The sequence below is a fragment of the Onychostruthus taczanowskii genome, unplaced genomic scaffold, assembly GCF_017590055.1.
Source record: "Onychostruthus taczanowskii isolate IOZ18803 unplaced genomic scaffold, ASM1759005v1 scaffold9, whole genome shotgun sequence".
Lineage (NCBI taxonomy): Eukaryota > Metazoa > Chordata > Aves > Passeriformes > Passeridae > Onychostruthus > Onychostruthus taczanowskii.
This window is the reverse complement of record NW_024506993.1, coordinates 13,700,856-13,989,213: the sequence shown is the minus strand read 5'-3', so window position 1 is coordinate 13,989,213 and position 288,358 is coordinate 13,700,856. Positions and strand designations below refer to the sequence as shown.

Sequence of the window (288,358 nt, the reverse complement as noted above, 5' to 3'; positions counted from 1 at the left end):
CATGGGGCTGTCAGAGCCAGCATGGGGAGCTGCCCTCGCTGCTGTGACATGCATTTGCTGGGTCTCCCTACACGCCTGTGTTCGAGGAGAATGAAAAGTCTGAGTTTTGCTACTTCTGTGTCGCATTTCAGCTACATTTGACAACAGGAAGGCAAGCAGAAGGGTAGCAGAATTATTACCACAGCCCAAGGAGACTGGAGCAGGAAGGGTTTCAGACAGAACTGCTGTGGATCAGTTTTTGTTGTCTCACAGGAAGAAACTCAGCTTTCACCACGGCCACGGCCCTCCAGGACGTCCTCCTGTGGAACCAACTGCTAGGACCAACCTAAGACTTGCAGGTGTGCTTTAAGAAGTTGGTTTGCTTTGATTTGAGAGAAGGGCATTGAGGGACTTTAAAATAAAATTTAGCAGGTTTAGGTGTCAGCATATAACTTAAAATGAAAGGTAAAAGTAGTTTCAAAGGGAAAATGTTTGGGATTGTCTGATTTTTGACTTGAAGGTAAAACAATCTTATTTGCATTTTTCTTGTTATCCCATTGAGCAATTTCCCTCAAATATATTTCATCAGCTAAGCAAAACCTTATGTATGGAAGTTGTTAACCTCACTTTCTAAATGTGACTCTGCACACAAATTTTAGTCTAACATGTTAAAAAGACCTCAGTGCAATTAAATTGTGATTTACTGTGAGGAAAGCAAGGTGAAGTCTGTTGTTCATGTCACTCCCCAGTGAGCTCATGGCCAGGCTGAAATGCCTGTATATCATCATCCTTCTCTCATTATGAGGTATAATCAACTAAGTCACTTTTAAAACATACAATAATTAGGTACCTATAGTTATCCTTTGTTTAGATCTGATTTTCTTTCCAGACGAGCCACAGGGTAATTAATGTGCATAGTCTAAGAGAAATTAGGTACCCAACTTCCCTGGTTAATATAAATCTTGGTGACTGACTGGGCTGAGCTGTGCTGGAGGCACAGAAAGGGAGATGGGAGCAGATGCTGGCTGCTCCTGGATCATCTTGTGGCATCCAGGTCTTACCACAGCAGGATGCAAAAGGCATTAGGCAACTCTGTTTCTTCTGCTGGAACAGCTGAGCAGCCTGCTGGCTCATTTGGGCCAGCAAATGAGCGGTTTTGAAGTAAATCAGTCTGATAGCAGATAAGATGACGTTGGCAGCGTCTGCCCTGCCTTCAGTGTTGAATCTGCTCTTCCTGTGTGCGTGGCAGGACAGGTCATGTAGTGCCAACCTGCTCACTTTGTCTTTGGGATGATGCAAATCTGGGATAAGGCAGCTGCTGTGACAGGTTCCTGTCAGGGGAACAGCAACCTGCCTTAAAATGCCACCGAAAGTGGCCTTCACTAGGTACTAGGAACCCCAAAGACAAACCTCCTGAGTTTCACTTGACAGTAAAACATCATGATACTTTTTAAATTATTTTCTGAAATTGAATTAATCAGCTGGAAAAAAATGTTTATATTTAAAGTACTTTTGTTCCTTTAGCTCTGGTGTTTTGACCATGCAGTCCAGAGAGAGGCCTAAAGGATTTAGGTTAAACAAGCAACTGTTGCAAGGTCTAAGTTGAGCAAATAGGAAGGCAAGAAAGAGACTGAAAAAAGGCAGAAAACCATAGCTGCAGATATATATGTGCCTATGAACTGGCATTCTTGGTTGAGTGGCCAAGAACAAGTCTGTCCAGGGTGTGGTGTGCTGGGCTCCTACATTTCCACATCAGCTGATGCTTACCCACAGAGGGGACAGATGCATTTCCTGCATTCCCTATCGGGTGCTCACAGGCTCACAGCTCCCACAGGGCTGCTGCCACAGCTACAGCAGCAAAGGCTGGATGTAAGTCAAGGAAAGGGGAAGATCTGTAGATCTTTTGCATAGATTCATCACTGGGAATAATTTCAAAATGTTGTTAAAATATTGTTTTCTCACAATACACTTTGGAGGCAGGTAAGCCAAGTTTTCTGAGCTGAGCCTTTGAAAGCGGTTATGTAATTTTCCCAGAAGTCTTTTGAAGTTTGTCTGTGTCTAATTTCCTCTGTCTGAGAACTGACACCCTAAAAAGTTGTTCTGTTTGTTTGTGTGTTACAATATCCTTTTCAAGATATTAACTGACCTGTTTTGGGCTTTGTATTAGAATATTTTTTGGACTGATATGATGGTCTTTAGACAACTGAAAGCGACAGTGGGAAAAGAAACAGGTTTTCCTCTGGAAAATTTGAAGGATGTACTTAGTTCTGAAAGTGCTTGATTGGAAGTGTTTTGTTGAATGCATCCAAAACTCATATTATAAGAAAATGTATGGACATATGAACTGTTTTCTTGTTGCATCCTGCATAGTGGAAACTGTGCTTTAGGCTCCCCAAAACCCTTCTTTTGCATCTCTCAATACAACAGTTGATTAGTTGCAATGTTGCATGAGGGGAGATGCAGCAGTGCAGAATGCCTGCACCATGCTAGGCAGAGGCAGCAGTTCAGAACCACAGCCACCACAAAACGTGCACCATCAGAATATTCCAGCCTCGGCACAAAACTTCTGTGGCAAGTTTATAAAAGCCAAAGGAAATACTGAATTTTGGAGATGTCAGAACATTTGTTTCTGTAACAAATACCAGTAATTAATCTGGGATCAGCACTTAATAGTTTGTAATTCATAAAGCTAAAGTTTTGGAAATTTCGTTTTCATGACAACTTGGGAAGAACAGATGTTGAAGTATCAAAGTCTTCTGTGAGGCAAGAATTCAAAGTCTTGTGGGACTTTGCTAGGAACTATTTCTGCTATTTTTCCTGGCTGATACATTTTAAATATTAGGATGTTAAAGGTACAGGATAATTGTTCTGTTTCATGAATGGAACCCAGCCTATTAGGTTACTCACATCTGTGGTAAATGTTTAATTAGACACCTTGGTAGCTTTACAAAACAACAATGTGAATGATCAAGTCTAACTTCTTTTTGTTTTACTCATGATGATCAGACTTTTGTTCTTTCCTAATAACCAAAGGCCAGTGAGGCTCACTTGGAGGAGACAAAAACTGGGTCCCAGAAGGGTAAATGAATCATGATGTGAAACAGAGAAGTGGTTTCAAAACTGAAAGGCCCAGAGAGAGATACTGTGTTTGCAGAAAATCAAGGACAGAAAACCAGGAAGGTCAGTGACCCGATTCTAAATGTGCTTTTTCTCCCCTTTCAAACAGGCACAGCAATGGAGAATTTGGATGTCCCGATCCCAGATCTTACTGAAGAACAGCAAGGTGAGGGAGGCACACAAAGATCAGAGCTTTGGCTCATGCACAGTGCACAGCAGTGTTTGCCAGGGTGGGCACGAGTCATTGAAATCTGTTTCCTCTGAAAACACACCCTATCTGTCTCCTTGCTTGTAAAAGAGAGACCAGCAGTCAATTCCCAGCTCTTCCACAGCCTCCTGTTAGGCTTTGTGCACATGCAAGTGGGAATTCAGATACCTGAAGGAGACTGTACTGTGCATTAAATGCCTGATGAGCAATCTCAGAACCTTGTTATCCAGTCCTTGGGGTCTTTGTGCCTGTCTGTAAAACAGCATGGTCAGAATAAATACCTGTTAAATAGCTAGCAATACTTAGGGAACACTTGCCATGCTTCTCTAACTGAGACAACAGCATCACAGAGACATCAGTCATTTGTATGGACTATTTGACATTTGTCTACTGTTTTGTTGCAGACTGAGATGCTTTATACAGTACAGCACCACTCTCTTTCCTGTGTGCTGTTATTGGGCAGTGTGTTACAGCCTGGTGTCTGTCTCCACACCTGCACTGAGCACCACAGGAACACTGCCATGAGACCCCCCTCTACTCCTGCACAGTGACAGGTTTGTTTCCCTTGCAGACATTCTTCAGAGAGTTTTTGCTGCTGATGCCAAGTACTTGGAGAATCATGAGAAAATGAACCAGTCCTTCTGGGAATCACTTGTGAAATGCTTGGCCTCTACTGACCCACCTATCCTGAATACTGAAGAAAAGAACAATGTAAGTAACCAAAGAAGCACCTATCCTTGTTATTCTACTTTTGTACTATACTCTGGGGAGAGAGAACAGAGTCCCACTAGCTGAAATACTGAAATATAATAAAAGGTGTAACAGGGCACTTAGATAAATGAGGTTCAGGCCACTGCTTTTAATTTCACTGCTCTCCATGTGCAAAAATAACGGCTCTGTATAAATTCCTCAGGATCAGCTCAGCTCACTATGTTCTAGGCAGGACCATTGTTAGGCACATTTTGCTGTAAGATACTGCAGCAATTTCATGGCCTTTTTCAGACCCTATAGCTGTATTTCTCCAGCTCTCTGAATATTAACTACTGCCCACTATGCTGTTTTTCCCAGTTGAAGGCTCTGCTCCGAGTTGCTGAATGGAGTTTACATTCTCTTCCCATCTTTGACATTACTCTTTGGCCCCAGTTTTCCCTTTGTATAGTAGGAGCAGGGGGTTACATTTCCCACAGGGTGGGGTACACTCATTTGCCCATCAGGGTGTGCTTCTACAGGCTGTGCTTTATTGGAAAGACCATTTGCTAGTTACTTACCTCCTTTTCAGCTCCTCAACAGCTGTGATGTCCTCCCCGGAGGCTGTGCTGCCTGCCTGAAAGCCATAGAGAAGAAAGGAGTCAGGGCAATGGCTCTTCTTTACCTTTTGCTGAAGACTTCCAACCCATCTGGGTACAGGCAGCTGCCCAGCTCCAAGGGAAAGGGTGAGTCCTACCTGTCCTCCTGTCAGCTGTCAGTGGGACTTGACAGCAGCTTGAACACTCTGTTATGTGCTTGGAAGTGATTATTAGTGAACAACTGAACTCCCTGGAAGTGCTGCTCAGGAAAAGCAGTTAGGTATGGTGGTAATGGGAGCAAAAGTTAGTATTTTACTGCAGTTAGGCTTGCCTTCTTCTGGGGAAAGAACTACCTGTGTTTAGGGAGAGAGCATGTCCTGGGATGATGCTGCCAAAGAAGTTTCTTTGACCTGAGAAAGTTTTCCCTGACGTTTTTGCAGACTGTTATCCAGCCAGCCAGGACCCCTCTGAGCACTCTCAGTGGTAGGAAATCAGAGCTGAGCCAGGGAAAATATTTGTTATTATATTAAAATATAATTCCATGGCAGCACATGCAAAAATAAAAGGAATGGACAGGGGATGGCACACAGGGTGCTGAACCTGGCAACAAGATAAAAGAGACTTATTTGCGTGGTTGTGCAGTAAGGAACTAAGGGCAGTTGCACAGGGTCCATAGTCATTAATTGTCTTCAACAGATGACAGAGGAGCACTCACTTAAGATGACCCTAAATTTAGCTGGGGACTCTCAAGGGCATCCTGTTCCTGCTTCTGCCTTGATTAAACTTGTTCCTGAAGGGGAGAGACCTCCCAGCCTGGTGCCCAGCCCAGCTTTGGTCATCTCTCAGAGCAGGAATGTTGGTAACAAGAGCCTTGGGCTGCGAGCAGCCTCGAGGAGCTGGAGGAGAAGGAATCCCATCTACCTGCCTGTGCCCAAATCCTGCCCCTCCTGATGAAGAGATGCTCAGAGCCCCGGCCCTGAGCACAGAGCTGGGTGTGAACTGCTCAGAGGCAGCCCTGGCCACAGGAGCCAGAGGAGCTGGGATCCTGGTGTGGCCTGGCTGTGAGGGCTGTGCTCCTGTGCCACGAGAGGGAGCTGGAGCCGCGGCAGAAGGAGCCCAGGGCAGGGGAAGCCACCCTCCTGCTGAAGCACCGTTCAGCTGCTGCCTCTTCAGGAAGTGGGAATTTGCACAGGGGTAACATTATGAGTAATTAAACGCCAGAATATGAAAGTTTAGGTGTCTACCACAACCATTTAAGAAGGTCTAAACTGTAGTGTGTATGATGTTTTCATTTGATGCTTTGTATTACCCTTTGTGTGCAAAAAACACAACTGAAATTAGACAAAGGGTCTGATTTCCTGTAAATCTGCTGTTGTGGGAGGAGTTCTGCTGCCTGGGTCTGCACAGCTGCCACTGAAATGCAGCAAGAGGATTCTGAAATGATCTGTCACAGCCACTGTGCAGAATCTGCTGTTGTGGGAGGAGTTCTGCTGCCTGGGTCTGTACAGCTGCTGCTGCTGAAATGCAGCAAGAGGATTCTGAAAACATCTCTCACAGCCACTACTTAGAGGGCCTGCAGTCAGCCCACAGCACTGACTGGGATCATCATCACCTTGTTCCTGAGGCTTTTCCTTTCCTTTCCTACCAAAGGGAAAATGGAAAATAAGCTCTCACAGCCACTACTTAGAGGGCCTGCAGTCAGCCCACAGCACTGACTGGAGATCATCAGCAAGGGCCACCTTGTTCCTGAGGGTTCTCCTTTCCTACCAAAGGAAAAATGGAAAATAAGTACAATGCAGATGAAGAAAATGTGCTGTGTCAACACACAGAAATACCTATAGACCTATGGATGTAAGAATGTAAAGCATTAGTGTTTTAATTAATGTCTTAAACTGAGCTCAGCCCAAATGTAAGAGCAGCTCATTTAAAATTGACATTAGGAGATCTAATCTGTCTCACAGGAGTCTGATTCTACCTGAATCATTCTACCCCTCCAGATACTTGGAGAGATGGAATAGCAGGGGGGAAGAATTCAGTCATTTCCCACTTTTTGACTGCGTAACCCCCAGCAGAGTCACCCTCTGTAAGGAGTTAGAGTCAATCTCTTCCTTGTCTCTGTAGCACACCCACACTGATTTCAGGGAGCTGATGGGCTGGCACTGGCACCAGATACCCTCACTGCAGGTATTAACCTACCTCATCTCTGTGTCATGTTTTAGGAATACCAGCAGAGATGGTTCCCTACAGAGATTCAGGTAAGTGCTCCCAGGTCACCTCATCCTGCTGGAATGACTATAACTGCAGTGTCTTCTGTCTGACCTGCTGAGACATTAAGTAATAACTCTCAGGCTGTAAATCCCTTGATTTCCAGTTAGCCTGGTGTTGGGCCTGGGCATGGTGCAGACATTCTGTTGCAAGGCTGTGGTAGTGACTGGCTGACAGCAGGTGATTTGTACAAGGTGTTCTGGCAGATTAACCCAATTTTGTAGGTCTGCCAGGCTCTCACAAGATCAGCTCATAGCAGGCATTCTTTAGGGGAAAACCCAGCAGTTCTGTTGGGCAACTGTTCAGTCTTAGCCAAAAAAGCTAGAGGCAGTTTTTAACATTCCCTGAAGCCCTCTGTCTCCTGCTGAGCAGGGGTGCAAGGCTGGGAGGGACCTGGAACCTGGTTTCTGCAAGAAGTGATGTTTGGCTCTGAATGCACAGCATTCCCAGCAGGAGGTGCCAGGTGAAAGCCAGATGTCAGGCAACAGAGCAACAGTGCCAGGCAAGAGGCTTGCACAGACAGGCAGTGTGAAGGCAGACTTCCTCCCACCAGACTGCTGCACAGCCCCAGAATGTTTGTAAAAAACCCACAGCAGGAAATTGCCAACAGCTTAATTGCATTGCTGACCTCATCCCTCCTGTGCCCAGGCCAAGGCCACAGGATGAGAGACAAACAGCTCAGTGGAGCAGCCTTTGGAGAGGACATCTGCTGCACTTCTCTTCTGTGCAGTGGAGAAGTTACAAAATCTCTTGGAGAGGTTTTTGAGTTACCTATCCCCAAGGAGCTACAGGAACACCAGGGCAGAGGGATCCATTGCAGGGCCATATTCTCCCCACACTGCCAGGTGCAGAAAGGGTCGTGGGACTTTCCCCTTTGGTGTTTGGCCTCTCTACCAGTCCCCCCAGTTTTCTTGCAGATGGGTGATTACTCACTCTGCTTCTTGGTGTTGAGTATGGTAGGAAGCTCCATATTTGTATTTTTTTCCATCAGAAGCAACAAAATTATATTTCTTTCCAGAGATTGCCAGAAGAGAAGATTCAGATGTAGATGGTGAGTACAAACATGCAAATAAAGAAGTTTATTTTGTAGATGTTCTTTCAGGAGTTTTGCTTAGTGTGATGAGGGCAATACCAGCTCCTTAATACCTAGAGATTGTCTAATCAAAAAGTAGAAGGTTGAAAACAGGTAATAACATGGAATGCTTTCACAGAAGAAATACTGTGCAAGTCATTCCATGATGCCAACTTACAGTGGGACTGTTGCATTTAGGAAGTAGAGTAATACAGGACAGACACTAGCCAAGTGTGAATTGATGTTCTGCTAAATTCTTTATCTATAGATGTTCATACAACTGCAAAGAGTTGTATCTGTGAGTCAGAATAATGCAATACTATGGTATTAATAAGAAAATAATTGAGTTTGCCCCCAAACCAGAATGTGATCAGTCCAGAGTGCTCAAAGAGGCAAAAAATCTGATGCCTGTATCAGGTGACCCAGAGCAGAGCTTCTGTTCAAGGTTTAGTTGCTCTGTGGTTCAAAATCTACAGTTCATGTAAAGGACACAAAAAATCTGATGCCTGTATCAGGTGACCCAGAGCAGAGCTTCTGTTCAAGGTTTAGTTGCTCTGTGGTTCAAAAGCAACACAGCAAAATCTACAGTTCATGTAAAGGACCCTTCCAGTACTCACCTGTTACATCTTTAGAGAAAATTCACTGCCAGGCAGAGGTTGCCAGTGTAGGAGAAATCAGCATCTGGAACTTGTTCTGAATCAACTCCCAAAAGCTTGGGTGCAGCAGGTGCCTCAGGGGCTGCTCAAACCACCAACTAAGAAAAAAGGAAAAAACTGCTGCTTAGGACCTGTTGTTGGAGAGATGGTAAAATACTCAGGTCTTTCTGGCAATACAGATGGGGAAAAAAGAGAATTTGGCAACTTTGCTCATGACAAAGAGCAAACTGCTCTGTGTTTAAACCTCTAAAATACCTCATTTGTTCTTAAGTTGTTTTTTCTCTGTGCCAGTGTAGCTGCAGGAGACTCGTTTCAGCAGCAGGTCTCATTTTGGGAGGTGCAGAAGTACTTGGTGTCAGGTGTTAGTAGAGGGATGATTCTCACACCCTCAGTAATGAAGGGGAGCTTTTTACTGTAGCTGTGGTTGTGCAAAGCACCCAGGGATCAAACTGAAGCTCCCTTGTACTGTGGCCTTTACTCCCCCACTGTCATTCTGAGACTATGGCTCGTCCCAGAAGAGACAGAAAGTACCCACAGTACTTTAAAACAATTCAGTATTGTTAATGCAGCCATCTGGTTATACTTTTTAAAATTCATTTTTAAAACCATGTTCTTTGGAGTGATTTTAAAATTTCTAATTTGATCTTTCTGAAAGGTTTGCAGACCAACAAAAAGTTTTACATATATTCTGCTCTGACAATCTATTTCAGATACAAAAAGGGAAATAAACTTTAAACTTCTTAATTTCACAGTTCCACAGTAATAAAAGACTTCTCTTTTTTGTAGCATATGAGAAGGAGAGCACTCACCCCCCTCAGTGTACATGGATGGGCATACGGAAGGATGGTAATTGATTTATTAAATCTAACGGACGTCAAACCTGTTGACAGAATAAGAATAAGATCTCTGGTTCAAAAAAACCTTTTTTCCACTCATTTTTCCAACATGAGTGCTTAGTTGAAGTGCATCAAGGCTTTGTGATGAAAATCATCGAGGCCTCTCACAATGTTGACCCTAGTGCCTGAGAAATCTCAGGGAAAGAGATTTCATTCCATGGGTGATAGTCTGTACCTCAAGGTGAATTTGGAAGGGCCATGGCTGCAGTTATGACCTAATCTTCCCTCTCAATTTCAGATGAATTCTTTCATTTTGTCATTCTTTGCTTTGCAATTGGAGCTTTACTAGTTTGCTACTACTACTACAAAGGTAAGGCAAGATTCAATTGAAGGATTTATTGTTGCACTATAGAAAAATGAACAAAGCTAACATTTATTTTGTTGCCTTAGATTGGACTATTTCTCTTGGGATTGGTTTAATCACCTTTGCTTCCCTGGAAACCACTGGGATATACTTTGGTCTAGGTAAGTGTCCCTCCAGCAGCAGCTGTGTCCCTGCACTAAGGACAAGGTCACACAGTTGCCACAGCCCATAAAACTGCTGGGGCTGAGATTCTGTAACTCACCACGAAACTCCCCCAACATCTCCCAATTACAGAGGGGATGCAGACAAGCAGCCTTAATGCTACTGAAGGGAGAGGTTGACTCATTTTTCCTTCTCAGTGATCACAAGACCCTGAGTCACCTCTTTCTGCAGCAATGGCAGAATGCTGTGTTGCCATGACAACGTGTAATTTTAGCAGCAAGGCCTGTCTTCCCAGATCCACTGGATAAGATGCTGTGCATCCTGGCTGCCATGCATTCCCCTGGGACTGAGGATGAGCTTGGGGCAGCAGCTACTGGAAATATTAAAACCTGTGCATTTTGACAATCCCTAAGGATGGTATAGGAGTGCTGACACCAGCAGCAAGTTATGGCTCCCCAACCAAGAACTTGTCTCCTCTGTAATCTCATGTTAACATGGTGGGAGGTTCTGGATGGTTCTCTCATGACTCAGCCTGATCTTTCTTATTAATGATATTGCAGATGTGCTTGTTTAAACAAAGGTCAGTATTTGGGTTTTGCCATTTTTCTACTTTTTTATGTTTTATGTTGCTTACCTTATATGTTTGTTTTCACACCCAGTGTACCGAATTCGGAGTGTCCTTGACAGCTTTGTTCCTCTGATTGACAGATTCAGGCCAAGAGGTAACAGTGCTCTTTTTCCTGACACATGTCTTCCCTGGACCTTAGTTTGGTGAGGAATTAAGACCAACTCATTTAATGACAATTTCCCATCTTGCTGCCTTAAAAAAAAAGTCTTTTACTACAGTTCATTACAGCTGTTTGGGTTTGAAAATTATTTAGTCTTGACTCTTTCCCTGTGGCAGAACATTTTCACATTTTTAATACTCCACCCTGTATGGGGTATTATTTCCTGGCAATGTCTGCATAAGAATTCTGTAGCTTAAATAAAAACTCAGGGGCTGGAGGGAGTCTTCACTTGTTGGGTCTTCAGACAGACTCCTGGTTCATGTTTATCCATGTTTATGGACACGAAACACGAAGAGTACTGAAAAGCTGCATGGGTACAGTCACACACAGCAGTCCTTACAGCTGTCTTTTTCTTCATCCCACAGGCATGAGGAAAGCTGCCTAGGAGAGGAGTATTTCAGGAGAGTTCCCCAAACCTGGCTGTCCAAATTTCCAGTACTAAAGGAACTGCTTTATGAGGTGAACCTAACAACCAAATAGCCAATGTGAAATACTGAAATGTGAAACCTCTGAAAAACATCACTCCTTTCCCTCCAAAATAAACCTGAAACTGGGATACAGGGCGCCCGTCTGGATTCTGAAGTGATTTGGGGCTCAGCAGAGCTTGGAAGATAACGGAGATGTAGCTTTGTGTTCAATTCCTTTGAAATACAAACACAATCACCTTCCCTGCCCCAGGCAGCCACGTGGTGGGGCATCTCTCATTTAACAAACCTCGCCAGTCTGCCTGTGGTGTACCAGCAGCAACAGACCAATGGCCTGTGCTGGTTCTGGCTTAGGCTCCGGCTGTTTCTGGAGGGATTCTGGCCTCCTCCTCCTCCTCCCCCCAGTGCAGAACAGGCAGAGGCGGGCCCTGCTCTCCAGCTGAGCCCCGGCGGTGCCGGCGCTGGGGCTGATGAATCGATTGTGGCAGAACTCGGAGCAGTGGGCGGGCAGTGGTTTCACTGAGAGCTGGGGAGATGTTACAGGCACTGACAGAGTGCTGCAGTAATGAGATTATTAACAACAGCACATTTCATCTTTTCTCAGGGGAAAAACACAGTGCTTGATTTGACTCATTCCCCAACCTTTTTCTTTCTTTGAGTAAAATAAACACAAAACTTTGACATTCATTAGAGTGTAGGACTACTGCAATCATAGGAAGATTGCAACAAAACTACATTTTAAGTAAAAATGTAAGGTCTTCATACCCACAGAATGAAGGCAACCAGTTCAACAGAAAAAGCCATAAACACGGACTTTTAAGGAAATGTAAATCTGAAAGCTGTAAAGCCAAACAGCTCGGAATTTTACAGGAACAATTTCAAGCCTTGCTCAGAAAATTAGAAAGGTTACTTTTTGTTGTACATGGTTTGAAGCACCAGTGTCAGTCACTCTTGCCTGCAGTTCCAGCTGCACTGCCAGAAACACCAAGAGTTGCACTCAGGCCTGCACCAACACAGCACAGCTGCCACCCAATGCCTCAAGGGCTAAATTGTGCAAGAAGGATGAACACAAGTTATTTCATTTCATAGTATTTATATGCTCCTTTACAGGTCTTTGTAGAAATATTTCACCATCCCAAACTACTGTATATTTTGTGTTAGTCTGCCAATAAAGTCTTGCTCAGACCACTGTAGCCATGCTAGTGGGAAATGGCTTTTGGGTGAACTGAAAACTAGAGTCACCCTGCTCTGACAAAAAGGGCTTTTTTAGTTTCCTCTGCTGTCTAATGTCTTTCTGAAAGGCAATTTGTGGAATAGTCGAGATGAGAAACATGTTTCAATACGTAATGTTTTAAATTTGGTACTCTGCAGTAAACATAAATTTTTAATTTTAACAGAAACTGCTTAAGGGTAAAATAAGCAAAACATTTAAAAACAGCAAAACATTTTTTAAAAAGTCATCAAATGCATCCCACCATGTGACATGAACAGTAGGTCCAATGAGAAAAGTCAGCTCTCAACAAAAAAGCAACTTACACATTGACCTGCATCCTCTTGAGTACCTGGCAATTTCCTGCTCTTCTTCCAGATCCTTTAGTCCTCAGCATCACTCTTGCTGTAGCATCAGCCAAGCACTCAAAACTACAAGCTCCTATGAGGAGTTTTTTTCCTTCACCTGTGCTGTCTGCACTACCATTCAGCCCAGGGCTCTGCTGGGCCTCACCTCCCTGTTGGCTCCCCAGGACCTGGAACATCTCATTCCACTTTGGCATCGCCCAGCACACTGGGTACTTCCTCCTTGCCTTTGGTTTTAAATGGCTGGGGGCAATGCAGACAGGAGGGGCTCTAAATATGCAGGTATTGCCCCCCCAACACCAAACCCCACAGACAAAAGAAGAGATGAAACCCCAGAAGGTTTTTTAAGCTGGTATTTTTATTAGAACTCTCTACATAAAGCACCTTTGCTTGCCTTAACCTCTCCGAACGCAGCTCTTCCGTTACACAGCACGAGATGCTCCGATCTACTCCGCGTTCCTGGACTTGGACACGGCCGCCCTCACCGCCTGCATGATGGCATCCTTGTCAATGCCAAACATCCTCAGCAGCTCAGCCGGCTTCCCGCTGCGGGGCACGTGGGACACAGCCAGGCGAGTGACGGTGACACCGGGCTCGCCCACGACAGCGGCACACACGGCTTCGCCGATGCCACCTGTGGAGAGAGCGCAGACACGGCACTGACGGAGCGTCCCAGCAGGAACGCCCACACTGTGTGTGTGGGGCCTGCAACCTACAGCCGCCATTCCCAGCCTCAGGAAAACACCAATCACACATGTCTGAGCGGGCCAGCTGCGAACTGAAAACCCTGTCCCGTGTAAAAGGCGTTCTGAGGACAAGCAGGCTGCCATTTCTGAAGTACTCAGCCATAAGCAGCAGGACACACCTGCCTCTCAAGGGCACAGGACTGTCAGCAAGCTCTCACCACCTCGGCATCAGCCACCAGGAACCAGGTTTAAAAATACACTTTGACTGAAGAGCATTTACAAGTGTACTTTACGTGCTGAAATTCCAACCAATCTCAGCAGCACTTCAGAGCTCCATCTTTTCACAGTGCCTGTACGTGCTGCTAGGCACCTCTCTGGTTATGTAATGTATTCACAACCTTTGCTCAGAGCTCAGCTCTGACTCACTATCAGTCACAGCGACAAAGGCTGCAACTGGAACTGCATGGAGGCAGGAGAGACACTGGAAGCAGAAGTACTAGGGAAGAAGAAAACAGGACTTGTGTCAAAAGCATGTGCTGCGAGACCTGGTAGAAGAGACACCTTAGTGCTACCCTTCAGAGAGTGTATGCAGGATCACAGGGCTGCCCACAGCTCCAGGTGTGGTGGGATTTAACCAAACTGAGCCTGCAGCCAGATGTAACTCTGTGGATGCAGCTGGTGAGCTCAGTGTGATGGGCCTGCAAGCACAGACTCCTGCCCTGCCTGCACCACGGAGCACCGTGCCAGCACAAAGCCCCTGTTCAGCACCTCACAGTTAACACTCTGCTGTCTTGCAAACCTGCAGTAAAATACTTGTCCAGAGCTGAACACTGAGCTAGAAGATGATGAGGTTCAGGGATCTATCACCATCCACAGTCTGGGACAAAACATGGTGTATCCAGCACTTGGGGTAGAACCAGCTCACTTCAGGTACCTGGCAAGTGATGCTCACCTTAATTTAAGATAATATTCTCATAACTACATCTACTAATTTCTGTTAGTAGATATATAGGGTGGTGGAGAAGAAAAAGGGAGGAATTTATCCCAGAGTAACTGGGAAAAATAGAAAAAAAAAATCTCTGGGAAAAATCCCAGAGTAACTGTGGAAAAACTGTGGAAACTGCCCAAACCATCTGATTTCAAGCAACCTGGAGCCAAGCTTTTGGACACATGGAATAATGTGTCCTGCACAGCAATGGTCTCTCTTGCAATTCCACACCTCCAGAGAAGCTCCTGTACAGCCGTTCAGAGAACACTCTGAACAGAGCCCCTGCAGCACAGCAGGAATTTACAATTTCACTGGGCACAAATGAATCCAGACTTCACTTGGACCAAGCACACAAAGGGCACACAGGGCCAAGTTAATTAGAAAGGCAGCCCTGATTACCCCTTAAATCTTTGGAACCTTTCAACCCTCAGTGTCACTTTGTAATCCTAACAGCACCCAAAAAGCCTGAAATCTTGCTTTTGCTTTCATGGGATGACAGCATCAGGTCTCATACTCTTCTGTCAGGTCAGAAGCTGGGAGCTTCCAGCCTCTGAAAGCTGTGACCTCCCAGACCCTCCTCACCTTCATGGTAATGGTCCTCAACAGTGATGATTCTGCCCTTGGTTGCTCTTGCACTTTCAAGTATTGTCTTCTTATCCAGGGGCTTTATAGTGAAGGGATCAATCACACGGATGTAGATCTTCTCTGCATAAATAAATGAAAATGATTTGTAACAATGAATTGCAACATGCAAGACAATGCCAGTGGTACAGGCAATGGCTGTGATCTCCTAGACCATTACGAGAAGTGCCCACATGAACTCTCAGGTACCTGTACCCATGGCTCATCTACCACAGAACCCAGCCAGCCCTAATTTCTACATGCATTCTTTCTCCATGCATCTCGTGGAATAGTGATATCCATTTATTCACAGACATGATGGAGGAGACTTGGATGAGGGACTCAAGGTTACCAGGAGCATTCATCACTAAAAAAGTAATCTAACTGGCTTTCCCCAGGTAAGAGAGAATCCAGACACCAGAGAAATCCTCCTAACTCAGGCTGTCAATTGTCATTTTTTCCCCAGACCTTTATTTTACCTTTATTGTCAAGCCAAGTGCAATTTCCACCTGATTCTTTGGTGTGTAGGCATTCTGAATTCTTTCTCCACTGCAGGCTGCCACCTCTCAGGTGTGCCTATCTGAGCTGCCCAGCCCTACCAGGGCACCCTTAAGGATGGTTGGCACCAAACCCAGATCCGCCCTGCCCTCATAAGGCTCATTAAAGCTGAACACAAATGGCAATTGTTTATAAAGAATAGCAATTATGTGAGGGTGTCTCTGATCCTGGCTGGCTGAACACTGGGCTGACTCCTACACATGAAGAGGCCCTATTGTCAGTTTTGTGACTGAAGGCTCTTCAGTGGCCAATACATTTTAGGCATTAGACCCTGACTCTGTACTATGGGATTATCTTTTCAGAGGTGATTACACAGACTTCAAGACCAGCAGAGCATTGTAAAGCACGTTAAGTGTAGAAAAATAACAATGGTTCTGAAAATACCACCTTCAAAATGTCCTAAGCCTGGTGACTTGAGGTCATGACAAAGTATCAGTGCACCCAGAGGCTGCACACAAAGCTGCCCAAAAGCCAAGGCAGCATTACTGTATTATCTCCTGCTATTTGTAATCTCTTCCTGGGGAGAGGCTCCTGACTCACAGATGGGTTTTTGATGGTTTCTTTCTCTTGTTTCATTGAAGGGTTACCCTTGCTGTGAGATGTCAGTGACTTGAGCACTGCCATAGATTTGTGTCCCTCCCACACTGGTTCAGAGTTGCTGCATCCAAAGGAACCCAGGTCAGCAGAGCCCAACCCAGGGCCAGGTGCCATGGGCACACACAGGTGACAGGCTGTGGTTTGGGACCTGGCCCCAGCCTGTTTGCAGCCCATTGTGCTGTACCTGACCAGGTGCCACTCCTGCTTCTCACACAGTGTCCCCAAGCCTCTGCCCACAGGGCACTACCACAGATCAGCAATTCTAAGGAGACCCTGTGTGATCTGTTGTCAATTTTCATGGCTACTAATGCTGCTAAGCCAACTAAAACCCCCTCCGTTAGGCAAGACTGGCAGCTGCGTGCTGTGTGGTACTGTTTCAGCTAACAGGTGCCTGACTACCTGTCTGAACAATGTCATTAATGTTTACCAGTACAAAGGGTGAGCAGTTAGGCTGACTGGTATTGATTTTTTTTCTGTGTTACATGACAAAAAGGAAAAAAGCCCCACCTTTTCTCAGCTGCTCTGCTGCAGCCAGTGCTTCATGCAGAGTGACTCCTGCTCCAATCACAGTCACTTGGTCATCCTTACTCTTCAAAACCACCTGCAAGAAAACATGTCCATGTGTTTTTAACACTTAATCTTACTGGTTTTTTTAACATTTCTAAAGATTTTAATGAAAAGATCAAATCTTTGCAACACTTTAGAGGGAAAAGGGCTTTTACAAAAGGAACACTGCATATTTTTCTGATTCTGTTTATCTGTGCAGTATTTACCTTTGCCTGTCCAATATGGAAGTCCTCATTGTTGTTGTAAATGACAGGGTTTTCAGGACGACTAGTTCTGATGAAACAAATGCCCTGTTTCCGAGGCAAACATGTTAGAAGTTAGGAAAACAGAAAAGTGTTGACATTCTAGTTGATAAATCCTATGAAAAAAAAATACAGCAAGATGACTTCTTCTATTTGTCTGATATTCACCCTCCTATGTTGCCTCTGGTTCCTACAAGTAAACTCTGCCCCACCAATTCCCATTAGTCCTTCGTGACAGCTGGTTGCTTCAAACAGTGCAAAACACTTCACCTCCTCTTAAGGCACACTGATAACTTACAATTTCCTCTCTGTTTCCAAGATACTTATCTCTCTTTTGTTCTCTTGTGGAAATGGAGAATCCTACTTGAGTTAATTAGACTCTTAGAACCTTACCATACATGTGCAACTTTTACTCTGTCAATTTTAAGTTAGAGAAGAATGCTGGGTTGAAAGCAAGGAATAAGGCTTTCCATCAGTTAAAGTTCAGATGCCTTTCCAGAAGAAGTAGCAAACTTGTACTTTAATCTCTTCTTCCCACTCCTTTCCCCATCTCTCATCTTTTTTTTCCACAAACCACTCATCATATTAGTTGCGCACCAAATTTCCACATTCCTTCACTGAAAACCTGAAGTAGCAAGATTGAATTTTTTCAGGTCATTTGCTCCTTTCTCAAGAAAAGCTGGTATGACATCCGAGGAAAATACAGATCAAGGAGATGATCAAAATCCTCAATACAGAGATTTATCTTTCTGTATCCAGCTTCAAGTTTGACCCCAGAGATAAGGAGCTAGGAGAGAGCTTTTAGGTTTGCTAAAGACCTACACTTACTCTAATTCAATACAGATTCAAACTGCACTTTTGTGTAAGCATTTCCATCTCCCCAAATCTGGCCCACAGCATTCAAGATTTGTTCATTCTGCACTAGCCTGGACAGAATGTCTGCAACCTTTCCTTGGAAAGAAAACATCCCACTGCCGCACTGGAGCCTCGGGAAGAATTTACGTGGGTAGAGACATGCAAGAAACATGCCAGAAGCAACAAGAGTAGTACAAAAGACAGAATTATTCTCTGGCTCAGAAATATTATGATGCAAACCTTGGTGTTGGCAGCTATTTCCACTGCTTTTTCAGTGGCTACAGCATCACTGGGGTAAAACACAGTGGAGTTGGGAATAGCCCGGAACATGCACAGATCCTCCAGCCCCATCTGAGATGGCCCATCCTCACCTGAAAGAATCAAAGCAGGGTTACAAAAGAGCAAGGGCACATTTTTGACAACCACTCAATACAGAAGTAAGGTTCAACATAAACCAGGCAAAAAAGGAGAAAAGGATAAAATCAGGCATACACACGACATGCAAGTCTACCTGCTTGAGAAAAGAATCATCTTCTCCTTAAACTTGGAACCATCTAAACAGTAAATAAGGATAGAAAGAGACTAAAAAGAAAGAGAACTGGGATTAAAAAGAAAAAATAGGAAATAAAGTATAACAATAAAACAACACAAAAGGAATACAACCAAATAGGAAGGGCACAGATACAGAAAGAGGGTCACAAGATATCTGAACATTTTTGGATTTACATGTGCTGAGACAAAATTTATACTTGTCAATAAATATTCCTCCAGATTTAAACTGCTGGAAATGTGAAAAGAGAATTGCATGTGTCCCATCAGAAATGGAGAGTGCAATTGGTACAACTACTCTCAAATTCTTAGGCTGATTTCAAGATTAAATGAAGGGTATGTATGTATTTTTTAATGCTGGAAAACAGTCTTTGAAGGAGCAATAGGGCATCTGTGTTGTTAACTGAACAACTCAAGCGCCTCATGGCACAAACCGCAGATCTGTGAAAAGGAATCGTTAGCCAGGACACGTGCTGGGTGCCAGGATTTTCCACGGTTAAAGAAACAACCACCACAACACCCCCCGCCCCCAGTGACCTTATGTAACGGAGCTTTGGGAATGGCACTGCTCCAAAGCAGCCATGCACACAGCTCTGGATCCACTCGTGTCACAGCCTGCAGCAGCAGGGCCAAGAGCCTTCCCACATGCAACCACTACCTGTTATTCAAGAAGGACGAGTTCGCGAGGAAGGAGGAGAATATTTTCCTAAGAGCAGCACAAAATTCTGAAGAACTTTAAACATGTTAAAGAGATCAATCATTGAACTCTGCCACTGCACATTACTAATAAAGTAAGCACAGATCAGGAAAAGGAAGTGTCTCAGCTTTCAATCATCACATGAAGAAACCCTCTCAACATCACAGTTTCTAAATGTGTGTACTCTGAATGAGAGGGATTCAGTGGGCATTTTCCTTTCCTAAAATGCACTCACACAATGAAGGCATAGAAAGAAAATGAAATGATGAAGAATAAAATTATCAGGTGATAATTTTAATATCCTGAATCTGGATCTTATCCAAGGTAGAGAGTTACTCATGTTAGTCCTGCTTTTGCTATGGTGGTGCCAATACCACCAACATTCAAAGCTCCTCAATTCAATTCAAAGTAACTTACAGACCAGCACCAAGTTGAGTCTGGCCCCAAGTCTTTATGAAAATCTCAATTTATACGGTTTTGGAATACCACAGATCAAATGAGAGCATAATTCTCAATTACATCTGCAAAACCTACATTTATAGCTTAATAAAAGAAGTAAATATTTAATATGTCCAGGATATAAAACAGTCTAAATATTTGATATTTCTATTCCTGACACATGTACACTATGATTTCTTTTCCTATATGTTCAGTTTGAAAAATACAGATTTTTCCATTATTCTCTTATGACCTTAAACTTATTTAATGTTTTGGTCCATCAGCAACTATTGGTCTGGGAGTGAACAAGTCCAGAAGGTCATTGTGATAGCTATTTCTCATAAATTTAATGGTTCAAATTTCAGTGCAGCAGAAGTCCAGGTCTGCCTAGAACTGCATACATAAAACTTCAATTTTCATCACAGATCCAGATTGGATTGAATTCCATGCAGATTTGGAATCCCATGCAGGCCCAAAGTTCTAACAGGAAGTATGCTTCATTCATACCCTTTCATTTAAAATTGAATTTTTTAACTGCTAAAGGATTTATCTGAATAACTTTCTTTATAACTCTTCATATAAGTTGCAAAACTTTGGGTTGAAATTCTTTTTGGAAAATCAAGTTGAGGCTTGAATGAGATTTGTACCTCAAACAACTTTATAAATCCAAGTCTGCACTTCACAGTCACAGCTCCCAGCAGAACATTTCATGTGCTGAAAATTGAAACTTGGAAGTGTAGTTCTAGGAGACAATTCGGGTAACCCAAAAGAGTTTTATCTTCCTAAATCAGCTTTTACATCAACACCGTGCTTGCTAAAAGTCTGAAGGTGGAAGGACTGATTTTAATAAGAGGCTTGTGATAGAATTTCTCCCTTAATTACACACAAAGGCCACAATCTGATACACACTACATAGTCTTTGCTCCAGAGAACTATACTGCTACAAGGTAAGTATGAGGTTTGGGATGAGATTACATGTGTTTAGGAAGCATCTTTAAATATTTACCAATATTACAGATCAAATTAAATATTTTGTTTTAAATGAAAAAAAAATTCCAAAACTATTAAATCAACTGAAAAACTGATGTATGCAGTGAACCTTAATTTACTACCCCTGTCAGCTCTCTCTCTCTCTTTCACTTTCCCTAGAAATACCTACTAGTTTTTCAAGCATGAATGTCTACTTGCATTTTTCTTCTTGGTATGCAAGTCTGTTCCTGTTTTCATGGGTCATGTAAAAAATTAAATTCCCTTCCTCCTTCAAACCAAAGCCAACCCACTATGATCTGCCATGTTCCAAACAGTTACAGGGGGAAGGCAAGACCACAGAAGGCTCTGCTGGTGAGGACCCTCAGCCAGCTGGACTGAGATGTGCTGGCTCTGCTGCCTTGGTCTCCACTGGCAAACCCTTTCCCACACCTCTCAGGTGGATGGACTGCAGGACAGGAACTGGACAAGCAAAGTTCCTTCTGCTGTAAGACATCCTGGGTTTGGCTGGGATAGTTCATTTTTTCTTAGCTGATACAGTGGAGAGTTTTTGATTTAGGATGAGAATGCTGTTGATAACACACCAATGTTTTGATTGTTGCTGTGTGGAGTTATCCTAAATCAAGGACTTCTCAGTGTCCTCATCCTCTGCCAGTGAGGAGATGGACAAAAAGCTGGGAGGGAACATGGCCCAGACAGCTGGCCCAAGCTGGACACAAGGACATTCCAAACCACAGAATGCCATGCTCAGCATACAAACCTGGGGGGAGGTTGGCTGGAAGGGGCTGACCACAGCTTAGGGACAGGCTGGGCATTGGTCAGTGAGTGTTGAGAAATTGTATTGTGCTTGTTTTTCAGAGTTTATTTTTATAATTACAATTATTATTAGTAGTAGGAGCAGTTAACTTACAAGTTTTTTTCTGATTCTCCTCCCAGTCCCATTGCAGGGACAGGGAGTGTGTGAGTGGCTGAGTGGTACTTGGTGTCCAGCTGGGATTAAAGCACAACAGATCAGGCTCGTGACCTCCTGAGGAACTTCAACATACAAGAATCCACAGGAGCTGACCAGATGCATCTCAGAGTCCTGGGGAATTGGCTGAGGTAGCTGCCAAGACACTCCCCATGAAAAGTCACAGCAGCACCAGGTGGAGTCCCCAGTGACTGGAAAAAGGGAAACACTGCACCCAGTTTTAAAAAGGGGGAAAGAGAGAATGCTGGGAACTACCAACTATCACTCTGTGCCTGGAAAGATCCCAGAACAGATCCTGCTAGAAGCTGTACTAAGGCACATGGGGAGAAGAAGGTGATTCAAGACAGCCAAGGGTAAGTCCTGCCTCACTTTGAGCAACATGGTCTAGTGGGAGGTGTTGGAAGGAGATGACCTTTAAGATCTTTCCAACCAAAACTTTCTATTATTCAATTTTCTGAATTATGTTACAGCTTCACAGTTCCTGTTTCATTGGTAAGAGATTCTGGATTTTTTTAATGACCATATTAACAATTTCAGTAGTGAAAAATACTGGGATAAATTGAAGTAATTATTTCAAATGTGTGTTCTCTAAACTGTTTTTGAGATTGATGGACAAGAGCATCTGTGCAAGAACAGTATCATTATTTTCTCATTTAAGAGAATGGGAAACAACGGCACAGTAAGCACATGATTATTCTCTCCAGAGAGAGAATCTCTTTTTTTCATCAACTGCAAAGATGAAATGGAACCTGAACCTCTCAGTTTCAGTCCAATCCCTTTATATCAGTCTTTACTTGTACAGTAGGAAAGCTTGTAGGGAAAAGTCCTATTTTCATCAGACCAAAGAGGAAAAACAAGCCGAAGACAGCTTGAAATTTTTCTCATTCTTTCTAAACACAACAGAAATGGACTTGCAAATATGACTTCGTCCTATCACTGCTGCCACTGTTACACCATCCCAGCTACAGTACAGCTTGCCTCCACGGAGCAGGCTCCATCTGTGAGTGGATGGGGAGTGCTGCTGGGACGCCGTGGGCGCCCTTACCGATGGAAACGCCGCAGTGGGAGCCGCAGAGGTTGATGTTGCTGTCGGAGATGGCAGCCATGCGGATCTGGTCGAACGCCCGCGAGAAGAAGGTGGCAAAGGTGCTGGCAAAAGCAACGGTCCTGTCACGAGTGGCACAACCAACTGCAATGCTCACCTGAAAGAGGGACATTGGATAAGAACAGTGAATTCCTCATTTATCAGTGGTTTCCAGGACATCATCTGTGGGATTTCTTGCCCTAAAAATTTAGCAAGAAGCTCTCAGCGCAGATTAAAAATCTCTGTTTAGGCCTGCTTCTAATTGCTGGCATTTCCAGAAAGGAAAGGAGGCAACTCACCCTCCCAGTATCTATTCTCCTGCATCTCCTCTGCTCCATGCTTCAACTGCTAGCTGTCATTGTTGACTCTTACTGGCAGCTTCTTTTCTTTATCTGCTTAAAGCAGCCATTCAAAGATTTTTAAGACTTATCCCTCTCTTTCTTCTCCTGGATCAAAGGCTTATGTTCTCAGTCCAATGGACATGGTCTTGCTATCTCCAGAAGACAAAAATCATCATTAGTAAGAGGGAATGGATTTACCTGTGTTATTTGGACTTGTTATTTGTAAAAAGGGGCCCTTCTTTACCAAAATGGAAATTAGAACAAGGTTCCCAAGTTGGTTTTTGCTACAATTACCACACATTTATTTGAAAAACAAGTATTAGATGCCCACTGTAAGGGGACTCACACTGAATGGTCATACTAATCTTTCAGTAAACCCAAGGAGCAGTTACCATGTTCTGCTCAGCAATGTAGCACTCAATGTAGCGACTGGGATGTTCCTTCTTGAAGAGCTCTGAGAAGGTGGAGTTCTTTGTGTCGCCATCCAGAGCAATCACTCGATCGTTGGCGTGGCCCAGTTTTGCAAGCGCAACCCCGTAAGCCTTGCGGGTGGCCCACTGCAAAAGGAAAACACACCAGGGCTGCTGTAACTTGCTGCTTTCTAGAGGCTTTTTCTTGTTCCTGTTTTATTGTTTTCAAATGATAGCAGTATCAAAAGTACATATGAGAATGGTGACACACAGAAGAGTAAACAAACCCACAACGAAGCATTAGAAAATACATCGGTGTTGAAATTGGCAATTCCCCCCCAATCTGGCTAGGAAATGTTTAAAACCTTGATTTCCAAATTGGAAATTCACTGAACCTCAAGGAGTTTCTTCAATTTCAAAGGCACATAAAGTAGTTTAGAAAATTGATAATGATAATGAAATGAAGAAAGGTGATTTAAATCTCCATATTTTAATATATTTATATACCCTTTCAATACCCAGCAAGTTGACTGTCACACCACAGAAATAGGTGTCTGCCTACTGAGAAGAGGTGGGTAGTTGCACCTGGGGCAAGGGATAACACAAAAACTCCTGCCATCCTGTTAAACAGTCTCACACTGAAATACCTGACCATCAGTGAAAAAGAAGGGGATACCTTTTCTCCCACTTTGTAAGTTGGTGGAGATGGCATCTTAATGTTTCTAATATTTACTATAGGTGCATCTTCTTCTGGAAGGGCTGGAGAAAGCTTTTTCTTGTTCTGGATTCTGTCATCTATTTCCTGAATGACCTGCTCAGCCATATTTTTTGGAAGGGGCTTTCCATGCCAGCTTTCCTTATCTTCAACACCTGTGTATTTAAAGTCACATTACAAGTAAGAAAAGTATAAAAACAATTTAGGTTTTTATCTTCAGATTTTACCCAGATGAAAGTGCACTGGAGTATGACAGTCCAGTATTTTCTTCCAAGGAAGAAATTCCTTGAACAATTACAGGAGTATTCAACTGCATTAAGACAGACATATTTAAAGAAATAGCATGAATTTTACATAATCAAATTACATATAATCCAAACTTGTGACAAAATCCCAGCACCTTCTACTGAAATTATTTGTAAATTTGCCCCTAACAGACCTAAGTGTGGCAGGAAGCAACCAGTAAATCAGTGTGAACATTTCCCATGAAATTTCAACCGTTCTATTTAAACAAACTCAGATAAGTTTGAAACAACAGTTAACCAAGGTGTCCAATTCAAACAAGATCTGATATTTTACAGCTTGATTTTAATAGCTTCTGATGACTCTTATCTGTGCACCCGGCACTAACAGCCAAATCACCTCTCTGGCTGATTTACTGCTTTTCCTTCAGTCCCTGCAAATAATGACCTTTGCTTGCTTACTCAATGAAAAGGAATGAAGATATTCACTGCTGTTATTAATATTTGTCTGGTCAGAAAGGCAAGCTCAGAGTGCTGCTAAAAGCTGTGGCTAAAGGGAATCATGGCAACCCTTGACACACTGAGTGTGCATTTGCTCCATCCCATGGACAGAACACTGCATAGCTGGCACACGTCTCACTTGATAGGGCCAAACCAAATTCTCAGCAATAATGATGCTGAGGTACAGAGGGTCAAAGACCTTCTGCATGCTGTTGCTCAGATGTGCAAGTACCTGCACTGCAGCATTAGGTGTACATCCTATCTATGTGTGTATGCAAAGCAAGAATTGTTTTATTACCTGATATGCCTTTGCCTTTAAAAGTCTTTGCAATGATGGCTGTTGGCTGATGTTTGGCCTGGCCAAAGGCTTTGCAAAGCTCCTCCACACTGTGTCCATCCACGATGATGGCATGCCAGCTAAGAACACAAACAGATCAACTGTTTCTAAAGGGTTTTAGCATGTGACACACTCTGGTAGTCAGCAATAACAATAACAAATACTAACTTCATTCCAGTGCAGTGTCTTTTTAAGAGACCCAAAGTATGCCAGAAACACGAACTAGCATTTATTTGAGACTATAAAAAATAGCACAGCTGCTTTTTTATAATGCAAAATGAGTCACAGGGGGATCAACAACTATGAATAAAATTCACAGCTCACAGATAACTAAGTTATCCTACATTTCTTCAAACATAATGGCCATTTTTAACCACAAGAGCAAATCAAACATCTAGAAATAAGATGAAAACTGACAATAGACGTTGATTAAAAAAACCCAAAACACTCAGTCATAATTTGGTTTCTATTGTATCTGACATTTTTTTAGCATGGACTTTGCATCTGCATAGAAATGTGAAACTAAATGAAAGGCAATACACAAAGAATTCTCTTACTTTCCGTGCTGTTTTTTTTCTGATCTACTTGCTATAATAGGACATGTGGTCACAGTTATAAAATCTGAATTTGATGTGTTCAAAACAGTTTTAAGACCCCTAACAGATTTATCTGTGCAAGCAGCCCTTATTTTTCCTCAAAACCAACCAATTTTGCCACTTTCAATATTCCTGCTGCAGCCATAAAGTTGATGAATATCAGGCATTATGAAAGACCATCTTCCTTGCTGATGGAATCCTTTAGAGCTGAAATCTCACTTGAACAATTCTGAGAAGCAAATAGAACATACATTTTCAAAGGAGAGATTATCCTGAGCTTCTCCCACTCACATACCCAAAGGCCTCGCAGCGTTTCTGGTAGATTTCAACGTGATGCTGCAGAGGAGCAGGGTCACTTTGTCCAAGACGATTAATATCAAATATAGCAACAAGATTATCAAGCTTGTAAAAGCCAGCAAAGGCCATTGCCTCCCAAACAGAGCCTTCAGATAACTCTCCATCTCCAAGCAGACAGTACACTCGATAGCTAGAAGAAATTAAAAATGAAAATAAATTAGGTTTGATGTGTAAGCACTCTTAAATTAAAACTCCTCCAATAATTCATAGTAAGAATTCAATTCATTTTTCTATCCCAAACTCAATTCCCATTGTTCAATGCATTCACCTCAGCTAAAGTTACGTAACCTTAGACAAATCAAATTAAAATAGTTATGAGCCGTTGCAAAAATAAGATGAGAAATACTGCACTCCTTTCCAAACCTTTGTCTCAAAAAAATCAAGTCTTAAGCCTCCCACTGCAAGGCTTGACTGAACAAGCCCATTGAACACTGTCACTGTGACTCAGCAAGATCCTGAACAATGCAGGGACAGTTACCTCTGCTTCCTCTTTCCTCCCATAGACCCTCTGGAAGGACAACAACAGGAATTAATTTCAGGAAACTCTAAATTTGGATGAACTCAGCTATGGATTAAAGCATACTGCATAACAAATTCAGAGTTCAGTAAAAAGATAACCAACATTATATGACTTTGTAGACTATTTCTCCAGCCACTGAAGCCCTTTATTTAGGTAAAACTCAGTTAGCAGGAGTACTGCCTCATCTCTACCAAATTCAGCCACAGCATTTGTCTTTTACTACCACTCTTCTTCTGGACAAAAAAACTTTGTAAATGTTTATTACCCACTAAAATTTAAAAAAAAAAAGTAAATTATTCTTCATCAAATATATAATTTTAAAACAAAATAATTGAGATGGCTGTCAGTGATTTTTTTTAGTCAACACGAAGCTATAAGAGACTTTTGAATCTGATTCCTACCTGCCTTCAGCTAAATGTGAACTCCTTGCACTTAAGCTGCTCCCCAGTGCTGCACGCAAGACCACCTTTTCCTTTTGTCATGTAAGCACTAGTTAGATTTTTTCCACACGTAGCATCTGCTAAACTCAATTAAAATCAGCAAGTCATCTTTCACAGAAATGATTTCAAGCTAGTGAAGTGTAGGACACATTAACTGGGCAGCCTATGCTCAGATGTACTAGAACTGTCAAATAAAATATATCAACCACATCAGGCTATTTTCCTCCTCATACAGATTTGCCTTTAGACATCTTTTCTTGTGCACAGAACCAATGGCAGGAGCAGTCATTTTTGTCTCTGTGGAGTTGAGTGCCTTTCTGATAACATTTTGGAGCCCTACTTTATGATTCAATTATGCTATTATTGACCATAATGGTTCCTTATCCAACGTTCTCCATTATTTGTCATCTGACTTTGAACAGACCTCTCCAGCTTGCACTTTCCTTCTAAAGGGACACATCCAGTCTCAAAATGGATATCAGTTACTCTCTGGAAGTTAGAGGCTCCTCCAACAACTCCCTGTCTTCTCTGTTCAGGAACATCAGCTTGCAATGCTGTCAGGTTACAAAAGAAACACACATATGCACTAATTGTTGCTAATCTTTAAACCCTTGGTAGTTTCACTGGCAACAGCTTTGTAATTATCTATCATTTAAAACCTAAATTTGAAATCAGATTTGGGATTGAATAAAGAGAATCAATCTATCTGTCTCTCTATCTATCCATCCATCTAATTTAACAAAATTTTCCCATTGAATGCCTGTAACCATGAAGTATTAAAATGGAATTACCTGGCTCTGTCAAAGAATTTGCCAGTGTATGCCATTCCACAAGCAGCACCAAGACCCTGCCCAAGGGATCCAGTAGCCACATCAGTGAAGGCTTGTCTCTGAGAATAAAAAGGCCACAATTATTTTATAGTTATGAAATAGAGGACCTAATTTCCAGTGCTAGAAGATGGTTCAACATACACCAAAATGCAGCTTCTCAGCCATAACAATGGGGAAGTCCCTCTAAATCTTGAACCCCTGATCTCCCTGCAATGCAGATTTCCTTCATGATGACTGTCACAAGCTAACTGGGCACTCTGAGAGGGAAGGGAATTTCTCAGCTATGCTTTGGATGGCAACAGTTAAGAACTGATGATCTTGTGTAGAAAAGAATCAATTGAAACAACTGTCTGGGAATGGAAAGACCAATGAAGTGGCCAAAGTGGGTGTAAACTCTTGAAATACCTCAAAGCTGCTTAAAGGACAAGTGAAGCTTGGATGGAACTTTACCTAAGCATTTATGAAATGGAAAATACTGCCATGCAGGGCTGTAGGGGAACTTTACTACAACAAAAAAGGTCATTTCTACATTCTCATACATTCAAATACAGTTCAAATTCAGTTGTGAAGCCATAAATGCCATCATCCTTAGAAGTCTTTATCTTTCCTGTACTGAATAGCTAGCAACCAAAATTGCTGTGAAATACATATGCTTTTTCACAGAAACATATTTCGTATCAAAGATTATGAGCACTCACTGGCACTGGGTGTCCTTCTAGGACAGAATCAATTTTCCTCAAGTTCAGTAATTCTGCTTCTTGTAGAAAGCCAGCCTCTGCCCAAACAGAATATAAAATTGGTGCTGCATGACCCTGGAGAGAAACAGAAATTGTAAACAAAACACAAGTTTCACATTCCCAACTACCAGGACAAACTCTACAAAGCTGACAAACACTGAAATCAGGTTCTTGTGCCCATCAGGAAGACATGGAGTTATTAAACAGTTTTACAATGCACACATCCACACTGATGCTTGTTTCCAAGTTCCCCACCATCCTGCTTACAGCACCCCAGCAGGATGAGCAGTGTTATCTCACTAGAGCTTCCTTCAACATCAGTGTACTCAGGGTTGAATGCAGTGAGTGACAACAGGCAAAGTTTTAAGCTTTGTACGCTCAGACCTTTGTGGAGCAGTGATCTTCCACTCCTGGAGTCATCAGGGGTCAAAAGAGCATGCAGAGGTTTGAAGCCATTTAGCTACTCTGGACAGACACACTGATTAATTAGAGAGCTAAAGTAAACATGAGGAAGTGACTCTCAGTGCTTCACCACCTCAGCATCAACTGCTTGCTTCTCACTCAATTCCTCCTTTCAGAGTGGCCACCAGAAATGCCAACAGTTACATCCAGCACAAGGACATTCACCATGGGCTCTGCGAGCCACCACTTGAGGAATTCTGACTCAAAGATGGAATGTGCATCACTGCAGCACTTCATCTGCCATGTTTTACCTCACTGGCCATGTTTTACATTTTCTGAAGGCCCCTCACCTGCCTTTATGTCATATGAACAATATATCCCCATGATTTGCAAGGACAAATGTAAAAGGGGACAGAAGCACTAACAGCCAGCACAGACTGGGGTTTAAGTGTTTTCTGACCCACAGTGGCTGCAGTAACAGTGACTTTAGTACCATACTGGCACAGTAGGAATGCAAACTACAAACTGCTCACTAACCTGCCCTGTTTCATGCAATGCTCCCTGAGAAGCTGGCAGGAATTAGTGCCCACTGTGACATGGCTGCAGGCAGAACAGCAGGGCTGCATTTAACAAGAGAGCACAAAAGCCAACTGCAACTGCCTCGTTAGAAAAATAAAACAGAACTTATTGCATCCTGATAGATTGTATAGACAATATAATACTTATTATTTAACATTACAACAACTTAATATAGTGGAGTTAAGACTTATCAGGACACATTACAAACACCCTTTTAAAACTGTTTTTAAGTTATGCTGCAACTTAATTTAGCCAGCTTCTTTCTTTCCGAAGCAGACAAATTCCAGGCTCTCAAGTATTTCCAACGGACTTCTCTGCAGATGTAAGTGTATGTAAACACAAGTCAAAGAAGAGAAGTCAATTAAATCTACAGACAGACAGCTCTTTGCTAGCAGACTGTAACAGGACAGCAAATCACTAATTATTTATTTACCTTTGAAAGAACAAACCGGTCGTTGCTGGCGTTTCTGGGGTCTTGCACTTTGTACCTCATGGTATGGAAAAACAGCACAGACATAATCTCTGCTGCACTGCAACATGATGTAGGGTGGCTACAAGTCAAGAAGAGCCAAAATTACCACTTGTGTTATTGTTTGCTCAGGACTGCATCTTTAAAATACCACTTCATCAGACCCAAACTCCTCAGCATTAAAATACACAAATCCGAAGTGTCTGATCTCCCACTCCTGTGCTGTTCCCTCAGTGCCAACCAAATACTTTGAGACAAAGGGAGCCTCTGATCTGGTTGAAATGGATGTTCAATCAAGAGCCTGCTGACAGCTCAAGGACTTGTTTTTTAGAGGTCTCCCTTCTTCTCCATGCCAAGGACCACCACCTGAAGGGGTGGCTGAAGCACAGGACAGTCAGACACAGGCTGTGTCAGCCTGGGCCTGAAATCAGAGTCCACTGGTTTATCTGGTGGCAGAAATTCACACCAATGCACAGGAAACAAGGACAGCTTTCCACAGAACTGGAGCCACTCGCTGAGTGGAGAAATTAAAAGCATGGCATCAGGACTTGTTCAGGCTCTGATGCACATGCAGGGATGGCTAATGCAAGATTAACTTCTGCAGAGAGTTCTGGAACATTTATAATAGTATAACTTAGGAACCATTTCATTGTACCACATTAGAGCTGACAGAGTAAGAACTCTGATTTCTAAAGAGGACATTAAACAATGCAATTCTTGTTTTCATCTTCTACTGAAACTGGATATGGAAATTTACTGTCTCCAGTAAACACCCAGATACATGTTGTAAAATACTAAATTGCTTAATCTTTGGCTAAGAGGGGAACTATCATTTTCTACATTTACATCTTTGCAAGTTTGAAATATTGTGTGAGTTGGTTTATCAAACATTTTCAAGTATCTGGTATAGTCTCTCCCATTGAATTGTCTGGGATAACAGGAGCATGAATTCATACTCAACTGTAACTTGCCTCAGGAATACACAGGCCCATTTCACAGGCAACTGTGCCATAAAGTACCAAGTGAATATAAAGTTAGGTGAAGAGGTTATGCAAGTAGCAAATTGGAGTTATTCCACTACAAGGTAAATATTTCATTCAAAGTGCAATAGAAGGGCACAGAATTACTTTTATTTATCTAGATTACTGCAATTTACATAATAATTACTGTAATTCTTATGCACCTGGAATGGGTGGCACCACTTGACCACATGGGAGTACCAGCCTTGGCTTTTCACTTGCCATAAAGTTTGAAAGGGTAAGGAGACTCTTTAAACATCTTTATTGAATATGGAAAATAGCATTTTTCAGATTTTACTGATGTAAACATAATTCTTGACATCAGCCATTGCTACTGAAGTACAGGAAAGCGGATGATGAGTAGTGAGGAGGTTGAAAAAGCAGTTTCTTCTCACTTCCTCTTCTGCCAACATTTACTTTTCATCTTTAGCAGGCTATTCTTCAAATATTTGATCCTACTTGTAAAACAGGACAAACTGACTACGAAAGTGTCACTTTTGTTTCCTACATGTACATTTACCATGCATGTTAGGATTAGACAACACTTTCACTAGAACTTTAATCAGAATATTTTCTTTTGATAGTAATAAACCTTCCCACCCAACATCCCCAACATAACTGTAATAAGAGAATAAAAACATGCAAAACACTAGCAGAATACAACTTATGGTTAGTGTCCATCCCTTAGTAAGTACTCACACACAGGGAACCAAGAGAATTAGCTTTAAACCATGGTTCAAACATATTAGTAAATATTTATGTATTTGAGTTAATCAATAAGCCTTACATGCTTGTTTAAAGCTTTCATTCCTTTAATTTTATTAACTTTATACTTAACCATACTTCTATGAACTCCTGGTCTTGATTAAAAAAGTTTTAAACCACCTAAAATGGTAGCATGTGGAAATAAAAAAAAAGTAGAAACATTTAATGAATTACCTGAAAATTGGAAAAACATCTTGTTAAAGCTACAGGTTAATTAAATGAATTTCTACTATCAGAATTAACAAAAAAACCCCTAACTTTGAAATACAGTCCTTCAGTAGGAGACCAACCCAAACTACACTAGAACACCAAAATCCTGGATCCACACAAAACAAGGGTAAAATGATTGCTGCAAGTTAGTTTTGTAGGGTTTTTTATTACTGTGCATCAATTGATATTTGTTCCATCTGCATGCCTCCACACATTTCAAAGGATAGCAGTGGAAAGCTAAAATGGAACACTGAGTCAAAACCAAAAAACTGAAGAAAAAATCATCTGCAACAAGTGATCACATCACATCTTATGAAACAAACTGCCTCTTAAGAAACTCTTGCAACTTCCACTTTTAAGAATGTATCCATCCTGCCCTAGGAAGCCAAGACACTGTTTCAAAACTAGAAAAAGTTATTATCAGCTATAGCAGAGACTCTACTCATTTCAATGGCAATGTGTGCACTACTTATCTAAAAGAAAAAACTCTTCCACACCCCAAAGCAAGTATGTTCAATCTTTATAACTAACCTAATCAAATTTTTTGCCCACGTAAGTAATTTTGAGCACAAAATTTTTTTTCCAGTTCACTGAATTTTTCCACTCCAGCTGATGAAATACTCAAAGTGATGTGTTTGAGCAACTTCAGGATCAGACTGAGTTAGGTCTTGTCCAGGCAAAGACAGTACTTACTTTAACAGCAGGTAAAAGAAGACTGCAAGAACTGGTGTGATATATCTACCACACCACCATTTGTGTTGCAATACATGCCACAGTTCACAGAAATGACTTCCTTGAAAGTAGTAGGCAGGTCCTATTTCTTCTGAAGTGCTTCTATTGCAAGAATTTCCTCCAGTTTTTACAAGCTACACCTTTAACAAACATGTATTTCCTTAACAAAGTCAAAGCCATCATGACAATTCACATTTTTAACTAACTGTAAGCTTCTATTTAAACTTAACTTGCATTCAAACATCTTTTCCCATCCTCAGTGAACAGCAGCAATTTAAGCAAAGCACACTGTCTCAGTTTTTAGAAAACATTCATAATGCACAGCTGCTTTGGAAATGTACATGCTTTGCCTAACTCCACAACAGACTGAATGTCTTTTGGGCATATTACTACACCATCATCTTGGCAACCAAATCTTATTAAGAAAATATATTACTTATCAACAGAATCTTCTCTTAAGAGCCCATCTTCCATAATCTGCTTGTTATCAGGTTGTGTAATAATTTCAGACTACACAACTCCAGTGGCAGAATAAACCAGAGGGATTACTGAAATGCCTTTGTGCTAGAAGGACTCAGTATTGTAGCACAGATGAACCAGGGAATAAAAAGCTTGAGTAAAACTACTTTTACTATTTCTTCATCAGTATGGTGAGAATGGTTTTACTGGTGAATTTCATGGACCGAGGAAGAGAAACAGAGGCTGTAGTATGATCCTTATTCTTTAACAGCACATTAGACAAAACAGAGAAATAATTGTATCTGTTGATGAGACAACTGATACCATGCATCCCTGTGGCTTGCTTAAAATACTTACTGAATGCAGAAGCCCAAGCCTTACAAAGCACCGTTTTCAATTCACACACTCACACAGACTTGTGCAATACAGTACACTGCAGCTTGAAACAAATCAAGAACTAAAAGGGCAGTTGTTGGGTACGCCATACTTGTCTCTCCAGACTGGACCCAACAAGACAGATTTGTACAACGGCACTGCTCTGACTCGCTGAGAGGTTTCCCGCGTCCACCACCCCATTCCACGGGAAGAACAACAGCAGCGCTTTCATTTGCTGTCTGCAAACGGAACGAGTAAAGTTCAGCTTCGAGAGCCATGTGAGGGAGCTCATGCCAGGCACAGGGTGGGGACTGGAAGGCAATTCAAAGAAGCTTTATAATATTTTGCACATCACCCTTCTTCACACAAACCTCAGCATCCAAGGGATTCATTCAGATTTTTTTTCCTAAACACTGCAGCTAGCTTCAAAGGGGGTCAAAGGAGGAAATTGCAACAAGACGTGATATGTGTAAAAAAAAGCCCAGCACTTTATATGGAAGCATTGATATATTTTTCAAGCAGAAAAAAAGGCTTTAATTTTACATTACTAAAAGCAGATTGTTTGCAGATTTTTTTTTTTTTTCCATAGGTAAAGCACGATCAAAGAAAGGATAACCCTGGAATCTGCACACATCAGAGCCCACACTAAATCCTGTCCAGAGGCCTGAATAAACTGCCCATTGGAGACCGCGGGCATTGCACAGATAATCCCACTTGGGCTCACTTGAAATTCTGTGCAGAATTAGTTCCAACTGACGGGCACGCAATGAAAAAGAAGCCGCTTGCGCCTCGGGCACAAATTCTTTGGTTTCCAGTCGTGCCCCAACTTAGCATTCCCGGCCTCTCTCCCAGTCACAACACCCGCCGGCACCGGCGACCGACGTGGCCGGGCCCTGGCGGGCTCAGCCCGCGGAGCCCCCGGCCGCCATTTCCACACGTGCCGCTCCGCATCCCTCAGCGCCGGGGGTGCCGGGGCTCCGCCGGGGCCGGCCCTGCCCGCTGCCCATCCCCGCGCACGCCGCCCCAGCGCTCCCGCGGCGGCACGGCCGGGCCCGCGGCACCCCCGCACCGCGGGCGGGAAGCGGACCGGCACCGGGGGCTCTGCCCCGGGGCACCGGAGCGTCTCCGGGCAGCGGGAGCCCGCACGGCCCCTCCCAGCAGCATCCCCAGGCCGGATGCAGCCCCGGGATGCGGGAGCGCGGCTCTGGTGTGCGGCCGGGGCTGGGTCGCTGCACGCCCGCCTCCCTCACTCACCCGGAGCCGGCCGCGGTCGTGGCCTTAATGGAGCCGATGCGGAGCCGGTTGGCCGTGTCCTTCAGCGCCTGCAGCGTCTGCTGGTCGGGTTTGTGGTAATCCTCCATGTGGGCGACGCGGGAGGGCTGCGGCGGCTCTCGGGCGGCGGCGGCTGGAGCCGGTCTGAGGACGGGCTTTGCGAAGCGGCGGCACGGCTCACCAGGGCCGAGCGCTGGGGCGGAGAGAGGAGCGCGGGGGAGGGGAGAGGAGCGAGGGGGCGGAGAGAGGAGAGGCCGGCTCCCTCCATCCTCCCTCCCTCCCTGCCGCCCGCGGGCTGGGCCTGGCCGGGCCCGTTCCCGCTCCCGCTCTGCGCGGCCCCGCGGCGGCCCCGGCTCCTCCCGCGGGCGCCATTTCCGCGGCGCGCGGGGAGGCGGCGCTGAGGGCGAGGCGGCTGTGCTCCGTGCTCGCCATCGCTCGGGAAATCACAGCCGTGGGCAGGCTGGAAGGGAGCTGTGGAGATCACCCCCCCTGCCAAGGCTGGGTCACCCAAGGCAGGTGCACACGAACGGGTCCGGGTGGGTTTGGAGTGTCCGCAAAGAGGGGGACTCCACGCCTTCCCTGGGCAGCTGTTCCAGTGCTCTACCCCCCTCAGCGTAAAGAAGTTCTCTCATGTTGAAGTGGAATTTTTTGTGGTTTAGTTTTGGCCATTGCTGCTGTCCTGTTGGTGGGCACCACTGGAAGGAGTCTGGCACCATCCTCTTGGCAGCTGTCTTTGAGATGTTTATATGAATTCATGAGGTCCCCTCAGTCTTCCCCAGAATAAACAGGCCCAGCTCCCACAGTCTCTCCTCACAAGAGATGCTCCAGATCCCTCATCTTTGTGGCCTCCGCTGTTCCTCTCCAGCGGTGCCTTGTCTGTCTTGTACTGAGGAGCCAGAACTGGACAGAGATCTCCAGGTGTCCTCACTAGGGCCCAGGATCACCCCTCTCTTGACATGCCTGATCCAGCCCCTGCTCCATAAAGCTGTTGGTCTCCACCCCAGTCTGTTCCTGTGTCTAAAAGAATGTTACAGTATCCCACAGCTTAACAGTAACCTGGTTCTTCCACACAGGAGAAGCAGTAGCAGACATGCCCCATGTGGCTTCCTGTCAGGATATAATTCATATCTCCATAACATATCTTAAAAATTTGGATGAACACAGAGACTTTTGCATAAAATATTGACTTTACCAGCCATCAATCAGCCAGTACATTTTCTCTAGCAATTCTGAACACTATGACATTAATGCTAGATTTCAGTAGGCAAGTAAAATATTTCATATTTGTTCTAGAAAGCTCAAACAGCACTAGAAGTCACAATCTAGAAACAACAACAAAAAAGGCTAATCAGACAACAATGACAAATAAGCAGCAGTGCTAGGTTGAATGTTGGAATTGACAATCTTAAAGGTGTCTTTGAACCTTGATGATTGTATCATTCTAAGATACCACACATCTTGTTCATTCAACCTGGTATTCCTGCACTGCACTCCTGTATTTCAGTGTTCTCTCCACGGGTAGTTTGTTCTAGAAACTGTATTGTATTGATTTGAAAATATCCTAGTTACATGTAGTGAACTAATGCTATAATCATCTACTTCCAGAAGACACTGAACCACTCCCATTGAAAACCCTATACCTTCACCTTCAAGGCTCTGCAGACTTTGAGTTTCAGAAACAAAGGAAACCACCTCCATGTACAGAGCACTCAGCCATGCTCACTTGGTAAACTGCCAGTAGGAAGTAGCTTGTGAAACTCTTAGCAAGGTATGATAAAACTTTTTTTCCATAAACTAACCAATTTATTAGAAGAAATAAAAGCAGACACCACTCCCTTACCTTAACTGTTTTCTTAAACTGTTTCATCAGTTGTCTTCTTGAAAATCCTTTAAATAAAAATATTCAGAAAAAAACTAGACTGGAAATAGGCCAGGAGGGATAAAATGGAGCCAAAACCCAGACTTGACAGTAGCAAAGTGCAGAGGTTGTTCTGGAGAGCACTATACAAAGGTTAACTGCTGCAACTGCCATTTGCTCTGCTCCAGTACATACTCAACCTTCAAATAATTGGGAAGGGTAGGCCTACTACCTGTGGTGGGGTTTTTTTGTTTGTTTGGTTTTTTGTTTGTTTTAGGTTGTTTTTTTTTTTTCTTTCTGCAAAAGCAGTTACCAAAATATTTTAATTTCAGTAATACACTTTGAAATTATATGGACAATAAAATCGGGATAGGGTAGAGCCTGATGAGAATCACACAAGCCTTGGTTTCAATTTAGGAACTCTGAAGACATGGGCTGTAATGCCAAGAGCTTTCAGTGGCAGAGCAAAGGGCAAACAATGAGGGTGTTAATGCACTTTCGTTGTGCAGGTTTCCTCTCAGGGTACAGAGACACCTTGTTCACCTTGTAACCCACTATGTTTAAACAGCAGCTTGGAAATGAAGTAACACATAGCTTTGATAGCCAGAAAGCAGCTACTTGTGCAGGAAATCATACCACAGAGATCCTAGCTGAGGAAACAGAAACAGGACTGCCAGACACGGTGGAGACAATCAACAGCCATTCTTAACAGCAGTTTTCCCACAATATTCCTGTTAAAATCCACTTTGGTACAAGATAAGGACTTCTTTTGTCCTCCTGGAGCTCTGATGCCCTGAGGAATATTGTCAGTAGGGGAATATGAAAGATCTGAAGAGTTACAAGTAGCATCTATGAGAAATTCTGATTTTTTCCTCTTGTTTTCCAGATTTTAAACTATAAAATCTATCTTAACTGTTGGTGAGGTTACAGAAAATTCAAACCTAAGTTCCCAGTACAAGATCCTTAACTGAGCCTTGCACATGCTACACACCAGCAAATATCCTGCTCAGAATCTGGTTATGCCATTGCCACAAATAGGCCTAAAATCAAATGAATGTTGTAGAGCGAGGGTGACCAACTTCTCCGAGCATGTTGCACAGCTTTTCCTCTTCTCCTCTGTCCATTCTTGCATCCTTTCCACAACCTGTCAGCCTTCTCAAGGCAACAGCACGCTTGATCCTGTCTGCAGCCATGTGGTCAAAAAGTAAGACTAAGACAGCCACCACTGAGTGACCATTTCAGATCAAGTTTCCTGATTGTCCCTTGCTCACTCTGCTCTGGCTTTCTCTGCCAAGCAGTCCCACAGCTCATGAACTGGATTCCTTTCAAATAAAGACGAAACAGAAGATTCAGTCTGAGAAAGCAGCTAATGCATCCCAGCTGTTAATGAGCATTCAGTTCAACAGGACAGACCAGAGCCAGTCTGCAGCAGAATTCAGACTCCCTTATAGTGCAGATGGGGAGTCCTCAGCACTTTGTCATGTGCTCCATAGACCTGCTCTACTGGAATCTCCTCCCTGCTGATGTAGTCAAAGGCACAGAACCATTTAGCAGCACAGCAGCATTTATTAGCTTGAGCTCTGTACCATGCTCACTGGTTGGAGAGCAGCTGTTAAAATACTGGCTGTGCTGAGGAAGGGAATGACACTTTTTCTATCACTCCTGCTGTTTAAACATTGTTCTTTAGACAGATGTTGACATTTGGCTTGACCATCATCTCACTGACACACAGTTAGCCATGTCAGCTGAGTGAGGTTAGGCAGGATAATTTGGTCTTCTCTAATCTGTGGTTTAGAAGAGGTGCATAAAGTAAATTCTTCAAATGAGGCCAAGCATAAGTGAAATCACATTTATGATGCCAAACTCCACAGTATTTTGTATTGACCAAAGATACATTAAGAAAACATGGCTGTGCACCCAATTTCAGCTGCAGAAAACAAATTTCAAAAAACAGACAAATACATTTGCACCAGGAAATTAAAAGCTTTTTTTAGAGATATGGCTACTTCATCTTTCTGGATGGCTGGTAGTATTTACAAACACAGGAGAAAAAGATCAAAATGGAAGCAGGTATCATGAAAACAATGAAGTAATTTCTATGCTAAGTTTTTGCTTCCAACAAATTAATTTACTCCCTATTTTCTGTCTATACAGTGTGATTAAGAGGTGAGTATTGCCAGGCTGTTACTGGTCTACTCAAATCATGGATAGTGGCAAAGAGAAATGATAGCCTACTAAAATGGAGTTCAGTGACTCCCCACTCCTTTGTCAATGCCCTTTGTTTTCTCTCACAATTTTAAAAAATATAAACTGGCCAGATCTTAGCCTTGCTTTTGCCTTTGTTGGCCCAGGCTGATTCTGTTCTTTGGCTGTGGTCAAGTGTATGGCCTGTGGTCAAGTCTCTGTGATCACAGTGATGATGTGCTCTTGAATTGCAGTGTAAGGATGGCTCCCTCTCAAACTGTCCCAAGTGTACTGGCAACAGCAATCTTAGCAAGTGCCTTCTCTGGCTGCACATACGGTGCTGTTCCCCTTCTGTAAGAAAATAAGAGGGATAATCTGGATCAGTCCAGTGTTACTATAGCTCACAACTTCTTCTGTTTCCTCCATTGTTATCTGAATGGTAAAAAGACTTTAAGATGGACTTAGCTTAGACAATGTCATTGGGAGATCACTGCCCACAACTCCCCCTCAGTTCCCTGAATCCTTGTGCTGCATCACCGAGTGCTTATTGTGGTATTGTGTTGTTAAAACAGCAGCTCAAGCATTCACAGGATGAAATTCCACCTTGTGTCAGTGTCTCCTCTTTGATCTACTGAAGAGGCGTGTTATTTCTGCAACTCTGACCAAGTGTGATGGACTGTAAAGAAATAGCTGCAGTCATGGTATACATTGCATTCAACAGTCCACATTTCTTCCACATTCCTCAGACTTGCCTCTGGAACCATGTACAATGTGATTAAACCAAGGATGTAAATGTATGGACAAACAGCCTTGCTTCAGAACATACAATCACATCTCGTTAGCTTCAGAATTAACTACTAGACTAGACAGCTCATTAAATACATACACAGGGTAACTGGGTTTTTCCATCCCTTCGTCCACGTATCGGCCTCAGGGCATTATGTGCAGCAGAAGCATGAAAGCTCAGCTATGACTGACATTTGCTGAGATACTGCAAAAATGCATTGCTGACATAAGTACATGCAACCCTGTTTACCAGAGCAGGAGCTGCATGCACTCAGCACTGCTAGAATTCAGGACAGTTAGTTCCCATGGGGCTGTGGGCCCAATGTTGCCGTAAAAACCGCTCTCAAAAGATTGCCAAATCCAAGTCTAGTAAGAGCTCATCACTACAGAATATAAACAGTAGTGAGTGAAGAAAATGCTTGGAGGTGTGGGAGGAGACCAACAGGCTGTGCAATTGCACTTTGAGCACTGTATGGATTCCAAACCGAACTGGAATTGCCAGTCCTGGACTGTAACCTTGCTAGTCCTGAACCTCCATGTAGTTCACAGGGTTTAATTTCATTTGCAGAGTACATTAAAAAAGAGAAGTAGAATTCCACTCACTGTGGAATTGTGGTGGAATTCCAATCATTGTAGCCTGATGGATGGGAATGCAGTACATTGTCAGATCAAATCTGGTGCTGCAAATTTTCCAGAGCCTCAGTCCTTACTGTCACATCTCACTCAAAAGAAATTCTGTTCCTTCATCAGTGGTAGAAAGTGGTTTTAGATAAGCACAAGAGCACATTCAAGTAAACACCCTGTGAAAAGAATATTCAGCAGGCTGTGAAATAATGATCAGCTCTGCAGTTCCCATTGGAGCATGAAAAACACTCTCAACATCCTTTAGTTGCCATAGAACAGCAGTTTGTGCTACACAGACTACAAACAGCTATAACCAGCAACCTGGAAAATGCAGGGTTCTTGTGCAGCACCTCATACAGAAACATCCAGAAGGGAAATCTATCCACCTTTGAAGTCTGTAACAGCAAGATACAAGGATAAGATACGTACAAACAGAATAGATTCATAGTTCAACTCAACTAAAACCTTCTCCTCAGCTGACAAAATTGTCTGCAAAAGGAAAAATGGGTATGGAAAGCTTCATAAAAGAACAGACCATTTTTGAGTTACATGTCAGCAAATGTTGACTAAAACCAGTTTTAAACCATAGTTATTTTTATATTTCCTCTAAATAAAAATGTCATTTATTAAAAAAAAAAAAAAAACAACCCAAACCCAATCCCAAAATTGCAAAGTTTCCAAAATACTGTGACAGTTTTATGATACATGAAAAATGTTTAGATTAAACCAGATAACTTGAGACAAGTCTTACACAGTGAGACTTTTTTATGTCTAACATTTAGCCTGCCAGATAAAAACCACATTTTTTGTCGCACACAGTTAAAAGGAACTCAGAGTGATTAGGTTTGGGCTGTTTGATTATATTTAAGGAAGTATTTCTGCAAGCAGTGCAAGAAAATTACAGTCTTTAAATCAAAGTTTGCAATGCTAATGTTGCAGTATTTTGGGGTATTTGGATTGGTTTAGTATGACCAGTTAAATATATTATTTACAAAACTATTTAAATTTATAATCTGAGTTTTCACTTGCTGCAATTTCCTCAAATGATGTTAATATGAAATACTTATGTAGTAGGAGTTTGAGGCCTTTGCCTGCATCTGTGCTTGAAGGGCTCACTGAATTCATAGATGTTCCTCAGTTACTTCACATGCTTGCTTTCTCTATTTGATTCTTGACTCAAGTTCTATGACACTCTTCAAATAAGCTCAGAAATTATTAGTCTCTTTGGTCTTTGTTTAAATGAATATCTGTAGTGAATTAACTGGGTGTGACAAAATTGAAAGGATAAAGATATTGAGGGTAACTCGTGCAAAGTGAAATCTCCCAAAGAGCAGCGCTTTCACAGGGTGTGCACATTTAGAAAGAAGGTGTAAGACAGCTGTAATGACCAAATAAAGCAGGATTTATTTGTGCTGTAATGCATGGGAGTGAAAGTGAAAAACATCCTCTTCAGCCTGACCTCTGCAACACAACAGGGTTTGACTTCCTTTGAAAGAACAGCTGCCTTAGAAGCCCTTCAAGAAGGAAATCATTCAAGAACAGATGAAATGGATTGATGCTAGAGCATTCTCTCATTATGTACCAGCAGCACATCCCTCCACATGCAAAAACAGTGACTTCAGTTAGACATGGAACAGATTGTTCAGCTCATCTTCAGTAATAACATTATTTAGCTGCTAATGAATTTAAGGAAAAAGAAAAAAGAAAAAACTTCTGATGTCTGTGCAGCACATCACCAGTAATTGTAAGAAATTATATGTACTGCATGAAAACAGCTATAGGAGCAGTAATAAGATCAGGCTTTTTTACCTAAAATGATGTTACAGATAAAGCTACATCACAGGCCTAGGCTCAGGCACTACAGACTGTCAGTCTACATGACTTTCACATATGTCTGTTATGTTAGCAGTTTCCCTCAGACAGCTGTCTTCATATCTGAAGAATATTAATTTATTTCCAAGCCCTTATTAAAAGTACTGCATGTATTTCTAACCAAACCTTTGGATCTTCTGTAAAAGCTTCTGCTGTGGCAGGATTTTCCCACTAAACCATTGAAAAGTAGAGCTCTCTCTTTATTTTGGGCATCCTGTGCCTTCCATCCTGAAGATCACATCAGGAGCAGGGCTTGCTATGAACCACAACAGACTCTGTACACATCCAGACCCTGCAGGCTTCAACTGCACTCCTGTACCTCAATTCTTGTGGGGGGTTTAAGACAACAGAAGCTGCCTTTGCAGCAGTTTTGTTACATGGGAGAGCTGTGTCCCCAGAGGGCAGAAGTGAATTTGTTTGATGCTTAGAACATAAACCAGAGAAGGCACTCAGCATCAGCCATAAATCCCAAACCTTCACGAGAACGCTGGATAACCTGCTAAATCTCTCTGATCCCTCTTCCAAACCACAAGAAGTACGAGCAGGATGTGCAAGTCATATGCTGTCTATATTAAGACCAACATAGAGTTTTGTTTACAGGAGCCAGGCTGGGTGATCTTTGCTCTGTAGATGCTCTTAAAAGCTTCATAACTTATTTATGAGGAGAAAAGAAGTAAAACTTGTGCATTTACATCACATCCCTGCGTGTTTCCAAGAAAGGCCTAAGGGCAAGTACTTTCATTTCAGCCAGCATATAAAGCTTATTCTTTTGTGGTTTTATTTCCCAAGGTTGATTTTGTAAAATGAACCTGCTTGAATTTTAAAGAATGGATTCTGGTAGAAATATTTTTAAAGAACTGTTTAAAATGAGAGACATAAGGCAACAAGGTATGAGCAGCCTTGTCCTATGTAGCAGACTTTAAACTGTAATGGGAGGTCACCAAGCAAAGACAAAAATTTGGTACTACTGTGATCAATCAACTCCACTGTGCTGCCTCATTACCAGAGGTTAAAAACCCCACAGCAGACCTGAAGAACGAGAGCAAGGAAATCATGCCTACCAAGTCGTTTTCTGATCACACCCTGAAATGCTCTGAATTCTTACAGGCAATCTGCATTTGAGCTTTGAGAATACCTGAAGACATGCAGCAGTATGGAAACAAAACTGTAACTAAAATTCCTCTGTGCTTCAGGAAATACCTTCACAGGCCACACTTTTCTCTCTACAGTGTCCCCTTTCATATTTATATGAGTGCTTTTGCTATTCCTTCCCTTGTTTTCTTCTCAGGAATCTCTTATTCAATTGTCCTTTCCCCCTTGTTTTATTGCCAGTGCTCTTTCAAAAATGCAGCAACTGATAAACTCTCTTCACTGCCCTCTTTTCTCAATGCATTTTGAGCCTGATTAGGAGTGTCTTATGAAAAAATTGTTGCATAACTGACAAGGATGAGTTTTACAGCTCATGGCTGTATTTTAAGTTACAGGTCTACCACAGAAGTTTAATTCTAAATTAGTAGGTGAGGCCAAAAAATATATCCCCCAATCAAAATCTAGATGGAAAAAAGCTGATTCACACCTGAAGCTGTGTGAAGTGAAAAAATTCCAGTACTGGGCACTGGAAATATCTTTTGATAACATACATTATAATTTCTAATATTTTGATTAGAAAAATAAACTGAGATTTACCTCAGTCATAACAAAGACTATTTAGTAACTTGAAGGCATCCTATTAACAAATGCAAAAAAACCTGTATGAATGACAAGTTTCTTACTCTCTATATTACCTTCTGCAGTCAGAAGGAAGTGTAAAAACCTGTATGAATGACAAGTTTCTTACTCTCTATATTACCTTCTGTAGTCAGAAGGAAGCATAGCTGATCCCTTACCAAACATGAGTCCACTGACTTAAATTAATTTGGCCCATGAACATGAGCTACAACTTCTTATTTCATTCTGCAAGCCTGTAAGTGAAATTTGGATTTTAGACAATGAACTTTAGGAAGCCTATTTCCTGATTCTATGTAGTAAATCTCCATTGTAGTAGGGATTGGCTTCATTCTGTCATACACTTTCAAAAAACGTGACTGTAGAGCACACAGGATCCAGAGTACAGTGCCTGGTTTAGCTGGATCTACACAGAGAAATTCAGAAGTGTTCCCTTATTCCCAAAGTAAAGGACAGCACTTCATGTGAGCAACAGTGAAGAGGAATACCTGGACCAGAGAAGACAAACAGATTAATGGCACTGAGAATGAAAAAAAATATTCTTGATATTGACCAGAGAGGCAATACACCTAATAGAGAATTTAGATCTAGATTCCAGAATTTAAAGTTTGATTCTAAGCAGTTTTCGACTTTTTTTCTTTTTTTTTCCCCAATTTATATTGCAGTTAATCCATGACATCTGTACCTGTTTTGTATGGCAGTCTTCTATTAGAAGAATCTGCTCCTGGACATTGTACAGGAATCAGTCCAAAATGAACCATCAGGGCAACCAATGCCATTCTCCAGTGGCCTCCCCTGACATTTGACCTGCCCTGCAATCACCAGCTCCTATGGGCAGTTAGAATGGGAATTAGCATCTAGCTAAGATTTAGGTCTAAGGTTTTGTTTAATTTCAATATGGACTTCTATGTTTTTCTTGCCTATTTCACTTTGTGAAAATTGGATCAACCAGCTGAATGGTATTGATCAGATACGGTAGGAGGACAACTGCAATTTCCAATGTCTTGGACCAAAGACCAACACTGGACTGAGAACCAAATGCCATGTCTAGATGGATGAAAGGGGATACCATAAAAAAGTGATACAGGAAGGCAGCAAACACAGAGCTGTACTTACAAACCAGTGAAAGTGCAGCTGCATTCTTCATGTGAGAGGCAACTTAGCAGTTTACCAAATTCAAAACACAAGGCTGCTGAGAGCAGCAGAGGGCCTTGTAGAAGCTGCTCCCCACTGCCCTTCAAGCAGCCAGGTTGCATTTTCCATGTGGACAAATGCAAACTCCCAGAATAAAGTAAGGAATCTGAGTTTCTTCTCTGGAAAATATTAACCCTAAATAAAAACTGAACCTTCCAGTAGGCTAATACAACTCTATAAATAAAAGGAAACTTCACAAGATTTTAGGAGGTGCTGAAACATTTGTTTTGAAGTTTTATTACAAAAATATATTTGCAAACATACAAAATTTTGGATGAAAAAAAAAGCTCATTCTTAAACATTTATGCAATAACTTAATAACTGCAAACATACATAGGTGCTATAAAACCCACACCATACCAAAAACGTTAATGATGCAGTATCTACATTTTTTGACTTACAATTATTCAGGTTTCCAGAAATCTTTCCTTGAAGCCCCCCCTTCCCCATGGTCTTCATATTGAAAGAACATGCAAATGGCTACAACTGGTGCATATGCAGAAGTGATAAAACTCAGAAATTACTAAAAGCACATAATGCACATAAAAGAACCTAACTAACCATATGCCCATACACTGAATAGATAAAAATAAATACACCACCAAATCAGAGATACTGCAATTTTCCCAACTGGAAGTGAAAGGAAGATATTGCATCTTAACATTTTCATAACATTGCCAGACAAACATGAGGTGATACATATTGCACACATTCCTCTTGTTAAGATATGCTGTACAAAGCAACCCAAATACCTGGCAAAAAAGGTGGCTGATTTGCTTAGAATATTTTTAAAAACCAAGAAGTCCCAAATTAAAGTTAGCTTTCCAAAACATTGCAGAAATTCTATCAGTGACTACACATGGCATAAATGGATTTCAGAAATAAATCAAAATGAAGCAATTAGAAATGCAAGCAAAAATGATACATCCAGCAGCGAGTGTTTAAATATTGAGCACTTATACACAGAATTACACATTTTATATTAAATCAGGATGAATCACTTGACTTTTTTTATCACTCATTCTGCAAATCTCGTTTAATTTGGAAAGATATTCTCCTTCTAAAGTTAATAACTGTTAGGCACCTTTCATATAAACTTTGCATTGTTAAATAACAGATAAAGTCTAACTACAAAACTGAGAATTTTGATTTTCCTGAACATTTCAGCAGCTGTAGGTTTTAAAACTGTCTTTGCTTAGCGAAAAAATAAAAACCCAAACTCAAACCTAAAGTAACTTAATGTGAGCCACAAAAAACATGCTTAGATAATAATTAGAGGAGTGTAGTCTGAACTAATAATCTTTTGATTCCCAGAAAGAATAGATAAAATCCCCATTAAGCCAGCATTTAAAAAAATCAAAAAAACCAACAACTTTAAAATGGTCACAATCATTTTCTGTGATGCCCCAAGGTAACTTGCTACACACTGGTTATGCCTACATGCAGATAACACAAATCAAGCACTTCAACAAGCTGGTCATTTCAAACTTATACAAAAATTAAAAAAAAAATAGGGAAAAAGGTTTTTAAATACAGAGTCCACATTAAAAAAAAATTTAAAAAAAATCAGCTTTTACACTGTAATTGAGCTTGTGTTTTACAATGAGCTTTTTTACTAAAGGAGTTGATCTGTTAGAGCCACTCCCTGGCACTTGTCACACCTCTGCACTGGGGGGTTCCTGTGTCTGCTGGCCCCAGGCAGAGGCTGGAACAAACACATGCTGTGAAGTTCAAGGTATAGAGTCTGCTGTGGACTCTGCAATTCTAACTCTGGTTCTCTGCCAGTTCATTTGGAAAGTGTGGGCAGGGAAGTAAACCATCAACCTGTTGCTACAAGGACACTGCAAAACCAAAGAGAAGTAAGGATCTGCCAACTGCTTGTTTCCAGCTGCACAGGAACCCTCATAAGTTAAGGATATTGAAAGTATTATTACTTTTGTATATGGCTGAAGAACTCAAAATACAACTCCTTCCTATAATTTCTACAGATCTTTGGATATGACTGTGTTTAGCAAACAGTACCAACATGCATTACCAGCTTCCAACATCTCTGTTCATCCAAACCTTTATCAAATCTTTCACTGAAGAAAGCAGAAGCTGTCCGTGAGAAGTGAGAAGTTACAGACACCATCTTTGCTAAATCTAGGTAAGAGCCACCCTCTATTTGGCTTAGACTGTCCATTTTTGTCCCTTTCAGTGAAACTTTTCCTAAAAAGCCCAACATAAAATCAGTCTAGACCTTGAATCTAACTTGAGTCTCACTGTTTATGTGCATACACAGGATTGTAACTCCAGAATTTATGGAAGAAGTTCCTATCTTCCTTAAGAAGTCTGAGTTTGTATTGCTGAGTTTAGATGCTACCATTAAATCAAATACATTTCTTGATGAATGCACATCAGCATCTTTCCCTGAATCTTGAACATTTTTCTAACAATACACTATATATTTTAATTGGAAACGCTGAACTCAAAGGCTGAGAAGAGCTTTTCAGAAGGTGGGTAGTGCTAAACAAAATAGATTTTCCACTAAAAAGCTAAGAAAAAAAACCTACAATAGTTCAAATACATAAAAATATTTGAATGTATGTAAATATCTTTTGTATCTAAAACATCCTGATTTGTGAACAAGTCACAATTAAAGCTCAATTACTAGTTTCCAATGAAATGGCCATGCACCTTGACTATGTCAACATTAACTAATCCTTAGGAGATCTACACTTACATATATGTTGTAACGAGCCAAACAACATTTTTCTTCATATTTCAATAGTGCTTGAGGGAAAAGAATGAAGCAGTGCATCACAACTCACTACAGATTATCTTTTTACTCAGTAACCCAACACTTTTCTACTGAAAAAGCATCTTTTAAAACTACTATTGCTGGAAAATGTTGGGACCTGAACCCAGATTAATTACCTTTGCATGCCTTTAAGAAATAAATACAACCCATGGGTAAACCAACACAGCAGCATAAGAAAGTATAATTAAAACTTTTCTGATTTCAAATGGGAAAGGACCCAGTTAAATTCTTAGTGAATAGTGACTTACTAAATCACATATACAAAGCAGTAACATTTTAATTAGATTAGCTTCAGACTATGAAGTGTACACTAATTATTTGGGGAGAGGGCAACAGAAGAAAAGCATGCATTTGTTTCCCATCTGCATAGTTTTAAACACTGCAGTTCCAACATGACCGAGGAGTGAAAGCCAACTATGGTGTGGTCCATCCTTAAGCTAAAAGGAAACAAAAATGTTTAAATTTTATCAAACACTGCTGAACAGGAAGAGAGTCTTCCAGTGGTGGTCTCCTAACTATAAATTTAAAATGAGAACTTCAACATGCAACTCCTTTGCTGCTTAAAAAAAAGTACAAATCACTGAGGATTTTGCGTATTTCAAATTTTGCCTCTTTAGAGAAAATGGTCTTACCCACCTGGGTGTTTTATGTCAGTAACATAAAACAGAAACAAAGAAGATTAATGAAATATTGCAAGGATGAATTTACATGCATTAGCTAGAGACTGCCAATGAACTGAGCCAATCACATTTCTAGACTTTTTGTTAAAGGTTTAGCTCCAATGGCCTGGCTTCCAGGCCCTTTCCCTCCCCACACCTACCAGCTTAATCACAAGGCATTTTGCTCTCATTTTCCTTAGTCCTTCAAAATGGAACTAGGTTCCCACCACTGAATTTGGCTCTGGTGTGCTGTAGTGTATTATAGTGTGCATTTGCTGGTTGAAATAGTTTTGAGTCTGTAATCCTTGAACAATGAATACAGCCAGGAATGAGAGCCAGAGCAAACATTTGCACATTCACTTAATGCTAATGAGAGCTCAAATGCAACTTAAGTCCCCTCCCCAATAAAAAAAGGTTTGCTGGTGATGATCACAGTGAAAACCTAGATCATTCTGAGAACATTACTTTCATAAGTATTTAAGGAATAATCTTTCCTAACAGGTTCAAATTCAAGACATTGAAAACTAAATGTTCTTTTACAAAAATATTAGTTTTATAGATGAGGCATAATTGTTTCTAAAATGAACATATTTTAAGTAGATTCAGCTTCAATTATAGCTTAATGTTGTCTGTACTCTTGGTGAGGACTTGCAAGTAGACTTCATGGATAGTGCTGAGAAAACGAGAATCATTCTGCAGGATAAACAGAAACAAATGAGAAACATTAGTGAAAAGATGCCAAAAGCAGTTTAATTTAATGTCACTTTAGTTGTGATAAGGCTTGCTTGCAGCTGGCAAGGGAAGGAGCTGTGTGCCTGCACAGAAAGTGCTTTTGGAACACAGGCTGTGAACCATGAAGCTGGGCAGCAGCTGAAGGCATCACCAGGCACTCTGGACGCTCAGACACACAGACAGGGTCACTGTGTCAGCCTGGCCACATTTTGCTTCCCTCCAGAGCCCAAACCATAGTCTTAGGCACAAAGAATCCCATTTTGTGTACAGCTCCCAAATCAAGTCTGCCTGACTGTCAGATGTGATGCTGTTTGCCAGGCAGAGCAGCCTGAATGGGAATGCAAAGAATTCCCAAGTCAAAGCATGACTGGGAAGTGAATTGGTTTCATCTATGGACAATATTTACAGATATTTCTAGTCTAATTCCTTCAAATGACAAGTTACAAAACTGGTATATCATCAGCTTGAGAGTGTAATACTCTCTTGACAAGTCCTGAACAGCAACTGGTATCATGCTTAGAGTGCTGTGTGAGTACTCCCATGCTGCAGGATGTGTCTATTTTGGGTCTTCATTCAGCTCTCTCTCTGTAAAGACTGGAGACAAATATCCCTGTCAGATCTCTAAAATCACCACTCAGAATATCAGCAGGTGAGCTCAGTTCCAAGAATAGTTTAAGTCTTTAATTAGAAAACCCATACACACCAGTAGAAGAAAAGGTTATGTAAAATGGAACAGATAAATCAGGCAACCTAATGATGGGATCTGGTAATGACCTTTTTGGTCCTAACAACTTGGTCACTGGGAAGATGCAGTTTGTTATTTTTAGACTTGTATTTTGGGTATAAGCTCTACTAGCACCAGTATGGAGTGAGCAAGAGAATCCTGAGCTAAGAAATAACTGTCATTCATGGCAACTTCACCATGACATTAGAGGTCAAAATCATCTCAATGCACAGCTGCTCCCAACATCACAGATTTAATTAAACAGAACTTTTTAGTCCCTAAAAATAGCAGAGCTAAAACTTGGCAATTTCCATTTCAAAGAAACACACTAAAAGTAAAGATGAGGAAAGGTTCTAGGGAACTGAAAACAGGAAATCCTTCCTTGAGGAAGTGGAACACTTAAAAACACAGCAAAATCAACTCCCACCCCATACCAGCTTCTACTACTGCAAGTTATTCCTCACTTGTCTACAAATTCATATGGATGTGAAAGGACACACCAACCAAAAGGAGCAAGCTGTGCCATACTCTGTGTACAGTGTGGAGTAATCTGCCCCTTCCAACAGAAAAGAACATCTTTTGTAATCTTTCAGGGCAAAAGGACTTACAGGGGTACAGAATTTGTCACTGCTGCCTTCTGTGCTTGGAACCCCATCCCTCAGAAACTCTGAGCTCTGTATAGACACTACCTTGATTAGATGTATCAGTGCTTCTTGAAGCTGAGACCTACTGAGAACAGTAGGAGGTGTAGTCTGAATTTCTGTTGTTCCAAGTGTTAAAGGCGAAGAAGAACTGGCTTTATTCTCCACTTCAGTAACTTTTGTAGCTGATTGCTGAAACACACTTGGAGACAAGAGCACTGAAGGTGTTACTGTCGTGGTGGCTGTAACAAACTGTGGAGGTGCAACCTGTAAAAACAGAAAATTAATAAGCACTGTGTTCAGTAAGAGGGAATGATGCTGTAAAGGCTGGAGAGAGAAGCATAAAGCAAATGAAATAAATTGCAGCCACAATTATTCAGTCAGATATTGCAGAATAGCTGCTCTTAATCAAGAAATATCTACCTATGAAGATCAGTATTAGTACCAATAGTACTTCTCATTTTCAGAGCTGAAGAAGGTAGCAGCCTTAAATATTCTTGTATGCAGACTCCTTCCTACTCATGTGGTTGCTACCTTCCAGAATTTTTAGAGGAGAACACATACAAGGAAAGTTGAGCTTTTCACCTAAGAAACCAAAGGAGCCTGTAGCTGTGAGCAAATTATTTTTCGTCAGAGTTTTCAGAAAGATCAGTCCTGCTTCCCGCACCCCCCCAATTCTATGGTCTCCCACAAATACTTTACTTCAAATTTCAAGTGCATCTCAAACACATTTAAAGAAACTGCTGAATTATAACTAAAGCATTGGAATACACTGAAATATTCTTGTCCTGTTTTCCCTTGGGGAGATGTAGGATGGAAATATTTTGAGGACCATCTTCCCAGCTCATCATTCCACAGGTCTGTCTCCATTTCACTACAAAAATGCACAAACTGCCTTTACTACTTTTTCTTTTAAACATAAATTGCACATTTATAGGACTATTACATTTGCATCAACTGGACAAAAATAAACATCCTCTTTGAGTAACTCTGCCATCTCCTGATAAGTGCAATTGCTACTCAGGCTGATAATCTGTGTCTTGCTCAGGCTTCCAGGATGACCAATGTGATGAAAAAAAAAAGAAAATAAATAAGCCCATCTCATTCCAAAGAACAGCAACACTAAATGTGATTTGTAAAGACATTTGATATGTCAGCAGAAAGAGCTGCCCTTGGATAACCAACAAACTTCAGAGGAAAAAGCCCTCCAAAGCCACCTGAAGTTAATGTGTATAAAATAACATCAACAACAGCAGAACTAGAAAATTGATCTTCTTGTAGTCAAAACTGTGAAGACTCACAGCGTGGGATTTCAGCTGAAGACAATGTGTTTAAACTGACAGTTTACTATACAACATGCACATGCTTCTTAAAATTCCCAAATCCATATAAAAATGCTTTTAATTAGGTAATTATTTACTAACTGGGTCATGAACAGACTGTAGAGTCTGCTTATTTTATAGCAGCCCAGTAGCTAAAACAGCATCTTAGTTCAAGTAGGGCCATTTTTTTTGCCTTCACAATCAGACCTGGGCATGCTACTAAAGCTGCTTTCATGGAGAGCAAGTTTGACAAGAATGAGGCAAGAGATCTGAAAAAGGAGTGGGTGCATACGGGAAAAGCAGAAATAAAATACAGATGGTGTCCTAAAATGAATACATAACAAAAAGGTAATTAAAACCAGTTCTTGAACACTTGACTATTATCAAGTTGTTTTGTAACTATAACCCAAAACTTAATATTGACATTATTTTAAACTGTTATCCAAGGCAGTTCTAAGAAGTTTAAACCTGCTTTTAGCTCGCTAAAATGCGCTATCACAAATTTTGCAGTAGCAATTACTGGTTATTCTTTTTCTCCATCTTTTTTTTCTGCTTTGTATCAGTTCATAAGATACAAGGTTTCTCAAGAAAACTGAGACACAGCAAGGCAAGGATTGCATTTTAAGCCTCTGGGGTACTTAAGGTTGGGCCAAAGCTAATGTACCCTACTACAATATTATGGCATTAGTACTCCTGCTTGCAACATAAAAAATCCCCGTTCAAATGGTGCAAATTCAGTGCAGGGCTGCAAATCCAAAATGTGTTTTCATTTCTGCATTAGAACCAACAGTAAGAGTGACTGTACAAGAGCAGTGCACTGACAGCAACTCCCCCTTCCTCCAGTACTGTTTCATAACAGCTCCTTCAATATGGGCAGTGGGCAGTGACTCTTTGAGATATCAACTGGGTGCTGCAGCTGGGTTCTTTCCCCCTAAGAAAACCCCTGAGACTGATTAGCAGAGGTACTTATCCACTTACTTGACTTGCTTTAGACAAAGTTTTCGGCTGTGGAAATACTTCTGCTTCCTTGTTTTGTTGTAAAGTCTGAGTTAAGGAAAAAAAAAAAAAAGCAAAATTCACAGGTTACCATCCACAACTCAGTTTCCAGAGGTGGTTCTCTGTTTTTAAGAAAGCCACAAAAATGCAAATTTCAAGATTTTAGATACAATTCAATCAATTTTGTAAAACTGATATAATCAATGGGAAGCTGGAAAAAGAGAAAAATCCAAACTGATGTTTTATGTTTTCAATATTAAGGCAAACCTATAAAGCCATATCTCCATGTAGCCCCCAGGTACCCATAGAAGAAGTGGGTCAAAACAGAAGGAGTACAAAACACTCAAAGCAAAATACTCAGAAAAAGGCAATTGTTAATTGTATTGCAGACTTCCACACATCATCTCTCATCACAGTGCTTCAGCCTGCAACCTTCCACCCATTCTCAGATCCCCAGCTCTGAGCAGTACTTTTCTGACACGAGATGCAATCTTTAGGACTTATTCACCCACTAACAGCAGCAGTTTGAAACACCTCTCCTTAGAGACAGGTCTGTCACTGACAGCAGATGCTAATGATACAAAACTAATGGAACTGGATTTCTAATTTCAATCAATACCACACAGTGCAAGTCCTCCATTATTTTCAAACAGCTAATATATAACAGCACAATTTTCAAGGGAAAACACACAAGTAGTCTAAAGCTTCATGGATATCAAAGCCCACAGAATACCTGAAGGGGAGAGATTATCTTGCTGTTCAAGGCTGATGGCTTACTGTGAGATTCTTTGAAGCTTTCCGGTGTTGCAAGTTGGCCAACCGAGGCAGAGATGTTTGGTGTTAAGGGACTCTTAGTGAGAGACTGCTGCTGTGTTTGGTCATGCTGCGGGGTCAACCTGAGTTTCTGGAGAAGATCAACACTTGTATGAGATGCATTTGAGACAGTCCCTGTGTTCGCTGCAGTCAAGGGTGCTATGAGCTGGCTTTGGCCAGCCATTAGATTCTGTGGAGCGTGGTTCACTTCAGACGGCGGCTGATTCACCAGTGGGGATATGGGCTTGGCGGCTTGCTGCATCACTTGCATTATACTGTTGCTTTGTTTGAGGCCAGGAAGCATCTGAGCAGGGGCAGCTTCCATTGTCGAGGCTGAATTAAGAACAGGGCTTAAACGAACTGAATAGCTTGAAGCGTTTTTCAGATCAGGCTGGGAAACCGAAGCTGGAGGTATTATCAAAGGTGTCAAACAGTCCTGCTGGCCGGCACTGGGCTTAACGCTCGGACTTTCGCATTTCCCCAGGGATTGTTGCATTACTGGTGACTGGTCAAAGGAAAAAGGCAAAAGCAAACTGTGCTGCTCTCTGGCAGATGCCTCTGTCTGCAGCTTCTCCATTCTCTCTGGATTGGGATATGGAGCTGCAGGCTGTTCCTTTTGGACAGAGGTTCCAAACAGTTCCTCCAAAGTCAGATGTTTCTGCCTTGACTGAAATGGCTAAAAAGAAAGGAGAAGAAAATTTCAGTTTAGAACTAGACACAGCACTGTGCAGCTCACACAGTCTATTATATTTTCAAGGAAGTTAGGAGAGACAACTATGCATGTCAAATGCATGTAGAATACAGTTTGGATACCAAGGGTGCCCTATTCATAGGAATTTTAAAATGAATTTAATTTGTGAGGAACATCCTGGCTCTGTATGGCTTTTCCTTATGGCCCTGTCAGGACAGTCTCTGCAGTAGCAGTCAGGAAGGGGGATGGCTATGGATTCTGTCAGGAACATGGCACCTGCCATCATCCATCAGCCCTAACTACACAGGGCACTTTAGGGAAGTGGAGGGAAAAACATACATGTTGGCAAAATCCTCACAGAATTTACAAAATTGGAAATAGTTAAAAATGCTCTTAAAGATGGGAAAGGAACATAAAATGCAGAAGCTGCACAACTGAACTAGCAATACATGCCTAGACAGTTTTCCTAGCCCTAGTGCAGGAGATGTTACAGGTAAGAGAATTTCTATAAACCTAAATATGTATCTCCTTGAGAAGTGTGTTATATGTACACAGATACATCTACCAGCCCTTTAGTCTCTCCCAAAAAATTACACCTAGCCTACACCACTGATATTGCTAGAAAAATGTGGTTTTGAGAAAAAATATTTTCAGAAAAATATTATAAAAATGTGTTTCAGTAAAGAGAAAAGAAACAGCTATTAACACCAGTGATCTCAAAATTTTCTTTTTTTTTTTTTAGGTTGCACAGAACCAGAAGTTATGTAAAACAGCTGGACTGAAATACAACATTCTGTTCAGAAGACTGAATGGCCTGAAGCACAATTCCAGTGTATTCTGATGGTATGTCTAAACAAAGATGCTACTTCACAATGACAACCACTGCACCATGACATTGCTCTGCTGGCTCTGATTTCCCCAGCACAGAGAACAGGACAGCACAGCAGCCAAGGCACAGCAGCACAGGTGCCACAAATAGCCCAACAAGAACCCCTTGAGCTTGAAGTCACACCGTCTTTTACCCAGGTTCCTCATCTCTACTGTCACTGTTATTCAATTTTAGCTAGTTAAAGACAGGTACCCTTTCATTTTGGGGCTGGGACATGCTATAGTTTATATCTTGTTAGTTATGTTAGCAATATTTTCCTAGAAAGTTGTTCTTACTTTTTTTCCACTGATTCTACTGTTCTGGAGACCCATCCTTCAACCATAAAGATTCCATTAAGAGAAAAATCACTGTTCCAGATCATTTCAAACTCAGCTGTTCACTTCAGTATGGTTAATTGACCAGCCTTCCTTTATTAATACATTACAATAGTCAAGTAATAAACTGAAATCTCTACCATGCCCTGATCCAAGTCAGACTGGACAGTGTCAAACATCAAGTTACTTTCCAGCACGGAGTATAAAACACTTTGCTTGTCTGGCTGAGGTGTACCTTGAGCATTTCATCAACCCAGTGTGTTTATGAAGACCTTTATCATAAGAGGCTGCATAAAGGCCACAAGATCACTTTATTTCACAGAAACAGAATGCTGCTGCTCAGAGGGTTTCTCCAGAAATGATTTCAGATAAATTAAGCTTTGTAGTCCCAGCTCTGCTTATTCATGGTTCAGTACCAGTGGTCTGGTTCAGTTTTGCAGACTGCTGGCACAGAGGCATTTCATGATACAACTGATTTTAATTTTGAATTGCCAAGATACAACACTTAACTACACAATATCATACAGGAGACATTTATTTTTATTCCCAAATGTGTGGTATCTTTACCATGAGATGAAGTTAATCAACATGCAAGTGTGACATTTTGGAGGGAATTTAGCAATCTCACTGTACTTATCATATGCACACTATTTTTTTATTTCACTGGCCATCTGTTTTAATTAGATGAAAAATGTATATTTTTATAGCTGAAACAGAATGTTTTTCCAGTAGTCTCTCAGTTGTCCATGTTACTAAAAATGTGACTCAGAACCAACACATTTGAGATATATTTGAACCCAGTTAACTGGCTTTATAGAACTATCACTTATGTTACCCAATTAATCTTTTCCAATATCTCTGCAGTGTTATTTTAAATAGCACAACAGAAGTAAAAATATGACATTTTACATGTTCTACTTTAATTACTTCAGAGCAATTTGTTAGGATCTTATCTTTCCAGTTTTTCCTTTACTAGTTAATTGGTTCCTGTTCTGCAATTCCATGCACTGTCAGGTGGAGCATTTCAGCTGATTTTGGACAGTCTACATGGAATGACCCAAAGAAAACATGTGCTTTGAAAGCAAAGCCTCAGGCAGCCCTGGTGCCAGGTCTCCAGACATGGCATGCAGCAAACAGAGCTTGCTGCCAGGGGTCACTCCATCATTGACCCAAAAACAGAGGACCTGCTCAGGGGCTGGAAGGGCTGGGATAGAAATAATCCCAGCAAACTTTCGCCCCCTCATTTTAGTTCATTAACTGTTACTACCCTACCCCTAAATCAGTTTCCTGCCCTCCAGCCCCAGCTCTAACCTGAACTAGGAACTACGATTACTCCTCCAAACTGTGTATTTTATTTACAAGTACTAAGTGCAAATTTGCCCACATTTTCCTAGGGAATTCCACTTCTCGGGCACGGTGATTTATCGCATCAGAAGCACCCCAGTGAAGTACGGCAGGGAGGAGTTTTCCATGGGCACACCAGCAGTGTCTGTCCCGTGCCCACTGGGTGGCACTGCAAGCAGGCCCAGGGACCTCCCTGCTGCAGGCAATTCAGGTACTGCACTGTTCACTTACTTTTGCTCTAAATTTATCTCTACAAAGTCTTGTGTGAAGCCCCGACTTCCTTGTGCAGGACCACAGCTGTGGCTCTGAAGCACAGACAACCCTTCAGTAAATGTCTGAGACAGAAGACCAGGGCTTGAGTTCCTGGGTGAAAGACCTGACCACCAGGCATGGTCAGCTGTTCTTGCTTCCTGTCTGTCCAAGTCAGCCCACACATTATCACAGACTGACTTCTTCTAGAAGCCAAGATGGCCCATTTAAACATGGATATTCACATTAGTGTGGACATAGCCTCTTATTTTTAAAATGCTAAATTGAAAGACAGAATTTAGGATTCTAAAAGTCTTCAAACTCATTTGTTTAGAGATAATACATTGGGCAAACACTGAAAGCACCTTAAGAAAAAAATCAATTTTACCAAAACAAAGTACTAAATGAAAAAAACCCCCCTCATTTAGGCTTGGATGAAACGTACCTGCTCTTGCACTTGTAATGAAGGCTTCGTTTCTGAAGGCTCTGTGCTTTCTGGCTTTGGAGGATTTGAATTCTGTTGCATTCCAGAACTTGATACAATACTTAGGTCACTAATCTGATTCTGAGGAGGGGAAAAAAAATGAAAAAAAAAATGAATATCAATACATGAGTCTACATTTACCCACTATACAGTCCTGTTTACATGACACTTGGGACTGAAATACGGATGATGTACAAAGTACTGATTTTTGTAAGACACAGTGGAATTCACAAATCTTAGGAAATAAAAATCATACCAAGACATCCAGAATCTGGTATGCAGTCATAAAACTTTTACTCTTTATTATTATAAGAAAAGCAACAAGAATATACAACTGATTTTATACTTTTCCACCAAGAACAAAAATGATACATTAAAGAACAGGTAGGCTTTTCACATCCTGTATCTGCATTGGCTGCTAACAGAGAAGTCTGCTACACTTCATTCAATCAGGAACCCAAACTACAACTGCTTAGAAAAAAAAATCCTGTCAAAAAGCACTCTAAGTGGATGGAAAGACAGCTTGTCACTGATTTACTTCCACCAGATTTAACCAACCATGTACATTTATTTTCAGGCGTTAATTTGGTTTTCTGTGAACAAGACAAAACCAGGCAAGAGAGTTGCATTATAACACAGTATGTTTCAGATGGATTTGATTTTCATCTTTAATAAACATAAAAAAACCAAATACAGATATTCTATTACTGTTAAAATCACCAGAAAAACCCAGACTGCAGAATAACCCAGCTTTCAATGGGTAAACTATACCTGATGCATATGATAGAGCTCAACCATTGGTACAACACAGGGTGATTGCTCTGGTATCTTATTCAAAGCAGTAAAATATGGGTTAAACTTTTTAGCAATGGATTAAAAAGCAACCTGAGTTTTATTCTTTTGTTTTCAAATTCTAATTGAAAGCAATAAATACAAAATCAAGATTATATATTGCCATTTAAGGACACAGGAGAGAAGCAGACTCTCGCATCTTTCTGACTTTTAGCCACTAACTTAAAGGTCAGAACTCCTTGTGCCTGAAAGGCTGGAGGCCTTTTAGTTATAAAATCAGGAAAGGCAGTCTTCTTTTCACTAGAGGATAAGCTGCAGTATGTTTCCCTGCTCCAAGTGAAATACACTAGAGGATAAGCTGCAGTATGTTTCCCTGCTCAAACTGAAATACAAACACAAAACGACACTATAAAAGCATCCATTCACTTCATTTAAAACAAAAATCTGAGTTCATTCATTTTCACATATGGGCTTGATGTAGTGTGTACTTGAAGGATTAAGCTGATTTGGAATCCTAGATTAAAGCACTCAGACCTTCATAAATCTCTTTTTCACTCCCTCTGCCCCCTTCTCATGCTGACACTCTGCCAATCTCATGTGGGCTGCACACAAGGATTACTGTATGATCCATCTGGAATGTACCAGCAGATAAGTACTTTCTGCTCCTAAATACAAATTCATGCATAAATATCAAGTGCCATAAAATTATTTAAAAAAAAATAAGTCAGGAAAGGTCTCTCAAGAAGGCATCTTCCAAACAAGTTGGTTATTTCATCATATTAACATTTGCACACATTGGCTACACGAGCTGCAAAATGTGCCAGGGGTTTGTTGCTAAAGCTGAGTTGGTCAACAGAACATTGTCCAAAGAAGTTTGCTTGAAACGTGACCAACATTGTTCAGATCTGCTTTTCTGACAACTGCACAGCACTACAATCACCACAGGCTCTTGGATCACCACGGACAGGATCATTTATGGCTCATGTACACACAAAAAGGAAATGAAGTAATTATTCCAGTTTCCCTGGTGTTCTAAAAATATCAAGAAACAAACACACACATACACAACAATAAGAAGAAATAAAGATACAAACCCCCCCATTTTAAAGTAGCTCTGCTGTAGCCCATGCCCTGCCTATTTCACTGCTGTACAACTGGCACCACAGATGGCGTCTGTCCATTAAAATATCTTTATCTGTTCCTGTTCATCAGAATTTCACTTGTCTACAGAGCTTCATCCATGATGTTTAGGAACTTTGTTTCTACCAAAAGCTTTTCAGCACTCTCATATGTAGAAGATCTGAGAATTAGAAGAGAATCTGACAACAAATCTGGAATATCCCAAGTCATCCAAAGGCCATCTGTTGGAAATATGCATTATCCAATACTGCAAGGACAAAGAGGGAGAAAGGCTTCATCACACCCAGGAGGGTACTAGCAAAGAAGTGCATTCCTGTGGTATGGGTTTTTTCCCTTCTTTGCAAAAGGACTTCCATTTCTTCAAATCTGTTTTGATTGATACAACACTGAAAGATGAATCATACTGTGATGCTTCCTTCTGTGATCTCACCAAAGCTGCTACCTGCACAATGCTGGCCTTCCTACAGAGACACCTTCTCCCCAAACAGCACTGACACATATTTGGAATTAATTTTGTTTTCATCTGTATTTTAAAGCATTAAAAGAACATAGGAGTGACATCCAGAAATGAGTATCTAGCCTGGGTCAAAGACAATGTATTGTTTATCACATTGCCCTGACCTCAGTACATCAAACAGTGACAGGTTAAGTTGGGTCATACAAGGTTTAATCCACATGCTTACTCTCTCTCCTCATCCCACACTGTATTGTAACCATCCAGAATCTCACAAAGACTCAGTTTCAAGTACTCAAAGGAACTCTGCAGCACAAGCAACTCCTGGAAGGAATCAAGCACTGTACTAACGAGCTCCCTCTTCTCCCAGCAGCACAGGCACAGAAGCCACACCATGGTTCTGCAATGCAATACTCACACATTGCTTTACTATGGCACATTCCTGTATTATTACTTGGGGGAAGAGGCATGTTCAGAATCTCTGCTTCCATTTTTGGATCTCCCACACATTACCTTTATATTCACCCTGCATGTATGAATTTGGTCCTCATGACTATATAAAGTAATTCTTTCCTAAGAGAACTAACATTCCTCATTATGTAATCTTGTGGATTTAGCATTGGCAAAGGATAACAGGCTTTTCCTTCAGAGATAAATTATTTTATTAAAGGGAGAAACAGTAGACAGGACACAAGTAATAAACTGGAGAACAGAAAGACAAAGGAACAGTATTGTTACACTTAGTCTACAGCTAGTAACAAATATACTTCATAAAGTCTACAAATGAACTGAATGCCTCAGTCTCTAATACCACAGTTCATCTTTTGAGACTAAGAAGAGACAGATGCTGTTTGGTATCATTTTTATTTGCTATTCCCAGAGACAAGATTTTCTTACAGCAGGAGAAAGCATTATAAAATGGGCCCACCCTGCTACACTTCAAGTTGGATCTAACGATCAGGATTCAATCCATCTTGCCTGAAATCACAGAATGCTTCCTAGTACAGTGTTCCTGAGGGAGGGAACAACAAATCACTCTGAAAACAAGGCTGCTGGAACTACTGCAGACACTGCCCACCCTTTAAACAAAGCACAGCTGATGTGCTAAAAACTCGTTTCCAGAAAAGAGACATTTACTTACTCGTTCATATTCATCCTTGGCTTTACTAAGCATCTCTAGGATGTCAATGGGCCTGTTTTCATTGCAGCCATTGGTCCTGCTGGGACTTTTTCTGTCCTGGGAAACTTGCTGCGACCTCTGAGCTTCTTGTTCAACCACTCTGTAAATGGAAAGGAGAAACAGGATTTAAAAATTTAACTAGAGTTAACATCTTGCAAAAAGCAGTAAAGAAAAAAATACTCCCAGCACATTAACCCATTTTTCTGCCTGAATAAAAGCCTAACACATAGCTGACCAAAGTTACACAAGTTTTCGTTTGGTACAAGGTTCATACAAGACAAACTGTCAAATGTCTGCACAATTTATATCCTATTCACAGAGCACTGGTCTGTCTCTCTCAAAGTTTGCCTACAATAAACACTACTCCTATAAAACTCTCATGTTTAGACTTTTTTACAGTGAGAGATGTGGACATCCAAGCATGTGATACACAAAAAGCACATGTTTTACACCATAGACTAAGACACAATTTTTACTCTTTACTTCCTAACATGCATTTTTCCATATTTAGGCAAGTCAAGCCATGTCATTCAACAAAATCTATTACCAAACAGTTCTAGTTCAGGATGAGGCCTACCATTATGCAAGAGAGGCAGTAGGAAAGAAGAGAGCTGGCTCACACCAGATGTCTCTGGAATCAGTCTGCAAGAGGACTTAGAGCAAGTCACCCCCCACACCCCCACCTAAGGCTCCGGAAAGAACAGCAAACCATTTCCTCTTCAAGCTGCCCTGCAGTCATTCCAATTACCTGCATTGCCTCTGGCCTCTGATTCATTCACCATTTCTACTCCACCCCTTCCTGCCTCAAGTACCCAAAACCTTCAATCTGAAGGACAGGTAAGAGATGCAAGAAGCTGATGTGTACCTGGTGATTTCACCAATAAAAGTAAAAGCAGCATATACTCCTAATCCATATGCAGTTCACAAGATATACATGGCTGTGCAATGCGCTGAAGCTTATCCTCTTGAAATAAACACACACCAGCCTGTAATCCCTTCTTTTTTAAGCCTCCATTAATCAAATATGTTAAGAAAAAACAAGCACTGTAAACAGGGCAGAACTCTGGAGCTAGCATGTCACTTGAGAACTCTCATGCTGTGGAACTGATGGCTGAGGGGGGAGCCAAGAGGCGCCATCACAACAATCACAGAAAGTGCCAATCATTCCAGCCTCCAGTTTCTTTGGGTCAGTTAGGATTCAGGACAAACTCTAGATTTTACAGACTACAATTATTTATATGTACCTCTACGTTTACATTTCTGAGGAAGAAATAGTTCAAGTTTTGGAAGTTTCTTCCCAGCTTTCTAGCTACCAAGCTTCTTTACTTCACTAGAGTGTAGCTGAAAAAGGGTTAGATTTGGCTTTTAGTAATTCAGTGTTGCTTTCACAGTTTTTCATCATACAAGCTGGTTATTTAACCAGCTCCTGATTACTTCCAGCCTTCTCTGTAAGCAGCAGTCACCTGGCAAGGTAACTCACAATAGGGAGGCCAATGTAACCCTGATAATTTCTGAGAACTGCAGCATGTGCTCGTTTGGATGAAGCAGCTCAATACTCCACGAGTGTTTCTATGGTGACACCCTGAGAGAACATTTTGTTCTAGCATCTCACGTGGTCACCAGTCCTGGCTTAGGACCTCTCTAAACTCAACTCCAAAACTAATGATGAGAAAGCAAAGCATTCTGATTCTCTTATCTTGCTCTAAGTGCCAGCATAATTGTATAAGAAAAAAGAAACAATTCAGTTAAAGTGAAAATTCTGGGCAAAGTGAAATCACCCATGGTGCCTGGCAGGCAAAGCAAAGGCTTCACTCTTAAGACTTTCATTTTGCCTTAATTAGTTGGCCCAAAAGGTTTCAAGAAAACATCCTCTCCTGAAAACAGTACTTATTGAACTCACAGCAAAACACCTTCAAGGAATGCTGGCAATTCACAGAAATTTTTCTTAAAAATTTCTGAAAAACAGTTCATAATATTTTTCTCTTGTTCATTATGAAGTGTTTGTTACATTTTTAAAGTTTAAAGTTTACTTTCTTTTTGAAGTATAACAAATTCCCTTCCCATCCAGTTAATTGTCTAATAGCTCAAACTCCATCTTCTGTCTTGTGCATGTTGCATTTCAACATTTCATGGTGGTGATGGAAGATAATGTGAAACTGTATCCCCAGAACTCTGAGATTCTTTCCCAATTCTAGTCTGCTTCCTGTATCTCAGAAGCCACTTTGGGTCTGACTATTGCAACAGGGTAAACAAGCTTACAATCTAAACTGAAAATAACTCCCCATACAAACTGACAGGTCAGAATGCAATAGTTTTCTCAAATATTTGAAGCCCTCCAGTTTCTGCTCTACTTTTCCTAGAAAGGCCATCCCTCAAGCAATCAACTTGACACAGATTAATTGTTTCTGAAATCAAGAGTTTGATGACTCCCATGAAATGTTTTAATTTCAGAAAATTCTAGAATTATTAAAAAAACCCAAAAAACCTGTAAATCAAATACCTAAATACCCTTCCTGGGGGGGGAAAAAAGTCAACTGCTGCAAATCTGTATTCTGAACATGCTCCATGTGCAATCCAGAATTAAATCTTTTTTAAGCAAGGCCTGCTGTTTCTTTCCATTATATCAGATAGTGGAAGAGGCACACATTCCTTCAGGGACACAGTAGCTGCTCTGACAGTTTGTTGAAGAATATCTGGAGTTACAGCATTGAAAATACACCTGGCACAACCTCACAGAAGGGCAGGGGGAGGGAGAGAATGTGAGAAGTGAAGTCTGTGATTACAAAGCCTAATTTACTTTTCTTTTCAAAGATAAGCCACCAAAATACAAATGGATGGCCTCCAATCTTGTTAACTCAGTCTGGCACAATAAGGTCAAGTTAAATGCAGGGAAGAGAATGTAAATCTCCTTGAAACCTTTTATGGCTATGTTTTTAAAGTGCTGAAGTATTATAAAAGCAGCACTCTTTCTGATCAGTGACTAAGAAAAACTCCACCTTAACAAAAGAGTGCAAATCCAAATTTCCACCTCTAAGACAAAAAAACTACAGAACAAAATTAATATTCTTGGAAGAAAATGTAAATATTGCAATCCAGCCAAAGGGGTAAATGTGCTTTATGGACTGCTGTGCCATTGCTAGACTGGTCTGTTACCTGACCACACTTTTGAAGACCCCTGAAGTATCTGTAGCCCAACATTTGTGCTACAGTGACCAGACCACTTCAAATGGACTCAAGGTTTGCTGTCTGAAGTTAGATCTGCACTGCAGCTGTGTGTGACAGAATAAGGGTAAGGTAGAGTTGGACAGGTTCAGCTCTCTCTCACACTTCAAACATTAACTAATGGTTTTAGACTAGAAGAGAAAGCCATGTCCTTCTGATGCTCTGTTTATAAAGAGGAGAGACAGTAGCTGTTCTGTTATTTGTTTTGGTAACAACATCCAAGAGTCAGTTTCACACAACTGTTTTCCATTAATCCTTATAGTTAATCCTTAGATACAGACAAACCAAATAACAGTAAGAAATCCAACATAACTAGGAAGAAAAAAATAAAAGTGGGAAATGGGGTTAGCAGGATGAGAAAAAAAGAAAAATAATTTAGAAAGAAATCTTGAAACCAGTCTGTAATTTGTTTTCTCTTACTGCCTCTCTGTGAAAATAATAATTTTAAAAAACCCCACCAAAATAATCCACACCAAACCCCCTACACTAAGAAATCAGAATTCAGCTTAAAATATCTACACTGTGACTAGTTTTTATATAATTAAACATTATATATTTCCACGTAATTAAATTGTGCAAGTATTCAGGATGGCCTGACTGGCAAGCCCTGACATGCTGCTGAAGGCATGCAAGAGATAAGAGGCTTCAGGAAAGCAGTGTGATAGCAAAGAGGAGCAAAGCAGAGAATGAGGGATGAGAAGATAGCCTGGGTAGTACACCTACACTCTGCATTTCAGCAAGAGGAACAATCCAAAAATCCAGAAATTAGCAACACCAAGCTCTCATTATTTCACATTTTTGCTTACACTTCTAAACCCACTATAACTCTAGAAAATTCTACCTAGTTCTCCTACTAGTCTTTAATCACTTCTGTCAGGAATAACACCTAAGGCTTATAAAACCCAAACAAACCACAAACTCCAAGAAAAAAAACAGCTCACCACAAAACAAGCAAAAAACCCCCACCATCGTTTATTTCATTACACTCTCTGCATTAGAAAATCTTTTGCCAGCACCCCTATACAAAACAGAATATAAAATAACACACAGTGCACACAGTTGCTTTCTTTGGAGAATGCCAACTAATACTTCAACTATTTTTTTTTAATTATTCAACTGAAAAATTTAATGCTGCAGGTTTTTTTTAAAAAGAAACCTGTAATCTTCATTTGTTAAAAAAAAACTTGTATGAGCAAGAATGTTGTATTCCTCCATTTTCAGGAGAGGAAAAAACCAAACACACTTCATCTCTAAAAGGCTTACAGAATAATAAGGGCCCAGTACTTACTTAGCCATGAGCTTTGCTATTCGATGGCAGTCATTCTTGTCATAAAACCAAATACTGTAAATTGACACTAGAAAACAAGAAAAAAAGCAAGTTTAAGACAAAAAAAAAAAGTAATTAAATCAACAGCAAAAAACCAGGAGTCCATTAGATCTGCAACATACAAATTTCTATCAGTTTTCATTGAAATACTGCGTGTCACCACCTACTATTTATGAAGTAATCAGAAACAGCACATGTGCAAACACAAATACAACTTCAGTCAGATTAAATGGAAGAACTATAGAATCTTTATACTGTCTGTAAATAAAAGTGGCAGGAAAATGTTTTAACCTTAAGGTGCCTTCTCACTACAGTTGCAACCTCCCCTTTTGAATTGACTTTATCATTTAAGCTAGGCCAAGGAATACCCATTTTAAAAAAACCACTGATTTTTATATTTGTCAAATTCAAAGACCAACATCAACATTTGAATTATAGCATGACAGTTCAGTCAGAGCCTCTCTGGAAGGTTCCCTCTCCAGAAGGAAGCAGTACCAAAGCTCCCACCACACAGTCACACTCATGGAACAGCTTAAAACTACACTCACAGTGACCCCTGCTCTTTGAAGGTACCAAGGACACAGCAATGAGAGCAAAAGGGTTCCAGCTCAGCAAGACAGCCTCATTCTAGTTTCAGAATAAGTAAAATTCCATTGAAAGTTTGTAGAGTTGGAGCTTGACCAATGAGGCTCCATCAGAGGGAGAAACTTTGTCAGGAGTGCCATGAGCTGCTCCTTCCCCAGCAATCCTCCCAAGGGCCTTTTCCCCACACAGCAGCTCCTCTCCCCACTGCCTCCAGCTCCACCAACATCACAAAGCTCCACAACTCTTCAGAATTATTCTGAATCCAGCCCACGATGCAGATTACTTTAAATCTTAGTTCACCTATGAAGTTTGTCAATGCATAAAGTGCTAGAACATCAAAGGCAATTGGACACTTTACATATGTTGCCATTAAAGTATTTTAATTTCTGGAAAAATGCTTTCAGCCTTTTAAAACTCATCTTTATAACTGCAGTTCATGTGAATGATTTTATGTAGTTGAAATCACTGATTATAAATACACTTACAGTGAAGGAAAGGACTGTTTGAAAAAAATTCACATAATCATTTCCCATTACAGGCAGATTTTTATTTCACAGTGAAATCCTTTTTCTTTCTTTACTCACTTTTTTTCCTCCACAAGATACTCAAAAACCTTAAGCAAAGCCCACACAAAATAATGTCAAGCCATGGCAAAGAGGGCAATTATTTATCAAACTATTTCTGGCCCTTCAGCTTATCCCAGGTGTACTCTGTTAGGCCAAAATACTCAAGAAGTCAGGTACACATCCAATTTCTAGAAGTATTATGAATTATTTGTCATATCCCATGACAAACTGAAATTCTTGACTTACTTTCTTTTATTAAACAACAGCTGTATTAATTTGAGTGTTTGTATCTTTAGAGGTTCCAGTTTAAGTAATAGACAACAAAGCTTTTCAAGTCATTAACAAAGAAATCAATGCACAAAAGACATAAGCCAATAAAAAAGCACTTCACACGTGTAGCCAATGCTTATGAAATGCTTCTGTTAAACTTTGCAGTTTAATACAACTGGATTTTCTGCTGCATAGAAACCTACAAAGTTTCCAGACTGCTACATGACTGAAGAAGTAGCTCATACTTTAGCACTGAAGAAAAGACTTGATTATGAGGCAAACTGCTGAGAGGAGAAAGCTTCTTCAAAAGCATACTTGCTGAAGAAATGAAGATATGGCACTCATAATAACATTTAAATGGGACAAATGATAAAAGTCACAGTCAATTCTGCCAGAAACAGGCCTAGACAAGACCACAAGTAGATCCAAATCTCAGTTTGGTGTAGAGAATGAGGCTTTTTTCCACTTTGTACTACTGGCAAGCAATCACAGGGAGTCACTGCAAAACAATTTTACACACTATCACGAAGATACAAAGCAGATTACAAAAAAAAACCTTGGACATTAATGTAGGTACAGTCCACAGGCTGGAATGTTCACCTTCCTCTTCCCAAGAGCCCTCCTGTGCTGCCAGTTCAGCTCCCTTTCCCAGAAGTGTGTGTCCCAACAGTATTACTATTACTATTTAATACATATTTTCCTATACACTTCCTTTCATGCATGCTTCAATTAAGACCATCCTTATAGCAAAGACAGAGTTGGTTCTTACCAGCTCTTTTAAAATATCTGATTTTTTGCTACACCTGGCATAAATATTAGCTGAATATTCCTATGTCTGACGACACCTTTCTCCTGCAGTTTTGCAAGAGTTTCACCCAACAGAAGCCACTGAATTTTTCCACCCAGCTTTTCTACACTGAATGCTGGGCAGCATTCAGTACTTTGTCATCATCAGCAGCAATTCTTTCAGTAGGATTCACACTGCATTTCGACACCCCTGGAATAATGAGTAACCCATACCACAGACAAATCAGGTTTCATAAAATTAAAAGAAGTCATTCCTTTTCGTAACCTATGTTCTTCTCTGACATATGTAATTTTTGTTAGAAACATTGACCCATATTTATCTAAACACAACATTCAACTTCTCTCCAAACTTGTCTGAATCAATCCTTAAAACCTGATTAAAACTGAAATGGGAAACCAAAGAGCTTTTGAGAGAACAGAAGGATTATGGAAGACTTCCTGCTCAAGCCTAACAGCTGAATAATACCAAAAGGAAGGTCTTGGACTCTTCTATAATCTGGATTAAGAGTGGGAATAGCCAAGTGCCATTGCGAGATAAAAGCCTCATCCTTGGCAACATAAAATGAAGCCGTATCCCCAAACTGTAGGTTCACCTCAGCACTCATTTTAAGTAAGCAGCAAGAGGCAGTGTTCCCACCCTCTCATTCCCACAACTTTGTTAACCCACTGTACCCCAAGGGGCCCCTCTCCCTCATGTCAACTGGGTACATTCTAGTCCAGAGCAGATCCTTGATCCCACTTCTGCATCAGCTTCACAAAAGGCCATTGGAGCATAAGAGAGCACAAACAAGAAGCTTGGGACACACAGCAAGGGAAAACTTAGAATGGAACTGTGTGCCAGAGGAAGTGCACAGAGACTCATCAGCACTGCCAGTTTCAGCAATTCCAGACACTGTCTCTCCCTTCCCCCAGGCAGTTTAGCCATTTGTACAAATACATCCTCAACCCATTCAAAGAGATGATTTGCTTAAAACTTCCCTTAACTATCTGGAAGAGGTGGTAGAAGGGAGACAAAAGTTTTATTTTACAGGTCCAATTTCGATGTTGCCATACAATGAAGCAGAACAACTGGAAGTGGAGTTTTTCAAACTCTTGAATGAAAAGGAGTCGTATTTTGAACCCCTCCTATAATGTAACCATGGAAACAACCCCATCTGACTTCCAAGAAGAAAAGCCATATACATCATTGTACACCTCAAATAGAGTTTGAGGCAAAATGACATAAAGCTCTCTCTTAAAGCTCGTATTTCTTCTACTAGCAATGTCAGGTGAAACGCCACCTCTCCTCAGTCAGTCAGCTCTGTATCACTGACATTCTTCATATTTATTTCCTACATGTAGATATTAGCCTGCCACAGAGACTTAAAAACCATTAGAATGAATGGGAAACATTCCTCCCATTCCTGTTGTTTTTAATACCTAAAGGCATTTCACAAATACATCACACAGCACAATCCCAGAAGCAGGAGCATGGAGTAATTCAGCAGGTGCCAAGCAGCACCCAAGCTCAGGAACACTTTAACTGCCACCTGAGTATTATATGGAGGGAGAGGGATTGCTTCTTTGCAACCTGAACCACAGAAGAAAACCTCTTGTAGTTAGAGTTCCATCTTTCAGGTCAAACAATGTATTTTTAGAACTTCTTTGCAGTTTTCAGTCATTCCTCCCCTCCCCCAGCTTGCATTGCTTCTTCTGCTATGAAGATATGAAGAAAAGGCTCCTTTCTTATCTCAGACTAAACCACTGGGTTAATGTGCTTGCTGGAGAGCCAGGCAGCCTCAGCAATCACAGATATGTTACACTTAATGGAACATGTGTGATAAGAGACTTTCCTTACCAGCTTTGAAACCAGTCAGGAGCTCTTTGAAACGCTTCTAATGCAACTCATTTCTCTTTTGCTGTTCAGGATACAAGTTGTTTTCATCAATAATACAACAAGACCAGAAGACAGCACTTTGTAACTCAGTTTTCCACTTATATGTATAAACCTCTCCAAAATCTATTATTTTTGTATTACTAACTCTTACCTTGGACAGGAATAACAAGCAAGGAAGAAACCACACCACCACAAAAACCCCACACCAAACAAGGACCATTTATTTTAATACCCAACTTTTATGCTAAACATCTGTCTTTTCTGTATCATGGAAATCAGCCTGCCTGACCTCCCAAGTGAACTGGCTTGGATTAAAAACCCTTTTTATCAAGACCAACACCACCGATACAAGGGAAAAGTTATAAATGAGAAAGGCTCAGAAGAATCTTTCCTGCAGACTTCAGGAGGTAAGTCCAATAGTGCTTAAAACTTTGACTAATTTTCCTTAATTATTAAGCAAACTATTAACTAACAGCTCCAGATTCTCACATTACAGACTGAAAGGAAGTACTGAGCTTCAGACTAGACTGTTATTACTGTCACTGACTGAACTGTATGCGTTTTTTAAAATAGAGTTTAACATGCTTTCCACAAAACATAGACAAGAGAAAACAAGTTTATGTTCATTAAAAAAAAAAAAAAATCAATGGGATTCAGTATTTAATTAATAAATAATCTGAGCTCTCTAAAGAATATGCATGTGTCCAGAGGGAGAGTTCAACAAGGATCAAATATACCCAGCAATACCCATTCCAGACTAAGAAATAATAATGGCACATTAAGTATGGAGTATAATCTCAGAATTGTTACCTTTTAAGAGTAATTCTAATTTTAAAATATGTTACTGTAAGTCAAACAATCTCTTTTCAATTTGGTAATTTCTTGATCTGTTCATGTTTGGTGATTATTTGCTTTCCTTAATTCTTTATAACAGTGAAAACAAGAATACCTTTTTTCTATTTACCACTGCAAGTGGTATAATGTCTCACAGTTTCTTAGTTACATTCTTATAATCTTTGTTTTAGGGTCTTATGCCCAGCAAATAAATGGTTGAAGTTTTGAGGCAGCATTATATACAACTTTTTGCATTTGGTATTCTTTTGGGGTTGGAACCACCTTATGTAGCCAGAATAATTTTGAGAACAAAAATTCTGTAGTGAGGAAAGATTTCCCCATTAAAAGCTGAAATATGAAAATGGTAGGATTGGGATGGGGGGGAACCTCACAGAATAATAACAAACTCCAAATGTCTGCCATTGCACTCAGAGAACAGGAAAAGGCAGATATAAGAAAGGTACTGTATCTGCTCTCCTTCCAGAATGCCCATGGAAGTTTGCTTCCTCCCTCACTCTGCCAAAAATGGGAGGATTCCCCCCAAGAGCTGTGAAAATCAGTAATTTCCCATAAGAATAAAATGGCAATTACCCAGTCTTGGTCAGAGTATGAAAATGCCTCTGTGCAATTGGATAAATTATCTCATGTCTACAGCTTTACAAAGTTCTGATATACAGCAAACCAACAATGTCTTTGTATAGTAAGAGTGTTTGAAGAAATCAAACTACAAAAGAACAGTAAAACCCCACAAAAATATTACGATCTACTACAACAGGCAAATCATTCTTACAGCCTCCAGCCAAGCAAAACCAGTGTTTGTAGAGTGCTTGCAAAGTTCCTCACACAAGTCATCAGCAGCTCTCAGAGAATGGAGCAGGTTACTTGCTGTCCCAGAACAGCTCTTGTGCTGCTGAAGACAGAAATGCCAGAGGTCTGATCTGCTGCACAGAACAGACTTGGCCTCATTTTTAACTCAAGACAGAATCCCAGAACAAAGTGAAAATATGAAGTTTGTAAAACAGTAGTACCACATTGCATAAAAATATTGTTGACATGGAACCTTCCCCAAATGCATGATGACATAATTTTGCTTTGATCATCTTCTACTGTTTCTACCATGCCCCGGTGAAGTGCTAATCTCTATTTGTTACTCATCCTGTTACAGTGTAACTACAGAGGCACAAAGTACCTATTCATCTCTGCCAAACAGTACTATTAACATGATTTTAGGTTTTTACTGGATAGTCTGAGCCATCACCCATTTGTAAGCTAAGGAAACAGAATCAGCAGTTCAATCACTCAGAAAGGGTTTCTAATGATGACAGGAGATTTCTTCAAGGACGCAGTAGAAGCCACCCTACAAGACACAGGGCGGTGTAAGAGGAAGCTTTTCCTTACACAAACTAGCAGTCCATCTTCTTTCAGTCACTAAGGGATCTCAGAAGAACTTCACCTTAAGCCATTAGAGACACATGACATTAAGCCCTTGGAAATACACATTACAGTAACCACTGGCTTAAACCTCTGATCTGAATTAGTTCCAAAAATGCAAAGGTTTTTCATGCCAGCAGGCAACTGAGCGGAAGTGGAGAGAAGAGAACTCGAAGAGAACTCCGACAAGAATCCCCTGATCCACCCAGACAAACAAAACACACACGTGTTGAAATCTGCCTGCAAATCCAAATTTGCCTGCAAATTCACAAATATTGTGCAAATAGAGACAAACAGCTTTTCACACAATTAAACCATATAATTTGTTTTCTAACTCTTTCAGAGGACAGAAAATTTAGAAAACCTTATATAAAGAAAATAATCCAAAACAAAACAGCTTAATGCAAAAAGTAAGGGAGTAAGTGATGTGGAAATTATAAGGAATAAAAAGCTTAGATGCCATTTTCAATGCTTTTAAGCTTGTATTTGAACAAAGTGAACACTCTCAGAGGGCACGAAAACTCATCTGCAGTTTATTTGTAGCACCTGAGAAGATAACTCATGACATTGGACATCTTCCATCTGCAATCACTGGAGACAGGATGGGGTAATGAAAGAAAGGATAGTTTCTGACCAAAGTATTTTAACATGCCAATGGCACAGAAATAAGAGGAAAAAAATACTCCTGATTACTTCAGAATCAATTCCCACATCCAGTCCGTATTTTTTTCCTTGCTGACCTTTGTATGATTTCCTCCCTTCCTTGTACTATTCTGTCATCTCTATCCTAAACCCATGAGCTTTCCACAGATCTCACACTTGTGTCCCACAGGAAAAGGAGAGCTTTTATCAACGAAAACAACTGGCTTCAGGAGTTTCTAATGAACTCACAACAGCCTGTACCTTCTCTGATTACAACTACCTAAAAGGACGTTGTAGCAAGGTGGTGCTCGGCCTCTTCTCCCAATTAAGAAGTAATGGGACAAGAGTAAATGGCCTCAATTTGTGCCACTGGAGGTTTAGATTGGGTATTACAAGTTTCTTCATGGAAGGGTTGTCAAGCCCTGGAACAGTGCCCAGGGCAGTGGTGGAGCCACCATCCCTGGAGGTATTTAAAGGATGTGTGGATGTGGCACTGAGGGACGTGGGTTAGTGGTGGACTGCACAGTGCTGGGTTAATGGTTTGGTGTGATGATCTTAAAGATATTTTCCAAACTAAATGATTCTGTGATTCTTTCTCTGAATGATCCTCTAGTCACTGGCAGACACCATGGTGATTCCACAGCAGCTCCTGTTTCCTTATACCATCAGCAGTGCCAACGAATGAACCAACTTCTTGCTTCCCTTATGTCACCAACCTCAGAGCTGCAATTCTTTCCTGACACCTTAAGGTCCACCTTATCCCTAGTGCCTCCATCTACAGCTCCCCTTCTTTGCAAACCAAGCAATCTGCTTAAACACCCAACTCAGTACATTTTTACCAATCTGTTGCCAGTCACTTCCCTAACCTCCTAGACTTTTGAACTTGCTGATGAGTTTTGACTTTTTCCTCTTCGTGACACTTACGGAAGGAAGATTGCTAAGATTATGAAACGAAGGAGACCATCTGCCTTAGGCTGTTCTTTGCCACTAGGATGGAATCTAGCCTGCTTCTTACAGATCCCACAGGTCTTCCATGGGGAAAAAAGGAAGGGATTAACATTTGACTGGTCTATTAGGTACCCCAAGGCACAGCGAAAGCAGTGCTCCCATCAAGGGGACATTCTGATGGAGGAGGGAAATAGGTTTAGGTTAAACCTGTCAGATCATTAATTAAAGACCAGAGCACGTTGGTAGTATATTTGCTTTTTACTGAAAGCAGGCAATGATGATAATATAATAGAACAGATATTTAAGTAAACTTAGCATTGTAGACAGAAAACATCATCAGATATTTCACTGGAACCTGCCCCATTACATTATATTTGAAACAGACATCACAGTAATCAGAAGTGATCTAGGTTATAAAACTGAACCTGAAGTTATTTGGATTAGAGAAAGTTATACTCACAGCTGGCATTTCTGTAGAGAAGAAAAGGTTCATGGAGCTGAAACTCCAAATCTTTATTTACTGGCTCAACCAGGTTGTGCATATTCAGTCGATTCACTATCGTAAAACCATGATAAGGAGAAGCTGACCTATTGTGTCAATTAAAACAAAACCAAGGATTAATATCTTCATCAACAAAAGTAATTTTCTGAAACCAAGTTATGATTCATCTTCAAATTTCCATTGCTTTATTATGTGAAGCTTTAGCAGTCCTGCAGCTCTCAAAGTTGTTTTTCTACGCCATTTCTTGGCATGCCACCTAATTTCAATTTCAAACTACACTTACCTCAAAGCAGGATTAGGATTAACATTACAGTTCTACACTGTTAAACTGCTGAATCAAAGATATGCCTCTGAAAAATCTATTAAAAAAAAACTAGGGCAGGTCCACCATTAAAATGCAAATATATTCAATACTTGACATAAGATCATTTTGAGGCATTTCAGATTTTTTTTATTAGAGGAGAAAAACCAAACCACTTTCACAGCACCATTGCCTTACTGTAAGTAGACATGACAATAAAAAAGAGCTGCTATCTTAAATAGCATGAAGTACACTTACAGGGGGAACCATAAACACTAATTTCCTCCTAAAGGGGGAAAATAAGAACTCTGCAAATAAGGACTTAACCCAGTGTCCTGAAAGTAAATTATTCAGAATTGCATTGCTTAGTGAAGCAATTTTTATTTATCTAGATTTTCTCTGGACACCAAGTGGAAAAAGAGAACACTGAGCAAGCATTGAAAGTTCAAGATAGTTTTAGATCTGTTTTCTCTTGCTGCACGAATGTCCAGCTAGCAATCAACCCTGCCTGTAAATTGGTGTATAATCAACAACAATGAAGGCAGGCTAAAAATCAGACACAATTAGCTGGTAAATATAAAGATTTCTGTAACAGTGTGGCCATCTTTGCCTAACGACTGACAACAAAAATCTGTCAAGAGCTTCCAAGGACAGGGTAAACAACCATTACCATCACAAGTGAGTCTCTTAATGCACCTCACAGAACTTGTTTGAAATCATCAGCTAGTGACACTGAAAGCTTTTGCTTTGGTTTTTGTTTCGATTTTTTTAAAGTTTGGTTCACTTTCTTACACTAAGTATTTCCAAGCTGGAGCTGAAGTAGCAGCAAGTGGTTACTCAAATCCCTACACAGTGCCAGGATAAAACATTGTAATGACCAAACTATGACAGTCTGCTTCAGGATGGCTTAAGTCCGCATTATTTCTATTTCTTACCTTCAAAGTGTTACTTCATTTAGATTTTTTAATTTAAATTCCTATAATTTAAAACTTGAACTTATGATTGATTTTATGTGCTGGTTCTCCTCTTCACCCCTTTTGCCTGTCCTAGATAACTGGAAATTTCTTCCATGGTTTTGAGAGGAAATCAAATAGCCCTCAAAACCAGACACTACGAAATCTCCAGCTTTTGGGCAACTTCATCCATTTACAAAAATTAATGCCATATTCCAGGAGTAAATTAAAACATATTATTTAATTTCTCATCTCTATGGTTTTCACAATCAGCTTGATGGATTTTAGGAGACAAAGGGAGACTTGGTATTTAACAAACTCAATGCACTAACAAATGCTACTGGATTAATAAAATAAGCTCAATAAACCAGTTTTTGATGTGGGTACACATGTAGCATTCAGGTTTTATGCTTTTGCAGCAATACTTTTAAGGGCTTTTGACAGAGTTATTTACCCCTGTGCAGAGTTTATTATTTTTTTAATGAGTACAGAGCAGCTGGACAAGCAAAAAATGATGAGTATGAAAACTCTGCAGGAAGCCATCTGGAGCTTTTTTCCTTAAGGAAAGAAAACAAACATCACCACCACTATATCCCTGCTCCCCCAAAAAACCAGCCCTTACCTTTTATACACAAATAAGGTCCCTTCTATGTCGGTTTTCTCCTACAAAAAGAACAGATGCAATTCAGGGATGAGCTTGTTCACACAGGTAGATTTGGACAGTGCTTTAATTACAGACTTACAATATCCTTATCTTTCCATAAGGTTTGACATCACAGGCCTAAAAATATCATCTGCTATTTTCAGAAACTACCAATTTTTTTTTTTTATTAGAAAGAATAGGAAGTTAAACTCGCTTCCAAAAGACTTTGCTCTCTCTCTCTCTACTTGCCGATGTGATACACACAGTGTTCCACAGCCTTCTGCTGAAGCTGACGGGGCAGACTCCAAATATCGGAGAGGCTGTGTTCCATTCTACTCCAAGGACAGCACCAGCAGCACAGCACGGCCGGGCTGTGGGCCATGGCTCCGTGAGAGCCTCCGGCTCCCAGAGCACCCCTCACCACGGGCGTGAGCGAGGAAAGCTGGGGCAGCTCCAGGGCTGCCCGTGACAGCGTGGAGCTCCCCGTATTCCCGTTTTTATGGCTCCGTGACCAACCCGGCGGCCAAGCCAAGGCTGTGCTTTAATGCAGTGACAAACACTCACGTCTCTTAAATCCCCCCCTTCCCGAATTAGGGCTCTGAGCAACAGGCGCGAGCAACAACAACAAAGTGCGATTAAAAAAGAGAAAAAGCCAATGGCCACCAGCAGCCAAAGCGCCCCCCAGGCCCAGCGCTGCCCCGCTCCGAGGGGGAACGGCGCCGCCTCGCCGAGCGCACACACGGCCTCTGCCTCTTCCTCCTCCTCTTCCTCCCCCTCCTCTTTCTCTGCTCTCTTCGTATTCTTCTCTCTCCTCTCCCCAGCACAAGCGGGGGGAACGCGCCCAAGCCCCAAACTCCCTCTGGGCGAGCGCAGCCCCGCGCGGGCCCCGTGCGGACGCGCCGGGCCGGGCGGCTGCCGGGGCTCGGGCACGGCCGGGCCAGCCCCGCCGGACTCACCCACTCGTTGTCCTTGGGGCTGAAGCTGTAGAGCGCGACCTGGCCGGTCACGTCGGCGATGCCGGTGATGAAGGGGTCGTGCCGCCGCAGGGCCGCCAGGCTCATCTCCTGCCCCGCTCTGCCCGCCGCCTCCATCTTGGATCCGGGCAGCCCCGCCCGCGGAACGGCAACAGCCGCGCCGGTGCAGCGGCGCGCCCGGCCCCGCCACCGGCCGGAGCGCCCGGCCCGCGCCTGCAGTTCCGCCACCGGCCAGGGCCCACGCCCCGCCCCGCCGGGTCCTTCCCGGCCCCGCAGGCTCCTCCTCGGGCCCTTCCCGGGCCCCTCTTCTCAGCTCGGGACCGCGGCCCCTTCCCCGGTCCCCGCTCTCCCCCCGCAGCTCGGGCGACTGAGGGCTTGCAGGGCTGTGGGCCTCGGGCAGGGCCGCGCCCCGGCCGGCACGCGTGGGCACGGCTGAGGCTGAGGGACGGCCCTCGCATCTTGTTTTTATTTATTTACCCCATTCGTAACCCAAAGGCTCCGGAGTTTACTGCAGGCTGCTTTGGGAAGCGCGATGAGCTGCGTCACAGGCTCAGGAATTATCTTGCAGCACTTGGAGGGTGATGCTGTTTGCTCCCGTGTCTGTCATTTTCTGGTGTGTCAGTGTTCACAGTCTGCAGTGGGATATGGAATTTTCAATATTTTAGAAGAATTTGGGGATTAAATTTTTTTTCAGGTAATCATCCACAGGTACATTTTTCAGGTAAAGTAAAGGCGCATAGGACAGTAAACTGTCGTATGTAAAATAGAGTGTGTGTAGTACGTATCTAGGTTGGCTGAAACAAGAGCAAAGTAACATGCAGTGCTCTGGGTGTTTTCCTGCAGTTTCTTTAATTGCCAGTGATTTTAGTGATAGGAAAGTATAGAATATTCATCAGAACTAAGGTATTAATTACTTCCAATATAAGATCACTTAGGTTCAAGTGTCTTTGTAGCATTTTGTGCAATGTGACAGGGAAAAGCCAGGTTTGTAAATTTCTAAACAAAACCTTGTTCATGGCAAGCTCCTGACCCTCCTGAGAATTTCAAGAATGCGTGCTATGCTGTGTTTTACCACAGGTCATGTTGTTCCTTGTTGCAGGTGGACAAACTTCTGATTTTAATACAGCTTAACAGGATAGTCCTGTCCAATGATGGCTGACATTTAATGCACAAACCATAAACAAGGACCCAGCAGTTGTGTGGTTCCACAAAAAGTCTCTCTGTTAAGAAGTGGAAATATCAAGTTCCAGTCAAATACATATTTTTAAACTGTAAAGCTTTTGGGGCAGAACAATGTGCCTGTTTCGGTGTCAAACAGTTATAGTGTAAAGTAAAAATGCATTTCTTAGGAAAAAGGTAATCTAGACAGAAAACTTCATCCCAGTAACTCACCATTGAACCCCAGAGCATAAACATCAGTAAAAAACCTAAACAAAAGTTCATATGGAGTGTCTTAGAGCTCCATGAACTGTCCATGTCTTTCTAATGGTTTCACCACAGAAGAGCCTAATCCATAAAATTTGGGTTTTCCCTAGTTCTGTAGGGTTTGCTATTAAAGGCAATACTTTGGTGTAAAGTGTCTCATTGTTCACTAACAGTTTATATTAGAGAAGGACAATAAGAGGAAACGAAAGTTTGAAAATTATTTTATAGAGCAACAACATTCTAAGAACTCAAACAGAAAATTACAAAAACTTTTTCTAAATGGCATCTTAAACGTCTTGCCCCTTTCTGCAAGATTACTGTAAAGAAAAGGTATCTTTCAAATTTAAAAACTTACTGGCAAAGGAAATTTACTGCTGTGTGAGGTCTCAGTTGTGAAAAATCCTTGGCTCCATCTTGCATTAAAAGTGAATCACAAGGAGCAGCAAGAAGGGGAAGCAGTGCTTTCTGCTTATGGATTGTTTTCCTCCTTCATCTGCTAGTTCCAGTTCTGCACTTCAGTGAATTTATTCTCCCTGCCTCTCTTCACCGTTGTTGCATTGGAATAAGATATTTTGTGTCAGAAGGGATGCACAGCCTGTCCTCAGCCTTGCAGCACAAAAAGTGTGCGTGCAGGCAGAGTCTCGGGGTACGCTGGGGGGTTGCAGCTGCTCGGGTGTGTGCTGGGGGTGTTGTGGGGTGCAAATCTCCCCAGGCCTCCCCACAGCTGTGCTGGGGAAATGTTCCTCTCTCACTCCCTGCTCCTGGTTCTTGCACAGAGCCAGGCACAAGTGGGATGATGCACAGGATGCCCTTTGCTCTGTGGGTGGGACACATTCCATTTGTGTTTCAGCTAGTGAAGAGAACATCATGCTTTATAGTTCACTTATACTGCTGAGGTTTTGTAGGACAGATATGATAATTTATTACCCTAAATACTGTTGTCTACTTAATCTATGTAAATATTAAGGTAGATGAAGTAATAAAGACCCTCTTTTTCTCTTTCATGGCTGGGTCTCTGTTGCTCTGCTGTTGGCAGTTCTGTTATACAAATGTATATATACATTTCTGTTATAAATGTTATGTATATAAATGTTATATATATGTTTCTACCCCCTCTTTTTACACAGTAGATTACTGATGTATTCCCACAGTTTATTTGGGCTGCAGTCACTCCTTTAAACTTCCCACAGAAAAAGTCTTAGTTCTTCAGTACTTTTCTTTTTCCCTTGTTGGCTGAATATCCTCAGCAAAAGATTTGTTGCTGCAGTTCAGATGAGGGAGAAGTGCAGCCAGTGCTCCCAGTCAGTGCATTTCCTGTTATTATTCCAGGCTGAATTAGGGTCCAGGGAGTCCTGCAAATCTGAGTGACTCACAGAGCTTGTATTTTATCTTTACAGTTTTCCACTCAAAACAATTGCCAGGTATTCCTGGTGTCATGAGCTCTTTTGCAAATGACACACTTCTGTTGGTTTGTTTGCAGATGCTTTCCTTGTTTTGTAATGGGAGGCAATTTCTGGGCTATTGATTAATTGCATTGTTATCTATACCCTAAATTTCAGGATAATGGCTGTAATTCTACAGACTGTTTATTTGGGCTGTTCTGGATAGGACAAAATGTGCTGGTCATAACTTCCTTAATAACTTAATTAACTTTTATTTTACATTTTAATTATTAAAAAAAAAAAGGGGGAAGGGGATGCTTGAATTTATGAAGTGCTGACATTTTATTTGAAAAACCCTTTGATTTCACAGGTGGCATTACTTGAGCATTTTCCTCATTTGTGTAAATATGGTATAAACTGCTCAGGGTCTATAGTTACCTTCCCTGGCAGTTTTTCTTCTCTTTGGAGGGCCAAGTGGATCAGCAGCCTTCCCTGGGAGTTCCAGCTTGCACTGTGCTCTCTCTGCACCAATGCTGCAGCCACAGGTACCTTATTGCATATTCATGGTGACAGATACTTGTTTTTAGCTGTGCAAAATCTTCTTCCTCTTTCAGGGAAAGTTTTCCAAATTGCTACATATTAACAGTGCCATAGGGCAGCAGTGTTAATCAAACAATTAAAATTGGTGGGATAGGGTAGTGTGTAAACACAGGTGGTGCTAAACCTGCCAGGTTTAGCAGGATCATCACATGGGGAGTGACAAGGTTTAGGAAGATTGTTCTGGGACTACTGACTTACCCAGCTGTAGGTAGGGATTTTTTTTTCCTGTTTCCATGCTCTGTAGAAAACAGAGGTAACACAGAACTGCTTTGCATAGCATCTGAGTTTCTCTGCTCTTGCAATACTGAAATGTGAATTTAACTAGAAGTTTCTTTGTCATGAAATAATTGCAGTAATGATTCTGTAAAGGAATGCATGACTTTCATTTTTCTTTTTTTTTCCCTCCTTGTACAATTGGAAAAATCTTCTAGAAAGTGTGAAGCACGAAACATGAAAAAACCCCAGCACTTTCTGAAATAATGTATCTTAATAAAGTACAAGAAAAATGACAAAAAAAAGCTGTCATCTGTGTGTCCACTGACATTTTGGATATGAGTATAACCAACAGTTACGGTCCTTCCAAGAGATTCTGAAATAATATTGAAAGAAACAGAGAAAAGTCATTAAATTACAGTTACAATTCAATAAAATGAAGAATGAAAATACTCAATTTGATTTATACAGTAAAGCTACTCCCACAACAGTGTAAGAGGGTGAAATAGGTCACAGGCAGCCTTCCTTACATTGCTCAATAACATTAGAAGGCTTAATCATTTATGGATTATCTCCTAGAAACAATGATCTGGTGCAGACAGGTAATCCAATCTCCTCTATCTTTCTAACCTGGTTTGCCATTTCATAGGAGATTGTGGAAGGGTGGCAAGTTTTTCTAGGAAGACATTGCCTACCAGCTTGAAACATATAAATTGCTGGAATTTGCATCAAAATATGACAGCTCTTCTCTGATGAAGGTAGGTAGTGAAATTAGACAGGTAATTTTTTTTTTTTTAACTAGGGCACAGAGGTTCAGCTCCAAATTGTATCGTGTTCACCCTTAGTTAGAATCTGTCACTGACAGAGGAAAGAGAGGAGTTTATCACTGACATAAATCAGAAGAGAGAAGTTTATCATTGACATAAATCAGAGAAAATGGTATTCCTGGGACTCTGAATTTTGTGTAATATCCAGCAATGTGTTTTTTCTGAGTAAATTTGTAGAAAAATTCAACTTATTTTTGAATGCAAGCCTTTCAGTGCTGGCAGCCTCTGTAAGTCCATTGGATGCAGGTGTGCAGCCTGACTTTTACTGATTAATGTGCATAATGTGATACACTGGGCTTTGAACAAACATCTTTAGCTACTTCTGGGATATTTTATCTGGCTGTAGCCTCAAGGCCTGCTGTTGAATATATTAGGCTGTGCTAATTTCATTGCTGAAAATGAGCTCCATTGCAAATACTCATTGGTCAAAATATTGCAGTAGCAAAAGTGCACCATCAGTGATTTTCAAATGCTTATTTGATTTTGCACATAGTTGCTATTTTATTGCTATAATAATGTTAGGAAAAAAAATTCAATTACTATTACAAGCAGAGTAGCCTGTTCCCCTAGGTCTCCTTGTACAGTTAAAAAAAAAAAAAAAAAAAAAAAAAGATAATTAGATTAGCAAGGTCCTGCTCTGTACAGAACTGAGAAATACATCAGGAATAATAGTGCATCGTGGTAGTAACCCTGAGCCTTGAGAAAGCTACTTTAGTAGAACTATGTTAGTTTTTAACTCAGTCAATTTTTAATTACTGACTGATTTACCTTAAATATACTGTGTCAGCTTTATGGTATTATTGTCTACTTATATTTTTGTCTTCTTAAAAGATCCTTTTTTTCCTGAGCCACATTTGATAGTGTCATGTAGCTGGCCCTTTAAATACTGGGACTGTCACATAAATTTCAAAATGTAGGTTTCTATGCTGCTTTATCTCTGAAGCCTTGCTGTAAAATAGCAAGTCAGTATTCCTTTAAAATATTTTAATAAATATTATTTTATTTGTCAATATTTTTCATTTACTATTTTGTTTAAATATTTTATTTTAATATTTAATTAAAATGTTTTGTCTTCTTGCAAAATATGCCCATATCAGAGCAATCATCTCCAAAATAGGTTAGATGAATTTTTTATGAGCAAATGTGTATTTTTCAATAGACTTTTCTTGATGTGGTACTGTGGTGCTAATAAGGAAGATACAACACGATTCTGAGAGTAAATGGCTCCTAGAGCTTTTCAGACATGACTGAAAACAAATAAAATGTAAAACAGCCCTGTGCTTTGGGCTGCTTTTGATGCTTCTTGGGTTTTCCAGTGTCAGAGGAATGGGAATCAGCAAACCTGCATTCATTTCAGAGGTTATTAAACCACTGCAGCTCTCTCCACCTTCATTTTCCCAGCCATAAAATGAGTGCAATGTATTTACTCATTACCTTAAATTTAATTGGAATACTTTCTGAAGAGCAGTATAAGCAGTAGGCATTCTGGTGGTATTTCACTCATCCAGGGAAGGGCCGGTGGGATGCTGAAGGATCACAGAACCTCTCTGGAAGGTGAGGACAGCAGCTGCATTGGGTGCTGTCACCAGGACAAAGGAGCAGCTTTGGGTGTCCTGGAGCCCCTCAGTGTCAGCCAACACCTCCTGTGGGTCTCATCTTCTGTGGGCTGAAAACAGGAACAGACACAGGTGTAGGGAGAGCCTGGAGCACAGCATCCCTTAATTCCTGCTGTGAGCACAGGGAGGTTTGTTCTTTGCTTTGGCAGCTTTCTGCAGGTTGTGTCTTGTCCAAGAGTATTCAGAGACACAAAGCATGAGGACTGAACGTGTGTCATGTGCTAAATTGTGCCTCTGTCAGTTGCAGTCAAGAATCCATAATGTGCTCCTGCTTTGAAATGGAGTTCTGAGGTAGAGCCACCCATTCTGGATGGCCTTCTGCAAGGGGTGAGGAGGGCAGGTGGGAGAGGTGGGGAGGAGTCACTGTTACATCATGACTAAGGAAATAAACTGGATGAGATCCTCACCTCTTTTTGGCCTCTTTCCTCCAATTTAGTTCTGGCTGATGGAGAATTCCTTTGCTGCAGTCACTCAGAAAAGAGCCATAAAGTTGTGTGATGATCACCAGGGGAGCCCTGTGGATAAGATGTGTGAGGAGTGGCACAGGAAGGGCATTTCATGGGAAAGCATTCACACACAGTGCTGTGGAAATTTGCAACTAAACTGGAACAAAGCTTAGCTAAGACACAGCTGGAGCTCAGGCCTGAAGGGCTGTGGTGGGAGTGCAATTGCAGCTTTTTAATTTTGGGACCTCATGTCCCTTGACATTGGTGTTAGAAAATAAATGATCTAATAGTAATGAAGTATTAAAGAACAAAAGCATCAGCATCTTATTTAATTAATTTCAAGTGGGTTGTATGCAGTTGCATGTGTAAAGAGAAATGGCAGTCAGCTATTTCCTACAGAATCTTCTACAAAATCCTGTGCACAAATTACCTGAATTTTCATTTGGAAAATAAGTATAAACTGCGAGATTAATCTACAAATTAGGTTGCTTGCTTTGGTGTGTTTTCAAAGGAAAAAAACCCAAACCAACTAGTAAGTTGTGTGTTGAAACCATCCCTTGTATTCAGACAATAATTTTTTTCCCAGTGCTCCATCACAATAAAATTACTTTTGCATGTGGAATTAGTGCATGGAAATGCTGAATATAAAGAGCTTGTGTAGGGGTGATAGATTTTGTCAGGTAAGGATTGGCAAGCTGATGAACAGCTCTCCAATAGATTGTAATAATCTCAAATAATTATTTCAAGACCTCTTGAGTACCAGTTTTCATTTCAGGCTGTAATAGGTTCTTTCATGGTCAGTACAACTAGTTCTCATTTTCAGAATTACTACCTCATCTAAAGTCTGTACAAACCATGTGATTTTCAAAACAATTTAATGTAACAGACTTTGAGAGCTGCAGTGTAAACAATGCACATATGCACCAACAGCTGAAGGACCACATCTCCTCTTGCTTTTTCCTTGTGCTGTGACGCCTTCCAGAGCTGGCAGGCTGAGCTGGGCTCTGCAGTCCCGGGGTGACACAGTGCCTGCCTGCCTGCCCAGCTCCTGCTCTGGCCCTGAGTGCAGTCTGTGGCTGCTGACAGCTGGCACAGAAATCAGGGATGGGGAGGTGAGGCTCACCATGCTGGCCTTTCCCTGGCCCTGCGTGCGCCTGTCATTGCTCAGACACAGACAGGGCGTTGTTACACAGTTTGACACTTCCATGACAAAATAGCCCTGTCAGCCAGGAGAACAGAATTCCACAAGTGATGAGCTGTCCCACAGGGCAGGAGTGGCCAGAGTCCACCATTTATCCAACAGAAAAAGACTCAAAATCAGCTACCAAAACATAGAACAAAACATTGCCTCTGTAAAGTGTTTTCACTCTGAGATAAAACTGAAATCCTTTACTGGATTAAGAAAAATTCTGATCAGCTCTGTTTTCATGATGGATTAGTTCTGTGAGTGATCAGGGGGTGCTGTGTCTGGGAGGTAAGCTGGGTACAGAGGAGACTGGTAGTGCTCCTGCAGAGTGTGCAAAGGGAGCTGAGGGAAAGGCTCTTCCTCCTGCCCTTGGTAGCAAAAGTGTCCACACAGGAGCAGCAGGCTGAGGGAAGGTCTAGGAGACAAAACCAGGCATGTCTTTGTAAGGAGTTTGTGTGGGAAGGGGACTGTTTGACTGGCCATGTCATGGGCATATATTTTGGTAAGATTCTCCCTTTATGTTCTGTTTTGGTGTTTGGTTTTTTTTTTGGACTTATTCTTAAATTCTAGCTGCAGTGGGGGCTGGCCAAGCAGCTGGCTGTCTAAACCTTTAAGATTTAGCACTTCAGGGCCACTGTGTGATTCATGAGCTCCTGTGACACAAGAGCCAGGCAATGCTGTTGGCTTACAAACAGCTGTTGGCAATGCTTAAGTTAAAAGGGTTATTCTTGTTCCTTTATAAAATCCCCCTAATATTGTGGAATATCTGGATTTTTACTTTTATCCAGCCTCAGATATTTCCTTCATAGGCTCTTGCCTACTTCATGGTGCTTCTTTAGTGGCCACACTTCTGCCAAGTGCTGTCTGTGGCTTGATGGCACCAAGCCAACTGCTGAGATGTTTGAAGGGTAGAAACTATTTATTTGAGTTTAAACAATTAAAGGCTCAGTAAGGGAAATCCACTGCAAGTGAAAGATGGTAACTGAAACACTGACTTTACCAGAAAAGCATGTCTGCCAGAATAGGGACACTTTGTCAAACACTTTGAGAAAGAAAAAAATAAATGTGTAACAATGAAGATAATTGTACAATGGTATTTTATTACCATTATGTCAGAATAATAGAGAGACTTATTAAACTTACTTCAATCCCCATCAGTTCTTTATAACCTTGAAAAAAAAATCGTAGAGGAACATAAGGAAATTGTCTGTATTCTGTTTCTTTAAGTTGATTTTTCATATGGATCTCTAGTTGGAATTTAATTATTAACGTTTGCAAAAACATATTCTAGTATATGGGCTATTTGCAAACTGTTCACTGAGATTATTATTTAAGATTTCTCTTAATTGTAGATTTAAGCAGAATTGTGCTGGTTTTTGAAATGCTCCCAAAACCATCAAGTGCTCTCCAGAGGATGTGCTAATGAGGCATATAATGGGACATTAGGATGAATTTTTTATTTTAATTATTCATAAGAAGGTTATTTTTGATACTTTTGTTACCTGTGTCTCATTAGAAATAAGCTCACACTAGAAAATGTTTGCCTTGTAAAATTATCAGAGGTGAATGTCTTTCTTATCTGAATGTAGGCAAGGGGATACATTAGCAGCAGGACTTCTGTTATAATCAGCAAAAAGGCAATAGAGGAAAAAGGCAACTGAAATGTAGATCCTGTAACAAGATCTTCTGTTAGTTCAGGGATTTTTGAGGCTTCTGTATTCTCTGTGGGACCCTTTTAAAAAAAAATATATTTAATCTGGAACTGCCTTTGTTTGCATTTCCACTGAGCTTATGCAAGACAGGAACTTTGCAAATCTGTATAACTTAACTTTTCCAATGGAAACTGCAGATAAATTGTGGCTATCATGGGCTTCACTCATCTGTGTAATCCAGGGGTGCTGTTCCCAGCTTTGGTCTGGATGTGGCTGCCTCAGAGTGACCTCAGTGATGGCTGCGAAGGACTGGTGGCTGGGCTGACCCTTTCAGCAAGTCCACAGCCCTGGAATGTTCCCAGTGCTAGCACCAGTGCTGTTTAGGGAGCATCCAAATCTGTTCACTGACTACTCAGTGGCTGAGGTGTGTGGCTATTTGAAAACACTCATTTTGTGACCTTTGGCTTCCATCCAGGACCTATTTCAGTCCTAACCTTTGGCTTGTATCTTGGTTTCTGGCTTGGGCTCTTGACCTTTGGTATTTAGCCTGACTGCTGACCTTTGAGTGCCAGATCACCTCTTGTCCTAGCCTTGAATTCCAGTTTTGGATATTAGCTCTAACAGCTTCTTGCAGCTTGGCACTTAAATCTTATATGTGCTTTTGAAATTTTCCCCTTAGGGCACCAATTGTACTTGCATTTCTTTTTCAGCCTTTATGTAAAACTCTTGTAATCCGAACAGCTCGATTCTAAATGCATCCCTTCCCTCATGGGTCATTAAATGGAGGATGCAGAGCTGTCTGGACACTCTTCCAGGAATCCCTGATTCCTGCTCACCATGGGGAGTCTCTTGGTTTCCTTTGTGCTCACCCTTGTGTGATGTGCAGGTGGGTGGGTGCCCACCAGCACAGCCTCAGCCCCAGCTGGCCTTGGCAAGTCTGCCTGATGGATGGGCATCCAAAAAGCCAAAAGGAGTGCAAGCCTGATAAATCCCAGCATCCTGTTTGCTACAAATCTGTTGTTTAGATACCATCCTGGAAACTTCACCAAATGTGTAAGAATAAAAATCTCTCATAAATTAATATTGCATCAGCCAATTTCCTCCTAAAACATGATATATGAAATGACAGCAAAATCATGTCTAAGGAAGATAAACAGAACCCCAAGGTCCCTATGGTATTTTCAGTAAAAGCATCACAAGGTTCTGTTGCTTTTGGAGGTCAGATGGCAAGCTCCATGTTCACAGTTGTGACTACATGCTCATGTGAGTTTGTTTCCCTGGCTTTGTAGGGACTGTTTGCATGAATAACCACTCCTGCAGAGTGAATAAAGGCATTTGCAATCTGGTCCCAGCTGGAAACTTATTTCTGAAGCCAGTTCACTCTCTTCATAAAGCACAGATTCTTTATTTTATCTTGTTCTGTGTTTAGTTCACATAATTTCAAATCTTTAGGTTGATTGCTATGCCATTCCAAATCACTTCCTACTGGAAGAGATGTATATTTTATAGTTCTTGATTCTTTCCCAACACATATTTGGAATAGACATGTTCTTGTCTGGGAGGAGAAGGGTAATTGCTGCCTGCCTGGATATCAGTTAATTAGCAGTCTCCTCACCAGTGGATGCCTGGCTAAATTCACTCTTTTGCTGAGTAATTTATTAAATGACTACAAGACTATTCAGGTAGCCCAACAGTATTTTATAAAAAAGCACTAATTACTTGGTATATTTAATACCAAAAGAGATGTGAGGTGAGGAAATACACAGAATATATTCTCAATTGCTTACCAACCTTTGTCTCACACCTTTCTCTTGGAGCACAGAGCTCAGTGAATTAGACCCAGTCATTCCTCAAGTGAGGATGTAGGCATAATTTTACAGGACTTATTGACTATCCTTTTCTTCTCAGTTAATGCAGTCTTGGCCTGGTTTGGAATGCAGAAGAACATTTTAAACAGGAATCCCTGTCATAGCCTCAGCAAGGCTGCTTAGATAGGGAGAATCAGCTCTGCTGAGTGCTGACACTTGTGCAGAGGCTGGGGAAGTGGGCAGAGGAGGTGCCAGATAAAGCCAGTGCGGGGCTGCCCTGTCACATCTCGTGTGGTGCTGCTGTCCATTAACGTGCCACCAGCTCGGGGACAGCACTGGGCTCAGCCCGCATCACTCGGCAGCTGTCAGGTGGATGAGACAAGCTGGCTGGGGAATGCACCGAGATAATCACAGGAAGGTGAAGTTGAATCTCACACGCGTGCTGCACTGAGTGCTCCGAGCAAAGGAGGCTTTATTCTGCAGCAGAGAGCAGATGGACTCTGTGACTGTTCTCTGGGTTTCTGGGGGAGAATTCAATACATGTGGTCTGGAATCAACACCTCATTTGTCAGCTCTAGTCACACCATTACACCCTCCCACCTCCCCCTAATTTTTGCTGTTTTACAAACAGAACATCTCCTGGTAGCAGGTATGTGTTAAGGCAGCATTCTGATATTTGCCAGCTCTTTATCCCTTTTGCTGAACCCCTGCTGGAATCCAAAAGCCCAATTTCTTTTCTTCTTTTCCTGCAGGGTACAAGCAGCTGTTATTTTGAAAAGAGAGGCTCTGTACCATAGTCATTCTTCTCAGCAATTTGTAAAAAAAGCACAGGCTTTTTGTTACTTTTAATGTCTTATCAGATGATTTCTGTTTTGATCTATAAAACCTACTACTGCATAAATAGTGAAAATGGAAGGTCGGCAGATTTGAGGGTTGAGTCTGACTCTGTTTTAAGACTAGTTCTGGCAACACATCTAAGACATCTTAGTACACAAAAGGTATGCACAGGTGTCTCCTAGGTATTACTGAGAGTCAGTTTTAATGCTGGGATTTGCTGAGTGGGGAGGAAGCACACTCCTATTTTTGGGTACTCCTTTCCACTACATGCTTCCTTCAAAACCCAGCACTTTGACAAATGTTAAAACATTATTCTACACAGCATCATAGTTCATCTGTTGCAGGTTTTTGTTTTGGTTTTTTTTTTTTTTTTCCTTCAGGGAAACCAAGTTTTAACTCCACATTTTAGTGTACTGAATAGTTTAATGTGCTGCAGATTAATTTGAAGAGACCCCTCATTAAAAGTATTGTAATAAAACTGGGGACCTGTCTTGCTAACTCTAGTTTAAATGTATATGACTGTATTTCATGGTATGGTCATAGAAAAGCATGAAAAGCCATCAATTTTTTATTTTTAAAAATAATTTACTTTTTATTTTCTTAAAGAACTTTGCTGCTACATTTTGAATTTCTGTTAAATCATGGAGCTTTGTTTTCTATGAAATGTGTAGTGTACAAAGAAACTATCATTTTATATATTCATCTATAATAGGCAAAGACCTAAATGATATATTTTGATGTCTGTTAGTTCTTCCTTGACTAAACACCTGCCCCTTCTGTAGAGGTGTTTGTGTTGGGGAAGTTTTGCTGTTGTTTCATCCAAAAATATTAGAATATTAAAGCAGTAAACAGCACAGAAAAGGAATTTTTCATAATGAAGAAAACTAACTCACACCAGGACCAAAATGTGTTAAAGAACAACATTCAGACTGTCATATTGACTGACATGGCACTGTCCTCTTGTTACAGACCAGAAATCTGGGTCTGTAAAAGGGCATGTGCAACACAGACCTGATCATCTTTGGGCTTTAGCAGGTTGGACCTTGAGTCAGTTCAGAACATTTTTCATATGAGCAGCAAAACTGAACTGGTCTTAATAGTAAAGGAGAAGCAGGACCCCATGGTCCCATAAACACATTAAAAAAATTTATTTAAAGGAGTAGTCAGTTTTTGAGGCAGAAGGGGTTAGTAATGGTATTTTAAAATTATGATTATTCCTTTCTTATTTTATATAAACCTCCTTACTAAAATGTTATTAAATGTTCTTTAGAATGCTTTCATTAAAATTAAATGGTTGAGTGGAACTAGATAAAGAGTTACACTGAATAATTCAGCAGTCTTTCAGATAGAGGGTCCAGTTTGCTTTTTGGGAAGGTCTGGAGGATTGTTCATCACTTTTGCAGCTCCTGTATCTCACTGACCACTGGAGTTGCTGTATTTTGTTTTTGCAAAAGGAGCTGAAGTTTTATTTCATCCTGAGTTGTTCACACTGACTGGATGCACACATTCAGGTGTTTCAGCAGTGTATATAAAGATCATTACTTTGAGAGAAGCAAGTTTTATGGATTCCTTATATTTGATGTTGCACAGGACTTGTACCATGTATAGTAGACTTTGTAACTCAGTTTTAATTCAGATATTTTAGAAAGTACACCTGTAACTTGAGAGACAGAAAAGTCATTGAAGCTTTCCTTGTCCTTTGCTCTCAGGCTTTGATTTCTCCCTTGCATTTCTCATTATTCATTAATACTGACATGCTGACTGATAAATTTTATGATGCACAGACACTCCATATGTATGAGAAAGACCTGTCAAAGCCTGGGAGGCTTTTTTTTTCTCCACTGAATTGATTATCTTCAAAGTCCTGGCCCATATCTATTTTTAATTTTTTTTCAACAAGATCTTTCTATTTGTCAGGGAATCAAAGATGCCTTTAAACCAGCCTGTGTCCACAGCTGAGGGATCAGCCTTAAGAAGGTGTTGGTTTAGGATGTCCTACAGAGTTGGACATGTGAGAGGTTTTACAACTGCACAACCTCCACATTGATGGCAGAGGTTAAATTGCCTTTAATCTCTACATATGTACTAGTGATGGGTCGTTCTGGCTCCTAATTTTTTCATTTTAGTTCCTGTCTACTACATAGATGGTACACTTAGAACTAATCTAATGATCTTCAGGAAGACATTAATATAATTTTTCAACTAGACGAAAATTGCAAAACTATAATGAAATATTCCATTTTGCCTCATCCATTTGTGGACAAGTATCTGTATTTCAGCCTGGCTCAGAGGGACTTGCTCTGCTCTGTCACTCCATGCACAAGCAGCTGGAATGGCTCCATCCCTGCATTCTGCATGAAAGTGGCTCCTTTTCCTCTTGCCACAGGTGGGCTTTTGTTCCTTGGCACAGGAACAAAACAGTGGCTGCAGCATCCCCCATAACGTCATTTTGCTGCTGTTAAAGTCCCTGGATGTACCAGGATGGCTTTCCCTGCTGGGAGTCTGGGTGCATTGCAGGAAAAGCTGATGATGCCTTTCACCAGAGGATTCCCACCTTGCAGAGCTGGGGATGAGTGCTCTCCATGACCTTGCTTCTCTCAAATCCCTTTTGCACTGTTTTGAAACTGCACTGAGACCAACCAAGTGGAAGTTCCAACATCACTTCCAGCTCAGGCAGAGAGCATGCTGACCTTGCCCAGACTTCATGCTTGAATGTCTTCTGTTCTCTCAGAATTCCAATAAAAAATCTGGGGTTGGGAGAGCAGTACAGCAATAGGTACTGCATAATTTGACACATGTTTCTGACTGGCTGGAGGTCATTTAAGGCTTTGAAATTATGCAAAAAAAAAAAAAAAAAGTGATGTGGAAGCTGTCTTTGGAATAAAAGCAACCTTTAGATATCTTTAGCAGTTCATAAAGATTAATCTTGTACAAAATAGTGTTTGTTTATATCTTTTCAAGAGTGTTATTGTAATGACTTTTTCTGTCAACGTAAAATATTGAGTTTAGAAAATGCCCACTGCTTAAAAAGCCACATTGGCTTTTTAACACCTTTAAACTTCATATTCTATGAATTTGGTGCAGGTACCAAATGGTACCAGCTGTTTCTATTCTCTTTTTTAACTCTCTCCCTGAATATGGATCACAGATGCAGATTGCATGATTTATAAAATATGTGCAAGTGCAGACACATTCCTTAAAGTCAGGACAGCTTCAGTGATTCCATCTTATTCTACTGCTTCTTTGAAAGCTGATAAAATTTAAAATTTCCAGTAAGCTGTAGAAAAAAGATTCTTTACTATTGAAAAATACCTTATTCAAAATCTGTCAAGAAGAATTTGATATGGAAACCATTCAGAATGTTTTGAAAAGGAAATTGAACACCAGAGTTCTATTTTTTATTTGGATATTTTTTCTTGTGGAAACCCTTAGGTGTACGGGTTATAATATTTCAATATTACTGTAAAAATATTTCAACGGGACCTGGCTGATATTTCCAAATTAAAAGACTGTAATCTACATTTCACTGAACATTTTTGGGTTTCGATATTTTTTTATCCACTAATGATGGAAATAAACTTTGAAATGCCTGAATTTCCCAAAAGATAGACAATTTATTTCTCTAAGTGTGTTTTGCCACACTGCTCCCTGAAGTAAGATCTGTGTCCTTATTACACAGCGTGCTTTCTCTTGTGGTCTTGATGATCAAAGCATGAGAGCTGTCAGATGAGCAGAAATGTGTAGCATGTAAGACCTGTGTATCAGTAACACACTGGCTGAAATAAAAGGAAATCAAGACCCAAAAAATCATGTTTCTTTTCACCTTAAAACTAAATCAAGCCAGTGTTAATTAAACTTCAGAGACAGTAGTAGCTTCAGAAAATAATGGCTTTTCTGGGATTTTTATCAGCAGAAACCCCTTGGTTTCCAAATACATAGCACAGAACATTTTTTACAGTTCCAAGGGATTATTTAAAGAAAAAAAGAAGTTGCATGAAGATTTTTAGTCTCACTGAAGTCCATGAGCATTGGATTAGGTCCTTAGATCCGGTTATGTAAACATTTCTGTAACATTTTTAGACTGCAATGTTTGGCCTGTTACTACAGAGTGCTGCAGTGCTTTTCATAGCTTGATGCTTTAATACTTACACTTGAAGAGCTTATCATTTATTTTCTACCTGATACATCCACTTCCCATGTTAGCATACACACTAGTATTCAGGAGTATCACTCTTTCCTTTCTGTACTCACTGAAATATGTGAAACAGCTGCCTGAGATCTGACAAAATGTTGCTGGATATCAATGATTTCTGACCCACAGGAGAGGAGAAGTTATTCTTTGCATTTCTTATTGCAGCTATTTCTGATTTACCTGTGGGTAAGAACAGGTTTTTATAACCCATTGTCTTTGCTCCTTGTGAGGTGATAAATATGATAAATAAATAAACCACTCACACTATTACACTATTTTGAAGTGAACACTGTTTTGAAGACTTTCAACCTTTTCTCTCCTTTTCTTATTTTTTGTAAATTTTATCCTTGTATTGCTTTATCTTTGTATAAATCACAAGGTCTATTTTAAGCCCAAAAATGTTTAACCTCCTGTAAAACCTGGCTTCAGGTGTTGGTTGGGGCTTCAGTGGCACAGGAGGGTTATGCTTTGCAGAGGAGACCTGGGAGCAGAGGATTAGGAAATAGCTGGGTTTGATTCAGGGAGCTCTGTGGTCAGACACACAATGAAGATGGTAATCAGTGATGATTACCTGCTTGAGGGGAGGAAGGACCTCAGGTTTAAAAAGTTCTGACTCTTCTCCCATTAATTCTGCATGCTGCACTCACATTTTACCTAATTTTTCAAAAGATGTATCTCACTGTTAACTGGGTAGTATTAACCAAAGGGAGCAGATTGATTTAAAAAGAGTGAATAATAGATAGCTTGTATCAGGAGTGCTGAAAGATTGCACACTGAACAAAGTGAAACGTGGCCATTGTTCATTCATTCTACTCTCCTGTGCCATCTGTTCTGCCAGTGCAGTGACACGCTAAATCATTGCAGCTCAACAGCATCAGCGTTTTGCACAAAGGCAAAAGACTGAGAGTACCAGGAAAATGCTTTTGAATGTGTGACCTGTATCTTATGCAAGCAGTGTGCCCTTCCCTGACAGCACAGGCAAGCAGGAGAGTGGTGCTCCACCTCTTTTCTGTGATAAATGACAATACATTTTATATTATACCAGGCATGCATGACCTGACAAACTTAGGACAGATTGGTGGTTCTTAGGCACCAGCACTGTAAATTACTACAGTGCCTTTGCTACCAAATTAAACTCGTGTTGTGTGGGCAGATGTTTGTTTTAACATTGCTTTTAGTACTCTGTTTCTTACAGCCATCAGAGCTCTCCTAAGATGAGCACAGTGTCGTTTTTACATGTTCAGCAATAGCACTGCTCTAAGAATGATGCACTAGACTTTCTCAAGCACTTGAATGTTTATTATGAAGGATGCACAGCTGCCCTCCTTCAAAAGCTTCTGGGAGAATATCACAGTCCAAACCTTCACTCATTTAGGAAGTCAAGGAAGATGTGACCCTAATGAAGTCAGTGGGATTAGATGACCTATATAATTGTTATCTTACAGTGTTTTTATAACTAATTCTGAACAGGGGAAAAAAGCATGCTCTTTTTTGACTTACTGGAATTCTTCAAATCCTCATAAAAAATTACTGAGATAATTATAGCAATCATATGTTGTATAGATAGTGCAGTTCATCTCTAAGTGCTTTTTAAAGATAAGAAGCATCTTCATTGATGCTGAAACAAAATTAAGAAGTCTTGTGATAAGTCCCACAGCACCAACTGATGAAGATGGGGAATGATTAAACCATCCAATGCACTAAGTCTGTGCAACAGTAACTTTATCTTTGTTGTTCTTTTAATCAACCCAACTTAAAAAAAATTCATAACTAATACTGTAATCTGTTTATAGTTAGCATTAGCTATCTCTGTTACTGCAAGAAGTGGTCCTAAGCCTCTCTGACCTCAGTTCTGTTCTCAGTTCTTTACTCTGGCTCATTGTGTATCCACATGGGTATCAGGTGGACAAAGGAGCTGAGGGGAATTGAGAGGTGAGTAATTCATGCCAATAATGTAAGGGTTACTACTGGAGTATAAGAGGTAATTTGGTCTTTTGCTTAGTCCTCTTTTTTTCTTGTATTTTGGACATTTGGACTGTTGGAGCAACAATCTCAATGCTGAAAGGAGACAGAAAGGAAGGTACTCTGCAGTGCTTGAGAGCAATTACTGATGTTAGTGGACTTGGCACCCCAAACCAGTCCAAACAGGCACATTTTCCTACATTCCCAAAGTGAAGTCTGATCTCTTCTGTTCAGATGTAATATTTGTCTGTGGTCTGCCTTTCCTTTCTAACTTATTTATTTCCCTTGTGCTGATGCATAAATTTAACTGAAATTACTCTACTTATACTTACCCTTCTGGACTCATTGTAGTTTCATAACAATATGTGTCACTGAGCCTGCAGTACAATCCCCTCTCTGTGACACCATCTCAATGAGAAGAGATAGTTTTCCTGGCTTAATTTCTTGCATCATGCTTTGTAAGAAACTGTTTTTTCCTGACATGTAAAGGTATCTTAGGATCTTAGGATGCTGTCCTTGAAACCTTTGCTTTCCTTTTTGCTGTGTTCTTATTGTGTCTGTCTGGGCTTTAAGTTTTATGCTCTGCCAAATTTCACCCTGGAGTGACAGCAGAGGAATGAGCATTATAATGAAAGTGCTGACAAACCCTTAGCTGTAATGACGTGAATGGTGCAGCTATCATTTGAGTTTGCTGTGTTCTTTACTTTAAATCTTTAATGCTATTTTCTCCTTTTATCCCGTGTTGAGCAGTGGGATTACTCAAGTGGTTTATGGCTTGGAAGTTCTGCAGTTAAGTGAGTTGTTCAGTGGGGTGGAAGGATCTCTCTCTGGGGGCTACCTTCTTTTTAGAGGTGTGGAAAAGTTTAAGGTTTGAGAAGGAAAAACACTGTCAGCAAGATGGCCAATACTGCTGTGCCATTCCAGCACTGCCATCAACTTTGACTGCTGTGATCACTCCCTCTAACACCTTATTTTATATTCACTGGCTGAGGTAAGGCCATGGACCTCTGAGGTGGGAGAAACAGCACATTTTGTATTGTAAATGGGAAAAGAATGAAGATCAAAGAGTGAGAAAATTTAGCTCATAGTAAGGAAGCGTTAGTTGATGTTGTAGGCTTTAATATTTTAGCCTGTAAGTAATTTGAAGCTGGATGTCTGCATTCCTGTGTGAGCAGATGTTGTCCAAAACATTTCTGACATTACACAGAACAAATAATGTATGGACTGGATATGAATCTGTACTGCAGCACCCATTCCCTGTCTGCATGTACCTGATGTTGCAGCAATGGAAGTAACAATCCTGTGGAGTTTTCCTTTGATTGCAGTGAAAGCAGAAACAAATTTTTAAGGTGCCTTTTGGATTATATGTCTAGCTTTTCTAAAATGGCAGAAGTTGTTTCATCTTGAATAGGCCCTGCTGTTTTACACTAGACAAGGATTTGGCTCGGGGAATCGCCTCTGCCTGATTCCAGTCAGCTGCAATTAGCATGTGGGTGGATGTGTGGCTCTCTTCTGCCATGTGATCAGGTAATGCTAAAGAAGAGGGAACTATAATCCCTTTAGCTCCACCATACATCTCCCCATACTGCCTGAGATTAACTGAGGGGTAATTTGAACAAAGTAAAAATGGTATGCAAATATTTAAAAAGATAAAACAAGATGTATGTGCAGAGGGATTTTAGCAGCCCGCAGACATCCACTGATATGAGCCTCATAAAGCTCAGCCCTATTTCTCCATCAGGGAAATGAAATCTGCATCTTTGGACGTGGAGAAGACTTGGCTGTGCAAGGCCATGAGCATTCTGTTCCAAAATGGTTCTGCTCTGGGCAGGGGACAGGACCAGGTGACTTCAGAGGTCCTTTTCAGCTTATATTGCTCTACCAATCTGGTCTGTTGAAGGGAAGATTTGTGGTGAAATAATTGTCCTTTCTTTTGTGACTCTGACTCAGCTACTGAACCAGTGCTTGTTTAGACCTGCCTACAGGGAATTGATAGCTCTGACAGAATCATTGAGGCAGACCCTTCAAGTGTGTTATACTAGCAACAAATTAACTCATTGCTGTCAGCAAAGTTAGGCACCAGCTTTCCTTTGATCTCCCGTGCTTCCCTGTCACTGTGAGATCTGTATTTCTCTCATCCTTTATAACAATCTTTGAATCAACATGCTTATGTCTCAAAAGTTCACCTGCTTTGTCTGAAATCCTCCCACTTTTCCTTTGCTCTACTGTATGGAAATGATGTTGATTCACAGAGAGAGGATTGTGCATGATACCTACGTTTGCTCTTATTTTCTTTTCTGCTTTTCACACACAACAGCATTATATCAGGGCCCTTGCACCTACTTCTCAGGCTCCCTGGAGTGTGTATGTCTTGCAGGGCTCCTGGAGCTGTGTTAATAGAAGTGCAGCCCTGGGGAGCACTGCTGCAAGATGCTATCCCTGAGAAACAGCACAAACTCTTCAGATCATTCTCTAACTCCCCTTGCTCTTTCAAGATTTCACTGCCTAAAGAAGGCACACAGACACATTGTCCCTACGACTGTGTGTAACACTTGATTTCTTGAGCTGACAGCTACCACCACTTATTCATTAACAGTCTTTTGAGGGACAATGCTAACAAGTGTGAGAACAGCAGTAGTGGGAGTGATATCATTATTCTCTGAGTCAGGTTTGATTTACAAAGGTAAAAAATCATCAGGAGAAGCTTCTGAGGATCAGAATTGCAAACTAGATGATAACAGCCTTCTCTGGGTTATGCCTCCATCACTCTTCAGTTAAAACAGATTTCTGGGCTCTTCGTTGACAACATTCTGCTGGTCATAAGCATATGGGCAAAAGAAAATTTATGGGAAAACCCCCAAGTAACCTCCCTGCTTTATTTGGCTTTACCATCATTGTACTCTGGGGCAGATCACAGCAGATGAAGGAAAGTCAGAAATTTGGGAAGTTTATTCTTACCAAGACCTGTCTGTGATAGCAACAAAACTTGTTTTGTCTCTCAGTGCCTCATCTTATCTCCATGTAAAATGCAGTGGTTTTGATTAATATTAAAAAGGAGGATTAGAAGCTTAATCCATTCATCTTTGTACATTATTTTGAAACATTTAGAAGAAGACATGGGAGTCCAAAGGTTTGCTGGTTAAGAGCCTGCTGTGCTGGGTGGCAATGGTAGTAAAATCTAAGTGTGGGTCTTTTTGAATGATTTTCTGGACTCTTGGTTTGCAGTGTGACATGAAGATTTCATAAAGAGTCCTTGGCAGAAGTTATACAGCACCTCCAGAATAGATAGATGATCTCAGTGACTCCAGAGGTGAGAATACACACAGGAGGAAGATACACTTTTTCTTGAGTGTGCAACGAAAGTTATGCAATGATTTGAGTTTTGAGCATTATTCTGATTTCATTCTGATTGCACTTTGAGACACAGATATGATCTGGTGCATTAAAAAATACTGATTTGTTGAGTGTCTAGTAAATGTTAAGAAAACTTCCAAAAATACCAGCATAACTATAAGTATAATAAATTCTAGACTTTTTGGCCCTTGTACTGCTTTCCCAAATAGCTTATGGGAAGTGGAAAGCTTTAGAAAACCAAATATATAAATACATAAATATATAAATATATAAATATATAAATATATAAATATATATAAATATATATATATATATATCTCTCAAGAAGTAATGCAATTTTTCACCCCTGCATACAGAGCCAACATTTGACAGTAAGATATTCTGGTATTTATGGCAATGTGTCAGTCTGTGTTGGTTATACAGACACCAAATTTGTGGCTTAGCCAGACAGCCATGGAAAGAATTGCTCTGCAAAGAGACAGCCAGCTATGTGGCTGTGCTCTCAGCCACCTCTGCCCAGTGACCTTTTACTGGCAGCCTCCTCTTCACTGGATGCTAAGGGAAAACTACAAATTCATTTTCAGAGGGACTGTGGCAAAGGCCTGTGGGAGACAACAGTCCCTTCCCCTGCCTCCCGTTCTCAGGGCTCACTTACCGACTTGATTAACTGCTGCTGAAACTTGTCCCAGCTACTTTAGCTCATTTTCCTTTCCCCCCACTTAAATGTATGTGTTAAATCATCAGCAAGCCTGCATTCTATTCTAAGAATTACTTTCCTGCAGATTTCCCTATGGAGAACTCGCATGTATCTTGCGGGGAGAAGAAGTGTGTTGATGTCTGACACATTACATTTCCTTCTATATTTGCCCTTCGTTCATGTACAGCAAGAGGCTAAAAATTGTTGAGGATATTTGTTGGTTGTCACTCTTATTTGTGCATGAACGTGCACATACAGCCTTATGCAGGGACATGGGAACTTTGAATTTTAAAACAGTGAGAAAAGGTTTTATATCCTTGTTTATCCTCTAGGCACTGTGTTCTCACTTCTCTTGATACTGATGGGAAACAGGTTATTAATGGGCTGCTTCAATAGACTTGTTAAAAGATTTTCTTTATAATAAAAGGAAAAACCCAACCTTTTTGAAATTCCATCACTGAATGAAATTACATCACTGATTTAGTCTTTATTTTCTGTATGACTAAACATCTCATTTTTATACAGAATAAAAATTCTTGTCAAGAAAAATTGGTCACAGTTCAGATGTTTTCTAACAAGACATCAGCTGCATCATTAGGATGGTTTTTCTCTAAGCTGAGCATCAGCTTATATGAGAAAGAAGGGATTTGCTGAGCCCACATTCTTCTTCCCTCTCCGATCTGCATATCGTGCTCCATTGCTGTGGTACATTAATTCTCTTGTGACCCAGCCATTCATAAATTAGCTCTCTTATCATCACTGCAGAGAGCACAGAATTGCAAACTTCACTGAGGGGAAGATCTTGTAGGTCAGCCCACACCATTTCCTCACCATTCTGAGATTGAGCTGTGCTTGTGAAGGAATGGGGGGAACCAGTGGCACTCAGGTTCCACATTATTCTGGTGGCAGAGCTGGAAACCTGGACAGCTACCACTGAGATACTTTCCACTGCCTGAAGAGTTTGAGGCTCTTCTGTGTTCCCAGTGAAGACCTGATATCCATCTGTTTAGAGGTCTTTCGAGTGCAGAAAGACAGAAGAAGGATCCTTATTGGTCAGAACATTTAATTCTGGCAAGTATATATTTGGCATGTGAGAAACAAGTTAAATATTTGTTCTGTATAGTTTGAAATTAAATACATGAGTATTATCCCAAATGTTCTGAAGTTAAATACAGTTTTGTGGCAAATGTGTTCTTCAGGATCTTTTTCTGGTTTGTAAGAATCAGTCTTGTACAAATTCCATTTGTTTAATTTTCAAGCCCAGCCTTGCTTATACTTTTTTCCCTGCATAAAGCCTTGTGACACAGTGACAGATACATTCCTGTGTTTACAGACACTCGCCTTTCTCAGATGCATGCAGATGAAGGTAATTTTGTAATTTTTTAGAGGTGAATCTTCACACAACTATTTATGCTCTGAAATATAATCCCTCTAGTTTTTATGATTAGAAGGTCATTTAATAAATTGTTTGTTGATCTTGTCTGCTCCTACAACTATTAGATCCACTGTTGTACTGTGCACTGTATGTGGTGTGCAAGAGTTTGAGATGCTGTGTTGTGTTCACACATACTACATGGAAATTTCAGCCCAACTTTAAGGGAATAAACCCATGTAATTGTCCTAATGATGCCATAATTTCATATAAAATTCTTAGTGCTTTCTGTTTGAGAAAATGTAAAAGCTTCAGCTCTGGTTATATCTTTTACACCCATTTGATAGTATTCTGACTGAAAACCCTGCAGAACATGATGGTTCAGCTCTCAAGTCACTCTTGTGCTCCTGGGCCATAAAAGTGAAAATGTATTTTGACAGTGCCATTCAAACTGTACCCTGACTCACAAATGCCAGTTGGCAAACATCTGTTTCATTTCTCTGAGGAATTGTGCTTTACTACTGAGTGTTAGTGGGTGGCCATACAATATATCCTGTGAGCAGCCAAAACCAAAAAAAGACTATTGCATACTTTCATTTCTTACATGCAGTGAACCTCTCAGTGCCAGTGTTCATAATGATGGGTTGTGGTCACTGCTACTGAAGTGAGAGCCCATCTCCTGGCAAATACAATTCTTTAAGAGTTTTGCATTTTCTTGATTATAAACAGCAGCTTTATTCAGGTCAGGCTTTATTTAATCAGATGAGCTCAAAAAAACATCTCAGGGAACATTTTGAGATATTCCTCCCAGGCAGTTAAGAAAAGTTTAATTCATATGACTTCTGCACAGGTTTGTACATTGTATTTCCATCCCAGACTGATGCGCAGGGTGAGCTCCAAGGCAAATGTTCATTGGAATTTTCAAGCTAGTTCAGAATCCAGTTCTTAAAGAGGATAAATGGAAATGGCCAGTTCTGAAACTGGCTTCACTGGTGTCAGAGCTAATCCTAAATTTGTGCATGAACTCCTAGTTCAGATAAAACCCTATAGGAACTCAACCAAGTAAGAACATTAAATTTCTTTAGGAAAGGCTTCTCTTTATGAGCGTGAAGGAAAGTTCAGAGAACCAAATGGAAGAAATAATTTTCTCATGGTAACTAAGCACCAGAATCACACACACACACACTGAGCTGCCAATTGTAGCTGCTGTTCTGGATGCAGTTTAAGCAACCATGACTAGAGAGGACTTGAGGGGCAGGAAAAATAAATAGTTATTTAACTTTTCTGAAAGCATTTAATAGCTAACAAAAGTTCAGTCATCTATGTGCCTTTATATGAGAGAAATTTTTCTGTTGTGATCTGGCTGCGTGGTAATGTGGGTTATTATCTCCCTCTCACTCATATTGTCAAATGCACATAAACTGAATGAGAGTCTTGTTTAGTGAGAAAGAATAGAAAAAGAGGATGAAAAACACATAGACAACATCTACTTTAAAAATACTCTAAAATTATTGGATAGTCACAATAGATACTAATTAACAGCTGATGGAGAATTTAAACCTTGCAATTTGGTGTTAATTCCCAGATTTACATAAGCACTGGGAAACAACTGATGAAGTATCCAGATGACAGAAATTGCTTGGTGGGATATTCCTGTGTTTGAAAAATGTGAAAAATACACCACAACAATTCTGAGATTAAAGGCATAGTAGAATGAGCAGACCTATTTTGGCTTCCACTTTGTTAACCCTCTTCACACTGATTGACTCCTTATCATCTATAAAACTATTTTTTGAAGAAAGGAGTGTGAAAAATTTTTATGGTGTGAAAAATTACCAGAAAGGGACAGAAACCTGAGGAATACTTTAGCCACATTTTATTACTCCTGCACATATTTAACTGCTTTTAGTCTAAGACTGTTTCTAAAGTTTTATTACTTCAGTTTTCAGTACTGGATAACATTTATGGGAAGTGATGTGAAGTTCAATAGTTGCTTCTTTTTTTCACAGATTTTTATTGAATTGTTCAGCAAAATGCTTCTTTTTAGAAGATGCCTTCAGGAAAATGTCTTTTACTTCCTCTGCAAAAGCATATTGCTGTGAACACTAAAATATGAGTTTGGAAATGAGAGTAGGTAGCAGAGTAGGTAGTAGAAGATGAAGTAGCACTGCTGCTGTTTTGGGAACAGGAAAAAGGTGTGATCACAAAGCAACAATTTGCTACTTTTTTGAAATCAATTCACTACATTCTCTGGCTGTTTCAGGAGTAAAGGGAATTCAACACATGTTACATATGAAGAAGCTATTTCTAGTTAGTTTTGCACCAGTGTGTGGTCATAGTTTTGGTGAAAATGGTATTTGACTATTATTTTAAGAAAAGTATAATATGTATAATAAATACATAGTGTGGAATTTTTTAAAAATCTATTTAACCTAGCTCTGCATTAATGTGGACAGATGTATCAGTTTGTGTCTTCAGCACTGTGAGTGAAGTGGCCAATTCAAGCACCACTGAAGAATGTCCCAGATCACTGCGATAGGACACCTTTCTCTCTCTTTCAGCACCTTTTTCAATTGTAAATTCCAAATCACAGATGCAGGCAGTGTCCAGCAAAGCCATGAGCCTTTAGCTGCAGGCACCTGCAAAAATCCAGTTTATATTCTGACTTCCAGAACTGGGAACAAATTCCTTCTGAGACACCTGCCCCAGGTGAATTAGACAATCACAGTAAATTTAGAAGAACCTTAAAGACAGTATTTTAGTAAAAAAGGAGACAGAGTAAATAAAGTATAGTGCAGAGTAGATACTCTATAAATAAATTAATAAATTAATAAAGTGCAAAATGTGCAAACCTACCAAAATCAAAAGGGTTTTGTAATGGGCTACTGCTAGGAAGGAAAGCTCTCCCAGCTGAGTGCTCTGGAGGTCTGTGAGAAATACCTCCTCCCAGCAAAGCTCTTATTATCTCCTCACAAATGTAAATGTGCTTTAACCTCACAGAGCACACAGGCACGGGTACTTTGTCACTTGCAGTCAGGTTTACTTGTGCTAATGCTCAATAATTCTTTTGCTTCTTACCTCTGATGCCTTGTAGCTCTTCTGCTTCCTCCTGGCTTAGCTGAGTGGAACTCTGTCTGTCTGAGCTGTCCTTCCTGCAGTCACTCTGGGAGCTCCTACAGCCACGTGGAAATTGCTTCAGGTGGTTTCTTACGTGGGTTCATGTGCTTGGCTTTTGTAGTGGATATCTGTGGTTAGACCAGAGCTGCACAGGCTGAGGCAAATATTTGATTGCTTGAAATGATTTAATGTAGACATTAAAGAGGAACAGTTCTCTTCAAGAACTGACCTCCTTTTTTCCTTAGACTTTTTTGAATACCTTCCATAAAATCTTACAAGATCTAGGATTTGTGCTTTCTAGAAGATAAATATATCTACTTATAATGAAACAAGATTTCTGTTGAGATACTGATGCATTAATATAGGTCTAGACATCTGTCAGACTTACTGCATTACCTATACTGATTTTTTTTCTTCTCATTTTTCTTCTTAATTCACAATGTTACTAAGGTTATTTAGTTCTTAAAACTCAGAATACAGAGAAGAAGAAATTTCAAGGTTTTTTAGAAAACAGCACAATCCTACCTGCCTGCAAATAGCCTTTTTTGCCTTTAGTAATAGCATTTGAATGTGTGATACTTGATATATGAACCATTAATTTTTGCCTTGGAAAGACATTGAAAGAATGATCTCCACTTAACAGTGATTCTACATGAGATTATATAAAGTGTAGATTTTGTGAGACTGTTGTGACTGTCTATTTTGAACTATGTAATTTTATGAATGAGTCATTGTAGTATGTCCAGTGGCAATGATTGAGAGAGAACTGAGCTTTTAGGAAAATTGTCAGTGATGCAAAGTCCTTTGCAGGCCCACAGTTTGCACGTCCTGCCTAAGGGACATCAGACAATGTTTAATCCATTGTGTGCCACACTGATATCATCCTGCCTTAATTACCAAAAGGACATGTCAAATACCAGAGAGAAATCAAAATATCATTTTACCAAGACACCTCTTAGTCTCAAAGGGTAAAAGCTGGCTAGGTGGTCTGAAAGATTTATTTTCCACTGGCCTATGCTAAATTGTATAAATCATGTTGCCTCCTTGGTTTTACTTAAAAACTCCATTGCTGCCTTTCTTATTATTTTGCTCAGGATTGCTGTCAGGCTGACAGACATAAAATTACCTTGGTCCTTCCATTTACACTGTTTGGCACGACTTAGCTTTTTTTTAACTCTAAAGCTGAATTTTAATATTGATTTCTCCTTCCAAGCTGGGAGTCTGTCCTTGGAAAATTTAAAAATAATATCTGATACTGTATTGTTCACATCCTGAAACCACAAGCATATGTAATTGAGATATAAAATGGTTTTCTATATAATTAGGCTTTACATCTAAAAGGAAATACCTGCAGCAGTAGAGAATGACTTAAAATATGATTTTCTTTTGGCAAGAATTAACTTGTGTGCAGTTGGAATTTGAATACTTATTCTCTTGAGCTGCTTAATCCAGTGGCCAGTGAGCAAAGGATGATTCTGCAGCACTGGAATTCCTGCACACAGGAGTGCAAGTTAGGGTGATAGGTTGTATTATTGCATAAAGGTTTCTTTAGAGGTCAAATGATGACAAGTTAAAACATCTTGCTAGTTATTAAGCAATTTGCAAAAGCGAATTAGTGCTCATGAGAACTCAAAACCAACATGGGTTGATTATGAAAATTCAGAAGGTCCTTCAAGGGAGCATTCTGGTTTATCAACATATGCATTGCATTTTTAAATATAAAAGAAATGAAAGACTACGGAGGACTTTTCTGAAATGGCCACATTCATTCTTTATTGCAGATGCAAAAAAAAAAATCAAATGTTAATTTTAGTAGTGCTTTGATTAAAATACATTGGCGTAGTGAGACTGTCTTTATAATGAATAAAATCTTTATACTATTAAAAAAGCAGAAGGAAAAGCAGAACTTAGGAAGCTTCTAAAATGAATATGCTGTTCTCTGTAGAATTCCAGAGAGTTACTACTTTAATACTTTACATCCCATGCTAAATAGTAGGCTATGATTAAAACTGAGCTCTAATGTTTCTCATGGCTGCAATTTCATTGCAGAAGTACTATGAGTAAAAGTCTGTTTCTCCAATAAAAAGTATTACTTTATTCAGCACAATGTGTTTTACTGAAGATTTGGTAGTTTATCTTAACAAATTTGATTCTACTTCTGTGCCCATTTTAATGTCTTTAACGACATTAAAAGTTTCTTTGGTAGTATCACATATTTTTTTACTTTTAATCTATCATAGAGGTATTCTTTACTCTTTCCACGAAAAACTATTTAATATTAAAAGATGCCATTTTAATCTCATTAAATAATAAATTTTGACATGATTTATTGTATTTACAATTACTTGTAATAGTGATTATATTGAAAACCGTAGAATCAAGTTGTATTTTATAGTGTAGAATCTATCATGTCAATAATTTTATGCAACATATTCTTTATAACATAAACATAGTTATAACATAGTCTTATAAATAAGACTATTAAAAATATGAATCTGAATTCCACCTGCCTCTTCACTGCACTATCACTGAGTTGCTACCTAACATCAGTGAGTTGTCTTTCATTTAATCTTCATTGCACTGCTGGAATAGTTCCTGCAGCAGCAAGTCCTGACACTATTGAAATTAGCAGCAGAGCTCCCTCTGCTTTCAGTAATTCCATGATTTTATCCTAAATGCATAACCTTTCCTGATGCTGATAAAATCAATACAAGGCAATGAAAGCTGCTGTGGAGGGATGCCCAAAATGATCAGATTGATTGTAATTAAACCAGACGATTGCTGCTGTGCTTATGTGCGATGCAAACCTACAGAAATCTTGTTCCTTGGTTTCATGAGCAGGTCCAGAAACCTCTGTGCTGGCTGTCATTGCAGGGGCAGTTCTGCCCCAGGGAAGAGGAGCCTTCAGTGGCATTTTGCCTGCTTGCCCCAGCAAAGCACTTGGCTCCAAGCTCTGCCCTGCCTGGGAATGCTCTGTAAAGCAATTAGCTAACTAGCCTTGTTCTTCCAGCTATGCTGACATCAGCAGTGCTGCTGGTGGCCAAGGAGCTTTGGCATGGATGTCTTTGATGTAATGTCATCAAGTCGAGCATCCATAGTGGCTTCAGCACAGCCTGAAGCCCAGGAGAGTGGAGGCTCTCAGGGAAGGTCAGGCAGGAGGTAAGAAGCATGTCCAGACTTTTATATTAGGCAGCATTCAATGACATAAAGGTGAAAAGCTACAAGGTTCTTTGAATGTGCGCTCAGAAAATGGGGTGGGTGTAGAGAAAAAGAAATGCAGCTTGCATAGTGGTGAATTTATTTAGTGTGGAAAACATGGGCAGAAGTATTCTGAATCTGATTAAGAGAATGGTTGGAGAAAATGTATTTTGGAACCCTTTTTTGGCATTCTTAGGCTTCAGACATTACTTCAACAACCTCTCCACAGCAGAAAATGTGTGAACTAATAAAAGAAGCTACACAGTGTTACTGCATGCTCAGGTGTGGAGAAGCCAGGAAAGCACCAGCTTCTCTTTTTCTCTGGTTGACTAAGTTACTTACTTGATACAAAGGATTTAATTAAACTAACTTTAAGTTACAAAAACCATTTTACATTCATTATTTTTGTCTGATATCATGTGAATCTAAGAGGGTCAGTGACTTCCTTCCTTTCTGCTGCTAAATCTAAGGCCAGTGATCTGAGGGCCTGCTGACTTTTTATATAAAAAGCAAGTAGAATAGAAGATAAATACCGTGTTGTGAAGAACTTTCAGCTTTAGGGTTATTTTATGGTGCTGAAATAGGGCTCATGACAGATCCTGAAGCACCCATTCTTTCAGATCTGCTGTCACATTTTCATAAGATTCCCACTGAAAATATGGGTACTGCTGCTCTGCTTTGCTTCTGCCTAAGTAGTGAACCACTGGTTTCTGTGGGAAAAAAGAAATCAGGGGAAGATTGCAAACTGTTGCCTCAGATTGACTTCACTACAAAGAAAAGTTGGAAAATGAAATTTGAAACATCCTATATTTGCAAAGGATGTCCTGTTGTGGATTGCTATGGAAGGCTTTTTATTTCTCCTAATGCCATACCTGGTTACTGATCTTCTGCTTTAATATCAGTAGGATCAATGGGCACTCAGGTTATAATGAGTCATCTCTGCTTTCCCTGTGCTTTCAAATTCTGTTTCTGAAGGCTGGAGTAACATTCACTTACTTTTTGTGTTCAGCCCGATTTCTTTCTGCAAAATCACCATTGAAGGGTCACTGTTGTTTGACATTTTAAGTATATTTGTTGCAAATAATCTATTCTCACAGCTTCCATGTGTTATTCTAGATGGCACAAAGGTTATAACTTATTTTATTCTTCTTAAAATCTTATTTATTCAGTGTCCTCTGCAAGCTGTGTTCTGTTTTCTGGCATTTCACTTCTCTTAACTGCATAGATATTGAATAGAAGTGGGCATTTACATGTCTTGCTTTATCTTATTCTTTTGTTAACTCCTGTCATGCACAGGCTCTGTTAACAGTTCAGGAGCTGTTTCCCTGTTGATCTTCATATCACTTCAGTATTTTGAGATCCTTTACTGCTTTTCTTTGCAGTCTTCTCACTTTGTCAATTCTGGCAGTCTTACACAGTGCTGTTGTTGGGTTTGGGGTGTTTTTGCATCCTTTCAGTTCCAGTTCATAATTCTCTTAATCCTCTCCAGATTTCATGTTCTTTTATCTGTCATATACCCTCTATTTTTCCTCAAGAACTCTTTTGACATTCTTAGTCATCCACATCAGTCTCATCCTTCTTTTATGCTTAGAATAGCTGATCTTTCTCATGCTCTTGCAATCCCTTGCCCTCCCTTCCTTGCCCCAGCTCCTGCTTTGTCCATTATTTAGCACTGGATATGGCTGGATTGAAAGAAATACCAGATCTCATGGAAGTCAATGATATTGAGTGTCTGCCTATTTCGGGGAAGCATTGATGTTTGGCTTCAGTGGTTCTGAGTCAGCCTTTGCCCCCAGGCCACTGCTGCATTGCTGGCTCATTTGCACAGCAGAGAAGGTGGTGCTTGGTGATGCAACAGGCACAGGCTGAAAAGATCCAGATTCTGCTTGCCAAAAGGTAAATCTGTATATAAGCAGGATGCTTAGGCAGAGGTAAAAAAATAAACCACTGCGTTTTTCAGATTATGTGCTGTATTTCTAGGAAGCCAAACCACATCCTTCTGCAGAGTGTGTCAGCTAATGCACTATGAAATGTGGCATCTGGTTTTATAGTGGGCACCTCTCCATCAGAGGCAAGATCAAATCCATTTTCTGTGCACACATTCCAACCCCAAACTTTCTTATTTCAATATAATTTAATTAGTGTTTCTGATGAAGTTATAACATTGCAATATTGTATCTGAAAACAAAATTAGATTTGAAGGATGGAGATAAAGAATAATTCACATGGATCTACAGGGTAGATTTTTGACAAAAATCCAACCTAATAAGGGAGCTTTCCTGTCTGTTTTTGTATAGCTTTGTTCTCTATGTTTTCTATGTAGCCAAACAGCTTATTATTCTAAAAAATATGTTCACAACCACCCTTTTTGTAAGCCCCTGTTCCATTTGCTCTCTCCAGAGTTCTGAAGCTCTCCCTCCCAGGCATGGCAGCACCACGTCTCACTGCCACAAATGAGGAGCAGTTGAATGCCTCGTTTTAATCAGCTGCTCCCTGGCTGGAGTGAGTGTCCCTGTGGGGACAGTGAGCTCTGTGTTCCTGGGTCCCTCCTGCAGAGTGTTCCCATGTGAGATCCACAGTTCAGGAATATGGGCAGGGGGGAAGGCAGCATTAGCCACCTTTTCTTGTGCCACGTACTGAAAGCAGTATAAGATCTGCAGTCCTCCTTTTTTCTTTTTCTTTTTTTTTTTTTTTTTTTTTTTTTTTTTTTTGTAACTTGTTGTCAAAACTGCCTGAAATATTTTTGAGCTCTTCTTATTCCTTTCCTCTCTGAAAGAAAACTTTCAGCTACAATTTGTTCTTCAATTAGAGCTGCTCTGTGGAGACATGGCACGGATGGAGAGAGGTACTTTGTGTATGTCTTCACATTCTGGCAGTCCAGGACTACATCTAGGGGCTGGTCTAATATCTGACATGCTTTAATTTACCTTGAAGTGTATGCCTGACTGCGAGATGCTAAGAAACTGTATTGTTAGCCAGGGATCTCCTTGGCAAAGGTCACAGGCATTTGGATTTCCATTGAGAACGCAGTGTACTGAGGGCTAAAGCAGGTCTGAGGTTCCTCTGAGACAGAAAAATTTCAAAAATAGTGATGCTTGAGACAAAGCCTTTCCTAGAATTTTTGAAAGAACTGTGGTTTTCTCTTTCAATTTTGTTTATACCTTGAATTCTTAAATATATTTGTGCTGGAATTAGTGAAAGACTGTGTAAGATACAAAATATAGCTGTAACCTGCCCACACTGTGTGACTCTAGAATGGGATTATGATATGATAGGGTTATAGTTTATATTGCTAAGTACTATATTAGCTATATTAGCTCTCAGGGGGCTAAAAATGCTGGAAATTATTTCACTGTCATCAAGTGTTATTTAACCCACTGTATTGTACACAAACTAGGTCAAAATGTGCTGCAGCTTTGCAGAGCCCTTAAACCTAAATCAACTTACCTAAATTGAACCTTTAAGGGAAATTCACCATTTGGTTTGTTTACAATTTTCTAAATTCAGTATGAGGCAAGAGGAAGCAGTCTGTATCTTTAAATAATTAAAATATGCCCATAAATAAGCTCAGTCACTTGCCTTTGTAGAGAACAAAACAAAACCCCCTCATCTACTAAATCGGCTGGAAGCTGAAAATAAATGTTGAGATTTTACTCTGTGTTGGTTTTGTTTGTGGTTTGGGTTTTTTTTGTGTTTTTTTTTTTTTTTTTTTTTTTTTTTTAACTGTGTACTTATATGGAACAGCAAGCACAGATTATGCCTTAGTAATTTTTATGGATTCGGCATCTGTCCCTTTGCTTTTATTCACATATTTTCATAGCATAATCTCTAGTTTCTTATTTGATGATGCAAACCTTTCAGACGTAGAAATGGATAAAAATCTTACTGATTCTAGTGAGAGTCATTTTCAGGAATAATCCCTTTATTAGACAGGAAATAAAGACCCCAGGGAAAAAAAAAAAAAAAAGAAAAAGAAAAAAGGCAACATGTATATTAAATGACTGAAGATATTAGTGTCCAATGTTTGCATAGCTAGGTTCCTGCACAGAGAAATGCTTGGAGAATTCTCTAAAATAACAAACTAGAAAAGCCCCAAGACAGAATCCACCTGATCCTAAGTTTTATTTTGCATGCATAAGAGAGCTCTGTTGTGTTTGAAATTGCAGAGTGAGTTGACAGGTCTGTCAGCTGTCTCAAGCTGACATCCATGGTGGGGTACACCCCCTTCCCTGGGAAGTGGCACCCTACCTTGAGACCCCATTCCCACAGCCACTGAAAGGGGCCTTACACATAAGTTCAAAGCTGTAAGTGAACTGCATCAACAAGCCAACTGTGTGAGGCAGGTGATTAAAATATTGAGATTTGGCTGCACTTGCTGATTTTCAATTAGCTTCAAGGGCATGCAGAAGAAAGCAAAAGTGTGACTGAATTTGTTAGTTGTTTTAGAAATATTAATACGATGCAAACCTGGAATATTTCCATGGAATTAAACACATCACAGCACATCCTCATTTGATGTGCTTGGGCAGTGATGTCTCTGATGACAGAAAAATCCCCAAACTCTCTAAAGTGACAAAGTGCATTTCACAGACCCCTTTTGGTAATTGCACCTGTTAAATGAAACACATAAAGAGAGAATCCATAGTGTGCTGAAGGAATTTTGTTATTTGCATCTCCTCTATTACTGATTGAAAGCTCCTCTGTTGCCCTGTCTACTACTAACGTGATCCCTCAGTGCTTTTCTATAGGGATTTGTTTCCCTAGTCTATTAAGCTGGTCTTTGTGTTGTCAAGAGCCACAACAGTAAAGTCTTATGATATGATGGGATATTTGCTTTGCTTCCTCATTTGTGCTTTTGTCCTTTCAAGCTCTTTGAACTCCAGTGAAAGCACCGTTGTGAGAGGTTTGACCTAACATGGTCCTGTGTTTTGTTGAATGTCGCCGTAAAGCCAGGAAGACTTCTTGGTAGGGTAGAAATCTGGACATCCTACAGCATTTGGAGAGACAGAGAATGGAATTTTTGAATAATGCATAACTCATACCTGCGCTTAGATACTCATTAAAACAAAGACTGATCATTTATTGCAGGTCTTAATGTTAAAGCCAAAGATGGAACATTTGCGTTACAGTCTCCGTTCTACCTGGTGAGACACTTGAAAAATTATTGTCGTATCATTTAGCACTGAGATTACACCACACTTCCTAAATTATTTAACTGCAATCTTTTACTCCTGTGAGTAATGCAGCTCATTGGATCAATTTGTAAGACTGACAGATTTTAAAGAAAAATTACCTTAAATGCTTGCTCTAGATCTGAAATCTAGACTTGTGTTCCTCCTCAGTAGCGTTGTATATTTGCCTCCCCCATTCTCTAATGCAGTTACTGTCTCTCCCCTCATTCTCTGGGCCCGTCATCTTCTCATATCTGTGGTTCCTGTTTCAGTATGGGGGGCCAATGCCAACAAAGAGACATGACTGCATTTCCCCCAGTAGGTACCAGTTAGCACAGAGAGAAAGCTTTCTTCTTACAGTTGTTAATTCCTACTTTAAAACCAGTTTGTGCTTATTTCTAGACCTACTCATTGTGAAAGAGGTATGGGCAAATCCTGTGTGCTTTTGCTGCAGTAGAAAATTGCCTTCCAACAAAATAAGTTTGAAATACATTTTATGTCATTTCCATTGCTGGATACATAAATTAATTAATGGTTTGAAAAGATAAATATGAGAGTATTTACCTTTCATTTCTGGCTGTAAGTGCTGGCTGTCCCGCATGCGGCGTAGCGTGTATTCCTGCAAAAGGCAGAGTGGATCATGTGAAATTGTGTCATGACACAGCCCCAGAATGAAGTAGGACATTTCTTGACCTTGGTGTGCTCAACCATGCAGCTGTAGTCTTCTTATGACAAGAAATGTCTCCCAAAGTAATGTTTAAAGTCAATTTGGGAAAGGTTCTACAGAGAAATTTGCTAAATTCAAGTTTCCTCTATCTGCCAAGAGAGAAAGATTTTTTTGAAACCCAGGTAATGTGTGATGTTTAGTAACTGAAGAATTTGATTAGTAACCTGAGAATTTGATTCCTGTGTTCTGCTAAGTGTTAAAACACGTGAATTTTTACACATTCCCTAATATCTGTGTCAGTTTGTTAATATTTCATACAGAGCTAATAAATTTTACTTATTCTGGCAAAAACACTTCCAGGTAGCGCAGCAGATAGAGCTGGTTTAAAACTGCAAAGCAAGTTTACATTTGAAAGGGCTCATTTGGGCTTTCGGAGGAGAAATCAAAGCGTTCTGTAGGAAGCGCAGGGAATGCGCCCTGAAGCGTGCGCTCCTTTGGGCTGGGCTCCGCTCGGGCAGCGCCTGGAGCAGCTCCGGGGGGCGGCGGGAACGGCTCTGGGGCCGGAATTCCCGCTGGGGACAGGGGGAACGGCTCCGGGGCCGGAATTCCCGCTGGGGACAGGGGGAACGGCTCCGGGGCCGGAATTCCCGCTGGGGACAGGGGGAACGGCTCCGGGGCCGGAATTCCCGCTGGGGACAGGGGGAACGGCTCCGGGGCCGGAATTCCCGCTGGGGACAGGGGGAACGGCTCCGGGGCCGGAATTCCCGCTGGGGACAGGGGGAACGGCTCCGGGGCCGGAATTCCCGCTGGGGACAGGGGGAACGGCTCCGGCGATGGAATTCCCGCTGGGGACAGGGGGAACGGCTCTGGGGCCGGAATTCCCGCTGGGGGCGGCGGGAGCGGCCGCCCCCGCTGGCGGAGCCTCCCCCGGCCCCGCCGAGGGCTGCAGCTGCCCGGCTGCTGTCTCCTCAGGCGCCGGGGGAGAGCCCCCACACGGATGTGTTTGCTTGTCTAAAGTCTGTGCAGTTTTTAGCAGTCTTCCAGCCTCCGGTGCGGGGTTTTGAAACTCCATCACAAGCCACCAGCAGAACATTCTGAAAAAAACCCGGAGTGTGGCTTGTATTTATAAAAGTTATTTGTTTGCATGAGGCACATGTGCTGATACTGTGAGTCATCCATCCATTTTGCTGTGACATTTTCAAGCACAATTATGTGTAGTGGAATTTTTTTTGGTAGCTGGCTATGTTGCCCATCTGTGAAATCATGATTCTGCCGAGCACTAAAAATAGAGATGAAACTCTTGAGAGAAAATTTTGAATCTACTTAAATGACAGTTTGAAATGTGTTCCTGCAGTCAACAGTTTAAATATTTTCTATCCTAAATATGGATACTCTAAATTTAAGGTGATGTAGTCCTGCTGTCACCACTTCAATTCACCTTGCTAGCACAGTAATAGAGCTGGAAATAATTTCTGGCTGGAAACCCGGTCTGGTGCCCACCGAAGCCAAATCACTTGGGCCCCAAAGGAGCAGGACTGGCACAGACATGCGAGAGCACTGCAAGGTGGATAACGCACGGAGTGAAAGTATTTATTAATAGCAGGGGATCCCTGGAGAAAAATGTGAGGACAATCCATGACTGTAGATCAGAGGGGAACAAGGAGAAGATGATTTTTTTCATTTTTGATGGCTAGGAAATGAAGCTTTGAGATAAAGAACAACAGAATATCCAGCAACTTTTAATTAGTTGTATTTTCAGTCAAAGCAAGTTGGTGAAAAGATATGGTAAACACTGAAAATAGTGAGGAACTGCAGCTAGAAGAGAGAGCTGCTGGAAGAATATAAACTGTGTTGCTGAGTAATAGCATCCTAATTGAAGCCACACAAAGCCAAAGAATCTAATTAGTCAGGAAAATACATTTCATTACATTCTTAGTAATTTGTTTTGAAAAAGTCCAACTGGATTTTAAATTTGACAGATTTCATTGTGTTCAGAGCAGATTACACTGTTTATACTTGCATATAGAGATAATGAAAAATATAGTTGCAGACTATATGTCTTTTATAGACATATATAAAAGAAATGTTTAATTCAAAATCATGTTTGCAGTTGTTCCTTGCTATCTGGGTACCATTCTATGAATTTCTGCAGAGGGGATGGACAAAATAAATTGGGCTTTTGTTGAGTTGGTAAGCAATACTGGAGAGTATCACCCAATTCTTTAATCCACTTGAAGCTTCAGCTCAGGCAAACAAATGAAAAGAGCATTGTCCATGCATCCTGCTGCCTTCCCTCCTTCTTTCCCTTCTTCTCCCTCATCCCTGTCACTCTCCCTGTCTTTGTACAAGTTTTCACAATGAGATTTTTTTTCACAAAACATAGAGCTAAATCTCCATCCAGACTGAAGTAGTCTTACTTCATTTATATTCACCTTTCAAAAATTTGTATTTCTAGTAAACTTACATGCAAATGATTACATGGCAAGACCTCAGTGTGGTAGGTTTCTTGTATCTGGAATTTTTTTTTCAAGTGCTAAATAGGAGAGAAGAAAATAAAAAATTATGCTTAGTGTCAAGATACCTTGGTCATGCAAATTAGTAAAAAACCCAATGATGCAAAACCATAAAAGACTATTCTTGCAGAGGACATATAAAAATTCAGTATTATATCCTCTTGAAAGTTCTTTTACTTATTAAATCTCAAATGTGGATAAGGTCAATAACACAGACAATTAAGCCTCCCTCTCATCATTTTTATCCTATAGTGGATTAATGTATTTTAAAATCCATTTATGTACATTTTTATCTACTTTTGAGATCCAAGTTAATGGGTTTTCAGAAGTCTGTACTTTTTATATTTTTCTATATAAACTACATCCACAATAACAATGTGCTATTTTAAGTTCTTTAAATAGTCACCCTTACTCACAGTGACATCAGAAAGGTGATATTCACCGATCTGGCATAAACAATATAAAGACATATTTAAATTTCATCATGGTCTTTTTTAAATAAAAATTTGAACTAGATCTTCAAATTCACACTGTAGCTCCATCATACTTTAGATGAGAAGAATGAAAATATAAATCTTTAGACAATAAGAGAGCCTGCACCTGAAAATATATACAAAATTAAAAGGAAATGCATAACATGGACAAGAATTAATCCTCCAAATCCTTGTTTGCAACATAGCCATGTTTCCTTAAAATATTCCTCCCATGAATAAGGTTAGTAATAGTTTAGTATATATTAGCATAGTAATAACTTCAGCTGGACTATTAGAATTAATAATGGATTAACCTGCATGAGTGAGAATCTCTCCCTTGTTAAGGATGAGGCTACTTCTGCAGCTTCCCATTTTTTATAAAATTACATATTTGTTACGTAAGTTCCTCCCACATGCATTGCAGCTGGATTTGGTTTTGCTTCCTGCAGTGATCTCCTTCACAGTATTGCTCCATGAGTTCACGGTGGCAGAAGTTTTTGTTAAGCAGGTTTATCCTTCTGCACAGCACCCTGAAATTCTTAATGGGCTCTCCGTGATCTCCCTAAGAGTCAGTTTCTTCATCTGCCTCTTTCCCTTACGCAGAATAAACCCCTGAGAAGTAGTTAGTGTTATCAAGAAGGGAATGATGGTAGTTTAGCTGGAAATCTGCAATAAATGTATTATAATATTGAATGTATCTAGTCCCTGCTCTACCAATCTATAACATATAAATGAAGTACACTGAGTATGGGGTGACAGATGGGGACATCCATATTTCTTTCTTTTCTGGACAATGGTTATTTCCATTCAAAATGTCATCACTTGTTGTAGTAGCTGGGACATATTCTAAAACATCTACAGAATGCTGGCCATTTCATTCAGGAGTGAGTAACCAATATCAAAGTGACAGAAAAATGAAGCAATCTTAGGGAAACAACTGGACACCAGTTTCTAGAAGAAGGGAAAACTGTTCAGAGAAGAATTGATGGCTTCAGTAATTACCACTTTCGTAACTAAAGACTATCAGTGTTCCTGAATACTTCCTCAAAAGTTTCTAAACAGACTTGTTTTTCCTTTTTAGCTCTAATTTTTATTTGAAAAGGTAGTAAGTAATTTGATCTAGCAATAAAGGGACAGTTAGCTTTTGAAATATGCACAATTATATCTTACAAGTTTGGACCAACTGTGAAATTTTTTCCTCTGTTTCATGGTTTTATTGATTTTGAGGAGCATTTGATAGCTTTCAGTACATATTGCTGTGGTCATTATAAGGACTGGGAGTTAGAAAATAGACATTGGTGAGGCCAAAATCAGGAAATTTATGAAAACATTTGCAAGGGAAGCAGTTTTTTGGGGGATGTTTTTTCTGTGTTAGACCCAGACCTTAGTAGATGTGAATTTCTCAGTAGTGCCTCAGTGCTTAAATTAATGAACCTAATTAAAAAAAAAAATTGGATGCTGGAGTCCAGCTTTGCCAAGATACTTCTTAGGTACTTGGTTTAAGCACTGACTCCTGCTAAGCACATGAGGTGACTTCTTCAGTGCCTGCAGTGGTTGTTAGGCAACTAATATTGATTTAAATACTTTTGAAAAATCTACCAAGCATTTTTGACACCTAAATATCTGACTGTTGAGAGCAGAACTGCTAGTTAATCTCTGGACATGTAAGGCAAGTACCTAAGTACATTAAGACTGTTTAAACTGGAAACACCTGCACTATGATGACACCTGTGAAGAGGGTGTGGTGCCTTCCCAAATCAACCAAACCTGCAACAGCTGAGCCAGTCAGGTCAGAAAATTGGAAAAGAGGTCAAGGTCAAGAAGCATCTGTGGAAGGCTGTTCTCTAAATCAGCCTTGCTGCTATTTTTTTATTTTGAAATTCTTTAATTAACAAAGGTAAAGCCAAAGAGGATAGGCTTTACCTAAAGGAGAGCTTCTTATAAAGCTGCTGGCTGGGCATTCTTCACTGAATCCCTGGAGAATATCAGCAGGATTAAGGTTTTATTGCTCTTCTTCTAATTACTGTCTGTAGATGTTATTTATTATTAATTAGATGGAGATAGTTGTGGATGAAGAATGGATAAAAGAATGTGTAGGCACATGAGTACGAAAGTGGCAGAGGAAAGGTCTAGTAGAAATAGTTTAATGGAAAACTTTTCTTAACACTTTTTGTCAAAGATAAAGGTTCACGCCCACCGAGTTTGACTGTGGCTTGAAATACTCCTTAAAAATATGTGGAAACGTTCATTGCAGAGAAAACAAACTATAATTTTGAAGCATCAGTTCTGTTTCAAATTGGAATTTATGTCTATAGTTCCTACCGGACTTCATTAATCACTTTTTGTGGTGATTGAAGCGCTGCCTTGCTGTAAGGAAAGGTGGCTGTCCCGAGTTTGCTCCTTTGTGGTAGCAGCTCACGGTCCCTCCAGGCACGGCGCTTCTGGGGCAGCTTCACCACCAATGAGACAAAACCTAAATGAATGTTCGAGGGCTCTACAATGGAAGGTAACCTAAAATGATATTTTCCCCCAAGTCAATTTATTTATTTGGCTAAACTTTGAAGATCCTATGTTAGCTTGAAGTCAGAATGACGGCATTTCAACAGGTCAGCGGAGAGCTCGGCGTTGGGATAACTCGGGAGTTTTCCTGGAGGTGAGGGCAGAGGGTGCGGGCAGGGACGGAGCGGGCGGGGAGCTTTGAGCCGCCAGGAGCGGGGACACGGTGCCCGGAGCGCGGGAGAGGAGGACGCTAGAGCCGCTGCCGCCGAGGTCGGTGCCCCGGGCGTTGTCGCTGTCCCGGCCCTGGGCAGGCGGCTGCGGAAGGACGGGGGCTCGGGCCGGGGCAGGCGCGGCGGTGACGGGGTTAAGGCGGCGGCGGGCGCGGGTCTGTTGGCGGTGCCGGAGCTCCGGGCGAGCGGAGCGGCCCCGCGCCCCCGCCCGGCCGCAGCAGCAGGTGTCGGTGACGGCGGCGGCAGCAGCGAGGGAGTTAAAGCCCGCGGCGGCGGGAGGAGGGGGACTGCGAGCGAGCGGGCGGCGGCGGCGGGAGGAGGGGGCCGAGGCGGAGCAGGCGGCGGCGGGAGGAGGGGGACCGGGGAGCAGGCAGCAGCGGCAGGAGGGGACCGAGGAGCCGGCGGCGGCGGCAGCAGCAGCCGGGTTGCTAGGGATGGAGAGATCCCGTGTCACCCGGATGTGAGTGTCATGTTGGCCCAAACTCTGAGGGATTTGGCAGCGGCGAAGCAGCAGCGGCAGGAGGAGGAGCAGCAGCAGCCCCTCGCACGTCTCTAGTCACTACCATGGGGGTCGGGTAGCGGGTAGCGCAGGGGCAGCGCGCACCTGGCTCGGGGTGGGGTTGGGGGGCGTCTCTGCCCTTTTTTGTTTTTTCATTTTCCTCTCACACGCTGGAGAAAGTGAGAAAAATGCACCAGCAGCCGCAGCCCGAGCAGCACCCTGAAGGTAAGAGCCGGGGCGCCCACCAAGGGCAGCGGCGTGCTTGGGGCTGAGGGGAGGGTGGGGGCGGGGGAGGATTTATGAGGGATTTGGGAGTCGGGGATTGGGGGGGATTAGGGAAGGGGTTGAGGATGGGGTCGGTTTGGGATGGGAAAGGAACGAGCGGCTGTGTTCGAGGAGGGACCGCGGAGGGCAGGGGATGAGGCGAAGGCGGGACAAGGTGCTGCCCTCGGCGTGTGACCAACGTGCGAGTGCGTTTATGCGCGTCTGTCCCTTGTCCTGGGGCCATTAACATCAGCTGCGGGGTGACACGGCTGGGGCTGCGTTTGCCTCATCCAAGTGTAACTGGGGCTGAACCTGCCCGGAGTTGCGGCTCCCGGGGGCTGCCCCGCTCCGGGCCGAGGGCAGGGCGGCGGGCGAGATGCGCTCGGCCCCTGCCCGGCGGAGCGCACGGGGGCGAGACGCGGGGCTCCGCGCCGCTAATCCGCTCCGCCGACGGGCTCCGGCGCTGCCACAGCCCCCGCTGTTGTTTATAAATGATTCCTCCCTCCTCAATCAGCAGCAAGTTTGTGTTGCCCCCGAGGAACGCAGTCACCCGGGCTTTGTTTCCCTTTCAAGCATCCATTTAAAAAGACGATGGCTATATAGATAGATGAGTAGGTGGGTGGTTTATTTGCGCCGAGCCACGTTTCATGGCATCCCGAAGGGCAGGCGGAAGGCGGGGGAGATGGCTGTGCCATTGCATTTATATCTGGGGGAGAAAAAAAAAAAAAAAAAAAAAAAAAAAGGGGGGGCGGGAGGGGAAGCAGGGATGCTTTGGGAAAATGTTGGAGGCAGATGTGCCACCTTTGCCCCCGCGGCGGCTCTGCCCCCCGCGTCACCCAGCTGTTGATGCGCCGCCGCTGGCCAGCGCTCGCCGCGCCGGTGCCGCTCCCCGCGGCAGCTCCGTGGGGGCCCCGCCGTGACCCCCCCACTCCCCGCCGCCATCCCGGGGAGCCATCTTAGGGCTCCCGCGCCCCCGGAGCGGGGGCCGCCGCCGGCCTCGGCCGCGTCCACGCGCGTTCGCGGCGCTGCCGTGGTCTGTGCCCCCCGTCTGGAGCAGGGGGGCTGTGCTTTCCCTGCCTCTCCGCTGCTTGACGGGGAGCGATTTTTCCTGCCCTGCCTGGGTAGATCCGTTTCACAGTCATCTCTCTTGCCAGCCCGAATTCCCAGCACGTATATTGTGCCGTTCCTCCATTTTTTCCCCCACCCAGGCATCAAGTTTTGAATCGCACTCAGGAGCCTCTCCTTCCTACAGGTGCATGTAGGAGTAGACTGTTGCGCTAGTCAAAGAGCTCGCGAGGAAGGATCCTTGCGAGGAGGTGGTGTTTTGCCTCTTTGCTGTCATCTGCATAAAGAGCACTCAATTATTATTTGGAAGGTGCAGTTTATTTTTTATATTCTCATGAAGAAGCAAAACCAAACACCATCCTTTTGCAGAACTGGAGCTTATCCTTTTACAGTGGGTTCGTGGTTGTGATTCCTTGTGCACAAGGCAGCCGAGCTTTGTGAGCGTGTTTATCACAGACAGTATTGGATCTTCGCTTGTGGGAGGCATCCACGCATTTTTCTTTGAGAATGCAAAGCAGGGCAAGATTTAACTTGCTTACAGATCTTCCCCCTCTACCTTGCTGCTTATTCTTAATTGAACAATGTGTAAGAATTTGGAACGACTATTCTTTTAACCAAAATAAATTGAGAGAGTAGTAAATGTGAAGGTGTTACGGCAAACTTGATCTTAAAGGGTAGGTATGGTTTAGTGAATAAACACGAGGACAGGAGGGCTTCCATCCAGTTAGAGAAAGACACTGTAAGTGGAAGAATCAAAATGACAAGGGTTTGTGTCTCAATACTTACATCAATCTTGAAGCTGTAAACCTGATTCCTGAGCATATTTCCTACTGTTCAATTTCATATACCACAGCACAAGTGTATGCATATGTATCTGTGCGTGTAATGCAAGCATCACACTGCCAGGAGCTCGTAGAACAATCTTTTTAGATTACACCATTTTAGTGTAAAGCAATTATAACAGAGTACTTTTTTCTTTTGTCCCACAGAGGTGAACTATGCAAGTAGCACCAGGATTCCTCTCCCTGGTGAAGGACCAGCTATTCAGTCAAACAGTTCAGCACCATCCAAGCAAACTGTTCTATCTTGGCAAGCTGCAATCGATGCTGCTAGACAAGCAAAGGCTGCCCAAAACATGAGTACCACCACAGCCCAGCCTGTAGGATCTCTGTCCCAAAGAAAACGCCAGCAATATGCCAAGAGCAAAAAACAGGGTAATACATCCAATAGTCGGCCACCCCGTGCCCTTTTCTGTTTATCCCTCAACAATCCAATACGAAGAGCCTGCATTAGTTTAGTAGAATGGAAGTATCCTTTGTTGCAGTTTGCTTTTTGAATGATTTTCTTACATTTTCTGATCATATAAAGGCGATTGTTTTACAGGATCTCTTAGAGCATCACAACTTACATGTTACATCACTTGTATGTGTGGGTAACTGTCATTAATGTCAATGGGAGTTAATTTGGCTTCAGTTGCTGTTAAAGATAGTCTCTTGTGTCATATTGACACAGAATATCATTTACTGAAGTAGGCAGCTCAAAGTCAGAGGAGAGCTCATAGCTGTTCCTTTTTTTTCTGGGAGAAGTTGGGGGAACATTTTCAAGCTAACATTACATTCCAGCAAATCTCTGCATTGCATTTTTTTGCCTTTCCAAATAAGGAAGAATGGATGGGAATGTATTTAGCCATCCAGTGTTAGGGAGATGGCCAAAGATGTCAAGCCTATATCTTCCATATTGCAATTTGGGGTACTGCCATTAGGGCAAATGAGTCAGATGTAGAAATCTTTTTAAAAGGTTGTTTTCCCGGTACTAAAAGAAGGGAAGATTTTTACTTAAGCCAAGGAAATGTTCTAAGTACACACAAGTGTCTGAAATATAATAATCTTCTGAGCCTGTACAACTTATGTCTACCACCAAAAATATTTGGAAGCACATACAGCTAGATGGGAGAGCAGAGATGCTGCCTTGTGTTCATGATGACCTGTGTGATGGGAAGAATGTCTTTTCCTCCAGTTCAGTGGTTATGGTGTGGAAGTATGTGCATTTCTCTGCCAGAACAGATAGCATGTTGGTATGCTATATTATTTAATTACCAACAGAAGCTTTGAAATAGGAAATAGTTTTGCTGAGGTATAAGGAGAAAAATGTTAGCCTATTAGCCATGGCAACATCCCTGTAATGGGAAACAGCTGTTCAAGACAGTAGATTACTGAAGTAAAACTCAATTTGTTACTATAAACAGAACAGCCAACCTGGCAATAAGAGCTGTTACTCATTTATGGGGTTGGCGTTTCTCAAATCTCTGTACAAAATTCAATTGCAAATTAAAGATAGTGAAATGGCTTCTTCTTTCATTTAAACTGGTAGAAGTCCAACTAATTTCAGTAAATTGGCCTCTCCTTGGCTAAGGTCAGGTAAATGAAATTACTATGGATCTGGAGTGGAATAACTCAGCGAGAATTTGTCCCAGCAGCACCACATCATAAAACAAGATTGTCAGTCTTGTGATGGTATCAATTGCTCGCTCCAGTCTGGAAAATGCTGCTGTAACTTTATTTTGTACACAATGTATCAGCTGTTCATGTTGATCTGCTTTGTAGACATAAAAGTGGCCCTCAAGGTGACAAAGTTTTACTAGGCCAGCAAACAAAGTGTAACACATCTTATAGGACATATGGGCTTTGCAGGACATTCCCCCCCCCCCCCCCCCCCTCCCCCCCCCCCCCCCCTATTTTTTCTCAGGGAACTTTTTAAACTAGCAAAAATATGCTTTTGAATATATTTAGTACTCTTACCCCAGTCTTTTATTGGACTCTTATGGAAACATATCCAGAAGTTGTGCATCAAAGGATGCCAATACAAGCTCCTACAGATAGGCTCATCTCAGTACCTCCATGTTTCTGGTCATTGAGAATAATAAAATACCTCATGAAAAGGAAAATCAATGACAAACAGAAGAATGAGCTTCATATGCATGAATTTTAAGAAAAGGAAGAATTTTTTTCTGGAAGACAGAAGGTATCTCCACGTTCCCACTGCTGTTTTCCAGCCCTCATATAGAAAGCAGAGCTTCAGTCCAGGCTGTTGTCCATGTGGAAGTCTGTAGCCTCTCTCTGTGTGGCTGCCAAGCCAGCCATGATATACTTTTTTCTACTCACCTAAACTTGACTTGGCCAAAGCCAGGATTCAAGAAGACAACTGCCAGAGACATGGAGTGCCACAGAACTTTCCTGTGTCAATTGTACAGATTTCTAGCTCTCCTGTAAGAGAACAGTCGTGGTTTTCTGGGAATCTTTCTCATATCCTATTATGAGCTGTATTTCCAGTGGTTTTCCTCCTTTGGACAAGTGTATATTTATGAAACCTTTATTTGAGGACAGAACAGTTCCATGAGTATTCCTTGCCCATTATGATGACCTGCATGTAGATTTAAGAGTGGATAATTATATTCATCTTTGGAATTTAATGTAAAGTGCTCTGTGACAGCATGAGTAATAGTTTTCAGTCTTTTCAAAAGGAAGAGGACGTTGAAGGATCATTGTGATGGAAAATAATATGGTATATATAGTGCTATAACTAAAGGTGATGGAGTGTTTGTCAGAGTTATCAGTCAAAAGATTGCCTTAAAGCAAAGACTTGCTTTACCATTGTTGGTGCTGGAATGGAGAACTAGACTTAAAAGTTTGCAGATACTCATAAGCCATGAGTTCCTTAACAAGATTTTCCAGACCATTTGACATATTTATACTACTGTCTATTTTTGCCAATTGTGTGGCCTTAGCTATTTACATCCCATTCCCAGAAGATGATTCTAATTCAACTAATCATAATTTGGTAAGTAATCTTGAATTTTTATTTTTTGTTTGCTGTGCTTTTAACATGATTAACTGCTAGTATTCGAGATTGCACCAAATATAGGTAATTTCAGTAAAAAAAATTGGTATACAGTGATATATAAAAGGTATATGGAATTGCTTTGTGTTCCCCCCCACCCCCTGCCCCAGTATTAAGTGTTACTTTGTCATATGTTCAAAATTAGGTTTTTTATCAGTAAAATTCTTTGGAAAGAAATGTGCATTAATATGCTGTGTATGTCCATGTATCTGTGTGGCAAAAAAGTTCTAATTTGTTTCCCTTGCTTATATTGATTACATATATTTACTAGCTGTTACTGTTTCTGACACTTGTTTCAGTCTTGAAGGTTTACTGCCTTTTCTAGTGTACTTGTCTACTCTGTTTGCAGTTTTTAATGGTGTTATTTGGCTGTTTATTTTACTGGGTATTTTAATTTTTAATGAGAGGATGGTGGGAGATTTTGCATTAATACATTTTAAAGTGATAGGAACATCAGTGTGAATTTTCAAAACAAAATGATCTTTCAAAAAAGGGATGGTATTGCAGTAAGTGGTGTGTAGAGATGTATTTCTTTGGTTGAAAATAATATACTATGGTTGTACTTGAAAAGATAAAATGGAAACTCATTTTTAAAAATTCTCTAAAACTTACAAAGGCTGTCACTCAAGGGTAATATTGAATTACATTGCAATGCTTTTGTTGTTTATATTAAACTCCTTGAAATGGTGGAATGGTCCTGTGCAGTCATAATCTGCATGTGACACTTTGGATGGGAAAGGATGTTCATGAAATAAAGAATTGGGTACCAAGAAGTAGATAATTTTGTATTCATTTACTTGGAAAATTAGAGTTGATATGAGGTCTTCTATTTTATGGACATATTTGTGTAATTTGTGGTGTGTATATGTTTATTTTTCTGAAAATAATAATTTTGTGCAGATGACTTTTTTAAAATTGCAATTAAGTAAATATGGACAATAAACATTGCTGATGAAAGGCAGAATAATTCAGGTCAGTGTAAAGAAAGGGTTATGCAGCTGTGTATCCAGCCAACCTACAGACTTTCTTTTTTTTTCCCCTGAGAAATTCAGGGCACAAATCTTCATAGCTGTCAGTCCACCCTGAGATCTGCTAATAACTAATTTCAGAAAGCATTACATGAAAAGGGTAAAGTAGTTACTTGTGTCAGAGGCTAATCATTTTGAAAAATGTTTCTAGCATTAGTTTTGTTGGGTTACTGTCTGGTGTTTCTGACCCAATTTCAGTTCTACCATGTGCTGGTGTTTAGAAAGACAATGGACATTTTCATCCCTGATGATTTATTTTTTTATTTGATGTGGCCAGGCTAGTCTAAAGAATAATAATTTGGGTCTTTTTTTTTTGTCTTTTAGTAAGAGATTCTTAAACCTTATCTATTTTAAGTAGAAGGGCACTTGAACCCCTCCAATTATATGTATATAAAGTTTAATTGGCCGTTAAATGATCTCAAATTGTCATTTAAATTTGCATCCTGTTTATCCTGAAGTTGAGTCATTCCACTAAGTTTGCTCAAAGGGCAGAATTTATACTGGCTATGTATTCTGAGCTGCTGGGACAGATTTAAACTCAATAAGGGAGCACACAGACACATCCTGTGTGTTCAATCTAATAAAATGAATAGTTCTGGAATGAGCAGCGTTGGCTCTTCCTATGATTGGGGTTCTCCACCATGAAATATGTTACCCAGTGGTCTGGGTCCACGTCTCTCCTCTGGTGTTTCACTGACAATTTACCTTGGTTAGTGTGGATTCAAGTGCACTATGAGGGAATATAGTGGAAGAGCTGAGTGAGAAATCTTCAGGCTTGCTTGGGAGCCTGCTGGATCCTGTGTTTCCTGCTGCTTGAGGTGTTAGTGTCAATAAGTGTTGGAGAGAGGACTGTCTTACAGTGGGAGTAGGGATTATTCTGTCAATACTGTTCAGACCTTTCATCTGGTTTGTGAACTGACCAAATATTAATCATCATTGAACCTTATAGGTTTGGCAGGATTTTGGCTCCCTGCATGCAGACCTGAGCCCTGCACTCTGATCTTGCTAGGAGACCCCACTTTGGCTCTAATTCAAGTTCATCTTCATACATTTTAGTTTGCATATGGATATTATATCTAGCTTGGTTCTCTCAATGTTGCTGCATTAAATTGAATAGATGAATTGCTTTCCATCAGCTAGCTGAACTGGCTCCTTTTCTTAATAATTTGTAAACAGAAAAATGAACTATTTATACAAGTGGGGTTTTTCTATGGATACGAAATAGATATAATTTGTAATCAGCCTCAGGAAAAACCAGTGGAACACTGGTAAATGGGAACTAGGAATGTAAACTTGTCCATTTTTGGTTGGGCTCATGAGAAGGTAAATATGTGAGAATTTAAGCAGACCAAGTGTTCATTCTTTATGACTTAAAAAGTTTGCAGTGGCAACCTCAGTGCAAGGATGTATGTGCAGAGCAGGTGGTCACTCCTCTCTGTGGTGGGAGGTTAGAAGGCAGAGGCTGTATGATGGAGTTTCCATGACTTGTAAAAGAAACCTGAGAGGGTTTCTGAGTCTGTCTTTGCCTGTGGCTGAGCCAGGGAACCACTGACCCTGTATCAACCACCCAAACTCTGGTTGTGAGTGAGCCATGTTCTCCCTTTCCCATTAATGCTTCCATGTGTGGTGCCTAACCAACACAATCACTTATATGCTGCAGTAGTAATGGCAAAATGAATTTTATAACCAAATATATAACAAACATTGTAAGAAACAGGTATATATGTCTTAAGAGAAATAGTAAATCAAATGCATACTTATGTAATTTTTAAAAATAGGCTGTATCTTAGGTATCATTTATTATTGGAAATGAATCTATCTTTAATCCTGAATATCTTAAGATAAAGGTCTGTGAGAGGGTTCCAAACCCTTCCTTTTGGAACAGTAGACTATTTATAGAAAACTGATATGCAAGGATGGTTTCACTGTGTGTTTCTGTGTTGGTCACTTGTCTTTGATTTGCAAGTTGTGATTGCTGATGTTTTTGTGACAGAGCCAACAGCATGCTATGTATTTATAATATATTGATATTTATGATAATTTAGGGAAGAAAGAAAAGGTTTTTTCAGTATATTGGTGACTGAATTAAGCAGATGGTAATAATAAGCAATGATGTTGTAGAAATAGGAGTCCCTTTCATTATTAGTTTTTTTTTTTAATATGTCTTTTTGTGTTCTGAATGCACAAGTTCTGGTTTGTGTTTGGCCTTTTTGCCTGTCTCTGGGATCAAGGGTGCACTACAGTTACCTCCTTGCTCAGTGGATTCATGGTCATGCTTATCCTCTGTCAGGCTAGAGGTGTGAGTAGTGAGTGATACAAAACAATGCATTCAAACAAAGCAGAAGTCAGAATCAGATTCAGATTGGGCTGTGCTTGCCCACTTGCCAAGTGTTACAGCCCTGTGTTCTATGGGAAATTTTGTGTAATCCTTTGTCTAAAACACCTTGATGTGTCTTTGATATGTGCCAGGAGAGGCAGAAGGAAGGGATCCTCTTTTCTGTTTTTAACTGGTGTAGTTCTCTCATGGCTGTGTGTATTGCATGGACTGCAGTACAGAGTGATGCACTTAAGCCTGAATTCTACTTCATTAATAATGAGCCCCCAATCACTGAATGTACTGACACAAGTGGGCCCTATTCTTCTCCAAGTAGATGGGTGAAACTATTATGGAACTGGGAAGTTTTCTGTTAGTGCAGAGCAGGGGCAATGTACTTTGGGATGAAGTCCTGCTTCGTAATTTAAAGTAGTTTCTTTCATCTGCCTTCAGAAGTTTCAGGTGATCTGAACTTTCCATGCTTGATTGAGCTCTTCTTTTTGGAAGTGTTTCCTGTCTGAGCTTGATAAGAAGCAGTTTCTAGCAGAATGGGCTTACTGTGTATATATGTTTTATTTCTGTCTTTTCCTTTATTCCTCATGTGTGCTATCTTATTTCCCTTCATGTCTTTTGTCTTTAACTTCCCACTCATTCCTTTCTTGTTATCTTTTGCCTCTACCCTCTGGCTTCCCTCTGTGTTTTCTCTTCTGTTTGTCCTCTTGTGCAGCATGCTTTTCTCTATCTCCTTCTCCCACCTCAATTTGTCTTCCTGGTGTCACCCTGCTGTCCCATGTTCTGTTCCGTGCTTTGCCTCCTGCTGCCTTTCTTATTGCCCAACTTGCACTGGACTTTTTCCTTTATTGTGTGCAGGCAGACCAGCAAAATACAAGTCTGGATTTTGGCCGTGGTCACGACACTGTTGGTTATTCTTTTTCTTTCCTTCTTTTTAATAAGTAATTATGAACAGTCAGAAGGCACCCATCCATCCAGAGTTGCTGACAATGGCACCCCTGAAGTTTGAGTTGAATTTTTGGTTGCACTGCATCTCTTGTGACTAGACCCCCAAGTTTGTGTGGTGACACTCTTCTACTTGAGAAGAGATTGACAGCAGAGGCAGGGGTGGGAGACCCAGCTGTGTAAATGACAGCAAACTGGCAAAGTCCCATGAGTAAAGAACTTGCCTCTAGTGCACAAAGGGCCCCTAATGTTAATTACAAGTCTCTGTACCCCGATAACAGGATTCTTCAGCCGTGTCTGAGTGCCACAGTCCGTGGGGAAGCCTCTGAGTGAGGCCATGTGCTGAAGGCTGTCTTAGCCTGTGCTTGCAGGGCAGGACAGTGCTGATGGCCCTGGATGCCTCTTCTTTATCCCAAGGGCTGGGAGAGCCGTAGTGGGGGACACTGCTAGAGAAAGGAAAGGTTTGTGTCCTATTTTCAGGCCAAGATTTCCTCTGTAAGTAGCTTTACGTGGCTCTTTGAGTCCCTTCAGCAGGAGGAAAGCCAGTGTTGTGCCTTCAAACTAGGGCACAGCAGGAGAGTACTCTGAGAAGAACCGGCTGAACTCTTGACTTGGAGGTGTCAAGCTTCCTGTCCTTATCTCATTAGCAACTCCATGACTCATTCAGTTCTGGGGCCACATGACTAATTAATCCATCCATTGAAAAGGTTGTTGGTTTTTACCTGGCACCCAGTTGTCCTTTACAAGGAGATTATTTGAAAATATTGTTGTAGAATTCCATAATTTTTAACCTAATTTAGTGAATAACGCTGAAGATTTTTTGTATAATTGCTAAGTTTTCAATGTTGTATCTTAGAAGGATTTCTGTGTTTATCTACTGTCTTTGCCATGTTTACTTTTTCAGCTCAAGGGTCTCTAAGGCCTGGTTCTCTTTCCACTCACTTAGAAAAATCTTCCAATCTAAATAACTTTTTGATACTGTGTTTCTGATATTTTTCTATCTTTGGATTCTTAGCTAATGTGCTCTCTTAATGTCTCTGTTAGCTGGCATAAAAATCACCCAAGTAAACTTTTGAGGAAAGATGCAAGATAATTTGGACTCTACTGAAAATACTTCATTTTGCTTGGGAAAACATGGTAGAGACCGGATAATGACTTATGTATACTTAAGCTACCCATACTAAAGATACCAGATTAATTTGTTGTAAGAGAAAATATTGTTAGGTTTTATCTGAAAAAGAGTCAAAAGTATAGGATCTAAATGTAGCTGATATACCATAGGAATTTTATATTGTGCATTGATTTAAGTCAGTGGATATTTGCATGTCTGTGGATGAATAGGAGGTGCCCGTGAGAAAGTCATTAGCTCAATTTTGAAAAAAAAAAAAAAAATCCTCACACATGAAAATTAGGAGACTTGGGTCAGTTTTTTTGTCTATATGCAATTGCTCTGAGGAATAGTTCTGATAATGTTTTTTTGCTATTTTTCATGTACATTGATACCCTGACATGTATTTTCTTGTTCAAAAACCCATGAAATAACTATTTAACTACAAGAACAACATGCCTTATCTCTCTGAAAATTAATAATCAAGTTATTTTATGGTAATTAGGTGAAAGAGAGTGCATCAGTAACCTTTACACATTTGCAAGAATTGCTCAACAGATGACATTTCTGCAAGGGGATTATAAAAAAAATATTGTAATTCAGTACTCATCCCTGTTTTCTTATTTCAATTTCAATTCTTTGTTTAATACTGCTGTCAGCCCAAAACTTCAGTAATATGCATTAACTAATTATTATGGATTACTTTAATTTTTCAATGCAGATTGACTTTAGGATATTTTTTTCCTTTGTGTTGTAATGCACACCTCTGCAAAACAGGTGAAAATTCTGAGTTAGTGATTTAGTCCCACTTTATCCTGCAGTAAGTTCTGTGCACTGTCTGTGCTGCACTACCCCAGTAATATGACATGGCTCTTGAATTTCTCTGGTGAATGTAATTGCATGTGTCAAGTCCATCTCTAGCTGTGAATGAAACAGAAATTGTATTTCACTCTGGTGTAGGAAGAGGGACATTCCCAAGGGAAAGCTGTGACCGGGATGACTGGAAATTTCCAACTGGCAGAAAGGTCATTTGGGTTTGTAGAGGTGTGGGAATAACACAGTCAAGTTCTTTTTCCTCTTTAGTTTATTTTGTGTATCCCAGTACAACTTAATCCATGCTGAAGTAGCTGGATCCTAAATACCTGTTTGGATTATGAGGGTATGTGAAAATCTGCAGTTTGGTGTTACAGATGTCAGGTAATGACATTACAAAACTTTTTTTTTTTTTTTTTATATGCAAGAGGGAGTTTCTTGGTTGTCCAGACCAGAAGGTCTTACAAAAAGACGTATTTAATCATTCCCATTTGAAAGGAAATGTTTTTTCCATGTTCAAAGTTGCAAGCTTGTTCCTGTGGGGAATTCCTACTAAGGGCTTGTCTCTCCTTAAAGAGGTTTGCTGGTAGTGCACTGCTGGCAAGCTGCCTGGGGAGAGAGCATACACCAGAATGAGTTCTTTTTTCATTATAGCCTAAAGTCAGTCTCCCAAACAGAATAGTGCTGCACTGGTAGAGAAAATTGGCTTTTTTGTGTTTCTTTATGTGGAGGGCAGTGATTCCCCACTCTTTTTCCCTTACTCCCTGCTTGATGAAGATATGTCTGTGAAATATTTAAGTACAGACTGATTGTAATAAAAGTAAACCTGTTAATTTAAAAACATAGAACAATCATATCAGTTACTGTATCATTTGAGTGGTCAGTGGGAAAAGTAGATTTAGTATTAAAATAGCTGAAATTGAAATGTAAATTGAGCATTTAAGGTGAGTGGGAGAAGTTTGTACTTTACATGAACACTGTTTGAATAGAGTAAAAGTAGAATTTGAAATACTCTGAAAAAACCCATGAAAAATCCTGGTGATAAAACTATTTTACTGACTTTATGTAAAGCATGTGAATTATTTGTTTACCACAATATTGACTATGTAAACCTAACAAAATACTAGTTATGGTTTTGTTCCTTGACAAAAGCTGCTATGCTAAAGGAAACCCTGAAAGTTATTTCTGGAAGTTTTACTCAAAAACTGAACACCATAGAACTGGGAAGCTTTCCATGTTGCCATGTATTAATGCCACACCAAATGCAGATTGCCATAAATATTTCTTGGATTTTTTTCTGTAAACCCTGTTTTAAAACTCTAGGTGATGCAGAGTATGGGTGTTCACTTTCTTTTAAAAAGAGGTTCAGATCAGATGTACCTTAGGCTGTGAGAACTGTGTGTGTTTTTATGGTTTGTGTGTGAATGCTGTGTCTTGAAATACCAGCGCTGGGATCCACGGTTTTTGCAATGCTGGTCAAGGATGGCTTGCTTAATCTGAGCAGAACTGGAATAATTCTGTGTGCTTTTAGAAAGCTGGTTCCCTGATTATTTCAAAAGATTCATGTAGCTGTTAAATCAACTGAAATGCAGTTTCTAATCTGGTGAGCTTTAATGACAAACTGTTTTTGGTCATGGTTAATTGAATGTGTGATTTGGTTTACTATTCATTTTGCAAGAACTCAGGTTTGTTTATCCTTCTGTCATGCACCAAAACCTGTATTTTGCAGGGCCGTCTGTAAGAATAGGGTCACAAAGAAAGGTTAAATGAATGCACAGTGATAGTGGGAGAATATTAATTACGATGGAAGTGATTTTTTTTTTTTTGGTCATTGTGTAATCGTTTGTGATAACATTTTCATTTAATGAATTGCAAATTGAATATCATTGTGTTTCCCCCCCGCCCCTCCACTGCCTCCTTCAGAAGAGATTGAGGCTGAGTGCTGTTTCTGATTGTAGAGGATTCACTTAGTAAAACCAATTAGCCACTTACAACTCTGTGATTCTTTTAATGGTTATTTTTATGAATAAAAGGGCTTTAGAGTTCCTTTTGTTTTTTGAAGAATCATTTGATCAAACAGTGTGGTATTTCTCAGAAATGAAGGTGCTTGACTTCAGAATTTGAAGCAAACTTAATCTAAAGATTTGAAATGTATGCTCGTAATTCTGTGATTTTTCAATAAGTCAGCATGGCTGACCATGATGCATAATTTGACTTTTCAATGTTTTTAGGGATTAATTAAACTTTGAAATGATAAGCAGATTGAGTTGCATGGATTTGTTTAGTTATGAATCAAGGTTTTCCCCCTCCCTTTCTTAAAAGGTATTGTGCCAGTATATTTTTTGTTTAGATGCATGGCTAGAAGTTTGGGCAGTGTCTAAGTCTGTTGCTGTTACAATTTCTTTCACCCTGATCATTATTCAAGGGGGTAGAGAGCTGTTAGCAGTTTGCAATCTTGTAGAATTCTACCTTTGGGTGATGCTGTCATTAAGGACCTGAATCTAGCTATTTGTTAGTGTGGTAAATCAGATAACACAAGCCATGGTCTCTGTGGGTTGGTAAAGTGAAGACATCACAATAGACAAAGAGCCTGCAGAAGCTCAGAATTTAGTCTTCATATTTATTTTTGGTGCAATTTTTCCAGTAACTGAGACACATCAAATATTAGTTTGAGGGAAATAGTTCAGCTCAAAGGTTCATTTGCCTGCTTGTTTTAGTTGTGCTTGTCTCTTGTGATACAAACCAGGTGATATGTTGGGTTTAATCACACCTGACAGCTTATGTATGTTGTGCTGAACTACCAGCCAGCATTTCAGTAAAATCTTCTGGGAGATCCAACAGCACAAAGGAGCCCACAGAGCTGCTTACATTTGTTCAGCATAAAGGAAACCTCTTTACAGTGTAAGAATATGAGCATGAGAAGTGTTTGTTAATAAGGTTCAGTAGTTTAATGATTATACTTTTCTGGGTTGCTGACGGTGGCTGCAGAGTGCAGCAGCCTCCAGCAAGACGGCATCTTCTGCAGCTCAGCTAATCAGACAAATGCAGCCCTTCCAAGGAACTGAGTAGCAAATACCCCAAAGCTCTATTATGTTTATCAGACATTTTGTTAGTGCAGTTTTCACTCTGTTGGATTTATTATGATGCCATTATTTATTTTTTCATGTATTCATCCAGAATCCTTTAAAACACATACCAATGATGTGTGGCATTAATGTTATTCATCATGAAATTATATTTAAGTGATTATATGCTTATCTTCATCACAAGAATACTTAGTAGTTCAGAGTTCAAGTAACTTTATCTCATAATGTATTTCTTGCTATATATATATTCTTCACATAATAATAGAACAGGAAAAATCTGAAAGAAAGCAGTCCCCAAAATTATGTCCATCTTGTATGTTTATTAAAATAAGGTCTCAAAATCTCTTGACAAGACTGACTTCAGAAAAATGAAATGAAAAATTCAGTGATAAAAAGGAACGATGTTTAACTGAACTGTACCTACAAGTCTCGTTGTATTAAATGATGCTTCCTAGTTTGAAAGCTAGAGATGAATAGTTCCAGGTACAAAGTCTGTGACTGGCTCTGTTGGTGCAGTTGGCGTGCCTCAGCTGCTCAAATTCTCAAGGCACAATGTGGACCAGAAAGATTATCTCCATTCTAGTACCCAGTTAAATGGTACTTAAAATGTTTTACATTTTTTCCTAAGTATAATTAAACAATCTCATTGAAGTGAAAGTCACTAAACCGGGTTTTTGGCAAAGGCCATGTTGTTTTGCTGGCCAGTGCTGCAGCTGTGTCTGAGTGGGTCACGGGGGCGTTGGTGCAAGCCCACCTTGAGGCGGGCACGTGTGCCATCTGCATTCCTAATGCCATAAGAGAGCCTTACCCTGAACTCAGGAACTTGCTGGAGGCTTTGCAGCCTTAACACCCACAGTTAATGCAGATTGAGCCCAGGTAGGCTGAGCATGCACAGACCTGCCCTGTCAGCACGGGTTAGACTTGTGACTTTATTAAAGGACTTGGTCTCCTGTTGTGGGACTGCTTCCCACATCTCTGTGTTCCCTAAACACTGCATGGCTCAGAGTGTGTATCAGTGTGGATGAAAAATGCATGGGGTGCTGATGTAGCTTCAGCTTCTGGGAGCATCTGATTTCAACCAACCAAAGCAGAAACAAACATTTCCAAGTTATTTTTACATGACTTTTGAGAATAGGGAGAGGAACTTTGTGTTTCCTCTTTCCCCCACATGCAGGCTACTTGTTATCCCAATACTCAAAAAATGGCAGGCTGAAGGGATCAGGCTTTATTAATTTTCATACTTACAGAACTGGTTATTTTCTTTAAAAGGAGCACTGAACTATGTGGGCTAAGAAAGTCAACTAGTTTGGTGCTAAAAGGGAAAGGGTAAGAGAACATAGGCAAGACTTTAGCCAAGAACTTCAGGGATGAGCATTGAATGTTTTAGTTTGCCCTGAACTTCTTGGTATTCTTGGACAGGATATTTATCTTTTTAGAATTTTAGTTTCCTGCCTATAAAATAGCTTTCTGCTTTAAAAGGTTGTAGAAAGGAAAAGTAATTTTGAGGCTGTGAAGAATCCAGATATGGTAAATAGGGTTTGTGTAGACAGTGGAATGATATCTAGGGAATTCTCTTAAAACAGTTACTTTGTCTTTATCTGGAAATGGTTTGGCTAACGTTCTGGTGAATGCTTTCTGGAGAATTTTGTTGTTAGAGGCTATATTTTAAATTTGAGTACGTAGAGTGTTTGGCAGCAAATTTTGGCGAAGAAAAAGTGATTGGGTAGTGGCAATATGGGAACAGAAGGAACAGCCACTGTTCCCATAGTGATACAGCAGAAGCAGTGACATTTAGGTAAACAGCAGTAGGACAGGAAATTTGGGGGAGTTAATGTTAGATGTCTCAGAAGATACAGTAAGCTTCCAGGCAGTGCTTCATGTGTATCTGGAAATGCTAATGTTAAGCCTCTCTTTGCTGTATTGGTGGCAAAAGCACCCCTCAGCATTTAGTTGGGAAGTTCATGATTCCTTGAACAGGTGAACTGTCAATGAAGCCAAGGCAGATCATGCCCCATTCAGCAGAGATTGCACATGACAAAAGAAAGGGTGATAATCTGAGTATTCAAAATTATGGGAGCTGTCCAACTGGTGGGAATGGTACCACTGAAGGTGTTTTTAAATTGCAAGATTCTGTCTTCAGAAATGTTTGAATACTGCATTTCATCACTTAGCAATAAAAAGATAGAATCACAATCTTGGCTTAGGTTGGAAGCGACCTTAAAGATGGTTTAGTTCCAGTGTTCCTTGCAGTAGATCAGAGCCCTATCCTGCCTCTCCTTAAACACTTCCAGGGATGGAGACTAAATAGTAACGTTATCTTATTTGATATATTGCTTTGTAAAATACTACTAAAGCCATGAAATACTTCACCCTTGTATTTCACAACCACGAAATAATGAAATGGTGCTGATTTTGCTTTTACAGAAGCACTAAACTTCGAATGTTCTTAGTCAAACATTTCACTTGTAGTAAATAACAAAGTTGGCATGTAGGTAATTCAGTCTTTGGATTTGGAATCTTGGAAGCTCAGAAATTTTTTTTAGGAGAATGGATATTTGTCATGTGAAGAGGACTTACTCTTTAAAAGAGATTATGAAATTTTTCAACCCGCTGTGTAAACAACATTTTTGCAGAATGGGGAAGAAAAAGTGTAAGACCACAGAAATCTTACTTAAAACTTCAGACTATTAAAATGCAAGTCAGCATATCCATTTTATCCCACAAAGCACAAAAGTATTTAGGATCAGACTCTTGTTTCCCATATGAAATTTTGAAGAATTTGTGTTTGAGATGTATGGCTATTATTAAGCAGCAATCTCAGAGTAAGTCCCTGGCAAGTGTGAAGGACAAATTAAGGTGCCAGAGGTCCAGGTACCAAGGCTGTTTTCCACTGAGTTATTTATTAATTTCCTTCTGCCACTTTTCCTCATTTTTCACACTAAGAAAGCTGGTAGTAGAGGCCTAAGTTGATGTTTTCACATAATAATATACTTTTAAACCTTGATAAATAGTGGGAAACTTATCTGTTCTTCTGAGAACTAGATCTTGAGTGATATGAACTGAAAGGTAACCTCATCAGCTATCAATGAACTTAAAGGGTTTGGGTGTCTCTCCATGGTCATGGTGTGCACACTTACAGTCTCTGTAATTACAGAGTAGGATGCTGATGCCTGCTCCTTGCTAAACTATTAGAGAGGTCAGTAATAATAGAGATGCTTTGGTTTCTTGGGCAAGGGCAGATTCCTGGGCTCACATTTGTCCGCAGGAGGCATTCCTCAGCTGACAGGCAGCATTCAGAGTGCCAGGCACTCCAGTGCAGGGTCAGTGCTGAGCAGGGGGACCCTGGAACATCAGCTATTCCTGCACTGCTCAACTTGGAACCCCCTTGCAGTGCCTGAAGAGAGGAAATCTATATATAGATTATAACAGCACATCCTAGCCTTTCTCCTCCAAAACTTTGGAAGAGTAACCATGAAAAATAAAGTCTGTGAGTTTCAAGTCCATGGTTTACTGTTCACAGAGACAGTTCAGGATTTTCCCTATCAAGCTCTGACTGTATTTTAGAAAGGAGTTGCAAAACTGCAAATGCTGCCTTGCTTTTACTTGCTGTGACTTCAGTCATGAATAGTGCATATTAGAGTCCTACTGGAATGAAAGGAAATCCTTGAAGTTGAATCCTTGGATTTGAATGTTGCCCTACAAATTTAAGTTTGTGGTGGAATATTTATATCCTGGAAAATTAAAAAGGGTTAATTAGAAGCCTTTATCTTGACTTAGAAAGGGAAGTTAAAAGGGCTTATCATTATCATTCTATCTAGAAGACAAAACTGATTTTTTTAATCCTAAAATTGTATGTCCTTATGCAAAGACCAATTTATATTTATTTCTCTTAATGTATTGAATTGATTAGAAATGACTAGGTGGTGCTCTGAGACAACCCCAATTGCAGGATGAATCATCTTAATGCTACTTTTTCATGGCTGCTCATATTTTAAGTGAATGCATTTTACTTGCAGATTAGAGGTGTTAACCATGAGCACTAAAAATATAATGACTTAGCTAATGAGTGATAAACTGCTGTGGTCTTATGATCACATGAAAATACTGGACTCCCAGGGAGCAGAGAAGTTTTCAGCTTTCAGACTGTAATTAATTAAATGTTAGAATTGTTATAACTCTGAGTAGGATGTAGAGTCTGAAGGGATTGTAGATTTTTTTTTTTTTAAGGCAAGCCTAGAGTGTAGATATCATACATGGAACCTACCTTTCTAAGTACCTAGTGTTGTAATTTAAATACTGTACCTGTTTTCAAATCAGAAGCAGCTTATCTAACTTAGGATGTTGCCATATCCATCATAGACACTTTTTCTTGCATCTAGTGAACTCTTTCCTGAGGCTAAAGACTGGAGACAAAAGGCTGTGGTTCCCAGAAACTGATTGAAGAATTCACTCATCTTTGAAAGCCTATAAATAAGTACATGTTACAGCAAATTTGTACAAAAACCAGAGGCAAAAATCAGAGTTGGTTAATTTTTTTATAAATGCCACGACTTCATAATGGAATTTACTCTGTCAGTAGCTGTTAGGTTGATAAACATTCTTGAGAATTGATTCCCTCATTTGTAAGTTAGCCATGTGTTGCGTGTATCTTCACTCCACCAAAATAGTTGGATTCTGGCACATTTTATTCTGAAGCTTTTCCCAATACAGTTTTTCTTCCCATACTAAAAGATTTTTATAAGCAGTGATATTTTGATGATGAAAATAATAACACTTGGAAAGACGTTAAAATTGGTGAATGATTTCCCACAACTTCAGAAATAGTTGGATGCTGCCACAGGCGATGATTTCTTGATAATTTGGTGATATATCTATGCAAGCATGCTCTGCATGAGTTAAGAAAAATAGCACATATTTTAGCTTTGAGTTGCTAGCTGTGGTTTTGTATAAGCTGTAACAAGCAGTAAAATGTGTGCTCTGTGGTTTGCAGTGACCTTCATTGTTGGATAAATCGCAGAAAAAAATAAAAATCAAAGACATGCTTAGAAATTCTTTGTTTGAGGGCTAAATCTGGCCTGTATTCTGCTGTCCTAATTGTGCATAGGGATTGGAGACCTTTTCAGCTTGGGCAGACACAGATCTTCCAAAGGGGACAAGCAAAGCACTCAGGTTTTTTTCTATTTTACAATACTCTGTGTGTGTATATATATGCCTAAAACAGAGCAATGTGCTTGTTCTGAGCTGTAGATTTCTAGTCTGCATATATGGGTTTTATGTAAATTTGAAAAGCATTCACACCTCTGAAAAGATAGAGAAGGTTATTTTTATCAATAACTTAAGCACTGTAATTATTTGGAAGCTAAATGTCAAGAATTATCTGTGCCCCAAAATTAACTTGGGCATGCTAGAAGCAACTTCTGCTTTATCAAGATTTTCCTTAGTGTAGGAACAGCAAATTATGGCAGCTGTACTGAACGTGTAGGATCAGCCCCTTGATCCTGGCTCTAGCACTGGCCAGCAGAGGATGTCTAGGGAACAAAATAAGTGGCCAGTACTGGATCCAGTAAGCCTCAGCTCAAGAAGTTCAAGCAAGAGGTAGGGCCTTTGTGTTCAGTGGTCTTAGATGAGGGACTTCACATCACGCTTAATAATTCACACCGTACTTTGTTTAAATGCTTTGACAGAACATAATCTGGTCACTGTCCTTCATTGTTATAATTTTGATTCTACAGATGCTTCAGCAGAGACAAATATTCTAACATCTTGCCTATAAAAAAGCCTTCTGATGTGGAGCAGGCTCCAACTAACCTGCAATTTTTTGTTAACTCTCTCCTTTAACAAGATACTTTAGCCTTTTATATCACTGTAGTAGAAATTTTTCTTTTCTGTCAGGAAGTGAAACTTAAGAATGCAGTGATTGCTGTGAAGGTATTGTTCAAAAACAATGTTTTGAATCAGAAAACATCATGACACAATGGCTTTTTGACTCCTTGGGAAGATGATCAGAGGTGCTGTCATGTACACTGTCACACTGGAGTATTACACCAGATTGAATCTGACCCAATATTTACCAAGTAGCGATCTGGGTTACCAGAATGTTGTTGGGCTTTTTTCCTGCCTGTGAAGCATTTCTAGTCTCATTTGCTGTGTACTGGATAGATACTATTTATTCAGGATCAGATACTATTTTTCGATGGACTATTTTCTGTTAAGAGATGCCTTGTAAAAACTGCATTCAGTAGTGTTTTGTTATTTTGGCAAATAAACTTTGAAGTTCAAAGTAGTCAAAGTTTTCTTTGTCAGGTGATGAACAGAAGCCAACAACAAATTTGATCCCTATACCAATCTCATTTTCCTCCCTCAGCTACACCTCCAATTTAAGTTACATTTTGGATACTACAACTAGCCTCTAACACTTCATGTTCTGTGCTGCTGAGATTCTGAATTGTAGTGGTGTTTCTTGTATAATGGAAAGGTTGGTAAGAAAGGTGCATTTTGAAGAAGTGTAGCAGCTGTGATAATGATATATCTGATTTTGTACCACAAATAAACAGAATATGCATGTGGAACTTAAAACATCATTTAAGGCTGTGTCAGCTGTGCCTTTCAGATCTTACACTGCCACAAGTTTCTCATTTTGATTTAAACATTTCATTGCAGCATTTCTGAGTAATTTCTTTGATAGAAGTTAAAGCCAGCAGGTGTTGGACATAGTCTAGTAATGACTTCAGGTAAATCAGCTTATCTGCAGATATTTAAACATAATTTCTGTACATCATTGGCAATAACACATTACATATTGCCTAGATATAATGCTGGCTCAGAACACTGTTGCTAAGTATACTGTTGCATGCAGTATTTCTCATTAAAGTGTATCACGGTATTATAAATATCTTTCTAGTTTATGTCTTAGTAAATAGAAACATATTCTGCATCATGCCACCATAAACTTATTCACATTCTCTGGTGTTTTCTGTGAAGAAGGCAGCCAGTAGTGATGAAATAAACTATAGAATATCCAAACAATTTTCTCAAATCAAAATATGTGGTGGACACAACTATCTCTTGCTTTATTTTCTTGTCCCAAGGTTTTAGTCTTAATTTTGTTTCTTAATTGACTGATTTATAGTTTTCTTGAAAACAAATTTCTATTGCCAGATTACTGAGTTAACATGTATATACAAAAAAAATCAAGAACCTTAGTGTTGAAAGATGGTGAAAGAAGCTGCTGATTCAGCTGAAGTAGGAGGAAAACACAGTTGGACTGAAATTGGTCAACAGTAAGCAGCAGCAACATAATCAAGTGTTACAGTCTTCATTACCTGATGAATGGTGAATTAGTCAATGAAGTGAGCATGGAAGTATCTAGGAGAAAATAAGATATTGTACTTAAACAGCAGAAAACAAGTTCAATTGAAATTACATAGTGCCATAATGTTTTTGCTTGTTTTGTTTGGAAAGCTCTCCTCGCTCTTTATTTCCTAAAAATAAAAATCTTTGTAGAAGCCTTGAAGGCAGGAAAGGGACATTATTTCAACACTGATTCATGAAACTCCTTTTTCCCCAGTCCTGTAAGAGATGATGATGACAACAATAGCATCACACTTGTGTTTTCCAGTGGGATTGGTTAAAGTCTCTTTATGAGGTGCAAACTGATGGAATGTTTATAATTATTCATCAGAAGAGGTTTGGGATCATGTTCAGGCATGTTTTACATTATGATGATGCTACATTTGCTAGTAGGAGCACTTCAGTAAGGAGGAATGGAAATTCTTCTGGGGGGCAGCCTTCATTACCAGGGCCTTCTTTTGGCCAAATGTTGTCTGTCTGCAGTGCTGCATTGGTTTTAATAAATATCCAGCCAAGCTAGGAAAAGAGGCATTGTCCTCTTCGTGATACAGGTGACTCCACTCTAACTCTTCTCCTGGCTTGTCCAGCAGTTATGTTAGCCTTCAGGTCTCCTAGAGGCTAAGAAGGGGTGGACTGATAATTTATTTCTTCTGAGAGTTCTCTTTTATGCAGAACCTTCCAGTTAACTGGTTGAGAAGGGCAGCTGTAATAAAGCAGAGAAGCTGGATAACAAACAAGGATAACAAACATACAGTCTGAGAGCATGCCTCTGTGAAATTATTAACTTCAAAGTCTTCCAAACTCTAGGAGCTAAAACTGTGGGATTTTTTTTGGCAGTTGGTGCACACCTCCAGGAGTTCTTTCCCTTGCCTTAATTGTTTAATGCAACTCAAATTTTAAGTGGGAGATTATTCTACTCTTTTGGAAAGAGCTCTCTTCAGCTGCTGCTGCTGAAGTATGTAGTAATCAGTACAGTAAAGAGGAAGCTATGTTACAGGAATTTCTTTTTCCATTAGATGCTTTTGGATCACTGATAAGAACTTCCACAAGTTCCCAAAGGAGACTCTGTCTCCAAGTGGTGCAGATTCCTAAGTAAGGAGCCATCTCATGAGCAGCTACATTGCTTATGCAAGGTCAGCAGGCTCAGTGAGGAGTGTCTGTCATAGATCCTCTCAGCTGAGCTTGGTGGCTTTTTCTGTAAATGTACTTGTTTCTAAATGCACATCCCTTAGGAGGCAGGACAGGGGTCAGGGAGCTCCCTGGGTCTGTTTGCTGTGCCCACACTGTCAGTGCAGGACTTTGGCACAACATTATTGGTACAATGCAGTTTAAAAGGCAGTTTCTATGCAGGATGCCTACACATTTCAGTTGCTCTGTGGGGGTCTCCCTGGGAAAGGTCCCAAAATGAGCTTCCACGGGGCAGGGCGGGAGGCTGGTCATGCTTTTCCTGTTCTACACAGGTCACAGCCTTCCACCTGGAGATGGGTGAGCAAGCGGGGAGCCTGATGGTGGGGTGCTCTCCTTCAGCACCATCTCATGTCCTCCTGTGGTGGGGATAGGAAGGTTGGGCTCAGCTGTTAAATGGAGTCTGAGAGAATCAGGGATGCTTGCTGCATTTGTGCTGGCAGCCTACCGTGATAGTGATGCTTGCTGGGATAAACATTTTGCAAAACAGCCATCAATAATCTTTACAGCATGATGGACTGCTAAGGATGGGACCTTATTTTGACCAGAAACAGTGAAACTGTGGCAGGCAGGTTGGAACTAGGTGGTCTTAAAGGCCCCTTCCAACCCAAACCATTCTATGATTCTGTGGAGGTGCAGGAAAATGAGGGAATACATTCTGGAAGTCATACGGCATTTTTCAGTCATATAAATTAGCGTGTTTGATAGCACTTTCTTATTTCTATTCTGTGTTTTTATGTTTTCTGTCAGCCTCCAAAATGCAGGTTAGTGCAACTTTTGAAGTTGATACTGTAATTTTTATACAGTACAACTCATCCTCTTTTTTTGAAGTAGAAAGTTATTCTGTGCTGAAGGCTGATGCCTGTAATAGTTTGTGTTCTTGTGAGAAAAGCCTTTTCATTTAGCTCATCAGTCAGCTGTACCTCTCATTTTTATCTTCAGATGGAGACAACAGCTGGGAGAGGCATGCTCTGGGTTGCTTTCACTGCTGAAAGCTTTCACTGCTAAATACTTCAAAAATCATTAAAGAGAGAGCTCTTTCATGCTTTCAGGAAAAGTCCTGCGTTGTTGCCTGTCTTCCATAAAAGTGTAGAAGGTTTAGTGTGTCTCATTAGCATTAGTTATCTGTTGCAAGTGTGCTGACTCCCTCTGGAAGAATAAAGCAGCAGTTTTTAGTGTTTTCTCAGCTACCATAATGTCTTTTTATCCCTTGTTTTGCACAGTGAGCTTGGACTCAAACTCTGTACATGAATCCAGTTTTGTCTGGGGTGCAGAGGGGGAAGGAAGTAGCCAAGTCCTTAGTGGATGCTTTGTGAGGAATTAGTATTAAGGTCATATGCACCAAACCCCCTGGTGAATATAGAATTAATTTATCTGAAATTGTAGTCTCAAAGCTTCTCTCTTTGGACCAACACAATTCCAAAATTTTAGTTTAGGTCAGAATTTTGGCCCATATGAAGAGTTTCTGGATAGCTTGTAAAGAAATATCAGGTTTCTGTAACCAGACGTCTGTTTTGTGGTGTCACAATCTGATAAAGGCTGGGTTGTACAAAGTCAAGATGCTTATATGTGTTCTGTGATTCTTTATTTGGGTATTTTCCTAAAATTAGATTTTTAATACCACCTTTAATCAACACTAGTGTCACAGAGCTTGCTTGCTTTATTCAGTTGCTTTTATTTTCCTAGGCAAAAGTGTGTTGTGATATAAGAATTTATTTTTCATATTTTAGACAATGACTACATACAGCAAATTAGGTCAATAATATGTTGAATTCAACATGGAGTTTAGTAATTTGCAAAAGGGAGCTCATGGCTGGCAGTTCATAAAACAAGTGCTTTTATGTTGTAGTCCATTCTAAAATTATATGACCGAGGATTTAAAAAGTCACTAGTAAATGCATATTTGAAGCATTAATTTCTGTCTTAGTGGTATAGTCTTCAATTTGCAAGCTGATTTCAGCTGTCCAGCTGTGACAAGGATGTGGTTCATCACCTTTCAGCAGGTGAGGTGTCAATGACAGGCAAATTTTCAGTGAGTTTCAATACCTGAACCTGCAGTGAGGGTAAGGGGGGATAGAAGGATAGTGAAATGTGGGTACTCGATTGACAGTGGAGACAGTGCACAGGAATGGTGTTGTATCATTTTATCTGTCTTTTATTAAGAATGTTGCCAGACTTGAGGTGCAAATGCTTTCTAATTATAGTGTTGAATTTTTTTTAGACTTTTAGGATTTCAGGATTATGTAATTGTAGATTTCAGGTGTTGAGCTGTGCCATGTAGGGTGGATTTGTGAACTTGTAAGTTAGGGGTCCCAGTTTTTGTTTTACTCACTGGCATTTCCTAGCTGTTGTTTGATATTTGATTTCTTCCTGACTGCTGATATTTATATAAATTATGGTACTCCTCTCCTCAAGTTTGAAACTAGTAGTGATTGTTTGGCTGAAAAAGCAGTTCACTTGCTAATGCAACAAAGCTGTGAGAATGGGAGCCCTTCTGTGTCTTTGGAGAGTGACACTTCTGGCAAAGTGGAGGCTGGGACTAAGAAGGGCCAGCAGGAGAACTCTATTGCCTGTACAGCCAGGGAATCTCATGTGCAGAGTCTCAAGGACATTAAAAATGATTAAAAATGGTTCACGTTAGGTTTCCTTGCAGAACAGAGCCTATAAATGGGTGATATGGAATTTAGGGGTGATAGAGGTGAGGCTGACACAGTTATTTGTGAATGAATTCAGAGCAAGCTCAATGTATTGCTTCCAACCTAACATTCTTACTAAAGCTAGATTTGTGCCTGGGTACTTGGTGAGAACTGTTTTTAATATTCTTGGGTTTGAAAGTCAAGTATTTAATAAACTTGGATATTTTGTTCAGTTCCTGGGCAATGTCCCAGTTCATGACGCTGTTGAAATGAAAATGTTTTTAATGAGTAGTGTTGAAAGGCACAGCAGAGATCTTAATATTGATAGTATTTAAGTATGAATCAGGAACATGGCATGTAGTGGGAAGTAACTATGTTCTTATATAAACTTTGTTACTTTGCTATGACAAGAGGTTTTTTTTTTGAAGTTAAAAGACCTGGATTGATTCCATTTGTAGTCATGTGAACTAGGAATTTACTCATGAGATGTCTATATACAAAAATATTTTCCTCTTGTCTGAATTAAGTCTTTGTTGGTGTTGGCTTTATTAACCATTGTAATTCAATTTAAAAGGCCCAGATGTGCCTGCATAGATTACTTTGCATAAATATCACATTTGTGCTATTAAGCAATTATGGGGACAGTGAAGTGACTCTTCAGACTTCACTGGTTGATGTGAAGTTACTTCAACAGTAAGGAAAGGGAGGTACCCTTCAGGAGAGTAAATGGATATTATACCAGTAAAGTTTCCTTACATGGGTGATTCAGGAATGCAATCTGAAGAGTTTCATAGCTGAGAAACCAGGGATGTGGAAGGATTTTGATTAGCAGTGAGGAGGACTACTTACTAAATTTCTGGTTTCCTGTTTTGATTTTGGCCAATTAAATGATCATATATTGAATCAATTGTTCTTCTGGGGCTGAGGAGGAAAGCACAGAAAGAAAAAAAACCAAACAAACATTAAATTTTGGAAAACCCTAAACATTTCCAAAACATTCAGAATTGTTGAAAAGGTTAGGACTTATTTGCATTATGAATATTATAAATACAAGTGTTACATAAAGCATTTATGATCGCATATTCAGAAGAATCGCCCTATGGAAGGCCTTACTTCTTTTTCTGAAATCCAAATGCTTCTAAAATTTAACATGACCTTTAGCTGGAAAAGTAGAATAACATCAGCAAAAGTGGGATAAATGTCTTTTGTATAAACTCATGGAGAGGTTTTAGAAACCTGTTAAGACTGATGCTCAGATTTGAAGTCAAATTTAATTATACATATGAAATGTTATAAGTAGTTTTAAAAATGTATTGAATTATGTTAGAAACCAGATTCATCATTAGATCTTGTCTCCTCTTCCCTGCTGGAGGGAACTTGTTCTCCTGTCTCCCAGAGCTGTCACTGTGCTTCTTCCCTACCCTCGTGTTTCAAAGTGAGTTAATTGAATAGTTTTAATGATAAGCCTCACTTCTTTTTCTAAACTAAGCAGTGATGAAGAGCTGAGAATAGCCTGAATGGGGTTCTCCTTTCTGCTCTTCAGATGGATCCAGATGTTTGCCCACAGTTCATTTCCAAGTTTGACGTACAGTATCGGCAGCTTTTTCCCTCTGTGAGGGATTCTGCCATCAGAATCTCCCTCCTTTTGTGGAAGCACAGGAGGGGAGTGGGGCTGAGAGCTTTGTCATCACACAGCAGCAGGCACTGGAACAAATCAGGCAGAAGTACTTGAGCAAGGGGCTTACATGAAATTTCACATGATGGATTGCAATCTGCAGTCTTCCAATACATTTACACTGGCATTTGAATGCTGGTTCTTCAATTGTGGAGTGATGCAATTTCGGAATGAGTAAAGAAAAAGAATTAAGATTCTGGAAACGGAAACCTGGGTTTTCTTGTTTGTTTTTGTTTTGCCCTCTGTGGACTGGTTGTTTTGTGGATAAATGGCACTTACATTAGCACATGGCCAAAATGTTAATTGTACTAGTTAAGGTAATTCAGAATTAATGTCTCTTTTTATGCCTCAATGCATTTTCAGAGTAGAAGCCTAAATACATACATGAGCATGCAGCATTTGGTAGCAAGACATTATTATCAATTTGTTAAGCGCACAGATGGTACCTTTAATGCCATACAAGGCATGAAGAGACATGTTGCCAAGTTCTTATTTTAGTTATACTGATTGTGACTATAATTCTGCAGTTCTAGAATGATATCTGAATTTAGTCCTGGCTTTGGGAGGAAAAAATAAACATAGCAGCTGAAAAATAGTGTCTTTTCCCCCCACACCCAAGACCCAATGCACACAGATGATTTAATTACTGAATTTAATTTATCCTGTAGTGAAAATTACTTGAAGCATACATGCAATGAAGTGAGTTCGAGTCTCCTTTTTTGGGGGGCTTAATTTTAATTTTACTTTATTTCTGCATTATTAAGCATGTGATATTTTCAGTTAGGAGCAGCTTCTCTATTTTGGTATTTTTAAAGGTAAGCTGACAAATGCCTATAACAGCCTGCATACTTCCATGTGACATGTGTGGATGTCATTTGAAGCATGTTGTGTCAAGCTGCTGTTACCTCAAAGAGCAGAGTGCTCTGCCAGTAACAGAGCATCTGCTCTCTGTTGACTTTGTCAGAGGTCGAGGTCAGTAATGGTATTATGATCTCCTGTATCCTTAGCAAAGAGCAGGGCAAAGCTTTTCTGTCTCTAACGTGTTTTGTGAGCTGTGTTTGCCACCACTACCATTGACGTGTCTGATTATAAAAAACTGCTGTTTGTAGTTTCCTTAGGTGAATTTGCACATTGGTTTTACTGTGCTCTCAGAGATTTGAACTCCTAGTATTGCAGTCTGATCATAAAATAGAAAAGGTGTTGTCAGACACACTTCTGGTGAGTTGGATGTCTTTGATCATCAGGATAACTTTCTCATCTTTGTAGCGTGGGCCTTGGGAATGGAGATCTGTGCTCTCAAAGGTTCTATCACAAAGGTGACAGCGTCGGGTACTGCAGAGGAGCACTTGGGAGGGCTCAGATGGCATCAGAGAGCTGCTGAGGGTGATGGGAAATACAGGTTTCAGAGTACCCAGGAGATCCTTGCACAGCACATGAATAACATGTGGTGCAGCTATCTGTCCTGACAGTTTTAAGGCAATAAACTTGATTTGCTTCAGAGAAATGCAGAGGTTAATAGAACAGTTGAGTCTTAGATACTCTCAGATTCCTTACTTGAATATAGAGGTACAACGTGGGCAGTGTGAGTAGAACCTCGTGTGCAGCAGGAAGGGGATGTGATCAACAGTTGCTGTTCTTGTCTTGTTTTAGTGACATTTTGCTGATGCAGCAAAGCTGTGCCCAAAGCAAATCACACAGAAAAAAAAGTACTTTGCTGGTCTTGTTTTGCCGATGCTTCTAGAGGAAAGGAAACCTAAAAGATATTTCTGTTCCAGTGAAAGCATGGTTAGTAATACTGTACCAGAAATGAGTGTGCTTTGTATCCTCTATGAAAAGCGTGAGAAACTAAATTGTCCTTCCTAATGAGAAATTGTCACTGGTCTCTGCTTTGGTCTAACAGAATTCTAAATGATTTAATTGTAAACCAGAAGAGCTTTTTCATTGTCATGGTGTATTTAATTAAACAGATTTAGGAAAAAATAGGACACAAGTTTTGCGCTTAATTAAAATGTTAATTTGTAATTACAGGAGGCACATATGACCTTAAGTTATTGCGTAATAATCTGTTTCGTGTCAGATCTTGGATCTAAATGGTGTAGTAGCAGTAACATTTCTTGTTAGAGTGGTTTTGGTTATCAAAAGAAGCTCCAGTTTGTTTTTTTGGTAATCAAAAGAGCTCTAGCAGTGCTCTTTATTAGGTAGCGAGGCACAGACTCTCTGAAACACTACCAAAATTTAATTTTGGCCACAGCAACCCCTTTCCCTGGTGAGCTGTAAGTATTGCTGGTGTGCTGCAGCAGTGCCTGAAGAATGGAGACGTGCCCACACAACATGGGCTCACTCCCAGCCGTGTAAGCAAGGTGCACAGAGCTGGAAGGTGTTACCAGGGACCTTTTAAATACCTTGGATAATTGGGTCTTATTGATTACTCTTCATGTCCCTCTGTGCTAGGTAAATATTTTATTAAATTTGCAACGTGCATACTGAGGTACTGGGGGTGTCAGGCTTTGGGTACTTTGTGTGTTTATGCTGCTGAAACTTTTGCTGACTGGCAAGGCAGGGGCAGTTCTCCCCTGGGACTGCAGGGCTCAGGCTTACTTGGTGCTGCATGTGTGAACCAGGGGCTGTTTGATGGTTTCTTTTCATTCTAGGATCTGCATGGGGATAATTTTTACAAGTTTGCTTGTACTTTTAGATCCTGCTCTTTCTTCAGTGCTCTGCAAGCTGTGAAAAACACACCAAAAATACACTGTATTTTCTATATACTCTTTGCTCTCCATTACCCACAAATTGAATTGTCCCACTCCAAACTAGGCATGGCTACCTGCTGTTAGAAACAGATGTTAGAGCTGGACCAAGTGGAAGGAAAGCATCAGGTGGCAGAGACAAGTTTTGGTCCAGACCCAGCACATTGGGTACAGAGCCTGTGCCCTGTCCTTGGCAATTCTGTGTTTAAAGGGCTACAAATGTCTTTGTGGTGTGACAGAGAAGTCAAAGTAATCCTGAGAAGTTGGTATTTGAGAATGGATTGCAATCATAAGAGTAATTAAAATTTTTTTTTGTGGTTGCAAACCTGTACAGCTTCCAAAATGATCTTCCAGAGATGTGGTTGTGAGGAGCTGTGTGAGTTACTTTGGCAGCAGATGCTTTCCCAAAACTCTCATTTATCAGAAACTGTTTGTGACTAGTGAGGGGTGTGCATGCTCTGAGGAGCACAACTTGCAGTTGTGTTACAAATGTACAACCTCCTTCCATGTTACATAAATTCTTTTTCTGCTTGGAGTTATACTCTAGAAATGCAGTGCCTGTATGTGAACTGCAAAGAAAAGTTGAGAACCACTGCAGTGAGGTTGTCACTGCTGCTCCCAGATGTGCTGTGGGACGTGCAGGTGATAACACTGCATTTTGGGTCGGTGCCTTTGGGGACAGTTAACTACAGGGAGGAAAAAAAGGACCAGTGCTTTGTACTGACCACTGCTGCTGTGGTGATACAGGAGTGTCTTTGTGGGGAGGCTGATTAGAGAATGGCCCTCAGCAAGTGTAGCTTGCAGAAGATAATCCTATTTCTTACTCTTTATCTTTGTTCTGTTTCCTCAGATTTGCAGGCATATCTTCATGGCAAACTGCATGCTGCTGGGGCTCTCTGAGGGAAATATTTTCTACCACAGCAGTGCAAATGCAATGATTAAAACTTCTTAGTTAACTATTTAAATATTAACTGGGAGCCAACTGCTAATACAGTGAAATGTGACATGTTCAGCTGTTCTCTTTCAATACAGGTTTTAGAGTACTCAGGAGATCCTTGCACAGCTGATGGCTAACATGTGGTGCAGGTATCTGTCCTGACAGTTTTAAGACAGTAACCTTGATTTTCTTCAGAGAAATGCAGAGATTAATAGAACAGTTGAGTCTTAGGAACTCTCAGATTCCTTACTTGAATATGGAGTTAATTTCAAAGCAGCAATGTTATTCTTGAATAACTTTATAACCTCCCAGTGTTGCTGCAACAGTTTTCTAAATCAACATTGTGAACAGTTACAGTTTTTTAATGTGATAGTCAGATTCTTCATCTTATAAAAAACTAAAATGCACATAAAATTACAGAAAACAGCAATTTTGATGTTCGCTGCTCACACAGGATGAATTTTCAATTCTTTAACAAAAGTCAAAGAAATTAAGATGAGAAACCAGAGTTCTTATATGCAGTTGTTTCATTTATCAGTTCTGTTTACTTCTTTGTTAATGTCATCAGAGGCTTGGATGCCACATGGAGCAGAAGGACTACACCCAAGACAAAATAAATGTTGTCCTCTCATCTGTTGACTGCCCTCATTATTATTTGCAGGATCAAATACTGTGGTTTTGTCCTTATGAAATGTGTTGTACATCCACAGTGTAAGGGCTGCACTGTATGAAAATTCTCATAAATGAAATGAGGTTACAGGATTTCTTTCTTCAAGGAAGTAAATTATTTAGCCCTGTTCCTTATACCGCTATTCCTTGGCTGGGAGTGGTTCTTGTCTGAACTCAGTCTTGTTTCAGTGTCACAGAGAGAAAAAGAAGAATATGAGCTTGGGAAGAGACTGCTTCCTAAGTCCATTCTCAAAAGCAGTGTCTTTTGTCTAGCAGGAACAATGGAAAAATTGGTCACTAATAAAAGTCCATCTTACTGCATCAGATTAATCAAGAGCACAAAAATGTGGAAACTGAAATTTGCAGGAAGAAAGATGAAATCTGTGTGTGTGCTGTGCATGACTGCAGACTGAATAAGTACTGAAAAAACTAAAACTTGAAAAATTTCACAATTTGAATAAAAATATAGTACCTAGTGTTTATAAACACAGTTCCCTAATTTGTCTTCTATGACCACACCAGGTCTATAATTCCCCTCCATAGAAGACTTCCATGCTATTGCAGTAATAGGGGGTGAAAATACTGAAACGTTTCAAGAGTGGTGGAAAGTTTGTTAGTACCCTCATTGAACCTGCTTTATATTGCTGAAGAATTGTGAGATATCATTTTTCTACACAGTATAACCAAATAGATTAATGTTTAATATTTTTCAAAAATGCCATTAATTAGCAGCATTATCCTTTAGGATTTTTTAAATGCCTATTTACACTTTTAGTGAAAAACAAACCAAGTCATTGTTTTGTTCAACTGGAATAAAGGTACAGATCAATAAATATGGGTTATAACTATTACTGTGGTTATTGCCAAATAAATATGCTAGACTTGTTTATGCCCGTGGCTTTAGTTCAAATTTAAGTGTATTCTGAAATGACTTGGAAACTACTGTGTACCTATATTTAAAGTCTCTATTGGAATTTCTATATCAGAAGAAGGAATGAATCATCTTGAATAACTTGTGTTCAAGTAATGTGATCCATACAGTTTTTGCTGACTGTGGACCAAGATATTGATATTGAAATGGTTATGGTTTATGCATTGTCACATGCTGTATCTTCTCAGGAGCTGGAAAGTGGTGCCTTTGAGTACTTGTTAGAGACTCTGCCTATAAAGTTCTGTACAATTACAGAAATCACATTAAAGTTGATTAGAGTGGAAGGAGTGTCATAGCAGTCTGGCATGGTGATTCACTGGCAGAACACTTTTTTTCTGGAATTTAAATTTTTTCTTCTTTAACCTTTTGGTCAGGCTATCTTTTTAAGGAAATGAATTGCACCTCATGTAAGGTCAGAAACCCCTGAAAAACTGGCGTTCCCTTTTGTATGACACTAAACTTGTATATGAAAGTGTTACAACTTTATATTTTCCCAAATCTTCTGGCATTTTTTTCTTACATACAGTTATGATTTGCAAAAACCCAAATGACTCATCATTGTGACTTGAAAAGCAAGTGATCCATTTCTGTTTTCTATTTTGGCTGGGTCTGTCAGCTCAGTTAATGCTGTGTCTGATATAGAAGTCCAAAGAAGGAATTAGGAAGAATTTAAAAGAAAAAAAGAAGTCTGTGATTAAAAGAAAAAAAAAAAAAGAGTAGTAAGGAAATTATTGCATTTCTACACAGCAGATAAGGAATTCTTAAGGAAGTTTGAGGAGTTCAAAGACAGCAGCTGTTGCAGCAGTTTAGATTTTTCTCAATGGAATATACTCTTTTAACTGGGTTTTCTGTTTGTTGTGTTGCTGTTGTTTGGGTTTTTGTTTGTTTATGGTTTTGCAAGCCAGTCACTAGGAATGCAATTATATAATCCTGGTTTAATCACAGGCTACTGTAAAATTGAAAGAATATTTTGATTGTGAATCCAAAGTGATCTACCTCATTGGCAAAGACATGATTTTCCAGGAAGACTTTCAGGTTTTGTAGTAGCACAGGTCACAAAAATGTGTAAAACTGTCATTCCTTCTGCAATAACTTTGAATTATTCAATATTTTGGAATGGACTCTTTTAACACATACTAGGAGAATAAGAAGCGTGAATCTCTTGGTTTTGTTCATGCCTGAAAATCAGAATCTCTGAATTCTGGTCCCATCACATGGTTATGGGAGAAAACACTTTTATATCTTAAAAAGAAAAAATAATTTAATGCAGGGCCTTATAGGCTTTAAGGCATTACTAAGCTTCTGATTAGGACACTGTGATACAAGTGGCAACTATTAATAATACTTAATCTAATAGAAAGAGGATACGTTGCTATCCTAGAAAAAAGATTATGCATGACACGTGCATCTTTCTTGTTATGGGACAGAATCCTTTTTCTGATTTCTAAATGCACTTGAAAAGCCACATTTTGGGACACTTTGAACTTTTTGTTCCTGTATATTTGAAAATGAATAGCTAAGAAGTTGCAGGAGCATCATCTAGATACTTTTTAAAGACTCTCAGGGTTTTTTGATTAAAATTGCTTTATCTAGTGACATGGTAAATCAAAGATAGTTTAAATATATTCTGGTCTGAATTACTTTGCATTTCTCCTTCAGTAGGCACAGTGTAGAAGTTTGCCTTGTGGAGGATTAGAAGACGAAGACAATGAATGCCAAAGTCACACGCCCTGGGAACTCGTTAACTTTCCTGCAATCATGTAATCAGAGCTCCATAGAAAGAAAACTTCCCTGTGCATGTACTAATCTAGGAAGCAGGCCCATATTAATTATGTAAGGGAAGTTGCTTTAGATGCAGTTTTCAAATGCTACTTTGTTACAGATGACTCTTTGCTCTTGAAGTGTTATTACGTTTACTAATTGCTTAAGAACTCTAAATTATTCTCATCAAAAATAGGTCACTTACTTTGTTTTCTAGCAGCAGTATTAGGTTTATATTTTGACATCTCGTTGTACGTTTTCGGTCTAGCCCAGATTAGGAGAAATCTTTGAATTGATCTGCTTACTGTCCCTTAGGTTTTCTAAGCTACTTTTGTACTTTCATGTGTATAAAATTTTTGGATTGTAGTCAAATGAGTAGAACATATGACCAAATCAGGAATTTGGTAGAAAAGGTACATTTATGTTGAATTGTGAGGTAGATGTGTATTTTGATAGATAAATTACTAATTTGGGAATAATATGTTCCATATTCAATTGCAAGTTTATTTTTATTTCACGATTTATTGATTCAGAATATTTTGTTAGGTCACAGTTTAAGATACCTGGTTTTATTTACTATACTGTATTAATTTGAATTTAGATCAGAGATGGTCAGGAAAAGGTTCCACCCATCCAAGAATTCTCTTCAGCATTGTGTTAACCAATTTTGCAAGCAAGCTCCCAAATTTGAAATGTTAGTGCTCAAGAATGCACTCTTAACTTTGCTTAACTGCTCTACACTTTATTTTGTAGGCAGCACTATGGGTATTGTCGCAAGAGTTGAACCAAGTAAATTCTGCACCTGGACTGGCCATTTTTAATGCCTTTGTCTTTTCTCTGTGTATGAAAACAGCTAAAGCAGGAGTATGGCTATTCCTGCTGGAGAAGGAGTTTAAATATTAACTCATGTGTACAAAATCTATCAAGTTGAGCTGGTAGAGGAACTTTATCCTGGCTTTTATCATGATTTGTTTTATGACCTCCACTGTAAATTGCATCTCTGTAGAATAACAAATGCTCCTAATTAGAATTGCTAGAACTGCTTTTATTAAATGAGACAGCTTCTATAGGACTTTGCTTAGTCATCAGAACCTGTATTCAAATGTAAATGGATACAGAAGTACAGTCAATGAGCACACATTGGCATGAATATGGATTTCAGCCACTTTTATTCTAAATACTCAGTTATTGTGGTGTTCATTTAAATTGAGGGTCTGAAAAGTTTTCTGGCATGAATAATGACAGAATATTGATCCAGAGAAACAACAAGAACAGGTTGTCATATAGAGTTCACAACAGTGTAATTGGATCTTGGCAGTTTTCTTTTTCATTGACATTTTATTGTAGGGATAGTAGAGAGAAAAAGTTCTCAAACTTGTTTATAACTTTTTGAAACGAAAAGAGCAATACAGTAAAAAATCTTGGCTTTTGTTTTTCAGTTGTTCCCCACATGTTTTTTTGCCATGTTTTGTTTGAAGCATTGTGAATATCAGAATACATCAAATAAAACATTCATATATCTGTTGAATCCAATGTAGATATTCCATATCCCTTCCAAATAAGGAAATGTTGATCAATTGGAAGAAACTAATTTTAAAAAAAAGTATTTTATTACAAATATTGTGGAATGCTCTTGGAAACTCAGGGAAGACTTTAATAATGAATTTTTTTTACTCATCTTGGCAGTTGTGATAGAGGAGCTCACTGAAAGTGTGCTGGCCTGTTGGACCCTCACTTGTGGCTAGGCTCATTAAGAGGTCTTAATGCAGAATTCTTAAATTAGATTTTTGTGTAGGAATGTACTTCTAACGCATCAGTAGTTTGTTCATTAAATATTGTGAGCAATGTTTCTGAAAAGAAGAAAAAACAATTTTTAAAGTGGTTGCTGATTTAGGTATCTGAAATGGAGGCATTTGTGAAAATTGAGTTGGAAATCAAAATGTTACCATTAAATATAAAATTTATTGCACTGAGTTATTAAAAGAGAAGGGAAAGCAATTGCCTTCTGGGCTTGGGCAGAAGTAAAAGGCAGAGTGGCTGCCTAACATCATTCTGTATCTGCCCTGTATTTTTTCCCAGAAAATCCTGTTTGGTCTTATTCTGGTTAACCTGAGGGTTAAAGTTGATCCTGTAAGGGAAGTGTCCAGTTTCCATCATTCTGCCTCCAATGGGCAGGTTCTAACCATTCTTTGGGGCCATTTGGCATTAACTGGAGGGGTTTGGAATATTTCTGCTGGCATTTTTATTCACTAGCCTTACACACAAGGTACTAGGCTCACAGTCCTGTGGACTTGTGTGAGCCAAGGTCAAAAAAATTTCTCCCCCAAACTGGCCTTTGCTTGGTCTCCTTCCCAAAGGGAGCAGTACCTACTCCTGCCAGTTTTTCTCATTCATGATATGCAGCAAATGAGTTGGGATAAGTGGGTTCTTTAGCAAAATTTAATTAAGTTCATGTTCCACACACATTCTAACGTCCTTCCAAAATGAGAACCAGTATTTCAAGCCTTCTTGTGATGTGTATCCCGTTGGAAGTAATGAAATTCTTTCTGCACACAATGCGACCTTTTAAAACTTGGGCTATGATTCAGCTGTTCTTGCATTAAATAGTACTTAGTCAAGGTGTAATTCTATTTGTTTTGATTATTAGATGGTTATTGTAACACTTGATCAGAATGACTCCACTTTTAATTGGTCTCCAAGGACGTGATGATGTGACTCATCTTCATGCTGAACTATTTTTAGTAAATATTTATATTCTTATGTAGTACTGAAAGGAAATGGACCCCAGTATGTTGACAGAGGAAGGAGTCCTTTCTCTGGAGGTGTTCTGAAGCGTAGATTATATAGTATCATTTTTTTTTGACATGACTATCCGGAGATGAGAATTTTCTAGACCACATTATCATTGGATGTGACCAGGGATGTGACAGTTGGACATAAAAGTAATCAAAGAAATTTCAGATCCCTGTTTAGTTTCAGGTACACATTCTTTGCTCATTGGTGGTTTTCAGGGATTTATATATATATATATATATATATATATATGCATCTATATCTGTATATTTGCAGAAATATGAGAGGTGACTTGTTCAGCTTCTTAGAATCAAGTTAGAGGATGAAAAATGTAGCAGTGCTGAGACAGAATTTGTTGAGTATGCAGTTTTGAGGTTTTTGGGAATGTTGATATCATTCAGTGAATACTGGCCTAACATAGGTGGTGGCAGGAGTGTATTTCTCTGCACTATGATTATGCAGAAAAAGCACAGGTTTTTGAGGGCTTTTTTTTCCCACTTTAGTGTTGCAGTGACTTGTTCTGATGCTCTTCCGGCCGTGGAAATTTTCACTTCTGTCATCAGGTTGTAAATTAAAATTCATATAACAGGTAATGAAAGAATATTCAGCATTTACCTACATTCCATTCTGTACAGTTGAGGAGCTTTTCTCCTGTGTAAGATTTTGATCTCAGTATTCCCAAATAAGGTAGTAATATTTCAAAATTGGAAGGAAGTCATGCTCTAAAACGTACTCACAGAAATAGTAAAGTTGTCAACAGCAGCTTCTAAAATACATCCTTGTTAAATATTTTAGGATTCCATCGTGTTCTCGATCCTTTCCTTAGAAGGGACTGTGATCACAGTGGAGAATGTGTTACTTTTCTTTGAGCAACGTGTCTGTAGTCAACAAGAAATAGTTTGGGGCTCATGACCTTCTAAAGACCTGCCAGAATTCTCGTTAGAAAGTTATTCCATGGCTGAAAGGAGGGAAATTGGAATCCTGCTGTATGAGAAGAGAAGCCTCTGGAAGCAGAAGGTGATTTACATGGACTGTGTTCTTCCTGACAGGACTTTGTTAGCCTGCTGTGTTTTAAGCAATAAACTTTTAAAAATGTTACAAATAATTTCTGGGGACAGGTGATTTCCATATTTCTTGCAGAATTCACTGTTGGGCAAAGCCTCCAGAGAATTTGTTTTATATCTACTGCACCAAGCTGTCAGGAAGGTGATTTGATCACATTTGTGAGCAGATCTTTGTGGTTATTTGCATTTGGTGTTCATTATAGGAAGAAGAAACAGTACTAGACACTTAGTGTTTTAATGGTGCAGAGATATAGAGAAATTAATTCTGATCAATTTTGAATTTTATATTTGTGTTTTCAGGGCAGTCGTTTTACTCAAAATATCTGCCAAGGAATTAAAAAAAATCATATAGCTATAAGAACTTCGCTAAACTGTAGTAAAGATTAATAAAATTTGATCTAGTAAAAAAAGCATCTCTATTTAAATAATATTCAACAAATGAAGCTATATTTTCTTAAGGTCATTTGACATAAATATTGATGTATTAGTATAAGCTGTTAAAATGAGTCTCCAGTCTCCTTAGCATGAATCTAGTGAAGTTTCAACAGTTTTAGCTAGTTTCAAAAAGTAAGATCAGTACTGTATAACCAAGATGCAAGTGATTTCTCAGTGTTTCAAGAATGTGGTTATTTCATGGTGCATTTGAAGAAACTTGTTACAGCAAAATACTCTAGTGCAAAATTTGTTTGTAAAGAGAACATGCAGCATTTGTCACTAGTTGGCTTTTTTGGTATTCTGTGGCGTGGTTTTGAGTATACTGGGTATGAAGCATGGAAGTGTGTGCTTGAGTAAAGTGAACTTTTGCTGAGCTCTTCATTATGAGATTAGAGGAATACCTGTAGGAGCAAAGAGAACCTGAAGGACGTCTGGGGAACAAAAGAAAGACAATTCAAAGGAAAAATAATTTGGTCAAAGTCTTCTATTTTTTAATTTTTGCTTTCCAACTGGGCTATAAAAATCTTTGTCATGTTTTCTTAAGCATTAAAAAAGCATTTAAAATTATTCCTAAAAATGTTCACTTTCCCCTGTTAAAACCAGGTTCTCTTAAACAAGACTTCCCCTGCACTTACTGAAACAAGCTGGGTTAATCTCTGCAGTCCCAAAGAAAATCATTGCTATGAAAGCAATTTGCATGTCTCTTTCCTCTTTGAGTACTCCTGCATTTAATTTCCTTGCAATTGGTGCTAATCCAATTTGTTCCCTTTATACTTTAGATCTCGTGATGTTGTCTAGAGCAAATTACTGCCTGCAAAATTATGGTAGACTCACTCAGTTCTTCCAAACTTACTTCTGTGTAGGCTGACTTCGTTGTGACTACTGTTAACTGTGTTCATTCATTACATTTTGTTTTGCTAATCAGATTTTTTTCTTCCTAGTCTAGTTAGTTATATTTGTATCCTCTTTAATGTTAATGGCGTTACCTCTCATTTTATCATGCAGCTCTTTGCTAATCTTGTAATTCTTTGCACTTTTGTTTTTAGGTAGGTTATTGTGCATTGTGTTTTAGAGTTCTGGAGGTCATTTTAGGATCTGTCAATGCCTACATATCATAGAATTGAAAGAGTCCTGGATAGGCCGTGAAAATTTTGGTCTGGATTATTGCGTTGTTTTTGTCCAAGTTGTAAACCTTTTGGATATAGCAAAACTTAATATCTTAATGCAGGATGGGGAAGCTGTACAAAGTTTGAGATGTGAGGTGGAAACTTTGAGCAATAGCACCACAGCAGTATGGGAGAGGTGGCAGGAGATGCCCCTTGTGCATCTGACCAGTCTGCAAGTCTGGATGGGATGGTCTTTGCTGCTCAAAGAGGGCAGAAGAAATTCTACACTCTTGGAATTGAAGAAAATCTTTGTTTAGGGACCAGTCAGAGCTTTTGACCCCTCCCTTTAGTGAATGACATGAGTCTCTGGTATTCACTCTTAACACTTTAACACAGTTGAGCTTTTCTCCTGACAAGTTTACATAGGATCTCAGCCAAGAAATAGCAGATTTGGCAAGAGGTATGTTTGGAGGGCAAAATGGAGTTACTAAACTTATTAAGGGACACTTATTTATTAATGGATTTTTTCTTTCCTCTAGGTTGCTTGAAGGGCACTGCTTTTTGGCCCTGAGGAAGGGAGAAGATTTTATTAATTGAGCTGAATTGTTCTTGTTTTTATAGCAATAAAGTTGTCTGATTATAAAACATTTCCCTGGGTTTCTTTTGGCAGTCATTATTTCAGGCTGGCAAAAGCACTCGAGGCTTTTGTTATGTGAGGTCAGATAATGATGATTTCTGCTTGAGCTTGAGCTTTTAGCTGTGTTGCTGTTATTAGTGACTTCCATGGTCCCTTCTTCAAATTCCTGGAAGATGAATTCTGGTATCAAGTTGAATTTGCTTTCTTCTTTTCTTCTTCTGCTGAAGTTACTTAGAGGATCCAGCTCTTGATACTTCTTCAGCAATTTCCCTGATAAAAATGTTAAATATGTCTTCTGTTTTTATTTTCTTGTGTAATTTAATATTTTGTATGGACTCTTACTCTTTGCAAACTCCTCCTTTATTTTTATTTAAAAAAATTTTCCCCTGAAGATGGATTATATAAGATTTTAGCTTGATGAGCAGTTTTCAGTCTCTTTGCTTAGTTGAGCGCTGCCTTCATCCTCCAGTGCATGTTTTTCTGCTGGGACTGTGCTGAACTAACTGGACAGTGTGAGGGGAGACAGATCAGTGAAAAAATCTGTGTGAAAATGACCCCTCCCCATGGTTTTTAATAAACCTTTTTATTTAAATGGGTCAACACATGCCCAGTATATTCTCATGTAGTTGAAATGGTTTTGTCTTTGTGAGAAAGAGTGAAAAGATGGAAGTGGAAAAATGCTCTGTTTAATCCAGTACTCCTGCTGGAAAAAAAGGGTTGTCAGTGTTCTTCCCCACATTTTTTATCCTGTCACAGGCTGAATGTACAACCATTAAGTATTTCATTGTATGTAGAACTAATGTAAAATGAGGACCTGTGGAAATCTTAGCCACCAAGTCAAAGTCCAGCAAATAGAGTTTGGTTTGGGGCTGAAAGTGCTAAATGCAACGTGCACATGGTGTAGCACTCCCAACTTGTGCAGCTCATGCAGCTCTTTGAAGTTTGGTAAATGTTTCTTTCAGCTGATAAACTTTTCAGTGACCCTTCATCCATGGCAGGTATTGCCTCCTTGCTCTCCTAGGGATCTGACATGCTCAAGAAGTCGAACTTTCTAATAAGTTCCAGGTTGAGTAATTGAAGATACACATTATCATGTCCATGTCTGATGTGAATCAAATTTTTACTGCTGTCTGAACTGGCATGGATATGCTGTAAATGTACAGCCTCAGCTCCCAGATTTTCCCTGGGTTTGGATTCTCTGAGTAGAATTTTAAGAGAAGAACATGGGGCCTTTTTGGTTTAGATCTCCCAGCTGTGGGTTTCTGGAGCTTGAATGAATGCATGTGAAAATGTTACAAAAATATTCCCCAAAACTACAGTAAAAATTATGCTTTTGAGGCATAACATTTTAACGAATATTTTTGAATCCTTTTTTTCTCCTCTCCTCTATCTTCAAGTTTTGTCGTCTAATGACTTTTAATTTAGAACTTATTTTTGGTGTTGGCTGTTTGATTACAAGTACATTATCATGGTTGCTTCTGTCGCTGGAAGTACAAATATTATGTGCAGTAGTCAAGTGACTCAAAGTATTGTAATGGCTGCAAAAGTGCTGCAGAGCATTCAGTGTTCAGACATTGCAATGCTTTCCTGTGGGGTAGTTATGAGAAAGTTGAGGGGAGAGGATCCCTGCTTAACACATTGGGGTTTTCTTGCTGTGTGATTTTAGAATCAATGTAAGAACATCCAGTCTACAGAAAGTTAAGGATGTAGTCTCATTGTATGTAGTACTATTGAGGGGTGGAAAGCCTTAAATTTTTTTAAAGTCTTAAACATTTTTAAATCTTACAAGGGCTGAATTTTTTAAATGCACTTTTTGGTAAGCTGAAGTAGCTGAGGTTAGGTAGGACACAAAAAACTAGCGCAGTTTTTTACAGTGAAACCGTGAAATATGTTGTATTTAGGTCTGATCCCATAATAATAAATAGTCTCTTGCAAATTAAATGCTAAAAAATTGAATTTCTTGCATAGCTGATGAATAGAGAAGCTGCTTGCTTAAAACTTTCATGTAAGGCCAGTACAGCATTCATCTTGTTGGTATCTAACCATCTGCATTCTTCATGGAAAGTGAATTTATTGCTTGAAGCAGGCTGAACTTCCTTATCTACAAAATGATACTATCCAGGCAGTCTTCATGCAAGTTGTCAGATGCTTCATTGTGAGCCTCAAGTACTGTAGTTACTGTTATCTACTAAGAACTTGGTCTGGTTGGGCAAGTGATTGAAGACAGATATAAGGATGGATTCTGAAGAACTTGACCTAAACTTTTATTAAATTGACATTTTCCAAGTAGACACAGTGTAAGGATTACATGGTTCCTGCCATGTAATCCAGAATTTAGGGCAGATCTCACTCAGTGTACCAAAAGGATTCAACTCTTTTCTTGAATTCCTCAGTTATCATGCTTCATAGAAGAACAGAAAATAGACAGTTATGATTTACAAAGTTATTTCCTTTTTTAAGTGTGGGTATGATCCTTTATTTCCATTTGAGTTCAAATTTATTATTTAGTCCTTTACCTGCACTGAATCTGGGTATTTGCACAGCTAAATGCAGTATCTAAACTTCAGTGAATATATTAATATTTTAATTTTAGTTAATGTTTGCTAAGTAGAAAAAACTTCACCCACTGTTCAGTCAGTAGATTGAGGTTGGCTTTTCCACAATTTCTGCCAAACAGATTGTCCAGTTGTTTGTTTTGCAGGCACTCATGGCAGGATTTGCTGTGAGTGTGGTGGTTGGTTATACTGGAGCTGCAGAAGAACATCCAAAGAATCCAATTTCAACCCTTATGCATCTAAATGGAGTTATAAAAATGATTGAAAGGTGGTTGGATCTATATCCTGTTTTAACCTTCTTTTCACCTATGTTATAATGTTTTAATCCTCTACTAATATTTTCTTACATTAACTTTGTGTTTATCCTAAACTGAACACACACAGGATTTTCAGACTTTTTGTCCATTTAGTGCTGAGAATCAGACTTCATGCAAATCTCTATGAATAGAGTGTTAGTGATGAAATTTTAATATTAACAACATTTGGGGTGGGAAAGATTTATTTTTGCATTTTGTTTTTAAAACACAAAGATAGTAGAAAGCAAAAATAAAGGTAATAGAATTTTTTAAAAGAAATATTCATCAACATTATATTGGTCTGGCAAGGAGGTATTATCAAGATTAATATCAGGGCAGGAATAATTTAGATATAAATAAAAATAGCTCTGTATTTTCGATTTCAGTTTCTCACCTCTGCCTGCTTCCTCTGGCTCTTTATGTGAGGGTACAGCAAACATATGGAAAAGTTTCTGATGGATGTATATTTGCAATGTCTTCCTTGCAGTCTGCAATAGTTGGCCAGCATAAACATGTCACAAAACACAGCCAGGTCATATTGACCTGCTTTGTTTTTGAAGGGCAGGAGAATGCTCTCCTATCCTTGTACTGTGCTTTAGATGGATTTGGGAACAAGCCCAGCTGAGGGGCTTGGCTTGAAATCTCCTTTTCTCCCCACTTTTCAGCACAAGCTGCTGTGAGGACTCACTGCTGCTTACAAGAGCTGGAAAGTGTTGCACCTTCTGTTCCCCACGGTGCCAGTCGTTTGTGCATTACCTGTATACACACTGTAGTACATGCAATTACACATATAACCTGTATACAGATTGTAGTACATGCAATTACATATATAACCTGTACACAGACTGTAGTACATGTAATTACATCTATTACTTGTATACAGACAGTATTACATGTAATTACATATATAACCTGTATACAGACTGTACTATATGCAATTACATATATAACCTGTATATAGACTGTATTACATGTAAGCAGACTGCATTCTGTGCATACATACAGTCCATAATATACAGGCTGTGTATTATGTATTTTTTCTAAGTTAGCATTAAAATATGAAAGCAAATGAAATGCAGGTAGAATTTGCAGAGAGCAGCCCGTCAGCTGGCCCAGCTTCAGGGAGAGGTGCTGGGCTGGGTTCCTCTCTCATTTGCAGTCTGATTTCGTCCCTGCCATGTAAGCAGTGCTGGAGTTTGTGTTTGTGCATATGGTTCTTGGGTGCTGGAATAGAGGTCCTGGACACCAGAATGCTGTCATGGATCAGACTGCTTGATTTGCCAGCCAATACCAGGTTTTATGGTGCTTGTTGGGTCCAGCTGGTGTTCACTGCAGCCAGAGGTTTGATTACAGGATAGGCTGGGTGGATTTAAAGCTCACTGGCTTGGGCAGGAAGCTCAGTGCAGCTGCAGAGTCAGTGACTTCCCTCTCAGGCTGCAGGTTATCAGCCTGTGCTGCTGTCTTGCTCCTACAATTTTAAGGTTATTTCTCAGCTAGATCCATTTGATACTAATCTGCCTTTTGGTCTTATGGTCACTTTGCTATTCATAAGATAAACACATCTGTATGCATCTTTCCCTGATGCATTTTATATTATACATGTGTATTAATTATTTTTGACTCCATTGAACCAATTAAAAAATGTGATCAAAGCTAAAGGGAGTTTAGAAATAAAATACCTGTTGTCATAGACAGCCTAAAGTAATGTCACACCAAGTGAGCACAAAGTAATTATTCTCTAGCTTAGAGCAAGCACTCTTAGGAATGTGTATAAGCAATTATGGTGTATTTTTACTTCCCTGTTTGTGGAGTTTGGTGAAACTTGGAGGTGTAGGGAAACTAGGGAGATGAAGGCTTAGTATCAGTTTGTCTTCAGTTTTCTGTCCTGAGCATGCCAAGTGAATTTTCTTGTGCCATTACTGTACTAATATTTTGCTGCCTGACTTCAGATTTGGCTTCTGGTGTCTCAGGTCCTCTGAGGAAGCAGAGCTCTGCTTGGCCAGGGTGGGGGTATTGGTCTGGAGAATGCCCGGGATCACTCAGAAACTAAATTAACCTATCTTGGCCTTTTCTTGAGACTTTTTATGCTTTTCCAGAGTGGAAGAATAAATGGTGTCTGAAGACATAATTTTTCAGAATTAAAATATGTCCTGTAATTTAATTTTATTTGATAACACATCTGTGCTGCCCTTTATTATGTAATGAACCAAAATCTAATTGAGGCATAAAATGTCATTAGTCCTCCAGTATCCTTGTTTAGCAGATGGGATAATAGATTAATAATTGATGATCTAACTTTCAAAATATGTACTTTTACCTGGGCTAAGTATTATCAGAATGATTCTGTCTGAAGTAGGTTTATTATTTTTGGGAAAGCAAGTTAAGGTGAAAGGGTGCACATTCAAGAGAGAGGGAAGGAACAAGTGACAGCATTTAAAATGACCTGCGCCAGTACATGCAGTAAAAACCAGAAAAATAAACAGCTACAGAGCATAACCCCTGATTAATCATACTTCTAGAAGACTGCAAGCAAAGGTTAAGAAAATTATTATTTCTTTCAGTGTGAAGTATTTTTTTACATAAATGTCAAGTGTTTAATAATCACACGAGCTGACTGCCTGACTAACGTCTCTCTGCTCCTCTCATGGCTTGTTGCTGTCACGGAATTGAAATGACAAAGTGTGTAGCCCCAAGACCTAATCCAACCATATTTTGTAGCAGTAGTAAAAAGGCTTTACATTTGTTCAACATATTTCATCCAAAGAAAACATTACTACAGCTGGATGCTTTCCAGATTCTGGGTTCAGACCTACTCCTTTTGACTTAAAAGACAATGCTGTTTAACTATGGGCATGAGAAATACTTGACAACACAGGCATCAAGGTTTATGTAATAAGGGAAAAGATGACTTTATGTGAACCTACCACAATAATGCTTTTCTCCTCCAAGAAAAGGATATATTTTAAACATCCCTATGGAAAGGGCTCCCCACACATGAAATATTAAGAAGCTCTATGTGCTTATATAGAAATGATAAATGCTTCAGGTGCCCTACTGAAATGGAAGTCTGGGGAGCTTCAAAAACTAATGTAATGGATTTCAATCAGAAGTGATTGGAGAAACTAGTGTTGATTCTTTGGTGGAGCTCAAGTGGTGACAATTTTGACCCTAAAGTGAGGATTTGAAGGCATGGGGTTTGCAGAGATTCATAGAAACAGACATATAAGAAATTCATATTTTAAAGTTACGTAACAGATTTATGTGCATACTTCGTCACAGTGTGGAAATTGCTTTCTGACAGAGGGCAAATTAATCATCCTCTTGTGGATCAATTCAAATAAATAGGTGCAGAGGAAGGATAATAGCATGACTGTGTAGAATAAACTTATTTCATAAGAGGGAACTAACAGCATGACATATTTCAGCTTGGAAAATTGAAGAATGCGAGAGAATTTCAGTGGGGGAACATGAGGGGGAGAGGAAAGCTGCTCTAGCTAAAGGGTAGTGCTGGCACAAGAACAACTGGGTATCAACTAGCTGTGGGTAAAGTTACATTAGTGATTAGAAGAGCTTTCTAAATGCCAGAGGGGTGAGATATGGGAACAGACTTCCAGTAGGAGTGAACAGGACATTCATTTTGGCAGGATTTGGCCCCACAACTTCACATTGCAGGGCTGTCAAATCTGCTGGAAAAGAGTGCAGCAAATAATGAAGAAATAAATAGGAAAAGGGAAAATTTGAATTCCTTGCATATTGTCTTGATTTACCCTCAATCCTAATAAAGTATTAGACTGTATACTCCTTGTGAAATTATTGTGCAAAAATGAGCTTTAGAATATCTGCAAAACCATGTTCAGCATTTAAGCAGACTGGTTAATAGTTAGTGCTGCTGCTTCTTTTCTATAAAAACTTTGAAATTAGTGATTGATGATTTATTGAAGTACATGAAGAGTCCTAAGCAAATAATAGACCTGCTTTGAGTAGCTGTATTTCATAGGACTCAATAGGAGTGCATGTTTTATTTCCTAAATTTATTTTTTCTGACTTATTCTTTTTAGAAGAGAAAAGAGAGTATTTCTAAAGCAAAATCACTTCCCTAGTTAGAAAAGCCTATAGTTATTTAATTATGTATACTTTTTGTGGTTCTGAGGTATTAAGGGCAATGGTGATTTATTGGAATATAGTTTCACTATGACTTTTGAGCTATTTTCCTAAGTGATACTATATTGGAAAAACATAGATTAATGACAACCTTGGAAACTAGCAACAAATGAAGAAGTGCTGAAATGCCTTTCTACAGAGAAAGAAACTGATGGAACTATGATGCAGTTAGGGCTGGACGGGGAACTAGTTGAAATGTAAATCATGTTTTTATCCTTGTTGACACGTTTGGTACAACAAGCACCATCGAGGCCATGGTAGATACTGGCGCAGGACAAATATTACACAATAGAGTGGTAATAATGATACATGAAGTGATTACCTGTTTGGAAGAACAACCTAGAACAATTTCTGAGAAATTTTAGTGATGTTGCTAAAAAGATAACACTTAATGGTAGGTAAAAAGAATAAGCATGATATGACTTTTTTTATTGCAGTGAGGTCATGCATTTGTTGTTTTGGTGTTTCAGGTCATTCAGCAAACTTTTACTGCAGGGCTCACAGCAATGTTTTGTGTATCTCCACACCAAATGCTATTGTAGGAAATTACACAATTGCTGGATGCCTCACCAAAATTAAATGACATTGTCAAACAACAGAAAAATTGGTCTCTGAAAGAATCAATTTTATTTAGGCCTAAATAGTTGTGTTCTGTGATAGATAGTGAGTCTGGAGTCTTTCAACATCGATTCTTCAAAAATTCATATACTCATCTAATTTCTTTGGTTTCAGTAGCATTATTACTGAGTTATACTAAAGGAAATCAAACAACTGATTTTCTTGTGGCTTTATGATTAATTTCAAATAATTGTAACTTCAAGGCTAATTTGTCTTTAAAAAAATAGTTATTCCAAGCTATTATAGAAATGAATCTGTCCTCCTGTTTTTATGTTCTTCACTTTTTAATACAATATTCTGAGAGTCATCAGTGAAACTTTTTATCATTAAAATTATCAGTTGTTGTTGTTGTGAGTAAATGAAAATTTATACTTTTGTGTTCCCTTAAGGATCTGTTAGAAAAAACCCAAACCCTAAGCTTTTACTTCTGAGTTAAGATACCACTGAATTATTCAAGGAGAAAACCCAGATTCTTTGTCGACCCAACCAAAACAAAACAAGGAAACTTAGATTATTGTTTGGTCAACAAGCACATCGTACTCTTGCCAGTGAGTTTTTACATTGCACTTCTTCAACATCTTTCATCTTTTAACTGTAATTCATGACAAACTAAGCATGCAGATTAAAAGCTTTCCACTTTCTGTGTGCTTAATTATGGAGTGCACATGCATTCAGTGCTTTCAAGGGCCTTCTTCAGGTGTGTAGCTTTGTTAAATAGGGATCAAAAGACTTTGACTTACACACTATAATGCCCCAAATAACTGGTTAATATTTATAAAGGAAATGGTGTCCTAGTTGAATTATCAGTTTTGAAATATACAGTCAGGTTGAGAATGGAGGTCATTCCCTGGCATGTCAGTATGGAATGTAACCATTCCAAAATAAGTACATGGCTTGCTGTGGGGCTTTATGATTCCTAAATCACAATATGTGTAAGTATTAGGAAGAAATTAATGCATGTAGTCCAGGGGGTCGTTATGGAGTGTGTTGTATTTTACTTACTTTTTTTAGAATATGGCCTATATGTATTTATAATTTAAGAATTTTTCCAAAATAGTCAGATTTCAGGTCATAATTTTTTTCAGGTCAAATCTGTACAATTTTTGGAGATCAGGGTAATTCTAATTATTGTTGGATACTTTTCTGTGAGATGACTTGATCACCATGCATGAGGCAGAATTTGTTGCTGGTATTTTTGCCTGTTTTTAGCTTAAAAATCCAATAAACCCCAAACAAACCACAAAACCAGCCAAACATAAAAAAGTTCAGATACTTAAAAAGGATGTGAACTAAGCCATGTAATATGGCTGAATTTCCCTGAAGGAGGAGGAAGGTGTCAGTTACGATTAATGTGAACAACATTTATGGCCCTGGAGATGTGACCTCTCGTTACAGTAAATGTGACAGCACGAATTACTTTCAATTACAGTGAACTACATTCAGCTACATTAGTTCTGACACACCTCACTAGGAGAATGTTGCTGTGGTAGCTTTAACCAAAATAAAAAAAAGGCAAAACTTCTGAGTGCAAATGTGTGTGTCACTTGAGCAGAGCCATTGGGTTCTGACTGCGACGTATTCTTGCCTCAGGTTTTACACACTTCTATTACATCATTTGTTATTTCCACTGGCACTTTCACATTTATGCCTTGGGTGCTGGAGAGTATGAAAACCACCTTTTAAATATGCAGTGTATAATAAATGTAAATGCAGAATTATTTTTTAAAAAAAAGATTAGGTGAATTATCCTTTTTATTTTCATCTGGTAGTAACCTGCACAATTACTTGGAATGGTAAGTGGGGCCTACTAATCTGTCAGCATGTCCAACATGTCCCATTTTGTATGGCATAACTACCTTTTAATCTTTATTAACACTATGAATTTATTCGTACAAATGAAATATATCATATCACTGGATATTTATCACTTGACAGAAAGCAGTTCTTATAATGTCACTACTTTTTCCTTCAAGGTTCAATTATCATGCTTCAGTTTCTACCTCTAAGCTTTCACAAAAAATAAAAAAATGCCCAGGGCTGAAGTCAACCTTTCACTTTTGCTACAGAGGAGATGCCATCTATTTCACGCTGTGCTAAGTATTCCATCGAAACACGAGTAAAACAGTGCCTTTGGCAAACCATAAATTAGAAATAGCACTAAGCAAAGGAAATAGCTTTAATTAAAGCATTTTGTTGCACTTTGAGGACTTGATTTGCAGAGTATTGGGCATTTTTCTTCTGCAGAGATGCAGACCCTCTTTTCAAATTTGAGGCATTGGTGCTGGAATCAGAGTAGAAAACTTGTGACGTCAAATTGTCAGTTTGCAGAAGGAAACAAAAAATGGTGGTTGCTGACTCCAAAGTGATTCTGAATTAAGCCTGTGGAGTGTAAATTCCTGTTAGTCCTCCTCGCATGTTAAGGACTAATTTTCAGACCTTAATTTTTCCAATATTTTCACTGGCCATTCAGTGTGTTGTAGTGGATTGTGAACATATTTGTAAGTGTTTCAGTGGTCATTTTAAAAACCAGTATGCAGTATAACGTGACTCCAATATGTCATCAACCCCCAGGCCATCAAGGTACAAAGATTTGTATTTTATTTGCACTCACTGAAGTAGAATCAAATAATTTTTAGATCTGTCTTCAAATCATTGAAACAGTGGGAGACTAATAGAATTTTCAGTTCAGCTCTTCTGGCTGTGAAATATCTTTACTCAGGCAATCAAATTACCTTGAATTCTCTGTCCAGTTTTGGCCCCTTCTTTTCAAAAGGAGATTGAGGCATTGGAGTTTGTCCAGAGAAGGGCAGTGAAGCTGAGGAAGGGTCTAGAAAGTCCTACAAGGAGCAGCTGAGCTTGTTTACTCTGGAGAAAAGGAGGCTCAGGGGTCCTTACCACTCTCTACAACTCCCTTAGAAGAGACTGTTGTCCTCTACCAAATCTCAAGAAAAGGAACAAGATGAAATGGCCATTTAATTATGTCAGGAAAGGTTCAGATTAAATATTAAGGGAAAAAGATCACTGAAAGAGTGGTTAGACTTTGGAAGAGGCTACTCAGGGAGGTGGTGGAATCACCATCTCTCCAAGTGTTTGAGAGGCATCTGCAAGTGGCACTTGGGGATATGGTTCAGGGCTGGTTATGGTGGTGGTGGGTTGATATTTGAAACAGGTGATCTTGAAGGTCTCTCCCAACCTTGATGATTCTGTGAACTTCAGTAAATGTGTGGTTTTTAAATTCTGTGCATATAACTGAAAGAGACAAAAAAAAAAAAATTCATTTTTGGCTCTTGGTCTCTGGCATTTTTATCTGATCTAAGCATTTTTTTTTTTCTTATCTAGATGATTCCGTGAACTTCAGTAAATGTGTGGTTTTTAAATTCTGTGCATATAACTGAAAGAGACAAAAAAAACATTTCATTTTTGGCTCTTGGTCTCTGGAATTTTTATCTGATCTAAGCTTTTTTTTTTTTTCTTATCTGTTTGAGGATAGTAGAGACTTTGGTTCTTTAGGAGAGAAAGCCTCATTTTTCCAAAAGGGAAGTCATGGCTCTTGTTTAATGTAATTACTTTGAAGAACACCATTTGTAAATGTGCTTTAGGGACTATTCCATTGAATAGATGGTGAAAAATCACAGGGACTATGGCATTCTGTGTCAGCTGGAAAGCAGTTTTATAGGTGGAAGAAAAGCAAGTGTTGGTGTACTCAAACTGTCTTATAGTGATAACAGAAGTGAACTTGAAGCAGTGACAGAGCACTTAGTAATATATTGTTGTGGACAGTGAGTTCTCTGGAAATCAAAACTGATATTCCAGATAGGGGAATAAATTAAAACAGGCTTAGATGCAGTTCAGATGGGAATAATAACAAAATAATCTTCTTGATCAAGTGCTCTGTGTGGAGAAGTGGAAAATGAAATAAGACATTCAGAACCTAAATACATCTCCTGGGATGCCAAATGGTATGGGAATGAAAGGAAGAAAATGATTTTGCATTGTGACTTAGAGAGTACAAAGATGCACTTAGAAGCATTTGCAGAATCTGGAATTGTAATTGTAGCAGGCACTGGAGGGACCCTAAATTATGTTGGCTACATTCCACAAGATAGAGGGAAAACTGATTCATCCATAAAGAAACAAGAAATGTGGCTTTAGGGCAGGCAAGCTCATATTTTGCTTTCTATCAGGAGTTGAAGATTTTTATCACTAAGGTTTGATCTGCAGATCAGAGGAAATGAACAAAAATATTTTCAACTTTATTCAGGTATTTCAGTTGTTTCTACTGTGGCGAGATTTCCTGATAACTTAGCAGTGGATGTCAGTAGTATTCCATGGTTTTCTTTATTTCAGTATTGGTAGGTTTAGTGTTACTTTGAATGCTTTTCTGCCATGGTTAGAATGAAGAAAATAAGAAAGCTTTATGGTAGTGCTATTAGTAGAAACCAGCCAAATGCTTGAATTTTTATTGAATTTTCCTAAGAGTGGATCAGTGTTGTACCTGAGAACTGCTGAAATTAAAGCTGGTATATCATGGGTCTTGTTTGTAGGCTGGATACAAATTGTTGGTTTAGCTCTGCTATTTTTTGAATTTTTCTTGCAACTCATCTGTATTTATAGAGAGCCATTCCACCTTTTAATATTTCTTGTCTATGAGCTCTATATTTCAGTGGAGCAAAGAGCTTCTGTTGAACATGTCATAGCAAAAGAGCACATTTCCCTTGTGTTTTCTCTACAGATCCTCATTTTCTTTGTTATGGAACTGCCAGAGCAATCTAACCCTCAGATGTGTGATGAAAATGTTTCTATGTTCATTAGCCTCGTGTTCAAGATGAAAGAACTTAGAAAGCTTTCCTTTCATAATTATCCAAACACTCAGTGGATACACAGAATGGGAATCTTCCTGCATTTTGTTGCTGCAGGGAAATATCAATTTCTACAGCCACATTATATTTCACATATCTGGAATTTACTATGACATAATGTTTCAAAACAAAGTCTTTTATTAGTGTGTTATTTGATTTTTGACTATGAAATAAAAATTTTATTAAAGAGATACCTCAAGCATTTGGCTCAAAAGCTACCACAGGAGAAGAAAGCTGCAAAGGAGAACTTTTTGGCAACTGAGACACTCAAGGATAAAGTTGTGCTTTAATATTTTCATGACTACTGCAGACCATTCTCCTGTCAGTTTGGATAAATGCATTTTTTTTAGTTCCTCACATTGTTGTTCTGGGCAGTGTCTACCAGGAATATTCTATCCTGCCTTCTCTTTTAGTTGAAAATGTATTTCATCAGCAACATTGCTGTTGACATTTCTGTAGTTTATGGCTTCTAGTGCTCTGGCAGGTTGTGTGCTCATAAATAATACAGTCTTTCTGATTTGTTGGAGTGATTTTTAGTGCAATACTTTGTTTTACCTGTTAACAAATATATAGAGTAAATCAAAGTGTATCCAAGGAGTTAAGAAATTATTTCTAAAAGAAAAGAATTGTGAAGAGGTAATAGAGTGTGCAGCATGTAGTTATCAGAAAGGCATTAGATATTTCACACCGGAATTTATTTAGCAATCATACCTTTCTCTCAGTATAGAATCATCGTTTCCACATCATGTATTGCATTCAGTGTCTTCTGTATGAAATTCTAGCACTGAGCTGATGTTAGGGTGTGTTAAGAGGAAAGTCAGAACTAAATACAGATTTCTCTGAAGAAATTTCTTAACATTGTTGTACCACTGTAAGGGATTCACATCCTCTAGTACTTTTTAAACCTCTTGAAAATTTTAAAAATATTTTACTTCTGTAGCCAGTCCTGGCACAGATACCCAATCCTGGTAGTGGAAGTTGACCATTCTCCAAAGGCAGAGGGTTGAATAAAACATTCTTGATGCTGCTGCTGTGCAAGGGGCAATAATAGACCACAAGTGTAGGACGTAGCTCCCAGATTCACCTCCAGGTTTGGGGCTCTTCTGTTTCAGACTTGGAAGGATAATTAGAAAAATTCCAATGAAGTATCAGGCCTAACCATGTTCTCCCTTTGTATTCACCTCAAGTTCAGACCAGAACATGGGGTAATATAGTGTGTTTGAGTTTTTGAAAACCTTATTGGTGGGTGTTTGTTAAACTATTTCCACTGTAATAAAATAAAAACAAACAAAAACCCAACAAAGAAACCCTGCAAAACCAGAGAAAAGAAACAAACTCAAACCAAACCCCACCAAACTAAATTATTAAGCCTTACATGTGCAAGTTTCTACCCTACTAAAGGTATTTAGGAAAACAAATTGTCTTCTTGGGTATGTTCTTAACAAATCATTCTCTAGCTCTTAAACTGACAAAAGCAAAGAGCTGATGGAGTCATATATCTGGCAGATTAATGAGTAAAGCATTGTGATAAAATTATTCTATCAGTTTTGTCCAGTTCTTTCGTAATGAAAATGGAAATTAGATTTGCAATCAGATGAATAAATCAAGGAAAAAAAAACCCACCTACTCAAGGAATGTCATTGTTCTGTTTCCTGGCTGACACTGCAGAACAGAACTACAGACCCAATCTGTTCTCCATATTGTTTTAATTTTAGATTTTTTTTTTTTTAATGGAAAGTCCTTGACATTCTTAAAACACAGCAGTGCATCATTATAGAGCTGTGAATGAATAAGTAGCACACAAAAAACCCGACCTGTTTGGTCTTCTCCCTTTCTTTTCGCTTGGGATGCCATATTCCTTCAGAGCCACTCGGAATTGTCGATCTCTTGGGACAGACTCTTGCTTTGGCAAGCTCACCTCAGAAAAGCTGAGTGCAAAGTGACCAGGACTGGGGTGAGAGCCACTCCTGTGCATTTCAGGATTGTGTTGGTCAAAGAAGGAATTACATGGGTTGGAAAACCAGGGAAGAAATGGACATTGTTTGTGGGTAGGTTTAAATCCAGGCTATTGCAGCATCACCAGAATGGTTAAGTTTTTATGACAGCTGAAAGTTTTTGTGGCAGCATTTTAAGAAACATACAAGTGGTATCAATATGTGCTTTTTAAGTATGATTAGCAAAAAATACAGGAAGACCTCACACAGATTTTTTTTTTCATCTGTTTCATAACAAAATGCCAAAATAATTACAGTTTGATTTGAGTGGCGAGATTTTGGTCTGTAGTTTTTCTCTTTTAAGGAAAAATAATTTTTTTTTTAGCTTTTGGGTTTCTGCTTGGTAAATGAATGAATTTAGAAGGATTACAAAATTCTCTTGTTTTTTAAAATTTCAGAATTTTAGTATGTTCTCTAAGCTATCTGAGACCTACTACTCATACCCTGCCTTCTGGCCAAAACCTGGTGTCTTATAAATAAGTAAAATTGATAGTAGCTATCAAAATATATTTAACATTAATGCGGTTTTATGACTAGATGTAGATTTGATTCACTACTTGACACTAATTCTATTCAACTATGAAAGGAAAATTGTGAGACCATATGCCAGTAAACACAAATATTCTCTTCTACTTTCTGTGCTGGCCTTGTTTTCCTGAAAATCATCAGTTAGATGGGGGCAGAAAGACACCCAAGTAAATTGGATTTTACTCCAGGTATATTCTTTGTTGCTTAGTTGGCCAGTTTACATTTGTGCAATACTTAGGAATACTGTGCTTAGTCTTCAAGTGGTTTTAGGACTGAAGCTCATGTGTTTCTGCTGGCATTCCTACAATCTGCCTTTCACACCTTGCAAGATTGCAGTCATTGCCAAGTGATTGGTTTGTTTGTGGCCCTTTCTTGATAATTTTTAGTGGATGGTCAATTTGCAGGAGTTCAGTTTTGCTTTTAGTTATTTATGATCAAATTTTCAAAAGCCCACCATTTGTCTCATTTCTTCACAGCAATAGGAAGCAGAAGGGTTGTCTGTGCCTCTATGAGGGTGTGCCAGGCAGTGCCAATAGTGGATTTAATAATTGTGTACACACAGAGTGGATGTCTGTTTTCCCCAGCTGTTGCTCAGCAAAGCTCTGCATTACCTGTCCCAGAGCAGAGCTCTGCCTAAATATAAAGGAGGAAAAAACCAGAAAAGATGTTGGATTTTTTTTTAATTTATGGACTGAAAACACTTAATGTGTACTAAATTGAACTTTTACATGAATAAAACAAATGTGGCTCCACACAGAAGCCTGTAATCTCTATGAAAAATTGTAATTTGGATGCCACATTTTTCTCTCTGTACAAATGCTTATTTACAGGACAGAGCTGTTTACATCTCCATTATTGTGTTACAACATAAAGTGCAAAATACATATGAGAAGCAATCACACTCAAAGATGAAATGCAGGTCTACAGTGCATTTAGAGGAAGTGATTGCAGGAAATAATGAAAAAAGTACTCAGTGTTAAATATGCTCTGCTTATTCATCTACCTCTGGCTGCCAGAACCTGCCAGATGAAAGTAAAACTAAATCTGTCTTTGAAGCTTGAAGTACTATTTCAGTGATGCAAGTTATTCAAGTGCTCCTTCCGACTACATTGATAAAAAGGGACTTAAAGAAACTTAACTGCAGTTCATTTTAATTACACCTCAGTGTATAGCTTGCACATCCATTTTGCTCCTTTGCTGTGCTCAGTGTCTGAGATGTTCTTATTGCATGTTCTGTTCCTGCAAACACAAATGCCTGCTTGAGATCTGGAGGGTGCAGCTGTTGTTAATTGTGAATCTTCAAAAATGATGAAAGGATTTTGTGTTCTCTTTGAAAACAGTAAAAACGTTGTGAGAGAGAGTTGTTGCTTGCCAGTGGTACTAGGAATGTGAAATCCTATTCATTTAATATTGAACTGGTGTAAGACTGTTCTTGCTGTGTAACACCTACTTATTTCTACTCCTAAGTATGAAACTAAGTGTGGAGTTTGCACTTGGTGTTGACTTTCAAGTACCAGCCTTGCCATGAGATGCACCAGAAATGCCAGAGCATCTGGATCTGCAGCAATGTGATGGTGTCCTGTAAAGACCCTCAAAAGACTGGAGATGTTTCTGGGCCTAATGCCAAATTCCTGCCCAGCCTCGCCCTGGGTTTTACATGTATTCAGTGTATTCAAACATAAAAGGTCTCATGTACATGAAATGTGCTCTTGAAGTACAGAAACAAGGTCTGTTGCCCAGGCCTTTATTAAAGGCAAAGTAGAGAGCAGTGGTTGTATTCCCTCCAGTGGGTCGGGACTGATGAGGATGCTGAAACATGGTTTACTTGGATTGATCAGGACAAGAATCCTTAAAATATGTTTTTTAAACTTGCCCTCCTTGTTTGTTATGTATCTAAAGGCGCAGTTAATCCAATAGTTATCACCGAATTGTTGAGTGATAAATAATTCCAATTTTTCTAATGAATAGAGAGCAATTTCCATGTCTAATCTTGGTAGTACATGACTTTGTTTCTGCTTTTAAAGTTGATGAAATAAAGGCAAGTATATAGATTTCTTTTTGCCAGGTGTATGGATTCCATTTGTGCTTCATTTTTTGTACTGGGAAACTACTATAACATTTTTTCACATGTGGGAATAAATAAGTTTACTTTCCTGTTTTTAATTGTTACTGTGCTGCATGTCACAAATGATTTTCAGAGAAATACAGGTATATCATATATATACAAGTATACAATATATATATATATATACAAAGTGAAAAATTAAATCATTGTATTTTAAAATTAAAAACTCAATTTACTTTTCTGTCGTGTTGATAGAGTGTTTTCCCAGTGCCAAAACTTGAAAAAAATTGCTGATTTTCAAAAAGATAAATGCTCTTGTTGTGTTCTCCAAGCATCAGTCACACAACTTATTAAACAGCATGTGATTTTTTTTTTGTTTTTCTTCCCTAAATCAATAATCTCAAAGTATCTTGTGTCTAAGCTTCAAAAAGTTGATCAGTCTGCTTAATTTACTTAAACTGAGTCACTTTATCTGCTAAGCAGGTTTTTTACTCTAATGCATGTTTGTTAGTCTAGATCAAAAATGTATTTCTTCACTTAAGAGATAATTCCCATCTCTGATGCTAAGAGAATAGAAATTTTAGTATAGTAAGACTTAATTACCTAGCATAATAGATTAAGGTTTTGCAAATTAATGACTTCCTATTTTGAAACAGTTATCTTGTGAAACATCTTAACATAAATGCAGAATTTTGGTGTGTCACCTTCTGACATGTAACAGTAGCTTTGCATATTTCTTTCAGAGATTTTGAAAATATGAAGATAATAAATGATGACTAATGTACACCATCTGGCTAGGGTGGGGGAAAAAAGATTTCCTGAGCAACAGGGTTTCTGCTAAGCTGATTTACTTAAAATAAGAAAGCAAATGCTTGCTTTTCTTTTCGTTTTTTTTTCCTTTTTTTTTTTTTTTTTTTGAGAAAATGATGAGGATATAATGATTCCACCTAAACTCATAGGGTAAGGGTGGCCTTTATTATGTGCTCCATGATCAAAATCAATATCAAAGGCAAACTCCATGGATTCCATGAGAAAGGCAGTTTACCTTATTTCAGTCTGTTGCATCATATATTCAGAAAAAGGTTGCTGAGGCTTGAAGATTTCGAGCAGCATTAACCACAGTGTCAGAGAGCCGTGCTGGAATCAGCTGCCTGTGAGGAGAGATGACCTAGCTTTATCAAATCAGTGAACAAACAACTATTAATCTATACAGCCTCAGGATTAGATCCTTCAGAATGCAGACATATTGTTGTGCTTCATAGCTTCTTTAGGTTTACAGCTGTCACTTTTTTCTGCTAATTTTATGATGCAGTGTAGAACTAAATGCAATAATAGATATTAGAAATTACATGTAAATTCTGCAATAATCTCTGCAGTTTCTCAGAACCAAAACTGCCCTCTTGGTTTCTTTTAATAGAGATTTTCTTTTGCAAGCACTCAATACATACACTTAGGTATTTCCTTATTATTTTGTTTAGTTGTCTACTTTTGTGGCGTACCTACTGCCATTTTGAATGAAGTTATGTGTTCATTTAAAGATATCAACTAATTTGAACAAAATATGATTTCACAACTGTGGAGAAAAGAGAGCAGATAAGTCTGTGCATGATATCCTGCTAAAACTGCAGTCTTGAATCTATATTTTGAATTTATCTCTTACTTTTTTAGTTTTATTTTCCCAAACCAACCCTGCCTCTACAACCCTTTAATGAATACTGAAAATTGGATGTTATTTACTCTTGAGTAGTGGTTGCCTAAGCTCTGGACATACAAGATGATGTGTGGCTTACAGATGTATCAGGGTTGCAGAGGCAAAAACTGATGTCCATAGTAACCAGCAAGAAATGATGCAAGTGTGAGAAGAGACCACCAGAACCTTCCTGAGGGTGAGCAGGTTGTTACCTCTGCAGTTTGTGTGAGAACATCTCTTAGGTGCCTACTTATTAAAGAGCGAAAGTCTGTGAAGAAAGTGCAGCCTGTACTTTGTGTGTTAACTGTGGGACCAAGTCATTCATCTGGCCTCTGTGGAAGACACAGGTTGTGCTTTAAAAATAAATAAATAAATAGGGTGTGTGAGAGCATGAAAGGAAGAAAAGCAGGAAGGGAGGGAAAATGAAACAGTGAAGTTGTGGAATTTATCTGATTTAAATGAGCACAAATTTAAATTGGTGTGTGACTTCCATCTCCTTTCTCAGCCCATATTGGTATGGGATTATTTAAGCCAGGGTGCAGCACTTCCCATTTTTCCTTGCTGAGTTTCATGTGGCTTCTGTTGGTGCAGCTCTCGAGGTTTCTTATGGTCCATCTGCAAAGTGACACACGCTGACCTTGAGCCCACCGGTGGGTTTAAAAATGAGATTGTCCTACATTACTATATGGCTCTAATGGAATGTTTGCAATACTGTCTAGGAAATAAGAAACACTCCTGCTTCCATAAAAGAGATGAGATAAACAGGATTGAGACCAATACTATTTTTCGAGGATGGATGGGAAATGATAGGGCAGAGTTCAGATTTGAACTGTCCCATTAAAATGAGCTGCAGGGCTGTGTGACATTAACAAAGTTGTGTAACATCAGCACTGGGGCTGCTGTTTAGCCCAGACAGCAGAAGAGCATTGCAATATTTTGAAGGGGGGCAGTGAAGAGCAAAGATGGTTTTTAGTATGGAACTGGTACTTTAATGGATGGAGTTAAATTACATAGCCTATAAAACTCTGGACATAGGGACCCATGAGTTTATTTTCCCTCAGAACGACCCATCCAGTTCTGGATCCTGTGTTCCTTTTAAGTAAAGAAGCTATTGATATTTGGCATATATGAAACATATATTTTGTCTCACTTTATCTTTAACTACTATGATTTTGATATATATTTTGCCCATGGCAAATGACAACAGTAATATTTTTCTCTTCCTTATGTTTTCCTACATTATTTATCTTCCTATAACTTAGCTGCAAATTTAGTTGTAGGCAGAGACAGAAATAGCTGTTATGGGGGAATGTGTATGTGGTAGGATTTGTTGTATTTAAGCATTTCTGAGTGTGTTTCTCAGGAATGCTGATAATTCATCTCAGTTATGCTCTCTAGCCAAAGAGATCTGATGGATTTTGGTGCACAAGATATTCACAGTTCTTGTGTGAGGCCACTTCACTCTTGTTATCTAACAACTGTCCTGGCTGACTGGTGATAAACCAATGGGTAAGTGGAAGGGACAATTTTGAAAGGAATATTAGGAAGTTTGAGGAGAAGGAGGTTTCACTGGAGCTTCCATTGGTTTTACTGGATGGAAGATCTCACCCAAAATGAAAGATAACTGAGGAGCTTTGGATGAAGTTTCACAGTGTTCATGGATTGTACTCAAAAGAGGGGAAAAGGCAGGGGTACAGGACTGAGCTGAGCAGGAGGTGAGATCCAGGAATCCTGGCTTTGCAGTGAGAGTGCCTGACGTGCCCCAGTGATCCCAGGGAGCTGCTTGCTGCAGGTGAAGGTCTGGAGAGGAGCTTATTGACCAGCCTGGGCCTCTGTTAACTCACCAGTGTCAGATTTATAAATGGAAATACCACATCCTACACGTAACCATCCTAAATGGCCTCTTTGGCAGGAAAAGGAATCTAGCTGCCCAAATTAAAGATTTGCACATAAGAATATCAGGGTCTTTGTTTAAGTTGCAAATGATTAAGGTTTGGTTTTATCTTTGGTTGTGTATGAAAGTGCCAAGCTGTGTGATGAAAAAGGAATGTGTATTTTTCTGTGTAACAAATAAGGATAATGTATTTTTGTATGTAATGTTGGTGTTCTATTTGAGTAATGATAGTAGAAGATGGTAATCCTGACTGAGCAGTTACAGTCATGTAATTAACCTTATATGTGATAAATGAGCAACATCATGTGTTCCTGAACAAGTTTGAAAAATGAATCATACTCTTTGTGCATTTTATTCTTGGCTGTAACATTTGAGTAGCAACAGATAACTAAACAAAATGTTATAGAAAATAATAAAATGATCACGTCTGAAGGTAAAAAGAACAGTTGTTCTGTTTTGATAGTGGTGACTTCTTCAATTGACCAAGTCAAGCATGCTAATAATGTTTTTGGGGGTTTCTTCTTTCTAGAGTATCTAGCCACCTAAGAAAAGATATTCAGTATATAGCTCTGAAATAAAAGTTTTGGTAAAATGCAGAAACTGATAACATTTTAAAAAGCCATTAAATCTGATGTTGGAGTTTCAATGATACAAGGTGGTGGTACAGTACCATAAAATTTCTTCAAACACAATAGAGTATTTTAAAGAAATTCTGATGGTGTGGAAGGGAGAATAAGCCAATGCAAGCTTCCATATCAAGATAAAAATGTTGTGTAAAAGTGTAAAGTGTGTGCAAGACAGTGTAAAATTAAATATTCAACAATTAAAACTTTTTTAATAGTGAAAGGACGTATACCACTGCTTACTTTTCAAGGATATTTCCAGGGCTCTGTTCTATAGCATTTTCTGGTTATAGTGAGTGCAGAGAATCCTATTGACCTGGATGGGACTCTGCTTAAGCAAAGGTACAGTATGTTTGCACGTTTGCAGAAACAGCTTTTTTTCCTCACAGAATGTGAAAACAAGAAAATTTTGTGCAATTATGTAATTATAACCTTGTCAGTACAGTTATCATTAAATGTTATGCAATTAAAACCTGTGAAATAAACTGCCATGAAGATATTTCCTTAGTCCTGATCAGTACCCACTTGTTGCAAATTGTCAACAGTAAAAAGAGCTGTTACATTCATTGGCTTCCATTGTACTTTTTTTTTGTCTTCCACAGGAAAAAGTAGAATATGCCTTCCTGATAATTTTTACAGTTGAAACATTTTTGAAGATTATAGCATATGGATTATTATTACACCCCAATGCATATGTTAGAAATGGATGGAATTTATTGGATTTTGTAATAGTAATAGTAGGGTAAGTAGCTTATCTTCCATTATAAAAATATTTAAACTTTTCTTTTCAGTGTGGTAGGTATAGGCCTGTTTGGCTGTGAGTAGCAGCCTATGCTGGATTTCTTTATTTGGAGTAAAAGAATGAACTGAATGAAAAAATGTTAAAAAGTCCTGAAATTTTCAGTGCTATCCGTGGTTATAGACTGCATTGCATTTATAAGTTCCCAGGGAATTCTGAGTCCTGCTGGAGATTTCCAGAGTTGTTTTTCAGAAGCTTTTCCGTCTGATTTTCTCAGGGTAAACTCCTGGTGTCTTTCCATATGTTGATCTCTTAAGGGCTGCACGTTGTTATTTAATGTATTTGTTTAACCCTTCGCTGCAGTCATGTGGAGTTCATCTGTTTCACAAAGAACCTCTGGGAGGCCCCACATGTTTCAAAGTGGAGAACAGTTGTTGGGGAGACAGAATTAACAGTGCTTCCTTGATATTTCCAAAATCTGAGTACAATTGGGTGCTGCATGTCAGCCCCCAGATACAGATATGATTTTGATTTGCCTGGGGTTGAATGTATGTAAAAATGCCTTTTTTTTTTTTTTTTTCATCTGTGCACCTTGCTGTACCAGGAAACCTTGGAGAGTTTGTTCTTTGCCCCAGAGAAGGGATTGCTTGGGCCTTATGCAGGTTCAGAGGAGTGGAACTTACATTATGCAATTATTGATAAATGATTTTTGTGTCACCAACTCGATGTCAGTGCTTGTGCTACTTCATTAGATCCTACCTTCAGCTATCTAGGGAATGAATCTTGAGATTTATATTCACCAATTTCCTAAATGTTGTGGAGATTATGTTAAACAACTCTTTAACCTGTACTGTCAATTAATTTTGCTAAAAGTATACATTATCTAGAACATGGAGAGCATTATCCATGTTTTACTTTGTATGTTGTAGCACACATTACCTTGGCTTGCAGTATGCAATTCTAATTTCATTTTAAAATTCAAACCATATCAAGGGTTGCCTGTATTTGAAAAGGCTCAGCAATTAGAGTGTGTGCTGCTTTTAAGTTGTCACTGCATTAAGGGAAAGAAAGAGTTGCTAAGTACAGGAATTTGTGGTGAAGCACTGTTAAATCTGGGGAAATACTGCGAATATAAGAATGCCTGATTTGTAGCCATTTGATCATAAGATACTAAATGTTACTGAGAAGGTTGTATTTGGGCCAGTCCTTTGGCATGCAGGCAGTTTTGGTCCAGGACTAAAATTTGTGTATAAATAGATCCTCCATCAGGTCAGGTCATTCTCAACAGATTGGTCCCTGTGCCTGAAGGGGAAGCTTGGTGGGCAGGTTGGAGACTGTCACACACGAGCTCTGCTCCCTTGCCAAGCACTCACTTGAATAGACCTCTTCCCTTTTGTCAAGTGACCACAGAGTTACAGTAACCCTGGAGCAGTCTAATTAACATGACCTCTATCTTTGGCTGTGTCCTAAATACATGATAACTAAAAAATTTTCCACTAATTCCTAAAACATTCATTATTGGAGGCTAAATGGAGTTAGGTCAAACGCTCACACCGAATTTGTTGAAAATACTAATAAAAAAGGACTACATCTTATCAAATGCCTAAAATATCACACTAAGTCCTAATTCAAATCCAAAAGTTTGGAATATAAACTCTTGTGCAGGTTGTCAGCAGCCTACCTGTAAGACAAGGTGGACCTTTCCTAACATGTCACACACTGACAAAATTGTGAGCAAGGTTTTTGCTCTTTCAGTAAGAGAACAACCTGCATGATTTAGCAGCATGAGTCCCATTTATTTAATTAATACATAGTAATGCAGTGAAAAATTGATTTTCATATATAACCCAAGGTGGATATGGAATCACTTCTGGATTGATTCTGTTTGACTAGCTTCAATGGGAAATTTCATTAGGTATTCTAATAGCTTGAAAGAGCCGCCATGATGTCCTATATTGAATGTATATTTGCTTCCTCAGCAGGAACTGTAGCCAGTCCAATTCCATTAATCTTAAATATACCTAAAGAAATCTCTACAAGCAAAAGGGAAACACATATAGAGATGTTTTTAAAATCTTTAAACTCTGGTAAACTGTAGAGGAATATTAATGTAAATTTCAATAAAGAAGATCAATAGTTCTATATCTTAATGGCTTTTTAGGAATGACATATGTCCTGGTTTCAGCTGGACAACAAAAAATGACAGAGCTGTAGGCAGAGCTGTGAATGTGATGCTTTCTACTCTTTGTCAGTTCTCTCTGTAACCCATCAGAGTATGAATTACTCTGAGTAGTCTGCTTACCTGCATGGTCTCTCACGTAATTTCCATTGATTTCTGTGGAAGAATAAGGTCCCAGCAGAGAAAGCTTTCACAGCACCTGCCTATGCCCTTTAATTTCCTGAATGTTGTATGAACTGACAGGCTGAAAGGTTCTCTGAATTCAGGACTTGATTCAGAAGCCTTTCTAATAAAGTCTGTCTTTAGAGCACAAATAGTCACTCTTAAAATCACTGAGGTGCTGGTTTTCCTGCAATTATGCTTCCATTAAATTCTAGGGCTGAATCAGGACCTGGTATTGGATGTCTGGATTTGTGGAAAAGTTTGTGGGCTGCTGATGTTCCCTGTAACATTTGTAGAGTCTTTGGGGCTGAGTTTTTCTCTGGAGCAGAGCAAAGCAGTCTAGGAAAGGGTATTGACTGTTGTGGGTCAGCTGCTTACTGGGGGAGGGTAAAGCCTTCAATAATCTAGTTTAGGCACCCTATTAAATAATATAAGATTTCAGGCAACTATCCAGTGTGACAGAATTCTAAACCAGAGTTGTGAAAAATTTTCATGCCCAAACCAAAACCCTGCACATTTCAGGCATCCTTTACAAGTGTGAAACATTTCTCATGATTGCAAAACTCTATTAACTTGATAATCCTTTCAGCAGAAGTGCAGCTCTGCAACTATTGAGCTACAGTCTCTGCCCAAAGGATAACACAGTTTGTGTGGTCTAGTGGCAGTCTAGAAACCCGTGCATCTGAGGTGGAGCTCCAAACTAAAATAAACCTAAGATTAATTTGGATTTCAAGAGCATGCATCACTTTAAATTGCTGCTAAAAGTGGGAAAACAAAATAAAAGTCGTGTCTTGCAAACTGTTGTAATGAATGACTAATTCATTTCTTCAGGGAAAAAATACAATATAATAAATGAGCCATCTGGGAACATATTTTTTCTCAGAGGTATTATGTGTAAGAAACAAATCTTTTTGGTGTTATTAAATGGTGAACTCTAATTATTTTAAAAATGTTTAGTTTCTGCTGACTGTATATAGAATATTGTACTGCTGTGCTATGTGAAGTTCATATATTCCACCAAAATTAAGCCAGATGGTTTTAGTTATTATCTATTTCTTCTTCTAAAGAGAAGATTAATTCTCCAAATGTTAAAGCTAAAATGTTTGAACAAAAGTAGCTTCATTTATTTAAAAATATAAAACTGTGTATATAAGCTGAATGCTAAATTATTGGAAACTGTGTGATCCTCATTCTCTAGAGGGATTATAAAGTCTTGCACTTCTTAGGTCTGTCTGTCATGATTTAATGTGTAAATATACCTCTCAGTTTGACATCTGAACAGCTTTGCAGAATGATCTGCAGTTCAGCTAATTTCCAAAGTAATATCTTTTGACTGCGTGGTAAACGGGTAGTGGTGACCTTACCTTTCATCTCATTTTCTAGATTATTTAGTGTAATACTGGAACAATTAACCAAAGAAACAGACGGTGGCAGCCACTCAGGTGGCAAACCTGGTGGCTTTGATGTCAAAGCCCTAAGAGCCTTTCGTGTACTGCGACCTCTCCGACTCGTATCAGGAGTGCCCAGTAAGCTCTGCTCTCTATTTCATTGCAGTCAGGGGTGGGACTGCTCTCACCATTGAACTGTCTTCTTCCAGGCACTACAGAAATGAGATGGGATGAAGCTGAGTTTTTGTTATCTGGCTGTGTATATAAAGTGAATTTCAAGAATGTGTGATACCCTGTTTCATGTTGAACAAGGGATTGTGATTTCAGTCAGTGTATGATCTCCTCACACAGTTCGATAAGCAGATAGGGGAATACACTTCCTTTTTAGAAGCTTTATATAAAAGTAAATTGCATGTTAAAATGCAAATACATCAGAAAATAAAATTGAGTTTGTTTTTTTTTTATTCTAAACTCTCTGCATCTGAAAGTGTAGGTGGTCCTAAAATAGTTTATATGTTGGTAAGTGTATGCCAGAGCACATTATACATTTTGTGTTTCCTGCCCCCTCCAATGCACATGAATGCCTTCTGTTTATCTCAGCAGAGCTAACAGACAAATTAGAAAACTTAAAAAGTAGAACAATATTGCAATTGAATTTTCTGATATTCCCTGTTTTCTTTGAATGCTTTATTAATTATTGAAGCTATTTGGGCTATACGAGGTTCACAACTTCCAGTTCAGCTCTTTCCAAGGCATTCAAAGGAAGAAAGCTAATTCTGTGTTTAATATATCATGGACTGTTACATGGAAATGACTGATTTTTGGCAAAAGGGCTTCAGTGAGGACAGAAGCAGTCCTATGAAATGTCAGTGAGGAAGTCTCTCAAATTAAAGAAAAGGCATTTTTTATTCTCATTGGTACTGTGGCAGCTTCATTAGTCTGGAGTTAGATCATTTTGGTAAAGCCAAAAGGTGGATAAATATTTAATAGCAAAAAAATAAAATAGAGCAGTTTTGAAAGGGATAAATGATGAATAAGTTTGTTCAGATTAAAAATGAGTTTTCCCAGTTAACTATATTTTTCTCCCAGAGTAAGAAGACTGTTTTACAATTGACTGAGTGCACATTTTCTCAGAACTTGCCACAAAGTTTTTGTTTTGGCACTGAACTTCAAGGTCATATAAAATGACTTGCAGGCACACACTGACTAAGTGCCCTTTCTTTATAAAAGCCCCCACAGATTCTTGTGACACATTTCAAGCACTGACTTCTATGATATAAACTTAATTTACGGAGGAACTGATTAAATAGAAGGTTTTAGATTTTCATGAAGATTTTTATCTTAATGAAACATTTTGTGGTTCTGGGTAATAGATGTTTTAAAAAAATCTGATTTTCTCTGTGTGTCTGTATCATTAAATCCTAATAATGTGTAATTATGTGAAATTTGATAGAGTAAGACACAGAAATATGGTTCATATCTTGTATCCTCTTTTTTTTTTTTTTAGGTTTACAAGTTGTTCTGAACTCCATTATAAAAGCCATGGTTCCCCTCCTCCATATTGCCCTTTTGGTATTGTTTGTAATCATAATCTATGCTATTATAGGATTGGAACTTTTTATTGGAAAAATGCACAAATCTTGTTTTCTTATTGATTCAGGTAAGTCTTTAAACTGTTGATTAAAATAAGGGTTTGATGATGTTTTCTTTTTAATCTATGAGATTTCAGTTTGAAGTAGAACTAAGGGCCAAAGCACTTAAGCTGTTGTTTACCTCAGCTTACGCTGGTTCACAATTTTAGGTACAGTGCATTAAATGAAAAAATCCTCAATACCAAAGTCACCAAAAAATCAAACTAGTTAGAGACTAGACCGTGCTCTGAATAGGTTTTCATTTGTGCTATGTGTAGCTTAAATACCAGTAATGAAGAAAATAAGGGTGACTACCTATAAGGGACAAATCCAGCTTGTGGCAGTGTGGTGGTGGCAGTTCTGAAATGAGTGAAGAAGGAAAACAGTGCTCTTCCATCCAGGTGAGATAATGAAATGGAAGTGCGAGTTGTGGTACAACTTGAAAGAGGTGAAACCATCTTACCTGATGGTTAAAGGTGCTTTTCTTTGAGCTAAGGAATTAAGACAGCTTTGTATAGGAATTAGATCCATTTTTCCTTAGTGGTCCATGTGTTGGTGTGAAGTGCCATGAAGTGAAGTAGCAGCAGAGAAGAGGAAAGGAAAAATCAGCATGAGGACCTTCTAAATGATGTATTGTTACATAGTGCTTCTTTCCATTGCTTAATTATTTTTATTAACCTATTCTTGAGGTTGCAAGGCCCAGATCTGAGTGAGAAAGCTCTAAAAGCTCCAAAACTCTGATGTGCTGCCTTTCTCATCTTGAAATCCAGAGTTATCTCACATCAGCCTTGGTATTTCCTCATGGGAAGGGGTCACTCATGAAAGCTTTTGGACTCAGAGTTGTGATTTCTTTGCTCCTTTTCCAGATATACTAGTTGAAGATGATCCAGCACCTTGTGCATTCTCAGGGAACGGCCGTCAGTGCGTCATGAACGGCACCGAATGTAAGGGTGGATGGGTTGGACCCAACGGAGGCATAACCAACTTTGACAACTTTGCATTTGCAATGCTGACTGTGTTCCAGTGTATAACCATGGAGGGCTGGACTGATGTGCTGTACTGGGTGAGTTCATAAATCACTGAGCTTTGTGTGCTTTTAAACAAGCTTCTCTGTTCTAGTGAGCATTGAGCTGTGTTTGACAGCACCATCAACAGGAAATCTTGGTGAGTTTTGCAGGAGACAAGCTCAGCTGCATACTTGTTTCAGTCACAGCCTGTTACTGGATTCCTCAGGCTAAAAGGATATTTTAGAAACAATTTATTCATTGCTTATTTGAGGGGGTTTTTTGCCTGTTCCATTTGGATAAATGTAAAAGTACATTTATGTCCTTTGGACTAGCATTTTTTTGTGTGAGCCTACAGATATTAAGTATGTCTTCACTGATTAGGCTTAAGAGCTCTCTTTTTGCAGTATTTGTGCAGAATTTTTCACAATGTTAACATAAATTAGAACAAAGCAAGCTCTCAACTGACATTGCTTGCCATGGGGACTGAAAATCATATTAACCATTCAGAAACTACAGATTTGCAGGAACTATGGCCCTGATATCATCTCCATGGAAGCAGCAAAAGGTATTCAAAAACCTAACTCCCTAAATCCTCACATTTAAATGCTCCTTTAGTGTAAGGTATGGTGCTTCCAGAGCCTTGCAACATCTACAGTCAGCTGGACACAGACTGGGAAAGTGAAGGATAGAGGAAAATGAACAGACAGATTTTCCTACAGCTGCTGAACATCACTGAGAACACTCAGTACTCCCTGGTACTCAGCAATGAGTCTTTGCAGCTATTAGGACCTTATTAAAAACCACAATTCTAACAGTTCAGATGTTAGAAAATATGTATGCAAGAATAAACACAATTAGTGGTAAGGATCATTGTTAGCAAGCTGTTAAAAAGGATTATCTCAAGGAGTATCTTAGTGGAACTTTAGGTGTTGTTGCTGAGAACAGCTCTCTTTGTGAGTGTGTTGGTCAGGCCAAGTGGGATTATTTACTAACAATGCATTGGTTGTGGAGTACTGGATGCATTTAAAAATGTGGTATTACCTAGTTAATGACCACATGATTTTATGTGAAATCAAGGTGAAATAAGCTGTTGCTAAAACAAATAACACAGAGTGTAGTCTCAGATAAAACCTGTAATACTGAAGTATAGAATATGGACATGTTTTTAAGACAATATCACTGTTAAAGATAATTAAGATGTTAAAATGGCATTCTTTTAGGATTGAAAGACAAAAAAAAAGGCAGCTATGGGTATCTTCTTCCACTGTCTATTATCAGTTACAAGACTGGCTAGAAACACACAAACCTTCAAAACTAATGAGTAGCAATCATGTATGGCTACATATAGGCTATTGCATCATTTCCCATTGTAAAGGATTTGATGCCCTAATTAATCTGCTGCCCTTTAGAAACCTTTGCAGAGTCTCCAGTGACAGCAGAAAAAATTAAAATCATTGAGATAGGATGTTGAATATTTTCATGATCAGACAAAATGAAAAGTATGAGAAAATTATAAATGATTGATAACTGCATGAGTTGTTTTTGCTTCTTCCTCTGTAAGGAGTTGCCAATGTAGAAAGTATTTGCAGGTACACAGGTGTCATTTTTCATTTTATTACAAATGAAACTGGGATTATTAGACAGTGAAGCAAATATTTATTGACCTAGTGAAATATAATCGGAATCAGATATTCAGGTGGCTTTGGAATCTATCTTAACTGATGCCTATATAATTAAATTATAGCTTCAGATCCTTTCTATCTTATAGAACAACAAGTTACCCATTGTCAAACTGAAATTACTTGCTGAGGACAAGAGGAATAACAGTTTATATGTTTGAATTTTATCACTGCATCAAGCTGAAGTAGATTTAGCTAAAAATTGGAAAAGATTTAATTTCATTTGAAAATTGTAAAAGCATTAGGGGGATACCAAATTGTAATAAAAGAATCTGAGGAAGCCATTTTAGCTCGATGTGCATGGGGTTTGTGGATTGCTTTTTGCTTAGAATTCTGTTATTAATACACAGACTGAATGAGTTTTATACAAAACAAATAAAACCAACCCCAAAATTTTAGAAACTGTACAAAATTCTCATTTTTCATTTGGTCACTGTGTGAACAGTGAAATGAACTTATGTATGCTTCTCTTGCTAGCTGGTGTAATGTGAGTGGGTGAAATCTGTGCAATATTTTGCATTGTGTTAAGTGGCATTCTGTCAGCAAGGATGACAGCTGAAAATGACAGCTTCCAACAGCCCTCACTGGCACAGCTTGTTATCACCTGGTTAATGACAGTAAACTGCTCTGAAAATTCTCCAAGCACCAATAATGATTTTTCTCTTGTGCATATCTTTTGTGAGTCGAGGCCTTGATTCTGCTGCTGCTGGGCACCCTTCAGGTCATGGTGGCCTATGTGGGCATCCTGCTGCTCACCAGTTTGCATCCCATCCCATCCCATCCCATCCCATCCCATCCCATCCCATCCCATCCCAATCATCTCCTACTGCATTTTAGTGTTTTCATCTGGCCTCTTCTCTCTAACTCACGTACAACTCACTGGATAGCAGGCATTGCATGGTTTATCAAAAAAAAAAATAATTGTGACTCCTTAGTGCCAGAGGTTTGAATTGAGAGGTTAGGGGGTGTTGTCCTTGTTCTCAGCAGCCAGTGGAGCACATGTGCTCCCAAATTGTGTTTGTGGCTGCTCATTTGTGTATGTTCTCCATTTCTATTGGGACCATGTTTATTCCCGTTCATGGTCCTTTCTGTTTGCTCTGGAGCCCTCACTGGAGGTTTATGCTTTTAGTTCTGGATCCTGGTGCAGTCCTTGTTATCAGCCAAGTGGCAGCCCCTGTGTGCCCAGGTTTTTAATGCTCTGGCTCACATTCTAAAGCTGCGAGTGTAGTACACTCTGCCTCATTTCCAAAGTGTGCTAGCAAGCTCTCAGGAATTGCAGAACTTGAATCTGCATTTGCATATCTGGTTCCAGATTTTTCCCATGTCTTTGAAACATCTCAATGTATAATCTCTTAATGGCAAACATGTATTTTGTAAATTGCTTTTTATTTTTAGCTGCTTCACTTGATACCTGGGAGCACAGATAACAAGTAGCAACACTTGCCAGGAAAACCCCCAATTTTCCTATGAGCACCAAAATTATCACATTTAATTCTTCTTGTTTTCACCATAGTGAAGTTATCTTGACTTACTACACTTGAATAATCCAATTGTAGCTTGAATGAGAGATGGTCAGGGTCTCTGAGAAACAAAGTACTTCATGAGATGGGCTGCCAGCACAGTTGCGTCAAAGATGGGACAAGTGTATTAGTGGCTACCAGATTTTACTAGGTCAATTTTATGGCCAGGTACTGCATCACTAACTCCAATTTTAAAGCTCCCCAGTTCTCTAATACCTGTCTAGCACTGTTCAGATTGATCTGAAGATTTCTGACATTGAAGCACTCGAGCTAAAATTGCTGAATAATGGTACACTGATGTCTTAGATGGTTTTGCCTATTAATACACCTACTGATATGTTAAAAAGATATTCTCAAAAGGATTCTTGTTTAAAATACTCAGATCATTACTTGAAACGTCTAAGCAATCTAAAATATACCTAAAACTCATATAGGGTTTAAGGAAAGGGATGGCAGGTTTTTTAAAATATACCTTTTACTGATATGTCAACTTTAAAAAAACTGTTAGTACTTTTTGCTAATAACATATATTATCAGCAAAGAAATTCTTCATTGTTCCTCTGCTTTTGTAACAAAAAAGGGTGCAGTTGAGAACCTCTCTCCTGTTTAAGAAATTGAGCTTTAAATCCCCCAATATACTCTTGAAACATCTTAGAACATCTGAAAAAATCCCTTATTTCTGTAACACAGACTGTTCAGGCTGCACTTCACTTCTGTGTAGGTCTACAGGCACTTTTGCATATGTGTCTGCACAGCCAGTGTATTAATGTCAATCAGATCAGGTCAGGAGCTCAATCTCTACTCCTGACACCTTTTAGAGTTCTTCTATTCAAGATTATTTAAGGGTAGACTCAGATACAGTGTACTTGAAATCAGCTGATGTGCAGCCAGAGATATTTCCTAAACACAAGTGTTTTACAAATACATATCACACAAGAAAACCCCTTGGCTTGTGCACAAAATGTATTAATATGCTAGAAACAAAAAACTGCAAAATATGTTTCAAGTATTACCAAAACTGTCATCAGAGTGCTGACAAGGAGTCTCCTAAAAATACCCTTCCAAAAATATGACCAAGAGTCAAATAAGCAATAATAGTCTAGAACTTTGAATTGAATGATTTAATAAGCTAGTGGGAATCAGCTACTTAGGGTGATTTAAGCCATGTTAGTCCCATTCCACCTGCAGAAAGGGAGGCATGTTCCACCATCCAAACAATATTTGTCAGCAATGAATTTCAGCTTATTGTCTGCGAGAAGTCAAAGAATGCTTCACAGCTTTTTTTCCATTTGTAAATCAGTTGCAAATATTTAGCAATGTTAAAAAACTGTGAGGAAACATGCCTGAAAAATCTTAAATAGTACTTATTCCTGCCTTTTCCTCTTATGTACCTAGGGAAGGATTAGTGCTGTTCTGCTGGCATTGCTCAGCACCACTCACAGGTCATCTGAGGGAGGCTCTGGAGTGAAACAAGTCAGCTCATCCCCAAAGGCATCCATGTGCTGCCTGCACAGAGCTCCCAGCCTTCCATGACTACATAGCAGAAAGTTAACACATGATGTACAGCTGGAGACACAGTGGTAGAAATTTTGACTGACAGCATTAATATACTGCATAAATCTCCCTAAAGAGCCAGGGATTGCAGGCAGAATTTTTTCTGTTTGAATGTTAACTACTTGAATCAGGTTTCATATTAAAATCAAGATTAACCCCCCTCCTTGCCTTTTACATAATGATGTGTACTAATTGCCTTTTTGTATTCTCTTGTTATTAAAAGCTCTGAATCATCCAGTTTTGGATTGCAAAAAGATAGGACTTAATTTCAGAAAGAGAAAAAAGGGAATGATCAAATTCAGACATGTAAACAGAGCTACCAAGCCAAGGAATGTACAGATTAAAAGTTTGCATTAGGATCAAAAAGGATGTGACTTATATGTATCTCACACACACACACACACACGCACGTGTATATATATATATATATATATGATTATAGTATAATTTTTTTCCAATTAACATCTTAACACAATGACCCCACTGGAGGAGGATTTTAAACTAACTCACAGGGAAATATCTTTCCTGTGAGGTGAACTTGATTGGCTTTGACAAGATATCTGGTATCTCAGCCTCAGCTGACTGCTGACCTGTACTGCAGTCAAAGCGTGGAACTAATTTCTTGTCACAGATCATTGCAAATACTAAGAAGAACCTCTTATTTCTCCCCAGAAATTTTAAATAAAAAAACTGGGTCAAAACTGGAGGGGAAATAGAGGCTAAACTTGGGGTAGTGCTAAGAATTCCACTAGTCTATCAGCTAGAGTTTTTTTCAAAAACTTTGCCACAAGAAGCCAAAAATTATTTTATAACAATCCCAGTTCCCAGTCTGTCCCAGGGTAACAATTTAGTAGATAAATGTAGACCTACCTGAGTATTGAGGTTTTGCTTGTTGGTGCTACATAAAGTAAGGCAGCAATGTTATAAAATCTATCTAAAGAGTAAATGCATTGTACTTTTATTTTTTGTGTCCAGTATATGGCAAATATTAAACACATCCAATTTTTCTATAATATATGGTATATATATAGAATAGCAGATCCCAAAAGAAAGAAGGTGTTTAGTACAGAGCACCTGTGTAGATATTATAACTTCTCATTTTCATACATGATAGCTAATAATATAAAAAATAAACGCATTGTTGATCACATTTATTATTTAATTTTAGTAGTTTTTTGAGCCCTTAGATTTAAGGGCTCAAAAGATTTAAGCCAAGTCTATGCATTGATTTTATAAATTTTTTGTGAAATTAGTTTGGGCAATACAGGTAAGTATGTACAAGCACTAACAAATTCTTAATCTGAAATTAACATACTGCTACTCATTAGAGGAGTCCAACACTTGGATTTTGTTATATCTGGAATACAGACTTGCTAAACCTGGTAGTGCTCAACAACAAACCTTCTCTGGGTCACTGTTTTGTAGAGGCAGCACTGTTCATGTTCTGTCCATCTGCTCTGCAGATTAAGCAGGGATGCATAATTATCTGAAAAAAGATAAAACAATTTCTTAACAGTCACGCTTGACATCTTGGCTTTCCTTGGAACAATTAACTTGATTTCCGCCCAGCCCCTCCTCCCAGTTAACGACAGTAAGCTGATTAATGGAATGCCACTGACAGGAATTAGCTAAAATAGTATTAGATACAATTCCGTGTCTGAATGAAAGACCTGCATCTAAACTCATTTCCAAACAGTCATAGTAAACATTTATAAACAATCTTGTTTCGAAGAGTAAACGCTTTATGGGAATACAAAAATTTTATAATTCATTTGCTAAGATTGGATGAAACCAACAGAAGGAAGAAAATGAGGTCTGTTCAGCTTGCTCAAATTCATTAAGCTGAAGCAGTGTCTTCCAAGTTGAGGTTTATCTTGAGAGGATCACTTATATGTGTCCTGTATGCAATTGCACAGTACAATTTACATGCAGAAGACAGAGTCCAAATTTAAGAGGTAATTAAGCAATTATGAGGCTCTCTAGGTCCTGTGACAATTTTACACTGCTCAATGGGATCTCTTTCTCTGTAGGCCTGTCTTGCTGCCTCTGCCATGGAACTCTCATTTTAACTCTCTCACCCTTAACAAAGGGTGATCTCAGTGTATCTCCATGTTCTGTGTCAGAAGCACAACAAAGTGCTGAGTCCAGCCAGGACAGTGCCTGGGAAATCAGTACTTTGACTCCAGAACACTGAATATAAAATTCCATGCTCTTATAAATCAACCTGGAGGGTGCTGTGCTTCAAGCACAGCCTGTTTTAAGTCAGCTTTAACTTAACTCCAATTCAGCCAAGAATATCTCAGGACACAACCTTTGAAGCCAGGCAGCTTTGAAGAGCTCTCCAGTGTGCTCTTCACTGGGTAGAATAAATAGCCTGATCTGGGGTTTTGTGAACCTCCCTTCCAGACTTCCAAGAATGCAGGGATAGTCCCACTTCATAAAATACTGATGTCTGCAGAATTTTTACACCTGTCAAGAGCCTGAGTTTGTCAGTCTGAACAATTTTTAAGTTGATGAGGCAGATTACAGTTAGCACAAAGTAAACCCACCAGTTGGGCGGGTTTGTGTCTGTTGGCATGTTATGAAAAGAGGAAGGTAAAATTAAAACCCAAGGAAGCTAAGAAATTCAACAAATTTAAGAGAGTTTGAAACACCATGGAAAATCAAAATAGGTTAGTGCATCAGCACATTGTATCTCTAATGCTACAAATGCAGAGTTAGAGGTTTTATCATTAACCCCAGATAGAACTCATATTGATTGTAAATTGAGTTTCTGACAATTTTTCAATAAAAGAATACCAGGTGTACAGAAAAGTTAAGATCTTGATTTGCATGCAATTGCATATGAGGATTTTACTCACAATTACCATAGATAGGTATAAATAATATTTTAATGATTTCTAATTGATGTCTTAGGTTGAAGTTTGCCATCTGCTGCAGTGTAATACAAAGGGTTATACCTGCAGTAAATGTGACTTTTCCCCCTTTTTCACTTCAGTCTTGGTCTCTGATGATTTATGCTGTGTTGCAATGATAGTTGGCTCCAACTGCAGCACAGCTCACAAGATCCAAATGCCACTTGAAGCAATTTCAGACTGTATCAAGTTTGTCCAATCAGCTCAAGATAATGCTTCAAGATTGCAGACTCACCAACATATATGGATAAACACAAAGAGCCAAATAAATAATGTGTGGTGCAAATCCACTCTTATGGTGAAGCAGAATGAAGGGATTTGAAGAAACCTTTGTCCTTCATATTGTCCATTATCTCATCTGCCCTCTGGTTGATGTGATGGACAAACTGCTGAGAACTGGCATTGAAATAGTAAGACTAGACTATTAAAAAGACAAAGGGCAAGAAGGATGGTGCTTGGTGGTGTCCTTGCCATAGGTGTTTGGAAGGCTAAAGCCTCACGGCCTCAAAAAGACAGAAAGAGTCCATTGAGAGCCATTGAATATGACACCTCCTTTGGCATCCTGAGCCACAGGGCAGGAGACTCTTGCAAGACAAGAGCTTTTGCTGAGGATTTCAGATGTGAGATCTCCTTGAACTCCTGGTGTTGCTTTTTAGCACATCTTCTGAAATTTGTGACTTTAACACATTCTGCACTTTGGGTGAGAAGTCAGCATGAATCCCTTCAAATGACTATATCTTGGTTTTGAGGATGGAGATTTTCCTATTCTCATATATTAACCAAGCTCTGTCTCTGTTTTTAATCAGAAGGCAAATCAATTCCTTTAATCTTTCTTTAATTGGAAGTTCTGGAAAATGCCATTTGACATGCATGAAATGAGGAGCAAAGTTTTCCAAAAGGAAAGGACTACTTTATGTACTTTGATCTCCTGTATTAATGCAATCTGAAATATTATTTCATGAATAGAAATTACAATGCATTACTTGATTAAGGTTTAATTGTATCTAGAATTAAATGGTGAAGTTGTTGAGTAGTTTTTAGGAATTCAATCTTAGATTTGTTCCAAGGTGTTCTGCTAGGTTCAGGTGTTCCTGAGTTAAGGAATGCTTTTGAAATAGTTCAGCATCTGCCCAAAGTGAAGCATTTCTTCTAGTACTGGTTAGCTGCAGTTGCCAATTTTTGCTTCACAAAGTCCTAGATAGATTAGCCTAAAATATTGGGCTTGAAATCCAGCTGCATAAATGAGAAAGAATTTTTTTAATATGTTGCACATTAAAAAGTGAATACAAATCCCAGCTGCTCATACTAACAGAACCTCTGGGACAGAGCATGAGAATTTCAGCTTTGCTCCTGGGTAACTAAGTTAAGAGTGCCTGGCTGCCTGAAAATGTTCTCTTTATGAGCAAAAGCAGAGCATGGAGTTGTGTTGCAGTGACTGCCAGAGCTCTGTTTTTTGAGCTCTGCTCAAAGTAAAATTGCAAATATTAATCTCTCAGGTTTTTCAAAATGATACATAGCAGAAAAATGTTGGCACCAATATCAGATGAATTTATGCCTACACTCTGAACTCTGGTGACTTGGAAACAACTGTCTGCTAATTGTATAGTTGCTAGATGTAAAATGCATTCAGATGTATTTGAAATTTAATTAAAATGTTTGCTCTGATCAGCTATTGCTAGAAAAACACTTGACCTGTATGGTATGAGTCAGGGCTATGAAGCAAACTAATGTCTAACGTAATAAAATAATTATGAGTATACTTCAAAAAAAAAACAAACATTGAGTAAATAGTACTCTTTAAAACATAAGGTCAGATGCCTATGCTTGAAAGAAGGGGATCATCCTGAATCCTGCAAAGGGCAGCATCCACTGGGATGAAGCAGAAATTCAGTCTGGGCAATGGGGATGTTCTACTCATTAACTTTGGGGCTTCATTGCTGAAACCTCTCAAATGCAGGGGAATCACTTTGACAGGATGGGTGTTGGTGATAAAACCCAAAACTTCACAGCCACTGTCCTTAACAGAGGCCCCTGATGGGCCAAGGGTTGCTGAAAGCTTTGCCCAGGAGAGTAGGTAGGTGTAATGGCAGCATTGTGAAAGACTTTCCCATACGAATATTGCAGAACTGAATGATGAAAGTTTGGGATCTCTTGAAGGTAATGAAGCCAGTCTTGCTGAATGGCTATAACCCTTGTTTACTTTAATTTCTCCAAAATACAGTTTTATTGGAAGAGGAAAAATCCCAAATCCAATATGTATTTTCAAGTTTTTTTTCCTTTTTTTTGTAGCAAGCGTAATTGTAAGTTACTTTTCAGTACCTTAGTTCAATTAAAAAAGCATTTTAAAGGATAATACACAGACTCTTTTAAAAGGTGCATGAAGAAGCTGTGTAAACTCATCTCCTTTGGTTGCTTGGGAGGTTAGTTTACTTTAGTAAGCATAAACTGATGCTATCACAGATCACCATGGAAGAGAAGTGCCTTTGGGCCTTAACCTGCAAAGACTTAATGCTTCTGTCTAACCATCCACAGGGCACCCTTGCAGAAACTGGGATTATAATGTTTAATTAAAAGACAGGGCAAAAAATAAAAGTAGTAATTTTGGAAAATGTTTGTTCCCATGTTTAGTGGGTTATTGCAACAGAGATGTTAAGGAGAGGTGTCAAACTTGACTGTCACTAGAGCTCAAAGCCAAATCACAAATTTCAGATACAACAAACATAATGGTGTTTCTCATAATGGTCTTCTTCTCTCACGGAAGAGAAAGCAGATTTGCAATTAGATTGTTTTACGGTGCCATACATAATTTTATTGTCTGCTGAATTTTTATGGCTAGAAAACATCTTAAGAAGAATCCAATACAAAAGCCAGAATAATTCCTCTTCAAGAAGAGCTATTTCCAAGAAGCTTCACATCCAAATTATTTTTGTGACTTATCAAAATGTGTTTTTGCACCTGAATCCTACAGAAAAAAACCCAATTTTCCCAGTTTTAAAATATCTGTTTTTCTGAATAAGCCTTTTTAGATCTCCCTGGGTATGTTTCACAAGTCCATCTTTTGATAGGTATGATGAGTAGCAAGTGGAAAACCTTGTGTGAGTCTATAAGGATTGTATTGGAAGCTCAGTGACTTCAACCTTACTTAAAAAAAAAAATCCTCAACAACTTTTTAAATTTCATTCAACCTTGATCTGGATATAACTTATGTTCAGAAGTTTTCCTGGAATGTTTCCATGTTTCCATTGTGTTTCTAAAATTTGTTTTCCAATTTTTCTTTTCCTAAAATTGTGTTCATGCTTTTTACACAGACTCATTTATTTATTTTTGAACTGATTTAAAATGTCTTGCTGCATTTGCCTGCTTTATTTCAGGAAACATTGTGGGAATTCTGTGTTACAAAAAGTGCTTGTATGGTTGAGATACACATTGCCTTTATTTTCTCAAATAATGATTCATGTAGATAGTATATACTTGAACTTAAAATCCTAATATTTCAATATACTTTGTGGTCATCATCTTAATTGGAGATCTGAAGTTTAGTTCATGTTCTCAGCTTAAATAATTTTTCCTGTTATTATTAATACTCCTTATTCTATAATATTCCTGCAGGGAAAAAGATCAGAATTGTTGCAGTGCTCCATTTATGTTTGATAATATTTCTGATCCAAATGCTAGTTTCACTCAGCATTTTGTTTTAGGGTTTGTGTTGGAAATGCAAAGTGAATGTGGCCAGTGCCTTCTTTGCTCTCACTGTTCTTTGATTTCTGAAGGAATGCATAGCATGTTATCTAATCTGAATGATCAAATTCTCCTCTCTCTGACTCTTCATTGCTGTTAATATAGTGATCTACTCTATAAGATCATCTTATTTCTTGCAGATGAATGATGCAATGGGATTTGAATTGCCATGGGTGTATTTTGTCAGTCTCGTCATCTTTGGGTCATTTTTCGTACTAAATCTTGTTCTTGGTGTATTGAGCGGGTAAGCATACACCTTTTTCATCATGAAGGCAGAGTCCTGAATTCAGTTGCCATGAACACACAGGTTATCTCATACAGGTGAGACTTCAGTTGGGATGATGTCCTTTAATGAACTTCTATTGCTTCCTCCTCTAATTGCACCACAAAAAGTTTTCTTGTAGCTCTCCTATAAATAACATACACCAAAATTGGAGTTTAGACCTACCAGTACCTATTCTTCATGTCCTTTTGGCAAAGTTATGAAAAAGACTGAAAATTCCCATGCACTCATTTGGATGTTATTTCAATTAATCCTCTAAAGCCTCACATCTACAATAAAATTTGGGTAAGTAAATTGAAACAATTGTTCATTCACTTTTTAAAGACCTGGATAGGCCATAAATTTTGTGTTGCACCTACGTGATCTGGCAGCTGCAAAAAGGACTCTGCTGTTTAATGAATGACTGAATCATAACTTGTTTCCTTGCGTTTTACAGGTAAATGATGCAATAGGATGTGAGTGGCCATGGATCTATTTTGTTAGTCTTATCATCCTTGGCTCATTTTTCGTACTTAACCTGGTTCTTGGTGTACTTAGTGGGTAAGCAGTTGAGTTAACATTGTGTATGCTACTGCTACTTGTAAGATGGCCTCTGCATTGACTCCAGCTTCTCAGCAATGGCTTTTTTGCATGCACTTGAGATTCTTATGTCATCCTACCGGTGTTTGCTCTTTGGACTGAGCTGTGTGATTCGAGTGCCTGTATCTGTCTTGACATCACGTTCACCATGCTTGCCAAAAATATTCATTCAGTGAGGCACTAATCTCCTTATTCTATAATATTCCTGCAGAGAAAAAGATTTTGTGCACAGAGATGGGCGGTGAACCCGTACAAATATCCTCCCCTGCTGTTATATACAAGTGTCTTTTTCTGAAAGACCAACATTTGCTTTTCTTCAAATAGTCATAGTGCAGATGAAGTGTTATTTATGTTTAACAATTGCATATTTTGCTCAAAATATGGCAAAATATTTTAAATAAGTGCTTCAAGACCTGTCTTACAGAGTGTGGTTGCCCCACCCTGACAGTGTTCAGTGGTTCTTGGGTTGTAGATCTGTGAGCTGCTGTGACAACCTGCACCAGGAGCTGATAATTTTATCAATAATACCGTATCAATTTAATATAGCTGTCAGTGGGAGGTTGTCACAGCTTTTTGTTGGTTTGTGCACTCCAGGCTCCAGCCAAGAACTAAAGCTATGTCAGTTCATGTATCATGTGCTTTAAAACTGTAGTTTATGACAGGAGTTTACCAGATTTTCTTTTTATAAAGTTCTCTTACATGAAGTTGCAACCCTATTTCCTTTGCCATTTCCTGATTTCTGACACACTTGAGCTTGGGAAACTCCAGTCTGTGGTAAAGATATTTTTTGACAAACATATAAAAGATCCAGCTATCATGCAAGTGCTGAAAAGAAAATGATTATGGTTGCGTGCATAGGGTTTTAGTTATACAGCAAACAATATTCTGGCAATCTCAGGCCAGTTGTGTCACCTTTGTCAGCCAACAGAAACATTTCCCTAGTGTGGAAAGGAGCCTGACAGTGCAGGTGAAGGTGTCATCAGGATGCTGAGAGTGCCTGCAGCCCGGCTCATGGTTTTGCCACATTGTACCTGAAGTAAATGATGAAATGATTATTATATTCCTGGAAAGCAGATAAGCAAGCAAGATTTCCAGGTGTTGCTGTAACTTTGTTACAAGAGCACTTTTCTTTGATGAGTAGTTTTACAATATGCTTTTAAAAATATTTAGCCATTTATCTGTGGAAGATTGCTGTTGCACACAGGAAACCACGGAAAGCATAGTTTTGCCTGCTGCTAGACTTGCTTTATAAAGCAGATGCTTAAAAGAAAAATGGCAGTGCTAAAACAACACTGCTGATTTTTAGATTTAATCTTGTCCTTCCAAGGACAAATGTGTAAATGTGTAAATTGTTGCAAAATGAAGGGCCCAGCTTTCAGCCACCTTCTTATTTCTTTCTGGAAAAAGAAATAAGAAGGAGAAGGACAGATAAATGATGGTGGTTACAGTGTAATTTATTTCTTCTTTTGATGCTGTTACCTAACGTTGCTGTGTGACTGGCCTTTCCACTGAAGTCATTACAGGATTAGGCTCTCACAGTTCCTTCTCTGGCTCTTAAGAACATCACAAGCACCAATTAATTTTCTTCCTGTCCTGTGAAGATGTCTGGTAACAGATAATGAATATTCCTGTTTTTCCTTCCATGACTTGAATTGTTATTGGTTTCAGATATATATATATATATATATATTTTTTTTTTTTTTTTTTTTTAATTACAGGGAAAGTGACACCAAATTTGGTGTTTTGTTGCACATATTTATTTTTTTTCCTGAAGTCATGGAAATTTAGAGATACTTTCATGAATCAGATGAACATTTGATTTAATAACCTTAAAATACTGTGTGAAGTTTTCAACATTATGATACATATATTTTTGGAACATGGAGTAGTTTTTTAGAAGCCATTCCAATACAGGGAAGAGGTATCCCCTTGTCCTTGGGTTCCTTTCTGCAGACAAGAAATCACCACTGATTTCTAGGTTTTCTGTCATCCATAGAGCTCTAATGCTCCTCACAACCCTTGCTGCCTTCACTTGGATTTTCAATGCACAGAAATGGCAGTGAATAGTGGGATGTGAAATCTCCTTATATTCATGAAGCCATTAATTGCTAAATTTATTTTCCTGCCTTGGTGTCAGTCAGGGTCAATTGAGTGCTCAGGGTGCTTGATGAATTGTCTGAATCCGTGTTTGCCCTAAATACATGAAAGTGCCTTCCTAAAAACTCCCATTTTTTGTTTTCTTTCTGAAGACAATGACACTGGAGAGCTGAGACCCGTGATGTATAAATATCACCAAGGACTGACATAGAAAGTGCAAGGAGAAAGTCAAAGGAGATGCTCCTAAAAGATACCAATCATAGCAAACTGATGTTTGGTAGAGCAGTGAAGAGAATGTCCTGGCATACTTGTTTGAAACTCTGACAAACAAGGGCCAGTGTGGAGCACTGTTACTCTGATTTATTTGAAGCAGTATATGACAGTTGTATATAAACAATTTTCCCCATAGTTTCTCTTTAGAGCTATGAGTTTAGTCTAAATTTTTTGGATAAATTTGATGTACTAGTAAAATCCAATGGATGTTTTTGTGTTTCTTAGTAGAAAGATATTTTTCATCCTGAGCCAAGCATTGAGTATATAACACATAATTTTTTTTTTGTTTTATTTAAAAGTTATTAGCTTTTATGTTTTATACTCTTCAAACCACAACACAAAAACTTGGTTCATGACAAATCCACAGATAAAAGTTAAATTTTACTAAACCAATCAACTATCAAGAATGCAAATATTATGCCAACTTACTTGAAAAGCATGGCTCTGCATACAGATTTTGAAAGTGGAATCTGAATGCCTAATACCTTTTCTGTATGAAAGTGTCACTTCCTTTATATCAGGTTATGCCGTGTACATTTTAATCTGTTTGCTGTTTTTGATCTGTTTGTTGTTGTAAAATATTCAGTTATTCTCTTTGCACTCCTTTGTTATTCTGTGACCATCTGCCCCTTTGTAGTTCTGTAATGCCTCTTGTGCACTGCATGTTTGATGTATTTAGATACTGCAAAATGGATGAGAATGATGGTTTGGCAGATCTTTTGTTTCACATCTAGCTTTTTCTGAAGGTGAGTATTTCCTGGTGATCCGTGTCAGTCTTGCCTGCAGAAGGTGACATTCTTAAAATGCAGTTCATATTTTTAATATCAGTAGTGTAAATGAACAGAAACAATGTGTGTATGGAATCTGCATGTGATGAATATTGTGATTTCTGCATGGAAGCTGACTGTGGAGATTTTTTTTCCTAAATAATTTCCTTGAATAACAAGGATGGAGAGAATTCATAGGCTTGAGTTAATTCAGCTTTTTCAAAAAACTCTGAAAAACTCTTTATACTTTTACCTTTTTTACTCTAGAAGTATTCACATTACTCTAAAAGTGGATTCTCTGAAGGCATGAAATACTAGGCACAGAAACTGGGAGCTCAGGACAGGCCTGCTCCAGATATCCCAGTGTAAAAGACCAGAACATATAATGGCTATTGGTGCAAAAGAGTGAGCTGAAATTGAAAGTTAGAAATTGTAAGGTTAAGTTAGAAAGTTAACAAACATATAATGGCTATTGGTGCAAAAGAGTGAGCTGAAATTGAAAGTTAGAAATTATAAGGTTAAGTTAGAAAGTTAACAAAGATCAGGATTGAGATACTCATCCATCCTGAAAATGTAAAAAGTTAAAAAAAACAAAACAAAACAAAAAAAAAAAAAACAACCCAAGAAGTTAAAATAGGCATGTCAGTAATTCAGAATGTATTAAACTGGTTTGCTATGAACAGAGGAAATAAATTATTTACCAAGAGGCATGGCTTTTAATGATGCATGATAATCTATTCCTGAAGATTGTCCTTATCATTAGGAGATGGGCTCTGCTGATGGCATTTTCTGCTCAAGGCATTAGTATTTCTTTGGATAGTCACAGGAACAAATAAAACCTTTCAAACACACTCTAAACACTCTAATAAATCTATAAATTGAATTTATTGCCTTGCAAAAGGACACCAAAACATAAGCTTGACATGTCCTTACATCCTCCTATGTGTGATCTTGCAGTTTACTAAGGGAATGTTAATTTTTTTCAATTTGTTTTCCCCAGTAATATTTGCAATGCATATACATAGTGATTCTAAAAGCTAAGGAGGTGTACTCCTCCACCCCAATCTCCCAGCAATATTTGTCAATTAATGATATATAAAATATGTTGGTGCAGATAAGCTTATACACCTAAGAAATGTTGTCTACAGTATATATGGAAAAAATCAAAGAAAAAGACATTTGAATAATGATTCACCAAATAGAAAATGGCAGTAAACTGTCATCCATAGCCTTTCAGCAAAAGGAAAATGAACTGGTTTTGGCAGTGTTCCTTTTCACAGCAGCAGGAATGCCTAGTGAAAAATATGAAATAAAAAAAATATTGCTGAAAATTTAACTCCTTCCCATAGATAATCTGAATATGCATTGAAAACTAGGAGAGGGACTCCAGCCTCATTTAATTTCTGTGTCCTGGTGAAAGTAAAACTTCCCTATTGAAAGGAAATGTTATATTTGATCAATCAGTTGAATATGCTAACAATAATTAATCAGCAAATACTTTCAGCTGTATACAGCAGTAAATAACTGATTGCTTTAGACAGAAACCACTAAAGTCAGGTCAGGTCTGTAGCCTTGACTAAGAGCTTGGAGGGAACTGATTTTATTTCAGTCCTGTCTGAACTCACCACTCCAAGATTTTTTAGGGATTAGTGCTGCGGGGTGCTTGCTGGGGAGCCCCAGGCAGGGAACAACCCACAGAGAGGGCACGAAGCGATGTGGGGTGATGGCAGCTTTGGTCCTGGGCTCACTCCTGCCCCTTCTTCTGCCAAGAAATCCAGAGAGTCCTGACACAAATGGGGCTTGACCCAGGAGAGGAGGGGCACATCTTAATATACAGATCTAATTAACAACGATCTGAAACACCAGATCTCAGTTTTGGTGCTCTATCAAATGGTTCCATGTCTGCCTGTTCCTACTGATGATCCCAGAGCACTCCTGGGCACAGTAAGGCTGGATAGGCCCTTGTTCCACAGAGCTGCTGCTGGAGCTGTTGAATGCACATTTTGGTAATTGCTAACCAACTGCATTGACATAGCCATGGGTAGGTAACACCAGTCTGTATTTCCTCATCAAGAGCCCAATGCTCCTTGCTCAAAAAAAATTCCTGGTAGGACTTTTTTAGTTTTGCCCTACAGTAGTAATTCTAGTGTTCAGCCTGTGAGGTTTTTTCTCCCCTCAAAGAAGGGGTGACAATGATGTATACAAATCTCCTGTAATTAAAGATGTGATGTTACTTAACCTTTTTTATGTCTCTTCACATCTGTTGCACTTTACACCCAGCTGTGAGCTGCTGTCTGTGCTTAGATGTACACTTGAAGTAGTTTTAGTTCTCTGACTTGATTCTGCTGATTTGTTGGTTGGTATGGTTACCACAGTGTGAAACCTCTCCTGCAAGTCTGGTGGCCAACACTGTACTCGTGTGAGTACATTTTTGTTATTATATGACTGTTCTCTGTGAATAAATGAGTCTGGGATGTCTGGGTGGCAGTTCTACGTATAGAATTAGCTTAACACTTTCCACGTACCAGACCCTGTGTGCAGTGAGCTCTGTATGCAGGAGATTCACTCTCCCTCCCACTGCATTTGCAGTGACACAAAAGGGCAGGAATACGGCTAGCAAAGGATTTGTGTCCTGGTTTTTGCTCTGATATCAAAAGCACCTGTTTGTTTCCCATCACCAATGCCTAGACACACACAGGAGTTTCAGCAACACTCGTGCTGCTGCGCAGGCCCCCTGATGAAATATCCCTGGCCTTTAGCATGGGAAAGCTTTCAGCTGGTAGGAGGCTGGTAGAGGTGTCTCTAGTTATCATATCTGTGAGTATACAGAGAGAAGGGAGAGTATACCAAAAGCATTTCAACAAATTGCCTTAGGATTTTTGGTTAATATGACCCTGCCTGTAAATGAAGGTGTGAGAACCAGGGAGATGTAATTGAGTCCCAGCAGGCACTCCCTGCTGCCACTTCCACCTTGTTGCATCGAGCCATTCCCGACTGATGCATACCAGCAGGGGTTATTTCACTCTGCTGAAGAAAGAAAAATCTGGCATGATTACCCCAGACTGCTGAAGCATGAATTCAAGCCCTGCATTTTATATGCTTCTGCCTCAACAGCCATTGATGATGATGGTGTTGTGCCTGAACAGAGAAATGAGATCATCTTTCTGCTAGGAGAAAATGAATTTTTGGGCAACAGAATTAAACCCTGAATTTTATATAGTAGGTTAGTTATCACTAAAAGTAAATGAGATTATGTAAATTAGTCTCCATAAAATGCTTTATTTTGCAAGTGATGTCTCTACTGTGCTGCAGATGCACAAAATGCTTTCAAATATCAGATCCAGCTCATTTTATCAAATCACAATGAAATACGTGTTTCAAAGTTAGCTCTTAGCACAGGCATTTGTGAAACCAAATATTTACAGAGCTTAAGTCCTCTTACTGCAATTAATGTGCAGTTTCTTGAGCCTGTCAGCTTCAGAGGCTGCTGGCCTGAGTGCTGGGTTGATGACAGGGAGGCCAGTTCAGGCCACCAGTCTGACCACATCAGTCCCTATGTTGCCTGTAGAGCTGAAAGATTTTCTTCTCTGCCCTGGACCCACTCTTCCCACTCCACAGCCATGAAATGCTGCATGAGCAGCTGTCTTAGTTCTCCTTCCAGGAGATCAGCCAATGTCTATGTATCTTTACCTAAATATTCAAGTATCTTTTTGTCCAGATGTCTTTGTCAGAAGCTTAAAAGAGCCAACATCTTCCCCTCTTCTCACCCTCATCACCTTTTTCAAATTACTTATTTCTTGGCCAAAGAAAAGAGATACTTTTGTTTTGCCAACAGGAAATTCATTACTTTCCAGTTCTATTAAATTCTTTTTTCTTATTTATGGCATTCCCCTAAAAGGAGTATGTACATATGTGTCTGAGGAATGTCCCTTCATTGTGGATGTGATAGAAAAAAAAAATACCATAGAGCCAGATTCTTCCCTCCCCTGAAGAAAATATCCTTCTCATGTTTTATAGTTCCTTATAAAGAGTCAAGTTTTAAAAATAAAATTGAAATTTTTAAATATCACAGAAATAAGCACCCTTGCATCTCCCCCTACTGATAAATGGCAGCAGCAAGGCAGCATCTGACTTCTGTGCAGTATTAAAGGGAAAGGTCAGAATCAGCTGTGTATATAAAAACTAGGTTTAATTCTCTGCATGCAGCTGCTTTAATGTGAAGTTAAAGAGCAGTTCAGCCATGGGTGAAGTTCTGTTCAAAGTATCAGCCTTGCCAGCTGATTAGTTAAAAAATTATTTCATTCACTTCACTCTATATAATAACAACCACTTTTGTTTTACTTCACCCTCACGCATCACATCTCCGTTGAATTAATGAGAAATACCTGAAGGACTTTAAATGAAAAACACATGAATTCTTAGTAAAAGCCAGCAAGGCTTGTTACTTCTCATTTCCTACTCTGCCATGATAGCTCTTTCTCCAGAGATCCTGCCTGCAGGAAGTGAGTCACGGGTGCACTGCCTCAGTCAGGTGTAAAGGACAGTCTCTAATCCTCTCTCTGAGAGAAGCTTAAACCCGCTATTCCTTAACCCAAACAGTTCCTTATTGATTGTCAAATTACTCTGGTTATTTTTAAGAGTGATTATCTTTCAGAGAGATCTCTAAAGCTCTCTCTTTCACTGGCATTTTTGTGAGGAGATGGCTTCTTGCAGGATCTCGTCCTGGATGGGAGGTGAAGGGTAGCAAATGCAAAGCAAGCACTGGCATTCTTCAGCTTCATTACAGTGCCATCAGATGGAACAGGATGATCCCCGTGTGCCAAGCTGAAATGCTGTTGAATTAAGTCCTCAGCTGTAAAAGATGTAGTGCCTGCCTCTTGGCATTTGCAGCAGAAAGCTGTGTAACTTCTGTAACATAACATCAGAAAACCCTCCAGCATCTCTATAGTTGTATGTAAACAGCTCAACACTTAAATTTACTGATGTAATCTAAATACTAAATTTTTTCTCTGACATGTTTAAAGACTAAAAAAGCTAGTAAAAATAAATAAGAAGCCCCCTGGAGAGATTATGCTTTTGCAATTCTAAACAAACAGTGTATGTCATCAAACTGTAATATTATTTTGAAAAATGGAGACTTTCTGTTATTCTGTTCTACTTTCTTAGGGCAATATTTTTATTGCTAATTGTTTCACCTTAAAATATTTTTGTCTTATGCTAATTTTATAATATTTTCCACTTGAAAAAGGGTATTATTGAGTGATTCAATAAATTTCCCCTTAAGAGCATATTAACAAGGGAATATCTTGAAGCGAACTTTTCCAATAAATAAAGGACTTGCAAATTCATGGTAAATGAAATTGCTCAGCCTTTTCTTAAAGTTTAACTTAAGCCCTCTTTTAAGATTAATGTGAGTAGCAATAGGACAAGGGGTAAACTGCTTAAAACTGAATGGAGGCAGTTTATATCAATACTGGGAAGAAATTCTTCCCTGTGAGGGTGGTGAGGCCCTGGTACACATTGCCCACAGAAGCTGTGGCTGCCACATCTCTGCAAGTGTCCAAGGCCAGGTTGAACAGGGCTTGGAGCAACCTGGGCTAGTGGAAGGTGTCCCTGCCCACTACAGGAATATGGAATGGGATGAGCTTTGAGGTCTCTCCCAGCCCAAACCCTTCAATGATTAACATGTTAGTCAGAACAAGCTTAACTTTAAATACTGAATTGTATTTAGAATGCAGTACTTAATATGCAGTCCAAAAGATCCTTGCCTGCCCCTAACACTACATATTGATACTCTGATAAATTGGAATGTGTTGGTCCTTGTAGCAGAGGGGGGTTTCCCATTTGGAGCTGTGGATCACACCAAATGTTGTAATAATGTTGGCATGTGACATGTTGTGGGGGGAGAATATACTTGTTAGTTGTCTTGAGTCATATTCAGGGAATCTTAGATTTATGGGGTGGTTCAGGTTGAAAAAGACCTTAGGAGGTAATTTTATCCAATCTCCTCATCAAAGAGCATGATTTCATTATTTTTATTATCATTCCTAATCATGAACTAAACTGGATAGACAGTCCAATACACTGTCTTGAGATTTGGGGCAGTGAGATATAGAGGATTAAGTTTCTGTTTCTGATCTGTGAGGACTTCTAAGTTCTGTTGCAGGGAACAAATTTCCAACAGCATAGGAGTGTCTGTGTGATATTGTTAAGGGAGAGCCCAGTAGTGGGGTTCTGTATGTTTGAACATGGCCAATGAACTGTGGTTGGGAGAGAAAGGATGTTAGAATGGGCTACCAGAATTTTCTTTTCACTGAAATGTAATACTTAGATGTGAAATTGCTTCATTATTGGAAGCTAGTTTCTATTTGTAGATAAAAGAAATTTTGAGATCTGTATAGAAGAGCAGTAATTAAATGAGAAGAATAGACTCTTCCCTTATGGGGAGTGTCAGAAATACTGCTTAATTTTTGATTAAATCATAAAAGCTCTGAAAGTTGGGATGTAGGGTGGTAGTGATTTGCTATGACTTCTTTGCATCTCTACCTTGTTTTCAAAGCAGCACTCCAATCTTTGGTGTATTTTCTATGTCACTGTGCTAATCTGCAGTGTCAAGACTTTGATCCAAATACCAGAGGGTTTGTCAATCAATTGTTTTTTTCTACTTTATCTGCATTTGATAGAGAATTTTCCAAAGAAAGAGAAAAAGCCAAGGCCCGAGGGGACTTTCAGAAGCTTCGTGAAAAACAACAGCTTGAAGAAGACCTGAAGGGATATTTAGACTGGATTACCCAGGCAGAGGACATTGACCCTGAGAATGATGAAGAGGCTGATGAAGAAGGCAAGAGGAACAGTACGTATTCCTTCCTCTCTACTCTGTGGGGACAGTTTGGCTCCTCCTGGGGGTGTCACACTGCAGGGAAGGCAGCCTGGCCAGTGCTTTCCCTCTCCCAGTTTGCAGCAGTGCTCCTTAGCAGAGCAGTTGTCTGTTAATATGGAGATGCTGAGTCACGCAAGGTAATTTGGAATCTTACAACAAAATTCTGCTTGCGGTGTCCATGTATGAATCACTGTCTGCATTCAGTCACTGCTGAGACTTATAAACTTTGCTTTATTTGTGTTGTGGAAAGAGTTAGTGCAGAGAGGCCATGTGCCACTAAGTCTCATTGTAAATCCTTAGAATGTGTTTTTCTGTGGGTGCATGCAAGGGAAATAATAATGATATAAAAAGCTTAAAAATATGGCCAAAGTTACAGTCAAGAAATAACCTTGTGCTAATACTGTGGATTTTTTGTTGTTGTTGAAATAGGAAAATTACATTCTGGGTCTTTCTTTTTGATATTCCGAATACAATAGAGAAGGTTTTACTGCTTGTCTTAACTGGATGTGCAATAAATGAAATCTTGTGGGATTTTCACTTGACACTAAGAAATATAATTTATGACATATTTATTTGACAGTAGGCTATTAAAAACAGGTAATTTATCCTGTAGTGACCCTCTTGTACTTCCAACCTGAGTCCTAAGGGATAAGAAAAAGTTAATTTCATGATGCTATAAAAAAAATGTAAAAGTTATAATTGATTTTTATATATCTGAAAATTCTAGTAACAGCAGTATTTTAGTGTCATAATTTAGCAGGGGTTATTTTAGCCTCTTTGTCATGATTGCAGAGTAGCAGTTAAAATTTTTGTGAGAAGTTTTAGAGTGGTACACAAATGAGAACACAGATTCAGGATGTGTTTACTGATTTAACACTAGGTCTAAGATTAAAGTCCAAATTTCAGTATATATTCTAATGCTTGTTATTAATGTTATGCTCTGGAAAGTCATGGTATGTGTTCCTTTAGATACCGTATTGTATTTAAAGAGTAAAAGGTTTGTCAAACACAACTCAGAGTAGTATTTTCTGTGTTTAAATGATACATTATTGCCATTGCTTTTCTTCTAGTGTTGCTAATTTATTGTGAACTGTTCTTTTAAGTCACAGTACTTTCCAGGTGCAGTAAGTGACAAAAATGTGGTTTGATATTACAGTATCTGTTTTTCAACTTCTCTCTGTATTGCAGAGATTGTAGTAGTTTTTAAAAATCTGTGAGTTTCAGAATTTTATTAGTCCATTAGTTCACAATAACAGCAGAGTATGGGAGTATGGAACTGTGTTATTGGCTGGAAAAACACTGATTTTGTGAGAGGCTGCAAGGGATACTGTGGGTTGGTGTTGATTCCAGCACCACTGAAAAGGAATAATTTATGTCTATTGCAAAATATGTTGCACAAACAGAATTTTTATCTAGAACAGAGCAAAAAAAGCCAGAATTCACTATACTTAGTTATTGCTACTAATGTGTGGAAGGAGTGCATAAACTGTGGGTTTGAGTACTAGTATAAAATCCTAAGCCTGAGATGTAAAAATGGCACATTTTATGGAGTAAATACACTTTGCACAAGGCTGCTGTGTAGAATTGTAGGTGATGCTGAATTTGCATAGGGTGTTGGATGACTGGGCTGTCAGCTGTGGTGCCAGTGGACTGGGTTTACAGGTGAAATCCAGGGAACATTTTTTGTCCTGTTCAAATTGAATGTTTCTTAATAGGCTGCAAAAAAAACCCCTCATTTGCTCTGGTATTCCTTAAACAGCTTTGAGGTCATACAGATAAAAAAATACTTTGCACATCTACTGAGTTTGAAAGGACTTTCAAGTCTAAACTGTATGGTTTTAGGTGAAGTTAAGGGTTGTAGGAGACTTGCAGAGTGAAAATAGAAGGAAAGTAATTAAAAGCTTTAAGAGAAATGCCAAGAATTTAATTTCAGGCAAACATGTATGCTTTTGTGTGGAAATTTACAGTGGATAGGCAATCTCCTAGCACTCCTGGATTTATGCACATGTCCTTAAATGTGGCTTGGTATTTCAATGTTAATATCAACTGCAACAGCCTGTAAAGGAGGAAGGGTTGCCAAGTTGCTCCACCTCCTTGCATTTCAGATATTTTTAGGTAATAAAGTTAGTTGAAATATATTGGTGATGTTTTTTTCTTGAGCCATCTTGGAAGCATGAAGTAGAGATGGGTCCCAAGATAGTCAGAATAACAATTTTCAGGCTTCTAGGCAACTGTGTCCCTGCTTTGAAAATCTAAACCTTTGGGTGATGCAGATTACTGCTGGTTTATGGAGATGGATGACCACAATGGTGCTCTTCAGTGATGTAGAAGAGCTCTGGGTTCAGGATACACAAGATTTCTGTGGCAGGCAAAGATAGAGATTTCGAAGATGGTTAAGTCAGTGATTAATAGTTTCTCACGTGACCGTTTAAAATTGTAGTTGAGGTTCCTGCAATGCCCCCCCAGCATTTGAAAATTTCTAATCAGAGAAGTCATTAAGTAATTTATTTATAAACCCTATGCATTTGTGCATCTCTGTTGCTGATAATGGGCAGGTATTCAATGCTGTTGAATAACAGAATACCTTTTAATTACTAGAATTGTAAACATGCCTTTAGTGAAAGTTGGAAGTCTTTATTATGAACCAATAGCTGACTATCCTGAAGCCAATGAAAAAAAACTTCCATTGCCTTCAAAGCACTGCGAATTTAGCTCAGAATGCGAGGAGCCGTGAGAGGTGAGGGGTTTAGCTGTGGTCAGTTGTGCTGCCGGTGATGTCAGTCTGTTTTGCCTAACCTTGCCTGTGTTGTGTGTACGGACACGTTTTTGTTTTTTGCGTTGCGACTGCTGCCACCTCCCGCGTCACTGCTGGGATTACATGTGCTTCCCCAGGGCTTACACTGGCTGACTTAATGGAAGACAAGAAGAAAAGCAGACTTAGCTGCTTTGGCCGTTCTTCCAATAAACATGGTAAAACGTGCTCGGATTTGCAGTTGAACTCTTCTTTTGTGCCCATACTGCATTGGATGTGGTAGCTTTCGGGAGCACAGACTGTTTGCATTTCTGTAACCGAGGCACAGCCCTCCAGCATGGAACCCCTGGTGCATGCAGACCTTCCTCCTGGTTGAAGTGCATGTTTGAAATAGAGGTGCTGCTCTACCTCCCTAAAGCAGAGTGTTTAATCCATTCACATTTCCACTGAAGTGTCTTTGTCCGTGGCTGTTCTTGAAGAATAGGTTTTCTTTTTCAGAAGTCAGGTAACCCAGATCAAAAATGTATTTTAAATTTAGGCATGAAGAAAGTAATAAAAGTATTTTACAAGTTTTATAATGCACCATAGTGTAAGCTTAGAACAGCATGATGATAACACTTACTATTTACTTTTGATACTTGTGATATAGAATCTAACAAAGCACAACAAGATTTTACTGTATGTCCTTTTGCTGTTGATGGTTTTGTTTCTGTAATTTGCTTCATTCACTTTTCCCCACCCACACTGGAGATGGACAGGAGGTTTAGAGTATGATAATTATTTTCAAATCTGCCTGTTTTAATACTGGCAAATGTCCTGTTTTGACATGAGCACAGGTGCTGTAGTTAGGAGATCTAGTTTTAGTTCTGTCTGCAACTAAGTTATTTGACCAACTGGATTTCTTGCTGTCCTAACAATTCTTCTTTTGGCCCAGAATGAGGCTGAAACTCTCATCCAGTTACTTCAGTGAATGCAGAATTCTAAGTCAGAAATTGTTGGGGCCTGATAGACTAATTTTGTACAAACACTGAGGCTGCTTGAAATTGTTTGTGCAGCTGTTACATATAGAATACATATCACTGTCTGACAGCTCACTCAGCTCTGCATGCTGAAACAGTTTTCCTGTAAAAATTGTGAGAAGACACTTGCAATTTTACTTTGAACCGTGTATTTCAACACAGCCCTTAAACGAGCAGGTTCAGGTTCTGATGTCTGTCAGGACCAGCCTGGCACTGCCTGGCACCTGCTGTCACCTGCTGGCAGTGGCTGCTGTGCCACGGCTGGTGCCTGACCTTGCAAGCCAAAGGCATTCCCAAACTCATGGGCACTGACTTGGATTCCTCTGCCTTGCAGGGCAAGTGCCCCTTTTGTGAGTAGGGTTTTTCCAAAGTACAAATTAATGGCCTAAGTTTATTGCTTCCTGAGATGATTGTGCTCATCTGAGGAGTTGAAGCTTAGACTGTTTCTGGAGTAAAAACACCACACAATATTTTTCTTTGTATGTCCATTAAAAGCAACATATGTGTAGAATATGCAACATTCCCAAGGTTCTCAGTGTCATCCTTCAGGCTACAAGTGGTTGGTTGAGTGATGCTACTATAACAAAACCCAATTTATTTGCTCTCCTTCCACTGCTATGCAGCCAGCCTTATATTGCTTTTCCATGGGCTGCCTATAAAAAGAGAGAGCCCATAAGAATGATCTACAGCAACATTAAATCTGCACTATGAAAAAAGATATCTTGCTACGCTATCATGAAGAACGTCTTCCAAGCAGACTCTCCTTAAACTGAATTTACCCTGAGAAGCTTCACAGTCACAGGAGATAGTGCCACTTCTTTCTGAAGTGTTTTCTGGGTATACAGCAGACTTGGGAAAATTTGAGATGAATTTGTAATGATAGTATTGCCACTTTGGGGATTTTTTTTTCCACTCTGTTTTGCTGTTTGACTACCTCAAAGATTTGGTAAAAAGGATTCAGAAAATTTATGTACTAATTTGAGAAAGAATTAGGAAAATTTTGGAAACACCAATTCAAGGAATTTGTTGGCTGTTACTAGCAAACAGAGCATGAAATTTTTTTAAGAGTGATCTAAAATTTTGCCAGTTTAATATAATGCCAAGATTCTCTGCAGTAGCCAATGCTGATGAGCTGTGCAGATCACTCCACTTCTGCAGCACTTTTCCTTCAGCACATTTAACCACAAGGTGCCCAACATGCACCAGTGTGAAAATGCACAGTTGAAACACCTTAAAACTTTAGCCATTTACATTAGAGAGGAAAACATTTCCAACAATAATACTTGTAACCACAATCAGTAATTCAGGCTGGAATTTAGCCTGCTTCTGGATTCTACAGTGACACTGAATTGTATTTCAGGATTATGGAATTTATTTCTTCTAACTCTAGCTGGCAAGGGCACACCATTGCTGATAGACAGTGGCTTGCTCTTCACTGTTATTAGTTATGTTACATCCTGGAGTGCAGTTGGAAATCCCTGCTCCAAAGTCTGAAAACTCCATAGAGTACCTTGTGAATACAATGGATTGTTTTTCTCATGTTATGTTCTTATCCACAGAAGCAAAATGTAGTAGTTGATGTATTTGACCTCTTTTCTGTCCACTCAGGAAAGTACTAAGCTGCATGCTGTATGGGTTGCTTATATTGTCTAATGCAAGCATTCTTTTGTTTGAAACCAGTTAGCTTAATTGAAGAGATTATTAGATCTCGAAATCTAGATAATCTTTCCAGAATACCAGTAAAATAAGGGCAAAAGGTGAACAAATAAAAAAAAAACAAATAAAAAGACAAAATTTTGCATCTTCCTTTCAATACTGGGGTGCCAGTTTACAGATATCAGAGCTGAGATCAGTCTCTCAAAATTCTCTCAAAATTGTGTGCTGTGTTTGCCTCATGGACACCACCTGCCCTTATGGAGCTGTGGTCATGGAACTGAGTTGTTTTGGGACCTGGCAGGTTGCTTGCATTAGCAGAGTGGATGTGGACATGCAGTGCTGCTCTTTTCTTCTGGCTAAAGACCTGATTACTTGCTGGCATTGCTGGAGCTGGACTTCCACATGGTGCCTTTCTCAGTACTTCTGTCAAGTTTCAATTTTGACATATAAATTACAGTATAATAGCAGCTGAGTTTCTAATGTGAATTGGTTCTCCTTTTTTCCCTCTTTTGTTTGTAATACAGCACCTGCAAGTCACTGATAGAGATGCAGCAAGAGCCCTGTGGTGTCGGAAACAGTAACATTCAGATGTATTTAATAATTAGCAGACTGACATTCACTTCAATAGGAACAAAGATATTTTTACTTTTTTTATTCTTCAAATAATTGTGTTCAAAAGGGGCTGGTATTTCTTATTGTGGGCTAACACATAAAGTCAGGGTAGACTTGAGTTAGAATTACAGTACTTCACTTTTACATGCACTTGCATTGCATTAAATGTAGCTTTTTTTTGTCACTCAGTGGAATGACAGTTTATGAAGAATTGGATTCTAGGTACCTTTTTTTTTCAGCGGACAGAAGGGTTGATAAATTTGAAATACAAGTGTGGGACACATTGCACATATGCAATAATCATGGAAGTAGGCCTAGCTGTGTTTTCCTGGCAGCTCTTATTTTGACCTCAGCACTCTTATTTTGCAGTTGCTCATCACAAGTGCTGAAATGTTCATCATTAGCTGACTGTAATGCTGTGATTTCTAACAGTAGTCAAGTCACCTGGCACGAGGCAACCAGTTCAGTTCTTTACCAGACAGGGTATACTTATATATACTTATAGTTATTTCAAATTACACTGGCATTTTAAAATAAAAATTCTTAGTTCTGAAGCCCTGAGACTATGATTGAAATAATTTTGTGATTTTTTTTTCTTTGACCCTTTGAAATTTTAATTGTTGAATTTGAACATGAGAGATTGTTTTCTTTACTTTTGAGTGAAATTCCTTGTGAACTCTGACCGTAAGCTGTGAAGTTCTTACAGGACTAGCAAAATTCATTGTTTTAAAACTGATTTGTAAAGGGAAGCATAATATTATAATTGAGACACTTGCAGGTGCTAACCAGAGACTTATAATATATAAAGTCATTACAGTAATATTTTAAAAGAATCATCAGAACAGAAGAACCTTGTGAAAGAAGGTTTTGCTGTGCTTACTGCCTGAAGTGCTTTGTTTATTCAAACACCTGCATGGACATTTTGGATCTTTTTTTGTTATGCCACTCTGTTTAGCATTCCATGTAACAGTGACTTGCTTCTGGGGACAGATTCTCAGCTCTTGCAAAGAGTAGCTGAGTACCTGGCCTGCACAGACCTGTCAGTGTCCACCTTGGATGGGACTGATGGGCACAGGAACCAAACCAGCCCTTCCCACTCCCCTCTGCCTTCATGTCCGTGTTGAGGCAGTGTAGAGGCAGTGAAGAGAGACTGTTCCTAACACTTATCACTTTGTACCTGATTTGTACACAAATCAGAAAATTCAGGGTCTGATTCTTAAATCTCATATCATCCTTTAGGCTACCAAAATAGTGAGATTTCCCTGTCAGAAGTTGGCAGTGTATTGCCCTCAGTACTGTCAGTTCACAGACATTGGCTTAAACCCTTCCCAACAAACCAAATCAAATAAACCAACCAAGCAAACCATCAGAACAGTGGAAGGTACACACCAGAATACCTTAGAATGCTCTGTTTTACTTTTGTTCTTGCTCTTTTATAGTAATTTCAGTGCATCTTGCACCTCTCTTATGTTTCTTACTTTAAATGGTATTTCTACTGTATATAATTTCAGCAACATTAATTTACCCTTTTCTTGTTCCTGAGGTTTTCCTTTCATGCTCACTTTGCAGTGCTCTCCTCTAGGAAGTACTGAGATCTTTGGCTGTTCATCATTTCCTAACACCTTTTGACATAAGGTGTCCTCCCTCTATATTTCAGCTGATTTGCAGACAAATGGTGATAACCCAGCTGAAAATGAGTTTTGTCTAAAAAAGCCATCAGCTACAATTGCTAACCACTCACACTGCACTATATGTGCAGTAATTCACTCTGTGGCAAATGTACTTTTCCCCTTTTTATTGGTGGTAATTCTCATCATGCTTTGGAGGACCATTCTCCCATTCCCCTGCTCCTGCCTGCTGCTCACACTGTATCTGCAGGCACATTTACCTTCTGGCATCTTGCCTCAATAATTAACAATGTCAGTAAAAGCAAAGAGTGGTCAGTGTGACCACGGTGTGGTTGTTCCTGCTTTCAGAAGTTTGATGATATTTCTTGGAATCAGCGAGCTTTTAACAGCACTTCAATTGTAAAGCACCTCCACAGTGTTAACAGAACACTTCTCAAAGTGAAAAATTTCAGAATCTAGCTCAGGTTAATTTCTTTGCTGGGGTAGCATACTCTTTGTACAAACTTGCTCCACTTTATAATCTGCAGTGAATTGCAAGCAATTACCTTGAAAAAGAAACACCAAAAAAAGCCACCATTCTCTCTGGAATTCTGCGTGCTTCCTTTCGGTGAGAGAGGAGGACTGATGAAGTGTCTGACTTCGTCTACAACTCCTCAGATCTTCCAAGCTCTCAGCAGAGCTGGAGGCACTCTTGCCACAGGCCAGGAGATGCCAGCTGTGCCATGCCTGGCGTGGTGCTGGCTCTGAGGCACTTTTGTGTCCCCACAGCGAGCATGCCCACCAGCGAGACCGAGTCGGTGAACACGGAGAACGTCAGCGGGGAAGGGGAGAGCCCGGCGTGCTGCGGGAGCTTGTGGTGAGTGCACACCAAATGCTGAGCTCCCACCCCATCAGCTCAGAGGACCTCAGCATTTCAAACGGTCCTTCTTTCCCCACTGTTTGTTTAGCCAAAAGTGCCTTGAAATAGCCAGGCTTTGTATGGCACTTGCAGGGGCTTGGTATTAGACCAATTATAAGAGTATTAAAGTGCTCCTAAAATTCTCAGGTTAAGATGGTATAAAGCAATTCAACTCAGCTTGGAGTGGAATTGTGATTTCCTGAAAGATTTTATAAAATACTATTTTTGTCCAAAATTATGAGAAAAGAAAGGAAGTTTCTAATGACATGTACAACCAAATATTTTCTGTTAAATTGTGCATTACCTGGAGAATAACTGAATATATGGAAGTATGTCTATAACCCATGGTGTTCAGTATTTATTTGCTCAGATTTTCATGACTTCCAGGCAGCTTCTACATGTTTATTCAAGGTTTATTTACTGAGTTTTAAAGGAGATTTCCTTTCTTTCACTAAGAAAATTTGTGAGGCTTTAGAAATGGTATTTCAGAAAATAAATAACAGACAAAAGAATTTCAGCATTCACAATGCATTTTGTTAAAAGTTTGTTTTAGGTATGTGTAATGCCAATGCAAAATTCTAAAGGAAATGAATTTGTTAATTACTTTTTCCCCATTCTTAAAAATGTATTTTTCTTTTCTTCTAGTCAAACCATCTCAAAATCCAAGTTCAGGTCAGTATTTTCCTCTTATAATCACACTCTAAGGTAAATGCAAAAATCTTGGTCCAATTCTCACTCTTCTGGGCTGATCCTCACTCCAGCTTCTGGAATATTACTCTGCAATGTCAGTACGCTGAGTCTGAGCACAAAGTAAGTCAGGCCATAACTTATCAAGGATGTTGTTTTGAAAGTAACGTCAAAATGCCTTGGGATCAAAATAGAAAATGCTTTTCGTGGCAAGCTCGCCTACCTGCTGCACTACAAGTCAAAACAGAAGTTAATCTTTGGGAGTATGCCTTTACTTGTATCAAGCTAATGGAGAAATTTACTGCTCTTCTCCTTTTTGAATTTTTCTTTTATCTCTGTAGTCTGTTTAAGTGTGCCTCTGTTATTCATACACATTCATGTATGTACCAGTTAGCTACACTTTACTGTCACTTGTTCCACACATCTTTTTGGGGAAAACAAAAAAATAGCTCCATTGGCTTCAGAAAGCTTGGAGTTATGCAGTTTGAGCCTGCTTGTGAGTCTTGTAAGTGAGATATCCCACCATCATTGTTCTTGTCTCATGGACTTCAATGACAGGGTGTTCTGTAAGTGTAAAACCAGTTTGACCTACCCAGGGAGTGAGGCATCCTGCTGATGGCCATGGACACAGCCCTTAGAGCAGGGGATTGGCAAGATAAGAATGTTCTTGAATTCCGCGTTGATTTATGGCAGGACAGGATATTTTTCCTTTATATGGTCAGAATGCTGCAAAGGCTTGAAATGTCTTTGTACTGATATCTGAAACCAGTATTGATTTCCTTTACTACAAGTGCAAATTTAAGGTGCACAAAGAAAACTTAGTTAATGCTTGAACAGAGTTCCCAGAAGCGAAGCAGAGAAATCTAGTTTTATGAGTACAAAGATATGTCCTCACTTGTCAATCCAGCTCATATCTAGGTACAGCCTCAGCTCGTCACTCTTATTTATTTCACAGACTTTTGCCCACTGACACAATTTCAGTGCACATCAGTAGAAATCTCTAGGAATTACTAAAGAAGGTTTCTGATGTTATAGGGTCAATTTCTAAAAGGTAACCTCAACATTCCTATTTTGTTTAATCCTGCCAGAATTCTCTTTGTGGTTTAACTCAAAGCCTACATTTTTAGACTGAATTTAATTTGAATTCTGAGTTGATTCATTGACTTTTCTTTATTGCTATTAAGTGTATGGGGCCTTGGAAAGATAGATATACTTTGTTACCCAATGAAATGTTAAATGCAGCTTAATCGAATTATGTCACAGGCAATTGGAATCTCCAAATGTTGTGGTTTACATTTAGAAATCTATAGGGAAATATAAAAAAAGGAATAACTTGTTAGCATTCCCTAATCTGCAACTAGTAATGATTTACATAGTTATTGAAGTATTATACACATATTTTTGAAAATACACCTGCTCACACACACACACGATTGAACTTATTTTCTATGGAGAAGAAAACCACACTCTTCTTAGGCTCATATGTGTTTTCCATATAATAATAAATTTATTTTTATTTGAACTTTCAGTCGACGCTGGCGTCGTTGGAACCGCTTTAACAGAAGAAAATGTAGGGCTGCAGTAAAATCTGTCACATTTTATTGGCTTGTTATTGTCTTGGTCTTTTTGAACACGTTAACTATCTCATCAGAGCATTACAATCAACCTGACTGGCTGACTCAGATCCAAGGTACAGTCAAAAATTATTTGTCCTGGTCTTGACTATGGGTAGTTTTGTCCTATCAGTGGCTACTTTTGTACTTTGCCATTTTGTTGTTTGCTGTCTGAAGGATATTCAGCCCAGCCAGAGGGAGATAAAAGAAATGACTGAATGTGGTCTTGGATTTCCATAGCTGTAACACAGCTGAGTAATGCAGCAGCACAGACCTGACAATGCTAAATTGTAAATAACTGTACTTTTATCATAAAACTGTGCTTGAAAGATGAGGAGGAAGTGGGAACTGGCACAGCAGGACTTGCTGTGGGCTGGTTGCTTAAGTTACAGTGTGGACTCAAGCTGTGAGCTGAGGAACCATGAACTGCACAACAGATTGGAAAGATGAATAGTTTATAGCTGGCAGGAAGCTTTACATCCTTGTGTAACTTTAGCCATTTAAGCATCAAATACAATCCGACATAAAAAAAAGCAGTACTTCCTTTTTAAGCAAAAAGCTGCAAACTCATATAGAAAGTATAGTAATAATATGTTAAAGTAAAAATGGAATCTATGAGGCAATTCAGAATCTTTTTTTCTTTAATATTTTGTTCCAGATATCGCAAATAAAGTTCTTCTGGCTTTATTCACCTGTGAAATGTTAGTAAAGATGTACAGCTTGGGCCTACAGGCCTATTTTGTTTCTCTCTTTAACCGCTTTGATTGCTTCGTTGTTTGTGGTGGCATTGTTGAAACCATTTTGGTGGAGTTGGAAATTATGTCACCCCTTGGAATTTCAGTGTTTCGCTGTGTTCGTCTCCTGCGTATTTTTAAAGTAACAAGGTAAGATTATCTAATACTGCTAATTCTAAGGATAGCTGAAGAGTGATCAGCAATTGTTTTGTAATACTTCATCATGCACTGCTCTTTTACTGTTTTGTTTGGGGTTTTTTGGTGTGTGTTAACACACGCATTTTAATTTATAGGCACTGGGCATCCCTGAGCAACTTGGTAGCATCCTTGTTAAACTCAATGAAGTCCATTGCTTCACTGTTGCTTCTGCTTTTCCTCTTCATCATAATCTTCTCGTTGCTTGGAATGCAGCTGTTTGGAGGCAAATTTAATTTTGATGAAACTCAAACAAAACGGAGCACCTTCGATAATTTTCCACAAGCCCTTTTAACTGTATTCCAGGTAACTTTCTTTCATCCCGTATGAGACATTTTACCTTTGATCAACAAAACTGTTTAAGTGATCATGTTGCCTGAAAATGAAATCATGAATACTATTTATTCAGTTTACTTTAAGTAGCATTCTGCTCATTAAATTCAGTACTCTGGTAACTTTGCACCATTTGTACCATTTGTTTCATATCTTCTTTGATCTATCTATGCAACATAGCTGTGTGTTACTTCACAGAGTTAAATCTCCTTTGTCCATCAAACACATGACTAGAAGAAGAGGTGGAGTGTTATATTTATTTTGATCAAATTATTTTCTTTAATTTAGTTAGCTGTGTAACATTTCAGCTGTTCTCCAGCAAGAGAAAAATAATAAGTCTTTAAAGAGTGCGTATTTACATTGGGGTCATATCACTATAACAAAAATAAGCATTAATTTCTTTAGAGACCAGGTTTTATTAAAATCTTAAGGCAGACTTGTCTGCTACTAGTGAAATGGTAGGGACATACTTAGAGTTTACTTTTCACTCATTTGTGATGCTTTTTTAAAACTAATTTTTCCCAATTTGGATACTGGCATTAGGCTATTTGGTTTCATCTTGCTCGCCATTTTCACACTTGGCTGTGTACATTACCACAGTATTTGGTTTCAGCCATTGTAGGTGAGAGTTAAAGCTGATCCTGCAGGATTCACCTTGGTGTCAACTTCCTGTCACTTGGGTGGAAATCTCATCTGGTGGCTGCCCAGAGCAAGCAGAAAATCTTTCCATTTAATTTCAAGATAAGGAAATATTAATGAGAAATTTCCTTATGGGGAAGAGTGTTCACATTTGACTTGACATTGCCCCTACAAAAAGTTAGGGCTTTACTTTCCAGTTCAGCTGAGTTAAATTTTATTCAGATTTTAGGCTGTCTCATTTTCAAAGGAATGGAGATTCCTTCAGTTTTAGAAGGCATTCAGGAGTAACCAACTTGTTGGGTGCTGACCAGCAATGAAAATTAGTTGGATAAGTTTAGCTCTACAAAAATGAATTTTAGAAAATGGTGTGCATTTAATTTTCTTAAACAACCATTTAATTGCTTGGAAGGAGAACGAGTGTTACATGTTTTCTCAGGATGGAACTGATAATTTTGAAGAAATATATGAAGTGTCACTAAAGTCTGCATTGCAATACTCAGAATTTTTATTGTAGTACAGTTTTGTGGCCAGTATTTAAAAAAAGAAGAAAAAAAGGAACCGTAAAACATATACTGACTTTATTTTTAAGTGATGGACATTTTTTGACATTGCTACATAAGTGGCATTACTGAAAACCAGGGCTCTTACTTTGGCATGCCAAGATCAATAAAATTTCAATAGAATTTAATTTTCATTATTTTTGCCTTTGAAGTTCAGTCATATAAATGCATAGCATAAAATAAAAGCTGTTAGAGTTAAACCCAAGCTTTCAGGAGAGATTTAAATAGGAATTTTAAAACAATTCATGAAAAGAACATGGTATTGCTTTATGCATACAGAAGGTTAGTTGTGTTGTGTGGTCAGAGGAAATGTATTTCTCTGTTCACTTTTGATGCTGAGTTGCTACTAATCTAAAATCTGCTCCTTAGATCCTAACAGGGGAAGACTGGAATGCTGTCATGTATGATGGCATAATGGCATACGGTGGTCCCTCATCCTCAGGCATGATTGTCTGTATATATTTCATTATCCTCTTCATCTGTGGTAACTGTATCCTTTACCCTGGGTGGAAACACCTCTGAGTGGGGCTGTGTGCCGGGGACATCCACAAAATCCCTGTGGGAGGGGGGAAATGGTCACGGGCAAGGGCTCTCTGCATGTGCCGAGTCCTCCAAACAGACCTTCCCTTGTTCCTGAGGAACCAGGCAGTGATCTCCAGGCCCTCTCTGGCCACCGCCACGGCAGAAAGCAGAGAATGGTTTCTTCTTTCCTTCCCTGGGAGCTGTGCCCTGCTGCTGTTTGTGATGGCTGGCAGTGCAGGGCTGGAGCCCAGCCCGCGGGCAGCGATGCTGCCCCGGCAGCCCCGAGCTCTGGCACAGGCTGAGGGTGAGCCAGGGACCAGGGCACACACCCTGGGACAAAGTCTGCAACATTCCCCTTCCCTGCCTTCAGTGATCTGGAAATGCTTCCTTGGCCCCACGTAGAAACAAACTTCTGCCACTCTCAGAAGTTCTTAAAAGGTCAGGAGGTGATGAAAGGACAAAAACATGGTATTTTCTGCACTATATGGTATTTGTATCAGTATTTGTGGTTAACTGATATGGGCTGAAGAACTGAGTTTGATTGTTGTAGACATGAAAGACAGTGCATTATAAAAATGAATTTTTCAAAATGCCTGAGCAGTCTTCACATATAATAGACAATTTCATATTTGGACTTGCTCAGGCTAGCATGAAGTTGAATTTCATTTATTTAAAAAAATACCTCAAGCATTCTGCTATTTTAAAACCTGTGACCCTAATGGATCCCTGCTCACTTTACAGCCAGTATCAGTCTGGTCCATTAAATGGGTGTTATTTGCACTACACTCCAGCATCACAATCCTCCACGCTGTAGGTTGGGAACATGTGTTTTATATCTCTCACATTGTCAGTGTTTATGCTGATAATAAACCACACAAGTGTGGTAAGGCATAATGTCCTTAAAATGATTTGAAATAGATATCTTGCTAAATGTCTTCTTGGCCATTGCTGTGGATAACTTGGCAGATGCTGAAAGTCTAAATACAGCTCAGAAAGAAGAAGCTGAAGAAAAGGAAAGGAAAAAGAATGCGAGGTAAAATAGATGGGCATGTTGAACCAGCAGGAGGGGGAAGGAGGAGGGTACTGAATTCTTCCATGAGGCTTTTTTTTTATATGAATGTCTTAACCAACTTCAAAATGTGCTGGACTCAGGGGAAAAAAAAAAAAAGGGTTTGTCTAGACACTAAAATAATAGACAAACAGTATAATTTTAGATAAAAATTTGGGTAGTAATTGGGGTGAATTAAGAATGTAATGATAAACCAACTGATATTTAAACATTGCAACAGTAGGATTTATTGTGCAATTAGCACAAGAATTTATCTGTTGTTGCCAGTGCACAGCTCCCTGTGGAATCAGTTCTCTAAGCCTTATATAGACAAGTAGAAAACCTTCTTTTGAAATCAGTGCAAGCCTGTTGAAGTCAATGAAAGTTGTTTGCATGAGTCCAAGGGCACAGTTTATCCCTCTAGAAAGGAGTAATGATCATGCATTGAATGTTTCAGGGATTAGCCTCTGGAATTATATTCAAAATAATAATCTTTTAAATGGATCATTGCATTCAAATGCAGTAGATTTTATTGCTCTGACATCTACAGTTGTACAAAATATTTGAAGTATTTTATTATAAGGCTTTCAGCTTTTCATAGAACTGGTATAGTTCACTTAAAATTGTCTGTCTTTACATGGCATGCTTTGTAATTGTTATTGTATTGTTTTATAGAAAGGAGAGTCTGGAAAATAAAAAAACTGAGAAGGCAGAAGGTGACCAAAAGAAGCCCAAGGATAGTAAGGTGTTTATCCTAAAACCTGTCTCTTTTCTAAGAAACAATTTTACTGATTTTGCCAGGGAATACTTTGTATTGTGCATTGTACAATTCTTTGTATGAGCCCATCATCCCTACATTTTTTTCCAGGCGAAGAAAACTTAGTTCTGATGCTTTGCATCCTCACAGTGTTTCTTAAACCAGAAAAATTCTTTTGGTTCCAGGAAATCCTGAGAGGAGAGGCTCTTAGAGAACAAAATAATTAATGTTAGAAAAATGTGATTTTATTCTTAGGATCTCTGTAGGTGTTTTGCATGTAAGTCCAATGAGATCAGTGAATGATAAACTCTTAGCATGTTCAAACATTCTTGGTAGATCTTATTGAAGTGTGTTATTTCTATTCTTATTGTGATTTACACAGCCAGAGAAATATGGCTACTATAGAAAATAATTTTTGAAAAATAAATACTAAAACATCAGCTCTCCTATGTTCTCAGTTACTCTGCTTCAGAAAACTCATTTCTTTGACTTCAGAGACTTATTTGGTTTGCTTTCTGTGGCCTTTGTACTCTATATTAAAATTTATTTTTCTTCCTGTGCATCCCTTTCATTGCCGTAGGTGACAATTGGTGAATATGGAGAAGGAGAGGAAGAGGATAAAGATCCCTATCCCCCCTGTGATGTACCAGGTATGTGAATACTAGCTAGAAACAGATTTAACTGTGTTTGCTAAAATATCCTAAACTTCCTCTTGGTGAACTTTAAATCAATTCCTTTGAAGCCAGTGAAGTTGTGCTCTCTTATCACTGGATAAATGGGCCTAAATATTATCTTTTTATGCAGCTTCCTAGACAGTACAAGCAGCATTTGAGAGTTAATATTGTGAGCCTCAGGACTGTTTTGGTAACACTATCTCGATGGGAGAGCAAATTCTAAACTTCTCTGAAACATTTGGCAAAAGAGGACATTCCAGGGCTGATGATGTTTGGTCATTTTTTTCTTGGCCCAGCGAACATACTTATCTGAAAATCAGTTCTGCCTGATTGTCTGGATGCATGGCACAGAAACCTGTCCTGAATTTTGAGCACGCGGTGCTCACCCAGTGCCCAGAGCTGAGCACTCAGCACAGGCATGGACAGGCTGCCAGGGCTGAGCTGAACTGGGACTCCAGAGGAGTCCCCAGGTGAGGCTGCTCAGGACCAGCAAAGCCTGTTAATGCACTCCTACACACACCCACACATGCACAACACCTTGTGTCAGAGCTTGTGACAATATTTGGATGTTCACATATTGGTTTATAGGTTTTTTAGAGTCATGCTATGAATGTATATTTCCTATAAGCCATGTGTATTCTCATACAAGCTGTGCTTTTGTATTGTTATGAACAAAACTTTGATATTTTTTAGTTTATAGTAAAAAGAATGTTTAATCTAAAGTAGGTGAAGATGAAGAAGATGAGGAGGATGAGCCAGAGGTACCAGCAGGCCCACGTCCCCGTAGGATATCAGAACTCAACATGAAGGAGAAGATAACACCTATCCCTGAAGGGAGTGCCTTCTTCATCTTCAGCAGCACCAACCCGTAAATATGATTTGAAAAATATTGGTTTGGACATCAAGGTGTAGCAGTGAAGTAACAGACCTCCTTCTAGGGAGACCAGGAGTAGAAATCTAGTGTCTTCAACAGCAAAGAGATTGGCTTCCCTACTAAAATTTTCTGATTGACTTGGTAAATGAGAAGAATTTGAAAAATATATTATTTTTCTTCCCACTGTTGAAGATAATAACATTTTGTACATGTAGTCTGAGTTCTCACATGTCTGCAAAGTACCCTTTGAGGTGTTTTATCTATGTACTATGATAGTCACTGAATAGAAAAGATCTGAAGATCTGCATGAGACAGAATTTCTAGTAACCCTAGTAACCTTTGTGGAGGAGAAACCAGAAAAAGAGAAAAGTAGGAGAAAGGTTGCACATATTCCTCTTAAGGTAACAGCATTTCCCAGATTCAAACAAGCATCAAAGATAAAGACAAATTATTTCAAAAAATCAAGAACTAGTAATAGTTGGATTTTGGGGAGGCAGTGGAATCTTTCACCACTTTAGTCCAACTCCAGAGCATTTGGAGTTCTACCCTGGTGAAGACAGCAAGCTGGACTAGTCAGTAGAAGTCCTTTCTTAATATTTATTTGGCATGGGAGAATGCTGCCTTTCAGTGATAGAGGCCATCAAGTTTAGAAGAAGATCAAGATAAAATGTTTTGGATGCAAAATCATTAAGTTTGTTGAACATTTCAAATTATTTTCAGCTTCAACTAACACTATGTATTCTTGGTCTGAAATGGCCAATTTGCTTAACTAAGATACACCGCACTCCAATCATCAACTTAATAAAAGGAGAAAAAATTTTAGCCAAGAACCTTCTGTGTCTTCATCAGAATTTAGACAATTTCAGTGTTAGTTATGAACCTGATCCTGCCTTTTTGTCAGTTTAATCCCAGACCTGCTCTGTATTTGTGATTCCTTTGGGCTCAGTGACTCTAAGCACATGCAGAGTTACACTTAATGTCATGTGGAGCCTTCCACACCCACCTCTCCTGTGATTCTGTAGGAAAATCTTCATGGAGATTCTGATTTGAGTCCTAAGTAGCACAAGGAGATCTGCAGCCTAAGCTGCATCTCTCAAGATGGGTAATTTTGACAACTTCAGTGAGAATCAAATTGAACTGGGGATCTGAAATGATTTATTATCTAGCCTTGATCTTTCTGACCTGTGATTGCATGTGCACAGTGCCACAAGCACTGGAACTTGTGGTGTTCCCAATAGAAACCAACCCCTCCCAGAGAGCTTTAAGTGCACCTTCACTAGGGGTGAGTTGGATTTTGAATTTATTTACATTCTAAGGAATCAGAGCGATGGCTTCAGGAGTTTTATTGCTTCTAGCTGCTGATTGTTGCTCTGTTCCATCAGCGCTGGCAGAGTAACAGAAAACATGTTGTGTATTAACCATCTGCTAAATTCTGTGTGCAAAAATGGTGTATTTCTGTATCTCCTCTTTAGAATTCGAGTGGGATGCCACAGACTTATCAATCACCACATCTTTACCAATCTCATCCTTGTCTTCATCATGCTGAGCAGTGTTTCCTTAGCAGCAGAAGATCCAATTCGCAGCCACTCTTTTCGAAATAATGTAAGCCTTTCATTTTTGTCTGAAGATAAATATACCCTCACAGATACAATCCTTTGGCCTAGTGCCTGGTTTTTAATTTTCATGTTAAAAAACATTCCTTCTTCTTTTCAAGCTATGCATTTATATTCCTTTTGCTCTAAGAAGCATATATCTTGAAATTGACTTTATTGATGGAACATCAGGAGTATTAGTAGTATTTATTATTTACATAATGCTTTTTCTGTGGCTATAAATATATCAGGATAAAATATTCTCAAGCTAAATAGAATATCTATAATTTTCATATTTTTTCCTGCTTTGCGGCTGGAGTACCTGGTGTGCAATTCCTGAATCACTCTTACTGCCTCACAGTGTTTGATGCTGATTTATAAATGCCAGTTAAAGTTATCACTGTTTATCATGTTTGGAACAGACTCTGATGTGTCCTCTCTTCAGTGGCTCTGTTATGTGGCCTTGGGGCACTTGGATGATCCCTCTGTTAGTGAGTGTAGGGACTCAGGAGGGTGTTACCTCCTCTCTCAGGGAAGCTCATGTGGCCACTCTGAGGGGTTTGAGTTACCCCCACGTTGGACTCAAAGATATTTGGATTCTTGACTGGCTGCATCAGAAACGAAACAAATCTCACTTTCCTCTAAACACACATGTAAGAGGAGGATCAGAGCATTCCCAGCTCTTGCCTTGACTCATAGAAAAATGCCATTTTAGCCTAAAAAGCATTAATTTCAGTAATGTGTCTCTATTAATCAATAAAATTGTATTTTATGTGGGGACTAAACACCTGTGTTCTCTAAAAACAAATTCTTGAATTTGTTTAAGCACATTTTAAGTGCTTAATCTAGTGGAAGACTTAACTGTTACTCAAAAGCACAATTATCAGACAGAGAAACTAAAATAAATCCACTCTCCATGGAGAGTCCATGACCATGGACTTTTTTAGCCTTGTTGCACTTGGTTCAGCTGTGCAGCAAGACTCTCACATTCTTGTGAGTTGGGTTTGCTTTGGGTTAGGTAGGAAATAGCTGAGATGGTGCAGCTGGGTGGTGGTCCATGGGGACTTTGGGGATGCTTTGACAGAACTTCCACCCCTCTCCTGTTTTAGGTACAAAGTGATTTGTAGAGATGGTCACAGAGTCAGAGAAACTCTTCTGCATCCTGCAGGACAGGTGGCCCGGCTGAGGCTGCAGAGGTTGTATCTCTCTGGTTCTTGCTGGTGTTGGTGCAACCTCTGAAATTCTTCTTTTGGCTTTGGCATTCTCTGAACACTTTTCCAGTAAGTTTAGTAAAAACCAAAAAGATAAAACTTTCTCCAGAGGTAAAAAGAGGCCAAAGCACAAAGACACTCTTCATGCACTATTCAGCAGAGCAGTGTACTTCCCTTATCTACAAGGCTGGACCAATGTAATCCTATAAATAAATCACACTAATGGGTAGGAAAAAGAGAGAGCTGGTGGAGAATACTGAAATTGTTATTATGGAAATGACTTCAAGGGCTGATAATTGTATTTTTAACTAGAGGAGCATTAGGAAAATGTAAGTGGAAATTGGTGGTAACTGAAAAGATTATTTCTGTTTGGGACACAGACAAAGTGTGTGAGGGATTTCAGAAAGGTGTTGCCCTCTGAATGTAAGTATTCTCACATGCCCCAGGCCAGCATAATTTTCTTTTTCCTGCCTTGAGGGTTCACATTCCCTCCATCAGCCAGGTCAGCAACAGAATGAAACTTTGCAAGCTGAAATGCCTTTAAATATTATTTTATTTTATTTTATTTTAAGTCTGGAGTGAATTTGTTACTCATTAATCGTTGTCATATGGCTTTAACATTTGCCTATTTTTTCAGCCACACCAAGGGACAGAAGGATGGGATATTCAACGGAATATGGGCAAAAAATTATTTGTTCTTATTTCTTTGTGTGTTGTCTTTTTATTTCTCCTTCCCACTTGGTTAGTTGCTGAACTGCAGGAAGGATTTTTCAGTGCACAACTGTTGGTTAGGTGGATTCCTGGATCCTTGAGATTAAACCCTCAGCCTCCTGCAGTTCACTGATTTAGGTGTTAGTGATGTGGCCACAGCTCTGGGTGGTTCTGAAATACTTGTTCTTGTCCTGTTGACAGCAGTGAGGGCAATCCCACAGCCACAATCCTCTTGGAAACTTCATATTACTCTGCAACTCTTGTGGGTTCTTTTAGATTTCCTACAAATAAGTCACCGCTGCATCTTCCCACTTCAAGGAAAAGGGGTTGTGGTGTTGATTTTAAGTGAATAGTTATTCATTAATTTGCTTTGTGACACTCTGCACAAGCCTGTACAGGAGCAATATAATGTAGCAGAATGTGGGGTGATCTGCACTCTAGAAGCAGCCACTGAAGTTTTATTTTGTGATGCAATACTTTGGTAAAAAACACAGACATTATTAATAAGTATTTATTCTTTGTTTAAGATTCTGTATCTCTGCTAAATGCTGAAGAAAGTATCTGTGAAAGCTGGTAGAGCAAAAGTCTGAATTCAAAGAAATTGTTACCTATTGGGTTCTGTCAATTATTGAGGAGTGAAATCTAATACCTGAGCACAGTGGCATCTGTTAAATTTTTAAGCAAACAAAAATGGTTGTACATTAGCTGGAATTTTAAACTACTCTGTCTAAATCCTCCACCTATCTACTTAGATTATTTCAGGTGTTGTGTATGTGGTCTAAGTTGTGAAAATTATTAAGAGATGGATTTCTTACTGTGGCACGTATTATACCTTGCAGATACTTGGTTACTTTGACTATGCTTTCACAGCCATCTTTACTGTTGAAATCCTGTTAAAGGTAATGCATTGTTAATTGATCCTTGTTAGCCCAAAAGCAGCTTTAGCAATAATGTTTGTAACTTTTTGTTTACCTTCCAGATCCTAGGGTATGCAGATTATGTCTTCACTAGTATGTTTACATTTGAGATCATTTTGAAGGTAACAGGTTTTTAAAGGAAGCTTGTTTAAAAGGATTTTCCTTGTGTGTCACCTGCCAAGAAAAGGCCCTTGAAGTGTTCTTTGCCTTTTCTCTAAGCTATCAAAGCTAAACTTTTTTAAACTAGAGGATTTTTTTATTTGACAGTTCCTCATAGTTTTGATTGGTTATTTTTTTACCATTGGGTGCATGAAGAAGCTGATTTTTTATCATTACATCAGTTTAATAATTCATTTTTTGCCCTTTTTAAACTTACAGTTGTCAGAAAAGGGAAAAATAAATCACTGCGCATGAGCTTTTCCTTCTCCTTGCTCTGGCATTTCTGAAAGAGACAATCAGTCTTATAAGGAGGGAGCATGTAATTTCTCATTTATTTTGCTGAACTATATCCACAGAGCTAAAATAGTAGATAACTATTTTCTTGCAATAGGACTTGCAAGATATCTTGCATTTATCTATCTATACACTAAGATACTTTGCATTTATTTTGGGCATACATTTAAATTCACAGACAGGCATAATTATGCTTGCTTAAATGTATTACCCATGCATGAGCCAAAATTTGGTATTTTAATGTATAGTTTGTGTACTGATTATTAAGGATATCTATTGGGGTTACTCAGATTTTCAATGTACAAGATTTACTGTGGTAAAGAAGATAAATAACCAAAAATTGTATTCACATGAAACAAAATGCTGAACAAGGAAGGAAAATTTTTCATTGGAAATTGGCAAAATGTTTTTTCAGAGATTTACATATGATTCATAAATGTTTCATGCTGTGCTTATTCTCACCTCAAGTTTTTGGTTGAGTAACCCTGATTTATACACTTAAAAATTGCTGGCACACTAAGAATCTGTACCTAAACTATGCATTTCCAGTTGAGGATTAAGCTTAACAAGATCTCTTCTCCCAGCTTTTGCTCATATTGCTGTGCATACTCTTCACAATGCAATTTGATTATTACTAATTGGTGCAATATTTGGGCTGTTTACAAGATAAGCTGTTCTGTAAGTAATAGACTATTTTTATGCTTGTGAATTTTCTCCCAGGCTTATTGTTTATCCCCTTATTTCACATTTTCAGCAGGGAGAAGCTTGCTATAGAATTGATTATTCTTATTTGTAGCACACTAAAATAAATATCCAGGGGTTTTGCTGCTAGAGAAAGGCCAAACTAAAGGAGAGAACAGAGCATTGAAGAGAGCTGTAGCATTAAATCAGACTAGCTCCCAACTCTGAATTTGAGAAGCCATAAAAATATTTTACCATTGTATCTGTGGCAGAAGAGGGGCAGTAAACTTCCACATGCTCTGAGCAGCAGGTTCTCAGCTCCTGCAGTTCCATTTGTGTTTCTCTAGGAGGCAGAGGAATTAGAAAGGGCAGGATAAAGAGGCATAACTGCATGTGTTAAGAAAAGCAAAATTCCTGCAAACTGCAAGAGATTTTGGCACTGAGCAATTTATGAGTTATCCAAGGGAAGCAGGAAACTCTGGAGCTTGGGCTGCTGGAATCTGGAATTGTGAAGATGACACAGAATCAAGAAGCTACATCACAACCAAAAATGTTGATGCTTCTGACTGTGGTTTCTCCAGGAAGCTCTGTAGTGCACTCACATGTAAAGGAAAATAAACTTAGCACACAGATGTGCTGCACAGTCAGGAGCTGACACAGACACCGTGCCTGCTTTGCTAACACATCTGAGACTCTGGCTTTGCTTGCTTGTGCCTGGGGCCTCCATGTCCTCTGCTGTGCTCCCCACAGTGTCTCAGCTGTGCAGAAGGAGAGTGCTCTGCAAGGAGAAAATTCAAAGCTAGACCTGCAGGAACGAAAATATTCCTTAATTTCCAGGAAAAAAAAAAAAACAAATGAAAAAAACCCAAAAAAACCCCCAAAGCCAACCAACCAACCAACCAACCAAAAAAAAAACAAAACCCAAAAACCCCAAAAAAATCCCCAAAAAACAACAACAAAAAAACCCCAAAAACAAACCTGAAATTAGGATAAGCAGTAGCAATATTATCACCTGTAGTGAAGAAAGTTGTACAAAAGCAAGCATGAAACCATAATAACTCTCAGCATGTAAGAAGTCTCCCTGTGCTCTTACTGCTCTCAAACAAGGATTTCCACATTGCACAGTGTTGAGGGTATGAATGAGGATGTGAATAGCAGAAAAGCTGCAACATCACTTTAAATCATTTGAGAATTCTCCCTGCATGCCACTGAAATTCAGTTTATCATGCTATTTGGACAACTTGGGAAAGGTGAAAACATCTGAGCAAAGGTCAGGTTAGGGATCTGTGCTTTCTACTTCCACCTACTGTGCTGATCCCACACCATTTAAACTTACTAGAGAGTTGTAGCAAATTCTTCCACTGGGATTTGTGGTGATTGAAATATCAGTCTCCATGTGAAGATGGGGAGATTTGTACCTCACCTGCACTTTAATGTCAGTTATTCACCTAATTTTTATAGGTGAATAACTGACATTATATTTTGTGTAGCACACGAAACCCTGTGTGCTGCTCTCATCATATACAGTGTAATGGGTAATTGTAGATAGATGTTAGTTTGACACTCAGGGCTGTTTTTGTGCTCAACTCCCACTGATTTTGATGAGTTTATATGTGCTCTGTACAGCTGTAAGTAATTTAATGGTAATTTTATAGTGTAACTATACTATATGTCTCATACCATTGGCATAGGTTAAAGCTTTAGCATTTTTATTTTTCTAGCTTTTGGGAATATTTATTATTTTGATCACCAAAAAGTGGGTTTAACAACAGAATAGGGAGATTAATTAATTTTTGCTTCCCAATAAAATACATCTTTCCTTTGCAGAGGTCCAGCCTTTCTGGTGGTGGTGGTTTGCCATCAGAAGGCCTGGAAATGTCTGCACTCTGAACAGGGATGCAGTGCACTGGGCTGCCCATTGCCTGTAGCTCTGCTCTACTTTGGGAACTGTATTGAAAGCTGTAGTAACCTGCTGTGAGGGGAAGGGAAATAAAATCTCTTCCCTACTCCTCCAGGAACAGCCTAGAGAGTAAAGGGATTAAAATGCACAGTCAGCATGGGGTGTTCTCTAGATGGCATCAGATTTTCTTACCTGTGGAAAACAAGGAATAGCTCAGTTTTCAGGCTCTGTAGGAGGATCTTGAGGCTGAAGAAATTAGACTCATGTGACAGAGCTGACTATGAGGTGTTTTTCAGAGGTATCCTTGTTTTTGTTATGAGTTTTTAGTTTCAGTGCTTCAGACTTAATCAATAACTATGAGGAGACTTGTGAAATATTCTCCTCAGCTGGTGAGTCTGTGCATCTAATGGTTTAATTGGATTCCTCTGTGCATTTTTTAACTGGTACTTACAGTTATGGTAGGAAGTCTAATTCTTGGATTTAGGAGTCAAATGCAGCTTTGTGATACCCAAAACAATCTGCAGCCGTAATTAATGGAGCCTCTATCACTGGCTCCTAAGGAAACCTGCAAATGATGCACACACGATCCACTCTGTAAGCTTTTTTCATTTAAATATAGGGACAGAAAGCAAAAAAAATTAGAGAATGTCCAAAAGGAAGAGCAATGTTTGATATTCACAACAGAACAGCAAAATTTAGGGACCTCTGATTACACAGAATACAAACCATCTATTGGTCATCAGGTTATTCCAAGATAGCCACTCGTGTCTGCCATAAGCCAGAGCTAAATAGGATTGTGGTGCTGCCTTAGGACAGCCTTGTCCTGCTTCTGGACCAGCTTTGGCTCTCAGGTGTTTGGAGTACATTTTCAGCTCCTTCAGTTCTTAAGATAGTATGAGTAATTAGGGGTCAGAATTTGGACCCTACAGTTTAGTAAACATGGAAATCTCAAATGTTTTTTTTTTTGTAGCAATTTTTCTAACAAGGGCCAAATTAATTCAGGGTAATCAGCTCAGCCTCATCTGTTCTTACACAAATTAAACATTTGTTGACATGAGAAACAATTAGTATATTTGTTGATATTGCTTGAGCAGAATTTTCCTGATTTGAATGAAAGATTTAATACATGTAGAGGGATTGTTTTATATCTCAAAGGATTTTAGAAAGTGAGATAGTATTGTATGCATTCACACTCCAGGCAAGTGTCTTGTAAACAGCCTAAATGTGAATTTGAATAAATTGAAATACAGACTAAGTGTGTAACAATTCTATTTTTAGATGACAGCTTTTGGAGCATTCCTTCATAAAGGGTCCTTCTGCAGGAATTATTTTAATTTGCTGGATTTGCTGGTTGTGGGCGTTTCTCTGGTATCATTTGGGATTCAGTAAGTACTACGCTTACAACGTGAATGGTTTATTTTTGCTCTGGGGTTTCACACTGAAATCAGTGTTCCAGCTCCTTTTGTTCCCCCACGGTGTGTGGGTGTGCAGTGCCAGTGCTCAGGGATGGGCTGGCAAGAGGGAGTGCTTCTCATGGGGAGTGTTGTAATTCATTACTAATATGGGTTGGAAACAAATTACTACTTTCCACAATTACCAGGAGAGTGAGGAGGAGCCCCATGACATTGGTATTGGTACAGCAGGGATTTCCTGGGGCTGCAGGAGTTTTAAATCCCTTCTCTTGAGCCATTGTCACACCTGTAATCTGATTTTATGGGCTTGGTCTTTCAGTGTTGATGTGTGGGGTATGGAATTAGACTGTTTGAGGGGGGAGAAGCTGTGCTTTAATCAGCTTGTAAGTGGTAGTGGAGAGGTTTTGTTTTGTTTTGTTTTGTCAGACCAAACACAGTAAAAGAATCTAAATGTACTTCTTGATTCATTGGGTGGTTTTTCTATATTAAAAATAATCTGTGAAAGCCTTAGTGACTCAGAGGGAGCAGGGCAGGGTGTCAGGCAGCTGCTGCCCACTCTGAACCCTGCTGGTACCAGACCTCCTCCTGCACAAACTTTCAGTTTCGCATGGTGCTCCTTAAAACACTCTGCACTCTTATTTCCTCAAAATGCAGTCCTAGCCACTTAAACAGAGAGAATCAAAGTCATTTGAGATCTTTTGATCTCAGGTTAGTTGGAAATTGAAGGATTCATTGGTTTACAGGATTTACACTGTGTCTTCAAAAGAGCTTGTCAGCAGTGGAAAATACTGTGGGGAATATTTTGCTCCATTAGGGTCTTAGATGAGCTTCTAAGCTGTTAATTCCACATTTGCTCCAGAAATCAAAATGATTCTTATGGTATTTATAAGATAGATAATATCTTCTAATAATAAAGAACCCCTTGTATACAGATCTTGAGAGTTCTAGTTGGAGGGTTTTTTTCCAAATTTCCCATTTCAGGAATTTGCAAGGATATTGTTATTCTGTAATGCAATCAGTTACCTTAACAGTAACAGTATGGTTTTTTTTTCCTTTCTTCTAGATCAAGTGCTATCTCAGTTGTGAAGATTCTCAGAGTTTTAAGAGTCTTGAGGCCTCTAAGGGCAATAAACAGAGCAAAAGGACTTAAGGTGTTTATTTTTATTTTAAAAGTTATATTTCTGGTGGCCTGATCCTTCAGTCCTGCCTCAGGTTAAAGATTATTACTCAAGAGAAATTTTCTGCAGAAGTCCACCAAGCAAGAAATCAGTTATTGATTCTTAAACATGTCTGGTGTTAGCCAGCCCAGGCTCTGCCCACAGTTGCTGCAGTCTGTGTGGGCAGGAGCTGTCACTGAGGGCAGATTTGGACTGTGATCAGCCAACCTGTCAGTGCATTTCAGTTGTTTATCCACAGTGCCTATGTAATTTCTGGTCAGTTGATATTGATGGGTCTGTGTCAACAGACTTGCAGACAAATTTAGAAAACAAGTCAAATTACAGTGTTAGGTATAATGCTGGCAACAGAAAAATAGTAATTTTAAAAAAGAATGCAGAAATTACTTTTATGATATGTGGTCTGTGACAAATTGCATTGAAACCTATTTTTTTCTCTCTTCCCAGCATGTTGTTCAATGTGTCTTTGTGGCTATTAGAACTATTGGTAATATCATGATTGTTACAACTCTGCTGCAATTCATGTTTGCTTGTATTGGGGTGCAGCTGTTTAAGGTAAGACACTCTCAGAACTTACAGTCCATCAAGAAAAGAAAAGCTGAACTGAATTCTTGATGCTTTGCTGCTGGGACTGGGCTGGTCCTGTCCTGAGCCAGTCATAGTATAAAAGCATTTATTTTGCATATTCTGCATTTTGTCATTGCTTTTTGTTTTTATGTGTAGGGAAAATTCTACAAGTGCACTGATGAGGCCAAACAGAACCCCGAGGAATGCCGGTGAGGAGATCTTTGGTCTAAGAGTGTGCCTCATTTTGTTCTGAGTAACAAACTGTGCAGGGGCAGGCATTGTGCATGGGTCAGGCTGTTTAGGGTTGTGTCAATTGGAATTGTCATCTTAATCCCACCAGACAACAGAGGTTAGCAAGGAAATAAACCAAACCTGAGGAGGCAATGTCAGAAACAGCTTTGAATAGTGCATTGAGTCACCCTGGGGTCACTTCAGCATTTCACTAATGGCAGTTTCTTTCCCACAGAGGGATTTACATCGTTTATAAGGATGGAGATGTCGACAGTCCCATGGTCAAAGAGAGGGTGTGGCAAAACAGTGATTTCAACTTTGATAATGTCCTGTCTGCTATGATGGCCCTTTTCACAGTCTCCACCTTTGAAGGCTGGCCAGCGTGAGTGGGTTCTCCGTGTTTGCACAGTGTTGTTTCCACAGTTGCATTTTCCAGAACAATTCACTATCATTTACCAGACATTTTGGGCAGTAAATCAGTTTTAAGTGGTGGTGTAAAAAGGGAGGAAATAAAGAAACCTATTATCCTGATTCTGGGGACTTATCCCATATTTCAGGAAAAATAAGAAAAGGTGAACTTTTTTGTATTGTTTGATTCTCAGTCTTGCTACATTTGCTATAAGGATCTTCTCCTCAGGTCTAATGGAAGTAACAATTCTAGATGCTTATCCACCAATGGCCCTTATATAAGGCTGATTTGAAAGTTTTAGGCCTTCAAGTAAACCTTTTACTAAAAAATCAGACAGCAGTACACTCAGGAAAATCTAGGAAGTGCTAACTGCCACTCACTATTTCCCTAAATGAGAAAATTTTATTTGGGGAAATAAATAAATAAATGAAAAATACAAAAGTTGGGTCATTAACTTAATTCTTTCAGAAAAAAAAAGAATATGACAAAGTGTGCTGTGATTCTTCTGGTTTCTGTATTCTTGCAAGCACTATCAGTAAATATAAGAAGATATCAGTGAACATCAGACCATTTCTGAAACCTGTCATCTGAGTCTGCGTATTTTACTATTTTGTCATTTTAATGGTAGTAAAGATAAAATTTTCTTTGTTTTTCAGGCTGCTGTACAAAGCCATTGATTCAAATGGCGAGAATGTAGGACCTGTATACAACTATAGAGTGGAGATTTCCATCTTCTTCATCATCTATATCATCATTATTGCTTTCTTTATGATGAACATATTTGTTGGTTTTGTGATTGTTACATTCCAAGAACAGGGAGAACAGGAGTACAAGAACTGTGAGCTGGACAAAAATCAGGTTAAAATAAATAATGAATTCTTAAGTTTTAAAAGTAGCCTTTTTTTGTTTATGCATGAAGAGCTTCCTTTCTGCTTTGGGGCAGAAGAGGGCACCAAACACATAGCTCAGTATTTATTAATTTTTTTTACTATCTGAGTATTTATTTAATTGGGTATTCAGGTTGTTGTACCTTTCTGTGAGCCCAACCCATGAGTGTTTTTGTTGTGAAAGGTGTCCACTAAGCTTGCTGGCTTACTAGCATCTTGTTTTTTTTGGTGTCAAATTAATAAGAATTTATCCTGAGTCAGAGACAGGTTTTCCACTAAGAACTGGAAAATAATTTTGTGTTCCAAATAACCTGTCCAAAGTTCAAGTTTTCAAAATGTTCCACTTCTAACCCCCATTTATTTAGAAATTCACTGGGAATATTCAGATTAAAATTACAAAAATCTGTCCCCATTTCCTGTTTAATCCTTTGACTGAGAAAGTAAGTGACAATTTTTTGGGTATTTTTGGCTGATTTCATTTAAAGAAAACCAATTGTGAGACTGTAGCAAGGATTTCTTTCTGCACCATGTGCCCTGTTAGTCAGGGCTTGTAAGAAATCATTCAGAGACAAGTAGCCCTGAAGATTTTGGGTACTGATAGATTATAAAATGAATCCATGATGTTCCTACATGTGATTTTGCTGGGCAATTTACCTGAGCTATTAGAAGTAACACCTCCTCAGTATTTATTTTGCTCATTCTAGGGTTTTATGCTAGGCAGACCCATTGGTGGTTGACAAGAGAGTAAAGACAAAACATGGTTTAGAGATGACTTAATAGTCCTGCTATGTACTGTATCCATATTAGTGTATAAAGGCAAAACCCTCCAGAATTTCCATGAGCATTATTTGATTTTTGCATGTGGATATGATTAGATACAGTTGTAAATAATCGAGTAAGGGTTCGTGAGCTCCTTCTGCACTTTATTAATGCTTAATAATAAAAGGTCCTAAATCAAGTAGACAGACAGATTTTGAGTGTTACATTTAACAACTTTCACTTAATGATTGTGTTCCCAGTTGGTGATCTGCTGGGTTATATCTGACAGTTTTTGCTGTGTTTGCTTTTCAGCGGCAGTGTGTGGAGTATGCCCTGAAGGCACGTCCTCTCCGCAGGTATATTCCAAAAAATCCTTACCAGTACAAGTTCTGGTATGTGGTGAATTCTACTGGATTTGAATACATCATGTTTGTCCTCATCATGCTGAACACCCTTTGCTTGGCTATGCAGGTAGGAAAAGCAGGAACTCTCTTGAAGCTGTTGACATAAATTGAGGGGAAGGATATGGGTGCTATAATGACTTTAAATGAGGGCAACCTGTATTTTTTTATGAAGTAGAATTTTAAAGAAAGCACTTCTGATCACAGTACTTTTCTGTGACATGTTCTAGTTGCCTCTTTCTTTCCCTAATATTTCAGATTTTGTTAAGAAAAAGCATGGTTTGAATTCAGTTTACAAAATCATTCTGCTTTTTTCAGTACAGTTGCATACGCTGTCCTCTTAAAAATATGCCTCCTACACACTGTTATTTTGTGACTGCCATACTTCAGGCTTTCTAAGCAGGTGTGACACAAGCCTGTGTAATTTTAAAACCTTGCATATAAAACGTGGGAAAATGTTGTTATCTAATGTTCCTCTTTTGAGGGAACAAGTTTCTTTCTGGAGATTCCCTTAGGATGTTGAGGAATGACAGTTTTGTTCTGCTCAGTGCCTAAACAGGATAGATTTAAACAGTTCCATGCTTGACCAGGGATGCTCAGCTAATATTCACAAATTTTACTAGAAAATGCTTTCCTATGCTGCCTTTTTGTCAACTTTGTCTTAGGCTGCCTTGCTTTCACATCACATTTTAAAGCCTTCACTTTTGTAAGTGTTTTATTTTTCATTCACAGCACTATGGACAGTCTAAGCTATTTAATGATGCCATGGACATTATGAATATGGTTTTCACAGGAGTGTTCACTGTTGAAATGGTTTTGAAACTGATTGCATTCAAACCCAAGGTAAGTTTAAGATATGCTTTAATTAGGTCATCACCACAGGAATTCAGTATGAGTTTCACACTTGTTGTATATTATTCAAAGAACAAAAGGAACCAACATTTCCCATTTTTATTTATCAGAGAAATGATAATAGAAATGTAACACCAGGAAATGAAATGCAGATATCAGAAAAGAGTCTAATGAAGTGGTTGATGAGATCTGAAATGTTTTGAGGTAATAAAAATGTCCCTTTCTAAATCAGATAAATAATTTCCTGTTAGAAGCATTACCACATCTCCTGTTCTGGTACTACATTCATTACTTGACACTAATTTAATCTCCAGTAAAGACCTGTATCCAGTATAATTTCCCATTCTAAAATGCAAAATAGTTTCTTTACTTTATAAAATACAGCCAAATATTACAAACATATGCATAAATAATTCACATATGCAATAGCCTTTTTAGATTTTTATGTTTTCAGTTATATATACATAATATTTAGTAGAAGGCCCCACACTGAGTGGTTGATTCCTTGTTTTAAAGGGACACTGTCAATATGAATGATGCAGGCACATTTTCAAAAGTAGATTTGCAAGAGAAACTGGTAACTATAATTGAAAAAAAAGATAAAACTATCCTGTGGCAGCTAATGCAGCCTTTTTGTTCAGTTCTCATAATGCATTTATGAAGTGCAGAAGTGAATGATGAACAAACAGAATAAATTTGTTTTTAGTACAATGAAATGAATGTTTATTCTGGGCTATGTAAATGAGTAAAACGTGTTACACTTGCTACACTTGGAATTTGAAAAAAGCCAGATGAGCCTTTCGAGGTTTACTGCTCTAACCATCCAAGGCTGGTACTTTTTCTTTCCCATTGCCCTTCTTTCAAAGCAGCCAGGATATCTTCCCAGGGGCTGGCAGAGCTGTGCCCTTTGCTGGTGTGAAGCAGCCCTGGCTCTGTGCAGCCCCATCCCTGCTCTGAGCTGGGCAGTTCTGTGCTCCCAGCACGGCTGCCCGCAGCCCAGGCTGCAGCAGCTGGACAGCAGCTTTCCAGAATTCCAAAACTATTTATTCAGCTTGTATTTAGTACTGAGCTTAGCTATACAGCCTGAGCTACTTGGTTTAAAGCCAGCTTTCTTTGCCTGCAGAAGTGAAGGAATGATCCATCTCTTGAGATCTGGTGTCGAGATGTGAACTGTGGAGTTCGGGGTGAATGTTTACCCGCTCTCCCGTGGTCTCGCTCTGCACTGTCCAGTCCATTGTACATCTCTAATGAATTTATTTGTATTTTTGTGTCAGCTATCTTATTTAAATGCTAAGGGTTTCACATTAAAAATAGCACATTATGAGGCCCCAGAGGAGATAGCTCAGCTGTGTGGACCACAGTGTCATGAGTATGCTGGTTGTGTTTCCTGATCTGTATTTCCTGTTCTATATCCTTGTTTTGCACAGAGGACTTTGCTGCATTTTATCATCTGCTTTTTGAAAGAAGATTGTGAATCCTTGTATGGTTCTCCATGCACTTGTGACTGTAGTCAGAAATAGCAGCTAATGCCAAACACAGTGGTCTGATCATGAGTGTACAAATCACAGTGCTCCATTTGTACTGTGGGCTTCCTACTTGTTAGCAAATGCAATGTGTTAAAACTGGTCTCTAAGACTCTGTACAATTTGAGCTTTAATTCTGTTGCAACATGCTTTCTATCAGACTGGATGCTTTCACTGTGAGACATCCCTGGATCTGAACCCTGAGAGTTTGAAGGGCAGACACTGCCAGTGGAAGGGTCTCTTTTCCTGAATTTTGGTCCCCCATACGTGCAGAACAGCTTAAAATTTTAATTAGCAGGACAAAGTTTAAAGACCATGATGATAATCAGTCTTTTGGAAGAGACTAATGAGCAGGCAGGAAGGGAATAAAGTATATTTAAGGTTGTTCCTGTTATTCTTTGCAGATTGTTACCTTTTAAATTATCAGATACTCTTCAACAAAACCAATTGGCAACACATATTACACAGCTCGTTAATAATCAAAAGTCAGATAGCAGCCTTAAGCAGAATTTTAATGTCTTTAATCTAAATTTCAAAATAGATGCATGTTTAAAACAACAATTAATTGCTTTAACTCATATTAAAGTTTAATAATAGTAGGAACAATCTGAAACCAAACTTAATGCTTTGCTTTAGGATCCATGAAGAAAGACTGATAAATTTCTTCTATGTTTGTGTCACTGGTGGGTGGGTCTCTTAGGCTAGTCTGACAGAATAAAGTTTTATTTATTAATTTTGTGCCTTTAAAAAGTTGTTTCAGAGATGTTCAAAGCATCAAATAAAAACTCCATTTAACTCTGTAAAAATAAGAATAGGTAAAAACCTGTTAGTTTTTATCTTATCTGCTTGACAGTGTCCCCTTAATGTGCAGACAAAAGTCCTGTGAAAACGGTGATCTTTTGGTTTTGCTGGTCATATAAACTTAAGGCTACTATAAATTATTGATGCTCTTCCTATGATATTGTGTTGTGTAAAACCAAGGCACTGCAGACTGCCTTGTAGTTCTGAGATACATAAAACCTGGAGAAGTGCAATAGTAAAGGTGAGGCTGAGTGTCTGGCACACTTGACTGGGAGATTGGATCACACAAGGCTTTGCAGAATGAGGCCCTAAATTTTCCAAGAGAGTACTAAAAGAACTAAAATATTTATGTGGTAGATACATGAAAACATATTTTGTTGCTAATTCCCTATGCCTACCTATTCCCCAGGATTTGTGATTTTGTCCTTCGGCATTTGTCAATGAGCAAATTTTTCATAATATAAGCTAAAAGAACAGGTCTTTTTCCTCCCATTTGCTAAAATCTGTTACTCAGCATGGTTCAGTGCCGTTCAAAACAAAATACAGCAATGGAATAAAAAATAATCCATCCACACATACCGTATGTACAGCCTCCTGGTAGCCAGTTGTTGCTTAAACTTGTAATGATTTTCCATGTCGTTTTACATCAGATTTTTGTAAGAAAAAAGGAAAGATGGCTAGTAAGTGAATTGATCTTGGGTCCTTGCAGTGGTGAAAACAACTTATTTGCATGATGTTTATTTGCTGTGACTTGTCCATTCCTCCCTTTTCCAAAACCATCTTTATTTTCTCTTAGTTTTTTGTTTATTTGTATGCTTTTGCTTTACATATTAGTTTGAACAATATTTGTCTATACTGATGGAAAAGGTTTCATAAAATCAAGAAATAAATGTGTAAATTATTTTAGCTGTAAAGTGTTTTAGCTGTTTTGAATCAAAACGTGATTTTTTTATTTCAGTGCTTTATCTTGTAGCATGTCTAGTAAAGTAACTTTTTCTATAGTTGAAATTATCCTTCATTTGGAGGACCTTTTTTGGTTCCCATTGTAGAGGAAGATGGATAGCACAGTTCAGGATCGTGCTGACTATGTGTTTGCTGTTTGCCAATAGTCTCTTATTTTGTATATATACAGCTAAAAATATTGGTATTCTAAAATCAAGGAAGATACTTAGAAATAAGGAATGTAAATGATCAGGAAGAACATGATGAGAGCAGCTCCCTTTCTTTGGTTGGCAGCTGCTAATCACATTAGGATTACAAATTTCAGTATTATTGGGGTGCTTCAGTGTGATTCTTAGTAAAGCTTTGGGAATGGCATGTTCCCATGAGCAGGAAGAGTAAGGAGGGAGCAGCAGGGAATTGTGTAAGAGCTCTTTGGAGTGGAGGCATTTCTTCAGGAGGCCAAATTCAAGAGCACTGGCTTTTGCTCTGAAACTGGAATTGGAGGTTGATCCCAAAGAACCAGAGAAGTGCAAAGGGCTGTGGAGGTAACAATACTCTGATCTATTTTCCTCTTTCAGCCCCTTCCTTAGACAAAGGAATGAGGGTAGCAATTTGTGTTTTAAAAGAGTAGCATTAGAAACATAATGAGTCTTTCCTGACCCAGCTTCCTCTCCAAGAGTGTGGAGCTGTTTTCTACTGTAGCAGCTCTCTCATAGTCTCCAAGAGGACATTTCCACTCAAAATAAGTCTTTCTTCAAATATTAATGCACTCAAGTGCATTACTTTGAAATGTCAAATTACTAGAAATTTTAACAGCTTAAAATCTTGAGAAAAATATCAGTCCAATTCTAAAATTGGTATTGGAACTGATTTTTCTTTTCTCTGCTAACAACTCATGTCATAACTTAACTACTCAGCTAAAACATTGTCTTAGAGCAAACAGTGTAATAAAAATTGTAACTAGAATAAGGTTAGATTAGCATGTTCGTAATTTTAAACTTCTTGCTAAATGTATTATTTTAGAGCTTCAACAGTGGCTGAAAAGTTAGTATTTAAAATTAATTACCAAGAAATGTACGTGTGCAAAATGTACATTCCAGCTTTTCTCATGTAATGCACTTTTCTTAGGCATGCTAGACTGATACTTTAATGTATCTGAATGAGGTAAAGGGCAAGTTCAGTAAGAATTTTTGCAGTTTTGGATTTCTATAATAACTAGGAAAAAGCCACATATTGCAGAAACCTCTGGTCTCCATAGTTATCTTAACTATTGTAATATATCTTGATTTGTTCCACACTGGAACCTACCTGGAGGATTCTTCTGAAGTACCTCTTTGCTCAAACGTGCTGTTTTATGGCCACAGTCAGCTAATTGCATTATAGACCTTTATAACCCTTTGCAGCCATGTCCCAGGAACACACATGTGGGGAATATATTTAAAGGCATAAAACATCAGAAGGGTGATGAAGCAATTGATGAAAATGAGTTTTCAGATGCTGGATTGGCTGCACCAACCAAAAGCATTAAGAAATTGTTCAGGTTGCTGTGGTTCACTGGCTTCGCTGGCTGCAGAATCACCCCCTGACTGCAAATGTGGGATGAGTTCCTATATTAGACCTAGTTTATGAATAGAAGATTAAGTCAGTTCTCTAATCTTTAGGCACAGTTTCACGTTAATAACTGTGCATGTTTAGCCAGTGATGAGATGTGACCCTTTGAATATTTTTACCAAGCACTTAGATAAGACTATCACAAAATCCTTGATGATAAGGAGGTTTCAATTGGCTTGGTCTTGCAGATATATAATGAAAGGGGTCTTGTTGTCCTCATTAGGGTGTATATGTTAGAATTTTTCAGCCTTGCTAGAAGCCCAAAACCAATTTTGGATGCTGGCTTGCTTGCCAACATCGTGCTTATCTGGTGGTGTGTTCTGCATGTGTAGAGTGTGTGTGTGTCTGTGTGTGTGTCTGTACATGTATATATATATTTATATATATACACACACATGCACATTTATGTTGCTTTTCCTTCAGTAGGCAATATTGTTTGGTTTTGTTTTGTTTTCTCATTAGACCACAGGTTTTGTTTAACTAATTTCTGTTTATGCAAAACTAAACAGAAGTATGCAAATATTTGACATTTCATGTGTAATCACAAACGTTTGCACCCTGCCTGCTCTGTTCAGGGCTATTTTAGTGATGCCTGGAATACGTTTGACTCCCTCATCGTTATTGGCAGCATAGTAGACGTCGTTCTCAGTGAAGCTGATGTGAGTATATCCCAGCTTACTTTCCCCAGTCCCTACTTCTCTTTCTCTGTCTCCCCACTATTTCCATCATCTGGACAAGTCACAGATTTTGATCTGATGTTTCTAAAGTTTTGAGTACAGACCAGTCATAGGTCAATTATGTTGATATGGGAAATAAATAGCCTTTTTTTTCTACCAATCTTTTTTTAGCTATGAAAGGGAAAGTTTAGATTGTATAGTGGTACATCAGAGAAGCCTAGAGTGTTTCTGTGTTATAACGCTGTCCTTTTCTTCTCTTTTTCTGTTTGTGTTTTTCTCTTGCTCTCTTTCTGCTGAATGCTTGTCCTAACAGCACTATTTCACTGATGCATGGAACACTTTTGATGCCTTAATTGTTGTTGGTAGCGTCGTTGATATTGCTATAACAGAAGTTAATGTAAGTAGCAACTGTTCATGCACTAAAAAGTAATTGCTGTCATCAAGAAATACAGAAAATGTAAACTTAATCCCATAAAAGTCCTTTTTATAAACGTATGTTTAAGCCTGGAATCAAAGACCAAAACACTGATACAGATGTTTGTACAAGCTGCTGTTATTTATTTATATACTTATATAGTTGCACACAGCACAGTGAGGCAATAAAAATTGTTTTTCTATATATGCACAGAAAATTAAAAAAAAAAGGATTTAAGCTTATGTTACTATCTTTCTTGAAGCCCATTGCTTTTTGTAGGTAACTTGACCAATATAATTCAAGATTCTGTAAGTTTTCAGTGGCTTGGTTTAACAAATGATGATTACTTTTTCTGTGGGAGGTTTGGGTTTGGAGGCCATTCATATCTCATGAGGTTGCAGAAGAAGGCCACATAGAAAGTCAGGCTTTCCATGCTGTGGAAAATAGAATGTTTATTTTTTCCCTGCAGTAAGTGCTTAGAAGTTTGAATTACTCTTAAAGTACTTAGAAAACTCCATCATTTACTAAATTTTTTTCCGATGATCGTTGCACATAATAGGCGTTTGGGCAACAGATTCACCTTGAAGTTGCTTCCTGGTCTTGTGTTAAACTGTGAGAATCTCATGACTGACTGACTTTTTTGGAAAGAAAATGGAGGAGTGATGAGAGAACATGGGAGCAGAGGAACTTTATCCTGACCTTTAGATTTCAGTCTGTTTTTTCTCAGTTCTGTGGGGATGGATCTTTCTGTGAACTGAAGGAACTTGAGCTGATAGGGAGGGTCAGTCAGCCCAGAACTGCTGTGCCCTTTGAGACTTTTCTTTAAGCATAGTTATTCTTCATGGAGTTTATTTGTAAAAGCTGCGTCTGATTTATTTTGATTGGGTTTTTTCCCCTGTTTTGTTTGCTTTAGGGGTTATTTTATTTCCCCAGAGAAGTTTTGCATTTAGACTTACAGCTCAAGTGTTTGCATTTACCCACGATTTCCATTGACAGTAGTACCGGTGTAGGTGAGCACAGTATTTGAGTAGAGTAAAAAGTAAAAAGAATAGCTTTCCCTCATAACTGCAAAAGGTATTTGATTGTGAAGAGGTTGAGGGATAGCTCAGAGGTGCTTCCACGACCAAAGCAGATGTGTCTGTATTCAGCAGAGCGTGGGCAGTGCTCGTTGGGCAGCACTCCTTGTAACTCTAACTGAGCTCTCAGCTGTGAAGAACACTGGCATTTAGCAATTCTCACAGCTGTCTTGAAAATATTCTGGAGACCAAATAATGATGTCCAAGATAAGTGCACACCACAGTCAACAACCAGCAGTGCCATTTCTTAGTTTTCATGTTATTCTCACAAGAGGAAAAAAATGCTCATCTTTGATTTCTTTTACTTTTGCACAGCAGACTCTCTGTGTACTAAGCATTGTCTGTTTCTGGTCTTGCCACTTTTCTGTGCTTTGTTTGTGCAAGTCAAGAATGTATTATGATTTCTGTATATTTCTGGCCTTGATTTCCCATTTTCAACATTAAACATTTAACATTGCAGAGTGTTCAGGGAAATTTCTTAGATTTTTACTTCTATTGTTTTGATTCTACTGAACTATTCCTACTGGAGTAGTTTAGTGTAAATTTCTGTCATCCAAGTCCAGTATTTCAGAATCTTTTCCTCAGTATTTTTTCAGTATTCTGAATCGTGCCATTCCACCTGTACTTGTTATCTAAGGCTGGCAGTGATCTTGGGAAAGCTACATCTCCTCTGAGATGCTAATGAGACTTAGCTTTCAATGGGATTTCAAGCATGATTGAAACAGCACCTGTGAAAATCCTCACGATAGAAACTCCTTAAGCTGAGAGAGCCCAGCCTTGTTTGAGCAGGGTAAATCACCAGCACTGACAGAAAATCAGTCTTGTCACAGTTCTAATGGCAGGGGCAGGACCATCTAGATTGGGCAGTGCAAGGCAGACATGAGTGTGAATATTTCATGTTCTCAGTGTGAGCTAAACATTGCTGGGGGCTCACAGACGGGATTGCCCCGTGCTGTGGACACAGCTCAGCATCATCCTGACAGTGCACCGGGGGATGCTTAGACCCTGTGCAGAGGCCAGTGAGCTCTTCCAGCCCACAACAAGTTTGCATCTGACCCAGTTTTTACAGGAGAATGGATTGGACTGTCTAGGTACACACTGTCTCGATTTCACTATTAAATACTGGAAAATAAATGTCATCTCTTTTATTTTGTTAATTTTTTTAACCTTCTGTAAGAATATATATGCTTCCCTGAGGCTGATTCTTCTGATCCAGTAACCTGCTATTCTCACATAATCTGGGAAATTACTATAGTTTGAATATTTCTGGTGCCTGTGGAATTCAGTCTTTAACGTATTAAGCAATTTACAGGATTGCTCAGCATTCCCAAGGACTGGATCAGTGACCAACTCAAGAAATGAACCACCTCAGAGCAACATATATTTTGGAAATAAAATATTATCTTTGATTATCTATTTAATTTACTCTTTCATTTAATATCCCTTCCTTCACCCTCCTTCTTTTATGAACCTAATTGGTTTTCATGTTCATTTTATTTTTAGAAATTATTAGAGGCAAGTATATATAAGTAAATATACATGTGGTATAGCAATAAAAAAATTAAAATCACTACTAAAACCTATATAATTACTTCTGGGTTCTGTGGCCTTTTGTTTTCAGAAACTTTCACATGTCATGCAAGATCGTGTGTGGTCATAGAAATGGTTATTTTTCAATGAAAAATGCAGAGTAATGATTGGCAGGCACAAAATGTGGTCAGTCCAATCTGGGAGAGGGACATATATAACTTATGATAATGAGAGAGAAATAAATTGGAAATAAAATCTTAATGAATAAGTTGTTAAAAAGAAATAACATACAAGTTTCAATCTGGCCTGATTGCATAAAAATTACCTTATTTGTCAGCTCAGAAGCCATTTGGATGACCAACACTGAATGACTTAGAAGCATGATCACATTGTTGCCGTAGTGTTTGTGAAAGTTTTAATTCACATTTTTTATTTAAGTTTCTTTTGCCGTTCATGTGCTGCCAAAATTTTGAGAAAATAATGGAGAGTTGCCTTTCCTCATCTTTTATGTAAATTATTAATGCCATCTTTATGGGACTGATTTTATTCTTGACATTAAAAAAACCCTTCAGGTTTTCTGCTGAAATAGGACTTAACGAACAGCATTTATGTCTTCCTCCTGAGCCCCTCAGGAAAACCCACTTGTCTTGAATCTTGATCTTGTGCTTGTGTGAAGGAGTGGAGTAAAGCCTCATGTCTGCCTCCTGTAAGAGATTCAGGATCCAACTTTGAACAAGAGCAGTCCAATTTAGTTTGAGTGCCACTTTATGCACCCCATCATATGTTAGAGCTTGGGTGTTGGTGCTAGTAATTTGTATTTTTGGATACTGTTGATATATTTTGTAAACTTTTGCAAACATTTCTCTTTAGGCTTAAGGGTAGGTCATAAAAATATGTTCTCATACAGCTTTGCTTTCATTAGTGTGAAGTGTTAATGCAGTATCAAACCTCTGCAGTGTTGCAATATCTAATTTGGAGCTAGAAATAATTTTTTATTAGTTATCATATAATAACATATGAATTGCGACTTTAGAACTTAAATATGTATTTTACGGGGAAGAGGCACTTATAAAAATATTTGCAGGGGTTTCTCACATTGACTTAAAATTTTGATTAATTTATGTCTGTGGGCATTTGGTTCATGTTGAACAGGGAATATAGAGACTACGGATAAGACCACAAAGAAAATTTCTTGCTCACATCTGAATTGCAGTAACTATTCTCTGAACAAATCGTGTGTGTTTATGCATATGCACTCACAGCACACATTTCTGCAGATATTTTGGCAACCTGAATGTTTTGCTATGAGTGCTATTTTCATCACATGTGTTTGTCATTCAGATGCTTCCTTCTTAGTTATAGTGATGAGGACATTATCATCATGTGTCATTTGTTCTGACATACTCTTGGACCCTTTGGCACAATATGTAAAAAAGAAGCTTTTGACCAGCACCATTTACTAACATCACTGGTTTTCACCGTGTTTATTTTTTGTTTAAGCACAGAGTTTGCTTCCAAGGCATGATCCAATCTGTTTCGCACTGTTCACAGTTTGACACTGAAGTTCTTTTTAGTCAGGATGTTTATTTTTAACATTTGTTGCAAACATTTGTGTAACAAGGAGTTCCTGTTTAGGAAATGTGCTAAATTTTTCATAAGCAGCATTAGTACTTGACCAAAATTGGTAGCAGGTTGCAAACATTTTCATCAGTGAGTCAGAAGTTTAGGTTGATCATTGGTTATATTTTTTTGAGGATTGGGATGGTCTGAGGAAGAAAACTGTTGTGTTGCACTTCAATTAAGTAAAAAAGAAAAATCATATATCACTGCCTATTTGAAGTGTTTAAGGATTGGCTCAAAATTCCACGGCTGTGAAGTGCTTTGCTGACCTGGGCTGACAGAACAGGCAGAGCCACGAGGGAGTGTCCGTGCTCGTTCCCCTCGCTGCAGGGTGTCTGTCAGCCAAGCAGGGAGAGCAGAAACTGTCCATTTATTCCAGCTGTGACCATTGCCAGACTTGTAGCAGACAGAAGCATACCTGCCATCTTAGGAATCACAGAGTCCCAGTTTCTGGGGGACAAAAAAATCGTGGTAATGACCAGCCAGTCCCAAAGCATTTGGGACCAACTGGCATTGGAAAGATTGGTAGAAAATGAGGGGAAAGAGGAGGCTGGAGGTAGATTGTCCGACCACAGGTAATTTAATTTACCTTCTTGTCTGCAGATACCATCCCTCTGCTCAACCTGTCCCCCTCAGTCCCTAGTCTATTCTAAGAGTTCCCTACATGTACAAAATCAAAATGTGCCACATTTTACGTGTGTGTGTGCACAAGATGTCACTGGTGCTGCGAATCAGGCTGTGTGCTCAGGGACTGTCTGGTTTTCCCTTATCTGTGGGAAGCAGACACTCTGTTTTTGTCAGTCTGTCTGTTACTGTTGCTGAAGATTGTCTTATCTTTATCTCAGTTTCCCAGATCTGAGCATTGCTTCATGCTGGACGGACACACGTAACCATTAACTAACTTTGTCTCCCAGATGAGCATTTCCTTTATAAAAAAGTATGAATAATGGTTTTTTTTTTGTGATATATCACTACACGAGCTTCATTAAAATTGCTATTAGTAAAATAAACTAAGCTGCTGTGTTATCAGAGGTAAATGCCAGAGAGAGTAAAAAATTAGATACACCCTTTGATGTCAAACCCAAAACACTTGCCCAGTGGTGAATACTTTCAGCTTCAGCAGGAACAACTTCTCTTGTATCAGTTGCTCATGCTCTTACTTTGTTTCTAGATTTATTTTCCCCTCGGCATTATTGTACAATTTGCTTTTTGTGAAGAGAGTGTTTTTATTTTTCATCACTGGCCTGCACTTTCCAGTGTCCATAATTTGTAATCTCTTGGATATGACACTCCCCCACTCCCGAGCAGCATCAGATCAGCCATCAGAACCAGGGAATTAGGACCTCTTAGTCCAAAGAAACTGAGGAAGAGGGATTTGTAAGGGGGGTGTGCATTGGGCAGTCCTGGGTATACACCACTGTGCAAACACAAATCCCCTCAGTGACCTCCTGACAAAAAATAAAATGAGGGATTGTTATTCCAGAGCAACTCCAGTAGAACTGATCACATAGTTTGGGTAATCTGACCTCTGCATTTTTAAAAGTGAGAACTAAGTGATTACTAAGAGGGTTATATTTAGAATACGTTGTTTTTACTGACTTTTCCTTTAGAGATTTTTTTGTTCATAACCAAGTCATGATGCAAACTCATTAATTTTGCATTTGGAAAAGTGATTAAATAAAACATGAAGGACCAAAATATCCTTTTTCTGGTGTTATCTATCCCATTATATATTGCCATCCAAATACTGATGCTAACTTATTTGGGGCCCCCTCCTGCTCCCATAAAACATAGAGGGAAAAATTCCCAAATGCCAACTCCAAAATTTTATTTCATTTTTTTTGGTGTCGACTTGTGATGATACTGTAATTTAATCTGATCTCTATCTGTCAAATACTATGTTCAGTTTTTGATCATACAAAATACCAAAGCAAATTAAGTAATTTGCTCACTATTTAAGAGAGTATCAAGCTCAACCTGACTCAGTCATCAGAGATTAATATGACATTTCAGGCTTCATCTGCAGAATGTGTAATTAAACCCTTTTTCTTTAAACTTCAGATCAAAAGGATTTTTTTTTCTGTGCTAAAAAGTCAGTAGCAGTGTGGGTCTGTGTGCACTGGTGCAGGCTTGGGATTCATTTAGTTAGGCAGCTTTGCAGGATTGCTTCCGTGATCTGTGATATTTTGACATTTATGGTGTTTGTGATAATGACGTTTTCCTTGATTATATTTTGATGATTTTATCTCAAAGTGTTGAAATATACAGAGAATTTCTAATGAAGCAGTTGTCTTTCCTTAGCAGCAGATTTTCCATCTATTTTATATAAGTTCTTAGAAAGTTTAGATGTTACAGCCAGTTTTACAAATACTCTGCTTGTTTAATAAGGGGATCTGGGTTTTTGTTAATTTAATGCATAAATTTAGTAATAATCCTTTATACAGTTAAAAATTGCTTTGTTTCAGAATATATTGATATCCTGGCAGGGCAGTAATGTGTCCATATATAAATTGCACATAGTTGAGCAAACCTTTATCATTACCTTATTTTTCCCTAGTGTTGCCTTTATATCAAAGAAAAAAGTAATAGAGAACACAATTAGTATTTTAATAATGATCCGATTTTTTAAAGGTACTACCTCTTGTTGCTTTTCTTTATCATAATAAGTTTGCATAATACATTTTCAACAGAGGTAGCTCCTTTCTTTTCCCTTCCTTTTCCTCAAGTTTTATCTAGAGTACCAGCAGCCTGTGAGCTCTGAGTAGGTGAAGTGTGGCACTGAGTGTGGCTGGTGCCTGCACAGCGTGCTGGAGCAGCTCTGGGGTGTGGGCACTGTGCTCATTGCTGCTCTGAGTGACAGGAATTGTTGAAAGGTGCCTCTTTAAAAGGAGGATATTTTAGGCAAGAGGGTAAGACTCATCACTAGGATCTAACATCCATAATCCCATTTTTTCTAGTGCTATAAATGTTTTTAAAGACGCTCCAATTTTGGAAGAAGCTGCTGCGAGTTTGCTATTGCACAAGCAAGCACAGAACGTTGGTCCTTTAAGCTTTGCTGCCTGCTCTGCAAAGTGTGTGACCATTTAGGCTCCCAGGAAAGCTTCTTCGAAAGCAGAGAGAATAAGAGGAGAAAAGTGAGGTGTTCCTGACAGCACACAGAGTCTGGCTCTGTGAACAAGGAGTTGGGCTTTGCTCCCTGTCGCTCCTGAGGGCTGCACAGATCTGTTCCAAAAGGATCGATCAAACCCTGATCCCTTTCTCCATGCCTGACGCTGTTCCCTCAGCTCAGGTGTGGGGAGAGAGTTCAAGAGCTGCCTCCCATGCCCTGCTGGGGCAGGCTCAGCCCCCAGGACATGGGGCTAAGGATGTTTTCGTGTCCCTTTGTCCTTGGGAACTGCAGCGCCCAGAGCTCATCACTGAGTCACCTCCCGTGGATTCTTGCTGTAGGGCAGCTCCTGCTGTGATATCAAACACAACTGCCTGACTCTGGTTAGATTCCAGTGATGGAGTCATTAATCTTCAAAAAAGGCTGAGCAGAAAAGGACCTTGAAAGACTAGTTTGGCCCCAAAGCTTTGTTCCTCAGTTTTGAGTGGGCTTCCTGTTATGATTTCATACAACCTGTGAAAATTATGGCTAACTTTTTTTGGCCTACATAGGAGCAAATATTTTATTTTGTATTTTCTTTCCATTTTATCTTTTAAACATGTTTTATACCAACAGATTTATTATGAGTCAGAAACAGTGTTTTAGCCAACATGAACAGACAAGAGGATGGTTTAACAAGGGAATTAATGTTTTGTTCAGGACATATATTGAGTTGAAATATGTTAATTTTCATTTAGAAATTAAAAAAAATGTTCTTAATTTTGTTTATGGTTAAGCTGACCTTTTAAATATTTTATTTGATTTTAATATTTAATGTTCTTAATTTCTTAAAGCCAAAGCCAACTGAAACAGTCACAACTGATGAGTCTGGGGTAAGATCAGTAAAGTGACCCCAGTGGTTTTACCTATACTTGAGTTTATTCTTTTTACCATGTCTTTTTTCCACCAAGTTTTTCTGTATTTTTCATTCCTGTCTGACTGCAAAGGTGTTATGCAGTGGTTTGCATTCATTGTCAGTGTTCTATTGGAGTCTATTACAAACAAACCCAATATGATCCTATTAACAAACCAGAAAACTTGGAAATGCATGTGCTGTGTGAAGCATTTCTACAGGTCCTATGTTTTCAGCATGTAATTTTTCCTTTCATATCATGGTTATCAAGGTGAACAGGCTCTCGAGATACATTTCCAAATCTTACCTCTTCCACCTTTGTATTTTATGTTGTTTTTCTGGAAGTGTTGCATGTTTGAGTTTGTATTTGGTTTGACTTCTCCTGATGCTCTTCAGAACTCTGAGGACAGCGCTCGGATCTCCATCACTTTTTTCCGTCTCTTCCGTGTGATGAGGTTGGTGAAGCTGCTGAGCAGAGGAGAAGGAATCAGAACATTACTCTGGACATTTATCAAGTCATTTCAGGTTAGCACAAGTTATTTAAATTTGCTTTATAATTACAGCCATTTATACACCAAATTTTATGAAGCAATACCCTGTAGAATGCAAAAATATTTTTTAAGTTAATGTCATCAATAATGGCATATTTAAATATATTTGCATACCAATGCCAAAATTATTTTCACCAATTCCTTCTGGGAGTCTGAGGGTCATTCTTTGTCATTTAATATTAGCTGTTACTGTGAGGTTCCAATGGTACTTCTGGAAAAATATTTGGCATATTTAAAGAGATGGGATAGGTTTGACATACATAAATCTTATGCTTCCACATATTTTTATTAGATGACTGGAAAAGAAGAATTTAACACATAAATTAAACTAATTTCATAAGTGAAATAGGTACTTGAATCATTGCTCCTGGAAATTGATGAATGTGAAGTTAATGGAACTCTGTATAGAAAAAAGTATCTTTGTGTTGTCAGAATCAGTAATGAAAGTAAAATTAAAAACATAAAAGATGATCCTTCCCTCTGGATTGCAGGCAGAAGTAATTTAAAATACAATGAAGCTGGTATACATTGCATGCAGCAAAGTATTAAGAGTGACAGGTAATAACATTTTAAGCACTTGCATAGGAGGAAAAACCTTGGAAAAGTCTGTGTTGAACAGAGAAATTACTTTTGCAAATTGAAATAGAAATGATGGTGTGAGATTATTAAAAGACAATGCACCTGTCCCTTTCTAGGCTCTGCCTTACGTTGCCCTTCTGATAGCCATGCTGTTCTTCATCTATGCTGTCATTGGAATGCAGGTAATTAGAGATTATTTTTAGCACTAAACAATAGTACAGATCTGTTTGAGACTTGTTTCTTAAGTTGCTTATTGAAACATTCCTTTGATAGTCGTGCTATGTATAAGGCAGAGCTTTAAGAGATTTCCTTGATTAGGAAATTCCAAAAGGCAAGAGAAAAGAACTTGGTGTGTTGCTTTTTTCCCCTTGTGTTATATTTACTGCACTTATATATATACTGAAAAATCTACAGTGTAATGAAAGTGTTTCTGTGGCATTTCATGCATCCTGAAGGAAGTTTAGATTGCAAGACCTAAAGCCTCTTACAGCACAGGTCACTGGATGAGAGTCAAAATTCTGGTTTGTTGTAGGTGTTTGGAAAAGTGGCCATGAGGGACAACAATCAAATAAACAGAAACAACAATTTTCAGACTTTCCCCCAAGCTGTGCTTCTTCTCTTCAGGTGAGCAAACCTTAACTCTCACTCAGTACATCCCATTTCACTGATCTATGAAAAATGTGCAAAATGTTCTTGCAAGGGAGAATCAGCTCAGCTCAACGAGCACCTCCTGTTTGTGGCTGTGTGCTGAGTGTCCTTTGGCACAGAGTGTTCGAGGAGGTGATACAGAACTCCTCACAGCTCCTGGGAAACTCCTGCTTTGGGCAGCATTCAGGCAGAGCCCAAACCTGCAGCCCAGACATCAACCTGCCTGAGCATGGGGAAAGCTGCAGAAGACTCTGCCCTTACTGGTGGTATCTTTAGAAGTGCAACTTGTGTGATAACTTGAAGAAACTAAAAATTATTGCAAACATAAAGAAATAAACTGTTTACATTTGCTGAAGGGAGTGTAACTTGCAGAAGGGAAATTCCAGAGGAGCCGTAGGAGAAGCTTCCTGATGGTGAAGGCAGCTAAATCTTCACGGTGGTGGGGTGGGGATTTCCATGACTGGAGAGTTTAAAAAGAAGGCAAACATTTGCCAGGAGTGTTTCAAAATGTCCTGGAGCAAGGAGAGAGCGACATGGGGCAGGGATGCCTCTAAAGGTGACAACCTTGAGCTGTCTCTTGCCTGAGATTCTGTAATTCAGCTCCTGTGCATTGTTACTGACCTGGCTGGAAAAGCTGGCAGGACATTCCTGGCACCAGAGGCATCACCCGCTGAGATCTAAGTCACTTTATGCATTTGACACCAGGTAAACAGCAAAAGATGTCATAATTATGTAATTGTCATTTAAAAATTTGAAATTGTGGGACTGCACACAGGCTTTATGCAAATGTGAAAAAAAAAAACAATAGCAGAAATTAGAGAGAGGCATTTCTTCCAACACAGGGGAAAGTTCATCTTTTACAAATATGTACTTTGAAATGTTATGACTGATTTTCATATACAACACTGCTTTTGGACATAGTAATGCCACTACAATAAGTATTTAACTTGTAAATCACAGTTTGGGGTTACAGTTTTTAAATTCAAGCCTTAGTACATTACTCTACCTTTTAAAATGTGTCTGCAATGTCAGATTATGCTTGTCAGTTCTAAAACTTGCTCTGTACTTTTCTTTAATTAGTTTCTTCTCTGAAACTTTCATAGTCTGTCTTCACATTTGTGCTTGTGTACAATGTGTACAGAATGTAACAAATGAATTCATTTTGAATCCATCTTGATCAAATAATGCTGCATTTGTCTTTGTGGTGTTATGAAGGTGTGCAACTGGAGAAGCCTGGCAGGAAATCATGCTGGCATGTTTGCCTGGAAAGCGCTGTGATCCCGAATCTGATTATAATCCTGGGGAAGAATACACATGTGGAAGCAATTTTGCCATCATTTATTTTATCAGTTTTTACATGCTCTGTGCATTTTTGGTGAGTTTAGCTTGTGCTTATTAACAGCAATGAGCTTTGACATTTTGGGTTTCTTCTGAATGAAGAGTTTGAGAGAATGACTGAATATCCCACATCCAAAATATTTTGGCAAGGTTATGTTTTCCCATACAGAGTTTTAAATACTATATTTCCTACCAATTTTTCACAGTGAGAGTGGTGAAACACTGGCACAGGTTGCCCAGAGGAGTGGTTCAAGATCCCCATCCCTGGGAATATCCAAAGTTAGGTTGGACAGAGCCCTGAGCAGCCTGATCCAGCTGAAGATGTCCTTGCTTATTGCAGGGAATTGGTGTGGATGACCTTTAGAGGTCCTTACCAACCCAAACTATTCCATGATTCTAAATCCCCACGAGTGAGGCTTTCTTCTGACTGCACGTGTGCAGGGTGGTTGGCTGCACATTTGAAAGCTGAGCTAGCAGTCTTTTCATAGCTGCTATTTCATGCATTTCTCATTAAATATTCATTAATAATGGAGCTGCAATTCCTATGACTGAGCAGTACTGCTGTTTGTTTTGTTTAAACTTAGCAGAATTTGGATTTGCATCTCTACAAGTGTCCTCATGTTTGGCACATGAGAAGTGAACAATAACTTTTTCCCCTAGTCTGTGGCAGAAATGGATTATTTGCTGTGAAATAATAATTGAAATATGTTTTTCCTCATTGCAGGTGTCTGGTATAAGCTGATTGATTTGTTCTATTCACAGTAATTGTTTCCTTGCTAAAGGAGAGTGGTCCAACAAAATTCTGTGAACTGATGTAAACATGTGTTCTGTTTCTCTGTGTCACCTTCTGTGTTAACAAAATGAATTGTCATGGAATTGAATCCTATTCCTGAGATACACACAGTGTCATAATGTGTGTATTGGATCCATTCTTCAATTTGATGTAGTGAGATCTGATAAATTCAGGAAGAGAAACAAAACTGTGTTGTAGCCTATGTCAAAAAATTGAGTACTCTAAAATACCATGTTCTTATGTCATTATTTGATAGACTTCCATTTAGTTAAATGCAAATATTTTCAGTGACATTTGATGATATTTGCCAAAAACTATTGATTTACTTGAGTTATTAAGCTACTACACAATAAATTGATAAAAATTCAAAATAATCAAGGAAAATTGTTCTGAATTATTTTATTTTTTATTTTAGATTATAAACTTATTTGTGGCTGTCATTATGGATAATTTTGATTATTTGACACGTGACTGGTCTATTCTGGGCCCCCATCATTTGGATGAATTCAAAAGAATATGGTCAGAATATGACCCCGAAGCAAAGTAAGTTAGATCATTTCTCTGATGTTATTTATTTGGTAAAAACAAGCAGAGCAGGGTGTGTATTTTGGGAGTGGATGTTTGTTCACTGGTGTGTGTTGTTCCAGGGGAAGGATAAAGCACCTCGACGTGGTGACGTTGCTGAGACGGATTCAGCCACCGCTCGGTTTTGGCAAGTTGTGCCCTCACCGAGTGGCCTGCAAGGTGGGTTCCACCTAATTTTGTCTGGCTGCAACATGGTAGACCAGGCTGGAGTGAATAATAGCGTGTAACAGTATGTAGCAGCAAGTGATAAGAAAGAAAATTAATGGGAATTTAAAATGTTATAGAATCTTTCAGGCAAAATGTGTAATTTTGATAAGGATTAATGGCATTTTAATGTAAAAGTTGAAGAGCAATTCAAAGGAGCTGAATGAGCTACATTATTTGATAGCTTCAGAATTATGGCTATTGAGATTTTAGCAATTTCATTGGGAATAAGATCAAACCTATTAATTGAATGATTGCTACAAAGTACTGCCATTTGGATTCCTTGTATATCTGTTTTATAAAAAGGTAAAGTTGACATGTAAACCTCTGGGCTGGAATTCAATGCAACAAGGCATACTTAAAGCAAACCTCTATCTGTCCATATGCTAACATCAATTATTCATTGAGCAATGCTTTTAAACTAGAATAGAAGAAAGTCCAAGTCAGACATTAGGAAAAGATTTTGATAGCTGAAATTGTGTCCTTTTGGCAGTCAGGGTCACAGCACTGCTGCTCTAGAAGGAGAACTCTGGTGCAGGGTTGGACTGAACCAAAGAGAAAAGCCCCTTTCACAGCAGTTCAGAGTAGCTGGCATAAGCTGGCACATCACCACCTGAGGAATGAATGGGCTGGGACAATTCAGACCTGCTGCTCTGGCTCTTTATGGAGCGTGAGGAGCCCCTGGGGAGCCTGGGACACAATGCAGCTGGAGTGCATGCCCTCAAAGAACTGCTTTTCTCCTTAGTACTGGCACAGTGGGACTCAGTCAAAACCTGGGCTTCAGTGTTTGAAAGTTAGCTCATTAAACAGCTTGAGAAATCTTCTGTACAGTTTTAACTTTTGTATAAGCATACATGTCATTAAAAAAGAAGCAATATTGTTCTTATTCATATTATACACAGGAGGATGGAAAACTCAACTTTGAAGAACTTACATAATTTATACTCTCAGTAATACTATTCTTTGAACACATCAGCTTTTCAAAAATTGACATTACAGGAGGTTTTTTTTCAAAGAAAACAGCATCAACATTTGTTTTCCTTTTCTCATTTTCAGAGGTTAGTAGCCATGAATATGCCACTCAACAGTGATGGGACTGTCATGTTCAACGCTACTTTATTTGCTTTGGTTAGGACTGCTCTAAAGATAAAAACAGAAGGTAAGGTTCTTCACTGTAAAGCCTTCACAGCCCTTGTCAGAAAGAACAATGAGGAAAACTTGCAATTTATTTCTTTTGTTGGATGTGAGTAGGGCTGCCTTGGTCTCATGGATCTGGTTTGCTTTTGGGTCATGGATTGTATTCACTGTTGCTAGGAATGATTTGCTACAAAATGAAAGGAAAGGGATAGTGAGGCCAGAGCCCAAGATACCTCAGAAATTATTCTGTGGTTTTGTCTGGTCAGATAAAAATGTGCAGCACTGGCATAGCAGGAGTTCTACTGCCAGAAATGAATGAATTTCCCTTCCTACCCAAATAAGGTGCTCCTTCCTCACTACTTTTTTGTTCAGTGCTTTGCATCCCACAGTGGTGCAACTTTTGCACACTTGAAAGCAACATTCCCAGTCTGGTCGAAGCCAGTTCTGACTGGGTTGAATATATATCTCTCATTTACATTAAAGAGGGAAAGGTTTTTAAAGATAGAGGGATGTTTCAAAGATCTTTCTACTTGTATACACTTTTTGATTTTTTTTGCCATCTTTTACTGCTTTTGCTTCTGGGTTCTGCTGGCAATAACAAACTTAGATTAAGGCCCCTCAGGCATTGCTGTGTGAGCAATGCAAGAGATGAAATACTGCTCAGTACTCAGTTGTTTGAACCTTCAAGCCTGTACAACTGAGTAATTACTGTGATTAAGTAAATAAAGGCTCAGCTTTGCTTCAAGGAATAAGTGGCTTGTAAAGAAAAAGTCATCACTTTCTGGACAATTTAAGCAGGAGTGACAGAGTGAGGCCAAGGTCTGAAAGTCACCTTTGATCTCTGCGCTGCTCCAGATCTGGATTTGAAAGCACCAGGAATTTGGTGTCTTATGCCCTTTTTTCTGTTTAGTTGTGGCATTGTCTGCTACATCACATAGCATGGGCTTGCCCCAAAGGATCTCTATCAGAGTCTTTAATTGTATGCAGCTAATTAATATCCAAAGGATTATTCACTGTAGCTGAATACCATAATTACCATCCTCTGTTTCACCATTCCTTGCCACAGGTAACCTGGAGCAAGCCAATGAAGAACTCAGAGCAGTCATAAAGAAAATATGGAAGAAAACGAGCATGAAGTTACTTGACCAAGTTGTCCCTCCCGCTGGCGGTCAGTCTGATAAACTCTGCCATGTGCTGTTCTCTGTGCATGTTGGTCCTTCTGGAGTGTCAGGAACCAAAGAAACAAAACTGCTAAATTTTGCAATTATAATGTGATTTAAGGACGACAAAAAAATAGCAAAATAAATATTGAGACGATGATATCCTATTGCAACAGACAGTATATAGAGGACTGATAAGTGAAACTTAGATCAAAATGAGAGAGGAAGGAAAATGTTATGCTTATTTTCTTGCTTGAAAGAAATACCTTATTAGACCTAAATATAGTCTTGATTTTAAATCATTCAGCAAAAAAAACTAGCTTGATTTCATTGAGCAAAACACCATGTTTTGTACTATGCTACATTTAGCTTATTTGCTTGTATATGTTGAATACTTCTGGGAGGAAAAAGAATTGATTGCCAGCTTAAATTTTTTTTTGCTAAATTAATAAAGCGAGAAGCTAAATTATCTCAGTTACACTAGTTTAAACCAGAGCCATTCCACAGATGATGGAAATGGTTCAGATTTATGCTGATAAGACTGAGATATGAATGTGGCCCATTTAAAGAGATATCTGAATTCTAATGACACCAAACATTTGTGAGAACTACAAGGCACACTTATTAAATGTTCTTACGTGCCATAAAATGACATGTCAGTATCTCTCTTTGTAAATATATATATTCTGATATATATATTTAGCCTTTTTCAATATATACATTTTTATTAATTTGCTGTAGTGTAGGTTTAGGTGACTGTTTTCTACTTGCTTTTTCAAGTTTTAAAGGTGCAGGATCTGTCTCCCTGTCACTCATACCCAGGGTATATTTACCCAGATGTCCAATCCTCAGATCCAGTGTAATCCCCTGGTGTTTCTTGAAGTTTACTGTGTCTTCCCAGGTTATGGCAGCTCCCAGCCCCTGGACGGGGATGACCCAAGAATGGGATGGCCCCAGAAGGGGATGCTCAGTGCCAGGAGGAGGAGGAGCACTGCCTGCACTGCTCTTGGCATCACCCAGGAGCAGCAGCAGCAGCTCTGAGGCTGGAGGAGCCAGCCTGTTGGTGGGGTGGCTGCTGGATAATAGTGGGGATGAAGCCAAAAATCTGGCTCAATTGACTCGCCAAAGGGGAACTGATGCTGCACATTTAAAACAACTTTTGTGTTCTACTCTGTTGTTTTTAGCCTTACACCTAAGTGCTTGCATGGCATAGATGAATCGCTTTGTTATTGTTGTAACTTTGTGCTTGAGCTTTTTCTGCAGCCTCTGTTCCTTTCAACTATGAGTCTTTCCGAATATTCTGAAGCAATTCTGTTTTAGGGTGGTGGCATGGAATTAGTGTTGCCTCTTGCCAACTTTATTCCCCTACATTTTTATTGAAATAGAGACGCATGCTTCAGAATAGTGAGCTCTGCCTGCCTAAATCAATCTGACAAAGAACTTGTACGGATTACATTCCTAGAACTAATCTCACCTAGTGATTCACTCTTAACTGCAGCTTCATTTCATTGCTGAGTATAAGCTGTGTATTCATTTTCAGCTATACTAAAATTCATTGCTAAATGTTTATTCTGCAAATGTAGCTCTTCAGTGTAGCTGGAAGGCTGAAAACCTGGATGTGCACAGTTGATAGGAAATAGGATGGCTTTGGCAACCCAGTATAAATGGGAATGTGTCGGGAATTCCTGCAGATTTAAGAGTTTTCAATTCTAGTTTACTTTGTTCCTCTGTAGATCTTGTTATGATTTACCTGAAAATATTGTAAATCACCTAGAAAAAAGGAGGAAATACAGTTATTTTACATTCATATGCCATAGGAGTGTAAAATAGCTTAGTGTACAGTAGAAATTGGTTTTGATGTTTAATATTCAATGGAAAATTGTCTATGAATTAACACCAGTGACAACTGATACTAACAATTTTCCAAGAGATGGAAGATTCTCTTCAATATAAAACAACAAAATGTTCAAATTCAATATGTTAAAATCACTTGCACTTAAAATTATTGAGAGGTGCAGTTTATAGCAGTTTGCTCCAGTATTACTTGTGCTGATATTACTGAATGCTGGGTCCTTTGTATGTCATGGCCATGTCTCCAAAACACTTATTTGCAGAGCAGAATGAAAAGAATCCATATAGCAGGTGTTTTTTCCCCTCTTGGATTATAAATAGATGCACTGGAGATAAACAGTTAATTCTTAGTACTGATTAAATAACTTCTTATTATAACTCAGTGAGACTGTTAATAGTTAGAAAGACATTTTCAGTACAGAAAAGTGAAACTGCTTTGCGAAAACATAGAATGTCAGTCAAATGTCTGATGAATGAATGAGACTAGAGAGTAAGAGAAATACATAAAGAACTCACCTATATTCTCTAAACTTCCCAGTGTCCACCTGCAAATCCATTTAATCCTGCCTAGTACCTTTTGCCCCTTCAAGAGCTTCCTTTTGAAATGATTACTATTGCTGCCACTAATTGTAATTAGCGATTTGTCTGTTCTGTGATCAGTTCTGCTTAGCTGCCTTCCTATAGCTGTCTGTATCTGGCTGTATGTGTGTGAGTCAGAAAAAGAGAGTCAAGGATGGCTCCCCTTGGCCGGGAGCAGCTCCTGTGTGCTCGTGTCTGCAGTCCGCCTGGCTGTGCCTGTGACGTGCACGAGCGCCGTGGGGACACAGCCAGCCTTTGGCACAGCCCAGCAAGCTGGCAGTGCGTTGGCCTGATGTGCTTATGAGCAACTGGTCCAGAGTGATCAGTAAGGGCCCTTCGTTTCTGCATCCTGCTGTTTCTCAGGTGCTGCCATCCCAGGCACAGTCAGTGGCGGGGCAGTGTCGCAGCCTGGCGCGGGACACGCTGAGTGCCACCCCGGCAGTGTGTGCTGTATCCAGTCTGTCACTTCTGTGTGCTTGTTCTTTCGGGGAGCCATTTGCTGACTCGCTTCCTTAAAAGCTCTGTTCAAGTGCTTGGAACTTAGTATGAAGGATGGGGAAAGGCTTATGTGGGGAGTGAAACCAGAGCTATGTCGCAAATCAGTGGATTTGTCTAAACTAGGGAAGGGAAAGTTTACATTACAGGCTGTGTAAGAGATCTCATCCTAATACAATGAGCCATTAGTCTCCTGAAGAGCTGCAAAGGGAGATTACAGGTGAACGTCAAAGCAAATGTTCACAGAAAGTTTATTAATGAGATTCATGGAGTCAATGAAAAAGGTTTTTATTGCTGAGATGGAATCCATAGATGGTGAGCTTTTCATGTGAAGTGTTTCTGATATTTCCTGCTAGTTCCTCCTTTCCTAGGAGGAGCTGGGGGGCTCTGACCCTTGAGGGGTCATCAGAGTTTGGCAGAGCAGGCTCTTTTATATGCTCAGATACTTCCTCCAACAGACTGGTCTCCCAACCAGTATCTCTTGAAGCAATTGTTATAACTATTTTTATTTTTAAATATTTAAAGACAAACTGCTGAGAGAAGACAATCTGGGTGCATTTTCACTGTACTTAAAGCCTGTTGTACTTTCTCACATGCATACAGCCCATTTCAGACATTATAATGAGAGGAGCTGATTTTGCATGGTAGACGTTTCATTTTGAGATAAATTTTGTCAGAGAGGTAAAAATAAATTTAAAAAGTGTTGTCCATGGAATGGATCCCTCACCCTCTTTGATGAAAGCAAGTCACTAAAAGAAGTCAATTTCAATTACAAAAACCAGTCATTACAGGTAAAAATAGTGCTACAAATACTATCCTTAGTGAGATACATTGGCACATATTATTGATAAGATACGTGGGCACTTTATTTTAATCAAATGTTAAAAAAAACCCATAATTTCTAATAGAGGTGTGTTAAAATGTGTCTGGGCTTGTTAGATTTTCATGTTCAGTCAAGTCATGACTGGACAGAAAACCAGCTGATGCCTAAACCACACCAGCCCATCTTTATGTGCAGCAAGGACCAGAAATCCTATTGCCAAAATCTACACCTGGATACTGAAATCATGGGGAGATTGAACAGTACAGCAGGAAGGGAAATTGAACTTCATATCAGATAACTCTAGGGTAAAAAAAAAGTGTGACAACAAAAGCAATGTTTTTGAATAGAAAGCTATTTCTAGTTTTCTGGCAAGCATTAGTCACTGAGAGATCAATTTTGCCCAGCTGAATGATTCAATGGACTCATGAACAGCCCCATTCATTCTTAACCTGCTATGAGACAGGAGATTTTGGTGTCCTCACAAGGCACCTGCCTTTGGAAACTTTCAAATTTGGATTTTGTTCACAACAGTGACTCTGTAAAAAAGCTGCATTTTACTGCCCTGGCTGTTTGCCTGTTGTTTGAATTGTACAAAACTCACTGATGGAAGTTATTTTCATTCCTTTCAGCATTACAGAACTGACACAATACATACACTGACAAGAAAACGTGATTCATCAGTGACAAAAAAAGGCAGAGGCACTCTTGTGAACATCAATTATGTCAGACATAGTAGAGTTCATTAAATCTATTTACTCTAAGTAACTAAAGCCAGTACTCCAGCTTCTATGCATATACAAACATGTTTATGGTTTTGGTAGAAACTTAGAAGTACACAAGTCTTGGTAAAGTATTGAATTTTCTCTTTTATTAGGATGAGTTCACTTAACTGACTGAACCAAAGCTGCTTGCTGAAACATTGCTTTTGAGCCCCTGACAGGCTCCACTGCTGGAAGCGTAGTATCTGTTGCACCCATCACATTTCCCCCAAATCAGATGTGAGTGTACAGGCTATTGATAAATGTGCTGACTTGGGAGAGATCTGTCTGGTCTGTTCATTTAGATGATGAGGTAACCGTGGGGAAGTTCTATGCCACCTTCCTGATACAGGACTACTTTAGGAAATTCAAGAAACGCAAAGAACAAGGACTGGTGGGGAAATATCCTGCGAAGAACACCACGATTGCTCTGCAGGTGATTTTTTTATGTTTTTAACTAACCATTTTGTGAGCTTACTTGAAATAGCAGGTAGATGAATATTGATGATTGTGCAGTGCTGCCAGGATTTTATTTAGCTGGGACACTTTTGGCCCTTATTCATCAGAAAAGTAAAAGCTAATCCTGCTGTTCTGTCTATAACAAGGTAAGTGCAAAAACTTATTCTCTATGGATTACTCAAACAGTGGCAATAGTTATGGAATTTCTTAGCAAGTCTAGCAGGTAAATCAGTCTAAAGTTGCTGGTTGTATGTTGGATAAATAAAGCTCTGAGCTATCATTTGTGTTCTTTGTTTCGCTTTAATTGTTCGATTTCTTGTGTACCCAAAATGCTACAAGCTAATTCTCAGGGAACTTCCTACTGTGCATTACCTCATAGTAAATAGGTTTTTATACAGTATCATTTTTATTAATTCTCATTTTTCCTTTTCCTTTTCCACTTACGAAATGGTGAAATATCTTCCTATTTTTTTATTATTTGCAAATTCTGAATTTTTCATCCATGAATTTCTTTCATAGGAAGTATTAACAATACTGCATTAATGTCACACACTTCTGTCTATCTCTTAAAACAAGCTATCACATGGAAACAAGGACTATAGATTTGGCCTTCTGTCTCTCAACAGGCCTGCAGCAAGCAGTCCATAGAGTACATGTGATCTAAAGAGCAAATTCTAACAACTTCTTTCCACTGGTACCTTTGTAGAATGAACTTTGAAACAGGCAAATGGAAAGCTGTTCTCAAATAATTCCAGACATCATACACTGCACATTTTTTATTGGATTGGTACTTTGTGAATTTCAGTTAATGATTAGCAGTTTGCTACAAGTTATAAATATATTTGTTTCTCATAGTTTTTTATTCTGATGCCAAAATTTAGGACTGTGTTTTGAAAATCCCTTCCTAAAAGAGGAGAACAGTGTTAACTTGATTCAGATACTGTTTATTAAAACCTTGTTGGTTTGTACTTCAGTTTAGCAAAATGACCTTTGCTGTGTTAAGTGAGTGACGTGTTTCATTCCCATTTCCTAAGAAAGTCTCTGCTGGCAGCTCTGACTGCCATTGTGTTCCAAATCACCACAAGTGTAAGAGATGCAACAAGCAGGGGAAGATTCACCACAGTCCTTTCTATGTGTTTGTGCTCACGTGGCTTGCCAGGGATGTATGAACTGTATTTGCATACAGGAAAGAAGAGAAAATTATTGGTAATGGAACTGATAAAAAGGCTGTAAACAGTTGAGAGGGCAGTGAAAGGTGTTGGATTTTTAGGAAGGACTTTTCAGATTTCTTTATTGCAGAAGCATTTGAGCATAAGGAGGTCAAAGTTTTGAGCCTCAGTATTACAGGTTTCTGCTTGTGTTTTTGAAATTGCACACACAACAATGTAGAGAGAACCACTGAGCTGTCAAATGTGAGTGTGCTCTCTTGTTTATTGTCAGACTCTGCTTCCTGTTCAATGACTGAGGGCAAGGTGGAACTGGAAAGACTCAGCTCTTCCTCTCTCATTAGGCAAATATTTTTCAATTAAAAAAAATGACCATGAATCTTTACTAGAAATCTAGGATTTGAGGCATGAAGATTTTTTTTTCTGATTAAAACAATGGTATTAAAATGACCCAGGCCAGTAGATGGGAAGATTATTGTTTTTTTCCCATCTTCCTCTTTTCTGCTTTTGTCTTTCTAACAAATCAGTAGGAACTCAACTTGATTGACCAAATGGAAATATTGTTTCAAAGAGACCTGAAACCTGTGGTTGGAAAAAAAGCCCAGTCAGGTATATAAATGAATAATATAATTTTAAACTGGAAGCTGCAGCATGTCAAATTCAAAGTCATAATGCTGTGTTTATTAAAATAATTACTTATATGAGGATACAGCTTTAAAACAGAGCTGCATATCATGCTGCAAAATCCTTAAGCAAACCAGCAGATAAAAGCAATTTCACCTGTTCCAATTTCTGTCAAAAGCCATATGAGCCATAAATGCTCTTGTGCTTTTGCTGATACCTGTGACTTTCTCTTGGGGTGAATGGACTGGTTAATTAGTGAAGAACATTGTTCTTAAGGATCTAATAAACCCTGCAGTTCCTGCATTATCTAGCCTGGCTTTCCTTATCTCCTATCTCTTGCAAGAGAGGAAGAAAACAACCTGCTGTTCTCTTCAGCTATTTACAGTCCCTTCCTAACCTTTGAGTGAAGCAAGAGGTGAGTTACAGTTTATAATCCTGCTGATTCCTACAGTTGGCCATGTCACACTTTCCTGCCCTCAGAGAGTAAAAACTCCTGTGAGACAGAAGGCTCCTGGTGACAGAATCCATTGTGTTTTAATTCAAAGGACAAGTGTTGGGCAAAACATTAATGGTGAGATTTTCCCTCTTTTATTGGACTGAAACAGCTTTTTAAAAAATATAATTTCTTAAAAATATAAATTCCTCTTTTATTCCTCAGGAGGCTGGGTTTTTCACAATAATTTCATTCAGTACTTTGGAAGATACTGAAGGGAAACCCTGTAACTGTCAAATGGCCTAAGGTCCTGTTTTTCCAAGGGAATTACACTTTTTCTTTTTAACTACTCCTTTAACTGTAATCTAGGATATTAAATTGGATGCCTTCATTTTAACTAAAACTTTAAAAAAATGTACTTCTTTTGCTACTGTCTCTGATAGAATGACTTATATGAACACAGGCAGGAAAGTGACACGGAATAATTTAAGAACTTTTACATGCAAGATAAAAAGGGTTTTTAAGACTGCAAAACAATCTCCACAATATTACAACTAGAGTTCAAGGTCATAAAAATAATGTTTGCTGCAAGAAAAGCACTTCCAGAAAAAGTGTAGTATGAAAGACAGGGAGCCATCCACACTCTCTTCAGTTAGCTTTAGAGAATTGCATATATAGAGTAAAATTGTGTGAGCTCAGAAAGTCCAGTCAGGCTTTCTGATGGCCTACAGTAGTTGTTTCAATAAGTTCTGTTTCACCAGGTGTGGGAATAAATCTTCCCTTGGAAGCCACATTACTTAGCTAAAGATCCAGTCCGTGCCCTCAGGAAGGAAGAATGACCAAGTGTAAAAATACTGTTCTTAGAAGATCTTATCTTCAGAGAGACACACAGAGCATTTCACTTCAGGGTGAATGAACACTAGGATATACAGAATAGGGACTTTATGTCATTAAGACTCAGGCATTTTAACACATGGAACTGAAACTTGCATCGTTTGCCCAAGTTTTGTCAGCTTATATGAAGCCAAAACTTGTGAACTGTGTCACAAGAATGTCCCTGGCACCCCCTCATGTGTGGGGGCCAGAATCTCCACCCAACTCCAATAAAGGAAGCAGCTTCTTCTGACGCTGGATTTAAGATGTGTTTGTTGCAGGAGAAGAAACCATGGTAGTTTGGGTTGAGTTAGAAAATTAGAGCAGAGCTCCCTGCAGAAGTTGATTTGCTTTGTGCATGCCAGAGCATGCAGCAGGCAGGGATTCCTCTTCTTACTTCACAGTAACTTCATTCAGGGTGATTTTTATTCTGTAGAGCTCAGGTTTTCCTCAAAGGTGTAGCATTTGTTGTCAGCCTAACCCAGGCTGCTGTTTGGGTACGTGTCAGAGGGGAGGCAACAGCCTAGAAAGTGAAGAGGGGATGATTATCTGCTCATGCTGTTAAGTCAAGGAAGTCTTTTTGTCATGGAGTTTCAATTATGTCAAGTCAAGGAAGTCTTTCTGCCATGAAGTTTCAAATCTCTCCTCACTCAGAAAAGGACACTTCAGATAATAACCAACAGCAATTTGTTTAAATTTGCGTATTGTCACCAAACCCATCTTCAGAGCTGCAGTAACAGCATCCCTTGGAACCCCACAGTTTGTCTTCTGCCGACCCAGGGAATTCATGCCCTTTTGAAGGTCAGACAAAAAGGGGCTCTGAAATGATGGGTGACCAGTTTGAGTCAGCTATTTATGCCATTTTTGTGGTGTTACACATGCCCTGAGGTCACCAACAAAAAGGATTTCGGTTGTCTTTCTTGTGCCATTGACTGATACTTACGCAGTGACCACAAATATATTTTCTGGGTCAGAAAGGCATGTCTTTGTGTAGTGATGGAAACTTGTATTGAGCCAAACAGTGGTCACATTGCTAGTAAAATAGATGTTAAGTGAAGCATGAACAATTTTAATTACTTTCATCTAGCACAGAGAGGGAATGAACTAATTCTGCACTATTTTTCCTATGGAAAACACTTACTGTAACATCTGTATATAGATGTATACATCTGTATATAGATGTGTTAGATATGTAACACATCTATATTTCATATTTATTTAGTGTAGCCCTCTTTTTTAATACACACAAATAAAAGTAAAAGGATATTTTCTTTCACATCCCAGGTACATAAAAGCACTGATTTATTGACCTGAGCCTGATTTTGGAAACATGTTTCAGATTAAACTAATTATGCTTTTTTTTTCCCCTGCAAATGTTACAACTACTATTAACCCTGCAGTAAACAGTGACAGAAGAAGGAAAAAGCCAAACCCTCTGGTAGGCATCAGCCGAGGGGTTAATTTGTTGCTCGAGTTCCATTTAATTGTGCTCCCATGTCCATGTGGTGCTCCCAGAAGGGCTCAGCTCTGGCAGCCTTTGTGCAGCTGCAGCGCTCAGTGCTGGGAGCGGCTCTGCCAGGATGGAGAACTCGGGGCAATCCAGGCTTGACTACTATGTCTCCTATGTCCACTGCTATAGTGTAGGTCATTCAGCTATTTTTCTGCATGCTTATTTCCTTTTTTAAAGTAGTTCTGTCATTGTATTCTGTTCATGCTAACCTCAGTTTATTTTTATGTTGAAGTGTCAGTGTAGCTCTGAGGTTTTTTACTCTTCGTAGTTTTCTTTGCTCTAAAATAAGCAGATAGTAAAAACAAGTTCTTTACTTATAAATCTAATGGTTTACAGGAACGTTTTTAGAGTCATTCCAGGATTCCAGGATTTTGCAGCTCTGAAAACTGAAGCATTTAGAATTCATGTTTGTGTTTTTTTCCCATTTCTAGTGAGTTTATATAGCAATGTACATAAATATACATCATTGTTCTAAAGTCTGTGAAGCAAAGTTTGCCAGTGTCTTCCAGTTCCTGGTACCACTCCAGGATGCCTCAAAAGAGGGACCACTGGGTATTTTACTGACTGGAAATAGTGTAGGTGACAAGGACATCATTTAAATAAGGGTAATGTGCTTGCTCTTCTTAAAATAAGATTAAACTGCATGTATATGTAGGTTAGACCATACCTTAAAATGGTTGTGGACTGAATTTAGGTACAGGGAAAACGATTTTTTGTAGTTCCAATATTTATAAGCATTTGAGGTTTTTTTTCTGAAAGTCATGACTGGAGTCTTGCATTAGACACAGATTTCTTAATATAAGACATGTATTTAAAATGGTGTTAGTCTCTTATGCATACTGTAGATGTGGGAAGTTGATTTAAAATCTGTTTGGCATTTTTTAAAAGCAGTCTTTTCAAAATGTTTACATGTTTAACATCCAAATGTTTTAGTTCGGTGTGAGTTGCCTTTCAAGCCTTTTAAGGCATATCTCTAAATAACCTGTCTAGGGGTAGTTATTGGTCATATGATGTCTTTTCTCACTGAGGATGAGGAACTCCTACATTTCTGTTATTTCTGCTTTTGAAAACACGTCTATGTCATCTTAGTGGTGTGTCAGAGACAGGGGCATCAGTCATTGTCTCTTGAGATGCTCTTTAGGACCCAGCACTGGTGGATCAGTGCCTTGTGCCATCCAGAAAACATTGCAGGTGCTGTTGTGCCTCCCGAGCACAGCTGCACACAATTACCATGTTCATCTGCAGTCATTCTGGGCATTGATGGGAAAGCCCAATTAAAGACATGCTTGGGTTTCTCATGCAATTATGTTGCTCAGCACTCGATGTGTCACTGCTTTGCTGAGTAACCTTTGGACTGATACTTCTCATCTCTCTCTTACCTACAAGGAAAAAAGATGAAGCAAGGAAAGAATCAAAAATTAAATTTTGGTTAAACAATGAGTCTGAACAAGAAATAATTTCTTTTGCAAACTTCTAGTGAAATCTGTAGAACAGAGTTAGAGCCCTGTTAGAGCTGTGAGGAAGAAATCCCTCTATAAGACTCAAATTTTACTTTTTTAAAAAGTCATTATAGTCTGGTGCTTCAGGAATGTGGCACATCTTGAATCTCTGTATGTAATAAAAACTTATGAAGTTCTGTATAGGGTAATAACCACCTCCTAAGAACTTTAGCAGTCCTAATGAAAAAGAAACAAGCACACCTCTGGCAAGGGTAGACAATTCACTGTCCAGGCTCTCTTTTTTGAAGAGCCCCATCTGCACAGTTCTTGTTTTTATCTCTGATTTAAATGTAGCAGTTTTTAGAACCTCACAAATGGAGGACATGGAGTGCTCCCATTGCTCTCTTGTGTGTTGCATTGTCACCAGGGTTCTTGCTGGGCAGACTAAAAAGTGCAGTATTATGTAGGGAATGTGTGTCTGAAGGACACTTCTTCCCTGTAAACGAAAGAAGAGGTGTGGGGAAGGTCAGTTTGATATTTGTGTGCACTCTTTTGTTTTAGAGATCTTTGGGTTTGGTGATTGAATGTAAAGTCAAATGTTTGATCAGTCCATGGTGCCCCTTCAGTCTTTGCAGAGGACATTAAGTGTTCATTAAGGTTCAAATAAGGGATTTTCCTACTGACATAAAAGTACCAATTCCTGTGTTTTTATGTCAGTCCCAATTTAGCTGACTGATCTAATGAAGAATTGTCCTATCACTGAGAGATCAGCGTGAGAATTTGTATCATTATGTGGTGCTCCCCATAAAATATTTCTTAGATTACTTATGATGCTGTTGGATTGCACCAGGTAAGATGAGACAGTAAGTGGGAGTAGTCATTTTCAGGAGAGAGTTCACAAAATTGTTTTAGGTCATTCATTAGAGCAAATAAACAGGAATATTTCAGTTCTGTAGAGTGGTGTTGCTTGAGAGCTTCAGTGCTGGCTGTGAGTGAATAAATCTGCTGGGTTTAGTATAATAAACATATACCTTTGCCTATGATGATCCAGGTTTCTTTCTTCCACTGCTGACTGTGTAAATGCAAGAGGTCTGTTACTTGGAAGTGAGTTTTACTGGAGAGAGATGAGATGATAAAGGCTGCCTGCTTTCTCTGGAGTAAAGGAGGGGTAATTCACCAAGAAGTAAGCCAGAAGGCAGTTGGAAATGTAATGAAAATTAAATTACTGTTCATGTGTTGCTGTCGAACACGTGGCTTTTCTCAGCTTCCAGGCATGTATTTGTGGGGCTTTGTCACGATTTGGCAGACAGGAATATGAGCCAGTAGATTTTGTCAGAGTTAGATTTTGTCTGGTGCTGCTCTCTGACAGCGCTGTGTTCACAGAAGGGCTCAGCTCGAAGGCAGCCTGGGCTGGCAGAAAACTCAGAGCTTTTGTGCAGTGGTAGAGCAGCACACTCAGCCAGAGCTGAGAGATGGGCTCCTCCAGCATGAATAACTCTGGACAATCAAGAATTTGCTGTGTCTCTTATTAAGTGGATCTTATTATGTGTATCTTATTACTATGTGTTCAGTGTTAGTGTAGGTCTACTCAGGTGTTTTTCTGGATGCTAATTACCTTTTTTTAGCAGTTTTCAAATTGTATTCTGTTCATACTAAGCTCAGTTTATTTTTATGTTAAAATTCCTGTTGAAGTTTTTTGTTCTTTTTAATTCTCTTTGCTCTAAAGTCAGCACAGGTAGTGAGTGTGAAATGCAAGTGGCTCTTCTAGCTAATGGTCAAATAACCAAAATATAATAGCAGTCCTCTAGCAAATAAATAATGCCTTTGTCTCTGTTAAATCAGTAGAAGCCTCTAGTCTTCCCCTTGAAGAGGTGTACCTTAAAGTGTTAATTTTACTTTCCTTTAGCACCTTGCAAAATGATGACATTAGCAACCTTGCTGAGGTTCTGACTATGCAATTAGCATAAGAAGTGGGAGAAAGCACAATGTATTCATGAAATGAGTATTGTATATTAACTCACTAGTAAATGATTTTTAGAGCCTTGTTCAATTATAGCATAACTCTCAAAGTTCATCCCTGAGGAAGAAAACTGACTTGCCAAATAGATGTAGATAATTTGATTAGTCAGGCACCTTTTCCAGGGAGGGAAGTACTGGAGTGAGTGAAACCTGAAGTGGAGCCTGTAGTAAATCTGCATGGTTAAGCTCAAAGCTTTTTGGTTCATCCCTTTCCAGGTTCTGATTGCCCACGCTGCATAAATGCCATTTTTCTCCCCAGCCAAGCAGCTGTTTCTGTTTTGAGCAGTTCTGAATATGCTCCTGGGAGTGTGTGAGGAAACAGCATGAATGAGACCAAGCCATGTTTGGCATCCTCCAGGGTCTCTCATCTCCTTCTGCAGCTCTGAAATGCACAAAATTCTCTACACATTCTTGTGCTACCCCAGGGCAAGTAATGTGCAATGTCAGTGTTGTGCTGGGACAGCCCTCACATCTCCTTCAAAAATGCTAAAAAAGAATAAATCAGGTTTTCAGATCATAATCAAAAATTCAGCCAAGTGCTGTGTAGGATTTTTAGTGGTGTGTAAGTGTAGTGGTAAAGGGTTAAACACACACATCTTGGGTTTTTCTGAACCTGAGCAGATAAAAGAAGTTGCTGGGAAGAACGAGATTGTGATTCTTGCTTAGCATCATAGCAGGCATTTAAATCAGGAGGTTAAATCAGGAAGAATGTCTCCTTTTTGAAGTAAGGCCTGCACAAAGCACTGAGCTCTCTCCCTGGGCTATGACGTCTCCTCCCTGATGTGCAGGTCTGTCCTGGACAGTGTCAGCATTATCCCGTTTCCTAAATGTTGCTTGTGGTAGCAAACTTGAGAGGAATATGAACTGTTGTGCACTGAGTCTCTGCTGCTGTAACCCAATGGTTTTCTATCCTAAATGAAAGCTTTAAACCAAAAATCTGCAAATCACAGTGCAGTGCAGATGAGCTGGAATTATTTCACTGCTTTCTTTTCCATCTGAGCTCTGCTAAAATTGCTGTTGCTATAGCAAGATCTCCTTGTGTTTCCTTTGTTGACACAGGCTGCAAACATGTTTTGAACATTATATATACATCTCATTGAAATGCATTTTATTATAGTTCTTGCTGATTACTTACACTTTTTAATAAGATTAATTTTTCTTCTATAGGGGTCCATAAATCAGTGGTGTTTTAGTCAGTGTCTACACTGTGATAATAAAGACATGATCACCTCAGTACTACCAGGGTGGTACTGGGATATATAAACTTTTTATTAATAACAGTTAAGGAACTTACAGCAGAATACATCCTCTGTGGTTGTCAGGATACAAAAACTGTTAATTGTCCTTTAAAATAATTTTAACACCAGTAATTAAAGAGCAAAAAAGGATTTGCATTCCTAATGTATTATGGTGTTGTCATTGATTTAGGCAGGACTAAGGACACTTCATGATATTGGCCCAGAAATACGTCGAGCTATATCCTGTGACTTGCAAGATGATGAACCAGAGGAAAACAATCCAGAGGAGGAGGAAGATGTTTATAAAGTAATGTCAGAACACAACCATGTGAATTGTTTTTTGTATGATATGAGAGTAAAGAATGACCTTGTCCTTGAATATGAAATAATATAGTAATACTTTTAAACCCCTCAAATCAGAAAATATAAATAAGTATATTTTATATATAAATCTATAAAAATGGTAGTATTAGGACACTTGCATTTTGTCACAAATTTAGGAAGCAGTTCCTGCAGAGTGGTTCTCCTGCCCCTAATTCTTTCTCATTAATTCTTATTTTTTCTTAAGCAAATCCTATCAAAAGGTATGAACCTTGCCATCTCAGATTTTGATAGTGGCAAGGTTGAAACTGGGTTTAACCTCTGCAGTGGTAGATAGGAAGAAGAGAATGAAATTCTATGCAAGCAAACCACAACAGACACAGACCTGCATATTTTAAAATGAATACATGGGGTTACACAGAGACCAACTAAATAAAATGTCATTTCCAATCCCATGAGGGATATCAATAAGAATCAATTAGAAAAGAAACTAGGTTTCCTCTTTATCCTATTTAGTCCTAAATGATGAACATGTAAATTTGTTGTTATAATCAGAGACAGTCTGCAAACCATTTGTCAGCCAGCAAGAAAACGTATTTTTTCCCAAGCATTTCAGAAGAAGCAGATGTAAAATCATGCTTCTGCAGGAATTACAGCAGAAGCCCCATAGCTTGCTGCTGTCCTTTGCAAAAGGAGGATGTGGCACTGGAGACAGTGCCCCAGCTGCCATCAGTAGATGCATTTCTCTGCCAACCATCATTACCTCCTGTCTTCTCTAGATTGAGCTGCAACTCAGACTGCTGTCATCCAGGACCCACACCTGGCTAGACAGGGAGGCTCCCTAACCTGGGTCAGGTGTCCAAGAGAGCTGCATGTCATGGTCATAACTTAGCACCTCATCCTCTCTTTCACCATCCATCACACTCCCAGGGCTGATAAACAGAAACTCTTTCTTGTACCTCTGCGAGAAGAAAGAATGGAAGCACTGGAGCTGAATGTTCCCTACCTGGGATTTGCTTGCAAGCTGTTGCATGGCACTCCATCCTGTCTGAGTGACGCCTGCTGCAAACCCATGCCCTGGGAGAGCAGCACAGAACTCCACCAAGGCCTTCCCAAAGATTAAGCAAACACATCTCTTTCTGAGGAAGCTGGTGCATGTTCATTTATGGGAGTCTAGGTTTCTCCTGCGTAATAAAATGTGGAGAAAGCTGGATATGTCACTTTTACTTGTGTGGAAAAGAATAATGATCACAGCATACTGTTGATTTGACTCCGAAATACAATATTGTCATCACCACAATCACATCTCTGTCACTTCAGGAGATCCCATCTGAAGCATCATAAAATTAGAAAGAAAAATCACAGGTTACTTGAATTGCTACTTTTCTATGCATGTAGGAGAGAAAAGTAAGTTGTCACTGTCAAGAGTATGTTCTGTTAAGGTATCTGATATAATTTTTTCTTTCTCTTCCCCTAAAACAGAGGAATGGTGCCCTCTTTGGCAACCACATAAACCACATTAGCAGTGACAGACGAGATTCATTTCAGCAAATCAACACCACACACCGTCCCTTACACGTCCAGCGGCCTTCAATTCCCTCTGCAAGTGATACGGAGAAAAACATGTATCACCAGGCAGGAAACTCTGTGTACCACAACCATCACAATCACAACTCGGTAGGAAAGCACGTTCCAAACTCAACAAATGCCAATCTCAATAATGCCAACGTGTCCAAAGTCCATGGAAAACACACAAGTTTTGGGAATCGTGAGCACCGATCTGAGAACGGTTACCGTTCACACTCCAGGACTGACCACGAGAAGAGAAGAAGGCCAAGCAGTAGGAGGTAAACTTAAATACATCTTTGTTTTTAAATAAATTTATGAATACACTATAGGAAACTTAAGCTAAGTGAAATTAATATGAATCTTCATTTCTGTTGCCTACCGATGTTTGAGGTATATTTAAAATGTAGCTCTGATGATGCATAAAGCTTTTCTGTGGTTTGAAAGTAGCAGTTTTCTTTAAAGTGAGATCATTAGTTACAGCACAGACATTGTAATCTCCAAAGAATTTCTTTAAATGACTTGTTCTTAAAATATTTTTCTCATTTTTGTGGCCTACCTGGATAGAACACGCTACTATGAAACATATATTAGGTGAGTTGGTATTGTTCTGACATAACTGAAGAGGACACTGAGTTTTTCTTCTTTATTTTTTTTCCTCTCCTTTCGTGTTTCTTTTCTAAGTTAACTGTATAACAATGCATATGCTTGGTAACTTAAGTGACAGTTTTAAAGTCTATTTATTTACTGCCTATTCTAAAAGGACAACCTTTTGGTAAAGTTCAAAATTATTCAAGCCCTTTTGAAAGTCAAGGCAGGTTTCTACAGTTTTCAACAGGCTAAAGATCACACCTGATTGTAGCCCTTGTTAAAAATTGACTTAACAAGACTGGAAAAACCACTGCTGTTAGCTTTGATAAATGTTAATGTGTACAGTTCCTTTTATAGGGAACCCAAAATCTTTCCTGGTTTTCTGTCTGAATATTTTCTAAGGCACTTTTTAAAATATAAGATCTATTGTTTTAACTGAACTGCATTGGTAAATGGATGCTCAGTGATGGTTTTAATGCCTAGATTTGCATACCCATTTCAGATTTCTTTTTGAATACCTCAGTGCATTCACTTCTTAATATTTGAGCCATTTGGCAAACTTCAGGCATTGGAGAGAGGCTGTGTTTTTCCAAATGACAATGTATATCATATAAAAATGTCTTGAATGTATTTTATTTCACTGAGCATCCTTTTATTATTTTTGTATTGTACCACAAGAAAATAAAGGAAGATGCGTCATTGATGTTCTGAACTGCACTGCTGTAACACCACATCCTGAACTAGAGAGTTGTTAATGCTTGTCTTTTTCTTCTCCTCTTTGAAGAACATTAAAATAATTATAAGAACATTATAAGCAATATATAATTGATATAAATAGAATAAAAATTCCTATTTGGTGGCTGCTTCCAGGTCTGACACTGGTGATGGGCGCCGACCTACCATTCGCCGGGAAGAACACGAAGTGCAGGACTACTGCAATGATGATCATTATCTGGGAGAGCAGGAGTATTACAGTGGAGAAGAATATTATGAAGATGACAGTATGTTGTCAGGAAACAGGTGAGGATATTTATCAAACAAAAATATTTGTTAAACAAAATAGCATGCAAAAATATTTTGGTATTTTAGATACATCGATGTAAAGGCTTCACTAAGCACATTCACCCTGCAAATTCTCTAATGAAATTTATACTCCACAACTGCTGAAATGGGAAATGATGAGGAGGAATGGAGAGTATTCAAAGATGGAATGTTATCCTTCTACTGACTACATTCAGTAGCATCTCAAAAATAATCTCCACTTCTGTCCATTTTTAAAAAAAATTTCAAGTCCAGCCCAGAAGTAGAGGAATTTGTTGCCATTTTATCTTAGATCCTTAAGTGGATATGTTAAGTGCCAGACATGATTAATTCTCCTCCTTCTTCTCCTGCTATATGGGCTACATTCACCAGCTGAATTCTGGCAAGGTTGGCACCCTAATCTGCATCCCATTGATTTGCATGAAAGCTAAATTTTACAGAATTCTCAGGTCACTATTTTTTTTGTATGATAGTTAGCATCAGGTAGCACCCTTTCAAGATCTGATTTTAAACATGAGAATATCCAGAATGTAAGAGGCTTAAATCCATTCTGAGCTTCTGTGCTCTGCACCTTACCCAGGGTTCTCAAGACAACATGGCAGGAATAGAAAAGAGTATTTATTTTATTTTTTAAAGCACCGTGCAACTGAGATCTTACATTTTTGCCTCTACTGGTAAGGAAAAATTCAGGGAAAATACAATATGTTTAAAAATTTAACCTGAGAATTGACCTAGTAGAGAAGTACATGCCCTCTCAAAATCCTACAGAAACTGAATTTTAAATCTGAGTTGTGCAATTACAGAATGCAGTGTTTAATTCTCTTGCTGGAGAAAAAGTAGACTTGAAAATCTTTTAGAAGGAAACTAATTTTGTAACTATTTACAAAAACTCACTGAAATAATATTTTCTTTATTGTTTTTAAATGCAGGCATAGATATGATTACCACTGTAGATATCACTGCCATGACTCAGATTTTGAGAGACCAAAAGGTTACCATCACCCACATGGTTTTTTTGAGGAAGATGATTCACAGATCTGTTATGATACAAAAAGATCTCCTAGGAGACGGCTGCTACCTCCAACACCACCACGTAAGTACATTAAGGACAATTGGTTTGAAAATCTGAAATAATTCAAATGCTTTCAGACAGATTCCACTTTAAAAAGGATTTTTTATAAAACATGGATTTTAAGCATCTTATTTCAGATTGACATTGGTACTTTATTCTGCTGTCTCAGGAACAATGCTTAAAATTCTGTGTTCCTTCTGAGGGACATGTTTCAATTTATAGATGGAATTAGCACTGTCAACAGATTTTTTTCTGATTCTTTAATTTTCATTTCTTCTCTTCCTTATATTTAACCCGTGGTTTTTCCTTATCTCAAGAAAAATATTGCATTATATGCATTTCTACAAGATGTCATGCTTCTTATCTTGCAATCCTGTCTTTGTATGTTCCAGGCCACACTGCAGAGATTAGCAGTGCTAATCCTCTGGTCAAACTAGGCACAGACTCAAAATTCTTGGGTTTGGTCTTTGACCTCTGAGTGCAAAAGCAACCTCTTTTTAAGGCTTTTTCTTGTCTCAGAAATTCTCAAGTGTATTGAGATAATTTTATATCTGAGGTACAGTCTCAGACTGTTTAAAGCTACAGAAAGCTGTGGTAAAAGGCAGCAGCAAAATATATTTTTATATAATAAAGGTATCATTCTCCAGCAATACTGCCAGTACTGGATCTATATTTTAGGCACTCATCTCCTTATAAGACTGGCAATGCTCTCTGCTTTTTGGCTTTCTGCCCTTAGGGGGCACAGGGGCAGAATGAGTCTTGCACCACAGAGAGTAAATTACTCAGCTGAACAGCAGTGAAGGGTACAGAAAGTTGTGTTGTCTTTCAGTAGCAGAAGGCAAACACATCACATGAAGGAAAGGAGACCCCTATGTGTCTTTGTACAATTTTCTCTGATAACAGAGGAATTTTAAGCCAAAGAAATAGATAGATGCTTTGTATATCCATTCCACAGATTGCAGAAGAAAAACTTTCATATAAAAATTGTCCTGGGTCTGCCCATGAAAGTGTTTTGAGTGGAGAGTTAAAGGTTTGCTCTAACTACAGACTTGGAGATAAAGTTTTAATTACAGTGTTTGGCAGTCATTTATTTAGAGGAAGTTATGCTTTTTATCTCATGTACAGGAAACTAGATTAAGGTACTAGATAAAATTGTTTGATATCCTAGGATAAGAGGACATAGTTCTGATCGAAGTTGCATAAGGGTAATTTAGGAAGTCCTTGACTTTCACCAATGTAATGTCATAAGAGCAATCAGTGTCAGACCTCCTGTCATAACCATTTATTTTATATTCAGGAAAAGATTTGAGAGATTTTAGCAGCTCAGTATCTGAGCAGATTTTAAAAGAATCTCAAATCTCTTATTTGTAACTAGTGCATGGGCTGTTTGGCCTGGGGAGGAAGCTTGATTGTTGCACATGAATAAAGAAAAAAGAAAAAAAAAATACATGCAGCATTGCACTAAACAATTCCTGCTAGCATCTGAATCAGTCCAAGTGAACATAACATCCAGTGCCTTGGCTGAGTACTGCAGTCAGTAAATTGAGCTCTGTGTCAAGCTTTCTGGATGCTTCTATACCAAACTTCTCACCACAGTATTTGAACAGCATCCAGAAGTGTACTGAGGAATGATTGAGATTTTCTTTCAGCCTCTTCTCTGCAGAGAAACATGTGCAAAGATATGCCTTGTTTTGGATGAAGGGACTTTTTGGCTTGCTTATTATGCATTTTGGTATTGGGACATTTAGCGTATTAGGATCAGGAGCTGAGGCTCACATTCCTGTATTTGGATTTGCCATAGAGACAAGGGAGAGAGACAAAGTTTGCCTTAGTTGGACAGAAAGACCTCGTGGAGGTGCCTGTTTTAGTTCAGTGGCTCTTTGTTAGTATCCAGCATGAAGTGTCTGATGATAAATGTGGGGTGCCATAACTCCCTGGCACTTAACTTGGTACAGCCAGGTTCTCTCCAGTGTCCCCTCCAGTGCTTGCAGCTGTGAGGGTGGATCTGGATTCCAGCTGTAGCTCAGCATCCAGGCTTTCTGAGCATTCAAGCTGGCACAGGGGAATGACACCCACATGCTTCCCATCATTCTGCAGGCTCCCAACAAGATCAGCTGAAACATCTCCACATCAGCCAAACATCTTGATTCAGTTCAGATTTCCACTTTTTTTTTTTTTCTACCGTGAAAGTGCACATAACAGCAGAGACCGTGAATGATCGCTGTCCTAAGCAACAGAATAAACATCAGGAATTGACAGCCTGAGTTGACTTGGATATGGTTTTAAGCATATTGCATATTGCTTCCAAGGAACTGGAGATTTTAAATTTCCTATGGGAAATCTGGTTTATTAGAATTGAGAACTTAAAGCCATGGGAGGAAAGAAGAAAGTCACACCCGGTTATGGCAAAACTCTGCAGCTGAGAGTCTGAGCCAGTCAGCTGCATCAGAGAAGCTTGTTTTCTGAAACAGCTGCTTCCAGTTTCACACCACAACACCAGTTCTGTCATGTTAGGTGCTTCTATGATTTCTGCCTTGGACTGCTTTTGCTTATGTGGTTAATCTGGCCTTTATCTTATAACCCACCACTTGCTTCTATTAGTGCAACTCGTTTCTTACTGGAGTTTTATTTGTATCATAGTTCACTCATCCTGAAATTCTGGAAATAATAGACTTTGAGGAAAAATACTTTGTTTTACTAATGAATTATAATTTTCCTGTAGCACATAGACGATCTTCCTTTAACTTCGAATGCCTCCGCCGACAAAGTAGCCAAGATGACATCCCACTCTCTCCTAATTTTCACCATCGCACGGCTTTGCCACTTCACTTAATGCAACAGCAGGTAAACTCAAACTCTTCCTTAACCAACAGTGAATTACATCTTTCCAGCCTCTACATTGCACTCCTGACTTTCACTGTTGTTTGAAGCAGCACTGGGGTATTCATTGCTAGAGCCAAGGCTTCTCAAACATCGACCTTGTACAAAACACAGAATGATCTGCCTGCCCCTCGGACTCTGAGTGTTCACAAAGAGTCACCATGCCCTAAATTTTGACCAGGACTGCATTATACATCTGCTGTCTATTAATGTTTGCCTATCTCAACTCCATTTGTGACAATTTGCAAGTACAAGTCAGACACCTTCTGAGGCTCAGTGCCCAGCTTGGAAAATGCTGACAGCTTCCTATCCTGTCCTGGACAGAAAGAATGTTTCTATACTTTGTTTTCTTTAATATATTGTATAATCAAAAATATTTTGTGATTATAAAATGGAAAAAATACCATTTTGTTGATCCAATTTACCAGTTTCAGTCCTGTTCCTCTGTTATACATCAGAAAATGTTAACTTTGCTGCTGCCTGAGAAATTGGTTTGAGTTAACTGCTGAAGTGAGAGATTAGTATGACTGAGCATTTGAAATCACTAACTTCTAAAATGTTCCCTTTGCCAGGTGATGGCTGTGGCAGGTCTGGACTCCAGCAAAGCTCATAAACACTCACCGAGCCGTTCGACGCGTTCCTGGGCCACCCCACCCGCCACCCCTCCCTACAGGGAGCGTTCCCCCTATTACACCCCTCTGATCCAGGTGGACAGGGCTGACTCCACAGAGCACATGAACGGCAGCCTGCCTTCCCTGCACAGGAGCTCCTGGTACACGGATGACCCCGACATTTCCTACAGGACGTTCACGCCAGCCAGCCTGACCGTCCCCAACGACCTGCGGCACAAACACAGCGACAAGCAGCGCAGCGCAGACAGCCTGGTGGAGGCGGTGAGTGCCGCGCAGCCTCCCAGGAGCCAAGAGTGCCCCTCTGCGCGGGTTTGGGGCTAACTCTTCAGAGCACAGAATTAAGTCTGATGCCTCAGGTTTTAGCTTTTGTATTTTTTAGATTCTGTGCTGCTTTAGTGTGTACTTCTGAGCTTCATATTAGGAGATAGTCAGCTCTCTTCACACAGTAGGGAGACAAAACAATTCCTTCTCTAGCTGGGGACCAAGGACAACCAGCCCATATCTCAAGCCCAAGAGCATAAACAACGTGGACTGAAGAGAGAAAAACAAGAAGGATGGGACTTCGTAAGCTAAATCTATAATTGGATAATTAACTCAAATATGCTAATGGACCAAAACTTATAAAAGTGAGAGACGTTATGACTGGTCATCCATTTTGTGACCATTTTTGGTCCATCTTGGGTGTAGCCCTGGCTGTGCTCTGGTGTTGCCCAAGGCGGATCCATTGCAGCCTTCTAATAAATATCTACTTTATTCTTTAGCTCTGTCTAGTCTCTGTTCAAGGTCAGCCTTCACAAGGCATCAAGTTTGCATCACCTCTCTGAAAATGGATTTTTAGTTTTATAGTCACAAACTGGTTTTAGGTAAAGAGGGGAATTCATTCATAACTGTTGTGTAGTAAAGGATTTCTACTGAATCCAGATCCTCACATTAGTACGAGATTAGTCAGAGAACTAAAGATACTTTACAATTTTGAAATGTAAGTTTTTTAGATGGGCATCAGTTCTGAACTATCCTTCCACAATGGCAACAAGGAAGAGAGGATGTATATGCCTGTTCTCTCTTTTGTTTCTATAGAAATAAACCCCCATTTTTGCAGTAATCTGAATAAAAGAACAAAAACTCCATAAATCAATGTATTAAATGCAGAGAGGAGAATAACAACTGCAAGGAATGATTTGTAGGTGTACTAAAGAATGCTAAGAATTCTGTTTTATATTAAAAAGATTTGAAGATAGTGTGTACAGCATTTCTTAATCATAGTTAGTGTTGTAGCTTCCATCCATCACTTCCTTTCCATTGCTATGAGCTATACAACACATTTTGTTATGTTTTTGCAAATGGAAATTCAACATATTTTTTCCATGTAGTCTAAAGTACCGAGAACATATAAAATTCTGCATTTCAATTGTTCTAACTGCACCATCTGAGGTGTATCAACCATTGTGTTTAGTGTATCAGCCTGATGATTGATGTTCAGCAAAGACTACTGCCAGATCTGTAAGAAGTGCCAGATGTACAGCAGCACTTACATTATGGCACATCATAGTGTTCTTTGGAGGCTTTTCATTGTTGATTTCATTGTTATTTACCTGTACAGTTTGGCTGTGGGTTGCTCCAGTGATTCAGCATGGGGTTTCTAGTGCTTTCATCAATGAGCAATACTATGATCTGTTCTGCAATTTCACTGATATTCTCACTCTCTCCCCTCCCTCTGCCAGGTACTTATATCTGAAGGCCTAGGAAGGTACGCAAAGGACCCTAAATTTGTTTCGGCTACAAAACACGAGATTGCTGATGCATGTGACATGACTATTGACGAGATGGAGAGTGCAGCAAGTAACCTTCTCAATGGGAATATCAGCAATGGGACCAATGGGGATATGTTTCCAATTTTAAGCAGACAAGATTACGAACTCCAAGATTTTGGTCCTGGCTACAGCGACGAAGAGCCAGAAACGGGACGATACGAAGAAGACTTAGCTGATGAAATGATATGCATTACAAGCTTATAGTATTTAGCAAGGAAAATGTTCTAATAACAGAAAAAGTGCCTCATAGTTTCAAGATGCTAGGCACTAGCTGGAGTGAATAACCAATCCAAGTTTTGCACGAGTGATGTCGCACCTCAAGGAAGCCATAACTAATAAATTTATTATCTCCAGGTTGCCGAAATGTGAACAGAGCTGCAGTAGGTCAAGTCTCCTCCCACGGAATCTTCAGTTCCTCTGTAGGAATGAGGTTCTTTTGAAACCAAGCAGATTGTGACAATCAGTTTTTTGAGGGCTAGAGCAGGATTCTGAGGTGTGATATCTTGCCTGTCTTTCAACCTTGTGCTGCTGTCCTTCCTAGTAGAGCAGGATTTTGTCAGTGACAATGTCTCTATAGGTCTGGCACAGGATTGTGTGGGAAACAGCAACATGAGATGAGTGATGACAACCAATAATGTCATTACCTCAGTGCTCAAAGCATATCAGCTACCCATTGCATATCCATTCTACCATTGTTTTCAAACTTGCCTCCTGATTTCTTTTCTTAATGCTCTTCTAAAATACAATTTGTCATGCTCTACATGTTAGAGATCGTTGGAAAAAGAAGTTATATAAAGAATAATCTGTCATATGTAACATCAGTTTACATAGGAAAATATCATTCAGATGGTCTGTTTTATGACTATCATGTTAAGGGCAAAATATACTGGAATAATTGCATTCTTACTAATGCACTTGCAACCAGGTTATAGTAGAATTAGATAAGATAGTTTGCTAAAAATTATATAGTAGAAAATAATGTAAATTAATTGTAATATACAATGATTTGTATTTGTAAAGAGATGTTCTATATTTTGTAATTATTGTACCGTAATTGAACTGCAGCAATATTTATGGACCCTAATTATTGTAACTCTCCACAGAATTCTAGATAGAAGTATTTTTACTTGGAATATATAGATCTATAGCATAAATATTTAAATAGAGCCACCTCTCAGTGTAAATCTCATTTTGGGATAAAGTGTCAAGTGTGAACTTGGCAATAGATCAGATTTTTTAAAAATAATTAAGTCAAAAGAATCTCTCTGTGAAAGGGATGCACCATTGACTACTCAGTCTTATACTTGGAAAGGTTAAAAATTTAAAGTAATTTC

At 39.2% G+C, this 288,358-nt stretch overlaps 4 protein-coding genes across 5 annotated transcripts; 2 read left to right on the top strand and 2 right to left on the bottom strand.

Moving 5' to 3' along the window:
- The first annotated feature begins 6,772 nt into the window (after positions 1–6,772).
- TMEM40 (transmembrane protein 40) lies at positions 6,773–12,035 on the top strand. Its single transcript, XM_041425874.1, has 7 exons — positions 6,773–6,845; positions 7,874–7,906; positions 9,370–9,429; positions 9,718–9,789; positions 9,870–9,944; positions 10,605–10,667; positions 11,099–12,035. Exons 1-7 carry the CDS (start codon positions 6,824–6,826, stop codon positions 11,116–11,118), a joined length of 345 nt encoding a protein of 114 aa, XP_041281808.1. The 5' UTR covers positions 6,773–6,823; the 3' UTR covers positions 11,119–12,035.
- A 1,037-nt stretch (positions 12,036–13,072) lies between these two features.
- TKT (transketolase) lies at positions 13,073–35,194 on the bottom strand. 2 transcript variants are annotated; one of them, XM_041425843.1, is made up of 15 exons: positions 34,863–34,969; positions 31,232–31,952; positions 30,013–30,130; positions 28,560–28,673; positions 27,823–27,920; positions 26,010–26,201; positions 25,080–25,198; positions 24,000–24,193; positions 23,306–23,470; positions 22,534–22,690; positions 18,088–18,218; positions 16,957–17,040; positions 16,691–16,784; positions 14,990–15,112; positions 13,073–13,367 (listed from the first exon to the last, which is right to left on the bottom strand). In XM_041425843.1, the coding sequence occupies exons 2-15, from the start codon at positions 31,258–31,260 to the stop codon at positions 13,180–13,182; spliced, it is 1,806 nt and encodes a 601-aa protein (XP_041281777.1). In that variant the 5' UTR covers positions 31,261–31,952; positions 34,863–34,969; the 3' UTR covers positions 13,073–13,179. The 2 variants fall into 2 exon arrangements, with proteins under 2 accessions (XP_041281777.1, XP_041281776.1); XM_041425842.1 differs by lacking the exon at positions 31,232–31,952 and having other exon boundaries at positions 34,863–35,194.
- Positions 35,195–45,324: 10,130 nt separating this feature from the next.
- On the bottom strand, positions 45,325–77,445 carry DCP1A (decapping mRNA 1A). Its single transcript, XM_041425872.1, has 10 exons — positions 77,211–77,445; positions 76,234–76,274; positions 74,316–74,443; positions 65,858–65,924; positions 61,309–61,447; positions 57,743–57,862; positions 53,731–54,486; positions 52,980–53,045; positions 50,728–50,946; positions 45,325–49,275 (listed from the first exon to the last, which is right to left on the bottom strand). The coding sequence occupies exons 1-10, from the start codon at positions 77,343–77,345 to the stop codon at positions 49,195–49,197; spliced, it is 1,752 nt and encodes a 583-aa protein (XP_041281806.1). The 5' UTR covers positions 77,346–77,445; the 3' UTR covers positions 45,325–49,194.
- A 41,559-nt stretch (positions 77,446–119,004) lies between these two features.
- On the top strand, positions 119,005–287,228 carry CACNA1D (calcium voltage-gated channel subunit alpha1 D). Its single transcript, XM_041425606.1, has 50 exons — positions 119,005–119,389; positions 121,483–121,801; positions 124,225–124,330; positions 181,508–181,647; positions 185,369–185,511; positions 186,881–187,033; positions 187,871–188,067; positions 200,137–200,240; positions 210,100–210,269; positions 213,189–213,266; positions 218,732–218,819; positions 219,507–219,533; positions 221,078–221,238; positions 221,820–222,045; positions 222,189–222,396; positions 223,992–224,112; positions 225,063–225,177; positions 225,868–225,937; positions 226,530–226,599; positions 227,347–227,491; positions 228,970–229,099; positions 231,991–232,050; positions 236,241–236,347; positions 237,438–237,525; positions 237,997–238,104; positions 238,273–238,325; positions 238,583–238,729; positions 239,413–239,614; positions 240,715–240,873; positions 241,536–241,646; positions 244,630–244,659; positions 247,108–247,191; positions 255,790–255,828; positions 256,245–256,373; positions 257,095–257,160; positions 257,511–257,602; positions 258,842–259,001; positions 260,173–260,300; positions 260,405–260,501; positions 261,603–261,705; positions 262,750–262,851; positions 267,655–267,785; positions 277,301–277,417; positions 278,914–279,278; positions 279,565–279,591; positions 280,459–280,608; positions 281,559–281,722; positions 284,424–284,545; positions 285,154–285,474; positions 286,935–287,228. The coding sequence occupies exons 1-50, from the start codon at positions 119,353–119,355 to the stop codon at positions 287,226–287,228; spliced, it is 6,564 nt and encodes a 2,187-aa protein (XP_041281540.1). The 5' UTR covers positions 119,005–119,352.
- The last annotated feature ends 1,130 nt before the right edge of the window (positions 287,229–288,358 follow it).

Bases quoted from the DNA above. Each gene is read 5' to 3' on its own strand.
- TMEM40 (XM_041425874.1), top strand. From the start codon at position 6,824: ATGGTTCCCTACAGAGATTCAG. The intron at 6,846-7,873 runs GTAAGTGCTCCC...ATTTCTTTCCAG, and splicing joins GGTTCCCTACAGAGATTCAG to AGATTGCCAGAAGAGAAGAT. The intron at 9,430-9,717 runs GTAATTGATTTA...TCTCAATTTCAG, and splicing joins GATGGGCATACGGAAGGATG to ATGAATTCTTTCATTTTGTC.
- TKT (XM_041425842.1), bottom strand. From the start codon at position 34,969: ATGGAGGATTACCACAAACCCGACCAGCAGACGCTGCAGGCGCTGAAG. The intron at 23,471-23,999 runs GTATCCCCTTCT...TTCCTTTTGCAG, and splicing joins CTTACAAAGTGGGAGAAAAG to TGGGCCACCCGCAAGGCTTA. The intron at 22,691-23,305 runs GTAACTGCTCCT...TCCCTCTTTCAG, and splicing joins ACATTGCTGAGCAGAACATG to GTGAGCATTGCAGTTGGTTG.
- DCP1A (XM_041425872.1), bottom strand. From the start codon at position 77,345: ATGGAGGCGGCGGGCAGAGCGGGGCAGGAGATGAGCCTGGCGGCCCTG. The intron at 53,046-53,730 runs GTATTCTGTGGG...TCCTTAACTCAG, and splicing joins AGATAATCTCTCCCCTTCAG to ACTTTACAACAAAACAAGGA. The intron at 50,947-52,979 runs GTAAGTGGATAA...CTGTTTTTACAG, and splicing joins CTTTGTCTAAAGCAAGTCAA to GTTGCACCTCCACAGTTTGT.
- CACNA1D (XM_041425606.1), top strand. From the start codon at position 119,353: ATGCACCAGCAGCCGCAGCCCGAGCAGCACCCTGAAG. The intron at 210,270-213,188 runs GTACGTATTCCT...GTGCTTCCCCAG, and splicing joins TGAAGAAGGCAAGAGGAACA to GGCTTACACTGGCTGACTTA. The intron at 279,592-280,458 runs GTGAGTTGGTAT...GGCTGCTTCCAG, and splicing joins TACTATGAAACATATATTAG to GTCTGACACTGGTGATGGGC.